At 41.5% G+C, this 276,055-nt stretch overlaps 9 protein-coding genes and 3 long non-coding RNA genes across 18 annotated transcripts in view; 8 read left to right on the top strand and 4 right to left on the bottom strand.

The window, feature by feature from the left end:
- LOC116325100 (glycosylated lysosomal membrane protein) overlaps positions 1 to 305 on the top strand; it is a 12,159-nt gene extending 11,854 nt beyond the window's left edge. The window contains exon 7 of the mRNA XM_031745912.2: positions 1 to 305. This exon is cut by the window's left edge and continues 458 nt beyond it. The gene's annotated coding sequence lies outside the window, so the exon portion shown is untranslated.
- Positions 306 to 10,701: 10,396 nt separating this feature from the next.
- rnmt (RNA (guanine-7-) methyltransferase) lies at positions 10,702 to 22,685 on the top strand. 4 transcript variants are annotated; one of them, XM_031745924.2, is made up of 11 exons: positions 10,702 to 10,902; positions 12,577 to 12,714; positions 13,843 to 13,972; positions 16,401 to 16,526; positions 19,950 to 20,065; positions 20,205 to 20,386; positions 20,924 to 21,088; positions 21,178 to 21,295; positions 21,870 to 21,968; positions 22,306 to 22,339; positions 22,517 to 22,685. In XM_031745924.2, the coding sequence occupies exons 2-11, from the start codon at positions 12,577 to 12,579 to the stop codon at positions 22,552 to 22,554; spliced, it is 1,146 nt and encodes a 381-aa protein (XP_031601784.1). In that variant the 5' UTR covers positions 10,702 to 10,902; the 3' UTR covers positions 22,555 to 22,685. The 4 variants fall into 4 exon arrangements, with proteins under 4 accessions (XP_031601784.1, XP_031601791.1, XP_039462001.1 ...); XM_031745931.2 differs by lacking the exon at positions 10,702 to 10,902 and adding an exon at positions 10,979 to 11,107; XM_039606067.1 differs by lacking the exon at positions 10,702 to 10,902 and adding an exon at positions 10,979 to 11,107 and having other exon boundaries at positions 12,577 to 12,710.
- A 19,785-nt stretch (positions 22,686 to 42,470) lies between these two features.
- LOC120435862 lies at positions 42,471 to 51,291 on the top strand. Its single transcript, XR_005609976.1, has 6 exons — positions 42,471 to 42,507; positions 46,511 to 46,543; positions 47,219 to 47,251; positions 47,447 to 47,479; positions 49,715 to 49,756; positions 50,028 to 51,291. It is a non-coding gene; the product is annotated as an uncharacterized LOC120435862 (long non-coding RNA).
- A 7,513-nt stretch (positions 51,292 to 58,804) lies between these two features.
- LOC116325070 (glutamic acid-rich protein-like) lies at positions 58,805 to 69,161 on the top strand. 2 transcript variants are annotated; one of them, XM_039606177.1, is made up of 16 exons: positions 58,806 to 58,948; positions 59,734 to 59,792; positions 60,032 to 60,049; positions 60,223 to 60,255; positions 60,401 to 60,436; positions 60,515 to 60,544; positions 60,635 to 60,664; positions 60,803 to 60,844; positions 61,905 to 61,934; positions 62,041 to 62,082; positions 62,176 to 62,208; positions 62,387 to 62,407; positions 64,747 to 65,526; positions 65,878 to 65,934; positions 66,074 to 66,123; positions 68,752 to 69,161. In XM_039606177.1, the coding sequence occupies exons 1-15, from the start codon at positions 58,938 to 58,940 to the stop codon at positions 66,082 to 66,084; spliced, it is 1,233 nt and encodes a 410-aa protein (XP_039462111.1). In that variant the 5' UTR covers positions 58,806 to 58,937; the 3' UTR covers positions 66,085 to 66,123; positions 68,752 to 69,161. The 2 variants fall into 2 exon arrangements, with proteins under 2 accessions (XP_039462112.1, XP_039462111.1); XM_039606178.1 differs by lacking the exons at positions 61,905 to 61,934; positions 62,041 to 62,082 and having other exon boundaries at positions 58,805 to 58,948; positions 60,803 to 60,817.
- A 10,351-nt stretch (positions 69,162 to 79,512) lies between these two features.
- On the top strand, positions 79,513 to 86,739 carry LOC120435661. Its single transcript, XR_005609806.1, has 8 exons — positions 79,513 to 79,549; positions 79,840 to 79,905; positions 80,666 to 80,695; positions 81,272 to 81,331; positions 82,286 to 82,339; positions 85,655 to 85,696; positions 85,862 to 85,891; positions 86,700 to 86,739. It is a non-coding gene; the product is annotated as an uncharacterized LOC120435661 (long non-coding RNA).
- A 2,950-nt stretch (positions 86,740 to 89,689) lies between these two features.
- Positions 89,690 to 95,589, top strand: si:ch211-80h18.1 (uncharacterized protein LOC555593 homolog). The gene is made up of 15 exons (XM_039606108.1): positions 89,690 to 89,825; positions 89,898 to 89,948; positions 90,146 to 90,262; positions 90,371 to 90,421; positions 90,634 to 90,660; positions 90,757 to 90,795; positions 91,871 to 91,921; positions 92,317 to 92,358; positions 92,440 to 92,472; positions 92,570 to 92,629; positions 92,896 to 92,961; positions 93,049 to 93,084; positions 93,697 to 93,732; positions 94,721 to 94,765; positions 95,266 to 95,589. The coding sequence occupies exons 1-15, from the start codon at positions 89,795 to 89,797 to the stop codon at positions 95,298 to 95,300; spliced, it is 720 nt and encodes a 239-aa protein (XP_039462042.1). The 5' UTR covers positions 89,690 to 89,794; the 3' UTR covers positions 95,301 to 95,589.
- A 5,728-nt stretch (positions 95,590 to 101,317) lies between these two features.
- Positions 101,318 to 109,501, bottom strand: hsf1 (heat shock transcription factor 1). Of its 3 annotated transcripts, none has more exons than XM_031745947.2 (15): positions 109,119 to 109,501; positions 107,266 to 107,374; positions 106,236 to 106,372; positions 105,833 to 105,957; positions 105,685 to 105,760; positions 105,453 to 105,514; positions 105,075 to 105,147; positions 104,788 to 104,906; positions 104,526 to 104,707; positions 104,297 to 104,447; positions 103,593 to 103,664; positions 103,014 to 103,119; positions 102,886 to 102,939; positions 102,735 to 102,780; positions 101,318 to 102,649 (listed from the first exon to the last, which is right to left on the bottom strand). In XM_031745947.2, exons 1-15 carry the CDS (start codon positions 109,236 to 109,238, stop codon positions 102,468 to 102,470), a joined length of 1,614 nt encoding a protein of 537 aa, XP_031601807.1. In that variant the 5' UTR covers positions 109,239 to 109,501; the 3' UTR covers positions 101,318 to 102,467. The 3 variants fall into 3 exon arrangements, with proteins under 3 accessions (XP_031601807.1, XP_031601801.1, XP_031601815.1); XM_031745941.2 differs by having other exon boundaries at positions 104,297 to 104,450; XM_031745955.2 differs by lacking the exon at positions 103,593 to 103,664 and having other exon boundaries at positions 104,297 to 104,450.
- Positions 109,502 to 121,270: 11,769 nt separating this feature from the next.
- Positions 121,271 to 144,821, bottom strand: wdyhv1 (WDYHV motif containing 1). Its single transcript, XM_039606010.1, has 6 exons — positions 144,450 to 144,821; positions 140,748 to 140,847; positions 122,278 to 122,328; positions 122,041 to 122,186; positions 121,833 to 121,957; positions 121,271 to 121,738 (listed from the first exon to the last, which is right to left on the bottom strand). Exons 1-6 carry the CDS (start codon positions 144,503 to 144,505, stop codon positions 121,560 to 121,562), a joined length of 657 nt encoding a protein of 218 aa, XP_039461944.1. The 5' UTR covers positions 144,506 to 144,821; the 3' UTR covers positions 121,271 to 121,559.
- Positions 131,189 to 133,309, top strand: LOC120435869. Its single transcript, XR_005609983.1, has 4 exons — positions 131,189 to 131,611; positions 131,778 to 131,894; positions 132,011 to 132,114; positions 132,219 to 133,309. It is a non-coding gene; the product is annotated as an uncharacterized LOC120435869 (long non-coding RNA).
- Positions 144,822 to 145,415: 594 nt separating the features above from the next.
- On the bottom strand, positions 145,416 to 156,235 carry bop1 (BOP1 ribosomal biogenesis factor). Its single transcript, XM_031733557.2, has 16 exons — positions 156,063 to 156,235; positions 155,246 to 155,410; positions 155,054 to 155,131; positions 153,063 to 153,217; positions 152,866 to 152,983; positions 152,599 to 152,700; positions 152,306 to 152,518; positions 152,039 to 152,200; positions 151,868 to 151,948; positions 151,721 to 151,790; positions 150,854 to 150,986; positions 149,964 to 150,150; positions 149,580 to 149,871; positions 149,331 to 149,415; positions 145,791 to 145,898; positions 145,416 to 145,695 (listed from the first exon to the last, which is right to left on the bottom strand). The coding sequence occupies exons 1-16, from the start codon at positions 156,126 to 156,128 to the stop codon at positions 145,542 to 145,544; spliced, it is 2,169 nt and encodes a 722-aa protein (XP_031589417.1). The 5' UTR covers positions 156,129 to 156,235; the 3' UTR covers positions 145,416 to 145,541.
- A 1,250-nt stretch (positions 156,236 to 157,485) lies between these two features.
- Positions 157,486 to 165,903, top strand: lrp12 (low density lipoprotein receptor-related protein 12). Its single transcript, XM_031733556.2, has 11 exons — positions 157,486 to 158,278; positions 160,537 to 160,593; positions 160,689 to 160,824; positions 160,957 to 161,159; positions 161,248 to 161,495; positions 162,110 to 162,259; positions 162,338 to 162,559; positions 162,644 to 162,910; positions 163,530 to 163,732; positions 163,812 to 163,944; positions 164,157 to 165,903. Exons 1-11 carry the CDS (start codon positions 158,224 to 158,226, stop codon positions 165,084 to 165,086), a joined length of 2,604 nt encoding a protein of 867 aa, XP_031589416.1. The 5' UTR covers positions 157,486 to 158,223; the 3' UTR covers positions 165,087 to 165,903.
- Positions 165,904 to 171,949: 6,046 nt separating this feature from the next.
- Positions 171,950 to 243,279, bottom strand: rims2b (regulating synaptic membrane exocytosis 2b). The gene is made up of 38 exons (XM_039605625.1): positions 242,710 to 243,279; positions 236,973 to 237,005; positions 236,733 to 236,834; positions 236,265 to 236,475; positions 233,043 to 233,212; positions 231,871 to 232,051; positions 230,967 to 231,201; positions 230,607 to 230,888; positions 207,066 to 207,133; positions 206,828 to 206,947; positions 206,613 to 206,712; positions 206,374 to 206,497; positions 206,225 to 206,271; positions 206,025 to 206,113; positions 204,981 to 205,111; positions 204,667 to 204,838; positions 203,905 to 204,064; positions 201,158 to 201,226; positions 200,780 to 200,915; positions 198,982 to 199,089; positions 198,312 to 198,359; positions 198,133 to 198,198; positions 197,981 to 198,040; positions 189,785 to 189,934; positions 188,667 to 188,776; positions 183,160 to 183,648; positions 182,945 to 182,986; positions 181,960 to 181,998; positions 181,594 to 181,620; positions 181,384 to 181,406; positions 181,198 to 181,295; positions 179,585 to 179,731; positions 179,230 to 179,411; positions 178,664 to 178,799; positions 177,837 to 177,949; positions 177,517 to 177,618; positions 175,799 to 175,938; positions 171,950 to 172,711 (listed from the first exon to the last, which is right to left on the bottom strand). The coding sequence occupies exons 1-38, from the start codon at positions 242,862 to 242,864 to the stop codon at positions 172,523 to 172,525; spliced, it is 4,854 nt and encodes a 1,617-aa protein (XP_039461559.1). The 5' UTR covers positions 242,865 to 243,279; the 3' UTR covers positions 171,950 to 172,522.
- Between the last annotated feature and the right edge of the window lie 32,776 nt (positions 243,280 to 276,055).

A 276,055-nucleotide genomic window follows, 5' to 3' on the forward strand; every position in this document is an offset into this window, starting at 1 on the left:
TAGGTGTGTGTTTATAAATAAAACTTAAAAATCCTTTTTCTGAACCCGCAGTCATTGTTACTGAACCCTGAGAGGTTCATGTCCTTTTCTGATGTTGTCATATTCTTACTCTAAAGGTCTAAAGGGTTAATTGAAAGCAGTTGGTCACAGATGAAGAGTCTGCCGCCTTCTTCTGAAACACTGGTTGAGTGGGTGGGGCCAGTCTTTGACTTTCAGTTTAAAAGAGGTGACGATTTAAATGTTTACTTTGAAACTAAGAAGCAAAGTTAAATTGATTGTTAATAAAATAAGTCAGAGCTGCCTGATTCAGTTTCTTTCTTCATCAGATGTCAGCTGACATGTCACTAGTGTTTTTGAATATTTAAAAAAAAATCAACTTTCATATTGCAGGGTTTTTTTTTTTTCAGATGGTTTTTCTAATCTAACATCATCAGTCAGGACAGGAGGTCACATGAAAATGGGTTTTCAGCTCAGTCAATCAACCCAGTGTTTATTAGTCTGGCTACAGCACATTCATATGAACGGGCTGGTGTTGGCAGCATGGTGTCAATGAGAGACATGCACAGGTGTGCTGAGAACAGAACAGCTGATTTTACTCAGAAACATAATTATAACAGTCCCCTCAATACCTTAGAATACCTTCAATAAAACAGAGAAAACCTAAACAATCAGATGATTCTTGAGCAAGCACTTGGTGACAGTGGGAAGGAAAAACTCCCTTTTAACAGGAAGAAATTTTCAGCAGAAACCGGCTCAGGGAGGCGCAGTCATCTGCTGCAACCGGTTGGGGTTGAGGGAGGAAGATGGGACAAAGGCATGCTGTGGAAGAGAGCTTAATAATAACTAATAATTAAATGCAGAGAGGTGTATGAATATACAGTGAGTGAACAGGAAACACTCAGTGCATCATTGGTATCCACCAGCAGCCTAGACATATTGCAGTGTAACTGAGGAAGGATTCTTCCACAGAAGAAGCTGAAGGCCCTGTTTCCCATTCTACTTTTAAATGGCCATTTGGGGTGGCTGTAGCTCAGGTGGTGGTAGAGCAGGTCAACTACTAACTGGAAGGTTGGTGGTTTGATTCCAATCTGCATGCCAAATATCCTTGTTGCTCCCTGAAACATCCATCTGAGCATGAATGAATGAACATTAGAAAGCACTTAAAAACAGCATAAAAAGTGCTTGGGTGAATGAGGCAAGTTGTGTAAAGCATTTTGTGTGCTCAGACACAATAGAAAAGTGCCATATAAGAACCCATAGATTTACCATTATGATAAGGTGGGGCCTGATTATTCAAGACCTTGTATTAAGGAGCAGGATTTTAAATTTTATTCTGGATTTAACATGAAGCCAACGAAGAGAAGCTGGTATAGGAGACATATGGCTCTCTTTCTCAGTGTACATATTATTTGTTTAATTTGCACACTGAAGGACATGTCCTGGTCAAAACAACTCCAAAATTCCTCACAGTGTTACTGGAGGCCAATTTAATGCCATCCAGAGTAGAACAAATGGTCAAATAATGCTTATAGATTATTTGTGTTGATGAACAAGGTCAAATGGAGCTGTGTCTTTGTGTCTTTGTGGGTTATAGAAAGCAGATGATTGGCTGCTGAGAGAGGAACTGCGGTAAGTCCAGCGCTCAGAGAAGTATGATGGTGGTGAGGTGTGTGGAAGGAGTGACAGGTGGGCCTGGGATTACATCGGGTCTGCTCTGAGCTCTTCTTGTTTGCTGTAGTGATGGACAGATGAGGTCAGCCAGGAGTCTCTGTTGACTATGATGTTTGCAGACAACGTTATGATCTGCAGTGAGAGTAAGGAGCAGATGGAGGAGAGCATGAAAAGGTAGAGGTTTGTCAGTATGATGTATGGTCTGGAGACGGTGGCACTGACAGAAGGCCGAGCTGAAGATGCTCAGATGTTCACTGGGAATGAGCAGGATGGACAGGATTGGAAACGAGTCTTTCAGAGGAACAGCTCAGAGGCTGCTGATGGTTTGGAAATCTGCAGAGGAGGGAGAGTAGCTAGAATAGAATAGAATAGAATAGAATAGAATAGAATAGAATAGAATAGAATAATCCTTTAATTGTCCCACAAGGGGAAATTTGGTTGTAACAGCAGCCAAAAAGACACATATACAAACAAACAGTACACAGGACACAGAACAGAAACATACACAATTTTTCTTACATATTTACATCAAGGACAATGGTTACTATATACAGAGTACTGTACAGTTATTAAATTAAATAAAAATAACTACAGATAAGAGGCAAACCAGGTTGTAAAAGCTAATCGGTTGATTAACTTATTGCAGTTACAGTGCTGATGTAAACATCTATGATTGTTGGGAGCAGTTCTGATTGTACAGTCTGACAGCTGCAGGGAGGAAGGACCTGCGGAAACGCTCCTTCATGCATCTAGGATGCAGCAGTCTGTCACTGAAGGAGCTCTGCAGTTCAGCAACATTTCCATGCATGGGGTGGGAGACTCTGTCCATCAGAGATGTTATTTTGGCCAGAGTCCTTCTGTCTCCCACCACCTGCACTGGGTCCAGGGTGCATCCCAGAACAGAGCTGGCCTTCCTGATGAGTTTATCCAACCTCTTCCTCTCAGCTGCCGATAAACTGCTGCTCCAACATACCACACTGTAAAAATGACAGATGCCACCACAGAGTCATAGAAGGTCTTTAAAAGTGCTCCTGTACTCCAAATGACCTCAGCCGCCTCAGCAGGTAGAGTCTGCTCTGACCCTTCCTGTAAAGAGCATCAGTGTTGTGGCTCCAGTCCAGTTTATTATTCAGGTGAACACCCAGGTACCTATAAGAGTCCACTATCTCAATGTCCACTCCTGGATGTTCACCGTGTCAGTGTGGTGGGTCTGCGCCTCCGAAGTCCATCACCAACTCCTTGGTTTTCCGGCGTTGATCAGCAGGTGGTTCTGCTGACACCAGTCAACAAAGTCCAGAGTCCACTGTCTGTACTCTGAGTCGCCCTCACCTGTGATGAGGCCGACTATGGCAGAGTCGTCAGAGAACTTCTGTAGGTGGCAGCGTGGGGAGTTGATGTAGAAGTCTGCAGTGTAGAGGGTGAAGAGGAACGGTGCCAGCACAGTTCCCTGGGGATTCAGTATGGAAAACCACACAGATTTTACACATTTTTATGGAGGACCTCCATATGCTTGTAGCTTGTAGCTAGGTGTCCTAAGTTGTAATGCTTTGTGGTTATCTCTGTTCAGCTAAGCACTGGAATAACTTTAGTTATGCCTGTTATAGCTCCATCTTTCTGGTCTCCAGCCCTGGACCTGCAGATGACAGGGAAACATCAAACATCTATCTGTTGTCTGTTATCACTGCTGAAATATATTTCAGCATATATTTTGTACAATTTTTGTACAATTTTCTTGAAACCTTTTAATTTTTGTTTGATAAGTTGTTTATATAAAACGTTCATATACAGACTAGCAAGAACAATATTAAAGAGCTATTTCTGCTCTGTACTTAGATTTGTTGTTATTAGTAAAATTATTGTTCACTGTTTTGATTACCAAAGTGGAGGGAATTTCACAATAAACATATACATCTGTGTCTCTCCATGTGGAGAAAAAACTCTTTAAATTACATTTACAAGATGCTCTTTAACTTTGTATGGAAAAATAATATTCATTATTTAAGGAAACCTGTTTTCATGAATACGTATGATAAAGGTGGTATAAACTTCTTGGTTTTAGCATTTTAAACAATACATTTAATATTAATTGGCTAAAATATTTACAAAAAAATTCCCAACTCCATTTGGAATGTTATGTGATATCTAAACTAGATGGTTTAAACTTCTTCTTAATATGCAACTATAACACTAATAAAATTCCAATTAAGACATCTTCTTTTCATCGCCAGACATTTTTTTTTTCTTTTATCATGGACTCTAATCCATAAACATAATTTCTCTCCCTATTCTATCAAATTTAACCTTCCTACCCCCCCCCCCCCCCCCGGGGATTATGCTAAAAAAAAATTCGGCATTGCCTCATTAGTCAGTCCTTTTGGTGTTAATTTAATCTAAAAAAAAAATTGCTGAAGATTTTCTTTTATTTTGAAATAATTTTCTGTTTGGCCTTACAGAAAACTGTACAGATCTACAAAAAAAGCCTGATAAGGCCTATATAATTGACTTGATTATTATTATGGCTTCTATTAAGTTCTATATACATAAGTGTAAATTCAGAGGCAAAAAAACATGCATTATTCCTTTAAAAACGAACTCAAACAGTCCATTCAATATGTTCAATCATCCGAAAGCACTAACGCTTAAGCAATCCTGCCCTTTAAACTGCTCTTCGCATAGATTTTAAGAAGTTATAAATTTTATTTTACTTATTTATGTATGACTTGCAATTTTTGTGGTCATTACTTACATTACTATACAATTTATATACCTTTATTTCTCTGTTTATTATCTTTAGTTTAATCTCACCTGCTAATATTGCTTATTGGGATGTGTACAACATCTTTGTTCTGTAATGTTCTTTGTTTGAAATCAAGTACGTTGAAAAAAAAAAAAACTACATGCAAGAGTGTTGTACCAGCACATGCAAAGCAGACACTTTCCATGCGCGATGGCTTCTTTGTGCGCTCGTTGAATTTACGCGCGTGGAAATTAATTGCACCGCGAAATGAAATTATTTTCGGATTAGTTTTTTCTTGCGCATTTATTAAGTTATAAATATAACTCCGTACATTTTGTAGAGGTTATAGGAGAAGCTGTGACAATTTGTCCTGAAACAACAACAGCAATCTCCACGTTTCGAGTTTAATCCCCAAATTTCGACTTTATCCTCAAAATGATCAATAATATTTTTGTCTTAATGCGACCCAAATACTCATTCACACATCTGGGCCCTGTTTCAGAAAGCCGGTTTAGTGCAAACTCTGAGTAAGTATACCCTGAGTTAACGAAAACTCTGGGTTTTCGGTTTCACAAAGCGAGTTTAGATTAATTCTGAGTGAGTTACTATGACGACACACTCCGTGAAGCTAACCTGCCCCCTAGCAGGTTTACTTCAACTAACCCTGACCTTCTCCGCCTCTTTGTCGGAAACCTGACTGTAGGAAGTGTCAGACATAGCGTGCCCCTTCCTTGAAGAGCCAGTAGATGTTGAAGCCCAAATTCTCCGCAGAGCTCTCCGCCGGGAGAGAGTGATTAGAGCGCGTTTGGACATTTTATCATTTCCTGATGATTTTCTGTGTGAACGTTACCGTTTGTCAGCACAATCTATAATTTATTTGAATAACATCCTCAGGCCTTATATTGCTCATGTGACACATCGCGGACATTCTCTCAGTTCTGTACATATTATTTGTATTGCACTTCGGTTTTTTGCAAACGGGAGCTTTCTGTATAATATTGGTGACGCTGAACACGTTTCCAAGGCTACCGTCTGTCGGGCAGTCAGGAATGTTACAGTTGCACTGAAACGTCTCCTGTACTCGTTTGTGGTGTTCCCCGGTCATAGACCCACAAGATTTATCAAAGAGGGATTCCACAAAATTGCAGGTATCAAGATGAACAAAACTTAATTCATGATGTGGTGATACTTGAACTACTACTTAAATTTTACATTTATTTTCAGGGTTCCCAGGCGTGATTGGCTGTATAGATGGCACTCACATTCCAATCATTGCTCCTTCAGTAAATGAAGGAGACTATGTGAACAGGAAGTCTTTCCACAGCATTAATGTACAGGTACATAGTTCCTGTAGCATTTCAAACTAACAAATTATTTCATTATAGTAATGGAGTATAGTAATTTACCTCTTATGTAGGCACTTGTGTCTTGCGGGGTTATTGACTCAGAGGATGTCCCCGCAGAGATGCCTTCAGCCACAGGGCGCCCACTGTTTTGGCTGAGGGCCAACTGCTCAGCCTTTGTGAGTGGTGGTGGTGGAGGACCCCCACCTGTTTTTCGGCCCTCCGCTTTTTTTCTGTTGGCTATAACGGGTCACATTTGAGCATACAGAGTAAGCAAATATGTACTTGTAATGTGCTCAGATAATTTCAATAAGTGCTTACAGAAAGAAAATTAATGTAGCCTCTAACTGCAATTGATTTACATAGGACAAACAGACCAAGCACTATGGCTCATAATGCAATTACACCTTACCTGTTTGGACTATATTTTTATATTTCATTTTACTTGCTGCCAGGAACGTTTGGGGCCTGCTGGGTTGCACCTGTGCTCACATCACATCACAAAATAAAATGTATAACATAAAAAATAAAATGAAATATAATAAAATAACGTGTTAAATGGGTGGAAATCCCTAGATCAATGTTTAAATTAACACTCACGCATTGACTCTGTCGGCTATGTTTTGCCATGCGTGCTCCTTTCTTTTGCAGCTGAGGCTGTGTTACTTTTTTTCCGCAAAAAAATTTGCATGTTATCGGCATATGCTGCCATCAGAATTTCGGCCTCAAGCGCTGTAAAATACATTGACCGCGCCTTCTTTCCCTCCGTCTCCATGGTGACTCGCTTAATCTGTGCTCCACTAATCAGGGCTTTATGTATCCTCGCATGCGCTTAACTTGGGGTTAAAGCAACTCCGCTTGATTGAACTAATTGTTATCAGCCTTTCTGAAACCGAATATTCCGAGTTGGACAGTTCGGGTTACTCAACCCTGAGTATCATTTTTAACTTGAGTTTTCTAAACGGCTTTCTGAAACAGGGCCCTGGGCCCTGTTTCAGAAAGCCGGTTTAGTGCAAACTCTGAGTAAGTATACCCTGAGTTAACGAAAACTCTGGGTTTTCGGTTTCACAAAGCGAGTTTAGATTAATTCTGAGTGAGTTACTATGACGACACACTCCGTGAAGCTAACCTGCCCCCTAGCAGGTTTACTTCAACTAACCCTGACCTTCTCCGCCTCTTTGTCGGAAACCTGACTGTAGGAAGTGTCAGACATGGCGTGCCCTTCCTTGAAGAGCCAGTAGATGTTGAAGCCCAAATTCTCCGCAGAGCTCTCCGCCGGGAGAGAGTGATTAGAGCGCGTTTGGACATTTTATCATTTCCTGATGATTTTCTGTGTGAACGTTACCGTTTGTCAGCACAATCTATAATTTATTTGAATAACATCCTCAGGCCTTATATTGCTCATGTGACACATCGCGGACATTCTCTCAGTTCTGTACATATTATTTGTATTGCACTTCGGTTTTTGCAAACGGGAGCTTTCTGTATAATATTGGTGACGCTGAACACGTTTCCAAGGCTACCGTCTGTCGGGCAGTCAGGAATGTTACAGTTGCACTGAAACGTCTCCTGTACTGCTTTGTGGTGTTCCCCGGTCATAGACCCACAAGATTTATCAAAGAGGGATTCCACAAAATTGCAGGTATCAGGATGAACAAAACTTAATTCATGATGTGGTGATACTTGAACTACTACTTAAATTTTACATTTATTTTCAGGGTTCCCAGGCGTGATTGGCTGTATAGATGGCACTCACATTCCAATCATTGCTCCTTCAGTAAATGAAGGAGACTATGTGAACAGGAAGTCTTTCCACAGCATTAATGTACAGGTACATAGTTCCTGTAGCATTTCAAACTAACAAATTATTTCATTATAGTAATGGAGTATAGTAATTTACCTCTTATGTAGGCACTTGTGTCTTGCGGGGTTATTGACTCAGAGGATGTCCCGCAGAGATGCCTTCAGCCACAGGGCGCCCACTGTTTTGGCTGAGGGCCAACTGCTCAGCCTTTGTGAGTGGTGGTGGTGGAGGACCCCACCTGTTTTTCGGCCCTCCGCTTTTTTTTCTGTTGGCTATAACGGGTCACATTTGAGCATACAGAGTAAGCAAATATGTACTTGTAATGTGCTCAGATAATTTCAATAAGTGCTTACAGAAAGAAAATTAATGTAGCCTCTAACTGCAATTGATTTACATAGGACAAACAGACCAAGCACTATGGCTCATAATGCAATTACACCTTACCTGTTTGGACTATATTTTTATATTTCATTTTTACTTGCTGCCAGGAACGTTTGGGGCCTGCTGGGTTGCACCTGTGCTCACATCACATCACAAAATAAAATGTATAACATAAAAATAAAATGAAATATAATAAAATAACGTGTTAAATGGGTGGAAATCCCTAGATCAATGTTTAAATTAACACTCACGCATTGACTCTGTCGGCTATGTTTTGCCATGCGTGCTCCCTTTCTTTTGCAGCTGAGGCTGTGTTACTTTTTTTTCGCAAAAAATTTGCATGTTATCGGCATATGCTGCCATCAGAATTTCGGCCTCAAGCGCTGTAAAATACATTGACCGCGCCTTCTTTCCCTCCGTCTCCATGGTGACTCGCTTAATCTGTGCTCCACTAATCAGGGCTTTATGTATCCTCGCATGCGCGCTTAACTTGGGGTTAAAGCAACTCCGCTTGATTGAACTAATTGTTATCAGCCTTTCTGAAACCGAATATTCCGAGTTGGACAGTTCGGGTTACTCAACCCTGAGTATCATTTTTAACTCTGAGTTTTCTAAACGGCTTTCTGAAACAGGGCCCTGGGCCCTGTTTCAGAAAGCCGGTTTAGTGCAAACTCTGAGTAAGTATACCCTGAGTTAACGAAAACTCTGGGTTTTCGGTTTCACAAAGCAAGTTTAGATTAATTCTGAGTGAGTTACTATGACGACACACTCCGTGAAGCTAACCTGCCCCCAGCAGGTTTACTTCAACTAACCCTGACCTTCTCCGCCTCTTTGTCGGAAACCTGACTGTAGGAAGTGTCAGACATGGCGTGCCCCTTCCTTGAAGAGCCAGTAGATGTTGAAGCCCAAATTCTCCACAGAGCTCTCCGCCGGGAGAGTGATTAGAGCGCGTTTGACATTTTATCATTTCCTGATGATTTTCTGTGTGAACGCTACCGCTTTTCAGCACAATCCATAATTTATTTGAATAACATCCTCAGGCCTTATATTGCTCATGTGACACATCGCGGACATTCTCTCAGTTCTGTACATATTATTTGTATTGCACTTCGTTTTTTTTTGCAAACGGGAGCTTTCTATATAATATTGGTGACGCTGAGCACGTTTCCAAGGCTACCGTCTGTTGGGCAGTCAGGAATGTTACAGTTGCACTGAAACGTCTCCTGTACTTGTTTGTGGTGTTCCCCGGTCATAGACCCACAAGATTTATCAAAGAGGGATTCCACAAAATTGCAGGTATCAGGATGAACAAAACTTAATTCATGATGTGGTGATACTTGAACTACTGTGAGATTATTCTGTTATCATATGTTACCATATATATGTAATCAAAGTAGTTGAATTATGATACTGCTGTAGATCATATTATACCCCTTAATATAGAGTGTGTGATCAGTATGTAGTTTTAGTTTGCATTATACTTCTGACCTAAAAGAGTGTGAAAATCATTAGATCTATTGGATTGACCTGTATTATTCGACACTGTTGAACGTGTTACATGGTTTCTTGACATTGCATACTGCTGAATCATGAAGAGAATGTTGGGTGCAGAAGGCCTTGTTGTTCTGATAGCAGAAGAGACAGACCACATTCCATACCCCCACCTTTACAGAGAGCAGAAAGACAGGGAGCCGAGGTCATAACTTAGGCGCCGTGTGAGAGAAAGAATGTGAATGTTTAGGCTTTTACGACTAGGTGGGGCCACTAGAGGCTATAAGAAGCTGAGTAACCCGTCACCATTTTGAGACTTGCTGTGACCCTCTGCAGGCAGGTCTCCCCATCATGATGGTTTTATGCTCAAAAGTGTTGAATTGTATGGAAATAAATGATTGTTGATTGAGCATTTATACACCGAGTATTGTCCTTCCTTCAGCCCAAAGATTAAAAGAATTGGGAGATTTTAACACTACTACTTAGATTTTACATTTATTTTCAGGGTTCCCAGGCGTGATTGGCTGTATAGATGGCACTCACATTCCATTCTGCTGCTTGAAGTGTTCCATTTCCAAAAGGCATTTTTTTATTTTCTTGATCAAACAGGTCTTGTACAGCTGCTTTACAGGGAGCTATTGAAACACAGAAAATAGCATTGACATTCATAGTACATGCCTACTTAGGTTGGTTGTAAATCAGTGCTGAACATCTTACTGAGGAAAGGTTTGTTGGAGAAGTGGCTGGACCTCTCTTCCTCTACATTTTTTATATTTCATTTTTACTTGCTGCCAGGAACGTTTGGGGCCTGTTGGGTTGCACATGCGCTCACATCACATCACAAAATAAAATGTATAAAATAAAAAATAAAAAATAAAATGAAATATAATAAAATAACGTGTTAAATGGGTGGAAATCCCTAGATCAATTTTTAAATTAACACTCACGCATTGACTCTGTCGGCTATGTATTGCCATGCATGCTCCCTTTCTTTTGCAGCTGAGGCTGTGTTACTTTTTTTCCGCAAAATTTGCATGTTATCGGCATATGCTGCCATCAGAATTTCGGCCTCAAGCGCTGTAAAATACATTGGCCGCGCCTTCTTTCCCTCCGTCTCCATGGCGACTCGCTTAATCTGTGCTCCACTAATCAGGGCTTTATGCGCGTGCTTAACTTGGGGTTAAAGCAACTCCGCGTTGATTGAACTAATTGTTATCAGCCTTTCTGAAACCGAATATTCCGAGTTGGACAGTTCGGGGTTACTCAACCCTGAGTATCATTTTTAACTCTGAGTTTTCTAAACCGGGTTTCTGAAACAGGGCCCTGGTATATGTATTCATGTAATGTTTAACAAACACTTTCAATTTAAAAAAACAAAACAAAAAACAAAACCCACCGACTCTCTGGTGTGACGCAAATATGATGTGCGCAAACCCGGAAGCGCCTCAAAGCACGCGTCTTTCTCGCGAAGCACAGTGAGTTGTTTTTCTCTAAAACTTTGGTCGTTAACTTAAGTTAGTGTCGGTGTTATCCATTAGATTGGTGTCGACTGGAATATCACATTACATGCTAGCTGTTTCCGGTTCATCTCTGAACACACACCGACATCTGTTAGCTCTTAGCAGCCGCGGCTAACGGTCAGTTTACAGTCAGATAGCAGCTTCCGGTCACTGATGGAAGGTGAGAGTGAGCATCTTTGGGTCTTATCCGATTTTAACCTGGCCGAATCCAGATTTAACCCGTTTTACCCACGGAGTAAGAAGAGTCAAATAGCGCCTTAAAGTTTCAGAAGGAAACGCATCCTCGACCCCTGCAGTCTCATAGCTTTAGTAAACGCTCGAGTCCTGTTTTCGACTCTGCGATATTTAATCCTGTGACAGCACACTGCACAAATACTCGTCTTTCTTGCACAGAGGCCGGGGGTGGAAGGAAGGAAAACCTCAAAGGAGGTTCATAGATGTAGTGAAGGAGGACATGCAGAGAGTTGGTGTGACAGAGGTGGATGCTGAGTTATGAGGAGATTAAGGCAGATGAGCCGTTGCAGAGTCCCCTGGGGAGCAGCGAAAAGAAGAAGGCGGCAGGCTTACTGTATCCTACAGTTTTACAAACCAAATTAGTACAAAGGTGGAAGTAAGCACACATCACCAAAGAACATCCTCAGCTTAAATTCAAGCTTATAATCAAAGGGCTTGAGGGCTTGTTCTACGTGTAGGTCATGTTAGTCAGCAGCTGTATTGAAATACATCTGGGCATTTATTCAGGCAGTTATTATAAACTTTTATCTCAATAGCCAAAATCTTCATGAACAGAATATCCAATCAGTTTAGTTTGAGGAAAATGTGGACGTTTGATTAAGAAAACAAGTGAAAGGTTTTAAGAACTTTTTTCCACCACCATTTTAACTGTTGCAAATTAGACCCATCAATTTAACTAGCTCAGGCTCAGGGTAGCATCAATCGGTGACCCGGTGGCCATACAACGGTCTGCCGTGCAACAGTCCTGCATCCATCACTGTAAACTGCACTACAACAGGTTGACGACCCAATTTAACCTGCACTTACAGTCCTATGTAACCTTTGAAATTGTTATTTTTAATTAGTTTGATTGACCTAACATGTATGCTTTAAATTTTCAACTTCTGAAATGTCACTGAGCAGTTTTTACCATAAAAAATGTTAAATCAAGTTCCAAATGATATCAGATTTAAGACAGATACCTCTATTTGGTGATCTAAAAAAATTTAACAAAACATAAACATTCTTTAACATATCTCTAATATTTATTATGTGTAGTTATTTATGAGAAATTTCATTATAGAAAACTCTGATATCAATAGCAGAGTATGCCCATTTGCAAACTCTTTAGCTGAGTATGCAAATGGGATGATAGGGTAACTTCATGGAATTAACTAAAAGGACCACCAGACTGTAGCGCATAAGCAGTGATTAATATATTGTAGTTTCTGACATCATAATGTATTATTCTCCCTTTCGGATATAATGGGTCATTAAAAAAAGTAGATGGATCACGTTCGGCATTGTTCAGTAAAGCTGACATCACTAACTCTCAAACTCAACATAAAGCTTCATCAGATCAAACTGATATTGTTTTTCTCTCTCCTCCTCTTCCTCATCTTTTTTTTTTTTTAGATGGAGCTTCAGTCTCTTCAGACAGAAACGATGGAGGAGGCGACACAGACCAGAGGAGCTCAGCAAGAAGAGAACTCAGGGATGAAGAGGAAGCATGTTGAAGATGAAGAAGAGAAGATGTCACCTAGCAAGAAGCAGGTTGATTTAGGATCAGACAGCACTTTTAAAACTATTTACTAAAAAAAATGTATATCCTTTTTTAAATTGTAAAGAGAAGTTTAGGATAATTTGGAAAACATTTGTAAACCCAGTGAACAGCCTAACATATTTAAAAACTCAAATGTCTTCAGTGTTTTAGGGTCTGTACTTTACAATATAAAGCAGCTTGAAGCAACCTTTGTTTTGATTTGGTGCTATGAAAATAAAATTGAACTGAACTTTCTATGCTACAAGCGAAATCTACTGTGAGAAACCTATCAACACAGCTACTGTAACTTTAACCTCCCTTGTAAGAAATAAATTAGCTTGTAAAAATATAATTATTTGCATTTAGGAGATGAAAATTAGAAATCGTCCAGGCCAATATGTTTTTAAAACATGCCTCATCTGGCTCATGGATAGATAAAGTTGAAGTGTATTTTATGCTTCCTAATGATACTACTGCCTGAGAGAAACATGCATAATGTAAAGAGAATCGGTCCTAGCACAGAACCCTGTGGAACTCCAGAGTTAACCTTAGTGTGTGAAGAGGAATCTGTTAGATTGAATTGATTCAGACCACTACAGCGCAGTACCTTTAACACCTACAGCATGCTCTAATCGCTGTAATAAAATATTATTGTCAACAATATTGAATAAAGGATTGAGGCCAAGCAGGAAAGGCACAAAATGATTCCACTGTCAGAAGCCATAAGACAGTTTGTAACTTTCACTAAAGCTGTTTCTGTTCTGTGATGATCTCTGAAACCTGACTGAAACTTTTAGTTAAACCATCCCTCTGCAGATGATCAGTTAGCTGTTTTACAACTACTCTTTCAAGAATGTTTGAGATAAAAAAACGGTCAAGTGGTGGCTTTAAGTAACAGTTTAACTACTGCCAGCTTGAAGAGATAGGTTGATCATATTTAAGATTTATTAATTTTCGGACTTCTTTGAGCAGTCTTGTAGGAATGAGGTTTGATTGACACGTTGATTTGGAGGAAGTTATTATTGAAGTTAATTTGGAAAGATCAGGCAGACAAAAACAGTCGAAATATTTATCAGCAGGTATTAAAGCTGCTGTGAGGCTGTCATCCTTATTAGTGATCCCTATAATTGATCTCTCAGGTGCCTGATCACAGTGTGAAGGTGGCAAGTCACTACAACCAGCTGCAGGAAGTCGGCCTGGCAGCTCGTAGCAGAAGCCGAATTTTCTTCATGAGGAACTTCAACAACTGGCTGAAGAGTGTTCTAATTGGTAACTTGCTGCTGATCAACACACCGCACCTCCTCAGTTTTAACATATCGATAGTGATCTGTAAGCAATTAACACCCATCCAGCAATTGCATGCATAATAACATGAGAGCGTAGTTTTGTTTTTGTTTATTTTTTGCTATAAATTGTCTCTGGGGCCAAACATCAGATCCAACATTTAGAAAGCTGATTATCAGAACAAAATGACAATGCAGTGATATTTATCCAGCGAGTATAACACCAGTCACTAATACAGATTAATTCAATTCAATTCAGTATTATTTATATAGCGCCAAATCACAACAAAAGTCGCGTCAAGGCGCTTTATATTGTACAGTAGATCGCACAATAATAAATACAGAGAAAAACCCAACAATCATATGACCCCCTATGAGCAAGCACTTTGGCGACAGTGGGAAAAAAAAACTCCCTTTTAACAGGAAGAAACCTCTGGCAGAACCAGGCTCAGGGAGGGGCGGGGCCATCTGCTGCGACCGGTTGGGGTGAGAGAAGGAAAACAGGATAAAGACATGCTGTGGAAGAGAGACAGAGATTAATAACAGATATGATTCGATGCAGAGAGGTCTATTAACACATAGTGAGTGAGAAAGGTGACTGGAAAGGAAAAACTCAATGCAATAGAGATTATTGGCCTTTTATGTTTCATTTGGCAGCCTGTCGTCTTCATGCTGATTAATGACCTTCATCCTTTAAAAAAAGTGTTTTATAAATCCTCAGAAACCTTTGAAAAAACAGATTTAATAGATTAAACCAAGATAAATGATTAAACCTTGCACAGGGGCTGGTGTAAACTTTTTACAGGAAGCCAGTTTATTATTTTTATTTTGACATGGACCAGACAACTCGTCCATTTTCTACAGTTTTATCGAACAGAGAAAGGGACAGCTTATTTTATTTAAAAAGATTTGTCTTTATGTTTCACCTGTGCCTTGTATGAACATAGGGGTGACTGTAGTTTAGGAGGTAGAGCAGGTCATCTACTAATCATAAGGCTGGTGATTCCAAAAGTGGCTGCTCCAGTTTTTGTGCCAAGGTGTCCTTGGGCAAGATGCCGAACCGTAAATGTCATGGGAGTGTGACGCTGTGTGTGAATGTTAGATTAAAACTTACACGGACTTTTTTTCTATGTCTATGATTGGTGTGAATGGATAAGACATGTTATATAAAACGCTTTGAGTGCTTGAGTAGAAAAAGACTACAAAAGAACAAGTTACGATTTGCCATCCTGTAACACAAAGGACCTACGCAGACAGCATTGTAAGTTGAGTGATTGTTTTATTTTTAGTAGTCTTTCTTTGCTTTTGGTATGACTCTTCTATTATTCCCATTTTCAGCATTTCAGCCAATTCCTTCTGAACAATTTGTCTTGTGTGTTCAAGTATCTGGTAGTGAATGCACCTTTTACACTAGGTGCGCTACAAAACGGTGCTCTGTGAGATTGGTACAACCGGACAAAACGATGTTGCACTACAGCAACATCCACTCTCTGGGCCTGTGCAAGATGGTTATTACAATGGAGGGAGGTGGAAATAATAGAATTTGATACCGCTGGTCCCAACTCATCTCTTTCCTTCACCAGGCTCACCAGAGAAGTAATTTCAGCCTCTCTTTGAGCAGGTTGAGGTGATAAATCTTAGATTTAGGCACTGCTCATGTGCCTGGAGCAAATTCTGTCATGATAACCTCCTCAATGTGTGTAGCTTTGCTCTCAGGTCAAGGACATACAGAATTTTATTTTCAGCTGGACTTGGACCATTGTCAATTTTCTTTAATTAGGTCCAACACCCCCACGGCTTCCTGCTGAACAGAAACTCCTGGGGTCCTCCAGCAAAGAAACTAGCTAGCTAGGGTCTAGCTGGTGATCCCAATTGCCCTTATCCTCGTGAATTAACTTACGAATCATGGATTCTGTCTTATTTAGCAGTTCCACAAGCCTGTCAGTCTGAGGGTTGTAGATGCTGGCCAAATAAAACTTAATACCCAGTAATTAGTACAGTTCTTTTAGTGTGTGAGTCATGAACAAGTGGTCAGTCAGGAAATTGCATTGTATAGTCCTCTAGAATAATACAAAGGTTCAGCAGTTGACACTCAGAGCAGGACGTGCACTATTTGGATTATTTATTTTAATTATTACCTTCACCTCCTCTGAGTCTCTCCTCCATGGTGCGCTGCAGCTGGTAATTTTGGTTTTGCTCATGAACCAGATCTCTGGTCTGAGTGACCCTCTTGAACTGAACTAGGACTACCATCACCAGCTGCAGTCTTACTTTTTATTCTTTCACCATTTTATAATTATTTATATTTTTTTCTGATTTTACCTATTTTCTTTCTGCAGCGCCTTGTGTGGAAGCAACTTTAAAAATAAAATATTTACCTGCTCTTACAGTTTAATGTCTTTTTCTATTGACAGGTGAGATCTTGGAGCAGGTAAGAGGGGCGGGATCTCAGGAGGTCTCTGTGTTGGACCTTGGTTGTGGAAAAGGAGGAGACCTACTGAAGTGGAGAAGAGGAGGGATCGATCACCTGGTCTGTGCAGGTATTGACTCATTGCTTTTTATGGTTTATGAAACTTACCATCACATTTCTCCAGACTCTTTTCATGCCTATACAGCTTAAAGGAAACACCTTCACAGTTGACTGTAAAAGACCAGCAGTGAAATCTTCCTCTAAAGACGCACCTCATCCTGCTGTTAAACATGAAGCAGTGAATGTTAACTTTGTCTAAAACCAAACCTGCTGTCTGTCCGTCCGTCCGTCCGTCCGTCCGTCCGTCCATCCATCCATCCATCCATCCTCTTCTGTTTGACTGGGTCATTCGTCGCATGAGTGCAGACGACAGTCAGGACCCTTTCCCCAATCTGAAGGCGTAGGGAAACAACCCTCTCGCCCACAAAAACCCCGGGGGACAGGAGCAAACTGAGGGCATACAAAAATACCCACCCCTGCCTCTTTCTCTTACTGAGAAAGAGGCAGGCAGTTGCTGTTGCTGTCCCTCACTGACTGGAACAGAGTGCAGATTCTCTCCAGGAGACTGGTTCCAGTTCCGAAACTGTGCAATGAGATGACCCCAACTATATCTAGTGGGTGTCCCTAAACCTCACACATTAGCTCAGGCTCCTTCCAAACTAGAGAGGACAGGTTCCACATCTCTGTAGCCAGGTTTGATAGCTGGATATCGGGCTGTCAGGGCCCTCGCCCTTGACTACCACCTGACACACAATATACCTGACTCCGACGGTGCCTGTTACAGGTAGTGGGCCCAAGGCTTGGCCACCAGTTGCTCTTTGTCAAGCTCCCTACCAAGCCTGGCTTCAGGGTGGGGAGAAATAACCCTGAAGTAACCCAATCTTGCGCAGGTTACTTGGGTGTCTTGCTCTTTTATTTTTCATGGGGGTCCAATGAATTGCTTTCATCCAGGACCAATTTGCCTTGGGAGAGACCTACCAGGGGGCAAAGAAATGGATAGCTGCTGGGAGTACTGGGGCACACAAACCTCTCCATAGCAGTAAAGTGGTGGCATTGAATTGAAATGAATTATGTCAAACATCACAGAGAGAGAAAAATGAGAGCACCTACCACAAAATCTCACCTATGTATGAGCTAATACTTGTGCTTCACTTTTGACTTAACTGGCTCTCGGTCCTCTATAAATGGTCATCATGTCAATTCAGTTCAGTGTTGTTTACATTGGATTAAAAAAAAAAAAAAAGTAGTATTAAACACATCACCAATTTTCTAAGTAAATATATTTCTACAGGTGGCATTGACATGAAATTCTCACCAGATGGTAGTAGAAACACATCCAAACCACATGTGCAAATAAATCAAACCATAGATGTTCATAAATTAAATATATAAGTTATGTGCAATAATGGGAAGCTCAAGAGGGCAGCAACCTAAACAAAGAAGCCAAGACCTCCCCCTCCCCAGCCACCTCCTCCAGCCTTTCCACTCAGGTTTGCAGGTTTTAGATGCGTCCTTGATAAACACAGCTAATTCAAATGGCTAAATTAACTCCTCAACATGTCTTGAGGTTCTCCAGAGGCCTGGTAATGAACTAATCATTTGATTCAGGTGTGTTGACCCAGGGTGAGATCTTAAACCTGAAGGACACCAGCACCTTGAGGCCTGGATATGGACACCCCTGGGGCCTGTTCTTCGTACCTCGCTTACTACATCCAAGATCAAATGACACATCCAAGATCAAATCATCGCGCTAACTTTGAGCTCGCTAATCCGGTTCTCCGAACGCACCTGTTGTTGACGATTAGTATAGCTGGCTGAAGTAATCTGAGATCACTGGGTGGCTTAAAAGGGCTACGATCGATAGTAGAAACATTGATCGGCAACCCTGTGATTGGTCGGCGAAGATGTCGAAGGAGCGCGCAGTATCTCACGGCAGCAGAGCAAGAACTCTTGATTGAGGGATATCAGGAGTTTCAGAGTTTAATTAAAACGCAGGGGAACACTGCAAAGGCTGCAAAAGCAAGGAGAGAGGGCTGGCAGAAAGTTGCTGACAAATTAAACTCGTAAGTGATCCGTGATATTACATTATATCATGTGATATTATTTTATTCCACATTATATTATATTACATCATATCCTCTTTCACATTAGAGCCACAACAGGACCCACTAGAACATGGGAAAAAGTAAAAGTGAAATATAAGAATATTCTACAGAATGGTAATATTTATCACTTATATTGCTTTTAGTCTATGACAAGAGAGACCCGGAATAATCTGTTTGTTTGTTTATAACAGCAACCAAGAAAAGGGCAGAGCAAATAAAGACAGGTGGTGGTCCTGCACCCCTCGTCACACCCCTTTGTACTGTGACATTTATTGACATTGTGGGTTTTTTGTGTGTAGTTTGACATAACACTCCATCACTTTTACCTGTTCCCATGCAAGGGGTGACTGAAGCATGCACAGTAAGTCGGGAGTAAGTACATACAGTACAGTAAGTATATATATATATATATATATATATATATATATATATATAGAGAGAGAGAGAGAGAGTAAATAATACCCTCACGGAGAATCGATATCTCTATGAGCACACCGTCACTTGAGCTAAAGGATCCTGTCTATCCCGCAATATACGCTAAATTCTGTAAACTCTCCTTATCAATCTTGCACCTTCCTTGCTCGCGTACAAACGGACAGGACATGGCTGCGACAGACTTCCCAAATCCACCTTCGCTTTTTTAGCCGTGGTCTGTCATCTTGATTGCACGTAGTAATTTACTATTACTACCCTAAAATATGAATTACATCTGACATGATCTACTACATGTAATAGAATGATTAATAGTACATTTCCCTTTTTTTCGGAAATGACCTGTATGTATCTGTATGAAATCAATAAAAGAATCAAATACATTATCTTTAGTTACATTGATAATATTTATTTATGGTAAAACAGTGGCGAAATATCGCTCTTGCTTTCATATAACTGCAGCGGACATATCTGAGAGGCCGCGATCTAATCCTGTTTACATAAAGTAAACCTGCTCCCGAGCAGGTTTACGCTTATGGATCTGTTGCTATGACAGCAAGTCCCAGATGAGCTTCGGAGAACCGAACGATCCAAGATCACGCGAAATCGTCAACATTCAAATCCGGCTAACTTACTTAGCGAGGTACGAAGAACAGGCCCCTGCTGTATACTCTAAGCTTATGTACTGTTATTAAGTTCATAAGCACAAACGACAGTCAGAACCTTCTCATCCACCACCGAAAACATACTGGCAACAAGCTGAGAGGATACAAAAATACCCACCCCTGCACCCAGCTGCTACCGTGCCTCCTGGGGGCGGTGGATCAACTGGAGGGGGCCCCATATCATCTCTTGCCTCTATAACTGCTCCTCAGCTCAAAAGGCATTACAATTGAGAATAATTGTTACATGTTGCTGGAGAATGTTGATGATTAAACATAGATTTTTATTTTCAGATATTGCAGGGGTTTCTGTGGAGCAATGTCAGATTCGTTATGACGAGATGAAAAAAAAGAGTCACCGTAACGAGAAAATCTTCACTGCTGAATTCATCACAGCAGACTGTTCAAAGGTAGACCTGCAGCACACAAAAAACAAGTGGAATATTCTGTGATAAAAGTGAATATATAAAATTGAGTAGAAAATAAAAGTGAGGTTTTTCTCAGTCTGGATCGCTTGATTTGTTACTGACCTTTTCTTTCTACCTACAGGAGTTGTTGTCAGAGAAACTGGATGATGCTGAGCTTATGTTTGACATCTGCAGCTGTCAGTTTGTGTATCATTACTCATTTGAGAGTGAGCAGAAGGCTAATATGATGCTGAGAAATGCCTGTGAGCGTCTTAAACCTGGAGGGTACTTCATCGGTACAACGCCAGATGCCTTTGAACTTGTGTAAGATAAACAATTAAGTTTAATGAAAGGTGCTTTTTTTTATGGTAAATTGTTTATAGTCACATCTGTCCACATGTCAGGTGGACAGCCTTCTTCACCTAAGCCACATGATCCCATTAGGTGAAGCAGGTTGTCCACCTGGCATTTAAGTCGAGCTATGAAAACTCCAAGTATTAAGATAAGCTTAATACTTGGAGTTTTTATAGCCTTTTTCCATTAGTACCTTCTCTGTGTAGCTTGGCTCAACTGGACTTAGTTTCTGTCACTTTCCATTATAAGCGAGTACCATGGAATGTGCAAGGGGTCATTACAGCAATGAGGCTGGATCGCCTCAAATCGCTCTGAACCTCCGCCAAATAGGTACTAAAAAAGTACCTGGTGCCAGGTACGAACACCTGATGAAAAACCTTAAAAACTGAGTCAAGCTGTGCTGAGCCGACCCTATTAGAGACATTTTGAAATGTTCAGATGTAAAAACTGAATCATTGAGTCAATATCTGCTTCCTCTTCACTATGCTCCTTGTTCTCCCCCCACAGTAAACGTTTGGAGGCATCTGATTCGCTGTCATTTGGTAATGAGGTTTTCAAAGTGACCTTTCAGTCCAAAGGTTCCTACCCTCTGTTCGGATGTCAGTATCACTTTAACCTCGAGGAAGTCGTCAACGTTCCAGAGTTCCTCGTCTACTTTCCTCTCTTTGAACAGTAAGAGTACTCACAGTAACAACTGCTTGTGTACTCTGAATTTACTATAAAAAGATTTCATGATACTGTTTCCACTTCTTATGTCCCAGCATGGCGAAGCAGTACAATATGCAGCTGGTGCTGAAACAAAGATTTGCAGATTTCTTTGAGGAGAAGGTGAAGAAGGAGAATCATCGCAGCCTCATGATGAAAATGATGGCTTTGGAGGTAGAATACTAATTAAAACAAATACTGACTATGAGTTATCAGTTCATTTTTTTATTTTTACAATAATGATGTGGCCAGAAGGCAAACTAGGTATGGAATTAACACAACATTCAAGCATGTTAATTTTTGGACACAGATCCAAATGGTGACAAATTAAAGAAAAGGACTCAATTACACTTTGAGTGAGGCATTTCACCTCCTTAAGCCTTAAGAATAACTTCATTCCTCTGCACCCAGTGGATGAACAGTTTTTTTCTTTTTTTGTTTGCTTTGTAAAAAAAAAAAAAAAAAAGTTCACTGCTTTACTGTTTGGCTAGATGTGTGGTAATATTTTCCTCCAATAAATCCACATAAACATTAGTGTGCTCCTGTGTCTTGTGGATAAATAGAACAATTCATCTCATAGTAGTGTTTGATCAGAGGATAAAGAAAACACACCAGAACCAGGAGAATCTGTCGCTGTAGCTCAGAGGTCCAGTTTTTCTTTTAACCTGTCACCACTCTGTGGATGGTCACATGGTAAACACGTGTTTTCTGTTCTTACTGTCTTTTTAAGAGTTTGTTTTGCTTTCAGCCATTTCCCAGTGAGGATGGTCAGCAAGCCTCAGACAGTGCAGAGGAATACTGTCATGCTAAAGAGCACTGTGACCGAGCCGATGTCAGAACTCCCCTGGTAAGCGTGCTCAGATGGTAAATGTTAAATGGACTGGTTCTTATAGCACTTTTCTACTCTACTTGAGCACTCAAGTGTTTTATGCCACGTCTCATTCACACATTCACACACATTCATTCAAGCACTTTTTAATATTCACACATGGATGCATAGGGAGAAGCTTGGGTTTCAGTATCTTGCCCAAGGATATATAACATGCGATTGAACAACCAACCTTTCAATTAGTAGATGAGCTACCACATCCACCCCCAAAGCTCAAAGCTCAGTTTAAAAAAAAAAACAGTTTCAGGTGTTCGACCCAGTTTTACAACATTTGCCTGTATTTCCATGTATGCAGGGAACGCTGAGCAGATCTGAGTGGGAAGCTACCAGTAAGTCTTTCTGATCATCTCCGCTGTTTACATGACACATTTAAACTGATGCTTGTAAAAACATTTACATTTCAGCATTGTTGTCTTTGATTTACTTTTAAAATATGTATTCATATGTGGGCCCATTGATCTACAAACTGTTGAACACTAAAACCCTCGTCTGTCTTTGCTCTGCAGGTATCTACCTGGTGTTTGTGTTCCAGAAGATGTCCTGATGCTGTGCTCACCTGCTGCTGTTTGTCTCACTGTTCTTCAGCTCATATTTGTGTTTCTGTTGCTTTAAGTCATTTTTGATAAGAAATGTTTGTTTTGTTTGCAAATGAAATAAAACTTCTGTCAAACTGTTTTTGTGTTTTGTTCTTCTGAATTATGGAAATGTTTAAAGCGTGTATTTCCCTAGATTACAGGATAGTTACAATAAACAGAGAATTTACAGCCATTTAATGCAAACAGTTTTTTATACTGTAGCTCTACTTATGTTGATGATGTTGATCCTAAATCAAAAAATTGGTTATTTTTGATTTGTTGATCTTTTAGTTTGGCTTAAAGTTAATTTTTTTTTTTTTTTCATTGTCTGATGTAACTCTGAAATTTGTTCTGTTGTAGTTCCAAAGTGCAAAATGTAACTGGCAGGTTAAACCCCGCTTCCTTCACCTTTGTAATACCTCTTGTATTCATTGAACCTTTGTTAAGTTTATGACAGGCACAGATTTCAGTATTGTGGATAAAACGAACTTTTAAGGATCAGTTTATTCTCACCTAAAAACCTGGACCTGAACCTATAACATGTGAATGGAAGTACTGGGCCATTTACAGCTACACTTACAGGAGCTACTCAGCCATGAAACTCTGGTACTGGTACCACACCATACAATTTTTATTTATAAAGCACTTTAAAACAGCTGAGGAAGTGCTGCACATTGAAGCTGAATGATAAAAATGCATAACATATAAATGATAACCACTTAAAAAAGGTAAAATAACTAAACGAAAAACTGAGTCTTGCTGGGGTAGAAAGCCAAAGAATAAAAGTGGGTTGTAGGACATGTTTTAAAATTTGGGCGTGAAGGGGTCTCTCTAATGTACAAGGGCAAGTTATTCCATAATTTAGGAGCAACAACAGAGAAGTCCCTGCTCTCTCTGATCTTAGTGCTTCCAGGAGCAGCTGGTCAGCTGACCTGTGAGACTGATAAGGTGTGTAGAAGGTGAGAGAGGTAAGGTGGGGGTGAGACTGTGAAAAGATTTTAAACATAAGAATTTGAAAATGAACTCTAAAATATATCGTCAGCCAGTGGAATGAGGCCAGGATAGAGGATATATGCTCTCTTTTGCAAGTTGCTGCTAAGAGTTGTGCAGCGGCATTTTGAATCAGCTGCAGATGTGAGAGTAACGACTGACTGACTCCCACATAAAATGAATTATGATAATCCAAATGCAATCAAATAACTTAAAACCAAGTTCAGTAATAATAGGTTTGAAATATACTTCAGGGATGCAAAGTTTTTGTGCTGTTGTCAATAAAAGAGATTTGGAGTGTTTGTGACTTTTACACACTTGAGCCTCAGCACTCAGTGACCCACTTACGTGGTCTGAGACATCATGGCTTAGCTGCTGTGTTTCCTAAATGGATCCACTTTGCAATAACAGCACTTACAGCTGTTCCCAGAACATTTAGAATGGACGAAACTTCATGAACTGACTTGTTGCAACAGTGGCATCTTGTTATAGTGCTACACTTAAATTCAGTTAGCTCTTTGGAACAAGCCATTCTGTCACAAATGTCTATAAAGGCAGCCTGGAAGTGTTGGATTTTATACACCTGTGATAATAGGACTGAGGCTGTGTTAACCTTTGAACATTTTTCTGCACATATGTGTACCCTGTATACAGTTATCCAGCAGTTAGTTATGATACTTACATGGACTCCTAATCAAAGCTTAACCAGCTGTACAATGATGTCATGAGGTGTTTACATATAGTAAAAGTAAATGAAACTATATCAACTTTTTTAAAAATTTGAAATGTACACTGAAGCCTAGAAGGTGCTTAATCATAAATTATATGCTCAAAGGGACTGATCCTCCTCATTTTCCCCTACATATTCTCTAGAGCAGCTTTTGATGGTTCACAGATCAAACTAACCCTACTTTACACTCAAACAAATTTAAACACTAAAGCAGGGCAAGTTTTTGTGTATTTTTCACACTCTATGTAGTGACTGCAAACCTCCAGTAGGTGGTGCAGTAAACCCTTCACACCTGTTCAGAAACAATTGTTTGATCCTTAGAAGCTCCATTCAGTTAAAGAGTTAAAACATCTTGTTATGTGATTAATTTAATTTGAATTTACTTAGAAAATGAATGTATTACTTTAAATATCTGATAAGGATCTGTTGGTTCTGGGTTATTGCTGCTCATGAAAGCCTGATGAATAGAATAGAATAGAATAGAATAGAATAGAATAGAATAGAATAGAATAGAATAGAATAGAATAAAGTTCCTATAGAAAGAGAAAGAAAAATACAGTTTAAAAGGTGCCTACACAGGGAATGTTATGTAATAACACAGAATCGACATAGATATGTACAAGTTATATACAAATTATATATGCCATATAAGGGAGCAGGTGCAAGGAGCAAGTGATCAGTGGTAGGGCACATTGAGTAAGAGGTAGGACTAAAGGTAGGAATGCTGGTTGCATTATATTATAATAAATATGGTTTATAAATACAGTGGAAATGTCCATAAACGTTAACAGCACAGTTAACCTTCAATCAGGGTGGAGGTAGGGCATGTTTGACAGCCTGTGGATAGAAACTTTTACTGAGTATGTTTGTCTTTGACCTGATCGACCTATAGCGTTTACCAAAGGAAGGGACTTCTAAATGGACTGAATCTTATCTAGTGCTTTTCTACTCTCCTGGAGTACTCAAAGCGCTCTATACAACATACCACATTCACCCAATCACACCCATTCATACAAGCAATTTCTTCTAAGCTGAGTTGATGATGATACTTGCTCTCTGCTGAAGTCTGCCAGTATAAATGTCTCTGAGGGGAGTTAGTGAAGTGCCAGTTGCACACTCTGCCGGCCTCACCACCCACTGCAGTTTTCTCTTGTCATCCACAGTACAACAGTTGAACCAGGGTTTACAGCAGTAGGTCAGAAGGCTGTTGATGGTGGTGGTAAGTGGTAAGTTAATTAGCAGTTTTTGGTTCTGATGCCACTTCCTGAGAAAGTACAGCCTTTGTTGTGCTTCTCCTACCTAGGGGGAATGTTTGTGGGCCAGGTAAGGTCGGCCGAGATATGGACCACAAGGAATTTAAAGCTTTCTACCCTTTCTTCCTCCTCCCCATCAATGTAGAGGGTGGAGGGCTCTGACTTCTTTGTTATTTGAAGTCAATTACCATCTCCTTGGTCGTGGCTGTGTTCAGATGTAGGTTGTTGTTGTTGTCACACCATTGCTTCAGATGCTGAGGCTGAATCATTGTTGTACTTGATCAGTCCTATGACGGTGGTGTCATCAGCAAATTTTATAATGGTGTTACTGGTGTGAATTGGTGAACAGTCATAGGTAAAAAGTGAGTATAAAAGGGGAACACCTACGTTCAGAATGAGGGTGGAGGAGGTATGCTCTCCCATCCTGACATTCTGGGGTCTATTGCTCAGGAAGTCCAATATCCAGGTGCACAAAGAGCTGCTGAGTCCTAAGTTGTTTGATTTTTTAACCAGTTTGTGAACTTGAACTATATTGAAGGCGGAGCATTCTCACATAAGTGTTACTATTGTCCAGATGTGTCAGTGTTGTGTGAAGAGCTGTTAGCTGTTATTATTAGGGGTTTTATTATGGCATCCTCCTTCAACGATGTGATGTGTTGGACATCAGTATTTGTTGCAGTGTGAAAACACAAACTGCCTTAAAAAACTTTAATTGTGACATTTGAATCTTTAGTCTGCTTGTCTACAGAGAAACATGTGCACAAAGACTGAATTAGAAAGATCAGATGTGTTTTAGAACAGAGGTCAGTTCAGATGTCCACACAAGCCTTTTTGGATCAAACCACACAAAATTACCCACAATCCAATAATAATGGATTATCACACAGCAAATTATATGACAATAGAGCTTTCTTTTTTGAATAAACTACCTCAGGAACATCCTCAGGGAATTTATTCAGATGTGGTAAAAACGTCTTGGCCTCTCGGAGAATGCACTATTCAAAACTTATTTTCACACAAATGCTGCAGTGATGACACATGTAAAAGGTCAGAGGTCACCTTCACTGAGTAGCTCATATCAACCTGTGTCTATGCTAATGTGTGTTACTGATGCAGCTTGTGTTTTGAACATGACTTTCAGGTTGGATGAATTGACGCAGACAGACACAGTGTGCTTCGGGTTTATATCAGCTGATCTGGGATCAGTTTCATGTAGTGATCCTGTCTGGTATGCCTGTAATTCATCCTGCTGATGGCGATCTGAGAGGTGAGACTTATTGCCGTGCTGGCTCTCTGTCATCCACCTGAACTTTAAAGATCAGTTAGCAGTAATCCAGGAGACTAATAACAGTCTGAATTCTTCACCTTAATGAAAAGAACACACATCCTTATAAGGTCAGTCTGCTTTTGTCCTGTGACACACGAGTTAGCCCCAACATCTAGCTCCAGGAGTTGACATGTAACCTCACAATGAGACAGAAGAGGGACAGTTTTCTGAGAGAGAATGTGGAGAAAGGTCTGATACACAGAAAACATCTAATGAGGACTATTGAAAATACAGATAGCAGTAGAGGTTACCAAAGCTGAAATTGAGTGCAATTCAGTTTTATTTAAATAGCCTCAATTCACAACAGCATTCGCTTCAATGTGTTTCATATTATAAGGTAAAGATCCTACCATATAAGAAAAATAAAACTTAAAACCCCCCCCCACCTTGTCATAGTGGAGGAGTTTGTGTGCTCCTGTGGCTCCAGGAGCCTTCTGAATATTATGTTTTTGGTATTTTTGCCTTTAATGGATAGCAACAGTGGAGAGACAGGAAAGTAGAGAAGATATGCAGCAAAGGACTTTAGGTCAGACTCAAACCCAGGCTGCTGCATTCTGACTATGTGGCATGTGGCTGCCTAAGCTTTCTCCTTCGAGGGTATCAGAATCAGAAACAGAATCAGAATACTTTATTAATCCCTAATGAAATTATGTGGGTTGCATATGCTCCAATACAGTAACAGTAACAGAAACAGACTAAACTATTTAACCACACAATATGTTACAGATTTACAAATTTAAGAAATAGCACAATATAAACAAATCACTCAATAATAAATATCAAGGATTGACAGAGGTGATTATAAATAAATATCAATAATATTGACAGGATTATTACTGAGTAGAAACAGTGTGTGCAAAAACGGTGTAACTATTGCTGTTTCTCCAGTGTATTAAATGGAGGAGTTGTACAGGGAGATGGCCACAGGCAGGAATGATTTCCTGTGTTGTTCAGTGGTGCTTTTTGGTAATCTCAGTCTCTCACTGAACGTGCTCCTGTGGCTAGCCAGCATATCATGGAGTGGGTGGGAGGTATTATCCTACATTGTCTTTATCTTGGACGACATCTGCCTCTCCGACACCAACCTAAGGCAGTCCAGCTCCATCCCCACAACATTACTGGTCTTGTGGATCAGTTTATTTAGTCTGCTGGCATCTGCACACCTCAACCTGCTGCCCCAGCATGCAACAGCATAGAAGATAGCACTGGCCACAACAGACTCATAGAAAATCCTGAACATTGTCCAACAGATGTTGAAGGACCTCAGCCGCCTCAGAAAATAGAGACGACTCTGGCCCTTCCTGTAGAGCTTGAGAAGGTGTGGAGGGTGAAAGTAACAGTTGTCCCAGTGATAGTCAGTGCACCTGGTGCAGTGACTCCCAAGCTAGGCGAATGGCTCCAGCAGATCCCAGGAAGAACATCCGAGTTCCCTGTTATTAAATTATTAAATTATCTATTATTAAATAGATTATAATAGATATTGAAACAGGTTTTAATCTGGTTGGTACAGTTGTGTTGGATTAGTTCTTAGTGGCGCTGCAGCATGTGACAATAATTAAAATCTTGCATGGAGCCCCAGACGGAGGGTGATTGATGGTCCTTTTATAATTTTTGCATTTCTGAATAGTTGCATTAACAGTAGTCACCTTCTCACCAAGCTTCTAGCTGATGATCTTGTAGCCTTGTGGAGGTCTACAGTCTTGTCCCCAATGTCCTTTGACAGGTCTTTGGGGTTGCCCATGGTGCTGGAGAAGTTTGAATGGATGAAACTGATTTTGAGGAGTGCTGTGCTTTATACGCATAATGAGTTGAGATCAGTCACATCTGTTATTAATTGATTAATTGGTTGATTGCAAACTGTGTGCCACATGGGCACGGTGCCATTCTGTGGGAACCATAATTCCTGCTGTGTTATAAGGGATCAAATAGTAATTTCACACATTGACATGCAAATCAATTTATTACTTTTATGTAAAGTGGGTTTTTCTTTTTTTTTTTAGAATTTGTTGCTGATATTCTGTCTCTCTCCCTTAAAATGTAATTAGCACAAAAATAAGAGACTATTTATTACTTTGTAACTGAACAAAGTTTCAAAAGAAGATAAAATAATTATGTCCCACACTACAATATCCAAACCAGGTGGTGGATACCAGAGGTAACTTCAAGGGAATCACAGTCTTTAAGCCACGTGTGTCATGGTCCTCCAATCCTCCTGTGCTTTCTCACCCTTCTATCTATGTCTTCCCCTTTTGTTTGAAACGTATTACTTTTGGCCATTCAACCAGACCTTCCTGATCTGTCCTTTTTATATCTGTCCTTGTGCTATCCTCATTAAAATTAAAATAAAAAAATTAAACCCAACCAAGCTTTAATGTCATCTAGATGTCAAGAGAGGTTTTATGGAGATGCCATCCTTCTGCTTTAGTGGCAAATAAATTTGGCAGTCATCAGCATAACAATGAAAAGTGTTGTAAAGGCTCACCTTTTAGCACATTCACTTCACCAGATGCACCTTGTTTCTTTTCCTCACCTTTAATTGGGTGTGGTGCTTGGCCTTAATTGCACTCACCTGTCACTCATTATATAAGGACTGCACTCACCTACCCCTCACTCTTCCTTCACTCCCACATGGGGCGGCAGCTGAGAGATAGCAGTCCATGTGTGTCTTTCCTTCTTTGCTTTATTGAGTTGAGAATAAAAGGAGAACCCTGTGAATGATTAGATGACTGCTTATTCTCATTCTGATCGGATGAGCCCATGATGCTGATTATCTAAACCCTGAACCTGCCTTCCTCCATGTTACGACCCGGCTCAAAAGCCGCAACATTAAAAAAAGGAGATGAATACCAGAGTGTTAGTGAGAAGAGGTTTTATCTTAAAATTGCATAGCAGGTTGGCTAAAATGGCTGGTGCCACCAATGCAAAGACAAGTGAGCTCCCCAGAAAGCTTGCCTCAGGTATGCCTTTATCCACCCCTGGCTAGGTGTGGCCAATTAGCACCAGCTGAACATATTAAGATGATTAGGGGCTGCAGAGGGACGTAACACCTCCTCCCTCAAAAGGGTTCCTCTAGGACCCCTAAATTTATTAAAAGCCCCTCTGAAGCCTTCAGGTCCTTGACCCACAAACCTGAAATAAAAGTAAAAGCTAACAGAAGCACAGTGTTCACATTATAGTTGGCATCTGTAAGCATGGATGGGCATGAGGATTTGAAGTTACCACACTGAACACGCACACAAAGTAACATGTGACCAACACAAAGGAGCACAACAGTCACCAACCCAAAACGATTACCTGACCTACAACACAAAACCAAAAGTAGGAACAAATAATCACAACTAAGTGATCTGTTGTCTCCACCACACAAACAGTCACATACAAGTGGCCCTATACCACAACAAGTTACTTTAATCCAAAAAGTTCAGTAAAGCAAACACACTAGTGACCAACCACAAATGGAGAGCTATGGCCACACAATGATCACATCAAGGGTGGGTCAGCACCCCTCAGTGTTATTGCCATCACCTGGCCAACAACACTCACAAGTGATCCAACAAAACAGCCATATTCCCTACAACACTAAAGGTCACAGCACAAAACACTCACCTCATGAGGATCTCATTAGCATCCATCAACACTGACATATGCACACACAGTACACATGATGCCAACTTAAAAACAACCTACCTGCCAAGTTTGGTGCCACTAATTAACTGTGAGCAACTCCCATCCTAAAAGGCTAAAAACAAAACTTGACCTGTCTAGTCTTCAGTGGTGTACCGGGCTCGAGGCAACTTTAAACACAAACTCAAGGGTAGGCAGCAGACCAGGGGTACAGTCTCCCACCAAACCCTAAAGCGTACCCCCACCCAGGATAACCACCAAACACAACAAATTAAAACAACAAAGCAAAACAACAAACAAGTGCTCCGATGGAAGGGCAGCATAGCCACCCAGCTGAAACACACTTACTAAAGGGATGTTGCTCAATCACAGTGAACACCTTCGCTCACCCACTTAAAAGTCAAACAAACTGATATTCAGACTCCACTAAAATATCCGAATGATCCCGGACGAGCCCCCACTTATGTTACGACCCGGCTCAAAAGCCGCAACATAAAAAAAGGAGATGAATACCAGAGTGTTAGTGAGAAGAGGTTTTATCTTAAAATTGCATAGCAGGTTGGCTAAAATGGCTGGTGCCACCAATGCAAAGACAAGTGAGCTCCCCAGAAAGCTTGCCTCAGGTATGCCTTTATCCACCCCTGGCTAGGTGTGGCCAATTAGCACCAGCTGAACATATTAAGATGATTAGGGGCTGCAGAGGGACGTAACACTCCAAAACATGGTCCTCCGAGCCAGAGTAGTGTTAGCGTCATGGATTCACAGCAGCCATTGACTGGAGATTTGAGAAGTTCTGGACGTGGAAGGCGACCTCCTACCCACCTGCAGTATGACGTTCAGTACCCTGGGAGTATAAGTGCTAGATGTGATACAGAGAGTCAAACAGAATGCCAGCATAGTGACACAGACACACATGGGCTGCAGGATCCTGACGGAGAGTCAGAAAGCCAACCAGAGACATCACCTGCTCCTTTACCCACCAATCAAGATGAGGTGATGAGGGAACTCCTGATGACGATGAGGGAGATTAGGCAATTTATGATTCAGTTATCTCCTCCCCATTCTCGCAGTTCCTCCAGATCTTCAATTCACACTGTCTCATCTGATGAAAGCAAATCCTCTGTATGTGGTTTACAAGCCATTCCCCAAACGCATCAGCAACATGAGCAGTTCCCAGTGATTGATACAGCAACCTGTCAATCACCCTTGCAGCCCCCACAGATTAGCCGTCAGTCTGGTTTAGTTCCGGCTGCTAGCCCTCCTTTCCCTAATTCAACAATATTGGATGCTGCAGTTCCTTCAAGTGGTTTGCCTAGACCAGTTTTTCCTACACCAGATGAGACTCCTTTTAATTTCCTGGCCACACAACTGCAAGGTCCGCACCAGATTTCATGTGTTCAACCTGCTGTTCCTCTAGATGAAGACCCCGCTCAACCTCTCCACTTACAACACTATTACATGGGACAAATCCATCCGATCCTGTACAGGCAGCACAACCCATCATAATGACTAAGGCAAGATGTGCATATTGTTGCTCACCTGAACACCACATTAGCAAGTGCCCTGAGTTCATCAACAAGACAAAGGATGAGAAGATAAACTGGATAAAGAGAAACAAACGGTGTTGGCGTTGTGCTAGAACTCATCAGGCTGCACAGGTTCAGGTGAACCGCTCCAGCACATCCTCGTGTCCACTGATGGCTCTGAATTCATTCAGCCACCTCCTACTCTACCATCAGCAGTACCTACGTCGTCACCGGCAGTGCCGCTATCACCAGTTCCACCGCCTGTGGCTAACTTTCCGCCAGTGGTCAGGGCGCCACCTGCTCCTGGATCACCTGGTCCTGCCCCTGCCAAGTGCCGTAAATTACCCCCAGCGCCTGCAAAACTGCCCGACGGTCTGCAGGTCTGGGCCTGCAGCTGCATCCCACGTGGCTGGTCGCCACCGCTGGCTACATGGTCGGCCCCCGAACAGTCTGGCCTGCATTGTCAACCTCCAGGTTGACCCCCCCCTGAACCTATATCAAACCTGTAGCATGTCTGATTCCTCTGCCCCCGCTTCATGAAAAAGAACAACTTTAACCCTTTCAACATATTTCTCAGTAGAAATATGGGGGCGGCTGTTGTAAAGGCTCACCTTTTAGCACATTCACTTCACCAGATGCACCTTGTTTCTTTTCCTCACCTTTAATTGGGTGTGGTGCTTGGCCTTAATTGCACTCACCTGTCACTCATTATATAAGGACTGCACTCACCTACCCCTCACTCTTCCTTCACTCCCACATGGGGCGGCAGCTGAGAGATAGCAGTCCATGTGTGTCTTTCCTTCTTTGCTTTATTGAGTTGAGAATAAAAGGAGAACCCTGTGAATGATTAGATGACTGCTTATTCTCATTCTGATCGGATGAGCCCATGATGCTGATTATCTAAACCCTGAACCTGCCTTCCTCCAAAACAAAAAGAGATCCCATTCTAAGGATGGAACCCAGAGGCAATAAATACAGTAAAAACAGCAGTGGCCCTAAAATTGAGCCCTGTGGGACGCCTCATGACAGAGAAGCAGAAGATGATTCGGAACTTAGAAGGCTGACAGAGAAAGTTCTATTTACCAAATAAGACCTAACCCAATTAAGTGCAGTGCTACCAATACCCACTACATGTCACATAATTGCTATGTGCAGACAGGAAAAGAACCCAAGTGCAGACTCACGGAAACAGAACTAAACTCAAAAATCACTGCTTTATTGCAGGCTTAACAGCTCAAACCTGAATAGACTGAGGGAAACAAAACAGAATACATTAACCTGAGACACGGACCTTCAAAGTAAAACAGGAAACGCACAGACTGGACTTACAGACACAGACTAAGGGGAAACACAGAGACATGGGACCAGGGCAGGCACAGAGACACAGAACAGAAGGAGCTCAAAATATAACCAAAACCCAACCCCAAAGAACATGAAAACAAGAATTAACCTTAAACACAAGATGATAATAACCAAAACCACTGAGACACAGACTCAGGACCATGACACTACATCATTTAATCGAGATATTACAATATTGTGGTCTACTGTGTCAAAGACAGCAGCTAGGTCAAGCAAGACCAGAACAATGTGGTTACCAGAATCACATGCCAGAAGAATGATTCAGCACTGATTTTTTTCTCCGTTTTTAGACAAAGCACACTCCACAGAGGCCCTGAGTTACTGTTAATATCAAAAATGTAATGTGGTCCTTTGAGATTTTAACATAAGAGTGAGGATGATATAAAAGTGAAGATTTAAACAGTTGTAGACCTATTACACTCACAGAGCACTCTATAGCCTGGAAGCCATGGAAACTTTAAATAAAAACGACAGCAGCAGGTTTCATAGAAGTGTAATTTGTTCTTTTCATTTAATAATACAATGCACATTATTATCAATAGCTACATCCACCCTGGGGGAAAACTAGTGAGGGGGACCATCAGGACCGAGCTGGGTTTTGTGGGTCCAGGCGTTTGGAGAAACTTCTTCCCTTTCTTTCATCACAGCTGTCCTGTGCCAGATGTTCTGCTGACCCACTGAGAAGGCATCATTTCAGAAACATCAGGAAGACTGAAGCTCATCGCAGGGATCATGTAGGACTCATGATCTTCACCACCATGACTCTGGCAATGACTCTGAATTACTTTATGGTAAATAACAGAATATTGGCAAAAAAAACTGTGAAAGAATTCCAGATCACAAGTTTTTAGCTCACCATACAAGTGACAACCTTTGACCTTCATCAAGTTTTATTCAATTGTGTCAGAGAAAATCTCTGTGCTCTTCATTGCAGCTGACTACATTCGGTGTTTAAAAAAGAAGCTCTGCAGGTCTGAGATCAGCAGCATCTGAAACACTAAGCTGAGGTGCTCTTAATGCTGATATATAGTGACACAGTTACATGGATGATTAATCCCTTTGACTTTTTGTCTTTAACTTTATCAATAAAACAGCTGCAGCTTTCACTGACACCACATCATGTGGTACTTTTGTGGTACTCAGTACATTTGTACTGTTTTCATCACTTAGTTTTGGAGTTACTACAATGAGTGAAGATAACGGATAGCTAACTAGGTCTCATGACCTAGCTAAGGATTAGCTTTCAAACTGAGAGCCTGAGATGTTCTTCAAAAAGTGTGCACTTTTTCAGTAAGTTAAATGTGTTTGTAACAGATGGTTGTGGTTTTGTAACATAAACCCTGGACCTCTCAGCGTCCCCACTCTATCTGCCATTCCCCAACAGATATACGCAAGTTTCTCCGTGACTGCAGCTGCCAGTCTGCCAAGTTATGATCATGTTGCACCCAAATTTAACAGCATTATGGTAGTAAATAGAATCAAGCTTATAAGAAAGGAGAGCCCTTGAACATAATTCAGCGCGATGAGAACTACTGATAATTAAAGAAAGCATCTTTGGAAAAAAATTATCTGAGGAGAATTTTTTTTTTAAATTTTAGTCAGCCCCCAGACCCATCAGCTAACATGGAGGAGGCAGCCAGACACCAGGGGGCGATAGGGACGTTTTGGCTTAATTTTTGGGCGCCATATTTTAGGTCGTCCATATTTTATACAGTCATTCCTGTAGATCAACAATGGATAATATGGAGTGCGAGAGAGAGCACGACCATGCAGCATTTAAAGCTTGGAAGTACAGACATTACTTTCAGTTTGATTCCAAAAAAGTGACAAAAACATTAGCATCCGCTGTACAGTGTGCGTGGAAAGAAAACCTCTTTCTACAGCAAAAAATGATCATGACATAAAGGGCCTGGCATTCAGAGGACGGACCATTTATCCAGCCTCACCTCTGGTGCCAGTGTCCACCTAGACATTGAGGGTTCACTGGAGGGGCCATGCTGACACCAGCTGCTATCTGGCAAGGGATCATTGGTACCATGCTCCTTCCATGTTTTAAATGGGGGGGGGGTCTGGAGTTCATGTGTATGGCAGTCAGAAGGGAGCAGGAGAGAATTCAACTTCCTGACAGCCTTATGGATGAAGTTGTCTCTCAGTCTGCTGGTTCTAGCCCAGAGGCTCTTTAGTCTGCGAAGGGACTAGCGTTGTTGTTGGAGAGATCTTCTGAGATTTGCACACCCAGGAAGTTGGTGCTGCTTACCCTCTCCAGAGCAGCACCATTAATGTGGTGGTGTGCAGGGTGTAAACTCTCCTGAAGTCTATGATAGTCTCCTTAGTCTTCTCACATTCAGGGAAAGGTTGTTGTCCCTGCACCACTCAGCCAGATGGTTAACTTCACTCCTGTAGTAGGTCTCATCATTGTCAAGTCAAGTCAACTTTATTTATATAGCACATTTAAAAGACATCAAGTGTCGCCCAAAATGCTGAACAGAAAGATAATATAATCAAATAAAAATATCATTAAAATAGATAAGAAACATTCTAAAAATATATGTAACACATCCATATATATATACACACACAGAGGCAGACTCTTATATTCACTTGTTTGTAGAAATATATATGTACATGCACATATGCACATATACAAAAGTACAAAAGCATCTGACTGGAGGAACGCAGAGTTCGAGTGGGTAGGTGCAAATTTAACCTGAAATTTAACCTGGAGCCAAGCCATGGAGCCATGGGGAGTATTGCAATAATACTCTCTCTCTTTCTGGTACCTGTCAGGAGCCTTGCGGCTGCATTTTGAACAAGTTGCATGCGGGACAGGCTTCAGTGACAGACACCCAAATAGAGAGAGTTACAGTAGTTAAGACGTGATGATATGAAGGCATGGATAATGGTTTTCAGATCTTTAGATGACATTTTTGAGTTTAGCAATCTTCCTGAGTTGGAAAAAACTGCCACGAACAACTGTTGTTGCTGATGTGACCTATCACAGTTGTGTTATCTGCAAATTTGATGAAAAGGTTGGAGCTGTGTGATTAGCGTGTGGTCGTGGGCCAGCAGAGTTAACAAAAGGGGGCTCAACACACATTCTTGGGGAGCCCCCGAATTCAGTGTTCTTATGCTGGAGGTGTTGCTGCCCACCCCTTCCTGTCAGGAAATCCAGCAGCCAGCTATAAAGTGAGGTGCTGATCCCCAGCAGATCCAGTTTGTGAATGAGTTGGTGAGAATGATTAATTAAATGCTGAACTGAAATCTATGAACAGCATTCTAACATATGAGTCTCTTGTGTCCAGACGTGTGAGGGCTGAGTAAAGGGCAGTTGAAAATTGCAATCATTGGAAATCAAAATGGTCAAAATGGTCCCAAGAAAGGTTTACCCATGCTATTTTTAGGCTCACCTCATCCCTTACTCTGTAGGCCACATTTCTCACCCTCAGAAGCCTGTAGACCTCACCTGTGAGCCATGTTTCTGGTTGGCCCAGACAGTGATAGTCCTGGTCCCTGTGACATCATCAATGCACTTTGAGATATAGGCAGTGACAGTTTCTGTATATTCCTGCAGGTCGAAGGAATATAAAGAGCTAAGCTAATAGGTATGTTAAGCTAGCAAATCCTTCCAGACAAAATAAATGAATACTGTGAATATAATAGGCAGGTAATTCAGGAAAAAGTATGCTTCTGATTATGCACATGTGGGTTACACATGATAAGTTGCTATGTGAAAGTTGTATAGATAAATAACTGAGTGTGAAGTGACATCTGTGAGGGTTTAGTTGGGCTTTTAGTGACAGTTTCAATCAGTTTCTGTCTCTGCTGGTTTCTAGTGGTTCTGATGCCCACACTTTAGGTTAAAGTGGCTCAAACTAATTCTCAGATATAAGCCTGTGTTTAGAGTACAATGTGCTTCCTACAGCTCCTTTCTATTTCAGGTCGTCCTCTCCTGTGGGATGCTGTTAGAAAGACAGAGGATGGAGAGATGAATAAAAGAAAGGATAGGTAGACTGATTAATGGATGGAGGCTCTATAAACATGTAAATCTGACCTTATAGTGTTTCAAAGCTGCAGCAGAGGCTGAAAGAAGCAGTGCTGCTTTAAAAAGCTTCTTCAGCCCTTCAGCCAAGTCTCCATTTACAAAGAAAGACATTTTCAGACAGAAGAACCTTTGATAGCCAAATACCACACACACACACACACTTGCAACTCCCTTCCACTTTTATCTGTGTGTCAGTTTGCTGGCGGGACAAGGGGGTGGGGGATCTCCAAGGAGAGAAGTAATTTTGCACGCGCACACACACACACACACACACACACACACACACACACACACACACACACACACACACACACACACACACACACACATATGCTTCTGTAGCTGTCCTTGTGAGGACACTTGAGGGGGTGGTGGATACATTAGAGGGCTATCCAGATGATTAAACTGCCACATCCATGTAACCCTAATGGCTCACATGACCATCATGACAGCCCAACTTGAGGTGAAATAGTGAAGTGAGGTGAAATGGGACTTTACATCAACTGTTAGAAATGAAGAAGCTTCTCGGATAACTGAATTGAATTGAGGAGGTCTTGGACTGTAATGGGTTAAGTCTGAGGGGGTTCCTCGTCTATAGTTGGTTAGTTTTAAGATGGTCCTGGTCTGTAGTGGGTTACATTTAAGGGGGTTCTCATCTGTAGTGGGTCATGTCTGAGAGGGTCCTGGTCTGTAGTGGGCCAGGTTTCAGGTGAAGCATTGTTGTTCTGCTCTCAGTATTGTTCAGGTTCTACTGGAGGATCTCAGTGTCTGAGTGAAATGTGACCAGTGTGTGTGTGCTAAGGTATTCTCTCTCTCTCTCACACACACACACACACACACACACACACACACACACACACACACACACACACACACACACACACACACACACACACACACAACACACAGTCTCTTTGAAATAATGTGAATTAATAAAGGTTGTCAAATCAACATTTCCAGAGTTTTGGTCACCGGTGTCAGACTCATGGTCCTCATACATTCAGGAAAACTCACCTGGTTGGGAGTCATCCTCTTCCTGTCTTTAACGCCGTAACCTGAAACTCTCGCACACACACTCTGACATTTAGGTCGATATATAAACTGCTGCAGATTCTCAGAACCTGACGATTCCTGCAGGGAAACACTGAAGTACTGTAAACAGTCAACCGTCTGCCTACCTGTACTAATCCCCTGTCTGACATCACAGCACTATGCTCAACAGGTACGTCCATCCTCTCATCTTAGTGTGTTTTTATTGTTTATTCCACAGAGTGAAATATTAATCAATGAAATCAGGATATATTCTTGAAGCTTCCTGCTTGTTTCAGCTCTTCATTACTCTGTGTTAGTGTTCTTCTTTGAGTTTGAAATTGCATTCCTAGATATTACATAAAACAATTTTAATATAAATTAAAATGTAATTATTATATAGAGTGTAAACAGGGCTAACATGTTTTATTGCTTTTTAAAATTTCAGAATGCAAAAAGAAAACATTTTTTCTGCACCTGTACATCCAAAATAAAATAAAAGAATGTGTTATAAATTTTACATTAAAAAATACTATATTGAAAATTAGTTTTCAAATTTTTGTTTTTGTTTTGTTTTTTGTTTTCATTTTAATTGTAAAAGTTGAGCTTATAAACTTCTAAAGGGATTTTTTACTGCACTGAAGAAACCTGAATTACAGTTAGCTTAATTTTAAACAAGCATTTAAAGAATTTATTCAAATCACTCATGTTACATCACAGGTAATCATGGTCTGACAGCTGATCAGCTGAAAGCTTAAAATAGATGTTTCTTAGTTTGACCTGTAAGAAAAAAATATCCCTGATTTGTGTTTTTGTTCTTCAAATGTTAAATCAATACATGTATATTTTTCCTGAAGCTAATCTGATCCCAGTAAAAACAATGAAAACAACAGAATCAGACTTGTGAATAATCTTTATTCCCAGTGCCACCTTCAAAACAAACTTCATGTGATAAGAATTTCCAAATTAATTATGGAAGCAACATATCAGGGCAGTCTTTTGGCCAGTTATTTTGAAGCATTAAATTTCAGAGGTCACAGGGATGTGAAACTTAAACAGATTCATCCCAGATTGAAAAGTTTCTGACTTTGCACCAAAATTAGGCTTAAATGCCTTTTTTGCCTCAGGAAGTCAAACTGATTGTTGTGTTTTTGTTGCAGGAACGTTGTTCTTCTGTTCTCTCTGTTCTCTCTGCTCATCGTGCTGGTGGAGGGAGACATCGACTCCAGCGGTAAAAGTCACCTGTCTCTTCTGATTGACAATCTGAGTAAAATGTCACTGATGAACCTGCCTGTCCTAATGAAAGTGTTTCTTCACTTTGCAGATGCTGGAATACATGCCACATCGACAGGTAAATACCTGTGTGCTTTCTCACTTGTCTCTATTTCATCTCTGTACTGTAGGGCTGCTCGATTATGGCAAAAATGATAATCACGATTATTTTCACTGAAATTGAGATCTCGATTATTTGACGATATTTATTTAACAATAACAATGTATTGAATAATGGCTTTAAAGATTGTCAAAAAATAATATAAAATAGTGTGCAAATACTGATTACAGTGCAAATGTTTGCAATAAAAAAAATAAATGAAAAATGTAAACATCTATGTTTAGTGAACTTCAAAATACTGCACAATATTTGATCCACGCCTGACTCACGAACCCATAATGTTTCCACCAATGTTCCCTCAAATATTTCATGTGTCTGAGTGAACACACAAACTCCCTGAGCGGTCCCTTGGACCACTGTGAGCGACATCAGACGTGTGCACTGTGGTCACGCCAGCATCTAATCCATCCAAGTTACATGGTTTATTAAAATAATCAAATTACAGCATTTACATTTATGTTAGACTACTTTTAATTAACTGCTTTAGCCCACTTACAATGAAAATTTAAAAAATCCTGTTCATGACCTGTGTAGTATGTTAACACTATTGGAAGTAAAAATAACTTGAACTCCAATTTTGAAAACACAACTTTCTTTCTTTCTTTTTTTTCATAAAGCTCTGACTTGTATTATGAGTCTGTGGTCTGGGAGAGTCCTATAACTCTCTGTCTGCAAAATACAGTATATAATGACCAATGTTGGGCAATTAATTATATAGTTACTACTTCAAAAAAGTAACTCAGTTTGGCAAACAACAAAGTTTTTTGCAGCTATTTTTTTTTAATGCAGCCAAGGCGTTTTTTAAATAAACATTTCAAACTATTTACAGAACAATCAGCTGTTCTGCATCAAATCTGATGCCACACAAATTATTTGTGCCACTCCAAAAAATAATTTCTGTCCACTATGAGATGAAGGAGAACAACAGCCTGATACCTGCAGGCCTGACAACAGGAGATGTATCACTCCTATAACACCTGTAACATTCAGCAGCCGCCTCATTGTTCTGACACACACAACAAAACTATTGACTACACTACACACTAACTACACAAGATTTGCGCTAAACGTCTCAAATCTCTCACATCTCAGAACACCGCCGTCACTCCTAAAACTTCCCCCGTTTCTTAACAACTAGATGCCACGTTGCCATATCATTTTTTGATTGGTCGACACGGTACTTTTTTCGACCAATAGGAAAGGGTGGGGTTTTTTTGGTTTTGTTTTTGCTCACAGGCGGAGAGTGCTTTCCAGGTTTTCCTTATAAAACGCCGTTTTTACCGTTTCTTCCCGCAGTAAATATAAACAACGATAGTATTCAGGAAGAAAACCAAACATTGCAGATATTTTTATCATAACTCTGGTTTTACGTGGCCTATCAACACAATTTAAAAACTGGTATAAAGTCCACACTTTTTCCGTCAATTGTTCCGTCTGTCCTGCTCACATCTCCAATGGTTGTACACGTTGTCATTAATGTGGCTTCACTGCACATCAGCCACACGCTTTGCTAGCTAAAACACCGGTGTTTTAGCACCACATAAGGACGCTGTCATAGCCTGTCAGCGACGTTGATTGGCTGCGTATATACGAATGTGAATCGCATTATTGGCTGGACTATAGGATAAGGTGGCATCGTTCTAATCCCATACAGGAGCAGCCAGTCACTTACTGACTAACACTGCAAAACAGAATTGTTAAAGTTTTAATTTTAATTTCAATTCAGGTTAGATTTTTTTGGTGCGCAAGGCAGATTTTCTGTGCGCAGAGACCGTGCCAGCAGTGCGCAATTGCGCACGTGCGCAGCTTAGAGGGAACATTGGTTTCCACACCACTGAAGTCGTTTTACCTCTCTTTTCAACCAACGGCATTCTTTCTTCAGCAGCCATTATCCTCTCCTCTCCAAATAACTTCTGCTTAGCTTTCCGAGCTTCCCCTCGGTCCTCTTAATTGTTGTGACGCGTGTTCGAAACGCAGAGAGGTGCGCTCGATTTGCCACACGGAGCAGCGCGAGAGTAAAGCACGAGGGAGGTGCTAATAATCGGCTCAGTCATTTTTAATGATCGTTGAAAACCCAGATCGTAATCGAGATTAAAATTCGATTAATTGAGCAGCCCTACTGTACTGTCTCACCTGTTTGCCTTCTCACCTATTTTTGTCTCACATGTATAATATTTTACCTCTCTCTGTCAGACAAAGATTCTACATCTGATGAAGCTCCTACAGGTTAGTGTGTGTGGGGTTCAGGTGTGAATAATTTCTCAAATAAAATTGCTCAGTTCTTTGGTTTTATATGAAGAATATTTATTATTTAAAATATTGTAACGCCAGGAGGTGGTTGTTAGCATTCGTGCCTCACCAGTGTTGGGACTAACGCGTTATTAAGTAACGCGTTACAGTAACTACGTTAATATTGTGGTAACGAGCACGGTAACTAGTTATTATGCCAAAATCAGGAACGCGCTACTGTTACTGGGATTTAGATAGGCTCGTTATTCGTTACTTCGTGGTGGCTATCGCAGAGCTTCCACAGATTCAGTAACATTAGCAAGTGGTGGAGGCCAGCAGGTGGATGAAGGAAAAGGGAGGCAAGAGGAGAGACCCGAAGCGGCCGCCCGTCCGAGTATCAGGTGAACTGAACTTCAGGTAAGAAGTTATGACCTGCAGTCTATCTGGGTCAGATATAAACCAAGTTTAGGTGGAGTTTATTTTCGTTATGCTGACTTTTTTCGTATCATGCGTGCTAGCTAGCATGACGGAGTTTCTATACAGCTGTGTGGGTGCTATGTTACTGATGTTGAACTTTATTTTGTTCATACGCTTAATTATTAGAGTTGCCAACCGTGCCCTAAAAACGGAATCGCCTCGTATTCAGAGAAAACATTATGCGTTTCGTATTGAGGTGAAAAGGAACAGTTTGTCCCGCACTTCAGCTACAATGAAAAAGACACAAAGCTGGAGTTATTCTGTGTTTACGCTGCACAGCTGCCTCTTCTTCTCTCATTCTCCCCCCTCCCTCTCCTGTTTCTACTTCAATCATGAAACTGATCAATGATCAGCTGATCGGCTTTTCTGTCTTGTTTGTTTATCGCCCACTTTGCGCCAGAAAGAGGAAACCAGCGGATGTCGCGTTAAACAAGAGCAGCACGTTTAAGCTTGATCAGCTGTTGTTAGAATTTATTTAATATTAAATTCTAGTAGCAGCTGATGTTTGCTGGAGCCACAGCTGTAAAGCTGCTGGTCATGATATCGGTTTGGATATGTGGTGAGAAGGAAACATGAAGATGAAACCAGGAGATGTCCTTACTGAATCATCAGAGCTGAACAGGTGATGGAGAAACAGGTTTACCTTTTAGGTCACATGAATGAGTTGACGTTATGAACTGTTTCTGAGAGACAAATAACACCAGGATCCTTTTCTAAGTAGCTGACAGCTGGTAACTGTGCAGGGGCGGATCTAGCAAAGTGATGCCAGGGGGCCAGGTAGGGCATTAACAGGGAAAGGGGGGCACAAAGAAATACTTTTCATTCTTATTCTCATTTAAAATGTCTAGCTTTTAATAAATAATTATCTGAGTCTTACAACAAACAATTGATAGATTGATACATATATACCATCAAGACAGTGTACATCACTGTCACAACAGCGTTTGTTTTCATTCAAAGGCTTTTTGATTTTTCCTATAATGGCGGGCTGGTCTGTAGTGAAAATGCCCGGGTCGATTTTTTTGTCCCAGTCCAGCCCTGAATGCAGCTCATCTGCAGTCTGGTGTTACCTACATCTTCCTATTCAGAAGGCAGAATTTCTGAGTTCTGAGTACAATCAAAAGCACCACGACTGCAGTTTTTGTGTTGATGTAAAAGCGCACATGACGCTGTGACGTAGGCTAGAATCATGGCGGCAGTCGATTTATGGTCCAGGCGTGATTTCTCTCGTGGAAATATGCACATTATTTTTTCCTTTCTATTGGTAGGTGGCACAGTGCACTTGTGGCAAGTAAGCAAGCTAGAAGACTGGCAGTCTGGCTGGGTATCCAGTTACGGAAGCAACACATTAACAAGAGAAGTCTGAGTAAAACCAAAGTTACTTTCCCTAGTAACTAGTTACTTTTAAAGTAACGAGTAACTTGAAGTAACTGAGTTACTTTTGATGGAAGTAACTAGTAATGTAACTAAGTTACTAATTTAAAGTAACTTACCCAACACTGTGCCTCACAGCAAGAGGGTCCTGAGTTTGACTCCTCAGTTTCTGTGTGGAGTTTGCATGTTTTCCCCATGTTTGTCTCTCTTGGTACTCCAGCTTCCTCCTACAGTCCAAAGACATGCAGTTAGTGGGGTTAGGTTTATTGATGATTGTGTGAATGTCAATGCGTAAGGTTGTCTGCCTCTATGTGTTAGTTCTGAAACAGATTGTAGTGATGTTCGATTCGTTAACGAATCGTACAATACTCGAGAATCACTTTACTGACTGGTGAATCATGATTCACAAGCGCAACTGACTCACTGACTCATCCCTGTTGCTGTTAGCAAACTAATTCCATTAGTAGAAATATATCTAGCTTATAATTAAAATTGTGGGGGAAAAAACAACGGCCAGTTTCTTAACAAAAACATTTCTGCTCTGAACTGGAAGAAAAAACCCTGAGTAGAAGCTCACATCAAGAGTTCACAGTAGCATCGCTCAGCTAGTATGCTAACAGCACATTGGAGTTACTCACCCCCTCCCTTGCTGTGCTGAATCATAGCATAAGCGAATCACTCAAGACTCACTAACCCCCTCCCTCCTGGCTCACAGCTCAAATGAGTTGAACGAATCACCGAATCACTCACCCCCTCCCTTGCTGTGCTGATTCATAGCGTAAGGCGAATCACTCACCCCCTCCCTCCTGGCTCACAGCTCAAACGAGTTGAACGAATCACTCACTCACTCACCCCCTCCCTCCTGGATCACAGCTCATACGAGTTGAACGAATCACTCACTCACTCACCCCCTCCCTCCTGGATCACAGCTCATACGAGTTGAACGAATCACTGACTCACTCACTCACCCCCTCCCTCCTGGCTGGGGTTGGTTGGCAACCAATGTTAAGGCGCTTTACCGCCCCCTGGCTCACAGCTCAGTGGACATTTAGATGAGAAAATATATATTTGACACATTTAAGGAAAATACCAATAAAATAAAATAAAAATAAATAAATGTTCCCTTTAGAATTTTTTTGCTCTTTTTTGCTCTAAAGAAAATAGTTGTTTTCTTTTACAACCATTCATCTTAGCAATAGGATTTACATTAAAAGAGAAACAAATTAAGTTTGAGTGAAAATATACACTTTTGCACTCTCTGGTCAACTGACTCAGTGACTCAAATGACTCAAGAAATCCGATTCACTTTGGTGAGTGACTCATTAAAACTCGATTCAGTAAAAAAGAATCGAATTTACCATCACTAACAGATTGGCGACCTGTTCAGGGTTTATACCGCCTCTCACACTATGACAGCTGGGATAGGCTCCCTCACGACCCTGATAAGGATAAGTGGAAGAGAATGCATTTGTACATGTACGCTTTTGTACATGTTACCTCTAGTTCCCTGAGGTGTCTTATCACTTCTATGCTAATAATATTCAGCTCTATTGCTCTTTTAAGCCGATGGAAGTCCATAAACTGTCCTCTTTAATTAAATGTTTAGCTTCCATTGAACAGTGGCTTGCTGACAACTACTTACAGCTGAACTCAGAAGTCAGAAACATTAATTATTGCCCCCTACAGCCATATATCTCTAATCAAACAGCATCTTGGTTCTCTTGGCTCATCTGTTCACCCGAGCCTCAGGTACGTTGGTGTGATTTTTGATTCTGCCATGTCCCTAGAACAACACTCTTGACAGTTAATTAGGAATTGCCTTTTTCAGCTAAGAAACATATCCAAACTGCGAACTTTGTTGTCTAAATCTGAGTTAGAAATGGTTTTTCATGCTTTTATTTCATCTCACTTAGATTATTGTAACAGTCTTGTTCTTTGTTTGAGCAAAAGAAATCTTGACCGTCTCCAGTTAGTCCAGAATGCTGCTGCAAGGTTAACTAAGACACGAAAAAGAGAGCACATTACTCCAGTTTTACGTTCATTACACTGGCTTCCAGCACATCTTAGAATTCATTTTAAAATCTTGCTACTGACTTTTAAAGCTTTGAATTGTGATGCTCCTGCCTACATTTCTGATATTTTAGAACCCCACGCTCCCTCTCGCAGCCTGAGATCATCTAATCAAAGGCTGTTGGTAGTCCGACGAACACGTTTTAAGACCAGAGGAGATAGATCTTTTAGAGTGGTGGCCCCTAGGTTGTGGAATGCGCTCCCTCCATCATTATGTTGCCTTGATTGTATTAATTCTTTTAAAAAGCAGAAAAAAACTGCCAAGTGCATTAAAGACTGTTTACTGCTCAGCAGGGCACGCAGCTGCCCTCCTGTGTTTATGTGGTTGTGTCTTATGGAAAATACTACCTTGAGTTACTTTTCTGCTCATGTGGAGCACACCCATGAAACTGAAACATACCTGATACAAACATGGCAGAATTAGTGCCCCCCTGCAGGTCTGATTGTCAGCATCATTTCTGTTGAAGATTTTCTGAATAAAGTGTTGTTGTTGTTTCAGAGAGCATAAACGCCATCTCTCCTGATCACCCTGGTAAGAATCTCTGTTATTATGAACTCAGACACAGCTGGAAAACACCTTTAAGCTCATGATATCAGTATAGGGAGTGTTAAAGTCTCGGTGAGAACAGAAATGGTCAGACTCCACCAACTTTGTGTATCCTGATCGACAATGTTAGGGTGAGTGAATCTAGACAACAGAAAGTATACTGAGTATACTGAACTGCCTCTACAGTATGCCCGAGTTCATAGTTCTCTGAGCTCATTGTCCTGTGCTTCTCTGACATTTAACAGCTGATGTGAGCAATAGTTTCTAATTGCTTCAGCAGGTCAATCTCAGGTGTTTCTAAAAATGACCGGAACAGTAGCATGTCACAGTAAATCGTGTTTCATCACTTTATCGTATGTCTAAAACAATCTTATGTAATCCCTCTCCCTTTGAGACGACTTCCTTTTGATTGGCTCTCCCTCACAAACAGAAGGACTGAACAACAGGCCGGCAGAACCTCTGTCTGACATGTAAGATTAGAACAAAGCAGTCTGCAGAGTGAGCTTCTGTCTCAAAAACATAAACTTACCTCATCGTTTGAAACATATTTGATCTGAAGGTTAAGCATTGGAACTGGAGATTTCTGATTGGAAATAACAAGTTGAATTTAAATCAAGACCAAAACACATCTAACACATCAAAATTCTGTTCTGATTCCAGATGAATCACATTATTACGGAGGAGGACCTTCAGGTAGGAACAGAATGATCATGATTGTGATGATGAAGATATCAGGCGACAATCATTACGTGAACTCCTAACAGATGTTTTGCTTCTGACATTCATGATCACATGACAACAGTCCTGTAAGGTGGTTGGTCAGATCTGATGCTGTATCTCACCTATTTACCTGTTTAATGGTTTTTTCTGTGTGTCGATGTGTTTCAGACGTCAGCAGCTCCAGTTCACAGGCAGCAGACAGTGAGAACAATTTTTACATTAACTTGCTTTAGATCAGAGGTTGAGTTAGTGTTAGAAGAAACACATACCTTCTGACTAATCAGAGCCGAAAAGTGATGTACAATAATATTAATTATTCATAGGTAACACACCCCAGGGAATACAGCTCCACCCAGTGGCAGGAGGAGATTAGGAGGAGAGATGACAGGATTTATTGCAAGCAGAATCAGAATCAGATTTGGTAGTTTATGTGGTGATTTGGTGCCCTGCTATTAATGTAAGAAACATAATAATCTGCCTCATGTAGTGACACAAAATTTGACAGTCACCCATAGCTCTCTGGTCTCATTGCACATACACTACCGGTCAAAGGTTTGGACAAACCTTCTAATTTAATGGTTCTTCTTTATTTTCGTGACTATTTACAATATAGATTCTCACTGAAGGCATCAAAACTGTGAATGAACATATATGGAATTACGGAGTAAACAAAAAAGTGTGAAATAACTGAAAACGTGTTTTATATTTTAGATTCTTCAAAATAGCCACCCTTTGCTTTGATTACTTCTTTGCACACTCTTGGCATTTTCTGTTGAGCTTCATGAAGTAGTCACCTGAAATGGTTTTTCAAAAGTCATGAAGGAGTTCCCAGAGATACTGAGCACTTCTTGGCCCTTTTGCCTTTGCTCTGCGGTACATCTCATTCCAAACCTTTTTGATTGGATTTAGGTCAGGTGACTGCGGAGGCCAGGCCATCTGGCGCAGCACTCCATCACTCTCCATCTTGGTCAAATAGCCCCTACACAGCCTGGAGGTGTGTTTGGGGTCAAAAATAAATGATGGAGTGGCATGTTGCTGCAGGATGCTGTGGTAGCCATGCTGGTTCAGTGTGCCTTCAGTTTTAATAAATGCCTAATAGGGTCACCAGCAAAGCATCCCCACACCAACACTGCTTCACTGTGGTAACCATTCATGTAAGTTCCACAGTGAAGGACCATCCATTTACCTGCATTGCACAAAGACACTGCAGGTGGAACCAGATAGCTCAAATTTAGACTCATCAGACCAAAACACAGATTTTCACTGGTCTAATGTCAATTCTTTGTGTTTCTTGACCCAAACAAATCTCTTTAGCTTGTTGCTTTTCATTAATAGTGGATTCTCAGCAGCTATGTCCCCATAAAGACCTAATTAACACAGTCTCCTCTGAACAGTTCATGTAAGTGTCTGCTACTGGAACTAGAGGTGCTGTTATTTTGTGATTTCTGAGGATGGTGACTTGGATGAATTTATCCTCAGCAGCAGGGGTGACTCTTGGTCTTCCCGGGGCAGTCCTCGTGTGCCAGTTTCATCGTAGTGATTGATGGTTTTTGCGATTGCACTTGGGAATACATTCAAAGTTTTAGCGATTTTCCGGACTGACTGACCTTGAGTTCTGAAAGTAATGATGGACTGTCATTTCTCTTTACTTAGCTGATTGGTTCTTGCCATAATATGAATTCCAACAGTTCTCAAATAGGGCTGTCAGCTGTGTACCACGCTGACTTCTGCACAACACAACTGATGGTCCCTAACAGGGTTAAGAAGGCAAGAAATTCCACAAATGAACCCTGAAAAGGCTCACCTGTGTGGTGAAAACTATTTCAGGTGAGTGCATCATAAAGCTCATTGAGAGAAGGCCAAGAGTGTGCAAAGAAGTAATCAAAGCAAAGGGTGGATCCTTTGAGGATTCTAAAATGTAAGATATTTAGAGTTATTCATCAATTTTGTCTTTGCTACATAATTCCATATATCTTGCTTCATATATTTGATGTCTTCAGTTTGTAGCTACAATGTAAAAAGTTTTAAAAATAAGTACTGTACATGTAAATGTATGCTTTTTATACTTATGTATAATCAAGTGTTCATTATCATAATAAAAAAGAAAATGAAATTACATGAACAAATCATTACGAACAATTAAAAAGTCTAACAGGATCAGGAGTCTACATCTACAAACTTTTGTTTTTTCGTTTATTTCAGTTTCAGCAGTTCCTGGTATGTCCCTATATATATACATTATATGGACAAAGTACTGGTCAACCTAATGTGCTATACTTAGTGAGATCTTTGGAACCAGCCATTCTTTTACAAATGTCTGTAAAGGCAGACTGCATGGATAGCTGCTGGATTTTGAATTCATCAGCTGAAATTAAAAGATGATTGATTGATTGATTGATTGATTGATTGATTGATTGATTGATTGATTGATTGCAGAACCTGCTGTAGCTGCTCCAAACAGTGTGGAAGAAGAAGATGGTGAGACAATAATACTCTGATTCTCTAGACCAAAAAACAGTTTTCATATTGTGAACCACAAATACGTTAGCAAGTAAATGAATAACTAACTTCTTTACCCAGCAGCCAGAGTCTATTGGAGTTGAAAACTTTGTGACTTTTGAAACTTCTTTCTGATTGTTTTTTTAGTATCAGTTGAGCAGGATTTTTTTTCTGTGAAGTTGTGTGCCTTCTTTTTCTTTAAACAGTTTCAACCTTTGTTTTTTTATTTATTTGTTTTTTCTTTTTACAGATGACTCTGAAGAATTAGGGAAGAAAAAGTCCAGCTCTAGTTTGGCTAACCCACAGAACTCCGCCCTCAACCACCAGAGTCCCGACCATGCCATTGAAAGCCCCGCCCTCCCACCACAGCCGGTAATCCCTCAGCCCAAAACCCTGGTGAGGAGCCGAACGTCCAAGAGACGATCCAGGAACAACCGCCACCACATATAGAACATCAACAGTCACAGTTAGAACACAATGTTAAACCAAATAAAACCCAAACGCACACAGATCTGTCACATGATTAACACACACTCATACGACACATAAACTCACCTGAACACTCAAAGCAGGTTGACCTTCAGTTTCTAAAACTACCAGCAAATTCAACTTGGTAGAATCACCAAGCCATCTGATTTATTCCAGGGTTGAGTGAAACTGCTGTCCAGAATCCAGGGGTCATATTCATTATATACAACAGATAAACTCCATGGAAAAAAGCATTGGTCCACTCAGTCTCTTAAGGTGTTTTAACATATTTAACATTATTATTCTGCTCTCAATCAGAAGTTGTAAAAGTTTGGCTTACAAAAAAGAAATACATGAAAGACATGATGTCTTTTCTTTTCACACAGAAAAACCAAACTGTCACTACAAACCCTGTGAGAGCCTTTAGTCTGCTTGTCTGCCAGATGTTTGGGGCAGGAGCAAGAAATGTAAGAACAGGAAGAAGGTTTTGGGTTCTTTCCCAGTGATAAACATGAAGGACCATGAACTTAGATTAATTTTACGGCCAGGTGCTAGATTGACTGTATGTTTACTCTGCGTAAGAAAGAAAACGAAACAGAGCTCAATTTAATCGGATTGAACACAGCAGGTGTGAAAAATCTTCATCTTTTTAATTCAGGTGTTTTCAATTCCGTTTCACAGGTGTATATAATCCAACAGCTAGCCAGCCAGTCTGCCTTTACAAACATTTGTGAAAGAACTAACTGAATTTAAGTATACCACTACATCAGGATACCATGTTTGCAACAAGTCAGTTCGTAGAATTTCTTCCCTTTAGATGTTCTGCGTCAGCTTTACGTACTGTTATTGCAAAGTGGAAGCATTTAGGAACCACAGCAGCTCAGCCATGAAGTGTCAGACCAAGTTTTATCTTTGGCCCTAATGTATTTCATTAGCGTTGACCCCTGGATCAAGCAGACCTCGGAGTATTAAACCTGCTCAGTTTATCTGTTTGCTGTTTTTATTCTTTCTTTTATATGTGTGTTCCTGAAACATTTAAACATTTGTGATGGTAATTTCTTCTGATTGCTTCATTTATCAGATTTAAATAAAGTTAAACTGATCATGAACTGTGGACCTTGTGACCTCTGATTTTATCACCAGTCCACCTGCAGATTTGTGTGTAGTCCTGTGAAAATTTTGGGGGTGTTTTCTCAATGAGGCCATAATTCATTTGATACTGTTGACCATAATAGAGCGATTATAGTAGAGCGATTAGAGGATGCTGTAGCTATTAAAGGTACTGTGCTTCAGTGGTTTGAATAAGATTTATCTAACAGACAATTGTTCATGTAAATGGAGAGTCCTTTTCACACACTAAGGTTAATAATGGAGTTCCACAGGGTTCTGTGCTAGGATCAATTCTGTTTACATTATACATGCTTCCCTTAGGCAGTATCATTAGAAGGCATGGCATAAATTTTCACTATGCCGATGATACCCAACTTTATTTATCCATGGAGCCAGATAACAAACATCAATTAGTTGAACTACAGGAATATTTTAAAGATATAAAGACCTGGATAACCTCACAGGTCTAAATTCAATTAAAACTGAGGTTATTGTACCTAGCCCTCTCAGAAATATAGTACCTAACCAAATACTTACTCTGGATAGTATTACCTTGGCCTCCAGTAACACGGTGAGGAATCTTGGAATCATTTGTGACCAGAATATGTCCTTCAGTGCGCATATTAAATAAATAGGTAAGTCTGATTTCTTGCGTTTATATATCTAAAACTAGAAACATGAGTGATGCTGAAAAACTAGTTCATGCATTTATTACTTCTAGGCTCTATTGTAGCTCGTTATTATCAGGATGTCGTAAAATCTCCCTGAAAAGCTTTCAGTTGATCCAAAATCTGCAGCAAGAGTACTGTCAGGGACTAGAAAGAGAGAGCATATTTCTCGTATGTCTTTTCTTCATTAGCTCCCTGTTAAATCCACAATCAAATTTAAAATCCTTCTCATTACATACAAGGTCTTCAATAATCAGGCCCCATTTTATCTTATGACCTCATTGTACGGTATCACCCCATTAGAGTTGAAAGCAAAGATGATATTTTAACAAGTAATAATATTCTCTCTCATTCTGTGGGCTTACTTGTGGTTCCTATAATATTTAAAAGTAGAATGGGAGACAGAGCCTTCAGCTTTCAGCCAACTCTACATTTTTGGCTCTACAAAGCTCATTAAACACAAACAGACTTGCTTACATAATAATAAATGCATGAATTAATTTTTCTTCATCTCTCTGAGACAGGATGTTTCCTTTAATGATCAGATAAAAGAAACCAGTTTTATATGTTTACATTATGTATGAGTTACCAGACATAAACAATTCCTGAAGATGACTCTGGTGTTCCTCACAGTGTTACTGCTGGTGGCATGTTCAGGAGGTAGAGCAGGTCATCTGCTAATTGGAAGGTGATTTGATCCTTGGCTGCTCTACATGCCACATATCCTTGGGCAAGATACTAACCCCAAGTTGCTCTCTGATGCATCCATTTGTGTAACACTTACATTGAAAAAGCATAGCAAAAAGTGTTTGTGTGAATGAGGCAAGTTGTGTAATGTGCTCGGTCGCAGAAAAGCACTGTATTATAACCAGTCAACCACTTATCAGAGCTAACAAGGGAACTCATTGGAGGAGGAGGGACTTTCCCCATGAGACACAAGGAAGTAGAAAATAATTAATGTGTGGTATGTTCTGCAGTTATATCAGATGTCCATGGTTTGTACTCACAGGTTGTTTAACAAGATATTACCTCTTTCAAAGAGTCCCAGAGGCAACCTGCAGCACCTCCCAGAGGAGGAAAAATGAAAATGGAAGGATTCAGGGAGTCTCAAGTGACAGATGGGGGTTTACACTGTGTATCTGTTTGCTGGTTTTTAAACATGCTTGTTTGCTTGAGGGTTGTTGCTGCAGAAACGAATCAATAGCCTCTCCACATGCTTGCAGTGTGTTATCAGTGAAGGTAGCAACAGACAGGGAGAGTCTGGCTGTGATCTGGGTTTCTAACATCATTTCAGGCTACAGGCTGTTCACAGCATACTCAGGCTTCTCAGTTACAAGACTCTTTTTTTTTTTTTTTTTTTTTATCTCCGGAGATTAAAAATCTCTTCATAAGTGGGTCTTGGCTGAGACACACAGCAGTACAATCAGCAGTGTTTATACAGACTAATAATACACACAAGTACCCACAGCAAACAGCACAAAATAAGTTTACACAGATATCTGACATCAAAACTAAAAAAATTCAAAAACTTAAAGGTGAATGAAATTTAATGCATCAGAATAATTCACAGCTGTACTGTTTGCAGCCTTGAGATCACTAGAATAAATCTAATAAATACTTTTTCTGAGAACAGCTCAGGAGGACAGAGCTGCAAATTTTCCAGATTCACTATGAACTATTGAGGACAGACAGAAGGAGTCTTTGGAAAGTGACAAAAGTTGTTTTTTGTTTCCTTTCTGTCTTCCTGTCTCTCTTCATCGCTTTGGTTCCCATTGGTCTCTCAGCCTTTGGATTCCTTGACTGAAGGCTTTGTTTCTGTAGGTCCTCTCTGAGCTATACATGCTTCTCTCCTATGCGCTCTGTTTTTGGTTCTCTCATTAGGGAGCCACTGACCACTCTACCTGATAGATCTGTTTCCTGTGTTGGTTCTAACATGTTTTCTTTTCACGTGCTACAAGTAAGATATTTATACTCTTCAATTCAGTTCAATTTTTTATATACAGCGCCAAAGCACAACAACAGTCGCCTATATTTTAAAGTAGACCCTAAAATAATACATGAAGAGAAAAACCCAACAATCATATGACCCCCTATGAGTAAGCACTTTGGCGACAGTGGGAAAGAAAACCTCCCTTTTAACAGGACAGAACCTTTGGCAGAACCAGGTTTAGGGAGTGACTAGTTGGGGTGAGAGAAGGAAGACATGACAAACGACATGCTATGGAAGAGAGCCAGAGATAACGCCTACAGGCTCCAGCTGAAATCTAAACACATGAAACAAACTGACCTTTATTGGCACAGAAACAATTCAGTTCCACCTGTGCTTACTTTTACTGATATGGGATTTGGACACTTTGAATTAACATGTTATCACAAACAGGTCTTATTTGGTGTTCATTTAGTGTCCTTTATTTGGTGTCTGACGTGCCCAGCAGGAAGACTTCATGACACAGACAGTATGAAGCTTCATCTTCAAAGTAATACCTTCCATTTTGTAAAGCTGGCATTGTTTAACATATTTCTGAAACATGATCATTCTTTAACTTGGAATTGTTCAGAGGTCACTACCAAAACATCTGTTTTTGGGTGAGAATGAGGATGTGCAGCTCTGCCTGTAATGTGAATAAACAGTTCACATGCAAATTTATAATTTAATGTAATATTTAATGTGTCAATCAGGATGTCAGTGACACTATGACCTGATACCAATAAAATACACATGGATATATTTACAATTAATCTGGTAAATTACATTCTTGTTTCATTTTGGAACAAACATGATGTGTTAATAAAGTTTATTTGAACTTCATATAAACAGTGTTTGGTTTTAAACCGTTTCTGGTGCTGTTCAGTTGATTTATCAAAGTGAAGTGAACACAGAGCTCATTAGAGGCTGTTAGCATGCCCTTGCACATACACACACAAATATACACACACAGATACACACAGACACGCCCACACACATAAACAGATACACATACACAGATACACAGTCTGCAGTAGCAGATTTATGGCTTTCTTTGTGTTTCACTGTTTTTTGTCCTCAGTTGAACTCGACTGAATCTGAAAAGCCAGATTTTTGGTTTTCTGTTTTAATTTTCAGACCGAAAACTCAAAGCACTGTAACATCTGTCAGTATCTATATTTATCCATCAAAACTTAGCAGGAAGCAGATTAGCATACTGAAGGGAGAAAGTTTCTCTTTTGGTAGGCTGATGGAATTTTTCTCGTAAGTAACACAAGGAAACTTTTTATAAAAACACACAGACAACATGTATGTTTAACGAATTACTAACATAGTTATTTTAACCTGTCCATGGACTCATGTCTGTCTTTTATTTCAAACCCAAAGCTCATCGTGGCCACTAAACAAAGGTTGCAGTTCAAAGAAACAACACAAATATTAAAAAAATCTTCTCTTTTTAACTTCAATAAATAAATCTGGCTATGCTCAAATTAGACTTTCACCTCTGTATATTACTGTACATGACTAACACTGTCAGGTTCCTCTCTGTTTAAAGGGAGTTTTTTCCTCCCCACTGATGTCAAAGTGCTTGCTGGTAGTGGGCCATATGATTGTTGGGGTTTTCTCTGTATTATTGCAGGGTCTTTACCAATTTAAAGCACCTTGACGCAACACAGAATGTTTTTCCTCTCCTTATTTTAGTAGCTGCTGGGGGCCTGGAGAAGGCGGATCTGTACAAGGCAGAGAAAGTGCTGTGTGGGCAAGAGTTGAGCTGAGTGGATAGCTCTGATTAAATGTAGAGTCACAAAAATAAGAATAAAAAGTATGAAAGACAAAACACGTTCATCTGGTGCATGTCGAGGTGTTGTGCTGGAAACGGTGGCCAAAGTGCTACAATAGCTTTAACTATTCTAACTACTGCTAGCTTGAAGGCTTGCAGTACTTAGCTGATTAATAGAGGTAGATTGATCATATTTAAGACTGAAGCATTAATTAATGGTAGGATTGGTAAAGGTAGGGGTCTAACAGACATGTTGATGGTTTGGAGGAAGGAATTACTGAAGTTAATTCAGAAGTGTCAGGGTTAGTGCTGTGGCAGGCAGGATGAGGACCCAAATGCAGGGCTCAGAACACAAGAGGGGTAAATTAAGAGAGGAAACAAAAACCTAACACAGGAAACTAGAAACTAAGATCTAAGAGTGTAGGAAACTAGAACCTGGGAAACTAGATATGAGGAGACAAATGAACATTAAGACAAAGGAGACTAGACATGAAACGTAGAATACAGAGGAGGAACAGTAACAGAAACCTGGGGACTAGAAACTATTAAAGCACAAGCAGAAAAACAACCAACAGAACCAGAACCATGAACAACAATAAATCAAAGAATATTAATTAAACCTGAAACAGTGTGACCCAGTGCCATGACAGAAAGATCAACTGGAGAAAAAGAATTTAAATAAATATCAATAGCATTGAAAGCAGCTGTACATTGTGTTGTGTCTGTGAGATGGTAATGAGTTTTCTCTAATGCTTAAAATTTTATTCATAAAGTCATTTCTAGTTAATGTTAAAAGAATGGTTCTCTCAACAGTGCTCTGACTTTTTGTCAGCCTGGCCATTTATTTTACATGAATTTCTTCCTTCCTAATTATGTCCCTTCATCTTTTTTCTTACCATATTAATTATGCCTTCCTCTGTCTTTTCCCCACTCTTTTATTGGGACTCATCCAGCACTTCTTAATAGCTAATGCTAGCAACAGCTGCCTCTTGTGATGGCAGGGGCTTTATATTAGCTGTTGTTGGATACTACTGTTGACTGTGCAGCTGCTAACACATCTGTCAAACTGACACGTTTCTGCATCTGTTTCTAGTTTCTTTCTTTCTCTCAGCTTTTCAGCTCTTCAACCACTTCTACACTACAGTCTGTTCTACAAAGTGCACAAGCACACAGGGAAGTTAGGTAAGGGGCCAGTTGTGGTAAGAGATTTGATTGGGCAATCCATTGTCAGTATTAAGAATGAAGCCTGTACCCTGTATAATTATAAGTTAAAAAAGTTAAAAAAAAGTTATATTGACCCATCGGCCCGCAAGTGCAAGCCCACCTGGCAAGTACCAGTCCAGCCCTGTCATGGACTTAGATGTAGAATAATAATACAATAATACACTGTAGAATACAATGTATTATTAATTTGGTCAGATTTCTAGAAATGAGAGCTGCTCCATCCAAGTTGGAATGGTTCTGCTAATAAGACCCAGCTTTCACTAGAAAGTTTCTGTAAAGCTCACGTCATTTTTTTTCAGTCCTGGTGTGCTGACTGTAAACTGGTCTGGAATCTGGTGCAACTAGTTTCCAGAAGTGTGAATGGCTGGCTGCACGAATGAATTCATGACTCATGAGGATAATTTACAGTAAATAAGATTTTTTCACAGAGACCCCGCCCACCACATAGTTACTGCCAGATCTGTAGTCAGTAAATCTGACATCATGTTTGCATAATCAGCACAGCAGGTTTACTATATTTGTTTGCCCACACTGTGAGCGCCAAACCTGCTCTTTGTTTTAACAGAGTCAGCACTCTATCATGCTGCGACAGTGGTCAGAGGTCATGTTAAAGCTTACAAGGAGTGTCTCAAAGTCAAATAAGTTCATTCTTTCACTTCTTTTCAACACTGGAACTCAGAACTCATTGTAACCATTTAAAATTATAAAACAACTTTTGGATAGAGGGAGAGCAGATCATCTAACAATTAAAAGGTTGGTAGTTTGATCTTCAGCTACTCCAATATGAATATTGAAGGGGAACTACTGAACTCTGAGTGTGAGTGTGTGTGAATGTAAAATACCTTGTTTAGACACATACTATACAAGTACCAGTCCAGCCAAAAAAATAGTTCTATACAGATTCATAAAAAATCTAAAAACAAAAGATCAACAATACAGAAGTGAACAGGAAAAGAAGATGCTCTTTGTTTATATGGTCCAACCGGTTCATGTCTGAAGACATCTTCATTCCAGACATTTCATGGTGGAAAAGTTAGACGTGGTTACGATGCTTTGTCTCAGCTTTACGTTTCAAACGTTGGTGCTGTGATAACAATCAGCTCAGAGTAATTTAATGCTGATCACACGAAAGCACGAGGAGCTGAAGGTGAATTTAGAAAACACGAAAAAACATTCTGCAAGGAGAAATGAGTTAAAGTCTTCATTAACTGGAGTTCAGTTTAATGATGAACAAAGTCATGGGAGTCGGGACCTGCTGATGTGAGAGGGCAAGGGTCATTTAAAGCAGCGGTCCCCAACCTTTTTTGCGCCACGGACCGGTTTATGCCCGACAATATTTTCACGGACCGGCAATAAGGTGTCGCGGATAAATACAACAAAATAAAACTAGTGCCGGTACCGAAAAAAAGAAGATTTATTCATAACACACGTGAAAAGACCCAGGAAAACCGAGTTAACGATAAAAACGATAACAAAATAACGCTGAAAACCGATAAAAACCTGAAAACCTTACCATTTCACACCTGAACCTCAACTCTCGCGGCCCGGTACCAAACGACTCACGGACCGGTACCGGTCCGAGGCCCGGGGGTTGGAGACCGCTGATTTAAAGGAAGCAGCAGCTCTGAGACCGCCACTTTGGTTTCATTATAAACAATAAGTGAATGGTGTTCTGTTCTAACCCTGCATCTTTTTGTGTTTCATGCTGATTCACCACAGGGTCTGGAATAATCTGGATTTAATTCTGTGCTCTGAATGTAAACAGGGCACTTTTAAAGAAGCTCAAAGTGAGTCTGTGCAGATGCCCAGGTGATCGGAGGAGGGAGAGGAGGAGGAGGAGGAGGAAGAGGAGGAGTATAAAAAGCTGCTGCTCTCTTTCAGTCGAGTTTAAATACACTGAAGTTTCACCTGATCAGAGCTTCCATCGACCTGCGGATTACCGACATGCTGCAGCGGTGAGTTCATTCTTTAGCTACAAATGAGCCTGTTGGGTCAAGACTGTCTTTAAACTTTGAACCGCTTTAAATGGTTTCACAAAGCTCAAGAGGCATCCCTGGTCTCTGCCTGGAGAAAATCATGAAGCCGATGACTTTCAGAGTTTTTCAAGAGGTCCTTTTCAACCTTTGATCTGTTTCATGTTGTACAGTAACACACAGAGGTGAAATAATTTCAAAGTAAACTACAGCGTGAAGTCTGGCTCTGTGTGGTGCTGCTGTCTGAGTTCAGGCCGTGTTCGGGTTGTTTGCTGGCTGAATAAATCCTGTTTCCTCTCACTGACAGTCAGCACTGATCCTTAAAGCTTCTCCGCGCTGGCTTGCTATATGTTGGTAAAGAATAGACGCTTTGTGTGTTTCTGAGGAGGAGACACAAAGGAGCCCAGTCATTTAACCTGAGATTGATCACCTCGCATTCATCACTTCATGTTCTTTAGTTTCTTTCCTGCAGTTGTGTTGAGAGGGAAGTCCTAAAATCATTGCTTTTGATTAGGTTTCCTGATAAATCTGTCCCTGTTCTTATGTTCAGATTTACACTTAGCTTTAAATTTCCATTTAGACTATTAGCAAAAACATCGAAAACATGTCAAAACCACAGCAACTGATTCGTCGAAAAGCTTTTGTTCTTCATGTTTTTACCAAGATAGACAAATTATGCAAACAGGCTGCAGTCAAATCACGTGATCACTTTGCATTGAAAATTGTGTGTGTGTGTGTGTGTGTGTGTGTGTGTGTGTGTGTTGCAGGTCAACTGTGTTGCTGCTCTTTGTGCTTGTTGCTGTTTCACTTGCAGCTCCAGTCCAGAGTAAGCCATGACATCATTATCATTATTCAATCAGGTTTATCAGTCTGTATTTTTATATGAACCTATAATTATTTAACAATTCAAGTGTTTTTACAGATTTATTTTACAGATTGTATTAACTGCAGTGACCTAATTAAGGGTCATTGGTATTAAAAGCTTGTAATCATCAGTTATGATGATATGATATGAAACATGAGGTCAATGTGTCTGATGTCATCTTTCATTTCTTTTTCTTCCAGAGAGAAACTCAGAAGATGGTAAATATAAGGTCACTTGCATCAGTTAAAGATTTGATCTTTGATCCTGCCGTTTCAAAAACAATTCCATTCAGAGTGCTCAATCAGGGTGCAGCACTGCTGTACAGAGCAGTGAGCACCCCCTACAGACCTCAGATGTCATTATATGAAAGTGTGTTTTTTTTCTGTTCCAGAGAGAATTGTGCATCTGTTGAAGCACCTGAATGGTAGTGCGCACACACACACACAGACACACACACACACAGACACACACACACACAGACACACACACACACACACACACACACACACACACACACACACACACACACACACACACACTATTGTTTATTCTGTTGCTTTTGTTTTTAGGTGGCAGGACAAGTGAACCTGTGACAACAGAGCCAGGTAACAATGCAACACACACTTCACAATTTTTACTAGTCACACACACACCAACACATAATTCTTTTTTTGTTTCCACAGATGTTCATGAAAGTGAAGAACAAACTGAAGGTAACTTTTCTACTGATCTTTCTGCTTACCTGTCTCCTTACCCATCTGTGTGCTCACCTGTCTCTCTCTCTCTCTCTCTCTGTGCTTCAGCTCCTTCAGTCGATGCCACTGAGTCACCAGGTCAGTGGAGCCTGGAGTGTAATTTTTTTTTTAATTTTTAATTTAAAATAAATCTAATGCAGATTACAGCTGTGATTCAGTTCATCGTTGCATCGCTTAATCCAAACTCTACCATGTTTTTTCTGTAAACTGATTCAGACGTCAGCGATGAAGGTGATGCCATGACTGACAGCGATGAAGGTGAGATGAAGGTTTTAGGAGCTGGTCTACTGTTTTATGTCCAGACACAGAAGGAGGAATGAGCATCTGCACATCTGGTCAGACACAAACGCAGCTGACTGATCCTCTGGCTCAGCGCAGAGCTATGACAGAGTCTAGCTTTATATGCCCAATCCAGGACATCACAGCAGGGTATAAGATACCAGCAGGCAGGGCATAAATAGAGCACCATAACGAAGTAGCTGACATAGTATACAGAAACATCTGTGCTGAGTATGGCTTCGAAGTCCCGAGGTCAAAATGCAACACCGGGGTGGGTCTTCCAGGTACAGACAGACAAACTGGTGATAACTAACCAACCATAGTAACAGTGTTCTCCACTGTTACTATGGAAAATGAAGAGGAAAAAGAGGAAATGCAGAGGAAAATGGCAGTAATCAGATGTAGCTATATGAAATAAAAGCAACATCAGGAAGAAGGAACACAAAAAGTTGGGCTGAACTCGAGAAGATGTGAAGGGTGAAGGTAACAGTGGTCTCAGTGGTAATCGGAGCACTCTGTACAGTGACATCCAAGCTAGGCAAGTGGCTCCAGGAGATCCCAGGAACAACATCCGAGATCTCTGTCCAGAAGAGCGCAAACCTAGGAACAGCAACGATACTGTGCAGGACCCTCAAGCTCCCAGGCCTCTGGTAGAGGACCCAAGCTTGAAAGGCTAGACCTCCTGCTGGGACGAAAGGGAATTTCTTTTTTTTTATGTCTAACCTGAGATTGTTTAACTCATTAATTACTGTGTGTGTGTTCACCTATCTGTCTATGGGACTGCTGTAGCAGGAGGTAGAGCAGGTCATCTACTAATGGGAAGGTCAGTGACTTGATCCCTGACTGCTCCAGTCTGTATGCAAATATCCTTGGCCAAGATACTAACCCCAAGTTTCTCTCCATTCGCACCATGAATGTGTGTGAATGTTCGATACAAAGCACGTAAGCATAAGCATGTTTATGTGAAGTGAAGAGTAGAAAGGCTCTGTATAAGAAGACTATATAAGAATCAGTCCATTTAACATTCTGTGTGTTTCAGCTCCTTCAGTTGATGCCACTGAGCCACCAGGTCAGTGAGTGTAATAAAGCTGATTTTAACTTAAAATCCACTTTGAAGTCTGAATTAATCAAATAATTACCCAGATTTTGTTCTCACTCTGTTTCTTTCATGTAAGGTGGTTCAGATGAAGCTGATGTTACAGCTGACAGCGATGAAGGTAAGCGGAGACAGTCTGTTGTTTCATGCTGAGACACAAATGACAAAAAACACACACAAAGCATCACTCAAGTTTTATTTATATCTTTCTCAGGTGACATTAAAGATTCTCCTGAAGAAACTGAAGGTAATTTTTTCACCTCGCTGTCCAGCTGACTACAACCCAGTAAAACATGGAAATCTCATCATATTTTTTGGTGGGTTTGGCTTAAGCGTGCAGGAAGGAGCTAGTTTTGAAATGTTGCTTAAAATGTTGCTTAAAGAATCTACATTGTATACATCTTTACACGTGTTTATCTCCATAGATGCTGCAGAACAGCCAAAAGGTAAATATTTTCCTGTCTTTAGTTTTCTTAAACGTTCTTAAACTTGATGGACTGAGACTGAGAGCAAGCAAGCTGAGAGATGAAGGTAGAATGAGGAAGTAAAATTTTCTAAAAACATACAAGGAAAAACATTTTTACCTTTGTTTCAGATCCTTCAGAGGAGACTGAAACACAAGGTTAGGGCGTGGTTTTGTTTTTAAAAATCGCACACTGGAGGAAAAATGAGGAACAAATAGAAAATCTATGTGATAGACACTAAAGTGTTAAAAGGATGATAACAGTCAGCAGTAAAGACTGTTCCTCCTAAAAGCAGGAAATGCTTCACACATCTCTGTTTAACCTCCTTTAACTCTTTGTGTTGTTTAATTTCAAACTGTTCTGGCGTAACTACTGTATTATAATTGTATATGCTACTATTTTTGACTTGTGTAAGATATTTTAACAGAAAAGTAGTCTATAATCATAAGAAACGCTACACCAAACTACTCCTCTCTTCATTAATTTTGCTGTGAAAGCACTTAGACATAGAAACGAAAGTTTGTAAGAATGGATGTGAATGGGTGAATGAGGTGTGTTGACATTGTTGGGAAGGTTACTTTTAAAATGTATTCCACTACAGATTACAGGATACATGGCCCAAAATGTAGTTTGTAACATATTCCATTAAGATACTCAATGTGAGTAAAGTATTCTCAACATTTTGGATTACTTGATATATTGTCATGCTTTTTACAACTACATGAATGCACTATTGCTGTGTGATTTATTACTATTACTAAAGGCTACTTGCCATCCAGCTAACATTGTTGCCATTAGCTGAGGTTAATTCATAGACTGCAGACTGTTAGACTTGATGGATAGCATTAACAGCCTGGTAGCTGCAAGTAATGTGCAGTTCTGAAAGCAATATCAACTAGATTTTTAAATCCTAATATAAAATGAGTAACAGTAGGGTGGACATTAGGTAAGGCTGCACTTTTTGCAGCGATCTCGTATAGAAAAAAAATATTTCTGTATCAGTAATATGTTTTCTTTCTGTCTGCTTTCAGTACTGCACATGAGTATTTACAGCTAGCAGGTTGTAATGCAGCCTTCAGTAATAGTAATAAATCACACAGCAATAGCACATCAAAGATACTGAAGTGGCACATAACCTGGATAGCTGCCACAACTGCAAGGTAGTTGCAGTAGGCTAACATTAGTTTTTTTTAAAAAAACTAACTCCCAGACGTTTCTTTAGGGTGGAGTCTTTTGACGCTGAGAGCGGCTTGGTTGCTGGCAAACAGAGTTTGCATTGAACGCTCAGATTTCGCCCATCCCTTTCTTCTTTAAATGTGAAGTGGTGTCGGAATTTCCACGTAAGAAATGCATTCCTGCCCATGCACTGCTGGCTCCAGGTCCACTGTGCAATTGACGCCACCAACATTAACAGGACGCTTACATTAAAGCCTTTTATTGTGTGGAATTACCAAAATTAGAGAGGGGATAGCCTAACATATGAAACAGGTAATGACCGCCGTGTAATCCATTTATTTCAACAAAGTAACTGTGTTCAAATTTCACCTATTTAAGCAGTAACTGTAATGGAAAACAGTTACTCATATTTTGTATTTTAAAAACGTAAACCTGGTACCTGGATTCCGTTACTCCCCAACAATATGTGTTGACTAAAGCACTTTGAGTGTTCTAGTAAAGTGCTGTATAAGAACCGCACTTTTTACCATTTAACAAACTTGTGGATGAGTAATGCATATGTAACTGCTGGAAAGTTGTTAACAAGTAAAATTCTGAAGGGGTCCTGGTCTTTGCCGACTATGTCATAGATATCTAAGCCACAGAAATGTGCAAGTCAAGGTTCACTTTATTTCTAAGCCAAATGGCAGTCTTGTCAATTTTAGAAAGTCAGCAATAAAAAGATCAGCTAATTTATTAATATGATGATTATTAATATGAGTATATCTGAGCAATTAACAACTCAGAGCTGGCACACATTACCTGGTGGGATGATCATCTGTTGAGCTGAGTTGGTGTTGACACACATTAAAGAGTGAGAATCAGTGACCTCAGTAAAGAGAAAGGTCTGTCAATCATTAAGAAATGAGCGAGTGTAGCGTGATACAAAAGCAGTTCAGCATGTGTCCTCCTTCCAACTTTGGGTGACGTCCTCAGGAAGTTTGTTAAACGACACACACACACAACGAGTGTTACAGCTCTTATTGAAGCAGAATCCATGATTCATAACAAAGTTGTTTTTACTTTCAGTGTACAAGCACAGTTGTAGGACAGTGAGCTGATTCCTCATGGTTATCACGGACATAATGATTATCTGCAATCCACAGAGACTGAAGAGTCTGCGCCCGAAAACAGCACCGACACCAGCACCGACACCAGCACAGAGTCTGAGCCAGCACCGAATGGTGACAAAGATGATAATGAGGAGGCATTGAGTGATGAAGAGCAGGAAGTGAAGGAGAAGGGAGATGAAATGAGTGAAAAAGATATCAGTAAGGAGGAGGAGGGGGAGGTGGTGCCTATCATAGAAGAGGAGAGCAAAGAGGAAAGTGTAACTCCAGCTGAAGAAGACAGCAAGATGAACGACAGTGAGACTGAAGACATGGTGGAGGTAGAGGAGAAGGAGAAAGAGGCTGAGGAGGAAGAGACAGAAGAGGAAAATGAGGAGGAGTTCAAAGAAGTGGAGGAGGAGAAGGAGGAAAAAGAGAACGATAATCAGGATGAACTAGGGGAGGATAACCAGGATGAGCTAGAGGTGGAGAAAGAGGAGGAGGATGAGCTAGAGGAGGATAAGGAGGAGGAAGAGCCAGAGGAGGAGGAGCTAGAGAAGGAAAATGAAGAGAAAGAGGAGGAGCTAGATGGGGATAAAGAGGAGGAAGAGGCAGAAGAGGAGAAGAAGGAAGAGTTAGAGAAGGAAAATGAAGAGAAAGAGGAAGATATGGATGAGAAGGAGGAGCAGCAGGAGGAACTGGAGGAAGAAAATGAGGAGGCGCAAGAGATAAAGGAGGAGGAAGAGGAGGAGGAGGAGGATGATTTCCAGGATGATTCTGAAAATACAGATACTGAAGAACCTGATGAAATTGATGATGGTCTGGACTCCACTGAAGGTAAAAAATGGTGAACTGGTGTTGTTTATCTCACAGATTCATGTGGTCCCAAACAGCAATCGGAAAATCCAGAATGAAAAATCAGAGGCTGACATGGAAAACACTCGTGAAGAGTTCAAAGACTTAAAACTTAAAAAAACTTAAAGAATTCAAAGTCATTAATACACAAAGATTTAAGATGCTAATGACTGAAAACATTCACACAGATATCAGATGAGTTTCATTTGAAAATCTCAACTGGGATTAGAGGAAGCAGACAATAAGGCTAAGAGTTCAGATGAAGGGAGCCACAGCAAAACCAGACTTTGCGTCACTGCAGCTTCAGGTTCTTAATTCTTATGCTTGTTACAGCAACACCTGCTGGCGAACTGGACCAGTCAGATGACGCCACCCCCGCCACCACACAGGGTAAATTTCATATCACATCCGCAGCCAAACACATTTCAGACCGAATCAAATCTACTTCTTCTCTGAGCAGCACAAAGTGGAAACATGTAGTGTTTTACAGCTTGTTGAAGTAAAAATGAAAATCTGTGTTTTCTTGTAGCTACCAGTTAGATTCTTCGCCTCTGAGCTGTGGGAGCTCAGCAACTGCAGGTACCATACCACATTGTTTTTCCTGATGGTGACTAACCTCTTAACCATAATCACAGATTACAGGAAAACACAGTCTTAGTTTTCATGGGACCTATTTAAGTTCTCCAAAGCCCAAAGTATCCTTTTTCTATAAAATTTAGGAGTAGATCCTGAAAATGTTCACGCTAAAGGAACCATCGATTAACAAACCAGATGGTGACATATCTTGAGAGAAATAAGTGCATTTTCAACAATAATGTGTCATTTTTTTCATGTAGTCAATCTAAAGTTATTAAATGCTTATTAGAATCTAAGTGTAGGAAAAAGGAACAGTAATTCTTATGCTAACCAATCAAATTTAACTTTCTTTGACTCCAAAAATAATGTGTACAGATTAGAAAAAACTTTACTTTTCTACTGAGTAAAGACCTCTGTCTCTTTTTTCCACCAATTCAAGGAGCATTTTTAGATCACAGTGTTGTGCATTTTGTTTTCATGAAAGTGGGACTGTTTGCAGCTTCTACAGATGTGATGTTTGCTTTGAGAGTGTTGATGGAGAGAACTATAGAGGAGGTTGGGGTTCGCTGTGTCTTTGTGGATCACCAGCTGCTGAGAGAGTAGCTGTGGTACTAAGATAAGATAAGATAAGATAAGATAAGATAAGATAAGATATACCTTTATTAGTCCCACAAGGGGAAATTTCATGTTAAGGCTGCCGACCTATTGCACGCAATGGCGGCGCCATCTTACCCTCCGACCATACATACATTACACAAAAACATCACATGGGGAAGACAGGTCAGAGAGGTATAACAATGGAAAATGCACCACATGAGGAAAGATAAGGAGAAAAAAATAACTCCCCACAGACTGAGCTCCAACAGGGAGATCAGTTTGAGAACAGAAAAAAAACACCTCTGCACATAGCACATGAAAAAACTCTTAATACACCAAAGAAACACATGACAAGCAACAGGGATGGGTAAAGGGTGAGAGACAGCCGATGTAGACAGTGCATCCGGGCCTGCAGCATAAGCGCTGGTCTCCTTGATCCACCATCAGCATCGGAGGGGAATAAGCGTCGAAGGCGTTTGGAGGGGGAGGGGGGATGAGTGTACATCTGCATGTGTATATATGTCTGTGTGTGTGTGTATGTGTCCAGAGTTCAGCTGAGACAGTGTCCTTCGGCCTGCCAGGCTAAGTAAACAGTCTTCCAGCCAACCCAGGTGGCCTTGCATAAAATGGGAAGAACAGTCTAAACACAGTCGTTATCAGGGTGTTGTTGTTCAGCTCCAGCCTTGAGACCGCAGCTGGCGCCGAAAGGGTATCCGCATGAAGTGATGGTGGTTTTTACTTTAGTGCGAACAACTCATATGAATTTCAAAGTTGCTCTAACAGTCCAACACTGGTCTCTCAATCTCCCGTTGGAGAGCCGTGAGCTTCTCCATGATGTTATCAAACTTGCACTCCATTCTTGTGCTCAAAGAGCCCATTCTGAGAACTCACGACCACAGTGAGCTTCTCCAAGATGTAATCCAGTTTGCACTCAGAGATCTTATTCTGAGTATTCACGGCAGCCGTAAGCTTCTCCAAGATCTTATCCATGCTGCACTCAATGAGCCCATTTTGAGAAACTCACGCCTCGTCCCATCATTTCAGTCCCAGCGGGCAGCCTTGTGGGGGTTTGAACAGCCGGTTCCGCTTTCTTAATTCTTCGATAAGCCAGGGCCAAGCCAGCTCCGATCAGCAAGAACCCTGTTATCATGGTTCCGAATAGGTAGATATCTTCAGCACTCAGGCTCAGCCGAGCCCAGACTTCTCGTTGAGAAAAGGGTGTCAATTGCATTTAGGGACCAGTTGATCAAATCCATAATTCCTCTTTTAGGTTTTAGAAAACAGACTGTGAGAGAGTGTTCCAGGGAAAAGTAATACAAAAAACATGAGACTAGACAAGGACATAAGAGGCTAAGCAGGGAAGCTAAGGGAGAGGAGGAGGAGGAGGAGGAGGAGGAGGAGGAGGAGGAGGAGGAGGAGGAGGAGGAGGAGGAGGAGGGGAGGAGAAAAATGCGACAGCCTTCGTCAAGAGCAAGAGAGCATGAAGAAATATGTGTAGGTGGTGGTGCAGGACATTTATGAGGACAGAGAATGACAGGTGAATATCTGGGCTTAATGATCCAAAGAGAGGTGAAGAAGAGAGTGCAGGTATGGTGGAGACAAGCATCAGGGGTGATTTGTGACAGAGCATACCAGCAGCAATGAAAGGGAAGGTTTAGAAGATAGTAGTGAGACGTGCTGTGATAGATGGTTTGGAGTTAAAGATATTAAGATGAGCACGATGGACTTGAAATCAGTGAGAGAGTGGCTATATCGGATAAAGGATGATGAAGATGGAGCTACAGAAGGAAAAGAGGAAGACCTCAGAGGAGGTTCGTGGGTTTGGTAAATTGGGAGGGCTGATGTGACAGAGGAGGATACAGGGATAGGAGGAGAATGAGCAGCTGATAAAGAAGGAAAAAGGGAGTGGAGTGGCTGCAGGCCATAAATAATAATTGTTATTGTGGAGAGTCCATCTCAGATAGACTTGAATCAGTCACTGAGCAGTGAAGCAGTATGAAGTGAACCAAGGTTTTCTGTGCTGTTTCCTGACAGAGCCAAGCCCACAGCCTCCACAGTGGAATCCAGCTGCCATGACTACAAGAAGCTAAACTGCATGAATTTCAACATTCAGCCAACTGTTTCCTCTCCCCGTTTTCTAGCAGTGTCTGTTTTAACTTCTGGCTTCTTTGGTTTTCTCAGATAAAAAAAGAAAAGAAATGTTTTTCACCTGCTGACTGTCTGCCTTTCTGCCATGTGTCCTTTAACCTGTCTCTCTTTCCGGCTTCTTGTCTGCAGAAATATTAAATCAGCTGCTGAGCTCAGATCTGTTTTGTGTGCCTGATTTCACACATTAACATGTACATAAGTCCCTCCTTAGTTTACAGAGAATGTTTTTAAGGACGTGAGAAACCAGTCAGTGGTGTATACAGAGGAACTGCTAATAAAGTTTGAATTGTCGAAACCTCATCGACTCTTTCTTCCAAAAGTCAGCATGCTTCTCTGAACCAGTAATGACTTGATTTCAGTCACACATTTTTATCATAAAATGTGATGTTATTGTTCAGAAACTGTAGCAGAACTGAGATCAGGAAGGACCAACAAGTGTATGCTTTATTCATTATTTAGAAAAATAGCTCATGACTGGTGGCTCATGTGGTAGAGCAGGGTGTCCACCAGTCAGAAGGTTGGAGGATTGATCCCTGTCTCCTCTAGTCATAAGCCATGGGAACCATCAGTAAGGTCTTAGCTTAACTGTTGTTGAATCTTCTACACAGAAACAGTTTGAAGTCACCTTTACTGACTTATAAGGAATTTCCTGTGGCTGGGAATGAGCAGTCAGACAGGATTCCTGATGTTCATCATTTCCAGTTAGCTGCATGGCCACATTCCTCAGGCTGTTCTCTGCAGCACCTCAACACTGTTCACACCCTCTACTATACCTTTATATGTTGCTGTTATAGCCCTAAAGTATAATGACTGGTGATTTGTGGCACAAAGCCGTATAAGTAAATAAAGCAGACTAAGCACGCTCAGTGCTGCTGAGGTGATTGCTGCACATTAGAACTGTGAGATTTTAAAATGTATTCATAGAAACAATAAAGCTTCCTGTGCCACAGCCTAACCCATAGCCTGCTCCTAAAAGTTTCAATTCTTTTTCTCTCAGCTGCAGACTCGCTGCTGTTTATTGTTTGAGAATAAAAATTAAATCTTAAAATAGAATTCAAACTTAGTACAGATTTGATATGAGGTCAGCAGGTGCAGTGTAGATGTCCTATTTTAGTATCAGCTGTTAATGCGTATTTCTATAAGCATTAACAGCTGATACTAAAACAGGACATATAAAACTGTTGTAAAATTGTTTGCTGCCAGTAGAAAAAAAAATCAAAGAACAAATTTGTATTGATCTCTAATTTGATAGCATAAGTTACCATGGCGATACACCCAGGTAAGAATGGACCACCTTCACAGCACAGAGAATCCAGGGTTAAACCTGAAGTTAGCTGGATAAGATGGAGCCCTTCTTTGTAGTGCAAGCCTCTGACGGTGCCAGCCCCATCCCTTCTTGTAAACATAAAGGTTAAACCCTGGGTTCACTTAATGAGTTGATAACCAGCTTCATGTGACCGTTCATCTCAATCGCTGATGTTAGGCTAAATCTAGAAAACAGAAAGAGACTTTGGCTATGTGGGACCTCGTAGTATGGGAGCTTGCTCACTTCCATCTGTTTCACCTTGTATCATAATAATAATGGATTGGATTTATATAGCGCTTTTCATATAGCGCTTGTCTGTCTCACCTGAGACAGACAAAACATAGCTCTGTAGTCTCTGTTTATTTATTTCCTATTTGCAGCAGTGAGGCCTGTGGATACTGACATTTTAAGATAGCCAGGGCAGGTGTGTGCGAGGTGGAAAAGTCAGGTTTCCTAGGGCCACGGTTACTGGTGTGGAACACTGATTCCTGAGATGAAGTTTCTTTGTGATGATGAATGAAAGGTGACCTGCAGGTCCTAAGAGGAGTCACACATACCAAAGAAGAAGAGAGAGGTAGGGGGGCACTTCCTGCCAGATAAAGGGTGTTTGTTTCAACCTGTGATTGGTTAATGGGGTCAGGTCTGAGGCCAACAGCAGGGGGCAATTCAATAGATCCTGTCACGCCTATGTGTGTGTGTGTGTGTGTGTGTGTGTGTGTTTTCAGTGTTCACACTGATGATAAGTATGTGTGATGAAGATCAGTTTGACCTGCATGGTTCAGTGCGTAACAGTGCATCGTTGTTGGTCACAGATGGAAACTTTGGCTGTGAAGTTTCTGCGGTCTCACCGGCTTCCTGTTGCTCGATGGTCCCACAGCTCTTAGTTTCAGTCAGACATCAGGATCAAAGGTGCAGGTGAGCTCCAGTCATTCAGAACCAAGCTGGACCTAGACTATAGCTTAAAGTGCCCCTAATTCCTCTTCTGGACCTGATCCCAGAGTCCAGCCCAGCTCCAGGTTGGTTCTAGTTTCAGGATGTCCTACAGCAGATGGATTCAAACTCTTGTTCTGCCCTGATTCCCACAGACAACAGGAAGCTCACTTCAAAATAAAAGTACAGAAGGTCAGTGGGTTCTGTCACATTGAATCAGACTCAGAAGATAAACTACAGCTTAAGCTCTGTCATGTTGCTGTACCTATGCTATACCTGTTCCGATGTGACATTTAACCCCTGCTTCTGCATCCATCAGACCAAGGAGTCGGCCACTTTGACAGGCTTCACAGTTCAGAATTAAAACAAAGGTGGAGGGAAAGTTTCGTTTCATCTCCGACTATGTGTAACAAGGGTCCTCTCACTTTAAATCAGTTCAGTCAGTTCAGTCCACAACCTTTAAATACCTGCCTGTACACACTAGCTTTTCTTTAACGTCCTCTCAGTGTTGTCCTTTTTCCTTCTTCATTATTTTGCTTTAATTTATTTTTTTTAACTCTATGCATATTTCTGTGGAACACATTGTCACTGTGATTTGGAAATAAACTTCGTGTGTGTGTGTGTGTGTGTGTGTGTGTGTGTGTGTGTGTGTGTGTGTGTGTGTGTGTGTGTGTGTGTGTGAGAGAGAGAGAGACAACGAGAAAACACACAGTAACAGAGCAATTGCATTTCCTGCTTATTTTTGTTGTTGTTGTTTTATCAGAAACTCTCAGGACCACACAATAATTCCTTGTTCCTTAATAACATTATAAGTTATAGTTATAATAAACTCTGTCTCCTAGTTAAAGTTGGGTTTGAAAAATTGATTTCCCTGATTCAAATTGATTTTAGTTTGAATAATGTGATATTGATTCATTAAAGTCTGAATCCATTTTTAAATATAGATATATTTTGCCAGAAACACAGGTTAATCTCAGGTTAAAGCTCACAAAACAACAACCGTCAAACAGCTAAAACAGATAATTCCGTCTTACTTTGGCATTCTTGCTTCCACCATCACACATCCTGCACAGCTCTTTCTGTACTTAACTGTTAAATCTCAGTTTTCTGCATTATTAGCTTGCTTGTTACGCACCAGTCTACCGTTGTGTACAGTACTGTTGGCCTCTGTTTTTTTGTTTGTTTGTTTTTTCAAAAATGATCTGCTGTTCAATACTGAAGAAATTTAAACTTTTGCAAATCATGCAAAATTGCAAAATGCTTACTATGTCTCTAATAAAACCTCTTTAACTTTGCCCAGCTTCATTTCAGCAGCATCAGGTAATGTTCGTATGCTGATTCATAGTTTTCTTCCCTTTTTGTTTTACTTTTAAGATGGTTATAAAAAGCCAGGCCAGGAAAATGTCCTTCATGTTTTTCTGTTTTTTATCCTCAGTTTCACAAAGCCATCTGCTGTGACGCTCACACCTCCTAAGAAGTCTCACAAATGTCAGCTTTGTTTTTATGCATAGATACAAAAATATGTATATGTACTAATAAATTATCCTAATTATAATATTTCTGACTGTCTGAGTCAAAATTGAATTGAATTGAAGTGAACTGATCAAATGAAATTTAGGGATCCATTAGAACCCTAGTCCTAATATGTTCTAATTTGTTCTAGTGTGTTCTAGTGAGTATTGCTTGTGTTGAGCTTGTGTCAGTTTAAAGCTGCTTAATGTCACTGCAGACAGGAGAAAAAGCTTTTAAGAACTTGTGAAGACTTTAATGTTGGTGAATTTCCTAAAACAATAACATGAATATGTATTAATCTGCTCTGAATTAGTTTGGATAAGGCTGCTTTTATTAAATTTAGCTGTACATATTTGGGTGCACAGAGCAGAGGTCAGGGTTCATGTCCCAAATATTGGTGATTTAAATACTGATAAATTTGATTTTATATTAATACTACTATTAATATTAATAGTAGTCACAATAGTAATAATATTATTTTTCATAGAAACCCCTGTCATAGTCCAATGCCTATGCAGGTGTACCCCACCTTTCACCCTATCACAGCTGGGACAGGTACCATCCACCATGACCCTAGAATCCAAAAAATGGATGAACCTTTAAAAACTTTGATACACTGAAGCAAGATATCCCAAAATCGAACATTTAAATAAAAATTTTGCAGAGTATTAAACAACTAGATCCTCTGTGGATCAATTTAACTTTTCCCACTGTTTTATCATAACTATATTTATCTTTATTCCCTGAATTTGGGCTGACAGAGTGTGGACCCAGTCAGAGAAACTGAGGCAAGACCTGATGTGAGAGGACTGCCGGTGACGTCTACCAAATATCTTCATTGTGCAGACCCAGTTGTTCCATGTTTCAGTGGGAAAATGTTAGAAGAGCTGCAGATGTCCTGCTGCTTTTATTCAGAATTGTAGTTTTCAGGCTCGACAAATCACTTGTCCACAAGGTGGGAGCAGTTTACACTGTGACAGCTTTATGTCACTTCAGGATAAGGCAATGTGATGTCTGTTTCCTGCAACATTTTTGGAATGAGCCTTGTTTGTACTGTCTTGCTGTGTTCATGCACACAAAAAATAAATGAATGGAGTCAGTTTCACAGGAGGAGGAGGAGAAGGTCACAGATGTAGTACGAAGGAATGTTGGCAGCTTTTCTCTGCAGCTCTGTTTCGCTTCAATAAAGCCTCCTTTCTATACATCCTCTGAGCCTGAACACAGAAAGAGACTTCAAGCTGTGAAGATGAAAAAACAAACTGCTCTCTTTCTTAATGAAAGTCAATCTCCAGCATTTCAGATAGAAATCCATCCTTTGTCACCGGTTCTGTTCATAATTTTTATGGACAGGATTTCTAGGTGCAGCCAAGTGGTGGAGGGCTTTCGCTTCGGTGGCCTCAGAATCTCATCTCTGCTTTTTGCGGATGATGTGGTTCTGTTGGCTTCATCAGGTGAAGGCCTCCAGCTCGCACTGGAACGGTTCGCAGCCGAGTGTGAAGCAGCGGGATTGAGGATCAGCACCTCCAAATCTGAGGCCATGGTTCTCAGCCGGAAAAGGGTGGAGTGCCCACTCCGGGTCGGGGATGAGTTCCTGCCCCAAGTGGAGGAGTTCAAGTATCTCGGGGTCTTGTTCGCGAGTGATGGGAGAAGGGAGTCGGAGATCGACAGACGGATTGGTGCTGCGGCTGCAGTGATGCGGACGCTGCACCGGTCCGTCGTGGTGAAGAGGGAGCTGAGTGTAAAAGCGAAGCTCTCAATTTACCGGTCGATCTACGTCCCTACCCTCACCTATGGCCACGAGCTGTGGGTAGTGACCGAAAGAACGAGATCGCGGATACAAGCGGCAGAAATGAGCTTCCTCCGAAGGGTGGCTGGCCTCTCCCTTAGAGATAGGGTGAGAAGTTCGGCCATCCGGGAGGGGCTCAGAGTAGAGCCGCTGCTCCTCCACATCGAAAGGAGCCAGTTGAGGTGGTTCGGGCATCTGACAAGGATGCCTCCTGGGCGCCTCCTGGGTGAGGTGTTCGGGCATGTCCCACCGGGAGGAGGCCCAGGGCAGACCCAGGACACGCTGGAGAGATTATATCTCTCGGCTGGCCTGGGAACGCCTTTGGTGTTCCCCGGATAAGCTGGAGGAGGTGGCTGGGGAGAGGAGGTCTGGGCTTCTCTGCTTAGGCTGCTGCCCCCGTGACCCGGCCTCGGATAAAGCGGATGAAGATGGATGGATGGATGGATCCATCCAATTCTTATCTCTCAGCAGGTTATTCACATTATGACTATCAGATCCCATCAGGACCAGTAACATCTTGTAAGTTAGTGACTCAGAGTCCAGTTTGGAAAACATGTTGTTTGAAGTTCTCGGCTCTATACCTCTACAACTGAACAATTGGTCTTCAAAACCTTAAATGTATTTCTTTCTTCTTCTTCTTTTTTTTTTTTTTTTTAAATTGAGACTCATCTCAGTCAAAAAGTAGCAGGAATGGCAGAAGCTTGAAGCTGTTCATGTATGGAAACGAGAAAGAAAATGAAGAGGGGGAAGAGAGAAGATGAAAAGATCAAGAACAGTAACCGGATATAGAGCAGGCATTTTAATTATATCTGTCTCCAATAATCCAAGGATTGCAAAGGTTGTGTAAAGAGTTTCTGCGGCTGTCGTGCATGAGATTCATTAAGGAAGATGGGTAACTCCTGCATCCTCCCTGCAGCAATAGGTTTTCAGTGTTTATATAGTCCACAGTTTTCACCATCCACTGTTTCCTCCGACATGCTCTGTGAGCAGGTCTGCAGAGGTCCCTTTGAGGAAGGATCAAAGCTTAGGTCAAAGCTGTGCTCTGCCCCTAGAAGGGAGCCCCTGTAGTTTTATATTTCATATAGGCTTGTTTGGATGGGAGGAACAAGACCTTATAAGACTTGCAGGAAGTTCCCCCTTTTTCTGTCTGCATGGTAGGAACTAGTAATTTTCCAGAGACCCTGTTTGTGGAGTAGCTCCTACTTCAGGGTGGGTACTCTTCAACACAAGATTAACTGTTCAGTGGTTATAATGCACAGCAAGTGTTCTGGACATAGGCACACATCAGTAGAACAAATATTATAAAATCCATGTAAACGTGGTGAACAGTTATGGCTAAAAATACACAAGGAATGAGAGAATTTTTAGTGCGCCTATATGTGACACGGGCTCAGTCATTCAGATGAAGCTCAGGTCAACATTTCAACAGTTGCCTCAATCAAGGCGCTTTATATTGTAAGGAAGATCCTAAGATCCCCTAATACGAAGCACTTTGGGGACAGTGGGAAGGAAAAATGCCAGAAAGAAACCTCCAGCAGGCTCACGGGGAGGGGAATCGCCCACGACCAGTTACCCCCAACTGGTCGTGGGGAAGACAAAACAAAAGACATGCTGTGGACAACAACATGCAGTGATATAAAATCAGTTTAGGAACTGTCTGTCTGTTTCTCACAGACTCGGTATGACTTGAGCTGATGGCTTCTTTATTTGAGGAGATTTTTTTTAATGTGCTTTCATAAATCTGATATTATTTGTAAAAAGGTTTCTAAAATGTGTCTTATCATCATTGAAAAACTAATACCACTTTTTTTCCCCCAGAAATCTACATTAACAGAGACTTCCTCTGCAAACTACAGCCTGGCTCACAGAGGAGACCAGATTGAACCTCGCTTTTTTAACTTTTTTTTGTCTGCTGCATTTCTGCCTGTATGATCTTAAAAACAGATAAAACTATTTTGTTCAGAATCAGAATACAGAATCTGTGTTTGTGTTCAGTTTTAAGAACAGAGTGGATGGGTTCTGAAAAAGTGTCTTAGAGGTGGTGAAAAACTGTAAGAGTGCAGGTCAGCCGGGGTCTCAGCTCAGCTTGGCAGCAGAGAGACGACTCTCATCTTTCAGCCCAACAATACACGTCTGTTTTAACCAAGAAATTAATTAGAGTTGAAAGCTGAAACCCTGGGAGAAGGGGGGTTGGGGGTTATATGGCCTTTTAGGTTTTGTAAAGTGTCTATAGTTGTGGAAAGTTTTATCATTTCTTTATTTGTACATCTCTCTCGTCCTTGTGACACGTTGACTGGGTGGAAGCACCCTCCATAACAATTTTTTTTTGGTTCACCATGACCTTGTGTGGGATATGTGGAGGCCACTCAGCTTTTGATTCCTCTATGATGTCAGAGCTAGTGGTAATTTTTTTGAGCTACTCATAATTGAATCCGAAATTGAATGACACATCCTCCAGGATCAGACCTGTGTCTCTGGATGATGTAATTCCTGCTCTTAACCCTGCCTACAAAGCTCTGATTGGCTCATTATAGCTGCCAGTTAACACAAACACAGACTTCAGAGTAACTAACAAGCCTGAGATGTAGGAGTGATTTGAAGGTGGGTTCTGCAGGTAACAGGTGACCAGCAGGTGTACAGAAGGTCACATGAGTAACAGTTCACTTGTTTTCACTTGATTGTGTAATCAATATGTTTGGCTGTAAGTTAGCAACAATTTCTACAGGTCTAATCTAAGGTAACCTCCAGGGGCAGACCTGAACATCACTTGATTAGGATGGGTCACCTGCTGGTGAACCCTACTCCAGTGCAAGATGGGATGGATTTCAGGGCCAGTGAAGTAACACTCATATAAGAGAACCAGTACATGATCTAGTAGTTTTAGTCTCAGTTGTATTTGCAGTATTTTCATAGATAGTATGAGCAGCCCCTCCCTTCCTGTCTGAGTATAAATACGAGTGTTTGAAGGAGGAGCTGCAGCTCTTCAGGTGCGTCTCTTTAGCTCAGCACACACCTGTCACACAGCAACATGCTGCCAGCGTGAGTACTTGTAATACTATTATTACTACAAATGTTACTCTATGTACTGCTAAAGATAGCAGCATGAGTGATACTACTAATAATACTGCATTTTAAAATAATAATACTGCTCTATACAAAGCTATTGATAAAATGACTACTCCTTCATTTTATTCTTGTTATACTGTTATCTTACTGTGTTTGTACTACCAAAACTGTTTCTACTGCACTCTATAGTTTTGATACTACTGCTACTAACAATAGTATTAATAATAATAATGATAATATTAATAATACACTTAACATTGATAAAACTACTAATGCTACTGCATTTTAAACTGCTTATATTTCCACAACCATTATACTGCTAACACTAATAATACCACTGCATTTTTACTGCGGTAGTATTAATAGTCTACTATTACAACTAATAATAATAATAACACACTTTATACTGTGAAGACTGCTGTTACTCATATGACTTGTACTAGTGCTACTATAACTGCGCTATACAACAAACACTGCTGCATGTCAGTGCTGTAATACTTTAGTACTTTTGCAGTTCTGCTGTACTTCATGTAATTGAAATCATTTGTATTACTTCATCCTGACTGGATGGAGATTTTTACTGACTGTTTTTGACTGACAGCTCATTTGTCCAATCAGATTACTCTAAATGTTTCTTGTTTTTTGATCCAATCAGAGTTCTGCCTTCCACATGGTGATGGTATTGATTATATTGACAGCGGTTTGTGTATTGATGTATTGATTGATTACAGCAGAAATGGACTCATTGCTAATGATTATTGATGAGGTTTATTGGCGCTGATTATTTTATTGTCCCTGTATCCTATTGATGAGTGTATGTTAGGCTGATTCTGACAGCGTTGATCAGTACTGATTAATCTCCTCTGTCACAACAGAAATCTATTGATCATGTCCATGGCCGTCTTTTTGACAACAGCAGTTTCTACCGCTCCCTTGGAGGGTAAAAAAAGAGAAGCTATGTTTTATATTTTATCTCATTTTATTATTTCTGTTTGGAAAGAAGACTTTCTGTGTGTCTTCCAGAGAAGGAGCTGGAGGAGGTGGAGGTTGAGGCCACAGAGGAGGGGGAGGTGTCCGAGGAGGAGGAGGGTAGGCCTGTGTGTGTGAGAGAAGCCAGCTTTTATTGTGAAAAGCAGATTCGTGTCAAATTTTTCATGAAGCATAAACTCAGAGTTTATACTGATGACAAAATTAAACCAAACTGAGGTCACACGAATGGAACCTGACCCTCACACCAACCTCAGAGTGAACAACATCGTAATCGTCTGTGATCTTTTAAAACCTGTTTAAACTTATCATAAAGACACAAACACGTCACACATTTCAGTCACAAAGCTTTTTAAAATAACTCTTGAGGCGATGAGATTCTTTCTTTATTAATGAAACACTATGTAACCATGACATGACCTTAGGTAATCAGTGTTTGCCAAATATTACCTGGTGTTGGTTCTTGGGGTTTGTTTGGGTGAGTGAATGTGTGTGAGACATTCTCATTGACCTTTGATCAGAGTGCCCCCCCTCTTTGGGTCCCTGTTCAAAGTACAGTGGGTGTGAGACTGTAGGGCTGACAGTGAAGGTTTGGAGAAGGTGGTGTTTGTTGTTTTTGAGAGAAAAATGACAAAATCCAACAGCTTTTTCACAGTACCAAGTCCTCAGAACTATCTCTCATTTGTGTACTAAAATGTTTTTACTGACACAAACCACTACATCTGGGTCAAGATAATATGGGTTTTCTTTGTTTATTGTTAATTTGTTTGTATTTGACTGAATTTATTTCAGTGTAACACCTGTAGGATGCGTGGCCTCTGTCCAGTAAATGAAATATTAGAAATCATAAATCTCAGTGAAGCAGTGAGAGCAGCACATGTGTTAATGCTAAGCTAGGTGACATACGTGCATATAGGAAAGTTCAGGAAGCCAGAGGGAAAGGTAGGAGGAGTCAGAGGTCAAAGGTCAGAGCAGAAATAAAAAGACACTAAAACAGAGAAGTGTGACATTTGTTTAAAACTTCTAATTAGACATAAATGTTGGATGTCTTCTCTTTCCAGATGATGATGACTCCAAGAGTCAAGATAAGATTGAGGGTGAGAGGCAAAACACACTGTGACCTTTGCCCTGTAGCTTTATCTTATAAACCTGCATAAACACAAAGAAATGAAAAGTTCAAACATCAGACTGTTGTTTAGATGAACGTGACGTGATAACCTTATAAAACATCTCTTTAAAAATATGTGTGTAATATATGTTTTTCAGTCTTATCTAAATGTGTCACAGAATGAATCTTGGATGATGCCTTTAGGTTTTTAATAATCTCTGGAAACACAAGCTTCATTCATGCCGAACACCTGACACTTTGCTCCTCCCCCTCCTGCAGGAGCATTTGGCAGGCAGCGGACGACCACTGCAACGGTTGTGGTGGTGGGGGCTGCTGGGGGTTCAGGTGAGTAGACCTGATCAGGTTTTTCCTTCCTGAATAGTTCGTTTGTTTGTTCCTACTGGTCTCAGGTTTAATCCAGATTAACTGGCTGCTTTTCAGACCAGGATTACCCTGAATGGGTCTAGTCCACTTCCTGAGCTCCTCAGGTTACTGCAGGATGTCCAGAACTACGGCACCATGTACAGGACAAACTCTGCAAAAGCAAAAGTAGCAAACATCTTACTAAACACAAGCAGTGAGGTCTCTGCAGGCTTTGAGAGACCAAAACTCTTAGTTTGTGTTTCTTATATTCATATGTAGAAGTGTACAGTCTAATTTCAGCTAACTGTAATAATCTACTGCCTGTTCATTTTTTTAGCTTTATTTGATAAACACAGTGAAGAGAAGACAGGAAAGCAGGGGCAGCGAGAGAAGGGAAAAGACGTGTCCACGGGTCAGACTTGAACCCAGGCTGGCCGCTGTCAGTCGTATGGCATGTGGTTGCCCACTCAACGCATTGAGCAAAACTGGTGCTCCCAGACTGTTCATTTTTAACAGAAATATGAAATCATCATTATGTTAGAAAGTACTGAAAATAATATTTAGGGTTTTTTATTTCACACAAGTGAATATTGATGAAGAAATGTAAATGTTTGATGATGAACTTTAGCTTCTTTTTTTTATGGGAGTAAAGATTATAAATGTGGAGGTTTTTCAGCAGGAAAACATGAAGATGAGTTTTTGGTGACATGCGTGGTTTGACTCAGGTGTATTTTCTCTGCAGGTGTCTCCTCTGGCATTCAGGATCTAAGTGGTAAGTTCAACTAAATTTGTAGTTTCTCAAAGCTGTTAAAGGAAAGTACAGTACAGCTTTTCAGAATTTATCCCAACTTTATTGAGAGACATTCTCATATTTGAGTGAAATATCAGTAACTCTGTTAGATAAGCTTTGGGACCTTGTGTACTCAAAGAAAACAGAGCTTCTCTGACATTTAGCTGTTAAACTAAGGTTCACGAAACAAGATAAATAAGTCTTTTAAGTTTTTCTCAGAGCCTGCTGTACACCCTGACAGTTATCAATAGAAAAAAACACTCAACGTCAAATCCCAGAAACTGCATCATGGGAAGCCCCCAGTCTGAGGCTATTGTAACATAACTAGCAGGCAGGCTCAGCTGACTATATCCATTATCAAAGAGGAAAGTTTAAAGCCTAATCTTAAAAATAGACAGGGTGTCTGTCTCCTGAATCCAAACTGGTTGCTGGTTCCACCGCAGAGGGGCCTGAAAGCTGAAGGCTCTGCCTTGAAGGCAGTGCCTTCTATTCTACTTCCATTCTAACTCATCAGTCTGAGAGCAAATATACTTGTTTAAAGATGACGTTTATTTCCAGCTTCCAGTGGTCAAACAGCAGGGGGAAGAACACATGAAGGAACAGCAGGAAGCTCAGCAGGTAAATCGGTTGAATCTCATCCAGAGAGAAACGCGATGACAAATATGAACATCTTAGACAGTAAAACGTTTGATTTGAATGGTAATCAGATTTCAGTCATTCTGCTCTGCTAAAACTGACCGATTTTTGTTCAGTTACAGTCTCATCAGTGGAAACACACTTTAAGGATCGCACAGAAATCTGTGTGACAATTTAATACTTTTAAGAGACATGTTACACTCCAACCTCTTTACAACGGTTGAACCATCCTGTCATCCATGCTGCATCATAACAGTGTAGTACCTTTACTCAGGACCAGTAAATATTAGATGGATTCTATAGCGTTTTTCTACTCTGAGCACAAAGCAGGTTCTAGAACTTGTCCCATTCATCCATTCACATAAGCACTTTTCTTATTTATGCTTTTCCTATGTAAGTATTTCTATCTAACATTTACACGTATTCATACTCTTGGTTGCTCTCAAGTGGGGTTAGTATCTCAGCCAAAGACATTTGCCTGTATTTGCATGCAGACTGGAGCAGACAAGGCTCAATCGACCAACCTTCCTATTAGTAGGTGACCTGCTCTATCTCCTGAGATACAGCCACCTCTTATTGTACTGCAATATCAATTTCAACACACACTCCAAATATCTATGTAGGTTTGGAAGGAGGTTTTGATTTAAGGGACTCAGGAAAAAAGTCATCACTGAAGTGAACAACTGGGACCCTTGTTACCTCAGGAAAGCTCATAAACAATACACAGTACACAGTACAGTACACTTGCTCTGATACACACTTGGTTGCCATTACTGGAAACAATCTCACAGAAAGTGTTAGATAATGCTTCCTGCGCGCAAGACATAAGTTCATTGTATCGTCTGTAAGGGCTTTGAACATCTGACCATTTTACTTTGTTGTTTTTAATCACTGATTTTTGTATTTAGAAGCTAAAAACTGCTCCTGTCCTTACAGGTTCTGCAGCAGCTGAGATCTCTGATGTCTCCACAGCTTTGATCCATTCTGCAGGTAAACAGCCTGGGCTTTTAAAAAAACTGACATATACGTGGGCTTTCATTTGGAAAAACAAACAGGGTGCAGTCAATAACCATTTGCGGCCTGTACCCATGTAGATGGAACAAAACTTCATGTCAAAACACTGAACTCACCGTCAAATGGCGTCATGACATTACAAAACGTAAACACAAAAATTAATGTGTTTATTATTAAGGGGGAAACAAATCCAAACCTACATGGCCCTGTGTGAAAAAGTGATTACCCCCTAAACCTAATAACTGGTTGGAAAACCCTAAGCAGTAACAACTGCAATCTAGTGTTTGCGATAACTGGAGATAAGCACTGTGGAGGAATTCCAACTCATCTTTGCAGAATTGTTGTAATTCACCCACATTGAAGGGTTTTCAAGCCTGAACCGTCTTATTAAGGTCACCCCTCATCTCAACCAGATTCAGGTCAGAAATTTGACTAGGCCACTCTAAAGTCTTCGCTTTATTTTTCTTAAGCTTTTCAGCGTTGGATTTGCTGGTGTGTTTTGGATCATTATCCTGCTGCAGAACCCAACTGCGTTCAGCTTGAGATCACAAACAGATGGCCAGACACCCTCCTTCAGGTCGTTTTGGTAGACAGCAGAATTCATGGTTCCATTTACCACAGCAAGTCTTCCAGGTCCTGAGGCAGCAAACAGTACCAGACCATCACCATGCTGGCATCATATTTTACTGTTGGCATGATGTTCCTTCCCTGAAATTCTGTTGATGTTATGCCAGATGTAATAGGACATACACCTTCCAAAAGGTTCAACTTTTGTCTTGTTAATCCACAGTATTTGTGAGCAGTAGTTTTCATCTTGGAACTCTCTGTTTGCACAGTCTTGTAGAGTCATGAACATTGACCTTAACTGTGACACGGGAAGCCTGAAGTACTTTGAAAGTTGTTCTGGGGTCTTATGACCTCTTGGATGGGTCGTTGCTGTGGATGATCTGATATCGTCGTGTTGGTGTTGTTCCCAGATCATCATGAAAATGTTGTTCCAGGTTCAACATTGCAAGTGACCAATCACATTGTTGTGACGTTATTGTTTTGCGCGCCAAGCCATTGGTGCATTTATGAAATTCCAGTGTTGCAAGGACAATATCAATTCTGCTTACCGTTTATTAAAGGGTTAGGGTTAGGATTAGGGTCAGGGTCCATTGATCGGTGGACAGAGGCGGTTTCTCGCAGCTTAAGTACAGTTTTTTGTTTTACGGCGGTTTTTCCCAAAGTCGCAAAAGTATGACGTCACAACATTCTGATTGGTCACTTGCAATGTTGATCCTGGAACAACATTTAGTATGATGATCTGGGAACAACACCAACACGACGATATCAGATCGTGCCGTTGCTGCAGTCTTGGAGTCATTTTGGTCGGTCATCCACTCCTGGGAAAACCACTGTTTCATGTTTGAGAATTTTATGGATAATGGCTCTCACTGTGGTTCGCTGGAGTCCCACAGCTTTAGAAATGACTTTGTTTCTGAATTTCCTTGGATCACAATATGATGTCTGGTTTTTGAAGAACTTTTGGTCTACTCCACTTAGTCAGACAGGTCCTGTTTAAGTGATTTCTTGATTAAGAACAGACATGGCAGTAATCAGGCTTGGGTGGCTGGCTGGAATATTTGAATTCGTAAGCCATTGTCCAGTCACCAAGGAACATCCTGTGTCATACAGCTGTAATGCAACATGTCATCAAGCAATTACCTCTTTGTGCATTTTTTTTTTAATGTCACGTTTTGTGTATGAAGAAATGAAGAAACACTGAGTCCCGAGTTTGAAGCAGACAAGAATAAATCATATTTCTATATCAATCGTATTTACACTATAAGTCAAAAGTTTGGATACACCTTCTCATTTTATGTTTTTTCTTGATTTTCACGACCATTTATATTGTAGATTTTCACTGAAGGCATCAAAACTATGAATGACACACTGGTGATGGCAAGCTACAGTGTAGCTACAGCCACCCTGGGGCACACTGACAGAGGCGAGGCTGCCGGACACTGGTGCCACCGGGCCCTCTGACCACGACCAGTAGGCAACGGATGAAGTGTCTTGCCCAAGGACACAACAACCGAGACTGTCCAAGCCGGGGATCGAACCGGCAACCTTCCGATTACAAGGCGAACGCCCAACTCTTGAGCCACGATCGCCCCCTTCAATCTGTGGTCCATCTCGTCCCAAACTATCTTGATTGGGTTTAGGTCAGGTGACTGTGGAGGCCAGGCCATCTGGTGCTGCACTCCATCACTCTCCTTGGTCAAATAGCCGTTACACAGTCTGGAGGTGTCTTTAGAGTCATTGTCCTGTTGAAAAATAAATGATGGTCCAACTAAACGTGAACCGAATGGGATGGCATGCCGCTGCAGGATGCTGTGGTAGCCATGCTGGTTCACCACCATACCATCACACCTCTTCCTTCGTGGTGGGAACCATGCATGTAGTAGTAGAGACCATCCTTTCACAGCGGGTGGAACTAAAGATCTCAAATTTGGACTCATCAAAGGAAAGCAGATTTCTACTGGTCTGATGTCAATTCCTTGTGTTTCATGGCCTAAAACAAATCTCTTCTGCTTTGTTGCTTTTCCTTAGTAGTGGTTTCTTAGCAGCTTTTTGACCTCATTTGTGCAGTCTCCTCAGAACAGTTGATGTAGAGATGTGTCTGCTACTGGAACTGTGGCATTTACCTGGGCTCTAATCTGAGGTGCTGCATAACATACCTGAATGTCCTAACCCCATTAAGAAGGCAATAAACTCCACAAATAAACCCTGACAAGGCACACCTGTGAAGTGAAACCCATTTCAGCTGACTACTCATGAAGCTCATTGAGAGAAGGTCAAGGGTTTGCAGCACTGTCAACAAAGCACTATAAGACATATTTAGAGTTATTTATCATTTTTTTCATTGCTTAATAATTCCATATATCTTGCTTCACATATTTGCCCATATGGAAAAGAAATAGTAAAAACTTATAAAAGACTTGCATAAGATGTGGCCTACTTCATATAGTGAATCATATAAGGCTTATATGATTTACTCATGAAAGTGGCCACTTTCTCATTACTTTCATATATTGTTTTAGTAAGTATGCAAAACATACAAGTTTCATTTATATAATTTTTCAAGGGATCTTATATCTGTTTTCACTCTTGTTTACTTTTCATACAAGTTTCACACAAGACAGATACAAACTTTATAAGTTTTATATATATCTTTTCTATATGGGTGATGTCTCCAGTATGTATCTACAAGGTAAAAACAGTAATGAATGATTTCTGTGTTTTAAGGAGCCAAGCACTCTACTGCTTTATCTCACACAGAAACAAATGGTAAGTCTAATTATTACTCTGCTGACATTTTGAGAATTATTGATTCATTAAGCTCAGCACAACAGCTGACTGAACGAGCCCTTTAGCATAGAAAGCTTCACACCTTTAAACCTGGTCCTTTAGCATAGAAAGCTTCACATCTTTAAACCTGGTCTGTGTCTGCAGGTTCTGCAGGAGCTGGCTCAGAGACCAACAGTAAGTAGCTTTCAAATACCTCGAATAGACACCGATCAATAGATCATTGATTAAACATGAATGAGTTGAAGACCTTTCAATATGTCTCTGAAGATTCTCAGTCATCCAGGTCATTGTAGTATCTGAAGAGCTTGGAAAGAAAAGCATCTGGACTTCTTTAAGTTTCCTTGAAGACGTTTCACTTCTCATTCAAGAAGCTTCTTCAGTTCTGGGGTCAAATGGTGGAGAACCCCAGATTTAAACCCTGTGGGAGTGTCCCCCCAAGAAGGGCAATGGACCCCTTAATGATCTTCTGGTGTGAAAACAGGTGTAGGTCACAATCAGCCAAGGTTTTTGGTGAGCTCATTGTGAAACCTAGCTCCACCCTATCATGTTATTTCCTGAGGTCAAACGGCCCAGGATGTGAGTGGCTGTTAAGGCGTCTGGGAAGGGATCTCAGAACTGGATTATAGATGGCAGACAGTTGGTGCAGTAAACCACCGCCTCTGTTCTAAGGTGGTCGTTCACAGTGGACATAGATGGCTTCTTTCACTCCTCTTTCAAACCATCTGTCTTCTCTGTCCAAAATGTGAACATTGGTGTCCTCAAAAGAGTGACCTTTGTCCTTTAGATGCCATTGTCCTTCTTGGGGGGGCACTCCCACAGGGATTAAATCTGGGACTCTCCATCATTTGACCCTAGAACTGAAAAGCTTCTCAGATGAGAGGTGAAACATCTTCAAGCAACTTAAAGAAGTCCAGACGAAAGACCTGTCAATCTCTTCTAAAAATGATCAATTCTTGTTTTTGTTTTTTTGCTTTTTTTCAAGGTAATGGACAGAAGCTCCTGAATGGAGGAGGAGGGGGTGGAGTTGGCAGTCAGACAGGTAACGCGGTATGGAGAGGGGCTACAAGGGAAACAGGTGAAACCTTTTTAAGAAGCTCAGAGACATTCAGTTCAACTCTCTTTCCCAGATGCTGTGGGATTCTTTCAGGGTGAAGTTTCTCACCTGGGTTTTACAGGCAAGTGTCCAGTTGAGGTGTCTGTGACATAATTTTTACTTCATCAAATCCAAGTCAGATTTTTAAGTGCTACAAAGGGAAAGAACACTTCTATTCAATTCAATTCAATTTTATTTATATAGCGCCAAATCACAACAAAAGTTGCCTCAAGGCACTTTATATTGTACAGTATACTCTATAATAACAGATACAGAGAAAAACCCAACAATCATATGACCCCCTATGAGTAAGCACTTTGGCGACAGTGGGAAGGAAAAACTCCCTTTTAACAGGAAGAAACCTCCGGCAGAACCAGGCTCAGGGAGGGGCGGCCATCTGCTGCGACCGGTTGAGGTGAGAGGAGGAAAACAGGATAAAGACATGCTGTGGAAGAGAGACAGAGATTAATAACAGATATGATTCGATGCAGAGAGGTCTATTAACACATAGTGAGTGAGAAAGGTGACTGGAAAGGAAAACTCAATGCATCATGGGAATCCCCAGCAGCCTACGTCTATTGCAGCATAACTAAGGGAGGATTCAGGGTCACCTGATCCAGCCCTAACTATATGCTTTAGCAAAAAGGAAAGTTTTAAGCCTAATCTTAAAAGTAGAGTTAGTGTCTGTCTCCCGAATCCAAACTGGAAGCTGGTTCCACAGAAGAGGGGCCTGAAAACTGAAGGCTCTCCCTCCCATTCTACTTTTAAATACTCTAGGAACAACAAGTAAGCCTGCAGTGCGAGAGCGAAGTGCTCTAATAGGGTGATATGGTACTACAAGGTCATTAAGACATGATGGGGCCTGATTATTTAAGACCTTGTATGTGAGGAGCAGGATTTTGAATTCAATTCTGGATTTAATAGGAAGCCAATGAAGGGAAGCCAAAACAGGAGAAATATGCTCTCTCTTTCTAGTCCCTGTCAGTACTCTTGCTGCAGCATTTTGGATTAACTGAAGGCTTTTCAGGGTGTTTTTAGGACATCCTGATAATAATGAATTACAGTAGTTTAGCCTAGAAGTAATAAATGCATGAACTAGTTTTTCAGCGTCACTCTGAGACAGGATATTTCTAATTTTAGAGATGTTGCGCAAATGGAAGAAAGCAGTAGGCTTTACTTCTGTGGCTTTAAGGAGGAATCTCTTAGTAGTTGTCATTGACTTTTTCTCCTTTAGAATCCATAGAGCCATCTAGCCATGACTTCCTGCTTGGCCTGATGGGTAAGTTCAGCTGCTCTCATTTTACAAACCAATAATTTTCTTAAATCTGAAGCTTGATTTGATGATAAAATCTGAGGTCATTCCAGCTACACACTGACTCTTTTGGACCCGCTCCAGCTGTGACTCACAGAGGGAAGTGGCTAATTTCAACACAAACAGGCTTTCTCTGCACTAGCAGGCTCAATAAAACCTTAAACCCCAGTCAGAGATAATGATTATCATGTTATTAGTCTTCTTTGTTAGGCCAGGCTCTCTGCTTCACTCTCTGAGTGCCCTCAGACAAAATGGGTTATTTCACAGGTCATGGCCATTTGTGAGTGACACATTATCAGATGATGATGATGATGATGATTAAAACGTCAAGGAAGAATATAAAAATATCACATAGAGCAAGATGTGGATGGATGGCAAAGAGCAGTAAAATATTTTCATTACAGCTAATTATTTTGCCTATGAGTGTGCTCATTCCTGCTGTTTATTTCTGTAGACACTAAAATGGGTGCACCACAATGTCTTACAGGACATTCTTTAAATAAAAGGGCATCAGATTCCCAGGGCACAGAGATTACAGGTCTAAACAGAAAAAGTTTATTCATGGAGGTGGAAAGCAGGAATAAAAACAAACAAAATTCTAAAAAACGTATGCAATAAAATGTTCTCTGTACCCTAAAATCCCCCAGGAACAGATAAAAACAATTCTTAATTTACTGTACATTTTATTGTAATAAAATGTTCTTTGTACAGTAAAATCCCACACAGTCCCGCGATTCAATTATCCTACAACCCAATACAAATGTTCCTTATGTGTAAAAGTTAAAGAGAGGAATTCCTCTTCTGAAGTGGGGACCACCCCAGCCTAGTCCCAGGAGGACAAGGAGAAACCTCTCATCTCTGTCTCATTCCTCCACTGGGCACGCCATATCACAACCCAGCTTGCACTCCGCACTCGAGTCTCTCGCTCGCTGAATCGCCCTGCAAGTAAACATACTGGCCAGAACCATCGTCTGACCTGGCTAATAGCCATGTCATATCTAGCCCTTCCCCTTGCTCAGCCAACTTTCTTTAAACAGGTCCTTTCCCCAGCTGACAGGCCACACCCACGCCTCAACAGGTGTCCAAAGTCCACAGAATCAGATCAGAGTGAATGAATGTGATGACTTACCACACATGTAAAACATATTCCCAACCCAGAGAATCTATATTACACTGAAAACATGCTGGAAACAATTTTTTTTTTAAAAATCAGCGACAATGTGGTTGATTCAAACCAAAACTCTGAATATAATATTTTCCTGATCAAGGTGATATTTTCACATAAAAAGAGAACCTCTTTCATGACACAGAAAGACAAGACACAGATACAAAACCATTCATATCACTTTGTCATATACCTGTCAGGTGTCTGAGCCAAGAAGAAACACAATAAACATAATTCTGTATTTTATTGTAGTGGAATGTTTGTGTGTTTTTAGGTGGTGATGCTTTCAGTTCAGATGGTCACGTTAACATCCCAGGTTTGATTTCTTTCTGAAACACTTTAAAGTGATCCTTTGATTAGTGAATTTAACCATGACTACTACAGCTGGGAAAAGGGGCTCTGATGTGATTTAGGGTTTGTTGTTGTTGTTTGTTTTTTCTTTTTTGATTGTTTGATTTTAGTGTTAATTATTGTTTTGCTTTTTGTTTCCGAATTATCACAGGTAACATGACAGCACCCCCTCACCTGGAGTCTTCAGGTATGACTTCCTCTTCATTTAGTGTCTGAAATTGGACAAATCACGCTGGTTGATGTTTTTCTTTCGGTTCAGGTGTGACAGTAACTCCACATGCAGATCAGAACAGTCTGAACTCACCTGCAGGTGAGTACAGACTCCTCCCCCACTAATGTCATCCAAATATATTACATGATGTTTTTGAACTCTCCAATTGTTTTTATTCAGCCAAAAGCATTATGTAGCTGCTAGTGGCAGTTCAAACACAGCATCTGTGTTTGTATCTCTGCTGTTTCCTTTCCTTGCTTATTAATCTTTCTACTTCCTGTTTCCTGGTATTGAAGATCTTGTTCATCATTCTGATACCACTGTTGATCAGCCAGGACCAGATCAAACCTTCCTGAGTTCAGGACTTGATCAATCACTACCCAGCTCTGTCTCTGGTTCCTCCCACTCTGCAGGTTCGTTAGAAGAAAGACTTTTACTCTGAAAACCAGATTAATTTTTAATCTGAAGTTTACCTTAATCTCGTATTTAGTAAAGTAAAACAGCATCTTTTTCCTCTTCAGGGTCAGTGTCTTCATCCTCAACACACATTGAAGCTCTCAGAGACCCGAAAGGTGATCTCACACTCCAGCATAAATGTAATCCCAAAGGTTTTAAACTTTACATTAGCTCCACTGTTGAATTTTTAATGTTGTTTCTTCTCTTCTAAACTTATATTTAAAAAAGACACATTCTCTGCTACCTGAACTAAGAAAAACATCAATAGTCCCGATCCTTCATTATCTGTTAACCATATTTCATATTAGTGCTGTATTTGTCCTCACAGATGCAGCTGATTCAGCTAATACTGATGGTAATTCCTCAGATGCTCTTAAATTTATTGCATATAAAAATACCTTCAACTATTTAATTATTGTCTGATTTTCGGAATTTACTTTGTGTTGTTTAGGAAACGGTCGACAGACCCTGTTGACAGACACAAATGGAGGTAAACGTTCACCATTTTAGTTCACTTCTATAAAAATGTTTAGATCTGCAACAGAGCACACCTGAGTAGGCCAGACTATCCATCTGTCGCCCACCTCGATGATTTGTCCATCCACGGTGGCAGCAGGCTAAGCTCCAGACATTATTCTCCTCAACAGTATTTTCCAGTTCCTCCCTGAGAATTAAGAGTCTGTATCTGATCAATCACAAAGGGGAGTTTCACAGGTCATGTGACTCTTGTTCCACAGAAAATGATCTGTGAATGCCACTTACAGTAGTATGGTGGTTAGCACTGTTGCTTTTGACTCCACCATCTGGCTGGTTGTATGTTTCCCCCATGTTTGTGTGTGTTGTCCCCACGCTTCTTCCCATAGTTCAATGATATGCAATTAGTGGGATTAGGTTAACAGGTGATTCTAAATTGTCAATAAGTGTGAATGTCCCCCCGTCACTCTGATAAGGATACATGGAAGAGAATGGATGGATGAGTGCCACCAAGTCCAGAGATGTTATCAAGTGGTGATAAAAATCTCTAATGGTCATAACAATATACCGGCGATATACAACTATACTGCTGTGAAAGTGTAGTGTCGTGTTTTCTACACTGTGGCTCTGCCTCAGGAGGTACTGTAGGCTGCGTACTAATCAGAAGCTTTAACCTCTGGTTAAAACACCCCCATTAGTGCTGTAATTGCAGTTATCTACTGTCCATCTTAATCATCATTCAAGATTAAGATCCTGAAATACTTAACAGCAACACGGAGGGAGTAATCCACCATCTTCTCGCAGAGGACCAAGGAGAAGGTGCTTGTTCTCAGCTTGGCCCTGGTGTAAGATAATTGTCATGTTCTGAAAAAACCAACAGCACTACCTCATCTTCAAAAAGCAAAAGCCCTCTGTATTAATTTAGTGATTCGTCATTTGAACACAGGTGAACAAAAGACATCTGTTGAAAAGTCAGATTTTGGGTTCAGAGGGATTCCTGGCACAAATCACCCCCTTAGATACTCCTCACACCACCTTCATCTCCAACATTTGTTTCTGCAGTTTAACTTTGCTCTTTGTGTTTCTTGCAGCAGAGACAGAAAAACTGATTTCCCTCAGCGATCTTTATACTGATCTCACAGGTACAGTCAGTACAGCTAATTGTTTATAGCAGATTATACATTGGAATTCATTGTCTCCATTGTTTCATTGTTAGACTAGTAAACTGTTAACATTATGAGCTAAAAGACTGGAGTCTGTAATGTTCACGTCAAGAGGCCAGGGAGTGGTACTCCTCAACATGAAGCTCTTTAAATGGTTTGAACACTTCTTACAAAAACAGCCTCACATTTTAAGTTACAGAATTTTTCAGTCAAAGACAAGGCATACAGGAAGTACAGGATAACAGCCAAAGTGCAGAATAACTGGAAAGCACACCTGAGTCACCCTATCCAGTTGTTAATCTGGAATCAGGATTGTATTTTAAATGATCAGTGAAATAATGTGATAAATAAAAATGTGCTGATGATGTCATCAGGTGGTGCAGAGTCAGTAACCAGGGTTAATGTCAATCTCACAGGTGAGGTGAACAGATCAAAAAATCAGTTTACTGATAAACAGTGTTAGTAATGGATGAAGTTCTGTGTTCTGTTCTGACCAGTTTCAGGTCTTGGATTCGGGCATGATGTCACAGGTAATACTACTTGCTATGACTATGAAGCTCATTTGTTCATAATCTGGTGTGGGGGAGGGGGATTATCCACTTCCTGTCACATGATCATGTGTTACAGAGTCTCCATCCATTATGGATCAAACTGCGTCAGTCGACGTCACACAGACACATAACCCAGGTACACGTATCTTTACATTTGTCTTTACAGTTGTCCCTGGTTCTCTTTGTACATTTGTGTGTATATCTTTGTGTACGGCCGTTCGTCTCTACATCTGTCTTTCTGTCTGCCTGACTGTACATCTATCTGTACATCTGCCCGTATGCCTGTCTTTCTGTAGGTCAGCCTTTGCATCTGTGTTTATGGCCATCTGTACACCTGTCTGGACATTTGTCTGTATATCTGGGTTTACATTTTCCTGTCCGATTCTCCTCTGCTTTATTCAGTTTCAGGCGTTCACCCTCACACAGATCTGGTTACCATGACAGCAGACTTCTCTGGGACAGATACAGGTATGTCCATCTCCCTTCATTATACTAACAGTTAATGAACAGACAGGTGAGAGGTCAAAGGTCAGATGTATGTTCTGTGTGTTTCAGTTGCAACAGATCATACAGGAAAGCTTCTCAACTCTAGTAAGTTTTACTCATTATTCCCACCTAAAAATAAATAAATAAAAGTTGTCCAATCCCAGCAACTTGCCCTGACTCACAAGGGTCGTCACACAGCCAAGTATACAACGTGCTCTTTAAATACACTTAGAAGGAGCCTGCGATTAATCAAAGTTCACAGGGCTATGTTGTTTACTCATGGTTTTGTAGGGGGGGGGGGCTTAAAGTTAAAAAAAAGTTTATTGATCATGTTTATTATTTCTTTGATCTTTGCTTATTGATGCTGTTTAAAAAAAACAAAAACCCTAAATGTCCTTTGTCGCCTCTGAAAGGTGAGAACTTTACAAATCAGGCAGTTTAAAGTGTGAGCATGAAACAAAGCATCATCGCCGGGAAAGGTGTAGATCAGTGTCATTTGGTCTATCACGAGGTTCTGGCTCATTCCTGTTAGTGAACTCACATTCTACCACAGGAGAAGATTAAGTTGAGGGTTAGTGTTTGTGCCTTGGGTGCAGACTGGAATTGAGTTCATGTTTCAGACTGTCTGTTCTTCTTCTGCTGTAGGTCTGTGTCTCTTTGTGGGTGTGTCAACACCCATTGAATACCCAATGTGTGTGTGTTTTTTTTCTTTTTCAGGTCTTCCAGCTGTGACAGATCACACACAGATGGCTGGTAAGTCTTAAAAATGTTCACAGCTTTAAAAGGTTTAGAACACATACCTGAAATATGGACAGAGCCTGTATGTCACGTGGCAACCTATGCCCTCTAGAGGACTAAGACTGCATATGCTCTTTTCCACATTGGAATTTTCCAAGATGGTGGCAAACTTCTATTTATTAGTGGGGAATTGTAATCTTACCAAGTAGTTAAAGCACACATACACAAAAGAATGTTTAAAGACTATTTAAACACAATCTTTGCTTAATAGTCTTTTAATTGTTCCCAAAAAGTTGACTGATCATCTAGACATAGCATTTTCAGTGGAATAAAAGTTTCGTCACTCATCCAAGTAACTTCTTCAGTCACCATAGGACTGAAATTTTCTGGATGGTTGAGCATGCAACAAGATCTTTTTAATCGTTGTGAACAACTTCTGTATTTGTGATTTTTGTGTAAAAGCCTCAGAAGTGATATGTAGGAAATCTTTGTCATGCTCAGTGTAAAAATATCTAATATGTCAGACCACCGACTAATGATTGCATGGTTTCTTCTGTGGGAGGGGTTTAAACTTTACCAGCCTGGGTTACTGTTAAAATAAGTTTCTTCTTTGGTTGTTAATATCAGTATTTTGGTTAAAAACAAAAAAAAGGCAACTTAGGTGAAGAACTCTTGCCTCCAAGTGTACTTTCTCCTTTGCATCTGTGCCTCAGCCTTACACCATAGCATTTGGAAGGTGATATTAAGGGAAATTGTTGGGGAAAGTTGGATATTTTAACATTGGAGTCCATGGGGCCTGATTACCACTGAAGCCTCTGGTGGATGTTAGAGGTTTTGGCAGGTTTTGGTGCCCTATAAGGTGACTTTTGGTTCAAAGGTGTGCTGGATGTGGTTTGGGGTCCAATTTTTTGGTTAAAGGATATTTTGCTGTTTGTATCTGATATGAGATCAGGTGCTGAAGGCTTGTTCTTTCTCTTTTCTTGGTTCTGCTTGTTCTCTGCAGGTTCAGTTACTGAACAGTACAACCCATCTGGTCAGGGTCCTGAAGGTTTGTTATCATCAGAGTCTTGACTTAAATCTTTATCGTATTTCATATTTTATTTAATACATTTTCCCTATCACTGAAGATGTCCAGAGAAAAATGCAGTCTGATGGTTCCCGTTTAGTTTACACTTTCTTTGTATTCAATGTTCATCAAACCCTGAGTCTGATTTTTATTTAGAAGAAACTTATTTCAGGGTCATGAAAACCCTGCAGCATCAGTACTGGATGTTTTAGATCTGTCCCTCCAGAACCTTGTAAAAACCCACATAAATTCATTATGTGTTTTAACTCGTACTAGAGGGTATAAAAATGATCCAAAATATCATCCATTAATTAAATTGTAGCATGTAACAGAGAAGCTTTGCAAACATGCTGGAACATGTTGAAAACACAGGTTTTCAGACCTGTTTCTTGTCAAGCCAGTGTTTTAATGAAAATGTCTGTTCAGAATGTTTTTATTCTTCTAATGTGAAACTTCTCACTGAATCTTGGTTTCTCGTTCAGGTGCAGAAAATGTGGAACTGGAGGATACCTGCTGACTTCCACATCAAACCCCGAGTTCGCTTCCTGCGTTACCGTTTCCAGTGTACCGACCAATCAGCGCGGCCAATGAAATCTGACCCCTCCCACTAGCTGTAGGCCCCTCCAGTGAATGGCAGCAGGAGTTTTTTTTTTTTTTTTTTTTTAATATTTAAAAATGTCGGTTTATAGACATTTATTTTGTCTTAGAGAATCATGGAGGGAAAGTAAAGAAAATTAGTCTCAACAGTGTGATGAGTCAGATTTGATCTGATGACATCAAAAAGGAAGTGACGTGTTCATTGTAAAACATGGTTTAAAAATTCTGTAATAAATGTGTTTATTGAACATCAAAACTGAGAATTTGTCTTTTGTCCAAACTGGTAACTAAACTGTCGATCTGGATTTTGTGAACTCTGACTAAATGAACAAGGGTAGGGCGAAGTCTGAAAAATGCCTCATGTAAAAGAAGCAGTGGCATAGGTCACCTCCATACCTCATTGCAGTTGACTGTTCTGCAGCTAAAGCAGAGATCAAAATCTCAAACACATAGCTTAAAGCAGATAACTCGTAAGCTGGAGAGGAAATGCTGTAGTTGTTGCTTTATAAGAACTACTATGTTACTATTCATCACTGATTGAAGAAAATAAGAACAACCCTAAGTTTCTCTTCAGCACTTTAGCCAGTCTGACAAAAGGTCAGAGCACTGTTGAGCCAACCATTCCTTTAACTACTAATGACTTCATGAACTTCTTCATAAATAAATTTAAATAAATAAATTTAACCATTACAGAAAAAATTACTCATAATCATAAAGATGTAACATTATCTACAGCTACTTTCAGTACCATTGATATTCATTTAGTCTTTTTCTCCAATTGATCTTTCTGAGTTAACTTCAATAACTACTTCCTCCAAACCATCAATGTGTCTTTTAGACTCCATTCCTACAAGACTGCTCAAAGAAGTCCTGCCATTAATTAATGCTTCAATCTTAAATGTGATCAACCTATCTCTAATAATTGCCTATGTACCACAGGCCTTCAAGCTGGCAGTAGTTAAACCATTACTTAAAAAGCCATCTCTGGACTCAGCGGTCTTAGATAATTATAGGCCAATCTCCAACCAATTCTTGAAAGAGTAGTTGTCAAACAGCTAACAGAGGAATGGCTTATTTGAAGAGTTTCAGTCAGGTTTCAGAGCTCATCACAGCACAGAAACAGCTTTAGTGAAGGTTACAAATGATCTTCTTATGGCCTCTGACAGTGGACTCATCTCTGTGCTTGTCCTGCTAGACCTCAGTGCAGCGTTCAATACTGTTGACCATAATATTCTATTAGAGTTATTAGAGCATGCTGTAGGTATTACAGGTACTGCGCTGCAGTGGTTTGTATCATATCTAATAGACTGCAATTTTTTCATGTAAATGGAGAGTCCTCTTCACACACTAAGGTTAATTATGGAGTTCCACAGGGTTCAGTGCTAGGACCAGTTCTTACATTATACATACTTCCCTTAGGCAGTATCATCAGAAGACATAGCATACATTTTCACTACTATACAGATGACACCCAACTTTATCTATCCATGAAGCCAGATAACACACATACAAGGTCTTAAATCAGGCCCCATCTTATCTAAATGACCTTATAGTAACATATCACCCCATTAGAGCACTTCGCTCCTGCACTGCAGCCTTATTTGTTGTTCCCAAAGTATTTAAAAGTAGAATGGAAGGGAGAGCCTTCAGTTTTCAGGCCCCTCTTCTATGGAAGCAGCTTCCATGTCTTTTATCCTGTCTTCCTTCTCTCACTCCTTGAGCGAGGTTTCTTCCTGTTAAAAGGGAGTTTTTCCCTTCCTACTGTCGCCAAAGTGCTTGCTCATAGGGGGCCATATGATTGTGGGGTTTTCTCTGTATGTATTATTGTAGGGTGTACCTTACAATATAAAGCTCCTTGGGGCGACTGCTGTTGTGATTTGGCGCTGTATAGATAAAATTGAATTCAATTGTGGTCAGTGTGATTGTTTTTAATGTCGCTCTTAATTTGATCTGTTATTGCATATTTTTCACACGTTTGTACGGGATATTGTATTTGTTTTAATGTTATATACTTATGTGCTACGTGTATTTTGAATTTTGTTGCCATGATGCCAGTTCTCTTGAAAATGAGATTTTTAATCTCAATGAGATTTTACCTGGATAAATAAAGGACTAATAAATTGAATTCAATTTTTGTTCTTTCTTTGGGAGTTACGATACTCTTTGTGGCATTTGTTGAGACCCAGAGACCCCCACACATCCAGTTTGCCTATATGTAATGGAAGCCATGGCTGCAGACTTTATATCCCTATAAGGCTGTGATGGCTGCAGTTACAGCCACAGAGTGGTAATATCTACCAAATCACATCAGTGTAGAGGCTTACACATAACACTACATTTACATTTTTCTTTCTTTAAATATAGGATTTAATTTACAGGATAATAAAGAATAGGTTTTGGTTCAGAATTAATTTGCATACTCACATAATATTGTATTCTAAATAAGTGCGCACATTTTAGTTTACACTGTTATGTATGTATGATTTAATCTTTCTTTGTTGTCTGAGTTACCTCAGTGGCAGCTGCTCCTGGTTCCTGGGTTGATGAGCTAAGAGGTGGAAAATGGGCGGGGCAAGCCTATATGGAGACCTGCAAATTGGGTCATACCACAATTCTGGATATATTGGGGATGGGGGGGTCAGTTTGTTTGAGTTAGTAATATTGTTTGTTACCAGCTTTTGAGTAGAGTTTTTTTTTTTTTTTTTTTTTTTTTTTTTACTTTGACCTCTTTTATGGATGCAAGATTTAGAGTTTTCTGTGTAATTTAAACAATTTCGTTTTTGGGTTAAATAAAAACCTTTTTTCGGAGTTTAACCTGTGCCTGATGTTCCCTCACTGCTTGGTCCATTACAAACGCCCCAGAAGATGTCCTGCACTGCACACTGGCATATTTTCTGACAACAGATGAGGTGTACAAGGAAGAATGGCAAAAAGAAATGGAGGGGCGACAGCAAGCCTTGAAAATCATTGACATCTTTGCTGGGAAAGAAGGGGTGGCAGTCTCTTGTGATTTGGATGAGCTACAGAGCTGCTGGTACAACTTAAGAGCAGATGCAAGCACCTCACACCCTCATGTCACGCTGGCAGTTGGAAGCAACTATGAGGCTAGAACACTAGACCCAATGGTCAAAAAGAGCCCTGAGCGTGACCTGTGAGGCCACAGACACACCAAACCTATGGAAGGTAGCAGAAGAAGACATGTAGTGCATTGCGTTTTCCTAGGAGGAGTACACCAAGCCCAAGAGGAAGGATTTACCCCGATTCAATCGACGAGAGAGGACAGAGCTTCCAGACACACAAAGATTCTTAGACTCCATTTCTTCTGATATCTGGACCACCATGCCACATGATGTTGGTCTAGTTGACACAACCCTGGTCCACATTACCCTAACCCTTGGTGAAGGTCTGGTCAGGCGACCTCAGTACTGCCTGAGGCCTGACCAGCAGGGGATAAGAGACACTATAAACAGATTACTGGAGGCCGGAGTGATCATCCCAATACTTCCAGTCTTCATGGGCCAAGGTTAGAGGTTGTTGAATGGTACAGGATTTTGGACCCGTGAATAACACCACGACACCAGACGTTCTTCATTCCACTGTAACCCTTCGCTTTTCTCATCTTGCTGTTCAGGTCACCCTCTACAATGTAGACAATTGTAAATAGAGAGGGTTTTTTAATTTTATTTTTTTAATTATTCATTTTCTCTGCTTATCTTCATGCATGCTCAATCATCCAGGTAAGTAAATCTCCAAAAGTCGATTCTGTTCATCTGGACCTAGCGTTTTCAGTGGGAGAAACGTTTCGTCACTGATCACTGATCAATGGCCATGAGTACCATGGCCAAGGAGGCCATTTATGTGAAAAGGGAAAGACCATCTCTGAATCGAGGAGGGGGCCTAAGGGTACATCTTTCACCATCTTACAATGCTGTGATTGCAGCCATTCCCCAATTCTCTGTGAATGGTACTCATGGCTCATTGATCAGTGGGCCTTGATCAGTGGTTGTTGATCAATGGTCATAAGAATTTGTATAATTATGATGAAGGAACTGACCTCCCAGCCCATTGTTCCTTCAGTGGGCTGGTTTCAGTCATGCAAATGTACTGTTTATAAGATTGGGGAAACCTGCAGTCAGCTGAGACTGAACCAGTCACTTGGATGAGTTTTCAGTGAGTTTCTTCCACTGAAAACGCTACATCCAGATGAACAGAATCAACTTTTGGAGGTTTCTCTGCTCATTTTCTAATTGATTCAACCTGAGTACATCTATTAGAATTGTTTTTATTAGAATGTAGACTGAAATTAAGTTTGCATTTCCATCTAACTAATATGATTTTATTGCATTATTATAGCACAAGGTTCAGTTAGCGTTGCACAATTTCGTTTTTACTTTTACTTGAATAAAGACATTGAATCAGTTTTTTTTAACTTGTACCAGAATATCATTTTTAAACAACATTTTAACTCTAGAAACTGCATTTCTTCTTAAATACTTTTGCCACCTCTACTCCTCATGCTACAGAAACTCATTAACCTTGTCCCAGAGAGCAGTAAAATAAACATTTAATTATTTAAATTTTAACTATGAATTTGGTCTATTCTTATTCCAGCTGCTCACTTTAGAGGTCTTAACAGCAGATTATCTCCCTCCACGTCCTTCTATCCCAGCATCCTCCTCTGTCACAGCAAAGTAGGATGCTGTAGCCTCTGCATGTCCTCCCTCACTACATCCATGAACCTCCTCTGAGGTCTAATTTCCTTGTGTCTTCCTTGTCCATCTTCATCCTCCTTTGTCCAGTGTATCCATTCTTCCTCCTCTGCACGTGCCCAAACAATCTTACCTCACCTCTCTGTATCCAAACTGCTCAAAGTGGGCATCCTACACACTACCATCACATGCTGCCTAGCTACATTCTCCTCTGACACCACCTTTTGTCTCTTTTAGATTGCACTCTGCATACAATATAGTCCATCTGTGAGTACCTTCCTCCCTCTTCATGAAGTAAACGTTACATCATTTTCTCCCAGTGCTGCTGTTTATGTCAAAGAATGTGCAGTGTGCATCTACACATTTAAAAAAAAAATCTATGCTTTAAACTGGAGCCACTGATATATTTAAGCTTCCTGTTCTACAGCCAGATAAAGCAAACATGGAAATCACTTTTTTGCAGATCAAATTAATTTTGACTGATTGAAAAGATATTCTTTGTGTGTGTTCTGTTCTAGTAGCTGCAGGGGGTAAAAGGTCTGAGCTAACTTCAATTCAATTCAATTTTATTTATATAGCGCCAAATCACAACAAAAGTCGCCTCAAGGCGCTTTATATTGTACAGTAGATAGCACAATAATAAATACAGAGAAAAACCCAACAATCATATGACCCCCCTATGAGCAAGCACTTTGGCGACAGTGGGAAGGAAAAACTCCCTTTTAACAGGAAGAAACCTCCGGCAGAACCAGGCTCAAGGAGGGGCGGCCATCTGCTGCGACCGGTTGGGGTGAAAGAAGGAAAACAGGATGAAAGACATGCTGTGGAAGCGAGACAGAGATTAATAACAGATATGATTCGATGCAGAGAGGTCTATTAACACATAGTGAGTGAGAAAGGTGACTGGAAAGGAAAAACTCAATGCATCATGGGAAACTTCACAGCTGAGCTTCACTGAATGTTGTTAGAAAAGTAGCGCTTACTATAAAACATGTTTTCCTAACAGATCAGCTATCAGGCTGAAAACATGCTGGAAATAAACATAGTTGATGTAAAACTGAAACTCTTAACTTTACCTGCTCCTGACCAGGTAATATGTTCAGCATCAGTTAACATGGTGATTTAGCTTACTGACATATTCATTTCACTTTGTAGAGACAACTCAATATTACCAACCTTATGACATCATCACAGTTTGATTTAAATCAACCAATCATTCATTCACATGCAGCTGTTTAAAAACATTTTATTGAATCAAAATTTTACAGTCAGAATACATCAACATTTCATATGCCCTTTGACCCCATCTTTGTCCTCTCTACACGTGGAGCGCCATCAGGTTAGCCTGGAGGACTCGGGTGGATTTACCACTTGCCTTAAATTAAAAATCTTAAATAGAATTGTACTAATTGTACTAACAGACGTGTTAATACTCAAGGAAGCTTCCTGTTTGTTCAGCTCTGACCATGTGACCAATAAAATATCCTCAGGACTAGGTGTTTCTTAGCCATCAAAGAGACGACTGGTTCAGGTGAGCCATAGGTGACTTAGCATACAGAAAAGCTGCTCAGTAAGAATGATGACATCACAGATGAGCCCTGTATCACAGCACTGAGCCTGAGATGTGGTTGAGCTCTCGGCCTCTGTTTAAATTTTTAACCAAGTGAAACTGTGAGGAATGTTAACCCTGTGTCTGATGACATAGCAACGTGCAACCCTGACCAATTCAAACAAAGTTTCCTTAAACTGGACTTGCAAATACAAACACAATTGGCAGCACAGATCATCATCTGGTTTCTGTCAGTTACCTTCAGAGTTTCATCCATGAAGCTTCTGCTTCTGCAGACAAGAATCTCAACCTGATCCAAAGCATGTCTAATACACAAGTCAAAAAAGGCTCTCATACCATCTCAGACATGTCTGCATTATTTCTGAAACATGGGGACACAGCAGTGAGCAGTGTTGTGAACTCATGTTTCGGGAACAAACTGAATAAACATAAACTGATGGAAACAAACTAATGAGAAATAATACTGATTCACAGGGCTCTTTCATATGGGTGGGCAGTCAGACAGGTCGCACACAGCACTTGTTGATAAAACTCAAAAAATATTCTGATTCTTTTCAATCTACTTTACACAAGAAAATAAAGACGACCATAAAATCTGACTTCAACATGCAAAATGCATTCAACAGCAACAAAGGCTTCCATTTAAGCTTCAACAAAGAAGAAAAGAACAAGAGTAGAAGAAGAAGACAGATTAATATCAATAACATCTGTGTAATAAAAACACAACCTTTGACCTATTGACTGTTCTCATCTATTGCTGCAGCTGAGTCAGCGCTCAGGTGTCACTTTGCTATGGTTACTCAAGAGGTCAGAGGTTGGAGTCCAGATTGGCGTGGTTCAACAAGGTGGTGCCTGGGTCCTCGGTGTGGGGGTCAGAGCTGAGAAACGGTTCCGTTTCCAACTCCAGCAGCGCTGGCAGGTCGGCCCCGCTGTCTGCCAGGCCTATTGATTCAGACGTTTGGACAGGTGTATACTGAACCAGCTGCTTTCCTGCACCAATAAGAGAGCAGCACAGTGTCATTACATGACAGTAGATAGGTAGATGGACCAACCACTGACTGAAGGCATGACTCACCTGTTCCGCTTTCTTCACTTCCCTTAGGAGCTTCATCAGACAGCAGCTAGTGGGAAACCGTAACATCAGTGAGACAGGTCTGACATCATCAGTAACACTACGCTCTAATTTTTGAAATAGCAGACAAAAGAATGTGAAATTTGCAACTCACGTTATCCAAACTGTCAAGGTCAAAATCTGCAGGCGAGCCAGATGAACTGAAAAACTAAGCACACACAGTTAGTGACACACAAACACAAGCGATAATAATGTGAGGTGGTAACAGGAAGTAAGACTAACCTCAATAAGTGGAACTGTATCGAAGGAGAACGTCTGTGTGTTGAGTATGTTCTGCAGGTTCTCTAAGCTGCTGTCGATAGTATCCACATGATCCAAAAGCTCAGACCTGAGGCACACAGGTGAGACAGGTCTGATGTTAGGTCGCATGTCTTCCGGTATTCTACATTTTCCTTTATGTCTGTAGAGATCCAAACTAATACATGATCTACATCTCAACTGTTCCATACAGGTGAGCTCAGTCTGAACCTGCCAGCTTTCTGCTATTAAATAATCTTATGCCCAGGCTCCACCCCTCACCCTGGCCACACACAGTATTTCCTGTAGTCAGAACACGCCTGAAACATTTCCTGCTGTGAGCCATCTCAGAGACCTTTTTTGACCTGTTGACCGGATTACTTACTTCTGCCTTTAATATTGACCAAATATAATCAATTAACTAGGTCATGAGCTCTGACATCTGATCAGCTAAAGAAGCAGGACCTCACACATTTGACAAGAAGAAAATGCAGAATGTCACCAGAAGACTTCAAAACATTCATAATTACAAATCAATAATTGTTTGTAGAGTTAGTGATTCACTTGTCAGGTTGTGCTGAGAGGAACCGCCAAACGTCAGGTGGGAGTCCACCTGCAGAGGGAAGGGGGCGGGGTCTGAAGGAAGCACAGGGGTTTTAATGACACACTTGTCCTGCAACAGGACCATTACCTAAAATGTAAGACAAACTGAAACCACACCATGGTTAATTAAGAGGCTTTCAGACAGGCAGTGCTGCACTTGCCATTCAAGTGGGCTGAATAGGAGGAGTTTCCTAAACTTGAAGCACAAACCTCAGACTGAGGTCTAACTCGCAGACTCCTGACAGGAGCTTGCAATCTGCATTCAGCAGAACACTTCCAGTTTCCTGTCTGAAAGCCACTTTACAGAAAGACACCCAGAATGTCAGGGTGACGGATGCAGTGGGTGGGGCAGCTGTTCAGGGGAGCTGCAGGTGGTTGTCGGGGGAGTTTCTGGAGAGATGCTGGGTAAGCTGTCAGCACAGGGTGACGGCTTCCCCAGCGTAAGGGTGTACTGAGGACAGTTTAATAGACAGTCTATTGAGACGGTTTGTTGGGCAGCTCTTTGCAACCTCGAACACAGTTTCAGCTTTAGTCAGAGCAGGGCCACTGTTGGGGAAATACTTGCTCTTGGTAAACGCTCATAGTAGTTCATCGCAGGTGGTACTAACACTATAAGAAGTCTCTATGAATGTTTCACAACTGCATACTGGTGTAGTCACAGTTACCTGTCAATACAGGCAATGGCTTGACATTTCTTCTGAGGTGTTGTTGGGCTGGGGGCTGTGTTTGCTGTGGTAACGGAGGTGAGTGATTGAGTGGATGAGGCAGAAGTCAGGGGGCCAGTGGAGACGGAGCTCATCACCACAATGGGACTGGCTGCTGAGAGAAAGATTTTTATTTACCAAAAATGCTCTGAACAGGAATCAAACTGCTGACTACAAACTTAATGTCTACCTGTGGGAGCACTGCTCGTGGAGGTCACTGGGGTGGGTGGCTCATTCTCCTCTAGGATGGAGTTAATGAAGGTGGTGGGGGAGAGGGGCGTGTCCACTGGTGCAGCCACTTCCTCCAGAACAGGACACACCTCCACCTCCGGACTGGACGGTTCCTCTTTGATATCGACTGATTGGCTCTCTCTGCAAGGAGGTTATGCACTCTGACTTCTGAAGGATCAATCACTTACTGACTAAACAGGACTGATCTGATCGGTACTCACCCTTGGTCCGTCCAATCACTAGCCAATTCATCTGAACCAGATGTGGCCATGTCTGTGATGTCAGAGATGATGGGTCCTGAAGTCACAGAGGTGTCAGCTGAGAAGAGATTGGCTGCAGCCTGAAATGAAAAACACAAAAGCACAAGTGACCTCTACAGGCCAAGTGAGGACAAACATCTGCACAAGTAGCTATGAAGAGTCTAGTTTTCAAAGCTAAAGCTAGAAAATCAGCTAATGTCACTCTGAAAGATAATCACTGCTGCCTGTGCATGTCTGAGACAGGTTACCTGCTCCAATGAGAAGGGACGGCTATATTTGGGCATTGAGTGGGTGTTGCCAGAGTCGTTGAGCATCAGAGGACTGCAGAGAGGGTTAAAATGAATAAATGAAAATGCAAAACGTGTACAGAGGAAACTGAATATGAAGGTCAGGTATGAGAGGGAAATGGAACTGGTACTTCAAAATAAAAGCAAAAGTCTGAAATTTGGGCAGTTGGATCCTCATTTTATCACCTGGGAACATCTGCTCGTAATGTTATTAGCAGAGAAAACAGCATCCAATCTGCACTTTGAAATTATCTAGTGTCTAAGTCACAATTTTAGCATTTGTGGTACAGTGTAGCATTTGTTGTAGTATCTGTGGTATCAAAAAAAAAAAAAACTTGCATCTTCCTCTTGACTCCTAGCAGTCTGTTGGACTGAATGAGAGATACCAGGAACTGTATGAGCTGCAGAGAGAGAAAATGCAAAGAGTTCATTAATGTTAAGATAATGCCTGACAACTATGTGGCATCACTCTCCCCTGAGGTTTTCATATTTTTAGAGGGAAGGGACCACATCAGGTGTATTCTTATAGAGTTCTGCTAATTGGAAAGGTGTGGACAGTGAGAACAGGCACCTTGTTGACAACTTTCTGCTGCTGAGTGTGTTTCTGTCTCAGACTGGCCACCTCTCTCCACAGAGCCTCGTTCTCACTGAAACACAAAATCAGCCTTTAGTCAACACTGCTGGGTGGTTTCTAGCCTTGATTCTGGTTTGGTTCTTACTGTTTCATTGCGACGATCCTGGAGTCGATGGTTTCTTGTTTTCCCTTCATCAACTGGACATCGTTCAGGATCTTATTCACTTCCTCCGCACAGATTTTTGCATCATCCTGACGCACTGATGACACCTGTTCCAATCACAGCATACCGTTACCAAGGAGATGGACAGGACAGGTCAGATTGGGTTCTGAGTTCGTAGTACCACATGCGCAGCGATAGATTAAAGGCCACTCTGACCCCTCAGTAAGGGGGCTATACAAAGTATTTGTGATTGATCAGTTGTTTCCTGTGATGTCACACAGCACTCTGAATCATCACCTTTCAGAGGAAGTCCTGCAGAGTCTGCCTTTAGTCTATCACCTGTCTGCATTTTTAGGTATTCTCTGTTGTGTGAGTTACTACATACGTTGGTGACTTTGCGTTTGATGTTCTCCAGCAGATGTTCTTGTCCTCTGATGAAGAACGGGTGCTGAAACTCTGTGTCATCTCTCTCCGGTTTCACCAGACCACCCTGCTCAATGTGCACCACCTTACGGAAACCATCTGGGAGAAATACCATTACACCATGAATAATGGATGTGGATACTCGCTAATATCACAGCTCCTCTTTCTGGTTCTTCCATAGTCCAGAAGCCTTTGCATGCACAGTGACAGAGGTATAGCATGCACAGGTGGGCCGGTCCTTTTTTTCTATCCTACTTTTTATAAAGAGGGTTCTGCTGAATGTTGAGAAAAGTTCAGCTTTTCAGCATACCAATCAACTAGCACTTCTTCAATGACATGGAGAAAAAGAAGCTGCTCATGCACAAAGATCGTCGTGATGACTGATCAGCTTGATATACACAAACCGGTAGCTTAGCTCAGCGGTTCCCAACCTCCGGGGCACAGACCAGTATCGGACCATGAGAGTTGAGGCTCGGGTGTGAAATTTATGGTTTTCAGGGTTTTTATCTGTTTTTATCGGTAACTCTGTTTCCCTGGGTCTTTTCCTGTGTGTTATGAATAAATGTTCTTTTTTTTTGGTACTGATACTCGTTTTATTTGTTGTATTTATCCGCGACACCTTAAAGGCCAGTCCGTGAAAATATTGTCGGACATAAAATAGTCTGTGGCGCAAAAAAGGTTGGGGACCACTGGCTTAGGTCATTAACTGCTATGTTAACTGCAGGCTACCTTGCCTTGTGAGGACTGGTTGTTGCTGCTATGACAATTACGGCAGCAAAGAAAAGCCGCTAAACACCAGACATTTGACTCATATCTCAATGTTTCTTCACAAAGCACGCCTGATTGGATGAATCTTCTTTCCCAAAAAATAAATCAATAACAAAAACATCTAACCTTCTGTTACACTGCCAAATAGTGATAGCCCCACCTCTGAACGATAGCTTGTTCAGAGGTGGGGCTAACACACTGATGATTCCTTGCTGGTTACTCACACATGTTGAGTTGGCGGATGAAAGAGGCCATGTTGTTGTGCTTGAAGAACTTTGGCAGAACTTCTTTGGAAAACCGCCCCTGGTCGAACACATGGAAACTGGTACCACTCTTATACAACAAGAGAAAGAAAAAAAGAAGAAGAATCTGTATTATTGTGGTGGCTGTGATTCAAGATGCAAAGCAGGTCATCTGTTAATCAGAAGGTTGGTGGTTTAATCCCTGGCTGCTCCATTCTGGATGGCAAAGTACCCTTGGGCAACATACTGAACCCTGAGCTCAGGGTGCTCTTTGATGCGTCCATTAGCTTGTGACTGTTAGACAGAAAGCACGCAGGTTGAAAAAAGTGTAGTATGAATGTGTGTGAATGAGACATGGGGTATAAAGCACTTTGAGTACTTGAGTATTAAGGAATGTATAAGAACCATTGCATTTACCTTATAATCAACTGATAAAAAGAGACTATATACGCTCTTACGCTCAGGAATCTCCAGGAACAGATCTGAAAATCAGAGCACACTGCTAACACTTTAATCTCAGCTGTCTGCTCTCCAGCAGACTGTTTCTGAGCAGCTCAAAATTTATTGATTATTTTAACACTTTCAGGGTTTTTTGCACCTGCACATCAGGCACTGATGTATAGATTACTGATTGGAACTCAGTAATCTATACATCAGTATAGATTAAACAGAACTGTCAGAACACACTGCAGATGAAAGTGAACTCTTTATTTGGATCCATGGAAGAAAAACAAAGATATAAAGAGAAACCATTAATTTGGGGGACTTGTGATCCATATCCTGCCGTGGCAGCTTCATTTAAAGGAGGAGGTGAAGAACAAGAAAGTGTTCGTTGTTAAAGCAAAAGTAAGTGCTACATAGCTAGCTTAACCTTTTCATGCATGAATTATGACAACCTCAATCAGGATTTTTTTCTTAAGTATTTTTATTCATCTTTAGGCATGAAAAAAGATCTTTGAACTTCATTTCTTAAACATGTATTTTTCAAATAGTTTTTTTACATGTCCACTTAGGTGGACATTTGGAGTGGGTGGCAGCCCATATGGAAAAGAAATAGAAAAAACTTTTTCCAATGCCAGTTGGCAGTTGTAAATAAATGTTGATTACTGCATCCGATAGCCCAGCAACTATCTGGCATTTTGGTTTCTAGTTAAACTAGAACACGTTCAAAGGGAGGTGGAGAGAAAAGGACCGCAGTACTGTTTTTGCCCTCCAGGTGGGCGTGTCGCAGTAATGAAAACCATGGATTAAAGGTGCATTTTCCTTTTTAAACTACACTTGGAAATTACACTTCAGACACTTCTTTAATCTGGTGTTACATGACCTTCAGCTGTGGGTGGAGCCTAATAGTTATGCAATAAAAACAGAAACAAATAAACAAACAAAAATTTTTTTTTAGGAAAATAAAGATGGAGACCTTTTGGTGATAAGTGACCGATTTCAGTGCAACCTGAAATTAACACCTGCAGCTGTACAAGGTGTGGGCTATGACACTACAGTGACATCATAGGCAGTCATCAGCTTATTTGAATTCAGGCTTTATGCCAACCTCCAAAACAGCTGCTGGAATCAGTTTGTCAGAAAAACAACTGTCAACTGATAATTTACCGACTAGCTGATGATGTCTGATATCGTTTGACCTCTGACGTGAGCTCTGTTAGCCTTAATAGCTCACTGAAGCTAAGCTAACTGAGCTGACCTCTTTTTTTTAGTCAGTAAATAAAGTTTGTCAACAAACTTGTCTACATTCCAGTTTAAATAAAGTTGTGTCTGTTTCTGCTGTGTAAATAAAATTAAACTTGTCTGCGTTAGCTGTTAGCTGTTATCGTGCGTACCGGACTCCAACAGATGAGCGGGTCGGTGTCCGGGTCCTCCACCAGGGTCCACAATTTGGTCAGGAAGGCCGGGACGTTCCCGCTGCTCAGCACCGCCCCCCCTCCTCCGGGATATTCCATCTGAGAGACAAAAATCGAGCACACACCTGAGCTAACGACGCTAACAGCTAGCTGCGTCAGAAAGAAAACAACGAACTACGACTCGGGTCCCCGATCTGACTCGGACCGCGCCGGTTTGGTCCCGCTGCTGAACTCAGAGCTCCCCGCGGGGCTGCAAACAGACGTGCCGAACTTTATTTCACTTAGAGCCGCGATAACTCCGCAAATCCGATAAAACACAACTGCGCAGATAGCTGCCCAGCGCGGTCTGATGGCGTAAGCACAATACGTAACCCTAACGTTCTGTCGCGCTGTGATGTGATGAGCAGTAAGGCGGATTTTATTTTTTATTTTAAGCTTCATTAGCAATTCAGACATTACAGATTTAAATGAGCAAAAGACAATGTCAGGGGTGGTCGTGTAATAACAATTAGACACCCCCCCCACCACCACCGCACAAATACATCCTGCGATAAATTACAGGTAGTAATAAAATAAAATAAAATAAAATAAAATACAATACACTAGTAACTCTTTTACGCTACGTTCATACCTACATGGGTATTTTTGAAAACGCAGCTGTTTCTATGCGTTTGGGCCTTTCGTCGGCACGTAAACGGCGTTTCGAATCACTGAAAACGGAGATTTTTTAAAACTCCGTTTTTGCGTTTACGTATGGACGGGGAATACAGAGTTCATCACGCAACGTCAAAGGTATGTGCCTTTTTTCACATCACGGTGTGCGCCACGTTATTGTTTAGATTAGATGAATTGCAGAATGGCAGATAGTAAGATTAACAGTAACAGTATTTTGTCTCTATCTTCAGGTTTTACACACTTACATATACACACGCAGTTACTGTCCCTCCATTTAGAAAGGCAGAGGCGTCATGGTGTAATTATTTTACGTGTAGTTGTTTTTTTCCTGTGTAATAATATTCAACATTGCTATCAATACATTTTTCAAAAATGCCTCTCTGTGCAAAATGGGTTCAAAAACATAAACAACTGTGGGATACTGTTTGTCCATGATTTGGACAGGGGGAACAAACTGTGGCAGGATCAGCCTGATATTATTTGTATCCCACTGTAACTTTACTGTATAAAGAGCTAACATGTCCAAAATGTCAGGAGTAGTTAGTTATTACAAGAAGTGTTCCTGAACTAAAAATCAAGAATGTGGGATACTGTTTGTCCGTGATTTGGAGAGCCCAGCGCTGCTCCCGACGCAGGGAAACTAATTCTGCAAGGGAGACCTACCTTTGTTTTTTTTCATACCGCGCTCCCCCTGCAATGGCTCTGCGCCCCCCCTAGGGGGCGGGCCCCACACTTTGGGAACCTCTGGGCTAGGGTTTGAATCACAAGATACCAAACAAGGAGCATAAATTTATAGTTTTATTGCTTTTATATTATGGGAATGTTGTATAGTTTTAAAATATTGTCTGGTTTCATTTATAAAGCATTGAAAAGACGGTTTTGCATACGGCGTGAAGGAAGGGGAAGAGGATAGATTCCCATCCTTTGCCAACTTTGTAGAGGTTTTGTTTGAAAAGACAATGTGTCTCTCCCCTCCCACCACGTTGGGAATCGAAAGAGCACACCGAGCCGGTGCTAAGAAACCCCCGGAAGGAGCCCCTCCACGCTCAATTGTTGTTAAACTCGCAAGCTATCGTATCAAAGAAGACATTATCAAGAAGGCCTGGCAGGCTAGGGGTTTTGACTTCAAGGATTCTAGGATATATGTGGACAATGATTATGCCCCGGAGATACAACGAAGAAGAAAAGAATATGCGGCAGCGAAGAAGGTGCTTAAAGAGAATAACATTCGCTTCCAGACGCCTTTCCCGGCCAAGCTAAGAGTGTACTACAGAGAAGGTACTGCGACGTACAACACGGCGCATGAAGCGACTATCGACATGGTGAAGAGAGGATTATCGGTAGACGTTGTGAAAGACAGGGACACACTTTTGGATCAAATAAAACAGCAGACTTGGCAAACAAGTACGAAGAAGAAACGCGGAAACACGATCCTAAAGCAGGGTTTCAAGGAGCGCATGTGCAGAGATAAAAATCATATAAGGTCGTACAATAATGCCTTGTAAGGTAACTAAAATAGTGTCATTTAATGTAAATGGCTTGGGGAGTCATATTAAAAGAAGTAAAATTATGTCAAAAATAAAAAGAGAAGGAATAGAAGTTGCCTTTCTACAGGAATCTCACCTATCGAAGTTTGAGCATGAAAAACTAAAGAAATGGAAATTTAACCAGTATTCTTCTTCCTGCCTTCAGAGTTCAAAAAGAGGTGTGGTAATTTTAATTTCGAGAAGGTTAAATTTTGAATGCGTTCAAGAAATCGGTGATAAGGAGGGGAGGTTTGTGTTAGTTAAGGGGTATCTGGAGGGTACACTGACTACTCTTATAAATGTATATGCTCCTCCAGGATCTGAGTTAAAATTTTTAAACAGGTTTTGAAATGATAGTTGTAGAAGCACAAGGTACTCTAATTTTGGGAGGGATTGGAATGTTCGACTTAATCCGTCTTTGGACTCATCAAACCCACACGCCCGGGATTAAATAAAATAACCAAAAATATTAAATTAATTTTAAAGGATTTAGGGCTTATAGATGTATGGAGAGAATTAAACCCCATCAAGAAGGACTATACCTTTTTTTCTCACCCACATTCATTTTATTCTAGATTGGATTATTTCTTTATGTTTCAAAAAGACTTTAACAGTGTGGTCAATTGCAGGATAGGAGTGATGGATTTATCGGATCATGCCCCACTGTATCTGGAAGTAGTGCTTGGACATGAAAGAAGAGCTACATCTTGGAGATTAAATACAAGTACTCTATGTCCGTTGAAAGAGCAAATTAGCCAAGATATAATAGATTATGTAGCGGAAAATGACAATGAAGAAGTCTCTCCGAGTATTTTATGGGATGCCCTAAAAGCGGTTATACGAGGAAAACTTATAGGCTACAGTACTAATTTAAAAAAGAAGAGAAATGAGCATATAAGAAAACTCCAGACACAACTACAATATCTTGAAGATGCCCATAAAATAAGAGCAGATATAAATTTGAAATTAGAAATACAAAAGAAGAAAAATGAAATTGATGAAATCTTCTCAAGTGAAATACAAAAAACATGGCTTTTTTTTTACAACAAAGATATTATGAGGTAGGAGGTAAATCCAAAAATTACTGGCCTATAAATTAAAAAAACAACAATCAGAAAATACAATATATAAAATAAAGGACCCTCAAACAAATAACATTGTGTATAAATTGGAAGACATTCAGTTAGCTTTTCTAAAATTTTATAAAGAACTATACACACAACCTAGAGTGGATGTTACAGGAATGATATCTTTCTTGGATTCACTTTGCTTACCAAAGCTGAATGAAAACCAGAATATAACCTTAATTAAGGACATATCTGAAATTGAAATTAAAAAAGCTATTTCAAAATTAAAACCTAATAAATCCCCAGGCCCGGATGGATTCCCATCAGATTGGTATAAGGAAATGAAAGAGTTATTGATTCCTTGATGAGAACATCATTCAATTATATTTTAAAGACGGGAGTAATTCCCCCATCTTGGAATGAGGCTTCTATTTCCTTAATAGCTAAAGAAGGAAAGGACAGGCTTGATTGTGGAAATTACCGCCCTATTAGTGTTCTTAACCAGGACTATAAGATATTCACATATATCCTTGCCAAAAGAATTGAAAATATTCTTGCTCAGATAATTAGCTTGGATCAGACTGGTTTTATTAAGCAGAGACAAACGCAGGATAATGTCGCGAACATTACATGTTATTGATTATGTTGGAAAAATAAAATTCCGATGGTTCTTATGAGCTTAGATGCTGAAAAGGCTTTCGATCGGGTTAATTGGGAATTTTATATAAAGTCATGGGCAAGTTTGGATTTCATCAATCGTTTATCAGGATTATTCAAGCACTATATAAATCACCAAGGGCAAGAATTAAAGTTAACGGGCACTCTCTAATGTTTTTAATTTACAGAGAGGGACACGTCAGGGTTGTCCCTTAAGTCCCTCACTCTTTGCTCTTTTATAGAGGCCCTGAGTCAAAGTGTTATACAAAGTAATAATATTACTGGTGTCAAGATCATGGGTCGAGAGCATAAGATATCCTTGTTTGCTGATGATATTTTGATTTACTTGACAAATCCGAACATTACTTTCCCCAAGCTGCTATCACTTCTGGAGACCTTTAGCTCACTATCAGGTTATAAATTAAATATACTGAAGACTCAGATATTAACTTTTAATTATAAGCCAAATCAGGAAATTAAGTCTAAGGTCAATTTGAACTGGGAGTCGGAGTGGATGAAGTATCTTGGAGTAAATATTACTAAAGATCTCTCTAAGTTATATAATGCAAACTTTAATCCTTTGTGTTATAAAATAAATGAGGATATTAAAAGATGGAACTTATTACCATTTTTAAATTTTGAATCACGTATTGATACAATTAAAATGAATATCTTGCCCAGGATGCTTTATCTGTTCCAAACACTCCCAGTTGAAATAACTGATAAACAATTTCAGGAATGGGACAAAACAATCTCTAGGTTCATATGGCAGGGGAAAAAACCACGGATTAAGTACCAAACTATCCAGTTGGCTAAAGATAAAGGGGTTGGGGTTCCCATGTTTGAAAGATTATTATATTTCAGCTCAATTTAGGATATTAGTGTGTTGGTGTAATGTAGACTACCAAGCGAGATGGAAAGAAATAGAAACAGAAACAGAGGCCTTAAAAGATTTTCCAATTCAGGCAAGCTTAGGAGATGTGAGACTTATTAAAAAACAAATTAATCAAGGAAACCAATGGATTAACTTGCCTTTAAAACTTTGGTCACAATTTCTTAATAAGAACGATTGGAATGAAGAGGCCAGGATTTTAAGATGGTGCGCTTATGATCTTGACTTTTTACCCAATAAGTTAGATGCAAGATATAAAAAATGGGCAGGACAAGGCTTAATGGCATATTGTATGTTTTATGATAAGGGAATTCTTAGGGACTTCCAATCACTAAAAGATCAATACCAGTTAAGCAAAACGGATTTTTTTTAGGTTTCTCCAAATTAGGCATCACATACATAACTTTATACCTAAAAGAACAGATCTTTTCTCTCTTCCTGTTTTGAATATATTTGTCAAGGCTTACCAGGCAGATCCTGGCCTCAAGGTGATTTCTAGATTGTATAAGGGTATACAAGAGGTTAAGAAGTGGAATACTGCCTACATTAAAAAAAAAAAAAATGGGAAAGGGAAACAAATACAGAAATTCTAAATGATATTTGGTATCAGCAGTGTGTTTTCAGTGGAGAATTTCTAGTTCTAATATATGGAGATGTTTTGGTTGGAAGAGTCTCTGTAGGTTTTTATTACCCCTGCACAAAGTAAACATTATTCTATTCACTCTAGCTGTTGGAGAAAATGTGGGGCCCAAGGAATAAAACATTTCCACTTGTTTTGGTCATGCCCATTGATCAACACTTTTTGGGTATCGATTCATTCTGAGTTACAGATCATTTTTAGCATGCAACTTCCCTTTAATTGGGATGAACTTTTGTTTGGATATTTATACTCAGTGAATGTAGATAAAACGTCCAAGCTGTTGTATGGTATTCTGAGTCTGGCTGCCTGTAAGACTATTACCAAGAAATGGCTTAGTGTGAAAATTCCATCACTTAATGATTGGTATGAGATTGTTTATGGGATGTTTAAAATGGAAAGAATTACTTTCATTAATAGACTCCAATATGACATATTTAATGATATTTGGGATAAATGGAAACATTACATTTTGTCAAGGAGACCCGATTTTGTTTGAATCTCTGTAATTATGTATGCCATATTTCTGAATGGTTATGTGTATATATGTATATGTCACTATGTATGAGTGTATAGGCGAATACATATGTATGTAGGTATGTGTATGTATGACTAAGTATAGTATGTGTATACACACTAGATGGTACACCCGTTTGTTTATTTTTGATTATTTGATTATTTTGGGTTATTTGTGCTCTTATATGTTATTTAAAAAAAAAAAAAAAAAAAAAAAAAGACGGTTTTGCATTAGAAATTTTGGATTTATGTATATGAAATTTTAAGATTAGTAAATTAATCAAATGAAATTTGTTTGCCCTATTTGCAGGGCAATCAAAAAAGCCAAACAATATTTTTCCGTAACAAAGATAAGATAAAAGAAACAACAAAAGCACAAACATCTTGCCAGAAAAGATTAGCGCATAAGTAGGACCAAAATAAGAGAGAAATATCTTTTTCTGACAGTGAAAAAATGAACAGTTAGCATCAATGTCTTTTTATATCGTACAAGTTCTGGTGGGTTAAAAACGATGAATATTTTATTTTAAAGATATTTCTTTTACTTTTTTGGTTAACAGGAATTTCAGTGGTATGGTCCAAATTTTCTTCCATTCCAGGTCCCAGTAGTTGGGTTGTTTTGGGAAAATAGATCTGTCTAACAGAGGTAACAGCAGGATCAGTGGTAGAGGGGTCAGATCATACACACACACACACACACACACACACACACACACATATATATATATATATATATATATATATATGTGTGTGTGTGTATGTGTGTGTGTGTGTATGTGTGTGTGTGTGTGTATATGTGTGTGTATATATATATATATATATGTGTGTGTATATATATATATATATATGTGTGTATATATATATATATATATGTGTGTGTGTGTATATATATATATATATATATATATATATATATATATATATATATATATATATATATATATATATATGTATAGATGTGTAGAGAGAGAGAGAGACAGACAGAGACAGAGAGACAGAGACAGAGAGATAGATATCTAAGAAAGTAAAGCTCCATTTGGATTAAGAAGTTCCGCAACAAGATGAATCCCATGAACAAACCAGTCACCTATAAATAAAGATTTGTGTTTGTATAAAATGTCTCTGTCGTTCCAAATATAGTATCTGCGCAGAGAAAAGTTGTGTTTATAAAGTAACAACCAGGAAAGACGCATCTGTTTATGAAAGTTGGACAGTTTTAAGGGGATTTTATCAATATTGTAAGTAAAACAAAGTTAAGATCGCCAATTTTTATTTTTTTTAAAATTTGGAATAAAGTTCCAAATTGATGTTGGCTGATTTTTATTAATGAGGATACCAAGTAAGTGATGTACTCTGTCACTGGAATGCCAGCAATAGAGGGACTGGTACAGTTTCTGAGGGCAAGCAGTTCACAGTTACCGATCTTTAAGTGGAGTTCTGAAGCTACAGAAAAAGCATCAATTGTGTTAATGGCTATCTGCATCTGTGAAGCACTTTTTAAAAAGAGGGTGGTATCATCAGCAAGCTGACTAATGAATATTTCTTTTCTGCAATTCTAATGCCTTTCATGGGACTAAGTTTAATATAGTCAGAGAGCAGCTGAGCACAGATGAGAAACAGATATAGGGAGATGGGGCAACCTTGCCTGATACTACGGTTCAACTTAAACCTAAAGGACGTACCTGTATGAAATTTGATGGAACAATTAGCATTTTTGTACATCGTTTTAATAACATTCTGAAAGTAAGGGCCAAAACCACATTTGTCCAAAGCCTGAAAAATAAAACTATGTTCAATAGTATTGAATGCTTTACAGAAATCTAAAAATAAGATAAAGCTATCAACCCTACAAAAATCTGCATAATCAAAGAGGTCAAGAACAAGTCTAATGTTGTTGGATATGTATCTGTTAGCCATAAAGCCAGTCTGAGTTTCATCAGTAATATAATTCAAAACAGCTTTCAGTCTTTTGGCAAAGATCTGAGCTAGGATCGTATACTCATTGTTAAGAAGGCAGATCGGCCTCCAGTTGTCAAAATAAACAGGATCCTTCTTTGGGCCTTTGGATCAGTGTGAACAGACCGTCTGATAAAGTGGAGGGTTGGACAGACTGATTTATGAGACTTTCAGTGTACACATTGAGTAAATGGGCCCAGTTGATCTGCAAAAGTAATGTAGAATTCAGAGGTTAATTCATCTGTTTCTGGGGAATTACTAAGTTTCAGATGTTGAATAGCAGGTAGAACTTCACCAACAGATATTTGCCTATCGCAGAAGCTCGTCAAATCTTCCTTCATAGTTTGCGTATCAGAGAGTTGTCCCATAAAGTTCACAGCAGCACTCTGATCATAGTCTGACTTGTATAAAGCTTTATAAAATTTGGAACAATAAATAGAAACCTTTCGGGGGTCATCGGTTATGATACCATCAATATTAAGTCTCCGAACAGAGATTTCTCTAGTTTAAAAAAATAAGATGAGTGTTGTTCGCCTTCCTCTAACCACCATCTCCTTGATCTCACAAAGGCTCCTGCATTCAATTTATAAATGTCATTTAATTTATTCTGTTGCAAAACTAAATTAATCTCATCATCTTCAGATGGGTTCTGAAGCAGTTATCAGTGTAACTACATTAATTTCTTTAGTTTTCCTTTGTTTTGCTGTTGATAAGCCATACTCTCTTAAATATTTAGCAGCTTCAAATTTAAAAAAGCTCCCAGTTTTGACAGTAAACATGACTGGCTAGTCATGTTTACCCCAAACACACAGAATAAAGATATTCTGTTAGTGATTAAATGTTTCTGGGATAAAGCCAGAAACATTTAATCAATAACAATATCTTTAATCCCTGTCTCATGTTTTAGAAGGGAATTATTACGTTTCCAGTAGCAGCTCCTACGCACTTGGGCAGCATGAAGACTTAAAGAAGCCTGAAGTGATACAGCTTTGTGGTCTGTAAGTGGAGTTGGCATTATATTGACTATTATATTATTCTTATCAATCAGGGACTAACCAGAAATCAATACAGGATTTAGAAGAGCTGGATTAATTATTCCATATATACAGTTTGGATTTAGGGTTCTTAACTCTCCAAATGTCTATTAAATGAAATTTTTGCATAAATGTATTTATAGCAGAGAGTTATTTGAGCTGGGTGGCCATCTGTCTAAAGAAGGATCTATTATATTAAAGTCGCCTCCCACTAATAACAGAAGATTAGGGTATTTGATAACCAGAACAAAAGCATGTTTCAAGGGCATCCAACAAAAAGTCTTTTTCTGACTTAGAGTTAAAACTGTATAGATTGGCAAGAAGAAAGTTATTATCAACATTGATGGTAAATTCTAAAACACAATGACCTCCTGGGTCTACTTCATAGTGTATAACATTCTCATTAAATTTGTTTTTAAGAGTAATAGCTCCTGCTGATCTTTCTGATCCATGTGAGAACCATAGATCATTGCCCCACTGTGTTTTCCAAAAAGCAGTATCCTTTTAAACAGAGTGTGATTCTTGAAAAAACAAAACAAAAACAAAGACAGTATTCTGTTGACTTGCAAACAAAAACAAAGCTTTACGTTTAATAGTGTCTCTTAAACACCTGACAATGAGAGAGAGAAAAATTAATACAGACAATGTGACCTAAACACAAAATAATGAACAGTTTACGTCCCTTAGTGAACATAGTACTGACTAGAGATGGCACAATTTTATATCTTGCTGCATTTTGTATAAGTTCATACTCAAGTTTAAAAAAACTAAACTAAACTAAAGCTATTCTGTTATACCTGTATGCAAAAAATACACTGCACCCAAAATATTTCATAGTTCAGCAATACTGATCAATCTGATAAACTTAAACCTGCACCATCCTCCCTATTCTGGTATTTTAAAGAGTACTTAGTGGAAATATTAAGCAACCTAACTAATAGAGTTGCAAACTCCCAGCAAAAAACAAGAGAAAAAAAACAAAAAAACCCAAAAACATAGGGAACCACTCCCCACCTCATAATGCTTAATTGACATAATCAACTTTAATTTAATGCAGGTGTAAAAAAATAATGCACAGAAATCAATAATTTTTCTACAATAATTAAATAGATTCAACATCTTTCTTCAACAGAATTGCAGACTGCACAGATGGTACCTTCCCAAAGGAAAAAGTACTATAGCTTACTGGGTTATAAATTTGACTTAATAGTTCCTATATACAATAATGGATTTCTGTACATTTTACATCAGATGAAAACTTTGGTTGTAAGATTCAGATAATTATTTATTAAAAGCTAGACATGACAATAAGAAAGAAAAGTATTTCTTTGTGCCCCCCTTTCCCTGTTAATGCCCTATCTGGCCCCCTGGCAAAACTTTGCTAGACTCGCCCCTGCACAGTTACCAGCCGTCAGCTGCGTAGAAAAGGATCCTGGTGTAGAAAGTAATATTAAATAAATTCTAACAACAGCTTATCAAGCTTAAACGTGCTGCTGTTGTTCAGCCGCTGGTTTCCTCTTTCTGGTGCAAAGTGGGCGATAAACAAACAAGAAAGCCAGACACACGACAGAAAAGCCAATCAGCTGATCATTGATCAGTTTCATGATTGAAGTAGCAACAGGAGAGAGAGGGAGAAGAGGCAGTCGCTCCATATATCGGTTATTAAGCTTAATGTGGGAATGCTTTACAAACATTCAGAGATGAACTTACACACTTGCTTTACTTCTCTGGGATAACTTTCTCGGAGATGAAATGTCAGTGTTGTACCAAAAAGTGATTGTCTGCCAAAAACTGATTTCCGGTATTTGCCAAAAACTGATTGGTCGTATTTAAACTGCTATAAGTAACTTGTTGGGCTATAATATGTGAAACATATGTCAAATGCATCCCTCATGGATGACAAAGTCATCTTGAGCCACAAACAACATTCATGTAACAAGGTAGAAGCCATAATCAGTTTTTGGCAGTGACTTTTATATAACCTTTATTTTTGCAGTTAAAAAAATCTCATTAACATTAAAAATGTCTTTTGTAAGAGTAAGTTGGCCAAGAGGACAGCAGAAATGGCAGCAAATATTACGATAGTTCTGTAAAAATATTTTAAGTGGGGATAAAGGACCGTATTGGTTATAATGTAAGTACAATAACACAGAGTTATAAAGACACTTGAAAAACAGATAATTTTTTAATTCTATATATAACCCCTTTGTAAACCCTGTTCACCGAAGTCTATTTACCAACATACATAAAGATATTACACAGAAAAAATACACAGAAACATTGGAAATCAGTTTTTGGCAGGCAATCACTTTTTGGCACAACACCAGTTTGGAAGCACATAGCAAGGCTCCAACTGCTCAACCAGACCGCCAAGAGGTCTCACACGTCACAGCCGCTCTATCACGTGACGTATACTCCTCCGACGTGCTAAGGTTATGAGCTGGGTTACGCTATGTCGCAAGTTTTGTGAGGTGCTTTTGTGATACATTTTTGGATTACATTTTTTATTTCTTTCCAATATCCGATCCAGTAATTTAGGTCAGTATTGGACCGATACCGATACGTAATATCGGATCGGTCCATCTCTAGTACTGACATTAAGAACTTTTAGCCTGAACCTCAGAATTGTAGATAATCCCTTATGTGACATCTGTAACTTTATACCTCAAAGAGGTCTGTAACCTCCATCCAGTGCTGCTTGATCCTCAGGCGAAGTGGGCGTTGGGTGCACCTCCTTTCCCTCAATAATCACACGGACCCCGGCAAAGTGAGCTCTTTTTCCTTCTTTCCTTGCAGCGCTCTGTCAACAGAGGACAGATCTTCAGTGACTCTCAGGTAGTTTTCCTTCAGGAAGTAGTAGTTTTTAGCTTTTCTCCAGATCTGGTCACAAGCCGATCTTGTCGAAAATCGAATGATAACCAACCTTGGCTTCTGATTTTCGTTGCAGCGGCCTAAGTGATGAACTACATCAATGCTGTCCCTAAATCCTGCACTAGTCTCCCCGACAACAGCGCAGCAGATGTCAAACACCTCTGATGTTATTTCTGGAAACTGACAATCATGTTAAACCAAACATACCAACTGTACCCCAAACGAACAGAACCCTACTAGTGTTTCCTTATTTTCACTTTATCATTTTTAAATTCTAACAGTGAATTGAAGATGCTCAAAGAGATTATGAAGAGTTTTATTGATCGGGGTGAAAGCACTCTTCTGATCAACAAGTTCAAAAAAATCGGTCATCAAATGATCAATATGTTCATTACATAGATGGTTTTTGGCTGAACAACTATCAAAGTCTCTTGCATTTTATAAGGGGGTGGGACAACGGTGAATTTACACAGTTCCAAGAACCAATTTCATTTCACATGGTCATGTGGGACAGCAACCAGCAGGAGGACTCTTCAATCCGCTTCAAACATCTTGAGCCCACAAGCGAAAAAAAACCTCAAAACCACAACTACCATGATCTTGTTGCTGATGAAGAAGAGGAGGAGGAGGAGGCTGAGGATGAGGAGGAGGCTGAGGATGATGAGGGGCTTCCAATGTATCTCTGCAGAAAGTGGTTGAGGCTGAAGACCACACCCCAGCCGATGGCAGGGTCCATGTTGATGAAATCATCTAGGTTCATCTGGCAATCTGAGGGGAAAACGCATCCCAGTATGATGACATCATATCTACATAGACACGGTACACACGATTACACATGCTAATAACTGGGAAGTCATGTGACCTGCAGTGCATATAGGGGCATACGTAGGGGGAGGCATCTTCCACGATCCATCAGAGTTCCTCATGTGAGATCGATCAGATGCGAAGTTCAACAGGAAGCTGTCAACAGGAACCACACGAAACTTCCTGGCAGACAGATGGGGAGATGTTAACTATGATGTCACTCAGGTGTGTGTGGTTTCCTGTCATGGCGCTCAGCTGTGTCTTACCTGTGGTATTCTGGTCTGATGTCACTCTCTGAGCGTAAGGCCTGGGCAGCGTAAAGCTTCAGGCTGCAGGGAAACGAGAGCGTTGAATCCAGATCGTACACTAGACAGTCCGATTGATCTGCCTGTAGCAGGATCACATGGTAGTCCTGAAACACAACAATGTTATCTTTAATGTCATTTTGACATCATTTGTGTTTATGTCTGTGCTCTCACAGTTTTAACAGTGACATCACAAACCCAGATAACCGGCAGGTCTCCGTGTCCAGACTTCTGCTTCCACAGAGGAACCTCAAAGGAGAACAAATACAGAACATCAGCTTTAGAACCTGACAGATGTTTCAAAAAACCTAAAAAACCAAGTGGATGTTTTAGAATGTGACAGAAGTTCTTGTGTTATTGTAGGGTCTTTACCTCAGAATATAAAGCACCTGGAGGCAGCTTTTGTTGCGATTTGGTGATATATATGTAAAACTTAAATATAACTTAAATCTTAACTGTAAAAACCGCTGTAATACTCCATCACAAAGATTTGTTTTAGTTTCTCTCACCATTGTGTTATAATACTAGAAGCTTCAGGCTTTCATCCAAAGAACTTGTATAGTATCCTTTGCTGCTAGAAGCAATCTTAGTTTATAAGTCAAGTCCTTATGCAGTATTATCGTCAGATAATATGCCCAAAATATAAGTTGTAGGTCTACATTAATTTTCAACACCTGTTTAATTTCTTTCTGCAACCCCTTCCACAAATCGAATAAAACTGGGCAATCCCAGAATATATGAGTAAAATCCCCCATCTGACCACATCCTCTCCAACACAGTTCATATGTATTAATGTCCTTTGCAGTCACCACTGGGGTGACAAAGTATCTCATCTTCACTTTCCAGTCAAATTCCCACTAAGTTGGACTGCTTGTTAGTTTATGACCTGGTCTCATTGTTTTTTTTCATGCTTCATCATCAACATAATCAATTATTATATTTGCTTCCAACTTCCATTTTATTTTACATCCAGATTACTATAGTTGCTTTCTTCCTATAGTACTTTACATATTTTTGATATCATCCCTCTTTTAGATATACCCTTCACATGCATTGTAATTCTCCCACCTTGATCATTTCTTTACTCATACATTCCCTTTCCTTCTGCGTACAGAGATTGTGCTGTAATTATAAATAAGTCTTGTGCCGATAATTCAAATTCATGCTTAATTTGTTCAAATGAATTTAGATTTTGACCATTGTACAGTCGTTCAATATACATCCATCCATTCCCACTTATCAAAGCCTATATCTATAAATGATGCTAAAAAGTCTCGTTCTTTGCAATTTTTGTTGCTCTACAAATCGATTCAGACATCCTTAATTTCTTTTTCTATCAATGATATATTTGCATTGTTCTCTTAATCCAGTTGTTATTTATCTTTAGCCTCCATCTGGTCAAATCCTTCACCAAGGGTAATTATCAACATAATTAAACCTCTCAGATTTGCTCCCCAGTAATAGTTTCTCACCTTGGGCAAATTTAATCTTCCCTCTTCTTTTGGGCATAGAAGTGTTTTGTAGTATTTGCTTTCATTAGTGAGTATCTAGACATTTGTTCATACTTATTCAGGCCATCGGCAGGGCTGGTATTGACATTGATACTGGTTTACTCACCTCAACCCCACCATCATCTCTTATTCCTTTAATTAATTCCTTTAGGAGGTGATCTGTGACGACCACGGAGAGGACATCAACAGCCTTACCACATACATTACTGACTATATTAATTTCTGTGTGGATAACACCATACCTACCAGGACTGTACGGTGTTTCTCCAACAACAAACCTTGGATTACCCCAGAAATTAAAGCTGTCCTCAAGCAGAAGAGGAGGGCCTTCAAATCCAGAGACAAAGAGGAGTTGAAAAGGGTGCAGAGAGAGTTGAGGGGACTGATAAGGAATGGGAAGGACAGCTACAGGCAGAAGATGGAGAACCAGCTTCAGCAAAACAATGTTGGTGAAGTCTGGAGAGGCCTCAGAACCATCTCAGGCCACAAACATCAGAACGCTCTGCCTGGGAGGGATGTGAGGTGGGCAAATGAACTGAATAATTTCTTTAATAGGTTTGATTCAGCCATGAGGCAGTCTCCAACATCGGCTGCAGACTCACCCACCCCCACTGCTGCTGTTCCACCTCTGACACTTCACACCTCCTCTATTCACCCTGCTCACTCCTCCCCACCCCCAACAACAGCATCCAATACACATTCAACACAAGGCTCCAGCCTGTCTCTCTCAACCACCCAGGTTAGGAGGGAACTGAGGAGGATTAATGGCAAGAAGGCAGCGGGCCCAGATGGCATCAGCTCGAGGGTCGTCAGGTCCTGCGCGGACCAACTGTGTGGGGTGATGGAGCACCTCTTCAACCTGAGCCTGAGGCTGGGAAGAGTCCCACAGCTCTGGAAAACCTCCTGTGTTGTTCCAGTGCCAAAGACTTCACGCCCCAAGGACCTCAACAGCTACAGGCCAGTGGCTCTGACATCCCACCTGATGAAGACCCTGGAGCGGTTGGTCCTGGCTCAGCTTCGGCGTCTGGTGAGCTCATCACTAGACCCACTTCAGTTTGCCTACCAACCTGGCATTGGAGCGGATGATGCCATCATCCACCTCCTACATCGTTCCCTCACTCACCTGGAGACCGCTGGGAGCACTGTGAGAATCATGTTCTTTGATTTCTCCAGTGCCTTCAACACTATTCTTCCCACGGTCCTGAAGGACAAGCTAGAGAACTCTGGAGTGGACCATCACCTCACAGCATGGATACTGGACTACCTCACCGACCGACCACAGTATGTGAGGACTCAGGGCTGTGTGTCGGACAGGGTCGCCTGCAGTGCGGGGCCCCACAGGGAACGGTTCTGGCTCCGTTCCTCTTCACCATCTACACTGCAGACTTCTCCCACAACTCCACCCAGTGCTTCCTGCAGAAGTTCTCTGATGACTCTGCAATAGTCAGCCTCATCACTGATGGGGACGACAAGGAGTACAGAGGACTGACTCAGGACTTTGTGGACTGGTGCCAGCTGAACTACCTCCAGATCAATGCCAGTAAAACCAAGGAGCTGGTGGTAGACTTCCGCAGGCACAAGCATCCTCCACTGCAACCACTGAACATCCAAGGTATGGACATTGAGGCTGTGGACAGCTACAGGTACCTTGGTGTTCATCTGAACAACAAACTGGACTGGACTCATAATTCAGACGCCCTCTACAGGAAAGGACAGAGCAGGCTGTACCTGCTGCGGAGACTCAGGTCGTTTGGAGTGGAGGGCCCACTCCTGAAGACCTTCTATGACTCTGTGGTGGCCTCAGCCATCTTCTATGGTGTGGTCTGCTGGGGTGGCAGCATCTCTGCTGGGGACAGGAAGAGACTGAACAGGCTGATCCGAAGGGCCAGCTCTGTTCTAGGATGCCCTCTGGACCCAGTGGAGGTGGTGAGTGACAGGAGAATGGCGGCAAAGCTTTCATCCCTGTTGGACAACATCTCCCACCCCATGCAAGAGACTCTGACAGCATTGAGCAGCTCCTTCAATGGGAGACTGCGGCACCCACGGTGTGGGACGGAGAGATTTCGCAGGTCTTTCCTCCCCACTGCTGTCAGACTCCACAACAAAGACTTTAACTGATCAAACACACACATCCACAAATGTGCAATAACACTAATGTGCAATAATCTTTTCTGGCATCATTGTATTTTTACTCAGTTGTATACAGCATTTGTATTCTATTTTTATCTTATTGTATATTTTATTCTATTTTATTCTACTGTATATAGTATTTTATTTTATTCTATTCTGTACAGTTGTGTACTGTATTTATTCTTATTAGTGTGAATGCTTGTAAAAGCATTCACAGTATTGTTGTTGTAATCTTTATTAGTGTGAATGCTTGTAAAAGCATTCACAGTATTGTTCTTCAAATCTTTATTATTAGTGTGAATGCTTGTAAAAGCATTCACAGTATTGTTGTTGTAATCTTTCTTATTATCTATTATTCCATATTCCGTACGTTTTTTGGCATCTAACTCCTTCAAAACCGTTCAACTTAGAAAAACCATTCAAACACCGTTAGATTCCTCTTCTTTTGGACATGACTGCTTCTATTTTTCTCATTTATAAAATTTATATTTTTAAATTATTCAACTTTTTTTCAACAAAAATTTCCCATGTATTTCAATGGGGAGACCCTTCAAATTCTTCTTCAACTTACTCCTCTTTAAGCTGTATCTACTTCCACATACATTGACGTAGAGCCACCATTCAAACTTTAAAACGAAGACAAGACATTCAACCATTCAACTTGTATTTATCTTTTCAATATCTATTATACGTTTTCTTCAGTTCCACTTTAAATTTCATGATGTTTTTTCACCCGTTTCAGATTTTATAATGGGTGTGTATGGGACGGAATGTTGGGGCTAGAGTGAGACAGCTCAACTGCTAGAGTGAGAGGAGCAAAAAATTAATCTTAAAATATTTTTTAAACTGCTGCTGTGTCCGCAGCGCTTGCTCTACAGGTATAATTTTACCCTCAAAACGTAGCCATCGCTGTCCTCTTTCATCCAATGTGTTTACTATTGTACTAGGTGTTATGGTTCTTTCATAAATGTCACCAATGCACAGCCTCCTCCTCCAACTCCTCCATAGACTCTAATGTTAAAATGGCTCAGAAGGTTCGTTTGAAAACCAGAAGTACAGGCTGTCTTTACACTGTCACCACGTCCATATAATAAACTCCACAAGCATGAAAACTGAGAATTAGGTAGACTGGACATTGCTGTCGCTCACGGTGAAAGAATTTTGTCAATAGGACCTGTACTTTTCATTTGGGAGCGATTTGTTTCGACCTGACTTTTCTGTTCATTTTAAGCAGCAAAAGTGAGGTGCATGTCTGTGCGCGTGTGTATGGAGCCAGTGGGTGCAGTCACTATAGCAACCAGGCTCACACCTGCCTGCCTAACGAGCTCTGTCTCTCACTGTGCCAAGATTCATCTTAAACACTTCTCTTTCAACTGCTGCTGTGTCCACAGTGTTTGCTCTACAGCCATCATTTTACCCTCAAAACGAAGCCATCGTTGTTCTCTTTCCAACAGCATGTCTTTCAAAGCTCAGAGATGTAAACCTTTAAAAGTGTGTGGATCCAAGTGGAGGGATTACACTTTAGTCATTCAGTGATTCAAAGAATATGAACTTTTAATATTCATTCAGATGTTTTCTGACTCTAAATTTTCTGTTCTCATTTCTTAGGTTTTCCAAATTTTAATTTAAAAACTTTTCAGCTATTTTCCAACTTCTTCTGTGTGAACATCAGCTTTCAAAAGTTCTGCACTTTTGTTTTCAGGTTAAAAACTCTGTATTTTCCAGCTCATTCAACATTTTTATTTTTAACTTAAAATTCAGCAATTAATTCATTTCAGTGCATACATTCAGATTCAAGCATTCACACTGCAGTTTCTTCAGAAAATGCACTTTCTAGTCTTTATTTTTATTCTCTATTCCGTACGTTTTTTGGCATCTAACTCCTTCAAAACCGTTCAACTTAGAAAAACCATTCAAACACCGTTAGATTCCTCTTCTTTTGGACATGACTGCTTCTATTTTTCTCATTTATAACATTTATATTTTTAAAATTATTCAACTTTTTTCAACAAAAATTTCCCATGTATTTCAATGGGGAGACCCTTCAAATTCTTCTTCAACTTACTCCTCTTTAAGCTGTATCTACTTCCACATACATTGACGTAGAGCCACCATTCAAACTTTAAAACGAAGACAAGACATTCAACCATTCAACTTGTATTTATCTTTTCAATATCTATTATACTTTTTCTTCAGTTCCAGTTTAAGTTTCATGATGTTTTTTCACCCGTTTCAGATTTTATAATGGGTGTGTATGGGACGGATTGTTGGGGCTAGAGTGAGACAGCTCAACTGCTAGAGTGAGAGGAGCAAAAAAATTAATCTTAAAATCTTTTTTAAAACTGCTGCTGTGTCCGCAGCATTTGCCCTACAGGTATGATTTTACCCTCAAAACGTAGCCATCGCTGTCCTCTTTCATCCAATGTGTTTACTATTGTACTAGGTGTTATGGTTCTTTCATAAATGTCACCAATGCACAGCCTCCTCCCTCCAACTCCTCCATAGACTCCAATGTTAAAATGGCTCAGAAAGTTCCTTTGAAAATCAGAAGAGCATGGTGTCTTTACACTGTCACCACGTCCATATAATAAACTCCACAGGCATGAAAACTGAGAATTCAGTAGACTAGACATTGCTGTCGCTCACAGTGAAAGAATTTTGTCAATACGACTTGTACTTTTCATTTGGGAGTGATTTGTTTCGGGCTGACTTTTCTGTTCATTTTAAGCAGCAAAAGTGAGGTGCATGTCTGTGTACGTGTGTATGGAGCCATTGGGTGCAGTCACTATAGCAACCAGGCTCACACCTGCCTGCCTAACGAGCTCTGTCCCTCACTCTGCCAAGATTCATCTTAAACACTTCTCTTTCAACTGCTGCTGTATCCACAGTGTTTGCTCTACAGCCCTCATTTTACCCTCAAAACGTCGCCATCGTTGTTCTCTTTCCAACACCGTGTCTTTCAAAGCTCACACATTTAAACTTTTTAAACTGTGTGGATTCAAGTGGAGGGATCACAATTTAATCATTCAGTGATTCAAAGAATATGAACTTTTAATATTCGTTCAGATGTTTTCTGACTCTAAATAGTCTTTTCTCATTTCTTAGGTTTTTCTAATTTACATTTAAAACATTTTCAGCTCTTTTCCAACTTCTTCTCTGTGGATGTCAGCTTTTAGCAGTTCAGCACTTTTGTTTTCAGTTGCAAATTTCTGTATTTTTCATCTCATTCAAAATTTTTAACTCAAAATTCAGCAATTAATTCATTTCAGTGCATACATTCAGATTCAAGCATTCACACTGCAGTTTCTTCAGAAAATGCACTTTCTAGTTATTATCTTAACAACATTCCGTACGTTTTTTGGCATCTAACTCCTTCAAAACCGCTCAACTTAGAAAAACCATTCAAACACCATTAGATTCCTCTTCTTTTGGACATGACTGCTTCTACTTTTCTCATTTTTAACATTTATATTTTTAATTTTATTCAACTTTTTTCAACAAAAATTTCCCATGTATTTCAATGGGGAGACCCTTCAAATTCTCCTTCAACTTATTCATTTTTAAACTCTTACTACTTCCACATACGTTGACATAGAGCCACCATTCAAACTTTAAAACGAAGACAAGACATTCAAGTATTCAACTTGTATTTATCTTTACAATATCTTTTATACTTTTTCTTCAGTTCCAGCTTAAGTTTCATGATGTTTTTTCAGCCGTTTCAGAGTTTATAATGGGTGTGTATGGGACGGAATGTTGCTGCTAGAGTGAGACAGCTCAACTGGTAGAGTGGAAGCAGGTCGAAAATTAATCTTAAAATCTTTTTTTAAAACTGCTGCTGTGTCCACAGCGTTTGCTCTGCAGTTAAAATTTTACCCTCAAAACGTAGCCATCGCTGTCCTCTTTCATCCAATGTGTTTACTATTGTACTAGGTGTTATGGTTCTTTCATAAATGTCACCAATGCACAGCCTCCTCCCTCCAACTCCTCCATAGACTCTAATGTTAAAATGGCTCAGAAGGTTCGTTTGAAAATCAGAAGAGCATGGTGTCTTTCCACTGTCACCACGTCCATATAATAAACTCCACAGGCATGAAAACTGAGAATTCAGTAGACTAGACATTGCTGTCGCTCACGGTGAAAGAATTTTGTCAATACGACTTGTACTTTTCATTTGGGAGCGATTTGTTTGGGGCTGACTTTTCTGTTCATTTTAAGCAGCAAAAGTGAGGTGCATGTCTGTGTGTGTATGGAGCCATTGGGTGCAGTCACTATAGCAACCAGGCTCACACCTGCCTGCTTAACAAGCTCTCTCTCTCTCTCACTGTGCCAAGGTTAGACCTAAAAATGCTGCTGCATCTAAGCAGTTGTAGGAAGATTAACTTTTTCAATAGGTACAATAAGACAGATTTTACTGGGGTCAGTAGTTAGTATATGCCAACTAAGTAGAGCATTGTGGTTGGCAAACAGGTTTTTCAGATGGCAGTTGGAGTCAGTTGATGACTTTAAAATCATCCTTTCTGACTGGATAATTAAAGCTTACAGCATCTACCTGTCTGTAGTTGATTTTCCCACATTTTAACTAATGTTTAACTAATCTAATCTCATTTAATGTCTCTGTTTATAGTCTGTATAGTTTATCTCCCCACTAACAAACTTAAAGTAGTTTTAAAATAAAACCCACAAAACAGTTCAAGATGAAATACTTTTTATTTGCTCATGTAATGCCAGTTGCCATATTTTTCTGTATGTCACTCATTCGCTTTTACAAAAAGTACCAATTTGTACACTAGTCTAGTGTATTTTTTCCCTCTATCTCTCTATGTCTCTCACACAGAGACTAACACACAGACATGTATATACTCATTATTGCTGTTCAAACTGATGGTCAAATTTCCAAGCACCACCTGAACGCCTCATCTGTTTTCAACCCATCACTGGACCAACTGTCGTCATTCCGCTTTGCTCTCTGCTGTGGTAAGTACAGTACACTCAGTACTGCACTGTTTTATTTTTATGATGGTAAAAATACATGTTTGACATTTAAACTCACATATCAAGTCCATCAGAGTTTAAAAGAGTTCAAAGAATAAAGAAAGAAAAAAAAGAACCTTCGCTATCATTTATATTTGTTTATGACGTTTTGCTGTTAGCAGCAGTGCTAACGCTAGCTTCAATGCTAATGCTAGCAACAATGCTAATGCTAGCATTATTGCTAGCGTTAGCAGTTGTTAACTGACAAAAAGAATATTACTGTGATATTCCTGTGATATTTCTTGGCGGTCAGTGAGACAAAAGTAACAAATGAGCTTTATTATTACCATTGTGGCTTAGTTTTAACAGTAAGAGTGCTTTATGACTTTTGCTGTTAGCAGTCGTGCTTAACGCTTAGCTTCAATGCTAATGTTAGCAACAATGCTAACGCTAGGTGTAGTGCTAACCCTAGCCTTAGCAGTTGTTAACTGACAAAAAGAATATTACTGTGATATTCCTGTGATATTTATTGGCGGCCAGTGAGACAAACGTAACAAATGAGCTTTATTATTGCCATTGTGGCTCAGTTTTAACAGTAAGAGTGTTAGCGCTAGTAGCAATGCTAACACTAACTGAAGTGCTGACGTTAGCAGGAATGCTAGCGCTAGCAGCAATGCTAGCAGCAATGCTAAGACTAGTAACAGTCTAAAAGTAGCCTTACATAAGTTGAAATACTTCAGTTAATTAGTTTGAATTATAAAATGGCTGCTGTATCAGCTGGTGTGCTATATTACTCTATAATTACCGTGTTGAATGTAAGTTCTGTGTATCATATCGCAGAGCATGAGACTTCACATCTGGAGCACAGGAGAGATTCTGTAATAAATCCTCCTTCTAGCTTGTCCCACAAGCAGTCGGTGAGATTTACTCACAACAAAAAGGGTTAATGACATTATTTCCATGAAAACATGTATTAATTCTTTATAAAGTGTTTTGTGTTTTCACTTGACCTTAGGAGTGTTATTTTGAGTGTATTTTAATGTCTGTACTCAGGTGTTTCCCTCTGTGATCTATCCCCTTCAGAGCTGAGACACTCAGGACTGAACAGACTCCACAGTTTCTGTGACTGCGCCTCCAAAACACCTTCTTTGAAACCACACATGATAGAAGGGCTTTATATTTGCAGCAGCACTACTAAAGGTATTCAGTTTATTACAGGATGTGTTTGTTTCTTAGGACCATCTCTAAGTGCACACTACCTAACATATAGACCTTTCTGTTCATTACAAACCAACTACTCTGGACCATATGGCCAGTTGGCAGGAATGTTGCTGCAGGAAAACATCCCTGGAGATCACCATCATTGTCAGACTGACTGTGCCTCCTCTGTGCAGTGTCAAGATCCTCCCTAAATGAGTGTGTAAGTTAACATTTTCATTATTTTATTCCCTTTGACAAGACAAGTATCACTGATATTTACATTTACAACTACATATGTTCCTGTTTTCTGCTCTTCTTTTAAAGTCCTCAGCTATCCTGCTTCTGTGCTGCTTGCCACACATCAAACACTGGCCGGATGACAGGGAGGATCCACTCTGAAGTCACTGGACATGATAGTTTCACAGAAACGTTGTGCTCTTTGATTACAGGTTTTAAATGAACATAATGACTGCCTCTCTCTGATCAACAGGCTAAAGGATTGTTTTCATTGTCAGAGCTCTGTACAATGTATGCTTATTTAATATTTCATCACAGAGCAAACATTTATTTATTTATTTAACATATTTTTTATTTTGTTTTAATGTTGAGTTAACTGTGGGGATTTTTTTAACTGGGCACTCGGGATGTCATATGACCAGAAATGTGGTAACTTCAATTCTACAGTATGTACAAAAAATCTGCTAAGAACGAAACACAGACAAAAAACCCCAAGAGAACTCAAATTCATTCCATGTAATCCAATCTAAAACATTTTAAACTGCTGAACAGCAACACAAACAGTGTTAAAAAACAGTGTTAACAGAATGATTATGATGAGTTTGTACCAAAGTTTCAGGTCACATGGCACACCTAGTGTGTAACGTGGGGTATCAGCTGGTAAGTATAGGTTTTTTCATATTTGTGTCCTTAGAGTTCAGATAGATAAAGCCTTCTGCATAATAATTAGTCATAACCACAACTCAAAGTCAGGGACTAACTAAATTTGGGACTTTGTGTCTGAGCCCAGGTTAAAACAGTGTAAAAAAGCATTTAGTGGCATGGCTGAACAATGCTGTAAACTAATGATACTTATTTATCCATGTTCATAAAATGAACTAATGTGTTTATTTGATTATTTGTATGTGTTAAACTGTGTCACCACCTTAGGCTTTCGTTTGAGTTTACTCAAAAATCTCTATACAGTTCTCGTTTACCACTGTGTGGACACTGTTTACGTTAAAACATAAAAAAGAATGAGTGTAGACAGATCAGTGGATTAAGTAGACCGATAGAAACAGCTGTTCAGCCATGTTCTAAGAAACCAACACAATTTAAAGGTTCAGGATTGTGGTTTTAAAAGTTGAATTTTCGTGTATTTCATATGTTGCTTATTATTTTCATTTAGTTATTTAATTTAGTTATTTTTATTTATTCTACTGTGAAGTGTTTAACAAAAAAAAGCTACTTTAATTTCAATTTTATTTGTTTATTATTTTGTAATTTGTTCTTTAAGAATGGAGTCTGTGCCAAAAACTAAAGTTGAACAGACACATGACAGGATCAGATTATTAACACCTTAAAACATTCCAAACGTCTCTTTTTAAAATGATTTTTATTCTATTTTAAAAAAAAAAACAAAAAACATTTGTTGAACTAATTTAAGTCCTTTTCAGAAAGAAGCTGTACAATATGACTTAAGATTTTTATGTTATTTTCTATGACATACAAAACACATTGATGTATGTAATAACATTAAACATGATATACACGTGTATATGTTTGAAAAACATTATGCTGTATATTAAAGCTTGTATTTTCTCCAGAATGTTTGTTCATCTTTTCAGTTCAATTCAACAAATTTGTTTTTACATTTATTCTTATTATTTTTTTTATGAATTAGAGATTTATAATACATAATTCCACTCTTGAAGTGATTAGAAGAATATGAACTTTTGTTATTCATTCAGAGGTTTTCTGACTAAATTTTCTTTTGTCATTACTCATCTTTTTCTAATTTACATTTTAAACATGTTCAGCTATTTTCAGCTATTTTCTGTGTGAAAATTAGCTTTCAAAAGTTCTGCACTTTTGTTTTCAGTTTAAAAATTCTGTATTTTCCAGCTAATTCAGCATTTTTAACTTAAAATTCAGCAATTAATTCATTTCAGTGCATACATTCAGATTCAAGCATTCACACTGCAGTTTCTTCAGAAAATGCACTTTCTAGTTAGTGTGAATGCTTGTAAAAGCATTCACAGTATTGTTCTTCTAATCTTTATTATTATATCATATTCCGTACGTTTTTTGGCATCTATCTCCTTCAAAACCGTTCAACTTAGAAAAACCATTCAAACACCATTAGATTCCTCTTCTTTTGGACATGACTGCTTCTACTTTTCTCATTTTAACATTTATATTTTTAATTTTATTCAACTTTTTCAACAAAATTTCCCATGTATTTCAATGGAGAGACCCTTCAAATCCTCATTCAACTTACTCATTTTCAAACTGTATCTACTTCCACATACGTTGACATAGAGCCACCATTCAAACTTTAAAACGAAGACAAGACATTCAACTATTCAACTTGTATTTATCTTTTCAATATCTATTATACTTTTTCTTCAGTTCCAGTTTAAGTTTCATGATGTTTTTCAGACGTTTCAGAGTTTATAATGGGTGTGTATGGGACAGAATGTTGGGGCTAGAGTGAGCCAGCTCAACTGCTAGAGTGAGAGGAGCAAAAAAATTAATCTTAAAATATTTTTTAAAACTGCTGCTGTGTCCACGGTGTTTGGTCTACAGGTATGATTTTACCCTCAAAACGTAGCCATCGCTGTCCTCTTTCATCCAATGTGTTTACTATTGTACTAGGTGTTATGGTTCTTTCATAAATGTCACCAAAGCACAGCCTCCTCCTCTCCAACTCCTCCATAGACTCCAATGTTAAAATGACTCAGAAGGTTCGTTTGAAAATCAGAAGAGCATGGTGTTTTACACTGTCACCACGTCCATATAATAAACTCCACAGGCATGAAAACTGAGAATTAGGTAGACTGGACATTGCTGCCGCTCACGGTGAAAGAATTTCGTCAATAGGACCTGTACTTTTCATTTGGGAGCGATTTGTTTCAGCCTGACTTTTCTGTTCATTTTAAGCAGCTAAAGTGAGGTGCATGTCTGTGCGTGTGTATGGAGCCATTGGGTGCAGTCACTATAGCAACCAGGCTCACACCTGCCTGCCTAACGAGCTCTCTCTCTCACTGTGCCAAGATTCATCTTAAACACTTCTCTTTCAACTGCTGCTGTGTCCACAGTGTTTGCTCTACAGCCATCATTTTACCCTCAAAACGAAGCCATCGTTGTTCTCTTTTACAACAGCGTGTCTTTCAAAGCTCATAGATACAAATGTTTTAAACTGTGTGCATCCAAGAGGAGGGATCACATTTTAGTCATTCAGTGATTCAAAGAATATGAACTTTTAATATTCATTCAGGTGTTTTTGGCTCTAAATTTTCTTTTCTCGTTTCTTAGGTTTTTTTTTTTTTAATTTAAAACTTTTCAGCTATTTCCCAACTTCTTCTGTGTGAACATCAGCTTTCAAAAGTTCTGCACTTTTGTTTTCAGGTTAAAATCTCTATATTTTCCAGCTCATTCAACATTTTTAGCTTAATATTCAGCAATTAATTAATTTCAGTGCATACATTCAGATTCAAGCATTCACACTGCAGTTTCTTCAGAAAATGCACTTTCTAGTTATTATTATATATTCCGTACGTTTTTTTGGCATCTAATTCCTTCAAAACCGTTCAACTTAGAAAAACCATTCAAACACCGTTAGATTCCTCTTCTTTTGGACATGACTGCTTCTATTTTTCTCATTTATAACATTTATATTTTTAATTTTATTCAACTTTTTTCAACAAACATTTCCCATGTATTTCAATGGGGAGACCCTTCAAATTCTCCTTCAACTTACTCATTTTTAAACTCTTATTACTTCCACATACGTTGACATAGAGCCACCATTCAAACTTTAAAACGAAGACAAAACATTCAACTATTCAACTTGTATTTATCTTTTCAATATCTATTATACTTTTTCTTCAGTTCCAGTTTACGTTTCATGTTGTTTTTTCAGCCGTTTCAGAGTTTATAATGGGTGTGTATGGGACGGAATGTTGGAGGTTAGAGTGAGAGCTTCAACTGCTAGAGTGAGAGGAGCGAAAAAATTAATCTTAAAATATTTTTTAAAACTGCTCCTGTGTCCGCAGCGTTTGCTCTACTGGTCTGATTTTACCCTCAAAACGTAGCCATCGCTGTCCTCTTTCATCCAATGTGTTTACTATTGTACTAGGTGTTATGGTTCTTTCATAAATGTCACCAAAGCACAGCCTCCTCCCTCCAACTCCTCCATAGACTCTAATGTTAAAATGGCTCAGAAGGTTCGTTTGAAAATCAGAAGAGCATGATGTCTTTCCACTGTCACCACGTCCATATAATAAACTCCATAGGCATGAAAACTGAGAATTAGGTAGACTGGACATTGCTGCCGCTCACGGTGAAAGAATTTCGTCAATAGGACCTGTACTTTTCATTTGGGAACGATTTGTTTCGGCCTAACTTTTCTGTTCATTTTAAGCAGCAAAAGTGAGGTGCATGTCTCTGTGCCTTTGTATGGAGCCAATGGGTGCAGTCACTATAGCAACCAGGCTCACACCTGCCTGCCTAACGAGCTCTGTCTCTCACTGTGCCAAGAATCATCTTAAACACTTCTCTTTCAACTGCTGCTGTGTCCACAGTGTTTGGTCTACAGCCATCATTTTACCCTCAAAACGAAGCCATCGTTGTTCTCTTTACAACACAGTGTCTTTCAAAGCTCAGAGATTTAAACTTTTTAAACTGTGTGGATCCAAGTGGAGGGATCACAGTCTAGTCATTCAGTGATTCAAAGAATATGAACTTTTAATATTCATTCAGATATTTTCTGACTCTAAACTTTCTGTTCTCATTTCTTAGGTTTTCCAAATTTTAATTTAAAAACTTTTCAGCTATTTTCCAACTTCTTCTGTGTGAACATCAGCTTTCAAAAGTTCTGCACTTTTGTTTTCAGGTTAAAAACTCTGTATTTTCCAGCTCATTCAACATTTTTATTTTTAACTTAAAATTCAGCAATTAATTCATTTCAGTGCATACATTCAGATTCAAGCATTCACACTGCAGTTTCTTCAGAAAATGCACTTTCTAGTTGTATTCTAATTTTTGCTTCATAACTTTTGCACTGTCCACTTCCTGCTGTGACAAAACAAATTTCCCACGTGTGGGACTAATAAAGGTCATCTTATCTTATCTTATCTTAACTAGTATTATGCCTTATTAATTCAGCCAGAGGTTCAGTACTTATTGCAAACAGCAATTTTCTTTGGTACTTGCCTTGTTTAACTCCTCTTTTGAGCTGAAAAAGCTCAGAGCAGCATCCACTAACTCTGGTCTGTGATGTGGGATTTTTGTAAATTATTTTTACCTAATTTATAAAGGTTGAATAAAATCCAAAGGGAGTTGAAGTGTGGAAAGTTCCATTTGACTCTGTCAAATGCTTTTTGAGGATCCAGACTTAGCATTATACTGGGATTTGCACCATTTCTTGCACATGTTATAATATTCAGCGTTCTTCGTATATTATCTGCTCCTTGTCTTCCTGGAGTAAAACCGTTTTGATCTGGTTTAATCAATTTGGTTATATGCCTTCTTTTAGCCAGGATCCTTGTTGTTGGATCATTACACACCAGATTTACTGGCCTATGTCCCCCAATATGTTGGGTCTTTCCCTTCTTTGTGCAAAACTGAAATGATACACCAAGTTTGATATCTCCTTCTGAACTACATTACAAACCTCCCTAAATATAACTCCCAAAAGTTCCATATCCCAAGAGATGTGGCTCTTGACTCTATGGCGGTGTAGCACTCTGTCTCTGCAACTTCCAATGTGTTTCTAAAAAGTTGCCGTCTATTCCTTATGAGTCTTGACTCCGTCACTGCCATCCAACCACACTGGATTACTATTCATTGCATATTCTCCATTTTTTCCTCCTTGACAGAAAGCCCCGTGTCTCTTGGCATAGGTGCCACTTCGTTCAGTGTTGTTTAAAAGTCTTAGTCTCTAAATCCAGGAACACTTTTATTTGTGCTGGATATAGTGACTGTGCCTTTACGTTCTTCTCCTTGAGTTTCTTCATAACCTCTCAGACCCGTTTCCTCTTTTTCTGTATTTCTGTGGTATAGTCGTGATTAACTTAAGACGGTCCAGCCTTCATATGTTACTTTTTGTTTCTATGCCTGCCATATTATGTGTTCTTTAACCTGGTACTCCAGGAAGGAAACAATAATAGCTCTGTGGGCCCTTTCAATGTGTGTGTTTACATTCTTGGCAATCTTCAGCAATGAGCAAAAAAAGTTTGTCACAAATCCTATGCTGTCATTTCTTCCAGACCCCTCAGGAATTCTGTGTATCCGTATGCTGTTGCATCTCAATCAAGACTCTAGATCATGACATTTAGCAGCTAGTTTAGCCACTTCTTGAAGTGCAAGACAGCAGTCCTACATATTGGTTTAATATGCATGCTGAAGGATATACCCTGGTCAAAAACGACTCCAAGATTCCTCACAGTGTTACTGGAGACCAAGGTAATGCCATCCAGAGTAAGCATACTGTTAGATACCATATTTCTATTTTTAGGGCAAGTACAATAAGCTCAGTTTTATCTAAATTCAAAAGCTGAAAAGTTAGAGGTCATCCAGGTCTTAAAGACATTCCTGCAGTTGAAATAATTGGTCTGTTTTATCTGGCTTCATGGGTAGATAAAGTTAGATGTGATCTGCATAGCAGTGAAAATGTATGCTATGCCTTTTAATGATACTGGCTAAGGTAAGCATATATAATGCTCCTATCACATAACCCTGTGGAACTCTCCATGTACATGAACAAATTGGAATCTATTACATAGACATGATTCAAACCACTGCTGCGCATTATGTTTAATCCCTACAAGCATGTTCTAATCACTTTAATAAAATGTTTCCCCACCACCTGCTCCAACTCACTACCAGATGGTGATCAATTGACATAGAGCAGCAGATCTGATGATACAATTACAAAATCGATCATCTTCATAGAAACCACTAATTTTAAATTTGAATTTATACTAGGGCTGCACGATTAATCGTTAGAAAATCGCGATCTCGATTCATACTTATGTGCGATCTCATTTCCAAATGACAACGATTTAAAAAAAAAGAAAAAAGAAAAAAAAAGACGACGACGATTGTACCGCATTTTGATCCGGGACGTAATCTGCATGAAAACAAGCGCTCACTCTTCCTGCTCAACAAATGACAAGGGCGGAGCCTTATACCACGTGATACAGAAGCTGTGCCGTGATGCTCAAATTGGCAGGGAAAAAACAACGGAGAACACGTCAGGGATGACGAGAAAGTGACAGGAGAAAATCCGTTCCGGTCAACCACCCAAACATCAATAACGGGAACCTTATACAGCGCTTCCCTATCCGGTTGTTCAGTCTGACGTCACTGGCCGTGTCTGGGCCTAAACTCCACTGCAGGTCCATATATCAAACGATCACCATGGCATTACTGAGAGTTGAAAAACTGTCTGAAGTCTTTCATCTTTAATAAAATGATCAGTGTTCTGCTCTACCAGGTGTAACAATTGAGTTTAACATCCAGGCATCCATGAAAAATGGAATTTATGACATTTAACGGCGTTAGAAGTTAGCAGGAAGTTAGCTCGCTAGCTTCTATCTAAATACAATATAGCATGTCCTGACTGCGGGGTTTTGGAAACAAATTCAAACGTACAGCTCTGCTATCACTTCCAACATAAATGAAGACAGAAAACTAAACAGCAGTGACGTTTGTAGGGTTACTGAAATTTGGCTAGCTGGTATATAATGATGTGCTACGTGACCGCTAGCGACACAGCTATGTTAGCATAATATAAACAAGCTAACTTTTTTTCCACTCGATAAAAGTTAACGTGAGTGTTCTCGGTGGTCAGGAACAAATGTAATCGCATGGCAGGATGCTGTAAAAGGACTAAACTTCAGCCAGGAGAACAAGTGAGATAATCCATCCACAATACGAGGTTAGTCATTCATATACTGCTGCATGGGCTGTGCTGTAGTTACATGTAAGGTTTTAAAAACTGAGCTTAAATAAATGATTAGCGGTAATAAAAGCCGAGGGAGGTCAACAGTGATCACTGACTGTTTTATGAGCTTTTTGAGATTAAATAGAAGAAAATACAAAACCCATATTAAACGCAGACTACTTTAGGCCCGGAAGTAGGATTCGTCACGTCATCACTGAACAACCGGATACACGTCGAACTCCCGCAGGCACAAAGAAACTCCGGAGGCTATTACTCATCACCTGACCAAAGATATATCAACACTGTGCAAAACGAGGGATTTAGGAAAATGATCAACACCCTAGACAAACGCTACACAGTGCCGTCCCACAACTATTTTTCTATTGTTGCACTACCTGCTCTATACACGCAGTGTCGAGCAACGGTGGAGACGGAATTTCAAGCAGTACAACATTTTGCGGCAACCACAAAATGTGAGGCATTTATTGTTTTTATGTTTATTTATTGTTTTTATGTTCAGTTTCAACTGTTACAAAGTTGATGTGCAGTTAATAAGTGCAATAAATATTTATATTGGAAAAGAAAATCGTGAGAGAATCGTGATCTCAATTCTAAGCAAAAAAATCGTGATTCTCATTTTATGCAAAATCGTGCAGCCCTAATTTATACTGGCATTTGGTTCTCACCGTTCTCGTCTCATTGGAGATGAAGATCACAAACAGATGTTTCAGCGGTGCAGTTCTCTGTTTTCTGACATAGTCACAGAGCTTCCAAACATTTTCTTCACTACAGAACAAGAACAGACAGAAGAGCAACAGACAGTCAGCTTGTAGCACTTCCTGAAAGTTCTGAAGGATTAGCGTGTCCTGCTGATCCATCTGATCATTTTTATTGATGGCTAATAGAAAATGTTTCACCAAGTCTTTCACTCCACCTGGTTTAAAACAGCAGACATGTCGAGGAGATTCAGAGCTTAAAGTCGGAGACTGTCCCAGTATGCTGTGCTCACAGGGTAAGTCTCTCATTCTTTGCTCTCTCAAGAATGTTTTTCCAAGAACTGTGCTGACCTTTTTAGATGTTTTTCAGCAAAGTCCAATCTAGCCTTTCTATTCTTGAGGGTTTTGAGTGGCTTGCACCTTGCAGTAAACCCTCTGATCACTGGAGGCTGTTGTTCACTTGGTTGGCTGTTGTGAAAAGGTTTCTCTTCACCATGGAAATGATTCTGCGATCATATTCCTTATACGTCCAGGCTTACATGCAGATGAAACAAGCATGGCTTGTTTTACCTGCATGGACAGCTTCTTTTATGCATGTTGTCTGTTCACAGCAAAATGTTTTAAATGCAATCACCACACCTTAGATCAACTCCAGGCATTTTATCTGCTTAATTGATAACAGCATAATGAAAGAATTGCCTACACCTGCCCATGAAATAGTCTTTGACTATTTCATGAGGCCCATGAAATAGTCTTTGAGGCAACTGTCCCATTACTTTTGGTCCCTTTGAAAAGAGGGTGGCGCATGTTAAGGAGCTGAAACTCCTAAACCCTTCATCCAAATTAAATGTGGACACCCTCAAATGAAAAATGGGAATCTACACATTATGTCCATGTCCATTAAATAACTATAACTGGAATATGTTTCAGTAAACAGGTAAAAAACTGAAACTGTTGTCAGTGTTATACAGTGACCTCACTGTATATCAGCTAGAGGTGAAAATAACCTAGCACCTTATGATACATTATTATTATCACAATACGTTGTTCACTATTCAATATTACTGCAATTTTTAACATATTATCATATGCTGAGTATGACAATAAAATACATTGTCTCCCGCCTGTGTCTTTTCTCTGGAAATGAACACTTGGGACCAAAGTTGATAATAGATCGACAGAGCTGGCAAAGTTGGTAGGCATATACAGTCTATACAAGATTGGTTAATTTAACAAGAGACAGGCACACTATGGTAACAGGATGTGATGTTACAACATTAGTTAAATATTAATGTGCAATATTTGTTCAAGACATATTTCTTTGTAATGGAAAAAAACATTAAAATTATCAAGAACAATATAACAATGATTTCTAGAACTTTGTGTATATAATTTGGCATTTCTTATCGATGTAGGCTGATAGTAAGCACACAACACCATTTCATTTAGTGTAATGGTTTATGTGCAAGACGCAAGAATAGAAAACATTGAAAGTTACAAATGTATTGTGCATGACACAGGAATTAAAACGTGGTGATAGAGGCAGGTGCAGATGTGTGTCACAAGTTACTCTGGCTGTAGGCTATGACACTTGGCCACAAGTGGCGCTAGTTGTATGGGCTCAAAATGTGGTCATAAATATTTTGTACTTGTAAATCAGTTTTGTACTTGTAAATCAGGATTTGTATGTGTAAAAAGAATTTGTGCGTATGTAAAAAGATTTGTATGTGTAAAAAAGATTTGTGTGTGTGTAAAAAGATTTGTATGTGTAAAAAGAATTTGTGCGTGCGTAAAAAAGATTTGTATGTGTAAAAAGAATTTGTGCGTGCGTAAAAAAGATTTGTATGTGTAAAAAAGATTGTGTGTGGACTTAGCCAACCCCCCCCCTGCAAGTTACAAGTACGAATTTTGACCCTATTTTTCTTCCTGTCATCTGATTGGTCAATGTCATGTCAATCACAAATGTAACAATCCAATCAGAGAACAGATGGGTTTGGCTGTCGGAGGGGCACTTTTTGAACTGCAGGTCCTTGAAGGGAATAAATGCCCTTTACATGCCAACCCAGCGTTTTCCTTCATCACCACGAAGGAAAACAGTCTGTGGTCGTCCGAGTTTGGTGATTTTTGTGTCACAGGTCTACGTGCTTAATACAGGGACTTCCACAGCCTTTTCAACAGCGCTGCGGACCGCGGGGGGGGGGCAGTGTTTTGGAAATGACAGTCTTCATTACAAAGCTTTCTTCGTTATGAATTAGCATACATGTTTTTATTGAACATTTGAAGAACTAGCAAAAAACCAGAAACTGTTGTAGAGGACATAAAGTCAGAGATAGAAACGACAAGGAGCAGGTGCATCTAGTACAGGTAGAGCTGCTGCAAAACCCACAGAGCTCAGCAGCCAGCGCAACAAATTCTGGATCCTTTGCTTTTAGTTAGCAGTTAGCATTAGCAGCACATCCTGCGTCCGATGTGAAAGGACCTTTATGCTGCCCACTGTGACTCACAGCAATGGTCCCGGGTCAGCCCTGACTTTGTGTTAAACTAATCCTAAAGTAATAATGGTATTTCTAACCACTGACATACCACAACTTTATCCTTTCAACAGCTGCTGAAAGTAAGGGGACCTAGCTGCTATCGGATATTTATATAGAGATCCTCCAGCTTCAAACTGTATTACCCTTCAAGGACCTGCAGTTCAAAAAAGTGCCCCTCCGACAGCCAAACCCATCTGTTCTCTGATTGGATTGTTACATTTGTGATTGACATGACATTGACCAATCAGATGACAGGAAGAAAAATAGGGTCAAAATTCGTACTTGTAACTTGCAGGGGGGGGTTTGGCTAAGTCCACACACAATCTTTTTTACACATACAAATCTTTTTTACGCACGCACAAATTCTTTTTACACATACAAATCTTTTTTACGCACGCACAAATTCTTTTTACACATACAAATCTTTTTTACACACACAAATCTTTTTTACACATACAAATCTTTTTTACACACGCACAAATTCTTTTTACACATACAAATCCTGATTTACAAGTACAAAACTGATTTACAAGTACAAAATATTTATGACCACATTTTGAGCCCATACAGTTGACGCGACACAAAGTAAACTGCACGCTTGAAATCTGTGTAATAAAATGTATGAGGGGAATGATAACGAAGACAAGATTTTCCAGATCGTTGACTCTTGCTGTCTAGTGAACAGCATTGTGACGTTTGTCTTGTATTATGTTCATATGGACATAAAGTCAGAGAGATACATGTTTTGAAAAGACTAGGAGCAGGCGCATCTAGTACACGTAGGGCGGCCGCAATAAAGGACGTACCAGCAGAGCGCAGAGGCCAGCCAGCGCAACACGTAGGTCCTTCCCTCTAGTTAGCGGTGAGCGGAGCGCAAGCCGCGTCCGCTGTCTGGGAGGATTATTATTCCTTACAATGATATTGTGATTTTTATTCTTATACTGACAAATTTAAAAAAAAAAAAAAAAAAAAAAAAAACTGCGCTAAAAGGAAAACGGAAATCTGAACTGGCCAATCATAGTGGTTGCAGCTCCTTTGACAAGGCGTGTGTTTATAATTCTCAGGAGCCAAGTAACGTCAGGTAATGTTCTGACACAGAGCCTGCACGGTCACCTCTGGGAGGTATGTCGGGACTCACCAGTAGCAGCTCGTGTACACGCAGTCCTCGCGCATCGGAACGAGTCTCCGATTCATGATCGGGTGTTACACTGAAAGAGCTCCAAGGGAAACGGACTGACACCAAATCCGCTAAGGAAAGTGGACTTTCAAATTAAAAGCATCGACAAACTGGGGTCCAACTGCTAATTTAACTTCGCTGCCGCCACAAGAAATGAGCTTCAGTGCTCCCTTAGTTACCTCCTTTATTTGTGACGCTGAAGCATCCTTCATGAAAGGAGAACATCGTTTATAGCAAAGTACCATAAGAGAAACAAACTGACCTCTGAACCTGTTAGCTAGCTTAGATTTTCAGAGAATAACTAAACTTTAGCAGTATACAGTCTCCCATCACTCAACTCCTTCTGCTCAGCACCATAAATCATCAGAAAAGAATTGAAATACAAACTCAAAAATGTATTTTTGTAATAAAACATTTCGGCTTTTTTTTTTTTGAAGACTTGTCAAATCTCTAAGGAATTTTTATTTTTGTAAACATCTGCACTGCAAATTTCACAAGTTTTATTAGATTTGAGATAAAATACTTAATTTATACATTTAACTGAACAAATCTGTTCATGTCAAATTGATTATACGGTTAACTAAAAATTATATGAATGAAATTTTTTCACTGAAATATAAATAAAACCCAGACAGCTGGATCATCACTCCAGAAACTAATTTAAAACAAACTAACGAGCAAATCGAAAACCAGAATAACTGGTGAAATGGGCGGGCTTGACAGGGGGTCCAGGCTCCTCAGCTAACTCTGTAAAGATGGCTGCCATGATATCTGAACTTAACATCTTAGACCTGATCGATCACCCACAAACAGCCAATTAGGCATGTTTTTATTCATCTTTAATGGCCCTAGACAGGAAAGGGATGTCACACTGCTGATCAATGTCAGCTCCTTTCACCAGACTGACAGCAGACACACACACACACACTCAAAAACAGTTCAGTTTATTCAAAAAGGAACTGACATCACAGCAAGGAAAACAGTGAGACAAGAACATTGTGTCTGAAAGTAAAAACATTAGGAAAACGGCATCTGTGGTTGCTAAGCACGTTGCTATGTGAAGAGGCGGATAGTAGCATCGGCGCCAGAGGAGAAGACCCAGGGTTGCGTGGGGTGAAAGGTCACATCCAGAACACCGAGATCATGAGTCATCACATGACCTCTGAGGACTTTCACTGGGACGATGAGTGGATTCTGCAACAGGTCACTGTGGGGGTAGCAAGGAGGGTGGGGTTAGAGTGCAACTGAGAGGAGGAAAAATAAGTGCGCGCGCGTGTGTGTGTGTGTGTGTGTTTGTTTTACTTGTAAACAGTCCCGTGACAGATGATCACTGAGCCATCATCGGACGCCGAGGCAAACAGCGGGTACAGTCTGTGATAGGCCACACCCCTCACTGCTTTCTTATGGTGTCTGTAGAAAGAAGGTGATCCATATCACATGATAAATGATTAAAAAAAAAAAAACAAAAAAAACCCAAACACATCTGATCAATATGTAGTATTCTATAATCAATGATACACCAATATCAGCGCCCTGATTGAGTAAACATACTTCCACATACAACATACATCCTCACCTTCCTGGTGCAGGTCTGACTGAAATCTTATATTTCCTAAACTCCTGCACCTGCTAGGCCAGGGGTCTGCAACCTTTAACACCCAAAGAGCCACTTGGACCTGGTTTCCACGCAAAAGAAAACACTAGGAGCCGCAAATACTTTCTGAAATCTAAAATGAAGATAACACTATATATATTGTTTTTTTACCTTTGTGCTTTGTGTGAACAACTAAAGTAAGTAAGTAAAGTTTATTTATTAAGCGCTTTTCACAGACAGGCAGTCACAAAGCGCTGTACACAAATATTAAAATAAAAAATACAATCAATAGACATTATACACAATGTAAAAGATCAAATGTAAATAATGTAAAGAATATAAAATACGTAGATCAACAATAGGCTTGTTTGAACAGAAAAGTTTTTAACTGCTTTTTAAAAGAATCCACAGAGCAACTAAGGTGTGTTGCTTATAAAATCCATGAAGTGCTACAGAGAAAATTACATTTTATTTATGTAATTCTTAAAGAAATATAACAAAAGGAAAGACACCCAGCTGAACTAAAATGATCCATGTAGCAAACAAAAACTGTTGTGAGCCGCCACCCTTTTAAAAAGTAATTGGAAAAAAAAGCACTATGTCATAAAAAAAAAAAAATAGATATTTGCAAAATTCTGCCTCAATATCTATTTTACCTTGTTAATGTGTGTGGCGGGGCGTGGTCTGCAGTGCCGCTGCATGGGAGTCGGACGCACCTGAGCGGCACCCGCAATCACGCCTCGCCGCCTTAAAGCCTGTGCCCTCTCTGCTATTGTGTTGTCGGGCTGTGAGCTGAAAAGCTACAGCCGGCTGTATGCGCGACAGCAACCGTGTGTGAAAAGTGGCCAATATAGAGATGCTGAAAAGCATGTTCATGCAAACATCGTCGGGTCCGCCGTGATATGTTTACAATGAGACTTCCGGTCCCGAACCTCGGCGCACAGCGTCTGCAAATCGGGGCTTTCATCTTTACGCAGGACTGTAAGCTGTCATCTGTGAGGCAGGAGCGGTGTTTGTTTTTAACATAGTTCACGATGGAGAACAGCTGCCGACATAATGTGGATCCGAAGATCCATAATTGGCCTATCTGGGGTTGAAAGTCTCGATAAATGCACGGCGTTTCGGCGGGTACACCGGCTTCCCCGAGTGTGACTCTTATTTTGAGAGATAAAAAAAATAATAAAATATTATTTTATTTTTATATTTCAAAATCACAATAATCTTACAATATAGAACTACAAGTTTTTTTTAAAAAAAGAACTAAACACAAATAAAATGCACTTCAGCTAAATACTTGTAATTTATTTTCCCAAACCACGCGGAGCCGCAGTACAAGGACTAAAGAGCCGCATGCGGCTCCGGAGCCGCGGGTTGCCGACCCCTGTGCTAGGCTGTGAAGGCACTGCAGATCTTTCTTTTTTTTCTTTTTCTTTCTTTCTTTCTTTCTTTCATTTAAACAATGCTGCTTTATGTACAATTCAGCTCTGGCTATGCAAAATTCTGTTGGCAGCAATGTATAAAATGTGAAAAATACAAGCTGAACACAAGAGGGAGCATTATAAAATAAAGAGCTATAATCATTTTAAAACCGGGATACCATACAAATAAACTACATGGCAGTTCAGAATAGAGAGTAATTCACACTTTTCTTAGGTTTAAAGGTAACCCAGACACCTCAGAAAATGTGGATTTTGTTGATGACAAGAGGGATTTGTTCTGACCTTTTGAGGAAAACTGTAGTATCATCTGCCAGCTGAGTGCTTAGGTCTATACATGTGACATTGTGATTTTCATATAGTGAAACGTTCTTTAAAACAAACTGAGGTTGCATGAAAACACTCTGTAGGTTAGTGCAGGATAGACAGGTTAAACAGTGCACTGTCAGTGTGAAGGATGGCAATTACCCAGGACAACTCAAACTCACAAAACACTTGTTAAATTCAGGTGTGTAAAGAGCAGTAAACCTCAGGGCAGCAGCAGTAGCCCAGATCAGCTGATCACAGCCTGTGGACTAAGAAAATGTACTGGAGCTTTCAACAGAAATGATTGTGAACTGTGATTGTTTTCCTCACACTGAACTACTGCAACAAGCCTTTAACCACCCACCTCACCAATGTGAGCTATGGTCTGAGTAACCCCCATCACTCAGGCCACTCACACATGGACTCTATTCAGTCTTTTTCTTTGCACTACTTTGAAGCACTTTCCAAGTTGTTCTCCAACTTGGGCATTTCTATGTGCCTCCCACTTTAATCTCTTCCTTACTCATTTTCTGTTTAGAGACAAAGTCACATTCTACAATGTAGACAACAGAAAATAGAGCCATTTTCCCCTTCTTGTTCCTCTGCTTATGTTCTACTTAACTGATTCAAGCTGAGCGCATTTATTATCATCGAGACTAACATGAAATTTGTATTCTCATCTACTGCATTAATATAGCAGAAGGTTTATTTAGCTTTGCAGAAAAATAGGTGGTAGAAATGTTCTTTAAGGAGAGTTTTCAGAGCCTGTACTTTTTCTGTTGTACTTGAATAAAGAAGTTGAATCAGTACTTTTACAGGAGTATTTTTTTTAAATACTAGTACCTGTACTTCTACTAAAGTACAGAATGTCTGTACTTTTGCCACCTCTGCCCAACCAAACCCAAATCAGCCTCCTCCAACAGGCTCTTCAGCCACAATCTCTCCAAATCTGTAATTAATCTTATAAATATTCACTTGTTAACTCTAACCCACCGGTGCTTTACCTGTACTCAGCATTGATGCAGCTGTCTGTGAATCTACTTAATCTATAACTTCTGACTAAGTCTAGTCTAGCTGTGTTAGATACTCACTCTAACAACACCACCATCTGTAAGGCAATGCGTAAAGCTGCAATATTTGTAACCGTGAGAGTTACTAAGTAATAATAATAATAATAATAATAATAATAATAATAATAATAATAATAATAATGGATTGGATTTATATAGCGCTTTTCAAGGCACCCAAAGCGCTTTACAATGCCATTATTCATTCACTCTCACATTCATACACTGGTGGAGGCAAGCTACAGTTGTAGCCACAGCTGCCCTGGGGCAGACTGACAGAAGCGAGGCTGCCATATCAGCCACCATGTGAAGAAACCTTGACATCCGTCCTGGAGATCAGGTCTGAACGAAGACAGGAGCACTCAAGGTCACCTGCAGCTGACAGCTCATGTCTGAAAGGGTTAAACTCAGATGATCAGAGCGACTGGCAGGTACGTACCGGAGCATCTTGTAGGGTTTAGTTGACAGATCAAGGTCGAACCAGCTCAGCTTGCAGTCATAACTCCCACAGATCACATGATCACCTGCAGACACACGAACAGACAGTTGGGACAGCTGTGAAGAGAATACTGCTCGTATAAATACAAATGACTTTAGGATGAAGCAGCTGCGGTGAGCTAAACGACCATTGTGGCGGGTTTATTGGAGCCTTTAAGACTTGTGTGTGGGGGACTGGGGATATGGTTACCTCCCGGATGGACAGCCATGCTGGAGATCCACTTGGAGTTGGCTTGGAGTTTTTTGGTCATTTCTTGTTTGACGAGGTTGTAGATGCGGATCGAGCGCTGTGTGGCCACAAAGAAATAGGGCCTGATTGGGTGGAAGGATACGCACTGGACCAGGCCTTTGTTCCTGCTGAAGGGGTTCTGACTCCGCCTCTGGCTCAGCTGGTGGATATACACCTGCAGGTGGCTCGTGTTATCAGGCATCACTGATGCTAGGTAGTCTCCTTTAGCATGCCACACCACCTGGTGAACAGCCTGCAGAGATCAACAGCGATTAGGCCAGGTGTGGATCAGAGTGGGGGGTTTAAACAAACAAACAAACAAACAAAATCAGGTGGTTTTCTCACTTTGGGGTGTTGGATTTTGAGGCGGACCCCCTGGTTTAGCTCTTCCCCCTCAGCCTCGCTCCAGACAACAGACCCATTTCCTTCTGCTGGCTCCTCCCCCTCCTGTTGGGCGCTGAGGAGTCGTTCTGACGACAAGATGACCTGTTTATCTGCCAGAGAGGGAGACAGGATCAAGACCACAGAGTCCCTGAAACCAGAGAGACACAGAGGGACAGGATTCACATCAGAGGGAGAGGAGGGATGAGTTTAAAATCCTGCTTGTGGTTTCTAGAGTATTTAAAAGTATAATGGGAGGCAGAGCCTTAAGCTTTCAGGTCTCTCTTCTGTGGAACCAGCTCCCAGTTTGGATTCAGGAGAGAGAATGCTCTCTACTTTTAACATTAGGCTTAAAAGTTTTCTTCTTGATAAAGCATATAGTTAGGTCTGTACCAGGTGACCCTGAATCCTTCCTTAGTTACGCTGCAATCGTTTTCATAAAGTTGGATGTCCACAACAAAAAAACAACAGCAACAGCAAAAAAAAACAAAAAACACTACCCCAGTTTAAACCATCATTAGAAATCACTGAATTAAATTATTAATACATGCTCTCTTCCTCATATGACATCTTTATCCCCATCACGCTCCAGGGGTTATGTGATTGATGGGATATTTTCTGTATTACACTAGGACAGGGGTGGGCAACTCCAGGCCTCGAGGGCCGGCGTCCTGCAGGTTTTAGATGTGTCCTTGATCCAAGACAGTTGATTCAAATGCCTAAATTGTTCAGAGGCTTGAGAACGAACTAATCATGTGATTCAGGTGTGTTGACAGACGGAGAAACAGAGAGAGACAGAAAGACAGAGATGAGAAGATATAAAAGAGACAGAGCGATGTCAGAGAGGTGCTCACAGGGCAACAGCCAGCAAACAGACAGACGGATTTGGGTTCCAGGCAATGCTCTTCACAGCTCCGCCCACCTGGACCATCTTCATACAACGAGACGAACAGACTTCCCAGAATCTGACAGAGCCATCATCACTTCCTGTAAACAGGCAGGAGAGAGATTACAGTCCCGCCCACACTCAATGAACTCATCCAAAGGAAGGATGTTTTATTTAAACATCACCTTCAACCTGGGTTTTCGGTAAGTGCTCTGACTACAACAGAGAAAACGCAAAGAAAAACATATCCCAAATACTAGCAAAGATGCAAACATAACTGAAAAAAAAAAAAAAAAAAAAAAATAGAAACAAAAATGATAAAAGACAACATCATGCAAAAAAATTGTTTTAGTGAGCAGTTTAAAGGAAGTCTGAAAGCTGCGACCTTTATCTCCAAAGCAGGTCGTTTTTAGGAAGAATTTAATAGACAGAGTCGTGGAAAGCATTATCACGGATACTCTGTGGCAGTACAGTTGGTCTTTACAAAACACAGACTCCTGAATCAAATTTTTTTCCTGATACTACTTCAAAGACAACTGGACTCCGCCTTTCCAATAAATACACCAAGGAAAGTGTAACTGGATAAGACCACACAGAATAAAGCTGCTTTGTGCACAGACACAATTCGAAGTTATCAGGCTGAGGTCTCTGTGTAGAACTGTCATCATGTCTGGTTTTCAAACAGTAACAACAGAATGCTCATTTCGAGACTTTTAGAACACACTCTGTGGTGCAGGTGTGTAGACTGGTCGGTCAACAACCCTGCCTGTGATCGAACACTTGACTCTCACTGTGAGCTTTACATTGATGTGTAAGTGGGACAACCTGAGGTTACCTGAGGCAAGCCACTGTCCCGATGGAGACACACTGATAGAGCGAACCAGACCGCTGTGACCTCGATAGACCTGAACACACAGATAAAGATGTGAGAAAAGGTTCACCACTTTGTTTGTGTGCATGTGTTCAGGTGTGTGTGTTGTACCAGCGACTGTGTGGTGGGAAATGGCTGAAGGTCCTTTGGTTTGGGAAGCTGGGGAATCAGATCCTCTGGATTCACATTCACCTACATGCAGACAAACAGGAAATTATTTAAACCGCATGCCTAAAAGGGCAACTCCAGCTTCAGGTAGTAGGACAGACTGAGAAAGGTTACCCTCATCTTCCTCTGTCGTGGGCACAGATAAAGGTCCAGGCAGCGCTCAAACCTCTCGTGGATGAAATGAGAAAATGCTGGAACCTGACGGAGGCTCGAGTACTTCCTTGGAACAAACGGCAACTTCCTGTCTCCTGGATCCTGCTGCTCCCACAGTGCTCGCTGCAGACAGGTGAGGCAAGTGAGGACAGACAGACGGGGGTGTGTTTGAATGCAGTTCTATCTATCCTCTGAACATAAACCAGGTGAGGCAACGCACTGACAAACCTCCTCGTCAGTGAACAGATACTCGGGTGGTGGGTTGTAGGACTCATGGTGACCAGGTAAAGGGATTTTGGGGGCAGGCAGGTGCATCCTATGTCTGGCCAGAATGGAAGAGTCCTCGCTGGCCCACAAGTCGTAATACCGCCCCCTGCCATCATCCTCTACCCGCCGGGGTTTGAGCCAACCCATTTTTATGGCATGGACCAGTTTGGACACCTGCAGTCAGACAGGTGAGTTACAGAGTTACAGTTACAGCTGAGAGCAGCCAGGTAAGCCAGGTGAGTCAGGTGCATTACCTTCTCCTTCTCTGTGAGCGAGGGGATAAAGCTGCGTTTGTCTGCCGGTCTGTTGGTGATGGGATGAATCATCACGTCGCTACTGAAGAATTCTACCATTGGCTGCGGAAGAGGTGTAAAGAGACAGGTAACCAGTGTGTTCTACATTTTTAAGCCACGCTCACTTCTTGCTAGGTGGTCTGGGACATGTGGCTATTAAAGGATGGATTAAGCAGGTAAACTCAAGGCTAGTGAACGGAACCCCGGTGTCACTCTAGGAGGGCATACCTCATACTCATTGAAGTTGACGTCTCCAAACTGTCCTCTCTGCAGACGGTTCACCAGCTCCACCTGATCATCGGACAGCACAATGTCACTTCCTGTCTGCTTGTCATGCACTGTTCTCCTGCAGACAGCAAGCTGTTAGCTTCATCAGCATTCCCTATCAAACCTATGAAGAAGTTAGCATCATGCTAACCGCTCACCAGTACTCTGGGTTCTCCATCTTATCCAAGAAGTCATCAAGCTCATCCTTGTTCCTTATTGGCTTGTAGATTTTTTTCCCATCCAGATTGTACCCAATGTGAGGGAAATCTTTGTACCACTCAACAGGAATGTTCCCCACTGTGTTCCTGATATCCTGAAGGACAATGTGAGCATGAGAAACCACCACAGGATGGAGAGGGGAACATAAAAGAAGCCAATGCACCAATCAGAACATGTGTAAAGGAACAAGTATCCTGTACAAAACATGTTGTATTGTACCCACTTTAACAGGACAGTTGACAGGGGTTTGTCTTCGTTATGCTCACATATATCACAAGGCACATCCAGCAACACACAACACAGCATAACATGAAGCAAAATTCCAAAGGAACAGATCAGACATATAAAAGCAGTGTAGTCCATAAGAACGGGGTGGATCCATCTTTAAAGTGTGCTTTAGTGCGTGAGGTTCACTTTATACTCCAGATGCATGACACACAACACTGATGAGGGTCTAGAGCGATGTGAGCCACATGCTTCCAATCTCAGTGCTGAAAGACCTTCATAATAACTGCAGTGAGAGCAGCAGGCCTGAAATCACCTTTTTCCCCACAACTGAATGCAATTTTATTTATGTAGAACCAAATCACAACAACAGTTGCCTCAAGGTGCTTTATATTGTAAGGTAAAGACCCAACAAAAACAAAAAAGAAAAGAAAACCGCAACAATACCCCTATGAGCAACCGCTGTGAAAACAGTGGGAAGGAAAACCTCCCTTTTAACAGGAAGAAAACTCCAGCAGAACTACGCAGCATTTAATAAATAATAATTAAATGCAAAGGGGTGTATAAACACAAAGTGAGTGAAAAAGTTGACTAAAAAAAAAAAGAAACAATGGGAATCCCCCAGCAGTCTACACCTATTGCAACATAACTAAGGAAGGATTCAGGATCACCTGATCCAGCCCTAACTATATGCTTTAGCAAAAAGGAAAGTTTTAAGCCTAATCTTAAGAGTAGAGATAGTGTCTGTCTCCCGCATGCAAACTGATAACTGGTTCTATAGAGGAGGGGCCGGAAAGCTTAAGGCTATGTCTTCCATTCTACTTTTAAATACTCTAGGAAACACAAGTAAGACTGTAGTCTGACAACAAAGTGCTCTAATGGGGTGATATGGTACACTATAAGGTCATTAAGATAAGATGGGGCCTGATTATTCAAGAACTTGTACGTCAGAAGCCGGATTTTAAATTTGAATATGGATTTAACAGGAGCCAATGAAGAGAAGCTAGTACAGGAGAAATATACTCTCTCGTTTTAGTCCTTGTAAGTTCTCTCACTGTAGCATTTTGGATCGATTGAAGGCTTTTCAGGGAGTTTTTAGGACATCCTAGTAATCACAAATTACAGTAGTCCAACCTAGAAATAATAAATGCATGAACTAGTTTTCATGTCATTTCATCACAGCTTTTTCAGGCTAATAAAGGTCAACATGAAACAGACAACTCCAGAGCTTCACCCAGGATCTGTTGCGTATAGACATGAGTCTACAACACTGAAGGTAAGCAGCTACCGAAAGGTTTAAGGTGGAATGGTTTCTTAAGTGAGCTCTCATCATAAACCAAACATCAGAACCTGGTGCACTGACCTACTAAGCATCAAAGATACCGTCAGCTGCATTTTCATTGCAGTATATCCATCGATCAGTGAGAGACTCATAATCACTGACTCAATAACCACACACAGACTGCAGCAAATTCTGGCCAGAGACTGGCCAATTATGTGTCCATCGATCCACCCCCACATGCAAACACACACACACACACACACACACACACACACACACACACACACACAAAAGAGCAAGGACCAGGAGCAAAAATCTCCCAGCTTTTTATTAGTGTGCATGTGGCTAAAATTGCATACAATACACCAGACACAGGCATAAGAAAAGTAATGACAAGCACACACATGAATAAGTTTTGATCACCTCTTCATCTGAAGAGTCATGTTCATACTCATCTTCCTTCTTTTCTTCACTCACTTCTTCCTCCGTTCTTTCCTTCATCTACAGATGGAACAAAGTTCAGGTGATGTTCTGCAGCAGAACACTGAGGACACTTAACAGCAACCAATCAGCAGTCAGACAAACACAGTTAAAACTTAGCTGCTGACACTGTACCTTGTCATCATCATCATCATCATCATCCTCCTCCTTCTCATCGGATCCCTCTTCCCCCTCAGCATCACTCCCAGAATCCTCCAGGCCTGAGTAGACACTGTCCTCGCTATCTGATAAATCATCATCCTTATCTTCATCAGCAGGTTTCCTGTTAAAGTTGAAGATCTGAGAAGGAAAACCCAGAATTACAGAGACACTTTAAAAAAAACATCAGTTTTTGGCTGTGAGTGTAATTAAAAATAAGAAAAATAAAACCTACAAATCATTAGCACAAGCTAATTGCCTGTGCTAACGATTCTGTGAGTGATCACACACACACACTTAAATCAAACAACAACCAGCAACTAAAAGCAAAACATGAAAAATCAGGAAAACCTTCTGTACTCTGCTCAGGATTGACGTCACTCGGTGCAACACTAACCGTACACATGTACCCTGACACACTACCTGCTACAGTGCTCGTTCCGTTACAGTTTTGCTGCCATTTACGTCACTGCTTCCATGTTGGATCGTTAGCTCTGGGTCGGTGAGGTTGCTCCGACAATGCGAGTTAAAATCTAAGTTGAGGAGGTCTTCCTTTTAAAACTCCGACATTATAATAGAGCCCTAACCCGAGGCTGACATCACACATGTGCACAGAGGATGGTTCTGTGTTTATTTTAGAAGCAGCAACGCCCCGGTCCGGTCTCATGGTTCAGGTCTCGCTCCGTGTCTGCTCTGAGGGCTAAACAGCAGCCTGCCCCGTGTTAGCATGCTAGCTCGTTACTAGCACGTTACCAGATCTTCATCACTTTCCTCCTCTGTGTGTGTGGCTCACCTGGTTCTGTTCCTCTTCCTCTTCTTTACTCCTCTTCAACGCAGTTTTCTCCCCTGCTTTCTTCATCTCTCCTCTCCGCTCGCTCCACGCGTTTCTGTCCTCCTCGATTCAACCACGTGAAACCGAAGGTTAAAGGTCACGCGTCACAGGTTGAAGGCGGGGCCTGCTGATGACGCCTTGAACTTCTGGCAGAACGTCATAGTTACAGTGACAGGACCTCTGCCGAAAGAAAATCCGCAACGGAAAGAAAATAAAGACAAAGAAATCATGTTTATACTAACCGGAAGTAAAAAAAAAAAAAAAATCTCAATGTGAACATGAAGTCATTTAAAAGCGAGTAAAGCTCAGTGACTGATCAAGCCCATGGACCAACCAGGTGTTAATATGTCAGTAAGTCAAAGCTTTTAAACCAGGATATGCAGTCATCCAAAACACAATAAATCTGAGCTGACAATCTCTGAAGCGTTTCTTCATGTTTACATTAGTTAACGGTTGCTGAAATCAAAGGCTAAGGCCCTCACTTCACTCTGTCTTCACACAGGAAGAAAATCCACTGAGACCGTATCCTGCATCCCGCATCCTTCCATCAGGGGTACTTCAATTCTTGTACAGCTCCACTTTTCATATAATAAATCCCATAACATGAGTCTGCACATGAACCTGAGTGTCTGTGTGTGTGATTTTATTTCATATGAAATGTTCTAATTTCCTGATCAGATTACAATCAGACTGTCCACTCAGTCTCTCAGCTACAAAGATGGAGAATGGAGATTTGAATCTGAGCTGCTAATCAATCACTGATGGAGTCGTGGTCCCTGTCCTAATATATTGATGACTGATTCATTATTAAAGCTCTTGTGTAACAAACTAACATCTGTGTTTTTTATTGTTCGTGAAACTCGAGCAGATGAATTCTCTCCACTCTGAGCTCTGATTTCATGATTGAGGAAATCAGTCACAGGGTCAGTTAGCTGGTCCAGGTGCAGCAGGAGGTGAGGAGTCTGAGGGAACAGCTGCCAGAGAGCAGGTCAGGTTCACAGAGCTGAAGGTGGATCTCTGCGTGGAACAGAAAAGCTAGTTTCAGCTGAGGATTAAAAATCTCAGAGTTGTTAGAAAAAACTGCTTCCAGCTGCAGGCTGCAGGTCCAGCACAAAGTGGGTAGCAAAGGGTGTGTGTGTGTGAGTGTGTTTGGGGAGGTGAGTGCTGCAGCACCTCTGAGGGTTCACAGACAACAGATGTTCTGTTCTGCAAATACTGCATCTGTTAGTGACAAATCTCTCTCTCTCTCTCTCTCTCACACACACACACACACACACACACACACACACACACACACACACACACTCACTAACTCAGTTACTGACACACATGCAGATATGTTAGATAGAAAGCACTTAAGCATGTAAAGCTTATGAGTTGCTGTATGAGGCATATTGAGTGCTCAAGTGCAGTAGAAAAGCGCTTTAGAAGAACCGGTTCGACTAAACACACGGCCATATGTTCACTACATAGATGTAGTGAATATTTGAAGGAAGTTCGGCTCTGTGATTAATGAAGTGCCTTGACATCTTCAGGAAACAGGAAGTTCACATAAACGAACAAATGACAAAAACGGCGGGGCCACGTTAGTGACGCCACTGTCAAAGGGGCGGGGATTCTCTCTGCGGTCTGTTGTTGTTGTTCGGCTCGACGGAAGCTAAAACCTAACAGCTTCGCACGGAAATGCGCTCACGACTTCTATCAGATCGACAGTAGTGCTGCTGACTCGGTGAAGGTCCCGTGAGCTCGGATTGACCCGGTTCGCCCCCCCCCCCCTCCGGGTCAGATGACTCTGTCCCGTTAGCATGTTGAAGCTAACGGGCCGGTGTTCTTAGCGTCAGCCTGTTAGTCGGCAGCTAGCGGGTCTTTGTTTCCGAGCTAACCGAGGTTCTTCGCAGTATGTCCCGCTGCGTACCCCCCGCACAGCTCGATTCCGCGTTAACGTCCCGTTCAGCGGCTCGCGTCTGTGTTAATTGAATGCCGGGTTTATCGGGGAGCTCCGTTATCCTCGGTAGCCGCTCGGTTTGGAGCCGAGGTCTGCTAACAGCTGACATGCAGCGCTCAGCTCTGTGACCTTGGACCACCATTATCTTCATATCTTCATCAGAACATCAGGGTTATCATGGCCCTCAAAACAGACTGCAGGCAGGGTGTGGTTTGCCTCCTCCTCCTCACAGGTGAGTGCAGACTGACCTGTTTTCAAGTGTGTACACTTGTGTTTTGTTCTGATGACGCCGGGTCCGGTCTCTTTAAGACTTCCCCCTTCCTGACAACTTACTTTCTCATGAATAAAGTGGTTCTGGAAGATTGCAGGAGGGCAGAGCTGTACACCTGTAACCATTTAAGGACAGAGTATCACAAGCTAATGTTACTTAATTTAATGTTTAACATGGACATGTGGCAAGAAGTGATTGTGGGCACTTATTATCACCAAGATTTTATGTCCCAAAAACCTGGACCTAAATCTGTAATATTTCACAGTACAGATCTTGCTATATCAGTGTGTGCTCAGGGCGTCACAGTGTGTTACTGCACCATCCAGTCTGCTCTGAATCCACCAGTAGAGAAAGAGGAAGTACAATGGAGAGGCAGATGTGGAAGGACAGAACATCTAGTGGTGGCTCAGAACAGCTGGAAATGGCTCTTACAGATTACTTTACATTTGGTCTGCTGTGATCAATGGACAGGTGTCACTACAGTCATTCTTCATTTCTTCTGTGTAGTAAGCATAGCAGTTGGCAGATATCAATCAGTTTCTATTAAAGCTTGAAGATGTTGAGCATGGTTCAGTAATAATACCAATCATGATAATGAAACGGTCTATGTAAGTGATCAGGGCTTCACAAGTATCTTAACAGGGACCACCTTCTCTTAACCACTTTGGGCTGGAGTCAGAATGACAGGCTGGTACACCTGACTAGGTTCCCTGTCCGTCACAGGGCTAGCACTTACCACCAATAAGAATCACCAGTTGACCAGCAAGCTTTTCTTTAGTCTGTAGGAGAACAGATACCACAGAAAGGACAGGAAGTCTGATCCTTCTTCCTGTAACAGCTGTAACCACTGCAACACTTGACCTTAGACTGCTTTATGACACAACTACACTAAAACTGGCATAACAGCACCCCTGGTGGTCAAACTTGTAACATTTGATTATCATTTTTTGAAAATTAACAATGTTGAGCATTGGCCAGCTATTTGACCCTGCAAGATTGAGCATTCTTTAAGATGCCAAATTTTCAAAATAGAGTCCTCCCATTAAGTATCATCTGCTATCTTCCTTCAACATTTTATCCATCCTGTTTAACTTTATGTCTTTTTTACATGTAACATTTAACAAGAACTTGCTGGATGTAGAACACTGTGTTGAGACCACAGACAGGATAAACGATGGCCCAAGCTTGTGTATGTGAAAAGCAAAACATGCATTCTTTTTTCTAATGGTCACCAAGGCCAATTACCTGTAGTTCTATACAAGTCTGTGTGAAACCTGACCTCTGACCTCCGTAAAGATGTTCCCGATTAGTTTAGGGGCTCAGTCACTTGTTTGAGTGATTTAAATATGAAGTCCTGATTACTAAGGATATGCTAACGACTGATTGGCAGGTCATTAGCCAATGATGCGGCAGTTTCACAGTGAGCTCCAGCTCTCACTCTTCAGATGTGGTTTTAAAACAGCAAGATGGCTGCAGCAAAAACTCTCAAAGCTTCATAATATAATTGTAAACTGATTGCAAAAGTCCTTATCTGACCTTCAAGGGGGACAGAGGCAAGCGTTTTCATCACACTGTCAAGACATTTTTATAAAAAGGGTGGGGATAATCTGAGTCCATGATCTAAACATGTACAAATAAGCGGCTCATGAATCAGCCTGATCACCTGGCATACTGTCTCTGTGCATGGTTTTCCAGCTGCACAGGAGCACAGAAGAGAGCATTACGCAGAGTTGTACAGGTTGCCTAGCGGATAGTCAGATGTCCTCTCCTCTTTTCTCAGGAAGATTAACAAATTCCTTCAAGACCCATCGCACTCTGGTCATGTACTGTTTCAACATCTACCTTCAGGCAGACGTTTCAGATCCATAAAGACAAAAATTAACAGACTAAGGAACAGCATTATCCAGCTGTTCATCAGCTGTATGTCACCCTGTTATCAATATAGCTGGGATAGCTCAGTAGGTAGAGTGGTGGCCCCATGATCAGAAGGTCGAGGGTTCGAATCGACTGAACAGCTACCCTGAGGTACCCCTGAGCAAGGTACCGTCCCTACACACTGCGTACCGGGCAGCCAGTGGCTGCCCACTGCTTCACTGAGTGAATGGGTTAAATGATGAGAGGAAATTCTCCACGGGGATCAATAAAGTATACATTATTACATTATTATTATTATATGAAATCACTTCTAACCACGTGTTGTTGTGTTTTTTTTTCCCCAGGATGCTTTTCTGCCTCTCAGAGGAATGAAAATGTCTATGTGTCAGGGATTTCTAATGGTGAGGTCACATTCATGACATCAGAGCAGCACTAATGGCACACACACACCCACAAACACACAGTGTCACACTAACAGTCCGACCCTGCCCCCCAGCCTGCAGTGACGTGGCAGAGCTCCTGCGGGCATCCAGCGGTATAATCACCAGCCCCGGATGGCCCTTCCAGTATCCAGCCCGAATGAACTGCAGCTGGAATATCAGGGCACGACCTGGAGATGCCATCACCATCAGGTACTGCACTTACTGTCTCCATAGTTACACCTGCCACATCCACATCAGGTCACAGAGTAAAAAGCAACAACCAAATCCTCATTTTAACCCCATCTTTGCTCTCATGATGCCCTCCCTGTTCTGTCTTTGCAGCTTCCAGGACTTTGACCTACAGGGTTCCCATCGCTGCACCTCAGACTGGATGTCCATCAGCAGCTACAGGAACCTGGATGGACTCCGGGTTTGTGGCTCCTCCTTGCCACCACCCTACATCTCCTCTCAGGACCATTTGTGGATCCACTTCCACTCGGATGACAGCCTGACGGGAAAAGGCTTCAGACTGTCATACATCAGCGGTGAGGAAACGGGATGTGGTATTGGTGATGTAACTGGAGTAGAGGCTATTCCTGGATGGGAAACAAGTAAGATTTGTTGTGTTTGCAGGTAAGCCGCTGGCATCCAGCTGTGATGTGGACCAGTTCCACTGCTCAAATGGGAAGTGCATCCCAGACTGGTGGCGCTGTAACTCCATGGACGAATGCGGTGACAATTCAGATGAAGAGATGTGTGTGGACTCGCCATTCTCCTTCCAGCCCTGCAGCCTGAACCAGTTCCCCTGCCTGTCTCGCTACACCCGCATCTACACCTGCTTGCCCCACAGCCTGCGCTGCGACGGTAGCATCGACTGCCAGGTAACATGCCACCTAGGTGAACCATTGCAACTGCTCAAATGGTGCCTCGCCCACTTGCCGCTGCTGTTTATGTGAATTACATTAATGTGTCAAACAATAACAGGCAGCCAGAGTACTGAACCGGTACTCCTGCCATTCGCCCGATGCACATCCTTGGGTTCACCACTCACACCACATGTGGGCTAATCACCACAAAGAGATCTGCCAGAGTTCTGCTGACTCAGCCTGTGCTGCTCTGCTATCTGTAACTTGAGCTGATCTGTTGGAGCTTATGAAATGAAATGGTCTCTTAATGATACAGACATCATGTCAGATGATGAGCAGAATGTGAGCTAGGGCGTTAGGATTTTAAGCATGTTTAATATGAATATAGCTGTTTATATCTTACGAGGTATTAGTATTGTACTAATGCTGTGTTTACTCAACATATTGCTACAAGTCGTTACATCTACGAGAAGGAGCACCTTATGTTGAAGATTTAACCCAGTGCTTTAGAGCTCAGGTGACCGGGACTGTGCCTGGTCTCCAAAGGAGACAACAATCCACTTCAGGGGTTCCTTGGGCTGGACTGCTGACCATGTCCTCAACTTGGTGTGTCACAACGTCTCTTTCAGGACCTTGGCGATGAGATAGACTGTGATGTTCCCACCTGTGGCGAGTTGTTGAGGAACTTCTATGGTTCTTTCAGCTCTCCAAACTATCCTGATTTCTACCCTCCAGGAAGTAACTGCACCTGGCTGATTGACACTGGAGACCACCGAAAGGTAACCTCTGATCCCTGAGCGTGTTTGGGTAGCAAAGGACATCAACATTCCTGATGTTCTTCCTGTCTTCTCCTGCAGGTTATCCTAAGGTTCACAGATTTTAAACTTGATGGGACTGGCTATGGCGACTATGTCAAAGTCTATGATGGGCTGGAGGAGAACCCCCGTCGCCTTCTCAGGGTGCTGACTGCCTTTGACTCCAGAGCGCCGGTCGCTGTGGTTTCATCATCCGGTCAGCTCCGAGTTCACTTCTACGCTGACAAGATCAATGCGGCCAGAGGCTTCAACGTCACCTACCAGGTGTGTTTGATTTTTGAGGTGTTGTGCAGGTGGTGTTCTGTTCTATTGTTCTTGATTAAGCATTCTTTGTGGTCCTGTTTTTAGGTGGATGGGTTCTGCCTGCCCTGGGAGGTTCCATGTGGGGGGAACTGGGGCTGTTACACCGAGCAGCAGCGCTGCGATGGGTACTGGCACTGCCCCAACGGTCGGGATGAGCTAAACTGCTCCTCTTGTCAGGAGGATGAGTTCCCCTGCTCCAGAAACGGAGCCTGTTACCCTCGGTCGGACCGCTGCAACTACCAGAACCGCTGTCCCAATGGTTCTGATGAGAAGAACTGCTTCTTCTGCCAGCCAGGAAACTTCCACTGTAAGGTACGATGATAAGACCATACCGGCGTGTTCTGACTTCAGTCTTTAACAATTCAACTCAAACGAGAAGCAGTAGGGTGGTCCTGTGAATCATCACAGACATATAATCTCCCTCACACAATAAACTGTAGGTGAACTTTGTTTAAAGCAGGTTCCATTTTCAACTTTTTGTAGATGATTGTTGGGTTTTTCTCTGTATGCATTATTGTAGGGTCTACCTTATAATATAAAGCGCCTTGAGGCGACTGTTTTTGTGATTTGGCGCTGTATAAATAAAATTGAATTAAATAGATGTAGTTTACAAATGCCTTCCAAATGCCTGACATCACATAGTCAGCTGCCATTAAAAGAAAAATTGCAGCTAAAACATTAGAAATGCAACCAAATAACTCCAAACACATCTTGTCTGCAGCTGTAAACAGCTGTAAACCCACTCAGTTTGAGGCTGATCACATGATGGCAGCATCAGGACAGCTTTGTGGAGTCCAAGTCACAATTCCCACATCTGTCTTTTGTTGTGTGCCATTCTGTCTAATACAGAGAAAGGCATGTTTAACATCCAGTTACAGAACACTACAACACTTTAACCTTTGAGTGATCCCTGTGTGTCTGATCCCTTCAGAATAATCGCTGTGTGTTTGAGTCGTGGGTTTGCGACGCACAGGATGACTGTGGGGATGGCAGCGACGAGGAGAGTTGTCCTGTCATTGTTCCCACACGAGTCATCACAGCTGCCGTCATTGGCAGCCTCATCTGTGGCCTCTTATTGGTCATTGCCCTTGGTTGCACATGCAAGCTGTACTCGCTGCGCATGTTTGAACGCAGGTGAGAATGTCAATACATTTCTGTTCACCTCGTGCCTCTGAACTCATTGTGATTCAAGGCTTGTAATTGGTTGTTCCAGGTCATTTGAGACCCAGCTGTCCAGAGTGGAGGCGGAGCTGCTGAGGAGGGAAGCCCCGCCCTCTTATGGTCAGCTGATTGCGCAGGGACTGATCCCACCTGTGGAGGATTTCCCAGTGTGCTCAGGGAGCCAGGTACAGTTCTTATCTCACATAGCAGGAAGCTCCTGATTAAAGTTTTTGCACACAGCTCTCTTTGTACACTGAAGAATGATCATATGGTTAGGTCTGAGGTCAAATGGAGGTTAAATACCACCTTTTTAAAGGTGACTCTATGTGGTCCTCAGGGACTTCAGCTAGATCCAGTTTGAACTGGTTCTGATGATTTCTCTTGTCTCTGTCCTCAGGCCTCTGTCCTGGAAAATCTTCGTCTGGCAGTCCGCTCTCAGCTCGGCTTCACATCCCTCAGGCTGCCCTCCTCTGGTCGTCGTAGCAACCTGTGGCGTCGCCTCTTTACTTTCTCACGGTCCCGGCGCTCAGGTTCTTTGGCTCTGGTCTCTGCAGACCTGGAGGACAGCGCTGGCACTGGTAGCACCGGAAGCTCCGGCTCAGACCTGTTGTCTCCAGACTCGGATGATACAGACACTGAGGGCGAGCGAGGGCGAGGCATCAGTGCAGTGGGTGGGCCTGTTTCACCCCTCCCCCAGAAGACCCCGCCTCCCTCCGCTGTAGAGGCTGTGCTTTCGATGACACCTTCTGTGACCCTGACATCTGGCCGAGACAATGACAGGCCTAGAGAGGCCCTCCCTCCATCCAGCCCTGTCACTATAGTAACCTCCAGTCCAGATCCTGAATGTCACAGTGACACCTCTGACCTCTCCGCCCCAGCTGCCTCTGCCCTGCAGCGCCTGGCCCAAAACCTGCACCGCTTAGCTAGAAATCTGACAAGAACAAGTCAGAACCAGCAGAGCCAGACCTGGAGCAATCATAGCCCACTGCACCAGCTGGAGACAGGAAGAGGTGGGGTTGAAGTCACAGAGCGACGGGGGAGTGGAGAGGAAGACGAAGATGTGGAGCTCCTGATCCCCGTCTCTGACTCAGACTCCTCTTCCTCGTCCTTGCTTGTCAGCGACATCCGACAACCTCTGCTCGAGTCATACCCCTCCTCCACTGTGAACCATGCCCCCCGCCATCACAATGGGAACAGTGGTCGAGGAGGGCGGGATGGCCCCTGTGAACACTGCGGAATGGTCCACACAGCTCAGATCCCTGATGCTTGCCTGGAAGCGACTGGCAAAACAGAGAGCAGTGATGATGAGCTGCTGCTGCTATGCTAACAGGCGAACTGAAAGGCTAACACTAGCCCTACTCCTTCAGTGTTCTAACACACTAAGTGCAGCTGTAAGCCTGTCGGTTAGCATGTTAACAACATGCTAACATGTTAACAACAGCATGTTAACAACATGCTAACTGACAGGATAGCACTGCACAATGCCACACACCTCACTCCTCACACACTGAGAGGGGTGGGATTATTATATTATAGCATCCTAGCTGGATCTGTGATGTCAAAGGTAAACAAACTGAGTGATGTCACTGATTGAATTTTATTTGGTACGACTTTAAAAACAGTCCCTCTGTTTCCCGGTCTATCTGTTAAAGCGCTGCCCAACCTTAGGTACGACTGAATTCTAGAGTTCCCAAGCAGGAGAGGGTCATTGACCGTTGGAGGCAGCCAAACACTTCTTCCTAAAATCTAAGGCCAGGCCACATAAGAGAAGATAACCTTTATTAGTCCCACGCGTGGGAAATTTGTTTCCCAAATATATAGCCCTCCCCCCAATAGTTCAGTTGGCATTTACTTTACTCCCATTGGTCCTGATGTCAGTGACTGCACTGACATCAGAGTTCAGGTTACTTCCTTTGGTACTGCACACAAACTGAGGCAGAGGTGAGGTCAACAGGTTCTCCTGTCACCTGCAGTCACATAAGGGTGGTGCCAAGTACGAAGGAATATCAGGGCCACATTAGGCAAAGCATATATATATATTATTGATTATTGGGTGTCGAACTCCAGGCCTCGAGGGCCGGTGTCCTGCAGGTTTTAGATCTCACCCTGGGTCAACACACCTGAATCAAATGATTAGTTCATTACCAGGCCTCTGGAGAACTTCGAGACATGGTGGCCGTTTATCAATGCCCAAATGCACGCGATGCGTGCATCGCGTGCTCGGTGAGTACGTACTCGCCGAGAACGCACGGGAGTACGTACCGCCGAGAATCGAGACACGGACTCGTGGGCGTTTCTCAATTCTCAAAACGCGAGCACGGACTCGTGATTTGTACAGTCGAACACCAGCGTGCGTGATGATGTCACAGGTCCGGAGTTTTTACTGCCGTCCCTCCTAATTTAACTGTGAGTAACATGTTATGAAGCTTAACTTTAATCACAGCCAAACCGGTTTACTCAGGAACAAATAAAACACTGAAATGAACCAAACATTAACATTTAGAAGTGATCTACGTGACTTATATATCATTTGTAACCTCAGTAGTGAAACCTCTATTAATAAAAATAGTGTACATGTACATACATGTACATACCTTAATAAAAACAAGCAGGTGAGATGTTAGAACGCTTTTATTTCTATTCTAGTGGACACTCAATACTATAGACAGCTGCTGGGGTTTCTTTAACCTGAGTAGTGAGAAGACCGCGAGCGGGGGGGGGGCGCGATGTGCCGGGAGTCCGCTGTTGAGTTTTGGACGAAATGCATTCTGGGATATATAGCTGTCCCAAGTCTACACCGATGCATGCTCGATAAAATGGACGGCTCGAGAACACATCCGGGACTTTTTCGCGTTCTCGGCGTGATGCGTACTTCGAATTGGAACAGTACTTGGTCTCTGACTGATGACGTATCACGAGAACGCAAGTACGCACAAGTACGCATATTGATAAACGCCCGTTGAGGAGGTAATTTAGCCATTTAAATCAGCTGTGTTGGAACAAGGGCACATCTAAAACCTGCAGGATACTGGCCCTTGAGGCCTGGAGTTCGACACCTGTGATTTAGATAATAAACTCGTAATTTTGAGAATAGTCAAAACGTGGAAATTACATTTTCAATACAAACAGCCACGGCTTCTATGCCCTCTACAAAATGCCTTGTGTAGTTGAGTTAGTGAAATTACTTCAGAATCGGTTTTCATTACAGGAACGTGTTTCTCTTTTAGCTCATAAACACAATGATGCTGAAGAGATGGTGCAGAAAGCTGCATCTGGTCAGAAGGGAAAAATACACAAACTTGAAAGAGTTGGTCGGATTTGTGCTAAATGAAATGGCTAGCAATGGACAGGTGCAAAGATACCAATGGTTGTATCACAAAACACAATAAGACACATCTGTTTGTTTCACTAACTTATTTACACTATATAGAGGGTATAAGAGCCATGGCAGTTTCTTGGCTTGAAATGACTGTAATCTCCACATTTTGACTTGTTTTATTCAAAATACTATTTCAAGTTTGAGCTTATATTTCAACTTTAATCTCAAAATTGACACTTTTTTTTCTTAATGTGACCCTAATACTTCATCCTATTCAAGAGACGCTGGATGATTAGGTCAAATATTCGGTGTTTTGAGTAGGAGAATGTTCATTGGCTACTGACAGTAAAGCACAATGTGACATGTTCAACAGTCGAGTTTGATTTTAGAACCAGACCAATAGCTGGGTTTTCTGCCCGAAATGATGTGACCCTCATGTTCAGTTCAAAGAAAAAGAAGGTCAAAGGTCAGTGTTTACAGCTCACATTGGACCTAAAGGATTTGATACAGCGGAGGATCAGAACTCAAGTCAGACTTACCTGAATTATAAAGGTTTAGTAGCCTCGCCCGTCGTCGCTGCTCCTCCTAGACTGACGTCATTTCTGATGTTTGTTACAGTTTTTGGTACTCAGCTGACCTTGTGTGTGTGTGTGTGTGTGTGTGTGACTATGTATATTTATTATTATTATTATTATTATTATTATTCATGATGTGGTTATTATTGTTGTAGTTATTATTCTTGTTGTTGTGGTGGTTTTGCTGTTTTCTGGCCTGCATGAATTTGGCCGTTTCGTGTTTTTCTTTGTAGTTAAAAACTGTTAAACTGCACTAAACATTAAAGATTCACCTCCAGTGTCTCTTGTATTCTTTTTCTTTGCTCAGCTTTCCACATGAACGAACACATCACTATTTGCTCTGTGACAGCACATAGATGAGAACAGAGCTGGTGAAAAAAAGTAGGTAATTCAGAGTAAGCAAGTGAACTCAGCTCCTGTCAAATGTGTCAAATATCAATTTACTTGTAGAAACATTTAATTATTTCACTATATCATTAATAATTTCGTGGTTCCTGTGCTTCAGTATGTCATAAAATAATTTAACGTTCACTGCACTAATTGATCCAGGGTTTACTCAGTGCATTCACATGAAAGGGGTGGTGTTGGCAGGATCTAAACAATCTAAAAGGATCATTTCATAATTCATACGGCTATTCATTCAAAGTAAATGACCGCTATGAGTACCACCTACACCACAGATGAAATGGTTAGCAAATAAAAAATTATATAGAACATAAATATAACAGTAAAATGCAAATCAACACTAGGAAACTGGCTAATGTGGTGATTTATAGAAAATAGCAGTAAAATAAAGATTTTCATCCCAATGAATGATTTTATGACTGAGTGCACGCTGTTAATTTGTAAGGTGACATTAGAGCTGTGAAACTTTAAACTGAATCCATTTAATCATTAAAGCTTAAATCACTGCATTTTGCCACAGATCAAAGTGAAAGTAATTCAATGGATTGAACACAGATGCTGAGCTGTCAACTGATCGGTACCTGGTGTTGACTTGGATCAGGTAGGGGGAAGATGCTGGACTGACATGGTGTATCCAAATGCATAGTGAGAGTGCACTGGGAACACCTGGCAGAGGCCCCTGTCCTAAGACCTTCAACTCCTACCTCCAAAAAGCTTTGATTGCATTCCAAAGGAGGCTGGGGACACAGAGTCCATGTGGATTCAGTGGACTCTGGCCTTTGTCACCAATACTGTTCATAGTTTTTAATGAACAGAATATCTAGTTGTAGCCAGATGGTGGACAGTGGTCTCTGCTTCATTCGCCTTGGCATTTTATCTATGCTTTTTGCAGATGATGTGGTTCTGTTGGTTTCATCAAGCAGGTGACCTGCAGCTTAAGCTGGAGCAGTTCAATTCAAATGTGAAGTAGTGGGAATGAGAATCAGCAACTCCTTGTCCAAGTGGGACCTGGAGTGCCCACTTCCAGGTCAGGTACGAGTTAATTCCCCAGGTGGCAGAGTTGAAGTATCTTGGGGTCATGGTCACAAAAGAGTAGAGAATGAAGCGTGAGAGGTACTACTGGATTGGGGCAGTGTCCGCAGTAATGTGGCTGCTGTATTGATCTTTTGTAGTGAAGAGAGAGAAGAAAAGCGAAGATTTTGATTTACTCGTCAATTTATATTACTACCCTTACCTATGGTCACAAGCTCTGGGTAGTGACAAAAAGAATGAGATTGCAGATATAAACAGCAGACACTTGATTGCAGCTGTTGCTGCTATGGGTGGCCCGACCAGTCATTAGTTATAAGGAATCAGTCCCACTCATAACCACTGTTAGCAGTATCAAATGAATCACCTACAACCACTTTCCAAGTGCCTCACTACAATACTATGGAGGACAAGAAGTGTGGTGCACATCAAAATATTTATATTTTATACACAGTGTGTGCAACGACTGCAGCCTTTAAACTTGTGATTAAAATACTGTCTGCAAACATCAGTCCAGATGTTACCACATTACTTTCTGATACTTCTAGTTAAAAGAACTGAGACAGGGTGATTAAAATAATAGCTGTCAGTTCTCTCATTATTTATATTACTGCCCTCTGCCAAGACTGAAGAGGACACTATTGACTTAATTTTGTTTATTTCTGGCCTCTATAAAATCTGATCGCTTAGATTTCTGAATCTAAAGAATGAATGCATTTAAATTAGGAACTGCACACCTAGCCTTCAAAAGTCTGGTAAAGTATGAGTACCGTTTTTAAGTTTTGTAACACCCTGTTAAAGATCACATAAGAAACACACCACATCTCATTTTATATAGTACACTGTTTAAATTACAAACTATATACTCCAGTGTTCCGCTTAATCAGTCATTTTTTACTGATATCACTGATAAACCAGTTGTGAAATTCCCCTGGAAGTGTTTTTACAAACTGTTTCTTGTTTTTGAACAATTTATCAGCAACTGTCTCCACAGCCTTATTGGAAGATATTTGAATATCTTCTGTTCCACTTTTCCTAACCTGGAGATCCTGACAAGGACACAAACCTTAGCGCTTATCATAGACGTTACATCCTCCGTGCAGCAAATCCAGAGAGAGATCAGTGATCGGAAATCTACCCCTTTCTGGCAGCTAAAGTTAGCATTCTTTGAAAAATGCTGGATCATATATGATTTGTCTGAGACCTAAGTTTGTGGTGAACATGCCCCATCACACCTCTATTGACTTCACCAACAGTACAGATATTCTGTGCTTAAGTAGAAGTACAAATACTACTGTTAAAAATACACCAGTAAAAGCTGAAGTACTGATTTAACTTCTTTACTTAAGTAAAAACGTACAGGCTTTGAAATGTACTCAAAGTAAGAAAGTAAAAAGGAGGATGTTTCTATTTCTGTGCAAAGCTATCTGAATCTTGTGCTAACATAGTGATAAAATATTATCAGTGGATAGGTCTGAGGAAAAAGAATGAAAATAAATACTATATATCTATTTTCTTTTGCCTACACTGTAGAGGATGACTTTGCCTCTAAATAGGAAAATGTGTACAGTCAGGGGCTAAAGACGGGGGAACCCTGAAATTGGTTGTAACAGCTCGGTGTGGGTAAAGGAATCACAACTCACAATAATTTTTATTTCTATTTCTATTCTTTTTGAATCTCTGCTACACTTGATGTCACCTAACTCTGACAATGAAACCGCTGCCACTGTGCACCAGCCCAACACACTGTTCTTTACTTTAACCCATCACAGTACAGTAAACTAACCAGTTTATCTTGTACTAACATGCAGCGTGTTTTCATGCAACCTTTAAATACCAGTAAGTCATCCTTAGTTTGATAATTAAAGTAAAAAGTAGTCAGTAAAAACTACTGAAGTAAAGTAGAGATACCTGAAAATTGTACTTATGTTGCAACAGTAATGAAGTATTTGTACTTTGTTACAGTTTGCCACTTCTGGACTGTGCTGTATGCATTAAGGAGGATGGAAGCTTCAACACTGAAGTTCACTGGAGGCCCAAACACACAGACAAGTACTCTTTGACTCCCACCACCCTCTGAAACACAAACTTGGGGTAATCAGGACATTGCAACACCAAGCAGAAAATGTTCAGCTGCAACTTCATTAACAATGTTAACAAAGTGTGGAGTGATTTCAGAACCATCCTGGGCTATAAGAAACAGAGCCTGTAAGGGACACAAAAGCGGGCAAATGAAGTGGATCACTTTTTCAGTAGGTGTGATCTGCCCCCCTGCCAGGTTTGGCCCCACTGTGCAACTTCTAAAACCTTATGATGCTACTACAGCCCATGGGCTCAAGATTTGCCAGACACCAAATATTTGAACACTTCAGAAAGGAACGACTACGATGCTTTCTAAGATTTGAATGAGTACCATTACTTTGTTGCTAGTCACCAGGTAGCACAGCATTATATTCCAGGTAGCTGAAATTAAGTAACCCTACAAACATTCTTACTGTTTAGTTTCAGTCTTAATCTTTTTTGCCAGAAATGTTAGTCGAGTTGCCCGTTTTAGTTTTTTATTTAAATCCCTCAGTCAGAACATGGCATATCATGTTTGGATCCAGAAGTGGCTAGTGAAATCAGACCACAAGAGGTGTATAGCAACACAGTGAGAATCTGTTTTGCACTGTGTTGTATATAGTGAGTCAGCTACAGGAGAACTTTCAAAGACCCAAAAACATTTTAATGTGTAGAACCTCACAGATCCAGTCACCTTTGTAAAAATCACAGAACCAGTGTTCTCAGTAATATCATCAGAATCTTGTAAAACCAGAGTTATGTACCTAACTTGATCATAACGTCCTAAACAGAAACACAGAGGTTGTTTAAGAATCTTTATTTTGAAGTTTTAGACAACATTCTCATGTTCTCACACCCTGGCATGGTCTTACATATTTTCATGCTCTCACATGTTGTCATGTTTGTTGTTCTCATGTTCTTTTGTTTTCACGTTTTCATGATTTTACTGGTTGGTGTGGTGTTTTTCTTCGATGGAGTTTATGTTCTAATGTTTTCGTCATTCCATGCATAAACATAAAGAAGCCCCCTCTATGTTCCTGTGTCTCCATGGATACTATCTCATAACTCAATCTTGTGGGTTCCTGACATGTCTTTAACAGTCGTATGACTTCCAAGGAGCTGCTGTGATTAGCTGGCAGCTGGAGGTCACATGGCCACTCCTTTCTTTACCCATCATCCTTTGTTGAGTGTCTCCCCCCGCAGTGGGCGGGTCAGGAATAGCACCTTCCTCATCGTCCTAGTGACATCATCATGAAATTGTCATGTCATCCCTGTGATGTCATCATGCAGCATGCAGCAGCAGAGGATTCTGAGACTTTGTTTTAGGGCCCATCCTGCAACGTGTCTATGACCAATCAGCCATGCCTCCTGATGCTAAGACTTGCTACCTTCTGTCTCCTTATTGGTCAACGGCGCCAACGCAGGATCCACTAATGAGGTGGCAGGAAACAGTTTGAACCAGCCAATTACCATATTGGACAGGTCCAGATCATCCAATAGAATCTGGGCAGCGCCCATGAATGATTTATGGTCCATCCGACCGTAGTCACCCCAGACGATGATCTGCAGAGAGAGGAGAGGAGGAGATCCTCAGTGACATTACACACATGAAGGTGTGTTTTTTTTCTTTGTAGATGGCACTGTGAGTGGGTTTTTTTTGCTGTTTTGAGGATCATTAGATAATGAACCTCAGAAAGATAAGATTAATATCTACAACAATGAAGAACCTGACTTGGACTCAGTTTTTATAAACCATGGATACCAGTAGCTTTCCTATGTTCTCAAAGCCCTCATGATCTCGGTCCCCATGTTCTTTTTAAACCTCCCAAAAAGCTCTGTGATCATGGTACACATCAACCTAAATATCTCCCGTTACTGATCTCAAAGTCTAAGAGTGCTAACTTGTTATTTTTCATAAGGCTCTGAGGCTACCATATCCTGGTGAACTTGATGTGTTTGTCCACTGAGACATTCTAACGCACTTTGGCAAGGACTGCCTAAAGCTAGTACCCGAGCACAAGCAAACAGCATGTAAGATGTCTGAATACAGAAACCACCTGAGATTCGGCCTCAGATGCAGACAAAACAGGATTACTCCTAAAAGTCTGCAAATTAGATCTGAGTTAAGGGCCTCTGAGCTACAAAAGCAACAAAAATCCCCCAGAAGGCCAGCTGCTCAATGAATGGGTGAGACAAACATTTTTTAATAATTTCCCCTAGGGATCAATAAAGTATTCTGATTCTGATTTTACCATCAACATGCTAAAATCAAAAGAGGAGTAGAGCCGACAAAGACTTACTATGGTTCTAGATGAGAATACTCTTCAAAAGGTGTTTGAATTCACTGAGAAGGCTCGTCTAGCACAGAATTCTAAGACCAGGCGAGAAAATAATTTTGATCTACTTGTTGTGCATTGGAAGCACCAGCAAAATCCAAAGAATGTCCTCAGAGGCCAGAAGAGAGAAGGATGCCACACTGAGGGTGTGGACAAATCAGTGAAAAATTTGCCAATTTTTGACAAAAAATGTTATCAAAATTTTGTCAATTTGACAACTCACACAAGCGGAGAAAAACATCCTTGCAAAAGGGTTGAACTTTGCTGTGATGCCAAGACAAATCCCCCTAGTGGAACTGATCACAACCACAGAATTAGCAATTCGAAGCAACAATATTGCAGATGTGGACGAAAGTTTCGGCCTGTCTCAGCAATGGAAAGCGCCCAGCATCCAACATCAGCACAGAGGAGGGGAAGTAATGACAAAATTATCATCCTACCGGCAGATAAGGTTAGGTACACGGTTTAGCTAAACTTGAAAGACTATCATGTGAAAATTTTGTCACTGCTCACTGTGATAAAAATACTTATGAAACCCTGAAATGAGACCCAGTTAGTGGTTACAGGAATATGGTGACTGAAGCAGTTGTTTTAAGCAGTTAGAACAGGACAATGCTATTGACCAGACCTCATACCACAGGCTATACACAGAGTGGAAGCTACACCAAGTCTGTATGGTTTACTGAAGATACACAAACAGGGAGTACCTTTAAGATCAATTGTCTGTCTGATTAACTCAGTCAACTATAGTGTCTCAAAGTTTCTGGCTTTAATGTTCAAGCTGTTTGTAGGCAGCTCTAACCACTACATCCAGAACACCTAGGATTTTGTGGAGAAGGTGAGAGATGTCATTATGTATCCAGATGAAACAACTGTCTTATATGATGTGACAGCTCTCTCTCCTTGTGTCGAAGTCACTGAAACAGTGGAGGTAGTTCATAAGAGATTACAGGAAGACCCAACCTGAGCAATAGGACCACCATCAGCACTGACCAAGTGCGTTTGCTGTTGGAACTGTGTCCTCATTGTACATATTTCACATACAATGGTCACTACTACAGGCAGAAACATGGGTGTGCCATGAGTTACCCAATTTCATCTATTGTGGCCAACTTTTATATGGAGGAAATGTAAAAGAGGGCTCTGTTATCCTACCCTGGAACACGACAAAGTAATTAGTTCAGGTATGTGGAATACACCTGGGTTAAAATCAAATCTCAGGATGTACTATAATTCACTGATTATGTTAACCTCAGTGGACAAACACATCAAGTTCACCATGGAGGATATGAAAATGAAAGGCTAGCCAGCTTAGACTGTGAGATTTCCATCAGTAATGGGGGAAATTTAAAAGTTATTGTGTACTGTAATCCACTTGAGCACCGACTGAGTGTGATCAGGACACTAGAGCACAGACCAAACACCATCCCCACAGATGCGGTGGCCAGGGAAGTAGAAGATGATCATATCAAGAAGGCCTTGAGTAAATGTGGTGATCCAGGAGAGAAGGACAACTGCTCCCTAAGCGAAAACCTTTAGTGATCCTTTAAGTGCCAGGAGTATTGGAACAGCTGAGACGCATTTTCTCTAAACACCACATCTCTCTCTCTGGGGGGCAGCTTCTGCAGTCAGGCAGCTTTTGCGATCAGAATTAAGATCTGACTTATGATTGCTGCACTGTTGTGCCAAAGCAGGTGGTCTCATTAATAAGATGGATGGAGCTTTGAGTGCAGGTAAGACATCAGAAGGAGTATCCGGAGTGCAGGATCGCCAGTGAAATGAAGGCCAAAGTAGATGGTCTTCAAGTCTGGGAACAAGGATTACTCGAAAAGCACATAACATGAACTGAATGCAGGGCGGAGAAGGTGTAAATATACATAGAGGGAGACCAAACGCCAACTGAATAACATCAAAGGCATGTGGAGGGGGATGAAGTTGATTACCGGCCTCAATCAAAGTGATCAGAAGCTGCGGGGGCAGTCTGGGCAGAGCCAGTGAACTGAATCTGTTTTTCAACAGGTTCAATAGTGAACCCTCTGTTGTCCCTCCTCACATAGTATTAATCTTAACATCCCCTCCTCCACTCAACTTGGAGGTTCAGAACCCCCCACCCACATTCTATCCTAGATTCCTCTTCATACACACATTGCTATGACTGCTAGCCAGGTGAGGAGTGGAGTTGCTTCAGCCTCTTTGTGTAGAGGCTGGAGCAACTATACACAAAAGAAGGGCTGCAGGCCCTGATCCCAGGGTCCTGTAATCCTGTGCTGTCCAGCTGCCTGGCATCCTGCAGTATCAGTACATATATAATTACCTGTAGAACTTTGCCCTCAGGGTTTTCTTCAAACTGCAGCTGTTGCTGATAAAGAGGGTCAAGGGTTTTCCTTGCCAGACGAGTTCTTCTCTTCAACACACACTTTCCATTATCCATTAGATACACCTTCACATAAGGAGCTGCAAAACACACACACACATACACACACTACCGAGGTGTTTCACAGATCATAACCCATGACTACTAAACCTTTGTACTGCAGTGGTTGTGTGCAGTAGTATTCAAGTGTGAAAATTCATAGACTTAGCTTAAAGGTTGAGCCTGTGCCAGGAAAGCAGCTAATTTAAGGGAATTCTGCAAAGATGAGCAGCCAAATATGCATCCAGAATTATGCTAGAAGCGTAATGATGGCTAACAAAAGCATTTGGTTGAGTTGCAGCTTCCTAAGTTGCAACTTTCTGTCTGTGTGGATTATTAAAAATCCAAAATATTCCAATTTTTTTTTAAATCATTAAATGCTGTATGCTGTTCAATAATTCCAAATTGGAAAAAGTGTGGAATGATTGGAAAAGTTGGAAGAAACATTAAAAGAATTACCTTGACACAGAAACTTACGACCAGTGGCCACAACTATATACATACTATGCAGTCATTACCTGCCAAGAGCAGCACAATGACTAAGAAATGAGCACAGGTGATTAGGGGATGCGAGGGAGAAAATGACAAGGAATCATCCACAGGAGCATTATTACTGAAGAAATTTGTGGAAGAGCTAACCTGTACAATGTGCAGAAGAACACAAACATGATTTATCGTCAGACCCTGATTCTTCCCTCTGTCAGTGAACATGCTGTTACTGTGACGTGTGTAAATGTGTGCATTGCTCTACTCTCTGCAGGTGGTGTGAGGCTGCAGGCACTTTTTTTGTTTGACACACATTTGCATTTTGATGGACATTTCAATATGACGTCTAGAGCTCCGATTCAGAGATAACCCTGCGCCCCCAAAAAAATTACATGAAAGTAATGAGTGCTACTGAGAAAATTAAAGCATCGAAGAGGTTTTAATTTTCTGGTGATGCGTAAAACTGAAAAGCCCTAATACTTGTTAGCACAACAGAACTAGTTGTGCTAGCTTTCAGCTAAGCCCTTATATTATTAATGAGGAGCAGAAAGCAGCTCATCTTTGAGGAAGAATGAAGAACTCCAGCACTGCATGAGCCACAATACAAGACACCTCCAAAAAATGTATATATTTCTAAACTATTTCAGATTATTTTAATCAGAAATGAGTCCATGATAAAAGTGTAGTCACACATCTCCGCATCACCACAGCTCAGGTTCATGGAGTTTCTTCTCTCAGATCTGTCACAATGCTCCAAGTATCTCAGATTAATATATAAATCTTATAGGTTATAACACTGACTTTAATAAACACCTTGTAAACAATGGTATTGTGAGCATTTACACAAGTAACACAGTTACTGTGGAGCTTGAGTATGTGAAAGGTCAGGTTCTGAGAGTAAATCATGTTTGGGATCTTTTGCTCTTTGTACAGCTCAGCTGGAAGACAGAATTCAGGTTGTAACAAAGCAGCTCTCATTTGGATGAATCCAGAGACTGAATGAGATAGAAGACACGAGGGAGGAGAGAGCTGAGAGCAGCATGGAGGAACTGATTAACTTCACGTTCTTACACTAGAATGTACTAGGTAGAGTGTATTTGTAGTCAAGTGTGCATTGTGTATAGCTGTGTCACCTGGAGTGTTCTTGTTGCCTTGTTTACCCACAAGCCCCCGAGCTCGGATAACCTCCACGTCCAGACGCTCCTTCCTGTACACCATCCCGATCTGGATGTCACCTAGCCAAAAGAAAGCCAATCAGAGGAGAGATTTTACTGAAACACAACCGCACGTTTTCATGGGCAGAAAGTGGTATTGTATTTTAATGTTTTTTTTAATGATTTATTAATACACACACACACACACACACGTCCAGATTACGTAAATCTGAATTAAAGAGTTTGTATGTTGGTAGGTTGAAATACATAAAAACAATGACATTTTTATTCATGCTAACCCATGGGGGGCGTGGCCAATGTCTGCCGTCCAGCCAGCTGGGCGGGGCCTAATCCTTCAAGGAAACCAGTGAACTGTTTGTCTGATGCAAGCTTTACTCCTGGAAATATGAGCCTGACCAGACAGAGAGGAAAAAAAGAAAAAGAAAATATCCAACATGTTAGATGGCAACCCCAGGGAAATGGGAAGTGGAAGTGTTTAAGTTCAATGTGAGAATAAATACACATTAAAAGGGATTGACAGATTGAGGGGTAGAAAAAAATAGGGAAAAGGGTGAAAGGGAAGGCTAAAAAAGGAGGGAGTGACAAAATGAGCAATTAAAAAAGGAGATCAAAAATTGCACCCAGGAAAAACTAAATTTAAAGTTCAGAGAGAAAAAAGTAGAAGTAGAACTGTAATTATGTAGAACTGCCTTCTTTCATCTAAACAATACTGAGTGAAAACAAGAAGCCTTCATTCCACTTTGTTCTAGCTCCTCTGTGTTTATATAGCATGGCTGCAGCACATCATATTTAGTCTTCCCTCTCCCTTAGTTTGTCTTTTGTCCTCCCTTCACTCCAAAAGGTCATAGCAGATGGCTGCCTCTCCCCAAACCTGGTTCTGCTGGAGGTTTCTTCCTGTTAAAAGGTGGTTTTTCTTCCCTGCTGTTACCAAGTGATTGTTCACAGGGGGTTGTGTAATTGTTGAGTTTTTCCCTCTGCTATCACAGATTATTGCTATCATAAAGTACCTTAGGAAAACCCTTGCTTTAAATGAGTGCTGTATGAGTAAAGTTTAACTAAACAGAGAATACAAGATAAAAAGAGTAGAAAGAGGAGTGATTCATACGCTCCAGGTTTGGGGTCCTCGGCATCTGGGTCTCGACTCGGCTGTCGGGTAAAACGAGCTTTAAACTCGATGGCCAAACCGGTTTCTACACTTCTCTGAACGGGAAGTCTCACCACCTTCTTCTTCTTCTCTTCCTCTGTAAGGATGGAAGAAGAAAGAGAAAAGAAGCAAAAGAAGTTGTTACAACAGCATAAACAGTCAGAGACTAATCGGAGCCCTGGACAGGATGCTCTGTGACTCATATTGGTTCTGTTCTGTTCTGTTTTCACTGGTTCAACTGGTTCCGTAATATGTTTGCTCAGTTGCTTGTTAGTACCTAACTCATTTGGTTATAGTTTATTTTTTGGCTGATGTTCCTCTTTGGATTTTCATTCTGATAGTGAGTTTTTATAGAGACACTCTTGTAATGCTACTCAGGGTTAGATTCCCGGTTTGGCTAAAACACACTGTATGTCTGAAGATTCAATTTAAAGAAAACTTTGGTCTGTTTATGGCAGAGTCCATGAAATATAACAAAAACAGCAAGAATGGAGCTTATATTTTTTAATGGTTAAACTAGGACTGACCCTCTGGGTTGAGCTGGGAGGCACTCTGACTCTTCTTTCCAAGTCCAACCATCCCCATCATCCTTGCACCGAAGCTTGAGCGTCGCTTCTTGTCATCATCGTCATCATCGTTTCTCCCCAATGAGCAAATCTCACCACCGACACTTGAAGACTTGGTGAGAGGAGCGGCAGCTGCAGACACCCTGCAGGAGGAAGGACCACCACAACAATAAGTGATGGGAGGGAAAAGGGCCAAAACACAAGGGGCAGGGCATAAACACATCACAATAGCACAGAGAGGAAAAGGAAATGGGTAGTGTTGCAGCTGTTGCTATGACAACTGATTCCAACAGGAGGTCATCTGTTAATTTCTTACTTTGAAGGCTCAGGCTCCTCCTCCCCTTCCTCCACTGAGTTGCTCTTCTGCAGTGTATCCCCGCCTTCTGATGCCCCCACTATTTCCTCTGTTCCCTGCGAGCCCACCCCCAGCTCTGCTGATCGGCCCTCCAGACATTCAATCAGACTGTGGCAGCCAATATGAGAAGAGAAGAGTAGCATGCAGACAGAGTCATGCAGAATGGTAAATGGTAAATGGACTGGTTCTCATATAGTGCTTTTCTACTTTACCTGAGCACTCAAAGTGCTTTAAATAACAACCTTCCAATTAGTAGGTGACCTACCCTACCTTCTGAGCTACAGCCACCCCATGGTGAAGGTAACACATGCTAACAAAAACGGGACTAAGCATTATGTATTTTCACTGATTTGAAACCAGCAGCAGAGTTAAACATCCAGAATGATGTGTTGTGGGAGGATTTACAGGACACATGCTTATGAGTGTGAACTGTAATTGTACACAGGATGAGAGTGAGTGATTTTAATATAGTTTGCTCTGTATTATTCCTTTCTGACTCCAACAATCGTGTAGGTGATATTTGAAACACATGTCAACTTAATATTTCATTTCCATTTGTGACAATACTCAAAGTTTTGAGAAACTACATGTAATAAAAAAATACAATCTGCTAGACTCTATTTAGAAAACCAGCAATCTGACCTCACAGAAAACGTTTCTGGTCATTTTGTGTGAATTTTTGTGTTTTTAACAGGGATTCTAATCCAAACTGACCCGTTAACACCAAATTCACACATTAACACAAACTGAAAAATCAGCAGAGGCAGCAATAGAGAAAGAGGGTCACCTGCCCTGTGAGCTAAACTTTCTGTTCTTATAAATGGAGTCTGGTAGAAAGTAAAAATTTCAATTCCTGTCTGACAGCAGATAAAGAGGTGAACATTTTAAGTGTGTTCACTTAAATACACAGCAATTCTTTCAGACAAAATACAGTTTCTGTGTCTACTTGGGGGTATGCCCTAGACCCACATGCAGCAGGTAATACACGGTGCAGTTTGTTACCTGCACAGTGGAAGAAACAAGCTGGCATCTAGCAGTAAACAGTTTACTAAGTGAAACACCACAAAAATGGAATATGTTCTAAACACGTTTACCTAAAAACCACAAACATATTTTTTAAAAAAAATACTTGTTTGTTGCCATTTTCTTTTCCTTTTTGCCCTCTATTTCATAAAACTGAATTTTCATGTTGCTTTAGTTATCTTTCTGATCAGTAGACAAAGTCAACATCTTACCGTTAAAAATATATTATTACTTTTTAAGAAAAACCCCAACAACCCCACATTAGAAAAGAGCAATAAAATATTGGATGCCATCATCTGTGATTCATAATCTGATGAAAAGATTCAGAGAAATGTCTGCCCACAGAGAGCAGCTGCAGAGCAAACCTTCACACGTTAGTGAAATCCCTGCATGGACTCAGAAAGCTAAGACTTCCACCGAAAGGTCAGAGAAACAGGAGCCAGAAATACCATTGCATTCTCTGTGCTCTAACCGATCAGAAGCTGAGATTCTGTCTAGAAATCATGGACACTTTATTCTCCCTTGTCATCCAAGAATGGATTCCTGCTTACCCGATCTTGTGGACAGATTGAGTGTCAGAGGCGTTGGAGATAGCTGAGACATCACTGACATCGCTGTCTGATGACTTAAAGGAGAGATTGTCCTTCATCTATAGATGGAGGAGAAGAGGTGAGCAAGTTGTGGCACACACGTGTACACACATATATATAAATAAAAGTGGTGTAATGTTTGTTTACCTTTGAAGGGTCCTTCAGTACACCTGTAGAGACAGAAGAGCAGCATTAGTCATAGTCTAGGTTGGTAATGTGTGATAGCAGGAAATGACAATAGATTTCACTTTTCTCTGTTCGGACAGCTTCAGGCTGCTGATTTCTGACAGCACAGAAGTTAGTTTCAATTCACAGCAGGTCAGAAAAAAAGATAAAGCTGACAGAAAGTGTGTGTACCTTCTCTGCCGGTCGGTAACACCTCCCCTTATAAAAAGATGGACACAGAAGAATATCAATGAGAAACCACAAACTCCTCAAAGCACACAGAGAGTTGGATAGATTGACAGAAGACTAGATGGATGGAAAAACAGATGAATGGATGGACAGATGGCTGGTGGAGTGATTTATGAATACATGGATTAGTCTGGTTCTTATATAGGGCCTTTCTACACTGAGGACTCAAAAGTGCTTGTGCAAATGGGTGAATGAGTCTAAAAACCAAATCCAAAACCAATCTTTCAGTCTAACTAGATAACTAACTAGATAACATGAGCTAAACACTACATTTCTATATGTGGGTGTGGCTAAAGGTGGACATAATACCATTGGCTGTTTTCTTCTGTTGGTCCTCCCATGTGACCTCTGCATAGTGCGGACAAAGAGAGGTGATTGGTCAGGCTACACTAACACTCATACTCTAGTCAGATGACCCATCCAAACCAGACGAACCAGCACCAAACCCCAGTGATATAAACACACACGTGAATAGCAACACTTTGAGCAGGTTACAAATCTGAAATTTATCATCTGTTGTTGTCTTCTTTAAGTTTCATGTGGATGTTTCACCTCTCATCCAAGAGGCTTCTTCTGTTCTAAAAACCAAATGGTGGAGAGTCGCAGCTATTTAACCCTAGCAGGGGTTGTTGTCCCTTAAGAGAGTTGCTGACACACTATTAAGCATTTACCTCATCACATGAGCCAAGGTGTTAATAAAAAGGCATGGGTCATTAACACCAAGGGAGAAACCAAAATATGATGAAGCACAGGACTAATAGTGGGTCATTGACCCTCTTAACAGCCCCCAATATTCAACTCATTTCCATTTTATTTATATTATGCCAAATCAAAACAGTTACATCAACAGTTACCTGCTTTATATTGTAAAGTAAACCCTACATTAATACAAATAAAACAGAGTGTAAAACTAGGGTTTAAATACCAGGGACTCTCCATTTGATTTTTAGAACTAAAGAGGCAGCTTGCTTTTCAAGCTCCTTAGACTACAATGAATTGGATGACTGAGAACATACACAGACATCATCTGTTGTTTTTTACTGAGCCTTTGGGGGCAGTTACCAAGAAAATCTGTTTCTGGCTGGAGATAAATGTTAAAAATTTGAATCATCATAAGATGCTAGTGATGGATCCTAGCCTGAGCTTAAAAGCCCCCTCTCTCTTTCTCCACACAAAACTATAAATTTTCATCACCGAAACGCTGTGGCTATACTCATCTTCTTACAAACCCTCATAGTTTACATGGTGAGGATCACCTGAACACTTCATTAGATCCACCAGTGACTGGACTTGCCTTTTCTGGTTCCTCCTGGTGTTGCCGAGCGCCTATCTGGCTCTGACATGCAGGGTAATATGTGATGACATTGGCATTATGTAAACAACATGAACACATGAATGAATAAGTAATGATTATGATAAAGAATGTCTGACACACATCTGACTACAAGAATCACACTGATTGTTCTGTTCTATTGAAGATGCATTGAATGTTAAACCTGATGTACACACCTGGAGTCTGTGGGGGTGGAACTGGTGATGGGGCAGGTGAAGGGGAAGGCGTTGGAGATGGAGGTGGAGGGGGTAGGGTGGGTTCAGGAGGTGGAGGCTGGACTGGAGCAGGTGCAGGGGGTCGAGCAGGGGGAGGTGGGGCAGGGGGAGGTGGAGCTACCAGTGGAGGTGTTTGTGCAGTTGTAGGTACAGTTGTGGATAAAGTTGTGGATACAGTTGTGGGTACAGCTGTGGATACAGGTGTGGGTACAGGAAGAGGTACCGGTGTGGGTGAGGGTAAAAATAGTGGTGGTGCAGCTGTAACTACAGGTGGGAGCACAGGTGCAGGAAGTGGCTGGGGTTGGGTGAGTGGGGGAGGCGGGGCTTGGACCCTTATAAGAGGAGGTTGTTGACTGACAGAGGCAAAGTGTTGTTTATGGACAGGGGCAGGGGGGTGATGATGTGGAGGGGTTTTAGTTGCTGTTGCTGGAGCTGCAGTCATGGTCAAAGCTGATGGAAAAAAAAAAAAGCTGTGAGAAGAATGAACAATGACTGATGAATGACCACACAACCTTTTCCAGAAGCAAAATCACAGGAGTGACCTACTCAAACGGCATTCTGGGATATAACAAGAATATTGAGAAGAATTCAGGTAGCTTTAGTCGAGCTACTTGCAAGTCAAGCTGGCAGTTTCTGGTGAACTCATGACACACCTGTTCTAGGAAGGTGGGTTCTACTGGATGGATGCAGATCCTGATGGTAGCATACATATTCACTACCACTAGAAGGAATTCAGTCATGTTGAATTTCTCTATTATTATGCAGGCTGAAACCTGAGCCAATCCCGGCATAGAAACCTGGACCTGGTCAAGGGACTACATCTCTCAGTACTAACATGCTTTCGCCAGAGGAATTGTCCCCCAAGAACCTTTGTGGAATCCTGTTCTAGTACCTATATTTCCACTAAAGGAGCTTGGGTCAGAAGGAAGTTCGAGAGAGACAATTTTTATGCCCCCAACAATGATACTTTGAACACTCTGAAGGTTCAGGAACTTTTGGTTGGAGCGTGCACTGCTATACACCATTTATTGGAATCGTTTTGTAGCCACAATTTTAAAATAATTCAAAACAATGTGCTGTTTTTGACATGAGGTGGTCTACATTAACTGGGGTTGTTATCCTTTATTTTTGTTCATCTGACTGATTAATATTCTGTATTCACAGGACTTTAAGGTAAGGTGAAATTAGTCTTTATTTCATTGGAAAGTTCCTGACTGGAACAGTAATGTGAAGAGCTAGTCAAGTTTTTATTTACACATCTCAGCAGTCATCTTTTATCAGCAGTGCCACTGAATCACTAAATTACTACCACTATAAACACTACAGGGGGCTTGTTATTAAGGAGTTACAACTCTAAGTAGGTAAACTTTTAAGTTCATTACCTGTCTGCACAGAGTCTAAAAATCAAACAAATCCGTGTTAGATAGCTATGACCCTCAGTGGTCCATATGCGGTTGCTTATTGACTCCTAACTATGTCATTTTCATTATATGTCCCAGAAACCAGTGAACACTCTGTAGCTGAAGCAAAAAATCTCAATGAATTTATTCAATTAACCATCTGACATAAATAGGAAACCACTGTTATATTCTATTCTATTCTTTTCTACAAGTATTTTACAAATATTATTTTATTAAAATGACAAAAATTCTTTGCTGCCAGCATTTCATGCTTGAACTTTTCTGTGACATAGAATTCAAAACCTTTTGAATCAGTTAATTACATTTTTTAAGTAACAATCAATTCATTAGCTTACTGCTGTTGTTCTGTGTCAGTAAATGTGCAAAATTCAGTTTAGATTAGCTCATGGACGGATAGGGTGCAGGTATTTAACAAAACCAGAGAAGAGACTGAAAACAAACAGTTGCTATCAGCATTTTGCCAAACCCTGAATATTGACTCTGGTTTCTTTTTAATGGGTTTGGGATTTCCCAGCTTGTGTCTCTAGGCATTTAATATAACACATATAGGTAGAGTCATAATTTATGTGAGACAGTTTTTGTAGCTTTTGGCTATATTGTATGAAACCACAGTGCAGACTCTCAGCTTTAATTTAAGCAGTACTGTATTAACTATTTAGATTTTCTACAGCTATCTTTATATACAGTGCTCCATTTTCAGAGGCTCAAAAGTAAGTGAGGAAGCTGACAAGCCGTTTCATCGCCAGGTGAGACCTGTTCCCTAATTTATTTTATAACAAATAATGTAGACATAATATCTAAAGTTGATTTAAAGTGTTGGATTTACATTTTTCACTGTAAATATGAAAATATTTAAATATGAGACCCACAGGCCTTTATAATTGCATGAAATTAATTAAGTTAATGAAGATCTGGAGTTGATTCAAAGGATTGAATTTGTATTGTTTCACTAAAACTTTCAACATGAGGTTCAAATACATGCCAGTGTAAATGAAGGAGGACATTGTTAGGCTGAAGTACCCAAATGAACCAGTCAGAGAAGGCAAAAACTTTCTTAAAAAGACTGAATCCACCGAGCAGCAACACCAAAACACTTGAAAGACCACAGAACACAGAAGAGCATGATGACAGAGTCTAGTCTAAGACCCGACTTGACACACAGATGTAGATAAACAGGCACTCTCAGACACAAACATGCATTCCCACCCTCATGCACACATATACAAATAATCAGCACTCGCCCAACATGGAGACACACAGAAATGAACACTGTACACACACTCACACTCCAAACATATACTCCCAGGTCCAGGCACCAGCACCCCTAGAGGGGCAGTCCGCCCCCAGACCCAAGAGATGTTTCCCTTTACTCTGGGGTGGAGACAAGCAGACTGCCTCCGGTCCTGCAGCAGCAGGGATGCCCAACATCCCAGATGGCCAGCTCCTCCTCCCAGCCCCCGGTCACAGATGGCGATTGTGTGCTGTTCTAAAGTGCATTTAAAACATGGGAGTGGGATGGTACCAACGACCCTCTACCAGATAGCAACTGGTGTCAGCACGGACCCTTCCAAGAACCCTTAATGTCTACATATATTTAAAATTGAGTGATAATTGACACCCATTTATCTGTCGATCTCAAGCTCCCGTCTCCCATCACTCGTGAACAAGACCCTGAGATACTCAAACTCCTCCACTTGGTGTAGAAACTCGTCCTTGACTCGGAGTGGGCACTCCACCCTTTTCTGGCTGAGGATCACGGCCTCAGATTTGGAGGTGCTCATTCTCATTCCCACCGCTTCAAACTCGGCTGCGAACTGTTCCAGTGCAAGCTGGAGGCCATCACCTGATTAGGCCAACAGAACCAATATCCTGTGCGAAAAGCAGAGATGAGATTCTGAGACCACCCAAGTGAAACCCTTCCACCACACTCCGATGGACACGGTCAAATGCCTTCTTCCATGACCAGGACAAAAACCACATTGTTCCTCCTGTATCTGAGGTTCGACTAACAGCAGCACCCTGCCATAAACTATCCCAGGGAGGCTGAGGAGTGTGATCCACCTATAGTTGGAACGCACCCTCCAGTCCCCCTTCTTAAAGATGGGAACCGCCACCCTGGTCTGACAATCCAGAGGCCCCTGATCTCCATGCAACGTTTCTCCACAATGCAACATTGTAGAGGCATGTCAACCAAGACAGCCCTACAACATCCAGAACTTTCAGGAACTCAGGGCGAACCTCAACCCCCCCCAGGGGCCGTGCAACCATGGAGTTGTTTAACTGCCTCAGTAACCTTACCCCGGAGATAGATGAGTCGTCCCCCTCGTCCCCAGACTCTGCTTCATCCACGGAAGATGTGCCAGTGGGATTAAGGAGGTCCTCGAAGTATTCCTTCTACCACCCGACAGTCTTCTCAGTCAAAGTCAGCAGGGTTTCACCCACACGATACAGAGTGCAGGTTTCCCCTCCTGAGCCTCTGGATAATTGCCAAAATCTCTTCGAGGCACTCCAAAATCTTTTTCCGTGGCCTCTCCGAACTTCTCCTACACCCGTGTTTTTGCTTCAGCCACTGCCCGACCCACTTTCTGCTCGGTCTGCCTATGAAGTCCCACAGGCTAACCAAGCCTGTTAGGCCTCATTCTTTAGCCTGGTGGCTCCCTTCACCTCTGGTGTTCACCACTTGGTTCAGGGGTTATCACCACGACAGGCACCAACCACCTTGTGGCCGCAGTTCAGTACAGCGGCTTCAGCAATGGAGGTGCTAAACATGGTCCATTTGGACTCAATGTCCCCATTCTCCCTCGGAATGCTGTTGAAGCTCTGCTGGAGGTGTGCGTTGAAGATCCCGCAGACCAGGGCCACTTCCAGGTCTTCCCAGCACACCTTTAATATATGTTTAGGTGTGGCAAGTCTGTCCAGCATCCTCCCCCGCCGCCTGACCTAACTCACCACCAGGTGGTGATCAGTTGACAGCTCAGCCCCTCTCTTTACCCAAGTGTCCAGAACATATGGCTGCAGTTCTGCCTTCGATTACAAAATCGATCATCGACCTGCAACCGAGGATGTCCTGTTGCACCCTTATATTCGAACATGGCGTTTGTTATGGACAAACTGTGATTTGCACATAAGTCCAACAACAAAACACCACTCGGGTTCAGATCCGGGAGGCCATTCCTCCCAGTCACACCCCACCAGGTCTCACTGTCATCGTCCATATGAGCGTTTAAGTCTCCCCAGATTCCCCAATTGGAGCACCCGCTAGCACCCTGCCCAGGGACTCCAAGAAAGCTAGGTACTCTGAACTGTCGTTTGGTGCATAAGCGCAGATGACAGTCAGGACCTGTTCCCCGACCCAAAGGCGCACGGAGCAAACCCTCTTGTCTACCGGGAGAAACCCCAACATATAGGCAGGAAGCCAAGGGGATGCTAAGATACCCAGACTGAGACAGAGTCTGGTTCCAGAACTCAAGCCTAATAATAATAATAATTATTATTATTATTATTAAAGCAGCTGTGGTTTTGTGTGTGCTACAATAGTAGGGCAGCTGGAGAATTATGCACGTTGGAAAGTCAGTCAATAAAAGACGTGTTAAACTGCAATGATACTGTTGTTGGGTCCTTCATTGCCACAATGGCTAGATGTTGTTCTACTTAATTCTGATCTGCTGCTGAGTCTTTTTCACTTCACTTCACTTCACCTGCTGAAAACACAAAACACACACCTGAATTTTACCAGTCTGAGGTCATAACTCTCATCAATTACTGCAGCATTCACCTCTTGTCTCATTTGCAAAAGTGCTACAGTATTCATTATTTATTTTGTGTGAAAGAATTTACACTTCATTCGTATTCATACCCATTAGGACATTATCTCAGACCTCATCTTGAAATTTGTGAAAACCTCTATTTTTCTCTATTTTCTTTTATAAGTCTGCAGGTTTGCCTTTGTATAAAACACAGGTTTGTTGTAGGTGGATGGTGGTGGGTCCATCTCTGGTTCAGAGATTCTTGGAGGTGTTGTTTGACTAATATCTCAAGTATACGCACTTCTGTCGAGAGCTCCTTTGGGGGGGACAGCAGGTAGCTGGCGTCCTCGGCGACCACAAATAGGCGTCCCCGTTGGGCTTGTCAAGGTGGAACCGCCTCCAGCGTTAGCCCTGATGAAAAAATAAATAAATTTTAAAAAAGAAGAAGAGAAAGAAAATAAACAATCAAACCGCCGTCCTGACAGGAGAGATTTAAGGTCACATGTCAGGGATGACAGTCAGTTTGAGGTTCCCTCCATAGTCACAGATAGAGTTTGATCAGCATTTAGTCTGGCACTGTATTCAGTCAGTTGATGAAAAGTCTGCAGTTACTCCAGATGTTTTTGCTTGAGAAGCAGTAACAGGCAAAAGTAGAGTGGACTCTTCTTGCACATGCAACCACACCCAACTGTGATGTTACAGTATCCTGAAGCATACCTGTACATCACACAACCAGGTAGGAATGTAAACCTTTGGACGTCAGTGATTCTTTGTATCTGTTGGAAAAAATTTACAACATGAACAGAAAGAATTCACACTTAAACCAAAGAGTGCAAGGCCCCCATCACTGCTGAAAACCTGTTTGTAGCTCTAACGTCTCTTAGACGTTACAAACAAATCTGTCTATGTGAAATACAGATACATACAGCTGACCAACATTAGCTGCCACTGGATGTGTTCACAGCTGTGAGAGAGGCAGCACTGTGATCGCAGACAGAAACCTCCCTGCTTAAATTTGGTACTTGTATGTTGCAGGCAATACGCCTGAGTGCCAAGTCCAGTTTGGAGGAAACTGAACATCCAACAGTTAGGTGTCAGAAAGTGAACAGAAATTCTTTAGAAGCACATACAACACAATCAGCAAACAAATGAACAACAACACAGACTAACATGCCACCCAAAATAAAACAAAACAATCAGAATATAAAAGCTGCGGTCATATATGAAATGTTGAGGTGTTGGTGATGGCACTGGGACATATGGTGGGGCTAAAATAAAGGCGAAAAATAAAATAGTTGTGGTCACCATTGAATCAGAATTCATGCTTGTATAAAACAAACAAACAACCAAATAAAAAAAAAAAAACATGCCCCAAACATGGAGATGGAGCTGCTTTCTAATTCGATGGCTGAGGGTCACCTGATCAGGGCAGGTGAGGGGGGAGCAGACCGTCCAGACCTCATGTGTGTGGAGTCAGATCGATCGGTTGAGTGTGAGCGTGTGTAGATGGGTCGGTCGGCTGAACGAGATCGGCTGTAGTAATCTCTCCGGTCCATCCCACGACTGTACCTGCACATCACCATGATAACTGTCACCTAGATTACTATGACAACCACTGCAGCTGCAGGACAGGTCAGTTATCCACATCGCGGTGACGACCAGGTCTTTGTCACATGTGGTGGACTGGGAGTCATGAAGTATAAGGCACTGAAGGCTGATGAAATGCCACCAGAGAAGAGTTTGCTTTTATTTGGCACTGAATTTCCCAGAGGGCTTCAGTGAAACAGTAGAAAAACAGTGTTCCCTACATCTGCTCTACACAGTGTCAGCAGCCTTTCATTCTTAAGTCTCTTACACCTGAACTAGAAAATATTTTTTTTAAAGTTTTATTTGCTTTTGTTTATCTTCTGCTTGCTCCTTACTTACTTTTAATTTGAATTAATGAGGGCGATCATTTTAGATAAAATAATTATTGTGGGAGATCTTAACATTTATGGTAAGCTTAGCAACAAAGCACTAAAATAAATATCAAAACCTGCAGTTCCTTTGATGTCCAACAGAGGCTCCAGCAGTGAGTCAGTCAGAACAGACTCCCGTATTAAAACTTTACAGCAGAAATAAACATGATACAGCCTGATACAAAAACTGGTCTGGTCTGTATAGACCCTTCATATGAGGAGGATGTTTTCATAACTCACCTGTTTAAACTGGCTTAAAATTTCCATTATTAGTGGCATGGCCTCTTTGACTAACAGGTGGATGGCGACACAGATGGCTGTAGCTGCTAGCTCCCTGCTAGACGTCATCTCAGTAAATCAGTCTCTGAACTGGACTCTGGACCATGTTTATGATTTCTGAGCATTTTTAAATCATATTATCTTCCAATAGTATAGCTGCTGCAAAGTTAATGTAATAACAGACTGTCTAAGAAGTCTCAGCCCCACATTTGGTGAAATTCTAGGATTTTATTTTGATCTTAGTAATTAGCAGGCATCTATGTCTAAGTGATACTCCTGTACAGTCTTTGAATGCAGCTAGATAACCGAGCTAGCTAGCATTAGTTTATAAATGAGCAATTCACCCTTGAAATATGAAACAAAAAGACCAAAAAAATAAAAACAATTCACAAAATAAAAGCAGGTTAAAGTTGAGTCCAAATGTGGACTCCAGAAACCAGTGGATAGGAAGACAGTAGTTACATCATAAACATAACTACTCTCATAATGTAAATAAACCAAGTCAAGTTTTAATTGTACTGCGAATCTTGTCCTGACATACATCATAGAAAATGAGCATTTAAAAGTATGTCTTCAAAGTCATTGCACTGCGTCATCAGAGCACAAATGTTCATTTCACATTTCCCCGAAAAACATCATGATGATCCTTAAGATTTCTGGGAAAACATTCTGTGATTCGATGACACAAAAGCTGAACTTTTTTGGAAGGTTTGAGTCCTGTTACATGTGACATAAAGCTAACTTGGTGGCAGTAGTGTAATGGTCTCGGGCTGCTTTGTTGTTTCAGGACCTGTACAACTTGTTGTAATTGATGGAACCATGAATTCTGCTCTCTACCAGAAAATCCTGTAGGACATTAAATCTCATTTAAATGAGATTAAGATGCTCTGAACTTGAACAGGCAACAGATTTAGTGTCCTACAGATTTTCCAGGCCCATGCTGGAAAATCCTCCAATGTTGCTGAACTAAAACAATTCAGCAAAGCAGAGTGGGCTAAGATTCTTTCACAGTGATATAAAAGATTCACTGCTCGTGCAATTCTTGCTGCCAAGGTAAGCAGTTATGAGGTTTAGTGGAGAAAAATTGTTTGACCTGGAACATTTAAGTGTGACAAATATTCCCCCCCAAAGTACATTATATAACTTGCCTCATTCACACCCTTTCACACAAGCACTTTTTTCTGTGCTTTCTGTCTAACACTCACACACACATGAACACATCAGAGAGCAACTTGGGTTTCAGTGTCTTGCCCAGTGATATTTGGCATGCAAACTGGAGAATCTTGGGACAGAACCACCAATATTGATTAGTAGATTGCCTGCTCTACCTCTTGAGCTACAGTGACTCCTGAAAAGAAATCAGGGGCTAATACCTTTTCATGACACTGTATAAAGTGTCAATTCACAACAGTTGCCTCAAGGTGCTTTATACTGTAAGGTTGAGAAGCTACAATATTAGGCTACGTTCACACTGCAGGCGAAAGCGCATCAAATCCGATTTTTTTGACCCTATGCGACCCATATCCGATCATGGTATGACAGTGTGAACGGCACAAATCCGATATTTTCAAATCCGATCTGGGTCACTTTCGTATGTGGTACTGAATCCGATACATATCCGATGTTTTAGAAAGCGACTGCTGTGTGAACGGTCAAGTCGCATTAAATCCGTCTTTTACGTCACTGACACAAGACAGACGCCAATTATCAGCGCCGGAAAAGCGCCCGATAGGACATCGCGAACGATTTTTTGCCATCCGGTTAAACTGTTTGTCATGATCCTGGGTCATTTTGACCCAGCGTTTTGTGTTTCCTTGAAGTTCATTTTTGTGCCTTGTGTTTATTCTGATTTTGTATTAGTTTAGGGTTGAACTTGAAGTTTAGTGTTTTATCAGCCCTATCTGTGTCTGTCCTCCAGTCATCGTGTGTATTAGGATCAGCTGTTCTCCCCTCCTGTGTGTGATTACCCGATTACCTGGTGTGTGTATATTTAGTGGGTGTCGGTCTGTGCTCGTTGTCGGCTCGCCTGCGTTTGTCTGCATTTCTCCGCATCATTTAGGTATATCCCCGTGTCTCTCTGTTCCTCGCATCGTGTCCTCTGTTTGTGTTAGTTTTCCCAGTTTAGGTTCATGTTCAGTTCTGCCCTCACCTTGGGCTTTTCACTGTAAATAAATCTCCACCTGCATCTCCACTGCCGTCTGCATTTTGGGCCCTCCTTTCCTCAACACGACTGCTGCCCCAGCCGTGACAGTACGAGCCGACCAAACATGGACCCAGCAGCATCCGCACCCTTCCAGGAGTTTCGGGAGGAATTAATTGACACTGCTTCGAGGTTGGTTAACCTGTGGCTTGAACATGAGGGAGGGGAACTCAGCCGCGCTGTAGAAGCCAGGCTACAGCAGTTAATATCTACTCACCCCTGGCTTCTGGACTCTCTTCACCCGCTCGCACAGGACTTCATCCTCAACGAGCTTCATCTTCACCCTCCAGCCGCTACCGCTTCCCAACCCAGCCCGGCGGCGAATGTTTTGCTCTGCCCGCCGGGGAATCTGCGGCCTGGCACGCCGGATGTGGAATTACCCGGCCGGTCAGTGCTATCCCCAAGAGGGAAGCGACGTTCACGCCGCCGACGCCCATCGCCACAGCCGTGTCCTGAGACTTATGAGTTGCCGGCTGTGGTGAGTAAAAAAGACAGTAACCACAAGCCTTCCAGTTTAAGGACTGTTTATTCTGGGGCCGTTTTTTGTGCAGCCAGTAAGGACTATGGTGTTTTCCCTGGCTCACCTGCAACTGTCGTTTCCAAGAATGTGTTTCCAGGAGCTCACTTAGCTGCCCAGCAGCCTCTAGGAGCTCAGCTAGCCGCACAGCAGCCTCTAGGAGCTCAGCTAGCCGCACAGCAGCCTCTAGGAGCTCAGCTAGCCGCACAGCAGCCTCTAGGAGCTCAGCTAGCCGCACAGCAGCCTCTAGGAGCTCAGCTAGCCGCACAGCAGCCTCTAGGAGCTCAGCTAGCCGCACAGCAGCCTCTAGGGAGCTCAGCTAGCCGCACAGCAGCCTCTAGGAGCTCAGCTAGCCGCACAGCAGCCTCTAGGAGCTCAGCTAGCCGCACAGCAGCCACTAGCTCAGCTGGCCGCTCAGTCGTCACCTCCATCACATTCAGCCTCACAACCCATAGCTCAGTCACTATCACAACCTGACTTATTACAAACTATGTTACAGTCCATTTCCCAGTCTATAGCTCAGTTGATAAAAGAATCATCAGCCTTATCATCAGCTCAGTCTCCAACTTCGCCACCATTATTGTTCCAACCATTACTTCAGTCACCCTCAGATCAGCCACCTATTCAGTCGTCATCTTCACCTACTCCTCCTGTACAACAAGCGAAGCCAATCCAACCTGAAAAGAACTGTTTTTCATCTGTTCGGTCTAAGCAGAGAGACAAACCACACAATATTGTAATCAGTCCTCTAAAGCTGGTCATCCCAGAGACTGTGACGCACTTCAGGGCCTCCCCAGAGGCTGAGTTTCAGCCCTCAGCCCACTCTGGACCCCTGAAGGCTAAGACTCCAGCTGAGGACTGCACCCAGCTGTCGCTGCCTGAGCAGGGCCAGTGCTCCGCGCAGCTGCAATCAGCCCGATGTGTGCCAGGGGCCCCTGTGCCCGCTGGTTCTGTGACCATGTCCGCTGGGGGTTCTGGAGAGCCCGGCCAGCCCATTCTAGTCTCCGCTGGGGTTCTGGAGAGCCCGGCCAGCCCGTCCTCATGTCCGCTGGGGGTTCTGGAGAGCCCGGCCAGCCCGTCCTCATGTCCGCTGGGGGTTCTGGAGAGCCCGGCCAGCCCATTCTCGTCTCCGCTGGAGGGCCCGAGGAGCCTGTCCAGCAACCTGCCTCGTCAGCTGGAGGGTCCGAGGGACCGCTCCGGCCTCCTGTCTCCGCTGGAGGGCCCGAGGAGCCCGTCCAGCAACCTGCCTCGTCAGCTGGGGGTCCGAGGGACCGCCTCCGCCTCCTGTCTCCGCTGGAGGGCCCGAGGAGCCCGTCCCAGCAACCTGCCTCGCCAGCTGGGGGTCCGAGGGACCGCTCCTGCCTCCTGTCTCCGCTGGAGGGCCCGAGGAGCCCGTCCCAGCAACCTGCCTCGTCAGCTGGAGGGCCCGAGGAGCCCGTCCAGCCTCCTGACTCGTCAGCTGGAGGGCCCGAGGGACCGCTCCAGCCTCCTTCGTCATCAGCTGGAGGGCCCGAGGAGCCCGTCCAGCCTCCTGACTCGTCAGCTGGAGGGTCCGAGGGACCGCTCCAGCCTCCTTCGTCGTCAGCTGGGGGGCCCGAGGAGCCCGTCCAGCCACCAGCTGTTCCAGCAGCAGCTTCATCCTCATCAGCTGGTCCGGCCTCAGCGTCTGTTTCATCCTCGCCGCCTGGTCCGGCCTCAGCGTCTGTTCCTGCCTCGCCGCCTGGTCCGGCCTCAGCGTCTGTTCCTGCCTCGCCGCCTGGTCCGGCCTCAGCGTCTGTTCCTGCCTCGCCGCCTGGTCCGGCCTCAGCGTCTGTTCCTGCCTCGCCGCCTGGTCCGCCTCAGCGTCTGTTCCTGCCTCGCCGCCTGGTCCGCCTCAGCGTCTGTTCCTGCCTCGCCGCCTGGTCCGCCTCAGCGTCTGTTCCTGCCTCGCCGCCTGGTCCGGCCTCAGCGTCTGTTCCTGCCTCGCCGCCTGGTCCGCCTCAGCGTCTGTTCCTGCCTCGCCGCCTGGTCCGCCTCAGCGTCTGTTCCTGCCTCGCCGCCTGGTCCGCCTCAGCGTCTGTTCCTGCCTCGCCGCCTGGTCCGCCTCAGCGTCTGTTCCTGCCTCGCCGCCTGGTCCGGCCTCAGCGTCTGTTCCTGCCTCGCCGCCTGGTCCGGCCTCAGCGTCTGTTCCTGCCTCGCCGCCTGGTCCGGCCTCAGCGTCTGTTTCATCCTCGCCGCCTGGTCCGGCCTCAGCATCTGTTCCTGCCTCGCCGCCTGGTCCAGCTCCGGCTGCAGCCTCCGAGTCAGCCTCAGCCTCGTCAACACTGCCGTCAGAGCCAGCTCACCCTGTGCCACCTCATCCTTGTTGGCCGCTTTCCAGGCCTCTAAGCTGGCATCATGGCCGTCGAGGGCGGCCTCCTGAAAGAACTCGCCGCCACCGCTGGCTTCGCGGCCAACCTCCGGACCTGCTCTGCCACCGCCGTTGCCGTGTGCACGGTCGGCCCCCTGAACTGTTTGCCCGTTGCCGTGTGCACGGACGGCCCCCTGAACTGTTTCCACTTCGCCACCGCTGCCTTCCGCGCGGTCGGTTTTTGGATTTGTATCGCCAACGTGGCCGGCCTCCGGAGGTGAACTGTTTCAGACTCCTGAGTTGTCAGCCTCCGGGCCGGCCTCCTGAACTGTGTTTTGGGACCCTGTTCGAGGACTCCAGTGTGTGTGTATGTTGTGTTTTGGACAATCCATTCGGTTCGCTGGAGTTTGCTTTTGTTTGGTGTTGGTCCCTCCGTCCTGGGCCCCCCACCGCCCGCCCTGGGGTGGTCGTCTGTTTTTGTTTTGGTCTGTCTGGAGCCAGCCCTTGGAGGGGGGGTGCTGTCATGATCCTGGGTCATTTTGACCCAGCGTTTTGTGTTTCCTTGAAGTTCATTTTTGTGCCTTGTGTTTATTCTGATTTGAACTTGAAGTTTAGTGTTTTATCAGCCCTATCTGTGTCTGTCCTCCAGTCATCGTGTGTATTAGGATCAGCTGTTCTCCCCTCCTGTGTGTGATTACCCGATTACCTGGTGTGTGTATATTTAGTGGGTGTCGGTCTGTGCTCGTTGTCGGCTCGCCTGCGTTTGTCTGCGTTCTTCTGCATTTCTCCGCATCATTTAGGTATATCCCCGTGTCTCTCTGTTCCTCGCATCGTGTCCTCTGTTTGTGTTAGTTTTCCCAGTTTAGGTTCATGTTCAGTTCTGCCCTCACCTTGGGCTTTTCACTGTAAATAAATCTCCACCTGCATCTCCACTGCCGTCTGCATTTTGGGTCCTCCTTTCCTCAACACGACTGCTGCCCCAGCCGTGACACTGTTAGGAAGACCACGTTGGAGAAATGTGAACATTTTATTTTTACTGTATTTTCTGCAGATTCTGACAGAAATCTGCAACTATCCTTTGAAGCACCGCTCCTCTAAAACAGCAAAAAGGATCATTATTAGGTTATTTGCATTATTATGTAAATAACAAAATAACTTAAAGCAAAAATTTGGAAACAAAGTCCGAAGTCTTTATATTGAGGCCAATCAGTCAAACAATATTGTTTGCTCTGGGTCTAAACAGAGCGAGTTGTGTGTGACATCTTCTTTTGCGCATGCGGGCCGCTTTGAGCGTTCACACTAGAGCGCGTTTGATGTCGCATTTTATGTGTAGTGTGAACAAGCAGACAAAAAAAATCGGATTTGATCAAAAAATCGGAATTGAGCATTAAGACCTGCAGTGTGAACGTAGCCTTAGAGAGAAACCCTAATAACCAGACAACGCCTGTTGAGAAAACACTTGGCAACAGTGGGAAAGAAAACCTCCCTTTTGACAGGAAGAAACCTTCGACAGAACCAGGCTCAGGAAGGGGTAGCCATCAGGCCTAGGACTAGGTTTGGATTAAGGACACAGGCCCCCCATTTACTTTTAATATAAGATTCAAAACTTTCCTTTATAATAAAGCTTATAGTTAGGGCTGAATGCTAGGCTAAATCAGCTAGCCAAAGACTCATATCAGCCCCGCTCGGTGGCTTTCAAAAATGTGAAGAAGGACATAAATTTTGGACATTAACTGTATTTTGTCTGTTTGAGTCTGTCAATTAACAAAATGTTTCCATTGTATAATTACAGGTCAATCTGGGTAATGAGGTCCCAGAACTTTTTCTGTTATTTTACACATTTATCTTACAATTTAAGCCCTAACAAGTGTGTTGACAGAATTTTTTCATTTACTATTTTCTTTTATAAATGTAGAAAAACTGATGTGTTCTTGAAATTGGAATCTCTTTTATTACATTAAAATATCTCAGGGATAAAATGTGTAGTTAAGTTTGTTACACTGACAGTAAGGCGAATTTCAGTGGTCTGGCCCACTTAAGATCAAAGTGAGCTCTGTGTTGCCCACGATGTAAAGTTTGACATCTTTAAAGAAGGAAGTTCTTCATTCTCTACTGTTGCCAAGTGCTGCTCACAGGAGATCATCTGATAGTAGGGTTTTAATCTCTTGTAGAGTCTTACCTAAAAATATAAAGTGGCATCAGCTGCCTGATAAGATATGTATTTAAAAAATTGATCTGAATTGAATACACCTGTTCTTTACTGCCACAACAACTGGTAGGTCTGAATGTCCACCTTTAAACAGTCAAACTGTTTAAATGTTCATCCATTTACCTCAGTAGTTCCTCATCGTAGGTGTCAGGCTCATAGGGAAAATCAGGGATGAAGTCCTGACTGAAGAACAGAAAGATGTCAGAACTGCAAAACATGATGAGTCTGAACCTACCATCAACCTCTAACACTACATCCTAATTTCCAAGGCTCACCTGTAGTCATCACAGCTCCCATTGATGATGTGGTTTGTCCAGCTGTGGTTAGGGCCATTAAAATATCTTACACACAGAAAAGGATTACAAGAAAGAAAAATACCCCACTTTCTTAGATCATTGCTTTTACTGCTGGTACTATGACTACTGCAACTGCTGGAATTCTAGTAGAGAAGTACCTGTCATGGGAATCAAGTGAGTTGGCAAGCGACATCCGCCTCAATGGCCTACACAGGGAGAAGCAGTGTCCAGTCAGAGCACCAGTCAGAGCAGTACAACTGCTGTTCTACAACCAGTACTATTAACTGTACCACTAAGTGCTCTACAGGGACACTAAAACTAAATATTATAACCTGGACCATAACTACTACTACAATCAATACTACTACAATCAATAATCAAGCCGGCAGTATAAGCAACTCTAAGCTGTAATGTCAAAACCAGTTCAAAAGCAGAACTCAAAGCTGCAGCATAAAAATATCTCTGTAACCCAGTACATCACCCAGTAAATGAATTTACTCCAACAAGATCTAACTGTTACTGTAGCCAGAAGCAGAACAACTAGTAGTAAAACATCAAAGAAAAGCACTAAATCTACTTCTAAAACCTGTACAAGGATCAGATCTCTAATCAATATGCAACCCGTTTCCTGATTCAAACCTGTTCAGCAGCAGCAGAGAGGTGGGGTTTACCTGACTCTGACACACCTGCTGCAGTCCGACACCATGTTAACTGGTTATTCATTATCAGTTTGCAGATAAACAATATTACATGATGCAGGGTGCATGCTGATTAGCTGGTGTCCAGATGACTCACATCAGGCATGTTCCTATGTGTTACCATAGTTACCTGTTCGGGCTGCTGTATTGGCTGGCATCAGAGAATGCTCGGCTCAGTTTGGAGCCCCGCAGCAGCCGCACCGCGTCCTCCCGATATAACGGGTAAAGAGGGTTATTGCTGGCAACCAGATGTCAAAGGTCAGAGTGGCAAGAACAGAAAAGTCTGGATAAAATGAGGATGATGCCTTTAGGAAGGCCACTTCCTGTCTGACTCCAAAAGCTTATTGGTTTAAAAATTCAAGTTCAAAGTTCAAGATAAAAACCCATAAGTCGTATTAAACCTTGAATACTAATTATTGCACTTTTAAAGCAGTAAACTGGTGACAAAAAAAAAAAAAAGCATAACAAAAGAAACTGCCAGGAAAGGGAAGATAACAGCTCATGTGAGTTTTACGGCTGCCAGCATGCCAGACCAACATAACTTTAGCTTTGCTAATGACATGAGAGCGATGGTGCTACAATTCTAGAGCGTGAAACAGCCGCGGTGAATGCCAAGATTATTAACTTTCTTAGAAAACATCTAAACAACAGGGAATGATGTTAACACATTCTCCACACATGGTCGAAGTCCCTGAGGTGACCAACAGTCTGAATGATATCAAGGACAGTCTGGATTTTTGGAAAATGCTGAAAGAGTTATGAGAGCCAAAGTACTTAGTAGAATCCATCCCGATCAAGCTAGTTTTATCCAGTCAAAAATTCTGTAGTCATAGGGGCACTATATATTTCTTCCTCTTGAACAATATGGATTTAGCTACTAATGTTTTGAGTTTATTAGACTTCTATATGATAAATGCCAAATGGACTGGTACTTATGTAGTGCCTTTATACTCAATTTGAGCACTCAGAGCACTTTCTATTACAAGTCTCATTCATCTGGTCTCACACACACATTCATATAGTGCAACATTTGCTGAACATTTGGACTTCAGGGTGGCTGTAGCTCGGGAGGTAGAGCAGATAATCTAATAATTGTAAGGTTGGTGGTTGATCCCTGTCTGCTCTAGCCTGCATGCCAAAGCGCCTCGGGCAAGATACTGGAACATTGCGATGCGATCACTGCAGTCTGAATAGTAGGTAGAAAGCATGTCATAAGAACCACTTCATTTATAATTTACAAGGAAATTTCAACCGACTTGAGTAGCTGGGGAATGAACCACCAACCTTTCGATTGCTCGCCAACCTGCTCAACCCGATCCACAGCCGCTGATATTATAAAAACACTGACATTATTTCCACAGCATTTTGACTCATGTAGACATACTGCACAGCTGCTGCTACCTGTTGGATCAGTGATTTCCAAGGGATACAAATAGGAGATATGCGCTATAAGATAATGCTGTACATAGTAAATGATCACCTGGACAAAGTCTGAGGCACTTCATCAGACTCGATATCTCTTGAGAACAGCTGAGTTTTAATAGCCTAAACACGGTGTTACTTATTACAAACTTAATGTTTGCATATAGTCACTCTTTTGGATAAGCTCAATAAGGATAGAGAAAGATGGAAATACATATTTATAACTTTATGGGGAAAGACCAATAAACTCACAATAAATTATCTCCAATAAGCTCTCACAGTCAAGAATCTTTTGAAGTACATGATACGATAAATACTGTAGTTTTATTGCAGATTAAAGCATCAACTTGCTGTACTCCCAAATCTTCTCTGGTGGCATCTTTCCTTTTCTACCCTCACGTCCCATCTTGTCTTTCTCATTTTAGCTCTTCAGGTACCTTTTTTAGTTTCTTCTTTTGTTGTTGTGTTTTGGACCCATCTCAAATCCCCAACACACAGATACTTACCTGTGAGGAGGTGGCTGGCTCGGTGACCGTGACCTCATTCTGACCAAGTCAGAACGGGAGCAGTGATTGGGAGAAATCACTTGCTCTGGCACTGAGAGGGTGGAACTATGGAATTCGCGCCCATTCTGTCTGTAGTCTGCACACAGAGAAACAGAGCAGGAGTTCAGCCATCAACCCTGACTCAGTCATTTTGTAATCTCAAGTTATGCAGTCACATTTATGTCATAATCCTCAAATGGTTTACCTTCAGCAGTTTGAGGAACTTATAAAATGATTAGATTCCACAGCAGCATGTTTTTAATCCATTTGAGCCAGCTAGTATTCTCTCCAGTATCCTTTAAAATGAGACTGCAGTGAATGATGGGATATGGAGTTTACCTGATATCACCCCAATGCCGTCTTCACAGTCATAATCTGAAAACTCGCTGTCACTGATCCTCTGAGACCCTGCAGATGGACAGAGGGAGGACATTTAAGCCTGTAAGCAGCTCATCTGTAATCTTCTACAAGAAGGTCAACAAATCTAACACTCCCAGACCGAACAGCCAGAGGACAAACCAGTTAACACAGGAGCAATAAAAGACACATTCATCTGATATTACACACAGACTCCCTTAAACCTTTTACAACTCCTTGACCAGAACCTTTTCATCCACATCCACATCAGCCTTTAACAAATGTGTGAAATTTAGCAGCAGTCACAGTATCGGACTGAATACTAAAATTAATAATTTTCTGGCCACACAAAGGCCAGCATGTTTATACACAAATAAGATTTCTGCATTAGTCCCAAAAATGAAGCAGAGTGGTCAGAGTTTGATGATAGGTGGCTGCATGAGAGATTAAGGTACTAGAAAGAGAACATTTATAGATGGCATCATGAGTATGTATCAGTGTACCAAAATGAAGTCAACTTCCTGTCCATAAACTGTTAAAGCATAAAAACATCCAGACAAAAGTTCCAAGGAGGAAAGTAGAGATGAGTGTGTCACTTGCTGTCATCTTTTAAAGAGAAATGTGGAGCAACACAACCCGTCCAGCAAAGATCAGCTGGAAGAAAAATATAAAGAGCGATAGAACACCTGTGGGAATTTGAGCAGCACTGACCTCCTCCATCCTGAGGAGTCCATGCTCACGACTTTAACATGAGTCTCTCTGCAGAAATAAAGCTGGACATAACAACTGCATCATTGTTATAGAAATGATGCAGTGATCACTTCTGTTCTCTGATTTATTTTTCTGTTGTGAACTCCATATCAGCAAAGGGTCATATTTTGTTCCACAGGGTCATACAGTGCTATCAATAACATAAATGAAGTCCAACTCACAGGATAATTGAACTAAAACACAGTTACAGGTTACAATGACAATACTGACAAAAAAAAAATCCGCCATCAAAATTAAGCAACATTTTGACCAGCTATCTGATATGTACCACTGGTTAGGTCATTGTAGCCGTTCACCTGAGGATTTCCAACCATAAAACTCATCATAAAACTGTCTTAGTTGTTGTTTTTTTGTTTTAAGAAGTTGAACTGGGCTGACCATATGTTCATATATTCAACATCCTACACCTAGAACCTCCATTTGACTCCTCCTGGTACAACATCAAAGATCTCCCACAAGAAGATCCAGAACTCCCCTGAGAGACTTACCAAGAATCCACTGAACAGTCTAAGGCTGTCCAGAACCTTTTCATGCACAGTTTGACATATCTTCAAGGAACCCAATAACCTTCTGGATGCACTCACTCTAATCAATCACTCCAGGATCCAGGCAGCTAGTTCTGTTCTAGTCCTTCAAAGATCAAACCCTAATTATCGAGTTTCGAGTAGCTGAGGTACAGATATTTCAACAACTACATCTCCCATGATTTGGCTACATAATATCTTTCATGAGAGCTTTCTGCCTGGTAAAATAACATTTAATTACATCACTATAATATGATCAGGCAGGGCTATATTTGTGCAGCGATTTTCAATCAACAACTTATTAAAACGATAAATACTAAATAGCACAAGAAATGGATAGCTTAGCATCACACAGCGAAATGCCATAGAGGTCAGCATTAGCAACAGAGGGTCAGAAGCTCACTTGTGCATGCGCACACACACACACACACACACACACACACACACACACACACAAGGGCGCACGTTTTTACCTGAGTTATAGTAATGACCTTTGTCTAGCAAAGCGTTGTGGGTGATTTAAAATAAAGAAAAACAAATGAAACAAAAAAAGAAGAACACGTTAACAATAAAGCATAATAAACAAATAAAGAAATGAATGAGAGGACTGGTGTTGGATTGGATCTGCCAGAGGCCTGGTCTGCTGTGACTGGTTGTTAGGTTGTTGGACTAAACATTCACTGATGAAATAAGCCCTATCCAACATTCTTTCATTTTGAGCTTTTCTACAATTGACTTCAGGGGCATACATGTAGGAAGAGCCCAGCAGCGACATGGCAACCAGAGACCATCGTGTTAGTGAGGCAGAGTGAGTGTATACTGAAGTTTTTTCTCCCTTTTTCTTTGCTACAACTAGCTGACTACCAACAGAAACAAAGGCTACCATTGATAGACATATTAGAGGGTTACCTCAGCAACCAGAGGCTGGACTCTCCATTAAGTCTGCAAAAAGATGAATGTCGAGTTTTGGACTCCTTCAGTCATTTGACTCTTGTCAATCTTTGGCAACAAATCTCAGAGTTCTCCTTTCTCCTCCGACTCTATAACATGGTAAGGTCAGGGTTGTTTCAAATTTATTCCTTTCAGCAAGTTGGAATTTTCACATATTTCTAAAACTCCTATTCCCCTGTCAGCATCAAAGCAGTTTGAACAAAAGTTCAGCAACCGACTCATTTTCCAGTGATCAGGGCATAAATCAACTACAGTGAAATTACCAGTCCCAGCAGAGGAGAGCATCCCTCCAAATGATCCATCAAATAACATGTTGTTGTGTGAGGTTGTGACACACGTTTTGTGTGTGTGTGTGTGTGTGTGTGTGTGTGTGTGTGTGTGTGTGTGTGTGTGTGTGTGTGTGTGTGTGTGTGTGTGAGTGTGTGAGAGAGAGAGAGAGAGAGAGAGAGAGAGAGAGAGAGAGACTGTGTGTGTGTGTCTCACTCTGCAGCCTCCTGCTGCTGTGTGTGTGCTCAGCCTGCAGTCCTCTCCTCTGCAGGTAGGGGGAGGCTTTGGGCAGTGGCAGAGAGGAAACGTCATGAAGCTGCAGTTTGTACCAGTGAGGCTGATCGTCGAGCAGAGCCGACTCCATCTCTATCAGGATCTGACTCAGGAGAATGGATGCAAAACATACAGAGAACATACAGAAACACTAAGAATATACAGAGTATGTAGTAAGGAGAACGAATTAAGAACTGGGAGCAAGCACATGGACCTGTTTTAACATTTTCAGTGCCAATTGACACTAGAATCACAAAGGGGGTCACTTTGACCCTTTGGCATTTTCAAATTCTGTTAAATTAAAATTCCATCATCTCAGACTTCATGAGTTTTCCGAAAATGTGTTTAATCATCTGTGAATTTAGGGGTGTGTGGGACAAGAAAAAAAAAATCACGATCACTTATAATCACAACTGCAGAGGACGTTATTCTGACCCCAGTAAGTAATGTAAGACAAGGCACACTGGGTTGCCTAGCAACATGCATCATTTATTGGTATTTTGATATGTAGGCTGCAATAACATGAACCAGTGCTAGGGATCTATAATTCAATAAAAACTGAATAATTACTGCAGGACTGAACAGGTGATGAATGTGATGTCAAGGCAAGGCAGAGTAGGTCAGAACTGAACTGTTAAAGGTTTTTAGTTTAATGGGTTTTCCCCATATCCTCTCCATTGTTCTGTATTGTTCATGGGTTCTCACCTCTCCCAAGAACTGGCTCTCCTCCTCTCGGACTCGAGCCTGGTCCCAGACTGTCAGCTCAAGCATTCGCTCCCTGAACTCACGTCGATGGACTGGAGAGTACATGAAGGTTTGGTTCCACCGAGGTTCCAACGACTTCTTTACCGTCTTTGTCCTCCGCTTACTCTTATCACTGTTAAATGAGGAAGGTACAATTAACAGCCAATCACAGAGAATAGTCCACTACTGGTTTTAAAGGATACCAGAAGTTCTACAGTTTTACTTTTCAAGGAACCTCTGATCCATAAAACACTGGTCTTTGATTGCTTTTTCACCTTCTATCTGGCAGGAAATAGATCTTGACGTATGGGTTCCGGGGTCGGCCGTCATCCCGAGCAGGAAGTTCTTTGGCTCCAAGAACGGTGACAATCAGTTGGTGGCCGACTTTATCATACCATAGCTTCACCTGTAGAATACCCACAACATCATCATCAGGACACTATAGTAATACAGAAGAAGCCTGGAGAACAACAAAAAAATGACCAAAGAAAAGAAGCTCCGGTCATCAGCAGGAGATACCCTGCAGAAAAGTTTTGTTAGCAGAGCAGAACAAAAGCACCTACAAATTCAAACAGACAATATAACCAATTACCAGCTGAGCCCAGTGAAACACCAGGTGATTGCTACAGAAAACACAGAGAACCCAGTAAGATGATAACCAAAAGGGGACATGAAGAAAATTGTATCAACCCATAACTGTAATGGAACCCCAAGGAACAGCAACAGAGTCAGGACCCCTGGAAGGAACCTTAGAGAGTTTTTACAAAGCAAAAAGTAGAGGTACAAAACAGAATCACAAAACTGCAGGGGAATGCAGCTGAGCCTTAGCATGAATAGATATTGAAAAATAGTTATGGAACACAGCTAAAGGAGGCAAAATTCTTTGGAAGAGCAAAGGACCCTACAGACAAGAACAGTGCTAACAGAACTATACTGTAAAGTTCTCATATTTATATAACACTTTTCTACTCTTACCGACCGCTCAAAGTACTTTAACTACAAGCACATTTTAGAATTGTCTCTAGCCACATAAGCTGAATCATTTAGAACAACAATGGATACCCTCAGAACCACTAAAAGCAGAAAGTTGGAGGACTTTGTTCTGCTTCTTCTGTGATAAATTTATCTACAGCCTAAAAGACTACACTACAGAGTAAATAAAGATGAACATGCACACACCATCCTTTTCAACTTTTACCTGAATCCGGGGAACCAGAGGTTGCCTGTCCACAGTCTGAAAACACACATCACCATGGAAATGCTATTAACTGACTGCTGAGTGGCTGTGTTACGATGCAGTGCATGCTGGGTAAACTTACTGAGACCTGTCCAGACAGAACACTGGGGCTCATTGGAGATGTGACAGAGATGGATGGGCCAACTTTCTGAGAGTCAAAGGAACTGGAACCTGAACATTAAATAAACCAATTCTGAGTCAGCAGGAACTTTGGTCACTATCAGATCTATGGAAGTTCTTAATGAACAGGACAGATGTAGTTTTTGTTTTATATAGACTCACTGGAGTTCAGCTGGACATGGGCACTCTCTCTTGATCTGGAAACATCTCTGAAGAACACAGAATCAGCAACAATCTGTTACTGTGATGTTCTAAGAGAAGAGAGCAACCTCAGAAATATTTTCTGCCTCTCAGCTTGATCAGAGACCCACCCTATCGGTCGACACGCCACCAGCTCCACCTGTGGTTCTTGTTTGGACTCCAGTATGATGTTGTAGACCTCATTAAATGTGGCTCCTTGAAGAACCCGACCGTTCCACTCCAGAACCTGATCTCCTAAAGCAGAAAAGAAGAAAAGATAACATTGTAGAGTCCATCTAATTCAGTTTTAGCAACCTCTGACTCAGTGAACAAAGTAACTAAGACCTATCAGGAAAATCAGTGTGTTTACCTGGTCTCAGGTGACCCACAGTGTCAGCCAGACTACCTTTCTTCACCTTAGTGATGAAAGCACAGAGACGACCAGACTCTGTCATCTTTCCACCGACAACCTGCAAACATACAGCACCAAACTGTATTATCAAAGGAGGAGAATGAAGAGAAGAGAAGAATAGCGGAAGAAAAAGGAAAAGGAAAAGGCAGTAGAACAAAGCAGAAGAAGGCCACCTTGAGTCCCAGCAGTGCTCCTGTATCTGCGGGAACAGTTCCGTCCTTCATCCGCTTGTTCAGTAAAATTCGACCAATCAGACGCTCTCCATCCTTGGAGGGCTGCCATGTGACTGGCTGCTGATGATTCACAATGGGAAACACATGGTTACTTAGCAACAACAGCAACCAACAACAGTTCAGCATTCAGAACAGGGTTTGTTTGGTGGATTACTGACAGGGCAGGGCGTCAACTCACCATAGACATGGGTGCAGGCTCGCCATGCCAGGAACCATGATCCCACCATTGACTACTGTCCATGTCTCCTAGCAACCAGAAGAGGTTAAAGGTGTTTTAAAACACATACACACATGTCTTTGGCTTGTAGGAGGAAGTGGGAGTATCCAGAGAAGCCACAAATGCACAATGTGAACCTGCAAAATCTACACAGGGAGAACTTTTGTGGGGGTCAATCTTTTGAGGCTGCCAACGACCACATTTTTGAGCGAGAAGACAGATATGTGAAAGGAGTAAAAGAGGCCATCTATGTTTACTGTGAATGACCATCTATGAACAGAGAGGATGGCTTATTACACCGTTTGCTATCTACAATGCATTCTGAGATCCTTCCCAGTCATACTGAGACACGCCTTTCTTTACACCTTGCCTCATGTGATGAGGCACTTGGTAAATGCTGGTTTAACGACCCTTCTAAGGGACAACCCCGCTCTGTGGTTTTAATACCTGGGACTAAGGTTGGGAGATATGTACAAATTTTCCAACCAACAATCATCCAATAACCGACAACAGGCGATATATTTGCGCAGGGGCAGACTTTTTGATGGGCAGAGCAATATAATCGTGCACTGACTGATTTGCACATTTAGAATTTATAAATTTTGTTTAGAGGGAATATTTTACCTTCTTTTCTTTTCTACTTTTTGGACTATTCATTTATCTATTCATTTGAGATGTGACAAATCGCACAAAAGACTTAAAGTTATGTTTGCCGGAAGAGACATTTTGAATTTTAACATACTTTTTGTTTAATTTTGTATTTGTTGTTTGGTCGAGCGTGTACGACAGATAAACACTGGAATGGCCTGTAAACAAAGTTATAGTGGAAAAACGAAGCCAGTTTCTCTTTGTTTCCCTCCCAACCATTGTGGGGTTTTTAATTAAATAAAATGTTTGGGTTTTTTTCTGAACATAGGCTACTGCCTTTCTTTCTTTCTGTTATGAGTTTGAGTAAATGAATTGCTGCATTTGGGCACACTCTGAGGAGGGTGCAGTAGCTGGAAGACGGTGCCGTTACAACAGCCCTATTATTTTTTTCCCTTGACTGATTCTCTTAACTTTAACCAACATTATTAGCAAAGTTACTCATGGGCAAATAAATAAATAAATCGCTCTTGTATAAACGATCAGTGAAAGGCTCAGCCTATCGTTGATGGTTGATAAATTTTACCAGTTGCCCAACATCACCTCGGACTCTCCACCATTTGGTTTTAGAAATGAAGAAGCCTCTCGAATGAAACGTCTTCAAAGAACTTTAGGTCCAGCCAGTTGATTTTTTTCCAAGCTCCTTAAGACTCCTCATGACCTGGATGGAACCTACACAGACATCCTCTATGTACATTAACACCAACATGAAAATTGCTGAATAATGTTATCAATCAGCTGCTCAATAAGCTGAGGTTTTTGGCACCAATTATGGACCATCAACAGGAAAAATAGGAAGAACAGTTAACCTGCTGTAACCACATTTACTTACATAAATACACACAATTCTCGGTTCTGGATGAGCAGAACTAAGTGATGCCGCTGTAAACAGCCCATCCCTCAAAATAATCAAAATTTGGTTTAAACTGTTAAAGCAGCAACTCTTCACATTAAGCAGAGCTGGTTTTAAGCAAACCAGGATGTCAATCATGTAGCAGCTCACCTGGTTCACCATCCATCACAGTTCACAGATTTTGTCTGTGAAAAGAAAATTATGACCTTGAGTCATTATGGCCATTGGCCATTATGTGACCATAAGAAGTTTCACTAAAATCTGAACACTCCTCTAGGAGCACAATCGATTCTGGATGCACGAACTCCTCATCAGTCGTTAAAACAGAGGCACTAAAAATGACTGGTTAATAAACCTGAACAAATTCAACAATGGATGGATAAAAAATTAATTTAGTTTCAAACATCACCAGCATTGCTTTGAAAAAAAAAAGTTAACTGTTGAAGAATTTCTCAATTTTGAGGGCTCAGATGAAGCTGATGGTAAATAAAGAGATTTTTAACCCTCCGTGGAGAATCCTTTGCAAAATTAACCCATGGACCTGAGCACAGAATGGATTTCCTCCTTTGTGCTGTATGAGGCTCCTTCTGCTTTTATTTCAATCTTCAGCAGTGAAATGCAGCTGCATCATCTTCACATTTGCTCTCTGAATGTTCCTCCTGGCCTTCATGTAAAGCTGTGCTGCAGACATGCTACAGTCTGCCCCCCCCCCCGAAGATACTTGACAAAACTCTAACTAATCAGAACAGCCAAATCAGAACAGTAACACCAGATTACTGAAACGTCATATTTATCTCAAACAAAATGTCAAAACATGTTGATGTGTGTACTTGTAATCATAGTTCTCCAAGTTACATAGCTTTCAAATGCTTCACTCACAGGTCCGCCTGGACGCCATGAAGGACAAGGAGGAGGCTTCAGGGGAGCAGGAGGAAGATGAGAAAGAACCTGTAATCCATGTAGCAGCCTCTCCTCCTCCTCACTGGGTTTCTGTGTGCTGTTTGTTCCGAGTACTGCCTGCAGTTTGCAGAGCAGTTCATGCCTGTCAGTAATGAGATTATTGTAGTCCAACTGTCAAGTGCATGTTTGTGCCTTCAGTGTTTACAGTTAGTTTGGAGAAGACTTGAAGTTGATAGAGGGGATCAACTTTGGGTGACTACTGCAGCATAAACCCTGCCCCCTTTCCCCCACCTTTCCACCAGATTAGAGTTGCTGAAACAGATGCCCAAAAATCCAGAAATTTTCCAAGTAATCACCAGAAGTCTAGCTCAGCAGCAGTCTGCTGGTTAAGGACCCCGCTGTATTGTGTGGTCACACACATGAGCAGGTTAGTCTACCGTGGCATTCTCTCCTGCAGTCTGAGCTTCTATTCTTGCATCTCTGCAATGACTCTTGATAATCCAGACTCTCCTCTTTTAATCCTATTGAAGTAGAGCAAACATGGTGATTTGGAGGTCCGACAGCACTAGAGCGGCAGTCTCATGCGCTCTAATCTTGATCAGATTGTCAAACGATGTCTCCAGGATCTTTCAGAGTTCTCCAGGAATGGAACCATCAATTTTGCTGGAGAATGTGCTGGTTTTTGTTTTGGTCTAGGTGTTCTCAGAGTGACGGTAGCAGAGATTCTGTGCTACTTAGTCTCTTCAAGATTTAAGGGGAGGAGCCAAAAGTCATATGAGCGAATCAGAGCTCATGATCTCTGACCAGGTGATTTGTGGCCCAGTAACATAAATGCAACAGATTAACTCGTCAGCATAATGTCTGATTTCCTGAGAGAGGCCATCACTTTTCACCACAGCACAGGTCAGAGTCACAGGAGCTTTAATAACAGAGAGCAACCCCTTCGGGACCTCTTCAGAGCCAGAACATATGACAGACCCTAAAAAGTACAATTTAACCAATATAATAATATAATCGACCAATGACCAAATCACAGAGAACCCTTCAAAAATACAGAAATTATATCATTGTTATTCCATCCTTAAAACTTTCTTAGAGGAACACTCTCTATTGTCTGGTGGAGGAAGTGCAGCTGAAGTTGGTTGGAGGTGAAGGTAGATTCAGCTTTAAGGAGATTATCACAGTGAGCTAATTACAGATGCAGGGAGGCAGGCAGACAGTGAGAGAGACAAAGTGAGCAAGAGAGCAGGAGGAGGAGGGGCCCTGTGTTTTTTTTTGTTTTTAGCCTGTCTTTTCTGGCAGCTTTTGCAATCAGATTTATGATCGGAATTCAATGTCGTACCAAGCACATTTGCTTTTCCAAGATGACATCTATAAATTCTCAATAGGCCCCATTGGTTTGTGTGTTTCTTTTATCTGTTTATTTATACATTTTTATTTGTATTATTTCTGTTAAATAGTACATGCGTAATATGACAATATCAAAGGCAGGACAAAAAAGACAAAGAAAAAAAGAAAAGGGGAGAAAATATAATAATAAGATAAAAAAAATAATTAAAACACAGCACAAAAAGCACAGACACACAAATCATACACCTGTTCCCCAAGGCCCTATGTGTACGGTGATGTGTCGTGAGCCGTAACATATAGTGACTATAGTGTACTCAAGGGTCATCACACAGTAAAGCCAGCAAAGTCATGTAAATGGCCCAACTCAACCTGCCCCCTGTGTGACTCTGTGTTCTCTCTGCAGTTTAACTACATGTGAGTTGGTACCTTCATATTTAGTGTGATTTACTGAAATAACACCCAGTGATTTGTACTACCTAGTTTCCAGAAAGGTTAGGACTCTGTGTAACTGTAAATTAAAAAAAATTCTGCAAATCACTTAAAGCTTATATGTGACTGTTTACTGTCGGTTTAAATAAGGTAATCGCACTAGAAGATGCAGCAGTGCTGGCAGAGGAATTTGACTTGACCCACAAGATTATTTGTTATATGTGAGTAAAAGTGAACCATACGTGCGTGGAAAAATCCAGAAAAATCCTAAAACACAGACCCAGCATCCTAAAGCTGCTTCGCAGAGTCTGAAGTTAGAGAGAGAACGCTATTATTGTCATAAGGCTACCAGAAATAGACAGAGTATTACTCCGATACTCGCATCTCGTGACACATGTATTTATGTCCATGTGCGTACTTGTGTGTGTCTATATGCATGTATATGTATGTGCAAATGTAAGTTTACATATATACTTGTATAGGCAAATAGACAAGAGTCTGCTTGTGTTTGTGTATATATATACAGGGTGGGCGATTTATATGGATACACCGTAATAAAATGGGAATGGTTGGTGATATTAAAGTCCTGTTTGTGGCACATTAGTATATGTGAGGGGGCAAACTCCTCAAGATGGGTGGTGACCATGGTGGCCATTTAGAAGTCGGCCATCTTGGATACAACTTTTGTTTTTTCAATAGGAAGAGTGCCATGTGACACATCAAACTTATTGGTAATGTCACAAGAAAAACAATGGTGTGCTTGGTTTCAATGTAACTTTATTCTTTCATGAGTTATTTACAAGTTTCTCTTTGTTCACAGCCATTGACATGTCGAAGAGGTTAACACGTGAGGAGCGGATCGAAATTGTGTTGATATCTGGTGAATGCAGTAACCAGGTCATTGCAGCAGATTTCAATGCAAGACACCCTACGAGACCAACCATCTCCCATGCTACAGTTAGCAAACTGCTTGCTAAGTTTCGTGAAACTGTTTCAGTGTTGGATTTGCCAAAATGTGGACGCAAGAAAACTGTCACTAATGAAGAAACATCAGTGGCTGTCCTAGCTTCATTCAGCAAGAGCCCACAGCGTAGCACTCGCCACATGTCACTGGAGACTGGCATTAGTCGAACATCCCTTCGGCGGATATTAGCTACTCACAAATGGCACCCTTACAAACTCCAGCTACTGCAGCATCTCAACGAGGATGACCCAGATCGGCGCACAGAATTTGCAGAATGGGCAAAACAAAAATTGGAACAGGACCCTCAGTTCATGCAGAAGATTTTGTTCAATGATGAGGCAAACTTTTATGTGAATGGTGAAGTTAACAAACAAAACCACCGCTATTGGTCTGACACTGACCCACATTGGATGGATCCCTCCAAGACTGTTGGAACAACAAAAGTGATGGTTTGGTGTGGTATATGGGGTACAACGATAGTGGGTCCATTCTTCATCAATGGAAACCTCAAGGCCACTGGATATTTGAAATTGCTACATGATGATGTGTTTCCCTCTTTATGCACTGAAGCTGGCACGTTCCCTGAGTTTTTCCAGCAAGATGGTGCACCACCACATTATGGGTGCCAGGTCCGAGCATTCCTAGATGAACAGTTTCCTGGAAAGTGGATTGGTCGTCATGGGCCAGTTGAATGGACCCCAAGGTCTCCCGATCTGACCCCCTTAGACTTTTATCTTTGGGGTCATCTGAAGGCAATTGTCTAAGGCAGTGGTTCCCAAACTTTTTTTGCCAGGCCCCCCTTTTTTACAAGAAAAATGTTCGCGCGCCCCCCCCCCCCCGCACAAACACATCCTCCAAACACACACACCCATATTTTGTTTACAAACTCCATTGCGGTTTATTTCACACCTCAAACATTTAGTAAACAATTAAGCAAATACAAATAAACGGCAATAAATTACAGGTAGTAATAAAATATACTACTAACTCTTTTACGCTACGTCCACACCTATACCGGTATTTTTGAAAACTCAGCTGTTTCTATGCGTTTGGGTCTTTCGTCAACACGTAAACGGCGTTGCGATTCACCGAAAACGGAGATTATTTAAAACTCCTTTTTTGCTTTTACGTGTGGACGAGGATTACAGAGTTCGTCACGCAACGTCAAAGGTATGTGCCTCTATTCACGTCACGCTGTGCGCCACGTTATTGTTTACATGAGATGAATTGCAGAATGGCAGATAGAGACAAAATACTGTTAATCTGACTATCTGCAGGTTTTACACGCTTACATATACACACGCAGTTACTGTCCCTGCATTTAGAAAGAAAAGAGGCGTCACGGTGTGATTATTTTACGTGTAGTTGTTTTTTTCCTGTGTAATAATTTTCAACATTGCTATCAATACATTTTTCAAAAATGTCTCTCTGTGCAAAATGGGTTTAAACACATAAACAGCTGTGGGATACTGTTTGTCCGTGATTTGAACCGGGGGAACAAATTACGGCAGGATCAGCCTGATATTATTTGTATCCCACTGTAACTTTACTGCACAAAGAGCTAACATGTCCAAAATGTCAGGAGTAGTTAGTTATTACAAGAAGTGTTTGTGAACTAAAATCAAGAATGTGGGATCCTGTTTGTCCGTGATTTGGAGAGCCCAGTGCTGCTCCCGCGCAGGGAAACTAATTTTGCAGGGAGACCTACCTCGGCACTTGTGCAGGTGAAGCCAAAGGAAGATATGCTTCACCATATTTTCTAGTCTTTGGCTTGGAAGGAAGTTGGTTTGGAAACATATTTGGCGATGCTTCATCTCCTGCTTTGTGTTTATGTGGGAGCCCCGTCAAAAACCTGTCCACAGTGTCCAAGCGCTCTTTTTTTTTTTCTTCTTTTCATACCGCGCCCCCCCTGCAATGGCTCTGCGCCCCCCCTAGGGGGCGGGCCCCACACTTTGGGAACCTCTGGTCTATGGTGTGAAGATACGAGATGTGCAGCACCTGAAACTACGGATACTGGATGCCTGTGCTGGCACTTCTCCTGCGGTGTTGCTATCAGTGTGTGAAGAGTGGGAGAAGAGGGTTGCATTGACAATCCAACACAATGGGCAGCACATTGAACACATTATATAAGTGGTCAGAAACTTGTAAATAACTCGTGAAAGAATAAAGTTACATTGAAACCAAGCACACCATTGTTTATCTTGTGACATTACCAATAAGTTTGATGTGTCACATGGCCCTCTTCCTATTGAAAAAACAAAAGTTGTATCCAAGATGGCCGACTTCTAAATGGCCACCATGGTCACCACCCATCTTGAGGAGTTTGCCTCCTCACATATACTAATGTGCCACAAACAGGACTTTAATATCACCAACCATTCCCATTTTATTACGGTGTATCCATAAAAATGGACCACCCTGTATATGTATGTATGTATGTATGTATATATATATATGTATATATATATTAGGGGTGCAACGATACACAAAATTCATGATTCGGTTCGTTTTCGATAATTTGGTGTCGATATTTTTTCGATACAAAAAAATGTTCTTGCCTTTTTTAAGTTATTAAAATTATAAATATTTCTTTTAACTCAAAAGTACAGTTTTTAAATTAAATGTTGCTGAAACAACAAAATAATAAATGTATCTGATGGAGAAATCACTCATCTGTGGAAAAGATTGTTTATTACAGAGAAATGGCTCTTTCCAAAATAAAAGCCATTTTGTCGACAGCAATAAAAGTAGCAATTGCCCTGTCTATCTCTTTTGCCCTCTTAGAGTCATGTGCTAATGGCTGTCTAAATGACTTGGGTAAAGTTTGTAGCATGCGCACTTGTTGTTGTTTTTGTCTGCTTCCACTTGTCCTTGCACTAGCGTGATGTCGGCGTAAATGTGCAGTCATATTCGCTGTGTTCCGACCGATGTAATTGAGCATTGCGTGGCACATCCGACATACTGTTGTACTTTTGTCCACGACGCGCTTAAATAGGGTCATATGTCACATGAAAACCAAAATAGTTCCAAACGCCATATCTGAATGACGGTGGGTGAGGTTCAATTTCGGGTATCGTTGAGACAGTTGCCATGCTAACTTGAGTGAATGCACTCGGTGCTCAGTGGATCTGCGCTCGACAATGCAGCCTAGGCGGAGTAATCGAATGCAGATCCACTGAGCCCTCAACACAGACAGCATCGTCAGAAGAAAAGTTGATCAAATAAATTAAAAATTTTGTATCGTTCAATACATATGGGTACCGAACCGAAAGCACTGTATCGAACGGTTCAATACAGATACATGTATTGTTGCACCCCTAATACATATATATATGCTTTGTAATGTTTTTTACCTCATTTATTTTAATTCTTTCTTGTATTTTATTACATTATCCCTCTGTTCAGCACTTTGGCCGACATTTAATGTCTTTTAAGGGATTTTATTGCAGACTGTATGGCTCTCAAACATAAGTAGCAATCACAGCAAACAAAGCAAGACAGATGATCCCACTACTTTTTAGCCTGAAGGACCCAGTGTCCGTGATTTCCAAACACAATCTCAGCTTCTGATTGGTCAGACCAAGTTATGCAACACTCTTTACAGTAAACTGAAAGAATGTATGCCTTTTCTCTCTCCCTGTCCTCTTCTTTGGTCTTGTTGTGGCTCCTCTGGTACTATCTGTTATCCAAAGTAGTTAGAACCATGTTCAGTACAAATACACCAAATAACTGTTTCTCTGTAATAGTGTCAGACACATATCTCTTCCCAGGATAACACTGGAAGAAGTATATAAATGAAACTCACAGGACTGCCCCAGTGAGCAAGACACAGACATTCATTGCATATGCTTTTGCTTCCTTGCACTGGAACTAGCTACTCTGTGTGCCTCCCTTCATAAGAGAATTTTTCTAACAGTTTTGGTCTTTTAGAGCCTTTTAGATCTCGCCTGTTCACTTTAGAGATTCTGACTTAGACTGTGCATGGGGCAGTCTATATGATTACTGATAAAGACCTCTGCCCAGTCACTTGTAAAGTGCCATTTGGGAAGATGAGGCCAGCAGCAGGAAAGGACCAGGACAGTGACAAACAGTTTGTTTATTGTGACACCAAAAAGAGAAGGAAACTGTCTGGGACCGTCACAAAACCCTATGCTGTACAGGTAGGTTACAACCTCTATTTACAGGTCCGGGACTATAGGAGTAATGGTTAGGAACCATTAAAAAAAATGGCCATTCGCTGAGTTGCGCATGTTAAAATAGTATAATAAGAATATTCTAATAAAAAGCTATAGAAGCTATAGAAGGTTGTAGAGTGAGTGTCAGTGTCTCCAGTGAGGCTTTCCTGTGAAATCTGGCAGTTCTAACTGACCAGGACTCCCGCAATTGCAAAGACCAGTTTCTTGGATCAACTGGTTATGTCATATCAACTGGTTGGCTGACTGAATTATAAAAGCTTAAAAAAATATGTGAGCAAATAAAAAAATAAAATAAAAAAACAAGTAAATGAGTAAACTTAAGAAAAAAATAAACTGAAGCTGAAATGGAGAGCTAAAATAGACAATAAAATAAAACAAAAATAAAGTAAAATGGCATGCGGAATGTAATTGCAGTAAGCTAGAACCGGACATGCTCCACGCCAGTGACGCAGAATTATGGAGTTATAGAGACCCGAGAGCGGTTGTACTTTTTCCCTTATGGCAAAAGTACTTTGGGTTTTAGGGAAAGCTAGACACTGAAAAATGTAAGTAGTTAGTGGGAAAAATAAAGGTAAAAGTAAGAGCAAATTACAGAAATTTGGATATGCACACACACTTGCATGGTTAAAAGAAGCTGAAAAACATAAGCTTTTGGGAAGGCAGAGATAATTATCCAAGCCCCCTTCCAGGCCCAAGGCCGCATCCTATCCTGTAGCAGAGGAAAGCCATCAGCACCCCTGTTAACAATGGAAGAACAAACACCTCTTTCCCCATTGCATCCATTTCTCCCACATCAATCTATACTACTAGCAGTAAGCTGCTTGCAGTCGACACAGCCACCACCCCTCAGTGTGTGCTATCTCACAATACAGGCAACAACTTAATTTCCCACATTTTTTGAGGCAGAGGCAGGCCAGGACAAACCAAGGACAGGGGTGGAAACTGCTACAACTGCGGCACAGGACTGCACTGAATGGAAAAAGGGCAGGGCCCAGTTAAGTGCATCCAACAGTGCATTTAACTGGGCAAATCCAAAACTGACAACCTTTGAAGTGATCCTTCAAAGGAAATCATCAGTAAATAAGGCAATGCTTCCCTGAGCTCCCACACACCGTTCTAAACGATTTATCACCAAAAGCTAAGTATGTCCCTATAAATGCCGATTTCCTCCATACTTGATCAATAATAGGCAAAGCAAGGCTTCGTAAAACACGGAAACATTCAAAGCGCTTGTGTAAAATTCTAAACCTGTTAACAGTTATGCTTGCAATAAATCAATTTATATTCTTTATTGCGGAAAAATTATGTGAGTGGATTATTATTATTATTATTATTATTATTATTCAGTGGCAGGGAAACAATATGCGAACAGCACCACCAAGGCTGGAGACGGAGCAATACTGGAAGAGCATATGGGAGAAGGACAACCCATAACAGCAATGATCAGTGGCTACTGGAACTAAGAGCAGACCACAGGATCCTCCTTGACCAGGGTCCAGTAACCATCACAGTGGCAGACATCCAAGAAAGGGTCTTCAGTATGAAGAGTTGGACACCACCAGGCCCCAACATTGTTCACACCTACTGGCTGAAGAAGCTGACTGCACTGTATGAGTGCTTGGCAGCACAATGAACCAGTTGATAGTCGATGACAAACACACAGAATGGCTAACTGAAGGCCAGACAGTCCTGATCCCCAACGATCACAGAAGGGACTGGTCCCATCCAACTACCGGCCAATAACTTGTCTCACTACCAGATGGAAGCTCCTGTCAGGCATCATAGTGGCTGAGATGAATAGGCACATGGCTTAACCCTCTAAGACAGGGCTCTAGACTAACTTTTTGCCACGGTTGCACTGGTGCGCCTAAGAAAAAAAGGCGCACCAGCACAAAAAGTTAGGCGCGCCCAAATTTTTCAACTGCATCGCTTAAAACCGCAGTTTTACATATGCACTCTTTTGGGGGGGAAATTGCTGTCCATACAGACAATATTGAGTTGTAAATGATTAACTAATAATCTTGTGCTTGTGCTTAAAGTGCTTTGGCACTCTTTGGTAATATTGTAGACAAGGCACTTAATCATCACATCGGCTCCTCTGACGACCTGTTTGCTGCTGCCTGCTGCTGAAAGGCAGTGAGGAGAGGGGACACTTGGGCAGTGCATTTATCGCATCATATAATGTGTTTTCTGGATACACTGTGCTTTTTCAGCGTTCAGAGATTGATGGCTCTGTGTCAGAGCACTGGCTATTAGTGATGTGTCAGTCGCAAACGAAACGGCTCTTAGAGCCAAATCTTTGAAGTGAACGACGCGAGCCGGCTCCCAATATTTTTTTTTTTCTTTCTCTCACCCTCTCTCTCGCACTTTTTTTCCGCTTCACTCCGCACGTGAGCCTTGTGCTTGCGCTGAGCAGAGGGGGGAGGGGCGGTAGTTACACTCGCAGTAGCAGAGGAACAGAGCTGAGGGAAAGAGAGAGAGAGCCAGGGACAACAACTTCACATTAGAAAGGTAGTAATAATCCACAACTATTTTCAGTTGCAGATGATAAAGGATTCAGAAAGTTTATTCATGGAGGCCTATATGACAGAGAATGTGCATCCTCTTTTTGTTTTGCATATTTTAATTTATATTTTATTGTGTTGTGGTTTGCAGTGTTTTGTGTTGTTTCACTTTAAATTTGTTTAAAAGGAAAAAGCTGAAAATTTATATAGTTAAAAGTTGAAATGTAAATTCAACTTTAAATTACGTTGTTTTTTGCATTTTATAATTTATTTATTACATTTTAAGTGGAGTGAATAAATAAAAGTATATTTACGGTGGCCCCTAGAGACAAAGCATGTACAAACTCCAAAGCACGTACAAAGTCCAAAGCATGTACAAACTCCAAAACACATTCTTTGTGTTTATTCTGCATTTACTTCATTATATTGCATAAATGTCAGTTACAAGCTTAACCTCCAAGGACCTGGCGTCCACATATGGATATTATATTTTGGGTTGTCTAGACCAAAATACTAAATTTTGCTCTACAAGAACCTGATATCCACTTACGAGGACATTATACTGCCACTGTTCTATTTAAATTTAAAACTAATGTCTTCATATGTGGATCTCATTTTTCTCAGAACCAAAAATCAGGTAAAAAAAAAAAAAAAAATCACGTAATTCGTTGTTTTTACAGTCATCAGGTCCCAATCAGCCCAAATAGTAAAGACAAATTAAAAATGCATGCCATGAAAGAGTTCGGGTCTTAGGAGGTTAAATATAAGGTTGAAAAAAAAGTAACTGCAACCAGGCTATTGATCAATTAATTGCGATTAATCGCGATTAATTACAGAAAATTCTGAGATTAATTTGTTAATTTTTTAATTTATTGACAGCACTAACATACATGTATAGATATATTTTACCATAACTCTGGATTTAGTGGCCTGTCATTAAAATTTCAACTGGTGTATACTTTGAAGTTGGAACACATACAAACTCCAAAAGACGTGCAAATTCCAAAACACATACAAATTACAAAGCACGTACAAATTCTGAAGCACATACAAATTCCAAAGCACGTGAAACCTCCAAAACACGTACAAACTCCAAAACACAATGGAAGTGCTCCAGGATGGTAGGGGCAGTGTTGAGCTTTTGTTACCTAGTGGCTACACAAGCCAGGAAGTACCAACGACCGGATTTGGTGTGTGGTAGTAACAGGTAAATGAACATTTTTTTAAAATTATTTGAATATATATGAGTGTTTTTGTATAAATATACAAACAATACACATATGCTTTCAATTGTGTAATTTAAGTGATCTAGGTTGCTTTGTTTTGGAAGTTGGAGTTTGTATGTGTTTTGGAGCTTGTACGTGCTTTGTCTCTATGGGCCACCGTATATATTTATATATAAACATATATAAATAAAACCATATTTTTTTTACATTAGTAATTCCTTTTGTGCATAATTGTATATTGTTGTTGATAATAAATTAATTGAGCCAAGCCGAAAGAGCCGGTTCTCTAAAAAGAGCCTCAACACTACTCTCTATCAACCTGCACTTTCAACTGGACCACGGCCAACCAGAGAGGTCCCGCCCCTGACTATGTCTGATTGGTTTAGACCAGATAGGGGCATAATGTGTGTCTGTTTTGACCACACAGAGACTTTCAGAGTTGCGGAGACTTTTCTTTTTTTTTTTTTTTACTCAAACAGTTGGTCGCACCGGTGCGACCTAGGATTTTTTTTTAGTTGCACCATTGAAAAATTTGGGTGCATTTGCGAATATTATTAATATTATATTATTATATTAATATTATGTTTTTGTTGCTGCAAGTGCTTTTTATGCAATTTTTGCAAAGCTATATGTGGAAGGAAACCGTGACCTAGGACAAAATGATGGAATAAGATGTAAGTACATTCCCTCCGGTGTCATATGCAAAAAAAATTATTGCGCTAGCTTATGTGGTTGCAGTTCTACAGAAATTTAAAAATAGTTACGTAAAACGGAGCGTGCCCGCTCCGACTGGTCTTAAAGGGTTAATAAATGAGTGGGACAAAGAAAGAAATAGGCAGGAATACCAGAGGAGCGAAACACCAGGTACTGGTAGATAGAACAGTCACCTGAGACTGCAAGACTAAGCTGACCAACCTATGCACTGCCTGGATTGACTACAAGAAGGCTTATGAATCGATGCCCCACACCTGGATCCTGGAATGCCTGGAATTGTACAAGATCAACAGGACCCTAAGAGCCTTCATCAGGAACTCAATGGGGATGTGACGTACAACACTAGAGGCCAACTTCAAGCCCATAGCACAAGTCACCATCAAGTGCTGGATCTATCAAGGAGATGTTCTATCCCCACTGCTGTTCTGCATACGCCTGAACCCCCTCAGTGAGATCATTGACAAGACTAGCTAAGGGTATCGACTACAGAAGGAGTCAGCCACCTCCTCTATATGAATTACATCAAGCTGTATGCCAAGAATGAACAAGACATCGATTCGCTGATCCACACCACCAGGATATACAGCGACAACATTGGAATGTCATTGGATTGGAGAAGTATAGTTGGGTGATAACGAAGAGTGGGGGGTAGACAGAAATGAGGGGATCGAACTACCAGAAGGCAATGTTACAGACATCAAGGACAGCTACAAGTACCTGGGAATCCCACAGGTAAATGGGAACCACAAAGAGGCTGCTAGGAAAGCTGCAACCACTAAGTACCTGCAGAATGTCAGGAAAGTCCTGAGGAGCCTACACCCTGCCTGTGGTCAGGTACCCTCCTCAGACAATAAGCTGGCCAAAGGAGGAAAAATAAGCCATTGACATCAAGATCACGAAGCTCCTGACCATGCATGGAGTCTTGCACCCTGAGGCTGTATCCTAAACAAAAGGAAGGTGGCTGGTGAGTAGTGACTGTCAGTACCACAGTCCCGGATTAGACAAAAAACATCCACAAGTACATCAGAAAGATGGCCACGACCGATTGCGTGCTTAGTGAATACCTTAGGCAGCAGAAACCCAAGAAAAAGGAGCAAGAGGAGGAACCGAGTAAAACCATCTTGGATGGTTCCTCCTGCCTGGCATGCCTAGCAGGCAGGATGGAACACCATAACCAAGTGGCCGGCATAGTATACAGAAACATCTGTGCCGAGTATGGCCGGGAAGTCTAGAGGGGAGACGCCCCCTAGGGTGGTCGAGAATGAGTGAGCTAAGATCCTGTGGGACTTCGAGATACAGATGGACTTAAATGGTGATGGCTAACTAACCGGGCATAGTAGCGGTGGACAAGGAGAGGAAGATGGCCATAGTGAGAGACATAGCGATACCAAATGACAGCAATATCAGGAAGAAGGAAAATGAGAAGCTGGAGAAATACAAAGGGCTCAGAGAAGAGCTCGAGAAGATGTGGAGGGTGAAGGTAACAGGGGTCTCAGTGGTAATTAGTGCACTTGGTGCAGTGACCCCAAAGCTAGGCGAGTGGCTTCAGCAGATCCCAGGAACAACATCCGAGATCTCTGTCCAGAAGAGTGCAGGCCTAGGAACAGCAAAGATACTGTGCAGGACTCTTAATCTTCCAAGTCTCTAGTAAAGGACCTGATAAAGACTGCCGCGCAAAAAGGGATTATATATATCTATATAGATATATATAGATATATATATCACACACACACACACACACACGTGACACATGTGGAGGTGCAAGTGGGAGCAAAAATTTTGAAAATACAGTTATAAGTCCAAAGTTTAATTACTCCTTGTGGTAGGACTTGACTTAAGCGGTCAAAGAAGTGCAGGAGACTGATGCTGTCCAGTGTAGCAAGTGATTTATTCACCATTTGGTGCCCCAAACAATATTTACAAAAAATAAATAAGAAACTCAACTCTATAAATAACTCAGTTCAAATAAACATAACTGAACTTAAATCAACAGAAATTAAGGTCAAACTGCACACAGCTACACTGACCTGAACCTTTTTCCTCAAACACCTGAGTTCTGCTTAAATAGTCCACTTAACCAAACGATTTCTTCTCTGGACTATTCCATTCAGTAGGTAGGTAAGATAAACATGATTATATTCAAACCTCTACTACTCTTTACTGGCAACATAAACTCTATGGTGTAATCAATACATATTACAACAATAAATCTATTTCTTCATAAACCCTCTAAAATCAAGTTTATTAAATTACAAGCGTTCTTCCCCTCCTGCACTTGGTCTCTTCCTGTGACCTCAGATGAACCCAGAAGCTATAAAGCAGGAAGTAAAACTACATTTCCTCCTTTTGTTTCTGGAAGACAGGTAGGTAAGGTAAGTTCTAAACAATACAAATTAACAGTTGAAATAAATAACATGTTAACTAGTGATGGTGAGATGAAGCCTCGTGATGAGCTGAAGCTTTCCATCCAACTGGTCGACTCATGGTTCGAAGCATTGTGATGATTCATTTGCTCTACTGCGCCATCAAGTGGACGATTTAAGTGAAATAGGCTCTGTGATTATAATGATGTGATGTGTAAACCTCTAAACTGAATAAATAGATTGTTTTCGTGGTTATTTATCCCAAATATTGTCTCAGTATGTCTGATACAAAAGAGAAAGTGGAAACTATCAGGACAGAGTTTTGGTATGATTGTGTAACTGTTAGGGCTGCGTATTGTCACTGATTTCTAGAATCGATTCGATCCAGGATTCGATCAGGGGAAATTGTGCCTCAGTCAGAAATATTATAATTCAGATCATGGATCAGTACATTTCTATATTTTTATATCTATAAAAGAAAGCTGACACTTGCGAGACTTTATCAAAGGTGTGAGCATCACAGCAGATGCCTTTGTGTCAAAGCAGCTAAGGATAAAACAGAAATACGATTTATAAAAATATTCCGCAGCAGATCAAAAACGAAAGAAAACCATTCATCAACATATGAACATTACCTGATGCTGCTGAATGAAGCAAAGCAAAGTTACAGAGGTTTAGAGACACGGCTAAGCGTTTGCAATTTTGCATAATTTTAAAAAGTTTAAATTTGTTTGGTAGCCTATTGAACAGCAGAAATTAGGTTTTCTTTTCGGTAGTAAGTAAAAGGAAAAACAGCGGCTGACAGCGCTGTAAACAACGGTAGACTTGTGTGTAACAAGCAAGGGAATAATGCAGAAAACAGATTTTAGACGGAAACTGTTCTTCAAGTACAGAGAGAGAGAGGGAGAGAGAGCTGTGGATGAAGTGTGATTTTTATCGTGGTGGAAGCAAAACAGCAAAAGTCAGAGGGAATTCATGACGATGTTTATGTGAAGCGTAGTTTGGATCTTCTTTTGCTGCTGGTTCAGTCAATATTGTTTGGAGAGAAATAAAACCTGCAGCGTCAGAATCAGCGCAAAAGACGTAAGCAAGCGCGGACCCGCCGACACATGAGAATTGGTGAGCTGTCCTTTCAGCCCCGACCGTGTCCGTGTCGTCGGGTGAGAAAGGCGACATCTCACTGATTCTGATCCGTCAGCGGTTCCGCGCTTTGTGTTTGCGTCTTTGTGCAGAATCCGTGTACCTGCTGTCACTTACTGTTTTAGCTGTTTGGTGGTTGTTGAAATTTTTGTGAGGTTTAACCTGAGATTCTAGCATTTCGGGCAAAATAAAGTTATATTAAAAATCGATTCAGGATTTTAATTAAACAATATCACGTTTTCCAAGCGAGAATCGATTTTAATCGATAATCAAAACCCGCCCCTATAACTGTGTAATCATGCTTATGTATGTATACGAGACTGAAGAAGTCACTTGGATGAGTGACGAAACGCTTCTCCCACAAAACGCTACGTCCAGATGAACAGATTCAACTTTTGGAGACATGCTTATGTACATCTGGATAATGACACAAACTGTGTGGCGCTTCACTTTTTAATAAACTAAAAGACATAAATCAGGTTATATGATCTGTAGTGTTGTGTATTTATATTATGGTACTTATCATTTGTGATATTTATTACTGTGTGCATAGTTTATTAGAAGAGAAAACAAATCTCTTCCTTGCAGGCTCCATCGAAGAAGAAATGCTCAAGTAACTATGTAGCACGTAAACAATCCAATTCCGCAACACAATGTGATGGGGGAATCAGCTGTGTTTTGCTGCCCATTTTATTTCGAATCTGGCGCGAACCAGTGAACCAGTTCCCGAATCAGTCACGTGGTACGGACTGCCCGCGAAGCCTCGAACGTCACTGCATACGTAATCAAAGCAAGCCTCGATAGCGCTTCACAGACACGCCCCCGAGATTACCCGAAGCGCGATTCGAAGCTTCGACACACAGGACACATCACTAATGTTAACTTAACAAACTTGCAGGAATTGATTTAAACCAAGATGTTATATTATATAATCTGTAAAAGTGCAAAACATAAACAAACCCGGGATAGTAGATGTTTGCCTATTGCAGATTACATGTGAAATATGATTAAATCAAAACAACAATGTTAACTAAGAATATGAACAAATGGTGTTCTCACCCACTTTGTCACACTCCTCCACAAAAAACTCTAATAGGTCAGATTGGAGCCCTTGCCGGGCCGATTTGTGACCCCCGGGATTTACTGTTCTGCTCTGTTTTTGGGGTTGTTTTGGTTTAATTCTTTATCTCTGATTTAATACTGTTAGCATGCAGCCACCTAGCTTTGTATTTGCTGCTGCTGTCTGCATACAGGCTTAAACAGGAAAAAACAGTTTCCAGGGTCATCTACATATGGGACAGTGAGGCTGAAGGCAGTAGCGGTTTTAGATACGGGCGACACGGGCGGTTGCCCGGGGCGGCATCGTGGTGGGGGGCGGCATCACGGGTATCGGCAAAAAAAAAAAAAAAAAAAAAAAAAAATGCTCATACTCATGCTGCCCCGACATCAGCCAGCGCATATCGGGAATGTCGTAGGCACCGATCGGGTTTCTATCGCCCATTTGCTGGGAGTAAGGGCGCCCTCCGTTTGCGAGGTGCGCCTGCTGCTTACGGCACAGGGAGGAGAGGGCGAGGCGGCGGGGGATTCTCTGGCTGGCTGGAGCAGCATCTAATAACCAACTCGCAAAACAAAACAAAACAAAAACAAACCAACAAACACGAAAACACCAGACTTATAATTTGCACCGATGTTTTTTCAAAATTCTATACGCGAAAAGTGAGCGCGAGAGCCCTCGGTGCGCCTGCTTGCTGCTGAAGTCAAAGTAAACTTTATTGTCATCTCCGCTACATACAGTCCAGTATATAGAGAGACGAGACGACGAGGCTCCAGTTACAGCAGTGCAAGTAAACGAACAATAAATATTTAAGAGTAAAAAAATAAATATACACCTTAGGACTCGGGGTAAAGGGATCAATAACAATTTAAAATGTATATTTTATGTTTTGTTGATTTAAAGTCTCACACACAACCCGTTTTTAAAGTTTAAAAAAAAGAGAAAAGAAGAGGAGGAGTGTAGCGACTTCCACAGTCGCTAGAGGCCGGGGACTGAGCCTGCCTATTTGCCTGACGCGCTGTCAACTGTATGCAATAATGCGAGAGGTGGAATTGCTTGCTTGTTTATTAAAGTGCTTGAAAAGTTTACAGAGCAATGTGATCGGCTCGCGATTCAAACTCTTAAAACATCACAGGCTCTATTGCAACAAGGGGAAACTCGTTGTGCTGCGGTCAACAAAAACTACGGCTACCCAGCCCTCTCTGTCAAAATCAAACCAGTGAAAGACAGACTGACAACGCCCTCTTAATGTCACTGCTAGCACCCACGTGACTCCCGTTACACATCACCATAGCAACCAAACAAATGAAAACCCAGTGATCATTAAAATTCAATACATTTAATTATGGCTCCTACAAGGAGAAATGAGCAAAAGATACAGGTAAGCAGATGTGTCATTAGATAATGGCAGGTCATGTATCCTAAAACATTAAGAATCAGAATACTTTCTTAATCTCTAAGGAAATTATGTGCAGGGCTCGCAAAATCGCTAGCCCGACGTCCCGGGGCTAGCGATTTTTCCAGTCGGGCTACCAAAATCTATCTCTGCCCTGCCCGTCGGGCTATAGGAAGGACAAATATATGTCAATGCTTTTGCATTCTTTCGGACATGTAGCTGGGTAATTATGTCATTGGCATCGGTGAGCCACTGTCACTATGTGACATATTGAAATCGCGTTTAAATTTGCTCTTGTTTTTTGCTTTCACTTTGCAATCGCGCGAACTGTGTATAGAGAGCGGCAGTACTGATTGGTGAGTGACGATAATTTGCGCACCAATTCCTCTGACATCGTCTTATCAATCGTTAGCTTACTATGCGAACATGACAAGTGAAATCTCCCGCAGCAAGCTTAAACATGTGAGAGGTTGATCGCGCAGAGAATCGCTCAGCGTTATGTGAGTGCGTGTGTAAAAGCAGCAGGATATATATTTTAGTTCTGCTGAGCCAAATAAGACAGGTCAGGGTGAAGAAAGGACAGCCAAAGAAAAGCTTGCCACAAAACGGAAAAGTTATGACAAATGAGACTATGAGGGGAAAAAGAAAGTGCAGCTTTATGGTTTCATGGACAAAAGAATTTCTGTGGCTGCAATATGACAAGCTAAATAACCAGGGCTGCACATAAGTGGTCCGCAGGTGCGCATTCACTGTCAAAATAATTAACGCGCACAAGATAAGAAGTTGCAACGCGTGTTTGCGTACATAAGATTTTCTGGAGGAGGACAGACATTTGTTTAGAACTCTTAAAGATGTCGAAGAAGCTCCTTTAAGCAATTACTTTGGTGTTCCTCCACCTCCAAAGAAATGTCAGAAGGCGTCCGAACCACAAAAGAAGCGCGTATTCTCTGAAAAGTGGTTGTAGGAGGTGAGCTGGCTTCAAACAAATGATGAACGCACAGAGATTTGGTGCAGAATGTGCCGTGAAAATCCCACTCTAGCGGACAAAAACAGTGCCTTTTATATGGACGCAAACGCGCGTTGCAACTTCTTATCTGGTGCGCGTCTTTTATTTTGACAGCGAATGCGCACATGCGGACCACTTATGTGCACCCGTGTAAATAACATAATGTTCTGCCGGGTGTGTTGTTGGTTTCCCTCGATTTCTGAGTCGACAAGCGCCTTTGTTACTGGGACCTGTAATTTTAAGAAAGACCCCCATTAGAACCCATGAGAAATGCAAGAAATGCATTATTGCTCAGTCTGCAAATAACATACTAAAAATCAACCTGAAAAATCTGTTTAGAACAGCTACTGTGTTGCAAAGAGTGAACTACCATTGGCAAAATTTAGCAGTCTTTGCAAACTTCAAAAAGCAAATGTCCTAGATCTTGGTTCCACTTGCCTCTTACCCGTGACTTCAGTGGAAATTTCAAATTCAGGACCTGACACAGACTGATTCATGTTCTACACAGTTCTTACAAGTTCATAGAAATTTCTGTTCAATTAGATCCAAGTATTTGAGTTGATGATTGTAATTTTCATACAATGTTGTAATTTGTGTTTCAACAATTTTATAATTAATGTTTTGTTTCCGTTACGATATTATACATTAAATTTAATATTGTAACGGAAACAAAACAGGAAACAAAACATAAAAAAATTGCTCCCTTTTTTATTCGGGCTACTTAAATTTATTTTGGGCTACCAAAAACTGAAGAGTCCCTGCCCGAAGGGCTACCAGGGATTTTGAAATTTTGCGAGCCCTGATGTGGGTTATGTTCCTCCAAGAAGAAATGGTAAAAATAGTAACAGTAACAGACTAAACTCCAAACAATATATACAATAATATAATATTAATTAGTCAGAGTCAATTGTTGATTTGTCCTGTTCTCATTGTATGACGAATTATGATGTCTGTTTAGTAGCCGTTTGCATGCATACTCTCTCTCTCTCTCTTCATATGTGTGTGTGTGTGTGTGTGTGTGTGTGTGTGTGTGTGTGTGTGGGTGGGGGGCGCCAAAGGGAGTGTTCGCCCAGGGCGCCAAACAGGCTAGGACCGCCACTGGCTGAAGGGGTCTTACAGGACTGCTTTGAGACAACTGTCTGGCAGATATTTGTGGATGCAGCTGATGGCAACATCAATGAACTCACAGACTCTGTCACTGGATATATTGCAAAATGCATGGACGATACCATCACTAAAACCACCGTCCGCATATATCCAAATCAAAAACCCTGGGTAAATAAAGACATTCGTGCCAAGCTAAAAGCGTGGACCTCTGCGTTTAACTCAGGGGATGCTGATGCATATAAAGCAGTCCATAAAAAAGGCCAGAAAGGACTACAGGGACAAAGTGGAGTCCAGTTACCACAGCTTTGACACCAGGCGACTGTGGAATGGACTGTGCTGCATCACTGACTACAAGAAGGAAAACACAGGCAGTGTTCAGGCCACAGCGTCTCTTGCAGACGAGCTCAACAACTTCTATGCTCGTTTTGATGCAGACAACAGAGAGCAGATCCTCTATCCTCAGGAGCACAGTGAGGCTATAACTCTAACTCTCAAAACAGAAGCTGTGAGATGGTCTTTCAAAAAAAGTCAATCCTCACAAAGCTCCGGGACCAGACGGCATCCCAGGCCGGCTTCTCAAAGCGTGTGCCGACCAGCTAGCAGGGGTGTTCACCAACATCTCCAACCTCTCCCTGAGGCAGTCAGTGGTCCCCACATCCCTCAAAACATCCACCATCATTTCCGTTCCTAAGAAATCAGTGGTCTCCTGTCTGAATGACTACCGCCCTCATCATGAAGTGGCTTGAGCGGCTGGTCAAGGGGGGGCTGCTCCTCCCTCCCTGACACACTGGACCCTCTTCAGTTCGCCTATCGGACAAAGAGCCACAGAGGATGCCATCACCCTGACAATGCACACCGCCCTCACTCACCTGGAAAAAGGGAATACATATGCAAGAATGCTCTTCATCGACTACAGCTCAGCATTTAACACCATCATCCCCTCAAAACTTGTCTCGAAGCTCGTCGACCTTGGGCTAGGAACACCGATCTGCAGATGGATTCTGAACTTCCTCACAAACAGGCCCCAGGTGGTGAGAATTGGTAAGCACACCTCCTCATCACTCATCCTAAACACAGGAATGTTTGGCATGAACGCTAACATCACCTCAAATTTCTACAGGTGTGTGATTGAGAGCTTGCTGACGAGCTGCATTACAGTTTGGTACGGAAGCTGCTCTGCTAGCAGCCATAAATCACTACAGAGAGTGGTGAAGGCAGCAGAGCACATCACTGGCATGAGTCTTCCTGCCATTCAGGACATCTATCTTCAACGGTGCAAAGCACAAAGCATCATCAAGGACCACAGCCACTCAGCACATCAGCTGTTCTCCTTGTTACCATCTGGCAGACGTCACAAGAGTCTGTCTGCTTGGACTACAAGACTTAAAAACAGTTTTCCATGCAATTGGGCGAATTCAAAAAACTGCTTTTGTCCAAAGCAACAATGACAAAGGTTTTTTATGCAGCCCCTTCCTTGTGACCGATTTCACTCAGTGACAACCAGCATCCTTCAACAACCACTTGATCACAGGTCAGAGAATACACTTTTCTCTCTCGTGACCAGTGGCTGTATCATGTCCAACGTGACAAACAACTCTCAAGCAATGTGCACACATGTAAGAAAAATGACTGGCTGTTAACATGTAGCCACTTACTGTCAGGCTCGTCAGCGCTAGTGTACTCAGGTGTGGTAACAAGATCCTCCTCTGAGCTGCTAAAGCTACCAATCACGTGCATCTTCCCTACATGCCGACGCCTCTGTGCTACATTCTCAGTGGCTGGCTTCCTCTTCAGGGTTGAGCTTGGGTCCAGTAGTTGTTGTGATAATGGGCTGCGACGGGAATATGTTGGGCTTATGTGAGTGGTTGCACGGTCCACAGAGTATGACCTCTGACCTCCAGATTTGACCAAACTCAGAGGCAGATTCTGACGAAGAGCTGAGAATGAAACGAGTAATACCAATCACTGCCTGCTAATAAAATAAGATGCGAGTAGATGGGCGGACATGCCCTTACCTGAATGCCTCATGGTCAGGTGGTCAGGCTCTGCGGTTGCCAGGGAAACATCACTGTGGCGGCGCTGGTGGCGGACCCTGCCTACCTGAGCTAACATCCTCATGGTTTCTTCACTTGGCTGTGTCTTCACTGGGTAACGGGCAAGGTTTGGGTCACTACGGTACCGTGCCTGAAACTCCACTTCCTGTTGTCGCCGCAGCTCAAGCTCATCCTGACGTTGGTCTAGAGGGTGATCCTGAGCCAGGAGGTGAGAAAGGTGAACATTATCATCATCATCATCATCATTTTGGTAACCCCTGAAGCCTGCCATGTTTATCACAGCTCAACTGTCATTCATAGCACGACTTAACCATCAATAAATGAAATTAATTAAATCATTAATAAAAAACTATTAAACTAGTGAAAAATTAGTTAAAACATTTAATTAATTGCTTTTGGCAAACAGAATGGTTCTTATATAGCACTTTGAGTACTCGGGGAGTGCAGAAAAGTGCTATGTGACAACCAGTCCATGTAACAAAGACAATGGTATGAATGAATTTATTGAATGGGTGTCAGTGGCATGTTGTATAAAGTCCTCAAACAGAATGCCTCAACATGCCTCATTCTCCCATTCATACAAGCACTTTTTTAATACTTTGCAGTGCTTTCTATCTAATATTCACACACATTCACACTCCAATGGACGCATTGGAGAGCAACTTGCCCAAAGTTATTTGGAACGCAGTTCAACCTTTAAACTAGCAGACCTGGTCAACTATCTGTGCTACAACTACCCCATTTTCTTTGTTGCATTTCTTCTTTAATTTCTAAAGAAAATAAACTATTAAACAGCTTTCCGTATCAGATCAAATAATTTACAAGAAATGTGAGCAAATAAATGAATTTCACCTGTCAGACTCACCTGTGAGTACCAGCGACCTCGCCCATCTCTTATTGGTTGGCTGTGTGCCTGTAGCTCTTCCTCTCCGTTACCATGGCAGCAGTGTGGTGATCGAGAACGGTTGTTCACAGCAAGGTCCGATGGTGAGCTAGGCATCCTGCTCCTCCTGCCATTATAGTACAATCCCGAGGGGCTCTGCCTCCTGTCAGTCACAGAGTGTGATCCAGTGAGAGTGGAGGAGGAACAGACTGTCAGCCAGCTGATACATATATATACACCCACATTCTACACAGAACCAAAGCTTCAAGAACTGAGGAGTCTATTGACATATGAAGTCCTTCCTGTTCAGACTTCCTTTTTATTGACCTGTTTCAAGGCTTTTTCACCTGTACTGTCAACTTTTTAAAAAGGTCTTCACTGTAATAATAAACTCATTGTTTGAGGAAAACTACATTTTGACTCCTGTTCTATGTTTACGACCATAAAATCTAAACTCTGTCTGACTTAAATTCTGTTACCAAAACAAGAACCAGCAGCAGATGTCGATCCAGCATAGAAACATTAAAACTTTTCTCCAGCAGCTCCAAACAACATGCAATGTTCACAAGCATCAAAATATCAAAGCACTGGTTAAACCTACTGATGGTGAAAGTGAATCTGATTTCTGATCAACAAAGTTTGAATCTGTATCAACAGGGAGCATAAAGAAGCTGAGATGTGTACTTACATGCAGTCAATCCGAGTGCAACCACAAACATTTAGATAAAGTTTTTACAGCTCTCCCAGGTTTGAAGCTTGATATTGACCAACACCTTGACTCACTCAGCAAGTTTATGACTGACATGGACCACACCGGAAGGCCCTCCCCCTCTCCAATCCCAGCAATACAGGAAATGACATTACTACTGTTAGCCTGCGTGCTGTATTTAGCACCAGCAGTAATCCTCTGCAAGGTACCAGATTATTAATCTGTTAATCTGATTACAGGATATATATGTGTGTGTGTGTGTGTGTGTGTGTGTGTGTGTGTGTGTGTGTGTGTGTGAGTGTGAGATGGAGGTCACTCTCTAATTAAAAACAATCTCACTAATTAAAAGTTTAGATTTTAATGAGAAGTATGCAAGCACAGCTGACAGTTAAATGGCCTCAGGAACAAAAAATGATAAATAATATAAACAATGAATAATACCCACCATTCTGCTGCGCCATTACTCAAGGGCCCCGTGGCACCCAGTGGCCCATGTGTAGGTGGGTGGGGAGCCCTGTGTAAGCTGTAATTGATGGATAGCGTTTCAGGGGAAAAGTCCCCTGACCGAGTGAGAAACTCCTGCTGCTTCCTGCAAACATTGCACACCCACATCACCTGAAACACACACACACACACACACACACACACACACACACACACACACACACACCGAGTTTGTTTACTATAAATGCATGTAAGAGGCTGCTGTTGCCTGAATCCTGGTATCAGTATTCACCATGGCAATGTGTGGCAATGGGTAAATGAAGAGTAGAGCTTCCATTTAATACAGAGGAGCTGGAATATGAAGATGCATCAGTGGTGACATGATATTTACCGTAGAAACAGGAGGGGAGAAAAAAGTAATTTTAATCAAATACTGAATAAGATATAGCTACAATGTCTGCTCTTATGTTTCTGTCTGCTCTGAACTCTGGCTTCATGAATGAGAAAATGAATCATATGGTCAGTCAGCTGGTTCATGTGCAGCAGGAGGAGAGGAGTCAGAGGGACCAGCTGCCAGAGAGCCAGTCAGGTTCACAGAGCTAAGTTTTTCCTGTTGTCAGCAAACAATTTTACAACACGTTATTGTTCTATAAGCAAGCAATTTATTTATATAGCACTTTCAGACAACTCCCAGCTGAAAACAAAGTGCTGTACACTTGACATGCCAAAAAACGATACATTGAATAACTTTAAAAATATAAAATATTAATTAGAATTAAATTACAATAATAAATCAGCACATTAGATTAAAGGCAGGCAGGTTAAAAGTCGTGCATCAGCGTTTTGAACCAGCTGCAGACGAGAGAGAAGACACGGACTTACTACAAAATACAGTTCATTACAGTAATCCAAACGAGATGAAATAAAAGCATGGGTTACTTTTTCAAAATGTGGCCTGGATAAATCAGGTCTTACCTTTGCCAAGCACCTGAAATGATAAAAACTGGACTTTGACAGTAGCTCTAATTTGAGTGTCCAATTTAAAGTCACTGTCCATCTTAAAACCCAAGTTAGTAACAACAAGTTTAAAATACTCTGCTAGGGGTCCCAAATCAATGGCGGATGGATCACTAGGTCCGCAAGGACCAAACACAATCACCTCTATTTTGCTTGAATTACATTTTTAAAAGTTTAGGGACATTCAAGTTTTAATATCTTCTGGACATGCCAGAAGTGGTTTAATAGAGAAGACATATTTCTGCTTCAGAGGCAGATAAATCTGGCAGTTGTCAGCATAACAGTGGAAGGACATTCCATGCTTTTTAAGGATGGTTCCCAAGGGCTGTAAATATAATGAAAAAAGCAGAGGCCCTAGAATTGAGCCCTGCGGGACCCCAAACTGAAGAGCCGCAGAAAAGGACTCATACCCTAAAAAGTTAACACTAAGTTCTATCAGAAAGATAAGACCTAAACCCATTCAAAGTAGTACCACGAATGCCTGCAAGACGGTGTAAACAAGACAGTAAAATGTTGTGGTCTACAGAGTTAAAAGCAGCTGTTAGGTCAAGGAGGACAAGAACAACATGATTACCAGAATCACAGGTAGGGAAGATATCATTAAAAACTTTTAAGAGTGCTGACTCAGTGCTATGGAGGTTTTTAAAACCTGCTTGGAAGACCTCAGAATACTATTCTCATTTTTTCTTAAATCAATCAATTGGGAATATACAATCTATCTCTAAGATTTTAGACAGAAAAGTCAGCTTGGAGATAGGCCTGTAGTTAGTAAATACAGTGTGGTCCAGGGTGGGTTTCTTAAGAAGGGGTTGTACTACTGCCTGCTTAAAATTAGCAGGGACTACACCAGACATTAAACTGCTGTTTATAATAGTAAGAACAGCCTGCCCTGTGCAAGGCAAAATCTTTTTAAAAAATCGTCGAGGGACAGGATCATTTGGAGAAACAGAGGGCCACAGATGACCAACCACATCCTCTAAAAAAGAAAGAGTTACAGGCTCAAACTGGTCAAAAACAGCAGAGCAAGGGATCGAGACAGAGGGGTCAGATTCAGGGGCAGAGATGAGAGCCTGCGTAGCTGCAACCTTCTCATTTAAAAAAAAACAACAACACAAAATCATTAGATAGTTTATGAGAGACTCCCAAACAGTCACTTTGTGGAGCATTTAAAACTAAGTTGATAGAGTTAAATAACACACGTAGATTATGACTGTTGGAGGAAATTATCTTGGAGAAGTATTCCCTTTTAGCATCCTTGACTGTATCCTGATAGAGACGCCAGCAGTTCTTTAAGATTTGAAGAGACACTTGCAGTTTGTCCCTCTTCCATCTGTTTTCAGCTCTACAACACTCCCTCCTCACAGCCCGAGTGGTGTCATTAAACCAAAGCTCGGTTTTAGCCTTGAGCTGCCTGGTTTTTAATGGTGCCACAGAGTCGAGGATAGCTTGGTAGGAAGATTCAAAGCATTAAAATCTGATCCTAAAACAAAACACCTACACTGCACCTGCTGACCTCATATCAAATTTGTATTTAATTCTGTTTTTAGATTCTTTAAAAATATTTAATCAGCAGCTATAACATGTCTAGAGTAGGTGGCACTCATAGGGATCATTTTCTGTGGAAGAAGAGTCACGTGACCTGCAAAATGCCCCTTTTAGATTGATCCGATGCTGCAGCACCATCCCTTTCATGTGAATGCACAGGTTAAATGCTGAGTTGATAATCAGCTTCGTGTGAACACTTATCCTGATCTCCAGTGTTAGGGTGAGTACAGGGCATGTTTGTAGTACAGGGCACAGTTGTGATAGTTGATGGTAGGAATCTTAATTTATACATAAGTGGGCAGATGACTCAAAGCAGTGACAGTGGTGCTGAAACTTTGTCTGTCCCATGAGTCTGATCTTAAGTAACATTTCCATTTTATTGTATCAGAGCAGAGCTACCTGAGGGACAATACCAAACGTATCCAAACCATGGATGTATAAACGTTTCATTTACCATTTATGAATTGCTGCCGCTTTTATGCACAGTATCCAGCCTGCGTCAATCAAATCAAAGCTCACAGTCTGACATTTAATTGTTTCATTTCAGACGATCTAGAGTTATTAAACTGTCACTGAAAAAAATAGTCAAACTGAAAATGACCCCAGATAATCAGCAATGTCCACAACAAAAATGCAGAAATGCACTCACTCATAGACCAACCTTATTGGCTCTCAAGGAGACACGCCCCCCACAGCGGCCGCAGAATCGACTCTGGCAGTAGCAGCATGCTCTGCCACAGCCATCGGCAAACTTGGTCTTGCGACAGATCCCGCAGGTTGGAGACTCTGCCCGCGCTGTCTGAGCCTCTGGTGACTCCTCACCCAGCTTCTTCATGTGGTCTTTATACATCTCAAACTGCTGATGTAACTTCCTGTGAGGAGGAGGTTTTTAGAGAGAGGAGAGGTCAGAGGGTGACATATGCTAAACCTGTACTGAAGTCTGAACGACCAGTGAGCTGGTCCTTGTTTGGTTCATTAAAGAGGCGAAGCCAGGCATGTACGATTGGATTTGGACCTTCAGTGTCAGACTGCAACATGATGAATAAAGACTGCATCAGGTGTCTACCTGAACTGAGGCTCAGGTGAGACACAAACACCTGTGCTCAGGTAAGCTTCCGGGTTTACTCACGTCTGCAGTTCGTTGTCTGTTGGACTTTTAACCTGCAGAACTTCGGACACGTTGGTGGCAACGTTACTGACCAACTGACTGAACCCTGAGAATGGATTCCACCTGTCCAGGTAATACACACAGTCAGCTGACAGGAAGCACATCAGTGGGTGGGAGGGGCAGCGTGGGACACAAGAAATAGCTTATTGAGGAAAAGAGGCGTGGCTAAGGGAGGTGCACTCTGGGAGATGAGGTACTTACGAGGACGAGGGAGGTTTCACTTCCTCCTGCTCCCTGCAGACATAAACATGGCGATGATAACGATGATGATGATGATGATGACGTCAGTGATATAATTAATCATGAAATAAAATAAAAACAAAATCATAACAGAAACAAACTGAAACTGAAGCTTTAAATTAGAGCCCTGCATTGGGACTGGGATCCCACCCAACGCAAATCTTGCAGGAGTGGGGGATTTTAAGGTTGCCATGGGCAACAGTTGGTCTCAAAATTGTTAGCAGGATGAAGAGTGCAACTGCTGTTGGTAACAAAATTCAGATTGGAGAGTCTAAAACTAAAGAAAAGAGTGGAAAGATGGATATTTGGAAAAGCTTTAAAATAGTTATAAAATAAAGAAAGTAAAGCGCTGGACTTAAAGTGCCACATACACATGCATTAATCATAGAGTGTTTATAATGTGGTTCACGTGACCAACTCACTAGCCCAGTGGGTAACACATTACAGTTGATAGTACTGCAGGACAAAAGTGTTGTTTTTTTCACCAGTTTCAACCCAAGATTAACTGGATAATCAATTGATTGAAGAAAAATGAAGACATGGAGAGACGCTTTATTTAAATCCCTGAAAGTGGCGAGGTCTCTCACAAAGGCTCCAGTTCGGTAACATCTACCTGCATCTTGTAGAGAATCCCTCACCTTACGCTGCTGCCAGGACGAAAGCTTTCAAAGTACGGACACCTACGGGTACTTCTGACCTAGGTAAATAATGCAATGTGTAGGAGGTGAAGAGCAAGAAACTGTTTATTGTTAAAGCAAAGGTAAGTGCTACATAGTTCGCTTAAACAAACTACCACATGTAAATCTTATATTTTGTTGACTCGTATATTTACAGTGTAGTGTCAGAAAAGTTCTGGTAGTATTAATTTGTCACATTATTATCATGTCCTAACAGTATAGTTGAGCATTTTCCCAATTTTAGTTAAATATTAAGACAGTTTAAATGAGCTGCACTGACAGCCTGAGTTGCTGTGGAGAAGCAGGTATTGGTGGGATTTGGCCTGTAAGGCACGGCTAGCAGATGTACTCACATGCCATACTCTACATCCTTCTGGCAGCTGTAAATAAATGCTGATTAGTGCATCTGATAGCACAAAAACTAAATGGCATTTTGTTTAAGTTAAATGCGCAGACGTTTGATGGATGGCTGGAGGGCAAAGGACTGAAGTACTGTTTTGCCCTCAAGGAGGGTGTGTCCTAGTAGCTCTGACGTCATGTGAAAGCTATGAATAATAATAATAAGTCTTTTGGTGCAGGCAGGATTGGACACAGACAGACAGCGGGAGTGGTGGTAATGTGGTGGTAATGGTCAGAAATTCAGAGGAAGAGGGATTTTAAAAAACAAACAAAAAAAAAAAAAAAACAGTCCCACACAGGGCTCTACTTCAAATGAGCAGAAACAGAATGAGACATCAAGCTGCTGAAACAGGATTAATTCAGTTCTCCTCTGCCACCACCAGGATGCGTCAGAATTCAACAACTCACCCAGTAGCACACACAGCTGAAACGGTTTGTTTATTTGTTTGGCCAACCATAAAGGTAAACAAACCGAGCAAACAAACACAGGATTCATTGAAATGATTTCATTAGTCTTCCTGTGACCTTACCAGTTCTTAACTGAAAATCAAACATAAAAGCAAAATGAACAAAAGATGAAGGAAACAATAAAATAAGTAAAAGCACACAGATGTCGGACAGTCAACAGTCATGATGCAGGCTTGGCCAAGGCCTGACATGATGTCACAGCAGCTCCATAAGAGTCCACAAGCTGAGAGTCAGGAGGTCTATGATTTATGGTCTGATCACATGCTGGCAATAAAATCATGAAAGTGTTGCGATGTCTGCCCTGTCCTGCCCCGAAAGGTTGGCAGCTGGTCTACAGTGTGTGCCATCTCTTTCACACAGCACTTTTTACATAGAAGTCATTGCTGATTGGCTCATACTTGTGACACACACCAAACAAACCACAAACAAAAAAGCAAAACAAACAAACAAAACTTCCAAAGCTAATCATGCTTGGGAGAGGCAGTAAGTGACAGGCAATGTAGGGGAAGGGGCTTAAAAAAACAAAAGAAAAAAACCCCAACACATAGTGAGGACAGTAAGACGCTCAGTTTTACTTCACTGATGAAAGGGCCCACACAAACTAAACATTTTAAACAGACTAAAATAAAACTGTGTCAGATGTGTTCACGAAGACTGCTTTGAAACCCTTTGACCTCAGAGACTCTGCAGTGACATCTGGAGGCCGCAGGTGGTTACAGCACCTCACAGATAGCTACAGTCCTCAGACAGCCCAAAACCACCAGATGCTCTGATCCCTGTTAAACAACGACCCCCCTCATCCACCAAGCAACACCCACACTAATGGGATAACTGGATTTAGTCTGCAGTTACAGTAAACCTGAGAGACAGACTGTTAAGAACCAGCGAGCCTGTAAAACCTACAATATCCCAGAAACAGCAAAGCATTCTGGGTAAAATCCTGACAGACTCTACTTATTCTGCTGCAGCACAGCACTGTACAGAGAAACAGTGAAAACCAGCTCCATCTGCACCCTGCACAATCAAACTGAACACGCCAGTCCTCATTCTGTAGGATCTGTACTCATACCAAGCCTGTCCCAATTAGCTCAGGCTGCCACCGCTGTCTCATCAAAACCTCCTCAAACAGGATGAACCACACTGAGATGGCCGCAGTTCATTTTAAAGATTTTACGTTAAAAACCCGTCATGAAGGATTTGAGCAAAGATTCCAAAAAATTTTAACATGACACAAAAATTAAATGAATTAAAATTATTCATCTATTATCTGATGGGCGTTCACATTTATCCGGTGACCTTCTCGAGTGAATGTATAAACATTTACTGTATGTAGATCAGGACAACACTCTGATGTTAGATATAACCCTGTGTGAGGAGACACACAAATTACAAACAGCTCTTCAAGGATGCATTTATGCTAAATGGATTGATTCTTATTTAGCTCTTTCCTACTCTATCTGAAAACTCAAACCACTTTATAAAACATGCTGCATTCACCCATTCAAGCAGTTTATATAAAGTGTTTTTTAACACTGACAAACATTCACACTTTGATGGAAGCACTGCAGAGCAACAAGCATTTTTTGTTCCTTTGTATAAAGTCAGTTGAGTGCTCTAATAGAGAAGAAAAGCCCTATATAAGAACCATCCATCCATCTTCTTCCGCTTATCTGGGGCCGGTTCGTGGGGGCAGCAGCCTAAGCAGAGAAGCCCAGACCTCCCTCTCCCCAGCCACCTCCTCCAGCGTGTCCTGGGTCCAGGAGGCATCCTTGTCAGATGCCCGAAACACCTCAACCTGCTCCTTTCGATGTGGAGGAGCAGCGGCTCTACTCTGAGCCCCTCCCGGATGGCTGAACTTCTCACCCTATCTCTAAGGGAGAGTCCAGCCACCCTTCGGAGGAAGCTCCGAAGGGTGGCTGGACTCTTTGATTCAAAACCAAAGGAGCTGTTAATCTTCACACGGCTTTTTTGGTCCTCTTCATTCAACATCCATACCGCTTGTATCCGCGATCTTGTTCTTTCGGTCACTACCTACAGCTGACCATAGGTGAGGGTAGGGAAGTAGATTGACCGGTAAATTGAGAGCTTTGCTTTTATGCTCAGCTCTCTCTTCACCACTATGAGAACCAGTCTATAATAAATAACACAATAAAAGGCTGATTGATCATTACAAAAACATTTTCCAGTTACTGGTGAAACTGATCTGCTGAATGAACCAATGAACCTCTGTTTAGTATGCAGATCACCAGCCTGTTTGATTTTATTATTATGTCAAAAATGAAGACATTTCAGTGGACTGTGTTGCTCCGTGAAGGGAGGAGTATTCATTCCTTAAACACTAACTGCTTTCAGCAGAAAGTTCTAACTCACTTCAGTCTGTGGGCCACATTCAAACCAGTTTGATCACTAAAAATATTTCCCAGTGACCTTCACATGATTCCCCTTTATTTTGGTGTAAAGAAGTTTAATTTCATTCTAAAACATCTCAGAAAACACCAAATAGGCAGAGCAATTATGTCACTTCCTGACAATGCTTAGGAAAAACAACCTGGGTCAAAAGTTGCTACTGCTAATCTTTTACATCTCCTCTATAGAGAAGTTGCTGTCCTCTTTATATCACAGCATGGTACAGGAGCTGCACAGAAGCAGAGAGGAGGCTTCAGCAGATCAATCAGCACAGGTCAGAAGATCACTGGCAACTCTCTGCCCTCCCAATCACATCCTTGTTCTCACCTGATGGATCTGTTGCTCTCTGCCAATCACTACAGGTCCCTCAAATGAAACTCAGAAACAGCTTCTTGTCTGTGAGCTTAATATCAACCCAATTAAAAGTGATCAGTGAAACAGTTCATCAATCAACCTAACCTGATATACAGCAAACCTTTATAGGGGAGTGAATTAGATTAATGATTGCATTAAGCAGTTATTCTAATACCCACACAGCAAAATTGGTATGGCCCGAATCTGGCCCGCACAATGTGCTTACACATGGCCCACATACAGCAAAGAATGATGGCCCTTTGGTGGCCCAGATCAGTATTGCCAGTAGTGGCCCACACATGGGCCAGCACAACCAGTTGCAGACACACTGGTGGTCCTGTACTGACCCAGAACAGTTTCAGCTCTGGCACTAGATGTCAGCCTAATGTGTACCTTAATCAAGCCATGTAATAACAACGTGCCAGAACATAATAGTGCAAAGTAACATGAAGAACGATTCTTATAAAGTGCTTTTCTACTCTCCCGGATTACGGAAAGCACTGAACACAACATGCTACATTCACTCAATCACACCCTTTCTCTCAACTGAGTACTTCTTAACTCCATTATTACACATTCACACTCTTGACATGCAGATTGGAGGAGCTAGGGATTGAACCACTAACCTTCCGATCAGTAGGTGACCTGCTCTACCTCCTGAGCTACAGCCACCCAGTGGTAAACATGAGTAAACCTTCACTAGGTTTTGGATAAAGTGTACACTCACAAACCTGTCAAACCTGCATTTGAAATGTTGGCTACCATAGCAGTATAGTATTGCAACATGGGATTTGGGTCTTCAAACTAAAATAGGAAATTAGGAACATACATAGTGCCATCATTGCCAGACCTGGCCCACATCTGGTTGAAATACACCCTGCCATGACACCAGTCAGTCAGAAGTACCAGCTTGATGATAGATCTGGGTCAGACTCATTTTCTATGAGCCTGGGCCACATAAACCAAACCACAATCGAGCCAGATATGGCATGCCATCACATAAACAGTGACATCTATGCCAGGCCTGGCCCGTATCTGGATGACATACCACTTAGCATGCCAGACGTCAGCCAGCAGTGCCGGCTTGACACCAGATCCAGGCCAAACCAGTGTGCTATGTGGGTATAACAATTTCTGATCAGTTTAATCAGTTTTGTTTTTCAGTAAACTCCAAATTTATGAGCAGCTTTTAAATCTTTACTTTATTTTATCTTTACTTTTCTTCATCTGTTGCTGCCTGAACACCTGCAGTCTGCTTCTGCCACTGACGATCTGGAGAGGTAAACTTCCTGTTAAACCTTCCTGCTGCAGCTGCTGAGGTTTTTTAATTAAAATGCTCACTGATGCTTTTATTTTCTCTGAACACCAGCTGACTCCATAATCAATAATCTTACTTGAGCATGCTCTGTTCCTTCTTCTCCTCCTCCTTCTGCCTCTCCATCACCGACAGGATGATGCTGCGCTCCTCCTCCGTCAGGTGGCTCAGGTCCGGCAGCTCCGGCCCAAACCCAGGCTCCGTGGCCAGTGCCGGTGCAGCCGGCCCGGACATTGTGCCTGTGGGCCGCTGGAAGAGAAGGACGCGTCGGTCAGGCCAGAGCCACGTGACTGGATCCCGTCATCATAAACATAAATGATGAAGTTAACGACGAAGGCCAGGGAGCTGCAGAGTGTTCACATTATTTTGTCCAGATCCAGGTACGTTCAGCGGCTCTGCTGCCGCGGCGAAGGCTCGAGGTGCCGCTCCACCTGCAGCTGCACCTCCATCAGACCATCCACCATTCACCACCATCCTCCTCCTCCTCCTCCTCCGGCTCACCAGCAGGCGCAGCGGCGTCCTTTTGCTCGCTACTCCGCAGTCATGTCGCCTCCGGGGTCAGCGGCGGCTCCGTCCCGCTCCTCCCGGCCCTGCGGCCCTAATGCTTGGCCTGCTGTGGTCGCGGTGTCCCGCTGTGGTTGTACGGTGCTTCTCGGCGATAACAGGCGCAGGGGCAAGGAGGAGAAAATAAATAAATCTTCACATGACGGGGAGGGCGGGGGCCACGACGTGACGTACTACAACAAAGATCAGCTGGGCGGGGGGGGAGGAGCTAAAGATAGAACTGCAGAGGAAGCTACAAACAGCGTCATCAGTCAGTCAGCCAGTGAACTGATGGATCGAAAACAAACATATTTAATAATGTGAAAGAATAATGGTACAGCGTAGAGCTGCCACTCAGACAAAAGAAAACGTTAGTACAATATAATATTGATATTGTAAGAACCTAAAATGTTTTTGTTAAAACGTGATAATTATTATGTATATTTTAATAAAGTGACATTATGTTGTTCAAACGTGAAAAGTATATTGTACTAACATGATAGTATATTGAACAAACATGAAAAGTTTATTGTTAGAACAAAAAACCTTTCAGGTTATAACGTGATATAGCTCTATTTTTCTTTTGCCTGGGTGGCAGCTCTAGGCTTCAGTAAGAGCGCATTAAAAAATTAAAAATACACCCCTTTAAATTTAAAGTAGAAAGTACAGAATTCATCAAATACAAGCCGTCTGTGAATTCTAACAGACACAATTATAAACGATAATACAGTGTAGTCGAATCGAAAAGACTGTTGTGCTATGTAACACAAGTTATGTCAAAGTGTATATTACATTATCTAAGACATTAACGTATGATATTTAAGCTAAGTGATATCTATTAAGCTAAAGGTGCTGCTGTTTCTACGGTAATTAAATTTTAAAAAGAGGCATCATTCAGGAACTTGCTGTGAAAAGAGTCTAAGGAAATTCCATGCACTGTTCACTGGCATTCCGTGATGGTACACCTGTTTAGACAGGTCAACCCTAATCTGACAGTCAGTCATTATTCACAAGTTAATAAATATGCGATAACGACCCGGCAGCATAATGAACTAACTGCCAACCTGGAAAGTCTGCTGCCGATGGGCGCCGCCCTGCCCGTACTTTCCAAATTGTGTTATCAGAATCAGAATCAGAAGACTTTAATTATCTCCAAGGGGCAATTAACAAACAACCGAGCAGCATACGTTGAAGATAAGGACAATAAGAACAGGCAATTGGAGTGAAATAATAAATACACAGAATATACAGTATATACAGTTTTAAAATTACACAGTTTTAAGATTAAAGTGACTGAAAGGTGAATAAATAACTATAAGTGACTAATAGTGAATAAAGTTATGTTCTTTTTGTGTTCAAATGTTGGCATAAATTTTTTCTGTATGCCAACGCTGGCATTATGATTGACTGGGTTTTATGTGCCTAAAGAGGAAAATGTGAAAAGAAGAGTACTGTGCATATTATTTAAAGAAAAAATGTTACAGTGTTCATGCCAAAGCTGTGGTTATGATTAAAGTTATAATAATCCTAATTATTCTGTATTTGTTCTTAATTATTTTAAAGTTAGCACCAAAAGCAATGTAATTTGTGTTTGTTTGTTTATTACTTTATTGTAACAATGCTTCTGTGAAACGCAATAAATCCTATACTGTTGGAAAGCCTGTTTATTTCCCCTTAAATGGTGCCACTTTTTTAAGGAAAATGCATTTGTGGGTTGCGTAGCAGAGTTGAGTATGTGGGCTGAGCCCATGAAAAACTTCTTTGCCAGTGTTAAATAGCTGATTCACTCTCGTTTATTGTCGTGTTCCAAAAATATAAAATGTGTTGCCAAGAAGCATTGTTACAACGAAGAAGTAATCAGCCAAAGACAAATGTCCTTACTTTTTGTGCTAGGTTTATCAACAGCAATATGCTGTGACAGGTACAGAGTACAAGGGAGCACTGTGGTTTAGAGACTGAAGACATCACCTTGTCAGGATCTGTGTTGTGGATGAGGGAAGGAGGACCCAAATGCTGGACTCACAGGTAGGTAGGTGAAGGTTGGTATTTATTGCCGATGGAGTGAACAAACAGAACAGAGGTAGGAAACGGCTGGCTGGCTGGCTGGCTGGACGACTGACTGAATGACTGAAGGGCTGACTGAAAGGCTGAATGGCTGGCTGAAAGGCTGAATGGCTGGCTGACTGAACGCAGGCGTAAACAACAACATAACATCACAGGAACATCAATGACACGACACTGGACTGGTTGAACTGAGGAACATAAATACACAGGCTGAATGATGAGTGATTAGAAACCGGTGAGTACACAGCTGAACATAATCTGGCTAATGACACGAGACGAGCTGACACAGGAAAAGCAGGAAGTGAGAACATGGAAGTGGCAAAATAAACTGAACATGAACAAAACTGAAAGCACTGGGTCAACGACCCAGGAACCCTGACAGTACCCCCTTCAAAGGCCGGCACCCGACGGCCAAAAGAAAGAAAACCAGAACAGGGCGGGCGGAGGGGCCCAGGGCGGAGGGACGGAGTCCACAACAAAAACAGGTCAGGTGGGCGGCCACGCGGCCAGTGGCTGAGCCCGGACAGTTCAGGTGGGCGGCCACGCGGCCAGTGGCTGAGCCCGGACAGTTCAGGTGGGCGGCCGCGAGGAAGGCGGCGACGCTGAAGTCGGTCCGGCGGGCGGCCGCGAGGAAGGCGGCGACGCTGAAGTCGGTCCGGCGGGCGGCGCGAGGAAGGCGGCGGCGGCCACTGAGAAGGTGATCCGGTGGGCGGCGCGAGGAAGGCGGCGGCGACGGCCACTGAGGAGGTGATCCGGTGGGCGGCCGCGAGGAAGGCGGCGACGGCCACTGAGGAGGTGATCCGGTGGGCGGCCGCGAGGAAGGCGGCGGTGGCCACTGAGGAGGTCCGGTGGTCGACCACGCTGGCGATGACGTCCAGCTGTTGGCCTGGAAAGTGGCCAGTGATTCCGAGGTGCAGGCTCGGGCGGCGGCGCGCAGCAGCCACAGGACCAGGCGGCTGAGTCTGGACCAGGCGGAGCGGAAGCCGAGGCCAAGGCTGTGCCAGGCGACTGCATGGGAGCCGGCAGTGATGGAGCAGATGAAGCTGAGGCCGAGGCCGGGCCAGGCGAGGGTGAAGCTGAGGCCGAGGCCGGGCCAGGCGAGGGTGAAGCTGAGGCCGAGGCCGGGCCAGGCGAGGGTGAAGCTGAGGCCGAGGCCGGGCCAGGCGAGGGTGAAGCTGAGGCCGAGGCCGGGCCAGGCGAGGGTGAAGCTGAGGCCGAGGCCGGGCCAGGCGGCGCGAGGCCTCTGGCTGGAGACAGGCTGGGCCAGGCGGCGCGGGAGGCCTCTGGCTGGAGACAGGCTGGGCCAGGCGGCGCGGAGGCCTCTGGCTGGAGACAGGCTGGGCCAGGCGGCGCGGAGGCCTCTGGCTGGAGACAGGCAGGGCCAGGAGGCGCGGAAGCCTCTGGCTGGAGACAGGCAGGGCCAGGAGGCGCGAAGCCTCTGGCTGGAGACAGGCAGGGCCAGGAGGCGCGAAGCCTCTGGCTGGAGACAGGCAGGGCCAGGAGGCGCGAAGCCTCTGGCTGGAGACAGGCAGGGCCAGGAGGCGCGAAGCCTCTGGCTGGAGACAGGCAGGGCCAGGAGGCGCGGAAGCCTCTGGCTGGAGACAGGCAGGGCCAGGAGGCGCGGAAGCCTCTGGCTGGAGACAGGCAGGGCCAGGAGGCGCGAAGCCTCTGGCTGGAGACAGGCAGGGCCAGGAGGCGCGAAGCCTCTGGCTGGAGACAGGCAGGGCCAGGAGGCGCGGAAGCCTCTGGCTGGAGACAGGCAGGGCCAGGAGGCGCGAAGCCCCTGGCTGGAGACAGGCAGGGCCAGGAGGCGCGGAAGCCCCTGGCTGAGGTGCGGCCGGGCCAGCGGGTGCGCGAAACCCCTGGCTGAGGTGCGGCCGGGCCAGCGGGTGCGGAAACCCCTGGCTGAGGTGCGGCCGGGCCAGCGGGTGCGGAAACCCCTGGCTGAGGTGCGGCCGGGCCAGCGGGTGCGGAAACCCCTGGCTGAGGTGCGGCCGGGCCAGCGGGTGCGGAAACCCCTGGCTGAGGTGCGGCCGGGCCAGCGGGTGCGGAAACCCCTGGCTGAGGTGCGGCCGGGCCAGCGGGTGCGGAAACCCCTGGCTGAGGTGCGGCCGGGCCAGCGGGTGCGGAAACCCCTGGCTGAGGTGCGGCCGGGCCAGCGGGTGCGAAACCCCTGGCTGAGGTGCGGCCGGGCCAGCGGGTGCGGAAACCCCTGGCTGAGGTGCGGCCGGGCCAGCGGGTGCGCGAAACCCCTGGCTGAGGTGCGGCCGGGCCAGCGGGTGCGGAAACCCCTGGCTGAGGTGCGGGAGAGCTCACAGCTGGCTCTGGATGCTGTGGCTGCTGGTCTGGGGACTGAACAGGAGAGTGGACTACAGACGGTGAGAGAACGGATGACTGAATAACAGGATGCTGGACGACAGACTGAGCTGACTGGACAGGCTGGAGGACAGGTGACTGGGTGACAGCAGGCAACCGGGGAGCAGGGCACTGAGCTACGGGGGGCGACTGGACTGACTGGACAGGAGGCGACTGGAGAACGGGGGACTGGAGGACAGGAGGAGACTGAACTACAGGAGAGGACTGGAGGACAGAAGGAGACTGAACTACAGGAGAGGACTGGAGGACAGAAGGAGACTGAACTACAGGAGAGGACTGGAGGACAGAAGGAGACTGAACTACAGGAGAGGACTGGAGGACAGACTGGGCTGGAGAGGACTGGACTACAGACTGGACTGGAGAGGACTGGACTACAGACTGAGCTACAGGTGACTGGACGAGAGCAGGTGACTGAGCTACAGGAGACTGGACGAGAGCAGGTGACTGGGCTACAGGTGACTGGACGAGAGCAGGTGACTGGGCTACAGGTGACTGGACGAGAGCAGGTGACTGAACTACAGGGGAGTGAACTGGCTGGACCGGGAGATGAACAGCAGGAGAGTGAACTGGCAGGGCTGGAGGCTGAACAGCAGGTGAGCGGACTGACTGGGCTAGAAGCTGAACAGCAGGTGAGTGGACTGACTGGGCTGGAAGCTGAACAGCCGGTGAGTGAACTGACTGGAGTGGGGATGCTAAGGGATGAATAGAGGTGGGTGAGGCTGACGACGGAGCTGTGGTTGGTGTGGCTGGTGGCTGAGCTATAGACTGTGCTAGTGAGGGAGATAAAGCTATAGCCTGGGCTAGTAACGCTGGTGCCTGAGCAGGAGAAACCTCAGCTAGCTTAACCAGTGATAATGCGAGGGCGTGAAAGGCTGGATCAGGAGGTGGATGAGGAGGTGAAGTAGCAGACGGAGAGGCTAGCTCTTCCGAGACTCTAGGGAGGTCAGGCTGGGTTCTAGCTGCCTTCAGCCTAGGCGCTGGGACAGGCACGGGAGGTGGCTGGACACCAGTCACCCCCACCCGAGAAACAGGAGCGGGTGCGGAGGTAGACTGGGTCGCAGCTGCCCTCCTCCTGGGAGCTGGCACAGGTGTGGGTGTAGGCTGGCTGATAGGAGTGGAAATAACAACTGGGTGAGTGACACTGACAGGTCTAACGGGTTTCGGTCTGGTCTTCCTGCCATCGCTATTTACAGTCTTTAACTGAGCTGTCTTTGGGAAGCAGAGCAGAAAAAGTCTTCCCAGTCCACATCATCGCTCACGAGGAAGTCCCCATGGATCGGAGAAGAGTCCATTATGCATGTTATGTGACCGAATCAAATGAGGAAAGAGGCAAACAGTCACTGGGACTCACCGCCGGGAGCTGCTGGGAATAGTCCGTTTATGGCGGGCGTGAACGCCGCTTTCTCTGGGAAGAGGAAGCAGGCGGGGTAAACAGATGAGCCTCTGGCACGGTAGCCTCTGTTGAGCCGAGGTGGGAGGCGTAGCAGCTGTGCCGTGGCGAAGTGGAAGCTCCGGTGAATGAGGCGGATGGCGTGTGAGCGAGGCGGACCGACCGAGAGAGGGAACGGCCGCAGCGCCGGGCGTGAAACGCCCGCTCTCCGCGGCGAATGCTCCGGTGTAGGTGAGGCAGCAGGTGGGGAACGCGGGCGTCTCCGAGGCCCGCCCAGAGCCAGGCGAGTTCCTCGAAGAGGTGCTCTTGCTCAAGAGCCGCTGTTTCCCCTTGAGCTTCTCCGTCCAGATGGAGAGCGCTGCCTCCTGCCACTCAAAAAGGTCCGAGTCCGCTGGGTCAAAAGCGGGTCGTGTCATTCTGTCAGGATCTGTGTTGTGGATGAGGGAAGGAGGACCCAAATGCTGGACTCACAGGTAGGTAGGTGAAGGTTGGTATTTATTGCCGATGGAGTGAACAAACAGAACAGAGGTAGGAAACGGCTGGCTGGCTGGCTGGCTGGACGACTGACTGAATGACTGAAGGGCTGACTGAAAGGCTGAATGGCTGGCTGAAAGGCTGAATGGCTGGCTGACTGAACGCAGGCGTAAACAACAACATAACATCACAGGAACATCAATGACACGACACTGGACTGGTTGAACTGAGGAACATAAATACACAGGCTGAATGATGAGTGATTAGAAACCGGTGAGTACACAGCTGAACATAATCTGGCTAATGACACGAGACGAGCTGACACAGGAAAAGCAGGAAGTGAGAACATGGAAGTGGCAAAATAAACTGAACATGAACAAAACTGAAAGCACTGGGTCAACGACCCAGGAACCCTGACACACCTAGAGCGATGAAACACTACTCCCACTGAAAGTCCACTAAACCAATCCCAGTGCTCCCTGTTTTTACAAATCACACCCTAAGTACTTGAGTATATGACAGAAAAACATACACATTTTATTCTTATTCAAACACTAACGGCTGTTTGAATATAAATTAATCAGGAACTGATCAGTAATTATAATCTGAGATAAACATAATTTATGTAATTTCCTTAGGGATTATTAACGTATTCTGATTCTGCAACAGAGTGCCATCTGATGGACAGCTGCATTTTTGATCATTTCATTTGCCAAGTCAGCTTCATGTTTTCACAAATAAGCTGTGAACGAATATATCACTACATCTGGTGCACTCTGGATCAAGTGAAAAAGCTTTCTAAAGAATTTTAGAGATGAATGACTATTCAGAATTACCCTGTAATTGTAAACAAATCCAGCTGCTCATTGAAGCTTTCCTGTTTGATCAGAAAAGAAAACATTGGTCCATACACCTGAAAGTCCCGAAAATGCATTGTGAATTCTGTCTTGAGTCTACAGATGTATCTGTGTACTTCCGCGGTGCTGATGCTGCAGTGAGCAGACAGCTCCTGAATTTATTTTTTATTTTACCATCTCAGATTAATTCACTGCATGCCTTGCCCAGGGTTGGACTGCGACAACCAAGGTTACACCATAACCGTACGTTCTCTAGCATATCGAGACTATCTCTCCATATCGTTACATATTCCATATGTATGTATGTATGCACCCCGCGAGGAGACAGTGCAACTGAACTGCCGAGAGTGAAGGTGCTGGGAGTCAATGACAACGCACCAATAGACACACCACCCTGGTCAGGCAGACCGCCAGGGAGCACAGCACACCGAGCTGCCTAGCAGCATCCCACTGGTCGCATAGGCCTACGACATGCAGGCAATGCCAGAAAGAGAGTCGGCACTACAGGCTGGAGAACTCTCACTCGCCACAGTGAGGTCCGACTGGCGTGTAAGCCGGCGAAGCGGGCAACACGCCAGGGGAACACAGCCAGCAAACGCAGGTCAAGCTAGGGATGTGCCCTGTCCATCCTCAAAGCCGAAGCCGCCCCGTGCTGTCGACAGACTGGGAGGGTGGCTGGCAGACTATCCTGCTGGAGCGGAGGGCTGAGCAAGGCAATGACCCGAAGGTCCACCCCCAGCACCGTTACCACGTGCTTGTCCGCAGACAGAGGAGCCTCAAGAGTGAACTCGCAAACGAGACACTTGAGGTCAGACACAAAGTCCCTGCTCACTGTGCGTTCCCGTGCTGACCGTGTAAGCTCGTGACACAAAGGCAAAGCACCAGACAGGGAGCCAGCATAGCAGGCTGGGGAGCTCTCACTCACTGGCCGAAGTGTCAGACACAGCGAGGTCTGTGTAAATCTGCGGCACGCGGTAAACACACCAGAAAGCACGGGCGGTCGGCTAGGACGAGCCCGTGTGCACGCTCACCAAGGATCCCCAGCTGGAGCCTGGGGAGCCCAGGGCCCGAACCTGGAATCCCAGTGTGGAATCCCAGTGAGGAGAGGAAGCGTAGCTTACCGAGCCGCTTACTGGGGACCCCACTGGCCGCGCAACATTCCAAGAGGCGGGCAACGCCAGGCAGGGAGCCAGCCCTGCAGGCTGGGGAACACTCACTCGCTGGCTGAGGCATCAGACACAGCGAGGACCCGCTGCCGCGCAAGCCGGCGAAGCACAGCAAGACGCCGGGGAACACAGCCTGCAGCCGCAGCAGCTCATATGCCCGACAGGGATTGGCTAAAGAGGCTGGAGAACACACACTTGGTGGCTGAGGCATCAGACACAGCGAGGTCCGACGGGCGTGTAAGCCAGCGAACCGCGGGCAATACGCCAGGGGAACACAGCTGGCAGCTGCTGAAGCGGAGGGCCAAGCCAGGGACGCGACCCGCAGGTCGCCCCAGGGCCAAGCGACCGCTGAGCGGTGAAGAGTGGGCAATATGCCAGGGGAACACAGCCTGCAGCAGTGCAGCCACTAGGCCCAACTCAATAGATGTCAGGAGGGAAGAGGGTGGCTGGAGGACAGTTGAGCCTAGCCTCCGAGTCCTCCCCGCCTCACCTGAACACGGCTGTGTCCACACGCCTGCATATGCCCCTCAGCACAGCGAGGTGGCTGCAGGGTAGACAGGCAGTTCCATCAGGCAACCCTGGTCATCTGACCGGAGCCAAGCATCAAAAACATCAACCTCTTGACAATCAACCTCCACCAGCCCAGGCCTCACAGAGGCGGGGCCATAGGAGGGAACGCTGTGGAAGGGGCCTGGAATCAGGCGAACCTGACATGGGTTCACCCGTCCGGGCCCCACTCCAGTGGCAGCCAAAGGGGATGGAAGCTTCTTCAACATCCACCTCATGATAATCAACCTCCACCGGCCCAGGCCTCACAGAGGCGGGGCTACGGGAGGGAACGCTGCAGCCATCATCCCCATTTTAGCCTGAGAGGCAGAGGATGGGGGAGGGCTCATCATGTCCCCAGCCCGCCTGCAGCTGTTGTGTCAAGCTCCATCCCTATAGAGGGAGCGACAAAATGGCCGCCAGCAGGACAGCAGTCACCCTCACACCCCTGTTAGGGCATGCCACCCTGCCCAGGGAGGCATCCAGAGGGAACAGGGCTATCGGCGACGGGGCCAAAGGCAACTACTCCCGCCATGCATGGCAGCAACCAACTGCGGGCAGGGGACCATAAATGCTGGGAGGCAGGGCACTCAGCTGCCTGCAACCAGACCAATCAGGCAGCAGCGGCACCTGAGATAGGAGGCGCTGTGGCTGCGTCATAGCATCAACCTTGAGGTCCCCTCTACTAGAAGGGACCTCAGGAAGGGCTAGTTCCCACACCCGGCATGCTCCAATCAAGAGCTGAACGGACCCATCTTGCCCAACACTGTGCCTAGGGACCAGCAGGGGGCAGCCCAGGGACAGGTGGACAACACAGGAGGAGAGGATGGAAGCTTCTTCAACATCCGCCACCTCATAGTCAACCTCCACCGGCCCAGGCCTCACAGAGGCGGAGCCATGGGGGGGACGCTGTGGGAGGGGCCAGCAGTGAATCAGCAACAGGTGTGGGAGGGGACCCAGCCCATGGCCTGCCTGTCTGGTGTCCATAGCAGTGGCAGCCATGTTCCCAATAGTAGCCTGCTCTTTTTTGGAGGCAGGAGATGGGAGAGGGGCCGGCCATTTAAATGCTTTCAGAAAACCAAGCACGGTCTCCCTAGTTCATTTTATTCCCCACAGTGTTAAGCAGGCCAACAGCGAACGCTTGGAATGCTGAAGCCATATCCCGTCTGTGTTTACATACATCGCAGCCGAGCTGCACAGTGCCCAGGCGACTCGGTATGCTTGAATGCTGAAGCCGTGTCCCTGCTGTGTTTGCTCACCGCAGCTGAGCTACTCACTAGCCAGTCTGACCGGCGCATAAGCCTATTTTTCGAGGCGATAAGCCGGCGGGAAAGCTAAGGGCCAGCTATGGGAAACCAAGCTAAGGGATATCAGGGGAATACCAGGGGAATACCGGGGAATACCAGGGGAGAGGCAGCCGAACAGGGTCCTGATGGACGCACATACATACAGCACTCTCAATGTAAAGCACTCACACACACACAACACAAGTAGAGATCAAACGTTCACCGGTGTCACCTCTGCACAGCTGTTTTATACGTGAGCTGTGGGGCGTGGCCAGGCAAGTCAGAGTGTCTTAAAGAAGTATCCACACACCACGACCAAGGGGGGTCGTACCCTGTACATATGGAATATGTAACGGTGTGGAGAGATAGTCTCGATATGCTAGAGAACAGAAGATATGAGGTACTTTTGGAACACACCCAATAAATACACAGGAGGGTAATTAGGGGTTGGAGACAGCTGGGAACAAAGCACGGACAAATCAAGAGTAACAAGTAAGGGAACGCAAAACTTACATACATAACACACAAAGTAACAAACATGGAAACCAGGACTAAGATACACAAACTTGACATAGACAGAAGACAAAATATAGAGACATGACAGTCTGTAAGGAAACATGGAGTTAAAGAAACACAGGAACCAAAGTAGAGAAATAGAATGGAAATATAAAATAAACCTAACAAAAGCAAGCAAGGAACAAAAGATGATATTTTATGTAACCAAGAAAAAAAACATCAAACATGTAAGTATGAAAATATCTGAATATAATAACCCCTTTACTTTCATAAGCAAAAAGTATTAGTATTGTACTTGGTATCAGTGATAGAATAGAATAGAATAGCTTTTTATTGTCACTGTTACAAGAACAATGAAAGGCAGTTTTGCATTTCTCCGTGTGTGAAGTACACAATAGCGTAAGTATTTACACAATACCAGACAAATTTACATTTACACAAGAAAGATATGTACAAGTTATACATACACCTGCAAACATACATGCACATACATATATATATATATGTATATATACATATATGCATCTGTACATACATACACACACATATTTCCACATACATGCTTACATCTATATACATACACATACACATACATGCCATCTAACTAGCAGGTGCATTGAGAGGTGCAGTGTGATCAGTGATATCGCACATTGAGTGTGTGGGGGGGATGATATTGCACATTGGGGGGCGGGGTGCTGTTGGAACTATACTAAATAAGGTTGTAATAAATACAGTTTAAAGAGGTAGGGGTGTTGGTTGCATTGAAGTATAAACAGAAATACGATTTATAAATAAGGTGTAATGTCCATGAGTGTGCAGTGCAGTTATCCTCCAATCAGGGTGGAGGTAGGGCATGTTTGACAGCCTGTGGGTAAAAACTTCTGTTGAGTCTGTTTGTCTTTGACCTGATGGACCTGTAACGTTTACCAGAGGGAAGGGGGGAAAAAAGTGAGTATCCAGGGTGCGAGGGGTCTTTGATGATGATGCTGGCTTTCTGCTGAAGTCTGCCAGTATAGATGTCTCTGAGGGGGGTTAGTGAAGTGCCGATTGCCTGCTCTGCTGCCCTCACCACCTGCTGCAGGTTCCTCTTGTCCTCCGCGGTGCAGCAGTTGAACCAGAGTGTGCAGCAGTAAGTCTCTCGATGGTGGAGCGGTAGAAGTTTACTAGCAGTCTTTGGGGTAATTGGGCCTGACGTAGTTTCCTGAGGAAGTACAGCCTTTGTTGTGCTTTCCCTACCTGGTGGGAGATATTTGTGGACCAGGTAAGGTCGGCCGAGATGTGGACTCCGAGGAACTTCAAGCTTTCTACCCTTTCTACCTCCTCCCCATCAATGTAGAGGGTAGAGTGCTCAGATCGCTTTGTTCTTCTGAAGTCGATTACCAACTCCTTGGTCTTGGCTGTGTTCAGATGCAGGTTGTTGTCGTCACACCATTGGTTCAGATGCTGATGGTGTGTTACTGCATTTGACCAATTTTTGCAGTATGATGTACCAGTTGTTGTAACTACAAACAATAAAATAATTTATTTTCAATGAATCTCGCCGGAAATACACTTTTATTTTGCATCATTGTAGTTTTATTTTGAAAAGTGTCCCGGAAGTAGTAACTGACACTTCAGAGGACTTGACCCACCCTCCGTTAGCAGATTGAACCGCAGAGCCAGAAAGTCCTCCAGAGTCCGGTTCTGTGGACAGATTTGAGGGGGACTGACATAGTTAACCGCCGGATGTGGAATTAAAAGCGGAAATGGAGGCGAGAAGAGGAGGTTAGTTTACTTTCTGTTGCTAGAAACAGTGAAAGAGGTACCGGCGCTGCTAAGCTAACGTTAGCATCGTGCTAATTTCAGCTTCTCCGTTCTCTTATTTTACGTCACTTCCTCTTAGCTCCTACTTACGTACACAGCGTACGAGGAGGAGAGCGGAGGAAACAGGGACGGATCTAGAAGGGTGGCATAGGGTAGCAAGTGCCACCCTAAAATCATCCCTTGCCACCCCAAGTGCCACCCCAGTTTTGCATATGACAGTGTTGTTTATTAAAATAAGATAGCATTAACAGTTTGAGCGTAGTTACAGTCAACAGTGAATATAAATGCTAAAACTGAATATATTGGATAGTGTTCCCCCCCTGCACCATTAACAAATGGTTCAGCCCATAGCAGGGACCGGCTTTTTTCTTGTTTTCAGTAGCAAGCCATGCTTATGATTGTGCCAGAGCACATTTTGAACAACACCATGGGAATTTCGGATTTTACACAGGTGGTTGGATGTTACACTCTGGAAATGGAAGGAAGGTGAGTGTTATTAACCCTCTGTGGTCCACGGACACGCTGCACCTCCAAATCACATGATTGATTTAAGCTGACATAGCAAAAAAGCTGCAGCCACGCTGAGTCTCTATTTCAGCCCACATTAAAAGTTCGGACTTCAAAGTTTTTAAATTTTAATTACAGGCTAGTAAATCCAGAGTTATGATAATATATATAAGCCACGCTTTTTACTAAATACTGTCGTCACGTTTTTGTGTGTGTGTTTTAAGCGTTTTCTAAGGAAAGCGCGAAAACAGTAAAGAAAGGAAAAAAAGCCACCTCTTTCCTATCGGTGGAAAAATGCACCATGTCGACCAATTTTTTAAAAAGTCAACATGTGGGATTTTGTTGTTTAGGAAGAGGGAAAAGTTTTGGGAGTGACGGCAGCGAGACAGAGCGAGTGAGAGAGAGAGAGAGAGTTTTTAGATGTGGGAGATTTGTGACGTTTAGTGTGGAGTGTATACTTAGTGTATTGTGTTGTCTTGTGTAGCTGTTCTGTTGTGTAGTCGTTTTGTTTTGTGTGTCAGTGAGGGCACTAATGAATGTCACTAAGGCACATTTGCAACGTAAACACTGTCACTAAGTAGAAAACCAGCGGAGTGATACACCTCCTGTTGTCAGGCCTGCAGGCTTATCCCTGTGCTGTTCTCCTCTGTCTTTTGGTGGACAAACTTTTTTTTTTTACTGGCACACATCTTTTGTGGGGCATCTTATTGCAACACCTGATTGTTCTCTCATTTTAGTTTTAGTAATATTTTTAAATGGTTGTACAAAATGAAAAAACGGCAGGTGTATTGGCTGCATTTTTAGATAAATAGTTGTATATGTTTACAAAATGTACAATTTATATTTGCATTTCAAGTTATAAAAATTTACTCAACATGTCTGTGTTTTTTTTTTTTGCAGTAAAAAATACTACTAGGGTTTAAAGTTCTTTGTGTGATTTCAGATCAGTAATAGTACTATTAATAGTAATAGTAGTACTAATGCAGTATGTCAGTGAAAAAAACAACTAAATTCAGTTGAGCTGAAAAGAATGATACCAAACAAGGCAAGGTGAAAAAAATAAAATGAAACAATTTGAGGGTGAAATACAAACGTAAACTCAAAAGAAGTCAAAAATGGCCGATCCAACAAATCATGAAAAATTAGGTTAAATTTTTTGTTCATGACAGTGCAGATTTCTGACATTTTGTGTAATTTAAGCATGTAGCAATGTGATTGTGTTCTAACAAAAAAAAGTGTGAAACTTAAGTTAGACGTGTGTTTGTAAATGAACCGCCCCATGTTGTGTAGCTTTCTGGATTTTATACTTATTGGGCTACATATTTATTTATTATACAGGCTATACAGTACATAACATCAAAACTCACATGTTTTATGTAACTAAAGTATGTAATTATGTGGGCTACAGACAATAATTAAGTTATAGACTATATTTATATGAAAAACGTGTATACTTACTGCATTTGAATCATTTTAACCATATGTAACCACCTGCATATGTGTTTGGGGGAAAAAAAAGGCTTTGATTTTTCCACCCCATTTGATTTCTTTGCCACCCTAAGAAAATTTCTCTAGATCCGCCCCTGTCTAGAAAGTTAGATCTTAACTGAAACAGTTCCTGACACTGTTCTGACAGCATTGGTCCTGGTGCCAGCAGTTACCAGTTTCTGTGGGTGGAGCTTTCTGCATGTCATTGGGCGTTTCTCAAGTACGCAAGTACATACTCGCATTCTTCTTAATCCGGAGCCGTTTCTCAATATGCGTACTTTTGTGGGGGGGGGGGAGGTTTCTCGATCTTAATTAGCGGTTCAAACATTTCAGAATTAAATGAGCAAAAGACAGTGCCACAGAGGGTTTCGTGTAATAACAATTAGACACAGTCTAAGAAGATACCAAACAAGGAGCATAAGTTTATAGTTTTAATTGCTTTTATATTATGATAATGCTGTATATTTTTAAAATATTGTCTGGTTTCATTTATAAATCATTGAAAAGACAGTTTTACATTAGAAAAGGTGGATTTATGTATACGAAATTTAGCCAGTAAGATTAGTAAATTAATCAAATAAAATTTGTATGTCCTATTTGCAGGGTAATCAAAAAAGCCAAACAATATTTTTCCATAACAGAGAAGTCAGAATAGGAAAAAAAAAAAAAAAGCACAATAAAAGTACAAAAATCTTTGGAATAAATTCAAATGAGGGGCGGGCTGGGCTCTGTCGGGCAATGGGATATGTGGTGCGTGATCTGCGGTGCTGCTGCAGGGAAGGCAGATGCACCTGCATGGCATCAGGGGCGGATCTAGAGAAATTTTCTTAGGGTGGCAAAGAAATCAAATGGGTTGGCAAAATCAAAGCCTTTTTTTCCCCCCAAACACATATGCAGGTGGTTACATATGGTTAAAATGATTCAAATGCAGTAAGTATACACGTTTTTCATATAAATATAGTCTATAACTTAATTGTGTGGATGCCCTAAAGGGCTTCCACACAATTGTTTTCCTGTTTCTCTTTATTCTTTATTATGTGTGCCTATGCCAAGAGGCACACATATTACTATTCCTCGGATTTATTATGTGTGCCTATGCCAAGAGGCACACATATTACTATTCCTCGGATTTATTATTATTATTATTATTATGTGTGCCTATGCCAAGAGGCACACATATTACTATTCGTCGGATTTATTATTCTTCTTATTATTATGTGTGCCTATGCCAAGAGGCACACATATTACTATTCGTCGGATTTATTATTATGTGTGCCTATGCCAAGAGGCACACATATTACTATTCGTCGGATTTATTATTCTTATTATTATTATTATTATGTGTGCCTATGCCAAGAGGCACACATATTACTATTCGTCGGATTTATTATTCTTCTTCTTATTATGTGTGCCTATGCCAAGAGGCACACATATTACTATTCGTCGGATTTATTATTGTGTGGATGCCCTAAAAGGGCTTCCACACTATTGAGTTCCTGTTTCTCTTTATTCTTTATTGTGTGGATGCTTTAGGCATCCACACTATTGAGTTCCTGTTTCTCTTTATTCTTTATTATTCTACTTTATTATTATTGTGTGGATGCTTTAAGCATCCACACTATTGAGTTCCTGTTTCTCTTTATTCTTTATTATTCTACTTTATTATTATTGTGTGGATGCTTTAAGCATCCACACTATTGAGTTCCTGTTTCTCTTTATTCTTTATTATTATTATTATTCTTCAAGTTGCTTCCGTACGTTTTTCGCCGTAGAACTACTTCAACAATTTTTGTGCTATTTTCACCGTTCAAATTTTAAACTATTCTGCTATTTTTGCTCTTTCCGGCAATGACTTTTGGTATTTTTTGCTATTATACTTTTTAAAATATTAAGCTTTTTTCCTTTAATTTGTCCCATTGAAATGAATGGGAAATTTAGAAAATTCTGCTAAAACTTGCTTGTTTTTGAAACTTAACTACTTCCTCATACTTTCGCCTAGAACAACCATTCAAACTTTAAAATGTTCACAAATTATTGGGCTATTCATTAATGATTCAGCTTTTTCATATCTGTTACCATTTTCAACTTATCCCTCTTTAAGTTTTGAGTTGCAAAATTGTGATTTTTCACAAAATACATGCGTTGTTATGGTTGCTATGCACTTGGTTCTAAGTGAGCCACTGTACCCTTGGCAATTTTCTCTTCATGTCCGAACAACTTCTTGCTACTCGCTCAATTTTCACTCAACCCACACAAATTATACATCAAAACGTAGGTATTTTTGCTGGCTTTCAGAAAATGTCACTATCATTGTTGTGGGATTTATAGAATTTTGGCAAATCTCCTCAGACCAACACAAAGTCTCAAAACTCTCCATAGAAAGTCAATGGAGAGTTCGTTTAAAATCACCGCTGGATTTCTGTAATGAGAGGCATTTTCGAATCGTCATATCTCCTTAACGAAGCGAAGTTAAGACATGAGGCTTGTGCCAATACATCTTCAGACACTCCTGACGCTCACAATTCAAGAATTTTTTTCTCATCTATTACCATTTGGCCATGAATTGGGTTTGTTTGAGGGTAGGAAATTTGTCCCTCGCTCAGATTTCTTCAGATTTCAAACTCTGGAAATGAGGCACTTTTTTCTCTCGTCATATCTTTTTGATAGATTTCCACAGAGACCTGAAAATTTCCATGACTGTTCACCAAAGCCTGCTGTCTCTTACGGTGAAAGAATGATATCGATACTCCAAATAGATTTAGAGTTAGAAAGCGTTGTTTGAGGGCAAGTCAAGGCAGATTTGCTTCGCCTCTACTCAGTTATGGTGCATTACAAGTCAAATATCTTCAATAATTCTCATTTTAGTGATAAATTGTCAACAGTTTAAGATTCCCCCATCTCTTCTGAACAAAACGGTGTAAGAATGACCGTTCTAGCCCCTACGGTTAGGAAATTATAGCCATTTGTTTGAGGGGAATCCTGACTATGAAAAATAGACAGCACAAATCCTGTCTCTGTGCTGCGTGTGTGTAAAAACGGCTGCACCTGTTTTGGCGGGAAAAAGTACACAGCCTCTCTGATTGGTGGATTCAAATTTAGCAGCTCCCAGGCTGCTTGACTGACCTAGAAACTTGATTTTCTCTCCCTGTGTGTGTGTGTGTGTGTGTGTGTGTGTGTGTGTGTGAGAGAGAGAGAGAGAGAGAGGCGAGAGAGAGTTTTTATGGGAGCATCTTATTGTATGATTTAAATTCAATATATTTAGACTGGTTGACTGAAATTGATCCTGTGTGTCTCTCTGTACATGTGTGTTTCCATATGTGTACATATTTGTGATTGTGTCACTGTTATACTTGTTTTTTGCTGATTTTCTTTCATTTAACAAGTACATTTGAGGGACCCTTAGCATATTCAGGATTTTTTCAGCTGTCCATTTTGCTTTTCCGATTTTTCTATTTAAGTTATTACTATTGTGCTAAGTCATAGCATTTGTGCTGCTTTTCAGTATTTGTGCTAAATACAGCATTTCTGTTAAATCATACTATTTCTGCTATTTTATGGGATTTGTGCTTAATACTGCATTTCTGCTAAATCATATTATTTCTGCTATTTGATAAGATTTGTGCTAAATATAGTATTTCTGCTAAAAAAATAGTATTTCTGCCAAATATAGTATTTTTGATTAATTATAGTTTTTCTACCAAATCATAATACAGTTTTTTTGCTTTTCAAAGGATTTGTACTTAATATAGTATTTCTGCTTAATTATAGTATTTCTGCCATTTTATAGTATTTGTGCTAAAACATAGTATTTCTACTAAATGTAGTATTTATGCTTAATCATACCCCAGGCAGCTAATCCTCTGTGAGGACTGATACATACAAATTTACATATCAGGGCCTGCACGGCTTCCCAGCCAGCCAATCATATCTGAGGTCTGCCCTTTCTTCTCTCGTCATATCTCAGCGACAGATGTACAAAGAGCAATGCAAATCACAGTCAAAGTACACCAAAGTCCACTGATTCACCCAGTACAAGAATTATGATTCTAGTCCACCTAGTTTTTGAGTTACACGACGTTTTGTAACTCCAAAAAACGGCGTTTTTCGCCTCTCACTGCAATCTGATTCTGAGTGGTCATCACCCTGTTTTCCAGACACTCGCTCTCTTTCCCAGTGGCGTAGTTGGTAATGACACAGGTCTGCAACCCAAAGGTCGTGGGTTCAATTCCACCTTGGTCAACATGTTTTTTTACCTACAATTTACTACACTATCACAGACCACTAACTCATATTCATCATTTATTACAATTCTGCAAACTTTTATGATTTTAGCAGCTTTTCTAATATGGACCTCAGATTCTTGTTAACACTCCATGGCACAAATACTGTTCCCTTTAGGCTCTGTGTATGTGTGTGTGTATCAATATTTCTCCCATTTTAAAGTATTACTCCTCCATAATTGTATTTCTGTTAAATCAAAGTACTTTTACTACATTTTAGTACTTCTGCTCAATCATAGTATTTCTGCTAAATCATAGTATTTTGCCAAATTATGGTTTTTGTGCCAAATCATAACATTTGTTTTATGTTATAGTATTACTACTAAGTGGAGGAATTTCTGTCATGTTACAGTATATGTGCTGATTACAGTATTTCTGCTAAATCATAGTATTTCTACTATATTATATTTTTCTTTCTAAATATAGCATTTCTGCTATATAATTGTATTTCTGCTATGTTATAATATTTGTGCTAAACCACAGTATTTCTGCTGAAACATAGTATTTCTACCAAATGATAGTATTTCTGTCAAATTACAGTATTTGTGCTAAAACATAGTACTTCTTTTTTAAATTTCAATATTAATAGTATATTACAGTGTCTCTGATAAATCGCAGCATTTCTGCTATGTTGTACTGTTTTTCTAAATCATAGTATTTCTGTAATGTTTAAGAATGTTTGGCTAAATATATTCTTTCTGTTATCTTATACTATTTCTCCTAAATTCTTGTATTTTTGAGAAGTTATCGTGTTTCTGGTAAGTTACAATATTTCTGCTAAGTTCTGCTATGCTATTGTATTTCTGCCAAGTATTATGTTTCCTCTAAGATATTGCAGTTCTGCTAAGTTACTACATTTTAGCAAAGTTCCTTTGCTTCTGCAAAGTTTTTACAATTTCTGCAACTTTTCAGCTTTTTCAGCTAGTTTCAGCAGAAAGCTTCAGCTTTAAAGCATCCACACTGCATTTTCGCAGGAAATGCAAATTTTTCTAGTTGTGTGGATGCCCTAAAGGGCTTCCACACTATTGTTTTCCTGTTTCTCTTTCTTCTTTATTATTATTCCCCTAGTTGCTTCCGTACACTTTTTGGCACTTATCTACTCCCTCAGTTTTCAGCCGATTTTCTCCGTTCAAACTCTAAACTGTTCTGCTCTTTCTGCTAATGCCGGCTATGACTTTTGGTGTTTATTACTGTTATACTTTTTAAAATATTACACTTTTTTCCTTTAATTTGTCCCATTGAAATGAATGGGAAACTTCCACAATTCTGCTAAAACTTGCTTGTTTTTGAAACTTAACTACTTTGTCATACTTTCACCTAGAAACTCCATTCAAACTTTAAAATGTTCTCAGATTATTGGGCTATTCCTGTCTGATTCAGCTTTTTCAGATCTTCTACCATTTTAATTTTATACCTCTTTAAGTTTTCAGTTGCAAAATTGTGATTTTTCAGAAAATACATGCGTTGCTATGGTTGCTATGCAATTAAGTCAGAGTGAGTGCTGGTCCGTTCTGAATTTTCTCTTCATGTCTAAACAACTTCTTGCTACTCACTCAATTTCCACTCAACCCCACAAATTATACATCAAAACGTAGGTATTTTTGCTGGCTTTCAGACAATGTCACTATCTTTATTGTGAGATTTACCGTTTTTTCGCAATGTGCCTCGGAGTGACACAAGGTCTGACAACTCCCCATTCAAAGTCTATGGGGAGGTTTTGAAATTCAGAGCTGAAATTCTGTAACGGAGGCATTTTAAAATCGCCATATCTCTTGAACAAAGCAAAGTTAGGACATGAGGCTTGTGCCAATATATCTTCAGACACTGCTGACACTCACAGTGCAAGCAGTTTTACAATTATCTTACCGTTGAGCAATGAATTACGTTTGTTTGAGGGTGGAAATCTGTCCTTCTCTCAGTCTTCAAACTCTGGAAATGAAGCCGCTTTCTTCTCTCGTCATATCTCCGCTGACGGAGGTAGAACGAGCTATGAAAATCGCAGTCAAAATACACCAAAGTCCGCTGATTCACCCAGTACAAGAATTATGCTGCTAGCCCTCCTAGTTTTTGAGTTACACGACGTTTTGTAACTCCAAAAAGCGGCGTTTTCGCCTCTCTCACCGCGAATCTATTTTCTGACTGCCCAAGTATCTGTCTTTCAGACCGCCGCCCCTTTCCAGGTGGCGCAATCAGTAATGACACGGGTCTGCAGCTCAAAGGTCGTGGGTTCAATCCCACCTTGGTCCACGTTTTTTTTTTTTTCACTACAAATTGATACACTATCACAGACCTGTAATTTATATTGCTAATTTATTACAATTCTGCAAAGTTTTATGATTTTAGCAGCTTTTTTAATATGGACCTCAGATTCTTGTCAACACCACATGGCAGAAATACATACAAGTACACAGCCTGATGAAGCAGACAGAAGCAGTACCTCTGATTGGTGAATTTGAGCAGAACCAGGTTGTTCTGCCTCTTTTCAGCAGAAATTCTGCTCATTCACCTCTTTTCAGCGCAATGTTCTGCTTCTTTCCTCTTTTCTGCAGAAATTCTGCTGATTTACCTCTTTTCTGCAAAATTTTCAGCCCTTTTACCTCTTATGAGCACAATTCTCAGCAGCTTCTGCTCATTTCACCATAATTGTCAGTCTCTCCATCTCCTTCCTTGTGAGAGTCAGTTTGGCACAGTGAGATGAGTAGCCGCCTTGAGCCCAGGAGGGCCAGGTTCAAACACAGACTGTCTGCAACATAACAGTATATCTGTTATGTTATAGTATTACTACTAAGTCACAGTATTTCTGCCAATTCGTAGTATTTGTACTAAATCATACTACTCGTGCCAAATCATAGTATTTGTTGCAAATCATAGTATTCAAACCAAAATATAGTATTTGTACCAAAGCATTGTATTTGTATGAAGTACCGTATTTCTGCCAAATCATAGAATTACTGCAATTTCATAGTATTTTGAGGAATCCCTTTTGTGATAGTATTACTTCTAAGTCATAGTATTTCTGCTTTGTCATAGTATTTGTACTAAAACGTAGCATTTCTGCCAAATCATAGTATTACTGCTATCTCATAGTATTTGAGTGAAATTACAGTGTTTCTGCAAAAACATTGTATTTCTGATAAATCATAGTATTTCTGTTATCTTAGAGTACTTGTACTCAATTATAGTATTTGTGCCAAAGTTTAGTATTTCTGCCAAATCATATTTATGTGAATTTGTACACTGTAATATTGCTGTATTACGTAGTGGCTAAGTAGGAGGCTGACTGTTACTAAGTGCATCAGTGTACATAGGTCATCTCTTGTGTTGGAGTGCCCTCTTGTGGCGCCTTTTGGGTAGTGCCTTAGTAAACGTGAACACTGCATAGAAGTGGTATCAGACTGGTTTGTAGTGGAGGAATTTGTTACCAGTTTCTTTCATCTTTAATCCGTATTCATGTTGTAATGTAGTAACTTTTGTGGCACAAATACCAAAATATGGCAGAAATACTATGTTTTCGCACAAATACTTTGATTTAGTATACTTTAGCTTCTTCAGCTTCTTCACCCCTTTTCAGCAAAATTTTCATTTTTCCACCCTTTTGAGCACAAATTCCAGCTGTTTTGGCTGTATTCAGAAAAAGACAACTCTTTTCAGCAGAAACTCTGCTGATTCATCTATTTTCAGCGCAAGTTTCTGCTTCTTTACCTCTTTTCTGCAGAAATTCTGCTGATTCACCTCTTTTCTGCAAAATTTTCAGCCTTTTCACCTCTTAACAGCTTCTGCTCATTTCAGCAGAATTGTCCGTCTCTCCACCTCTTCTAAATAGCCACCTTTGAGCAGAAATTCTGCTGATTCATCTCTTTTCAGCGCAACTTATTGCTTCTTTACCTCTTTTCTGCAGAAATTCTGCTGATTTACCTGTTTTCTGCAAAATTTTCACCCTTTTCACCTCTTCTCAGTACAATTCTCAGCAGCTTCTGCTCATTTTAGCAGAATTGTCAGTCTCTCCTCCTGTTTTTTTGAGAGAATGAGTTTAGCTCAGAGAGATGAGTAGCTGCCTTGAGACCAGGAGGGCCAGGTTTGAATCCTGCTCAGGGCGACATGTTTTTTTTCACCACCATACAACTTTTTGCAACTTTTCATCTTTTTCAGCTTTTCAGCTGACAGCTTCAGCGTTAAGGCATCCACACAGCATTTTCGCAGGAAATGCAAATTTTTCTAGTTGTGTGGATGCCCTAAAGGGCTTCCACACTATTGTTTTCCTGTTTCTCTTTCTTCTTTATTATTATTCCCCTAGTTGCTTCCGTACACTTTTTGGCACTTATCTACTCCCTCAGTTTTCAGCCGATTTTCTCCGTTCAAACTCTAAACTGTTCTGCTCTTTCTGCTAATGCCGGCTATGACTTTTGGTGTTTATTACTGTTATACTTTTTAAAATATTACACTTTTTTCCTTTAATTTGTCCCATTGAAATGAATGGGAAACTTCCACAATTCTGCTAAAACTTGCTTGTTTTTGAAACTTAACTACTTTGTCATACTTTCACCTAGAAACTCCATTCAAACTTTAAAATGTTCTCAGATTATTGGGCTATTCCTGTCTGATTCAGCTTTTTAAGATCTTCTACCGTTTTAATTTTATACCTCTTTAAGTTTTCAGTTGCAAAATTGTGATTTTTCAGAAAATACATGCGTTGCTATGGTTGCTATGCAATTAAGTCAGAGTGAGTGCTGGTCCGTTCTGAATTTTCTCTTCATGTCTAAACAACTTCTTGCTACTCACTCAATTTCCACTCAACCCCCACAAATTATACATCAAAACGTAGGTATTTTTGCTGGCTTTCAGACAATGTCACTATCTTTATTGTGAGATTTACCGTTTTTTTCAAGCAATGTGCCTCGGAGTGACACAAGGTCTGACAACTCCCATTCAAAGTCTATGGGGAGGTTTTGAAATTCAGAGCTGAAATTCTGTAACGGGAGGCATTTTAAAATCGCCATATCTCTTGAACAAAGCAAAGTTAGGACATGAGGCTTGTGCCAATATATCTTCAGACACTGCTGACACTCACAGTGGAAGCAGTTTTACAATTATCTTACCGTTGAGCAATGAATTACGTTTGTTTGAGGGTGGAAATCTGTCCTTCTCTCAGTCTTCAAACTCTGGAAATGAAGCCGCTTTTCTCTCGTCATATCTCCGCGGGCGGAGGTAGAACGAGCTATGAAAATCGCAGTCAAAATACACCAAAGTCCGCTGATTCACCCAGTACAAGAATTATGCTGCTAGCCCTCCTAGTTTTTGAGTTACACGACGTTTTGTAACTCCAAAAAGCGGCGTTTTCGCCTCTCACCGCGATCTATTTTCTGACTGCCCAAGTATCTGTCTTTCAGACCGCCACCCCTTTCCAGGTGGCGCAATCAGTAATGACACGGGTCTGCAGCTCAAAGGTCGTGGGTTCAATCCCACCTTGGTCCACGTTTTTTTTTTTCACACAAATTTATACACTATCACAGACCTGTAATTTATATTGCTAATTTATTACAATTCTGCAAACTTTTATGATTTTAGCAGCTTTTCTAATATGGACCTCAGATTCTTGTCAACACCACATGGCAGAAATACATACAAGTACACAGCCTGATGAAGCAGACAGAAGCAGTACCTCTGATTGGTGAATTTGAGCAGAACCAGGTTGTTCTGCCTCTTTTCAGCAGAAATTCTGCTCATTCACCTCTTTTCAGCGCAATGTTCTGCTTCTTTCCCTCTTTTCTGCAGAAATTCTGCTGATTTACCTCTTTTCTGCAAAATTTTCAACCATTTCACCTCTTATCAGCGCAATTCTCAGCAGCTTCTGCTCATTTCACCATAATTGTCAGTCTCTCCATCTCTTATCTTGTGAGAGTGAATTTGGCACAGTGAGATGAGTAGCTACTTTGCACCCAGGAGGTCCAGGTTTGTATCCTGCTCAGGGTGACATTCTTTTTTCACCACCATACAACTTTTTGCAACTTTTCAGCTTTTTCAGCTTTTCAGCAGACAGCTTCAGCGTTAAGGCATCCACACAGCATTTTCGCAGGAAATGCAAATTTTTCTAGTTATTCTTCAAGTTGCTTCCGTACGTTTTTCGCCGTGGATCTACTTCCACAATTTTCAGCCGATTTTCACCGTTCAAATTTTAAACTATTCTGCTATTTTTGCTCATTCCGGCAATGACTTTTGGTATTTTCTGCTATTATACTTTTTAAAATATTAAGCTTTTTTCCTTTAATTTGTCCCATTGAAATGAATGGGAAACTTCTGCAATTCTGCTAAAACTTGCTCGTTTTTGAAACTTAACTACTTTTTCATACTTTCACATAGAAACTCCATTTAAACTTTAAAATGTTCACAAATTATTGGGCTATTCATGGATGATTCAGCTTTTTCATATCTGTTACGGTTTTCATGTTATCATTCTTTAAGTTTTGAGTTGCAAAATTGTGATTTTTCAGAAAATACATGCGTTGTTATGGTTGCTATGCACTTGGCTTTCAGTGTGCCACTGTAGGTTTCGCAGTCTTCTCTTCATGTCCGAACAACTTCTTGCTACTTGCTCAATTTTCACTCAACTTCCACAAATTATACATCAAAACGTAGGTATTTTTGCTGGCTTTCAGAAAATGTCACTATCATTGTTGTGAGATTTATAGAATTTTGGCAAATCTCCTCAGACCAACACAAAGTCTGGAAACTCTCCATAGAAAGTCAATGGAGAGTTTGTTCAAATTCACCGCTTGATTTCTGTAATGAGAGGCATTTTCGAATCGCCATATCTCCTTAACGAAGCGAAGTTAAGACATAAGGCTTGTCCCAATATATCTTCAGACACTCCTGACGCTCACAATTCAAGAATTTCTTTCTCACCTATTACCATTTGGCCATGAATTGGGTTTGTTTGAGGGTAGGAAATTCGTCCTTCGCTCAGATTTCTTCAGATTTCAAACTCTGGAAATGAGGCACTTTTTTCTCTCGTCATATCTTTTTGATGGATTTCCACACAGACCTGAAAATTTCCATGACTGTTCACCAAAGCCTGCTGTCTCTTACGGTGAAAGAATGATATTGATACTCCAAATAGATTTAGAGTTAGAAAGCGTTGTTTGAGGGCAAGTCAAGGCAGTTTTTGCTTTGCTCTACTCAGTTATGGTGCATTAGAAGTCAAATATCTTTAATAATTCATATTTTAATGATAAATTGTCAACACTTTAAGATTCCCCCATCTCTTCTGAACAAAACGGTGTAAGAATGACCGTTCTAGCCCCTACGGTTAGGAAATTATGGCCATTTGTTTGAGAGGAATCCTCACTATGAGAAATAGACTGCAAAAATCCTGTGTCTCTCTGTGCTGCGTGCACCTGTTTTGGCGGGAAAAAGTGGAGAGGCTCTCTGATTGGTGGATTCAAATTCAGCAGCTCCCAGGCTGCTTGACTGAGCTAGAAACTTACTTCTCTCTCCCTGTGTGTGTGTGTGTGTGTGTGTGTGTGTGTGTGTGTGTGAGAGAGACAGAGAGAGAGACAGAGAGAGAGAGAGGGCGAGAGAGAGGGCGAGAGAGAGTTTTTATGGGAGCATCTTATTGTATGATTTAAATTCAATATATTTAGACTGGTTGACTGAATTTGATCCTGTGTGTGTCTCTCTGTGCTTGTGGGACTTTTTGCAGCTGTCCATTTTGCTTTTCCAATTTTTCTATTTAAGTTATTACTATTGTGCTAAGTCATAGCATTTGTGTTGCTTTTCAGTATTTGTGCTAAATACAGCATTTGTGCTAAATCATACTATTTCTGCTATTTTATAGGATTTGTACTTAATATAATATTTCTGCTTAATTATAGTATTTCTGCCATTTTATAGTATTTGTGCTAAAACATAGTATTTCTACTAAATGCAGTATTTCTGGGTAATCATTGTATTTCTATATATTTCTGCCAGGTCCCCAGGGAGTCAGTCCTAATATTCAAATTTACATATCAGGACCTGGACGGCTTCCCAGCCAGCCAATCATATCTGAGTCCTGGCACATTCAAATTTGCATATTGGGACCTTCATGGCTTCTCAGCCAGCCAATCATATCTGAGTCCTGGCACATTTAAATTTGCATATTGGGGCATTCATGGCTTCCCAGCAAGCCAATCATATCTGAGTCCTGGCACATTCAAATTTGCATATTGGGACCTTCATGGCTTCTCAGCCAGCCAATCATATCTGAGTCCTGGCACATTCAAATTTGCATATTGTTGCCTTCATGGCTTCCCAGCCAGCCAATCATATCTGAGTCCTGGCACATTCAAATTTGCATATTGGGACCTTCATGGCTTCCCAGCCAGCCAATCATATCTGAGTCCTGGCACATTTAAATTTGCATATTGGGACCTTCGTGGCTTCTAAGCCCACCAATCATCTATGTCATATATCTCTAATATTTCATATTTTTATTTTAAATGGTCAGCATTTCAAGATTCCCCTATGTCTTCTGAATAAAATGGTCTAAGAATGACTGTTTTAGCCCCTACGGTTAGAAATTTATGGCTGTTTGTTTGAGGGGAATTCTCACTATGAGAAATAGACTGCAAAAATCCTGTCTCTCTCTGTGCTGCATGTGTAAAGGCCTGAACTTAGTGCACCAGTTTTGGCGGGAAAAGGTACACAGCCTCTTTGATTGGTGGATTCAAATTTAGCAGCTCCCAGGCTGCTTGACTGACCTAGAAACTTGATTTTCTCTCCTGTGTGTGTGTGTGTGTGTGTGTGTGTGTGTGTGTGTGTGTGTGAGACAGAGAGAGAGAGAGAGAGGCGAGAGAGAGTTTTATGGGAGCATCTTATTGTATGATTTAAATTCAATATATTTAGACTGGTTGACTGAATTTGATCCTGTGTGTGTCTCTCTGTGCTTGTGGGACTTTTTTCAGCTGTCCATTCTGCTTTTCCAATTTTTCTATTTAAGTTATTACTATTGTGCTAAGTCATAGCATTTGTGCTGCTTTTCAGTATTTGTGCTAAATACAGCATTTCTGCTAAATCATACTATTTCTGCTATTTTATAGGATTTGTACTTAATATAATATTTCTGCTTAATTATAGTATTTCTGCCATTTTATAGTATTTGTGCTAAAACATAGTATTTCTACTAAATGCAGTATTTCTGGGTAATCATTGTATTTCTATATATTTCTGCCAGGTCCCCAGGGAGTCAGTCCTCTGTAAGGACTGTAATATTCAAATTTACCTATCAGGACCTGGACGGCTTCCGATTCAAATTTGCATATTGGGACCTTCATGGCTTCCCAGCCAGCCAATCATATCTGAGTCCTGGCACATTTAAATTTGCATATTGGGACCTTCGTGGCTTCTAAGCCCACCAATCATCTATGTCATATATCTCTAATATTTCATATTTTTATTTTAAATGGTCAGCATTTCAAGATTCTCCTATGTCTTCTGAATAAAATGGTCTAAGAATGACTGTTTTAGCCGCTACGGTTAGAAATTTATGGCTGTTTGTTTGAGGGGAATTCTCACTATGAGAAATAGACTGCAAAAATCCTGTCTCTCTCTGTGCTGCATGTGTAAAAGCCTGCACTTAGTGCACCAGTTTTGGCGGGAAAAAGCACACAGCCTCTGTGATTGGTGGATTCAAATTTAGCAGCTCACAGCTGTTTGACTGACCTAGAAACATGCTGTTAACAGCCCCTGTTCACTTGCTGCTGCTGCTGTCTGTCTGTCTGTCTGTCATTTAAATTCAATATATTTAGACTGGTTGACTGAATTTGATTCTGTGTGTGTCTCTCTCTGCATGTGTGTTTCCATCTGTTTCCATATTTGTGATTGTGTGACTGTTATACTTTTTTTTGCTGATTTTTTTTTTCATTTCACAATTACATTTGAGGGACCCTTAGCATGTTCAGGAGTTTTTCAGCTGTCCATTTTGCTTTTCCAATTTTTCTATTCAAGTTATTACTATTGTGCTAAGTCATAGCATTTCTGCTGCTTTTCAGTATTTGTGCTAAATACAGCATTTCTGCTAAATCATACTATTTCTGCTATTTCATAAGATTTGTGCTAAATATAGTGTTTCTGCTAAAAATAGTATTTCTGCCAAATATAGTATTTTTGATTAATTATAGTTTTCTACCAAATCATAGTACAGTTTTACTGCTTTTTATATGGCTTCTAAGACAACCAATCATATCTGAGGCCTGGCACATTCAGATTTGCATATTGGGACCTTCGTGGCTTCTAAGCCAACCAATCATCTATGTCATATATCTCTAATATTTCATATTTTTATTTTCAGTGGTCAGCATTTCAAGATTCCCCTATGTCTTCTGAATAAAATGGTCTAAGAATGACTGTTTTAGCCCCTACAGTTAGAAATTTATGGCTGTTTCTTTGAGGGGAATTCTCACTATGAGAAATAGACTGCAAAAATCCTGTCTCTCTCTGTGCTGCATGTGTAAAAGCCTGCACTTGGTGCACCAGTTTTGGCGGGAAAAAGTACACAGCCTCTCTGATTGGTGGATTCAAATTGAGAAGCTCACAGCTGTTTGACTGACCTAGAAACATGCTGTTAACAGCCCCTGTTCACTTGCTGCTGCTGCTGCTGCTGCTGTGTGTGTGTGTGTGTGTGTGTGTGTGTGTGTGTGTGTGTGAGAGAGAGAGAGAGAGAGAGAGAGAGAGAGAAAGAAAGACACACACAAAGACCTTTTTTAGGGCAGCATCTCATTGGTCGATAAAAATATAATATATTCAGACTGGTTGACTGGCATAGACCCTGTTTGTGTGTGTCTCTCACTGTACATTTGTGTATCCATATTTGATTTTTTGTGTATTTGTTGATTTGTGTATCCATATTTGATTTTGTGTATCTGTTGGCTGTTCTTATTTTTTTTTTCTAAATGTATTTTTATTTTATTTTTTCACAGGTGAACAAAAATTAGTTTTGAGCGAACTTAACCATGTTCCTTTTTATTCAGCTTATCATTTTACCTTTCCAGTATTTTCACTTAAGTTATTACTATTCTGCTCAATCATAGTATCTGTTCTAAATCATTGTTATTAAGCTATATTGTAGGATTTCTGCTAAATCATAGTATTTCTACTATATTATATTTTTCTTTCTAAATATAGCATTTCTGCTATAGAATAGTGTTTCTGCTATATTATAATATTTGTGCTAAAATGGAGTATTTTTGCTAAAACATAGTATTTATATAAAATTACAATATTCATAGTATATTACAGTGTCTCTGGTAAATCACAGCATTTCTGCTATGTTGTACTGTTTTCTAAATCATAGTATTTCTGTAATGTTTAAGAATGTTTAGCTAAATATATTCTTTCTGTTATCTTATACTATTTCTCCTAAATTCTTGTATTTTTGAGAAGTTATCATGTTTCTGGTAAGTTACAATATTTCTGCTAAGTTCTGCTATGCTATTGTATTTCTGCCAAGTATTATGTTTCCTCTAAGATATTACAGTTCTGCTAAGTTAGTACATTTTAGCAAAGTTCCTTTGCTTCTGCAAAGTTTTTACAATTTCTGCAACTTTTCAGCTTTTTCAGCTATTTTCAGCAGATAGCTTCAGCTTTAAGCATCCACACTGCATTTTCGCAGGAAATGCAAATTTTTCTAGTTGTGTGGATGCTTTAAGGCATCCACACTATTGTTTTCCTGTTTCTCTTTATTCTTTATTATTGTGTGGATGCCCTAAAAGGGCTTCCACACTATTGAGTTCCTGTTTCTCTTTATTCTTTATTTTTCTTTTTCAAGTTGCTTCCGTGCGCTTTTTTGGACTTTATCTACTCCCTCAGTTTTCAGCCGATTTTCTCCGTTCAAACTCTATACTGTTCTGCTCTTTCTGGAGATGGGTGCTATGACTTTTGGTGTGTTTATTACTGTTATACTTTTTAAAATATTACACTTTTTCCTTTAATTTGTCCCATTGAAATGAATGGGAAACTTCCACAATTCTGCTAAAACTTGCTTGTTTTTGAAACTTATCTACTTTGTCATACTTTCACCTAGAAACTCCATTCAAACTTTAAAATGTTCTCAGATTATTGGGCTATTTCTGTGTGATTCAGCTGTTTCAGATCTTCTACCGTTTTAATTTTATGCCTCTTTAAGTTTTCAGTTGCAAAATTGTGATTTTTCAGAAAATACATGCGTTGCTATGGTTGCTATGCAATTAAGTCAGAGTGAGGGCTGGTCTGTTCGAATTTTCTCTTCATGTCTGAACAACTTCTTGCTACTCGCTCAATTTCCACTCAACCCCCACAAATTATACATCAAAACGTAGGTATTTTTGCTGGCTTTCAGAAAATGTCACTATCGTTCTTGTGGGATTTACAGATTTTTTGCAAATCTCCTCAGAGCAACACAAGGTCTTAAAACTCTCCATAGAAAGTCAATGGAGAGCTTGTTCAAAATCACCGCTGAATTTTTCTAATGAGAGGCATTTTCAAATCGTCATATCTCCTTAACGAAACAAAGTTGAGACATGACGCTTGTGCCAATATATCTTCAGACTCTCCTGATGCTCACAATTCAAGAGTATTTTCCTCACCTATTACCGTTTGGCCATGAATTACATTTGTTTGAGGATAGGAAATTTGTCTCTCACTCAGATCTCTTCAGATTTCAAACTGTGGAAATGAGGCACTTTTTTCTCTCGTCATATCTTTTTGATGGATTTCAACAGAGCCCTGAAAATTTCCATGACTGTTCACCAAAGCCTGCTGTTTCTTACGGTGAAAGAATGATTTTGAGGCTCCATAGAGATCTAGAGTTACACAACGTTGTTTGAGGGCAAGTCAAGGCAGTTTTGCTTCGCCTCTTCTCAGTTGCAGTGTGTTACAAGTCATATAGCTTTAATAATTTATATTTTATCTCTGAATTATGAAGACCTGGAGATTTCCCCATCTCTTCTGAACAAAACGGTGTCAGAATGAGCGTTCTAGCCCCTACGGTTAGGAAATTATGGCCATTTGTTCGAGGAATCCTGAATGTGAGAAATACACTAAAGAAAACTCAGAGCTCTCTCTGTGTCTGTGTGTGTAAGTGCTGATTACAGCAGGTGCAGCTAATTTAGCTGACCTAGATATACCAAGCCCAGACTCTTAACATCCACTGTTCCCTTTGCGCTGTGTGTGTGTGTGTGTATCAGTATTTCTCCCATGTTAAAGTATTACTCCTCCATAATAGTATTTCTGCTAAATCAAAGTACTTCTACTACATCTTAGTACTTCTGCTCAATCATAGTAATTCTGGGAAATCATAGTATTTATCCCAAATCATAGTATTTATGCAAAATTACAGTATTTCTGCTAAAAAGCAGAAATAGTACCTTTCAGCAGAAATTTCTGTCAAAAGATATTATTTATGTTAAAACATACTATTTCTGCTAAATCATAGTATTTGTGCCAAATCATAGTATTTGTAATTTGCGCCAAATCATGGTATTTTATTGCCAAATCATGTTATTTCTGCCCAATTAAAATTTCTGTTATGTTATAGTATTACTACTAAGTCGTAGAATTTCTGTTATGTTATAGTATATCTGCTGATTATAGTATATGTGCCAAATCATAGTATTTATAGCAAATCATAGTATTTGTGCCCAAACATAGTATTTCTTGCCAAATTGTAGTATTTGTGCAAAACATACTATGTCTGCTAAATCACAGTATATCTGTTATGTTAAAGTATTAGTACTAAGTCACAGTATTTCTGCCAATTCGTAGTATTTGTACTAAATCATGGTACTTGTGCCAAATCATAGTATTTTTGCAAATCATAGTATTCGAACCAAAACATAGTAGTATTTGTAACAAGTAATAGTATTTCTTCTAAATCATAGTATTTCACTCAAATCTCAGTAGTTGTGCTGAAACGCAGTATTATTGCCAAATCATAGTATTTGTACTGAAACATAGTATTTGTGCCAATAAGAGTATTTCTACTAAATCATAGTACTTGTGCCAATTCATAGTATTTCTGCCACATTGTGCTAGTTGTGCAAAAACATAGACTGTCTGCAAAATCATAGTATATCTATTATGTTATAGTATTACTACTAAGTCGTAGACTCTCTATTTTG

Source organism: Oreochromis aureus, linkage group 22, assembly GCF_013358895.1.
Source record: "Oreochromis aureus strain Israel breed Guangdong linkage group 22, ZZ_aureus, whole genome shotgun sequence".
Taxonomy (NCBI): domain Eukaryota; kingdom Metazoa; phylum Chordata; class Actinopteri; order Cichliformes; family Cichlidae; genus Oreochromis; species Oreochromis aureus.

Coding starts and splice junctions, on each gene's coding strand:
- rnmt (XM_031745924.2), top strand. CDS start 12,577: ATGGAGCTTCAGTCTCTTCAGACAGAAACGATGGAGGAGGCGACACAG. Junction 21,296..21,869: donor TGAAAATGATGGCTTTGGAG/GTAGAATACTAA, acceptor TTTTGCTTTCAG/CCATTTCCCAGTGAGGATGG. Junction 22,340..22,516: donor ATCTGAGTGGGAAGCTACCA/GTAAGTCTTTCT, acceptor TTTGCTCTGCAG/GTATCTACCTGGTGTTTGTG.
- LOC116325070 (XM_039606177.1), top strand. Junction 60,665..60,802: donor CGATGCCACTGAGTCACCAG/GTCAGTGGAGCC, acceptor AAACTGATTCAG/ACGTCAGCGATGAAGGTGAT. Junction 60,845..61,904: donor CATGACTGACAGCGATGAAG/GTGAGATGAAGG, acceptor TGTGTGTTTCAG/CTCCTTCAGTTGATGCCACT.
- si:ch211-80h18.1 (XM_039606108.1), top strand. CDS start 89,795: ATGACAGCACCCCCTCACCTGGAGTCTTCAG. Junction 90,796..91,870: donor GTTGACAGACACAAATGGAG/GTAAACGTTCAC, acceptor TGTTTCTTGCAG/CAGAGACAGAAAAACTGATT. Junction 91,922..92,316: donor TCTTTATACTGATCTCACAG/GTACAGTCAGTA, acceptor TGATGTCATCAG/GTGGTGCAGAGTCAGTAACC.
- hsf1 (XM_031745941.2), bottom strand. CDS start 109,238: ATGGAATATCCCGGAGGAGGGGGGGCGGTGCTGAGCAGCGGGAACGTC. Junction 106,373..107,265: donor CATCCGCCAACTCAACATGT/GTGAGTAACCAG, acceptor TATTTCTCCCAG/ATGGTTTCCGTAAGGTGGTG. Junction 104,451..104,525: donor CACGAGCAGTGCTCCCACAG/GTAGACATTAAG, acceptor TCTTTCTCTCAG/CAGCCAGTCCCATTGTGGTG.
- wdyhv1 (XM_039606010.1), bottom strand. CDS start 144,505: ATGAATCGGAGACTCGTTCCGATGCGCGAGGACTGCGTGTACACGAGC. Junction 122,329..140,747: donor TCTCCAATGAGACGAGAACG/GTGAGAACCAAA, acceptor TTCTCCTTTGAG/GTTCCTCTGTGGAAGCAGAA. Junction 121,958..122,040: donor ATCAGACCAGAATACCACAG/GTAAGACACAGC, acceptor TCTGTCTGCCAG/GAAGTTTCGTGTGGTTCCTG.
- bop1 (XM_031733557.2), bottom strand. CDS start 156,128: ATGAAGAAAGCAGGGGAGAAAACTGCGTTGAAGAGGAGTAAAGAAGAG. Junction 152,701..152,865: donor TCAACTTCAATGAGTATGAG/GTATGCCCTCCT, acceptor CCTCTTCCGCAG/CCAATGGTAGAATTCTTCAG. Junction 145,899..149,330: donor AAACCCTACAAGATGCTCCG/GTACGTACCTGC, acceptor TTCTTTCTACAG/ACACCATAAGAAAGCAGTGA.
- lrp12 (XM_031733556.2), top strand. CDS start 158,224: ATGGCCCTCAAAACAGACTGCAGGCAGGGTGTGGTTTGCCTCCTCCTC. Junction 160,594..160,688: donor TGTGTCAGGGATTTCTAATG/GTGAGGTCACAT, acceptor CCTGCCCCCCAG/CCTGCAGTGACGTGGCAGAG. Junction 163,733..163,811: donor CTGCGCATGTTTGAACGCAG/GTGAGAATGTCA, acceptor TGGTTGTTCCAG/GTCATTTGAGACCCAGCTGT.
- rims2b (XM_039605625.1), bottom strand. CDS start 242,864: ATGTCCGGGCCGGCTGCACCGGCACTGGCCACGGAGCCTGGGTTTGGG. Junction 230,889..230,966: donor CCTGACCATGAGGCATTCAG/GTAAGGGCATGT, acceptor TTTCATTCTCAG/CTCTTCGTCAGAATCTGCCT. Junction 188,777..189,784: donor CCCTCACCTGCCCTGATCAG/GTGACCCTCAGC, acceptor TTTTTTCATCAG/GGCTAACGCTGGAGGCGGTT.